Raw genomic sequence first — 288358 nt, forward strand, 5'->3', positions numbered from 1 at the left:
TTCAGCAATTTTGCACCTAGGTGTATATCAAAGAGAAATAAAAACATATGTCTACACAAACATTTATGTAAGAGTATTCATAGGAGCATTTTTTCTAGTATCCAAAAAGTAGAAACAACCAAAATTACCATCAGTTGATGAATGGATAAACAAAATGGGCATAATAAAATATTATTCAGCCACAAAATAAATGAAGTACTGACATGTGCTATGACATGGATGAACCTTGAAAACATGTCGAATGAAAGAAGTAGTCAAAAAGACCAGATGTTGTAGGATTATTTTATGGAAAGTGTCCAGATTAGGCAAATCTATGGTGCCAGAGAGCAAATTGCCTCGGGCTGAAGAGATGGGGGAACTGGTATCTGACGGATAAATGGTGCAGGATTTGTACTGAGGGTGGTGAAAATATTCCAAAATTGATCGTGGCGATGTTTGCACAGTTCTTGAATATCCTAAAAGCTGTTGAGTTGCATCGTATAATTTAAGTTGGTGAATTGTATAACATGTGAATTACATCTTTAAAAGCTGTTAAAAAAAAAAAAAAAAAAAGAGAAACCTACCTGCATGTTGTGACTGAATGTTTTAGTTGGATGACATCGATATGATGAGTTACATTTCCAACTCCTTGTTTCCCCGTTTACAAAATACGAAAAATCATATTTCCAATCCAGAGTTGTGAGAATTAAACATAATACTTGCAACAGTTTTTATAAATATTGGATTCCATTTTGTTGCCAAAGAAGAACCAGATGCAGTGAAAGCAGAAAGTAAAGGAGAGTTAGCACTGAGAAGGTAATAGACAGAGAGACTCGGAAAGGGCGAGTGGGCAAAGGAGAGAAAAATCACATGGACATTTAGAAAGTTCAGAGATGAGGCATGATGTGAAATCACCTGAACACAGAAAGCCAGTGGAAGAGCATCCTCTGAAGGAGGGCTGAGGAAATCTCCCTGTCACACGCTGCTTTGTACTTTCTCTAAGGACAACCACGTTTTACTGCTGACTAGAATGTAAGAATTAACTGATCGACCACCATTTCACTCTTCTTTATTCTTGAGGGTCTAACGCTCTGAGTTTTCATTCTTCCCTCCTTCCACTCCCATTTCCACCATGCCCAAGGTACACTTGTTACAATGTGATTCTCTGCTGGGGGCCATGAGTCAGACACTTGAGCCCTGAAGAGGGAATAACCATACAGTCTATACAAGATAAAAGTCAGTGGCCTACAAAACAGGCGTGAGAACAGATAAAACGAAACCAAGGACTACACTAGGGCCAGTTGGAAATTCATCACTTCTCAGCTTCATTCATAATCCCTCATTTTCTTTCCTCTCACACTGAAGTGGAGTATTAGTAGCCAACACTCAGCAGGCTTGGTTAAGTTGGTTTTGGGATGCAAAATAGAATAGTGATCAGAAAATAGACTCAGCAATTTGATTTGTGTGATCTTGGGAAAACTATTTAGCCTTCTCTGAACCTATTTCCTCAAGGGCTATTGTGGCTATTTTACAGGCTTCTTGTAATTTTAAAAGGTAAAGATGCATATTGGCAGCCTAGTCCCTGATCATAGTCATTTTTTAAATGCTTAGTTTGGTTTAACTTTTACTTTTTACTGGTTTATCACCCCTGCACATTTAGAATGTACATTTTACCAAACAGGATTCACATAACTCATGCACCCATAAAGGCAAACATGAAATAATTGATTCAAATCAAGACTAAACTTGAATAGGCTGAGGACGGTGGCTCACACCTGTAATCCCAGCACTTTGAGAAGCTGAGGCAGGCGGATCACCTGAGGTCAGGAGTTCAAGACCAGCCTGGCCAACATAGTGAAACTTTGTCTCTACTAAAAAATACAAAAATTAGCCAGGCATACTGATGCACACTTGTAGTCCCAGCTACTTGGGAGGCTAAGGTGGGAGAATCACTTGAACCTGGGAGGTGGAGGCTGCCGTGAGCTGAGATCACGCCACTACACTCCAGCTTGGGCAACAGAGCAAGACTCTATCTCCAAAAAAAAAAAAAGACTTAACTTGAAAGTAAAGTAAGTTTTTTTGGTTTTGAAAAAACAATTCTACATAAATAGTCACATGGTGATGTGCATTTGGCAGATATTTGTGTGTATGTAAATAATATGCTTTGTTTCCTCTTAAATGTCAATACAAAAATAGAAATGCAAAAATATCACAAGGTATTTCCAGTTTTACTGTAAGTATCAAGAATCTTAAAGGTTCCCATGTGAACACAGTGAGCTGTGATCCTTTATATCAGGTCTTTATCCAATCTGTATATTTTGTAAAACATGTTAGCATTTCATAGAATTCATCAAATCTGCTAGATAAATTAATTTACTTTGAGGTTTCTCAATCTGTGGCACACTTTGATTTGAATAAAGGCAAACAAATATACATTTACCAAATAGCGCCTGTGGACTTAACCCCCTGTCATGCCTTGCAAAAGCCACAGAATATGAAGACCAGCCTTCATCTTAATTTTTTTGATTGGAGAGACAAAATAACTAATGCATGAAGTAACTGGCGTACTGAAAGTAAAATGTATGTCAGTGTTAGCATTTTGGAAAGAACAATTTTAGAGATGCTAGGGCAAGAGGGAAGCTGGATGGAAAGATTAGAGGAGATGTTTGAGAAATGAAACCTGGTGGTGATAGCATACGCCAAGAGAAGGGGTTTTTGTGCAGTCATAATGAGCACGATGGTATTAGCTTTTCTTTTTAAAAATAAAATTCTTCTCTTAGCCCTTTTTTCCCTCCTCCCTTCTTTCTTTTTCTTCTACATGACATATCAATTTTAAAACACTTTAGGCCTTATCTAAGAACTTAGATTGAAGGTTGGGATGTTGTCTGTATGCATCAGACTATGTTCAGGTGTCTATCTTTATGTAGATTTCCTGCTGGTAGACATTTTAAAAGCCTGACTCACTTTAATAACTGACTTTAATTTACATTTTACTTGAGTTATATTAAACATACTAACTAATCTTTCAATAGCACTTAAAAGTTTACCTAGAATTCCCACAGATTGTCTCATTTGATCTCATAATTACCGTGTCAAGTAATTTCCTATTAGCTCATTTTACATATAATATACTGAGATTTAGAGAGACTAAGTATTTTTCTGAGATCGTTTAATGATGAAATGAACAATCCTAAGGCCTGAGTATCCTTTAATCATTAAAGAAAAAACATGCAAGACAAAAGATCATGAAGTTTAACATATTGGGAATGACACCTTTCTGTTATGTTGGAATTTCAGCAAAAGTTCTAAAGCTGTGAAGGGTTTAAAGGGTTAAAAAAAATTCCAACTTAATTCCATAGAATTTGTGGGAAGTGGAAACCCTCTTCGACCATGGTCACTCCAACAGCCCAGGTATGAGAAGATCAAATATTCAAAAGTAAATGTGGTGAGGGAAATTTTCTTTGAAGAAAACTGACAGTTCTTGACTGTCTCTCTTAGGAAGAGAAAGGACTGCTTCCTGCCTCCATGCCAAGCAAGTGGAGCCCAATCACGAAATATGATGCTGTCTGCAAGAGGGAGGCTAGCATCTCAATCTGGCTTGAAGAGTGCTGAGACTTTTAGGCCACCCAGAGCTACTCCTGGAGTGCAGGAGGCAATAATTCTTGGGAGAATTTGAAATGTGTCCTCCGGATCTGAGGAGAGGCATAAAACGTCTCACATGGAGAAGTTTGCAAACCCTCAGGGCTGGCTGGAAGAAGCTGTAAAGAAAAAAAAGGACAGAAAATCAGTAGATTTAGGAGAGCCAGGATAGGTGTTTTGCTGTAAGACACTATGAGAGGTAACCAGGCTTGGAAAGCCTTGAAAGGATCTTGACAAAGAGGGGCACCTCCAAAGGCAATTCATATGCTATACAGCAGGGCTATCTTTTCGATGTTTATACCATAGTAGACAGAAGACATTTGTATTTAAAAAAGGACTACTAAAAGCTCTGGCCAGAAGAAGTGGAGGAGTTAGAAGAGAAAGAAAAGTGAAAAAACCAGGAGCGATATTCAAACCATTTTACATTTGGTGGGACATGCAGGTTGACCACCAGAATAGATGCCTTCCAGGGCCACTGTGGTGTACTAGCTGAACATTAGCCTGCACAAAATGGATTTTGTTTCCCCTTCTGGGCTAGTACTTGCCAAACCTCAGAGCAGCCTTGAACTTGGGGAGCAGAGAAGCAACTCTACATTGGGTATGATGTGAAAGTTTAGGTACAGACTAGAGTAGAGCTTTCAACACAGAAAACGAGACTTTCCAAATGTATGGGACCTGCTGAAGATGTTGTCTGGAGGAGAGACTGTTGCCTCCTACAGAGTCCTTTGAAACATTAAAACATTTGAAACATTGGAAAACATTTTGAAACATTAAAACACTGGAAAACAATTAAACTAATGTTGTTTGTACCCTAAGGAGTTCAGCAAGTTGGCTAAATGATTTTCATGTCACAAAATTATTTTTATAAAACAATCGTGAACATAGAGGAAAAAAGTTTGAGGTGGACTTGGCTAGCATTTTATAAGTGAGTTTCAGAACCGAGTTTCATACAGGGGAAGTTGCTTGGCCCAGGTCATACACACAGTTTAATAGAACACTGAACCATGTGCAGGATGTCTGGAGCAAGGTCAGACTTACCTTTTACTAATGGAATGACATATTGCACTGGTTAAGGTTACACAACACACATATGTGATTTCTCCAATAAACAATGGGAAAGGATAGCTTGTTATAGGCCCAGGAGGATAGAGATATTTGGTAAGACTAAAGAAAGTGAAGACAAAAGGAGGACAAGCTTTATCTTATTACAAGTTGACTTAGATTTGGAGGAAATATTGAAGGCTAGAAAACAGCGGGCAAAATCCAATTATTAAAGAAAGGTATTAAAGCCATAACAGAGAATTAGTTAGTGACCAGTTTGAATAACAATGATTTCTAAGCAACAGCCAGAGAAAATATTTTGGAGGATTCAGTCTTGTAGAAAAAAAAAATATTTAAATCAAAATAGGCCAACATATGTGAAAGAATGTCTCGTGTATGGAAAACACAACAATTGAGAACACATTTTTTTTTCTTTTTAAAATAATTGATTCAAAATGTATCACTTTCTTCTAGTTTGTGTTCTTCCTATTGTGCTACACTTTGATACATGGCATAATCTCTTCTTATTAAAAAAAAAAAAAAAATTCGTGCCTTAGGGGTAGATCTCTCGTTTTGGAGAAATTTAGGAAGAAAATGTGATAATGTAAAAGATAACTAGGACCTTAGAGCTACTCTCATGAAGTTCATATTCTGATGCAAATATAGAGTCAATCAAAAAAACATAATTAGTGAACTATGTACTGTGGGAAAAAGTAGAGAACAAGTAAAGGGAAATTGAGAGTTCCAAGTGAGTTGCGGGTAAGGAGATGGGTAGCAATGGTTAAGAGTAGCTGTTATTGTTATGAAAGCACATTATGGCAGGTTAAGCTTCATTTGGACCTGCAACAACAGACACCTGTGGCATGCTCACTTGTTGTATGTCTTTTCTGCTACATTAAAACAATAGCAGATTTTCTGCTTTTAAAATACCAGTTTCTTTCCTCCTACTTCTCTTCCTACTCTTCTCTTAACATGTCACTTCTACCTGCTACACAGCTAGAGGCTGATAAAGTGGCATCCGCTCGGGTTAGCGTAGGCGTTTCTTATTTCTTGAGTCAAATATGTACACATGCCACCGCAAATGGATGACTGCTCGGTTTGTTTGCTTGTGGATTTTTACAACTTCATCGGTGTTTTATCAGTCAAATTGTCAGTGTTTTTAACAGTTGATGGATATGATAGAAATTGGTACAGTGTAAGTCTGTGGTTCTCAACTCTAGCTGCATATGAGAATCACCCTGGGAGTTTGGAAAAATGCAGATGCCAGGGCCCAGAGCCAGGGATGTTGATTTGATTGGTCTCTATGAGGCCTGGGCATTAGTGCTAGGTGCTGGCCAGTGATTCTGAGAAGTAGCCAGGCTGGGGTATCTCGAGGTGTGCCAGGCAGCCTGCAGGTACTTTCAGAGGAATATGCCATGTGATTTAATCCTCACAACACTATAACAAAGGCATTGCGGTCCTCATTTTGCAGAAAAATGTCTGTATTTTTGAGTGATGGCATGGTTTTCCCAGAGCCACATCACTAGGGTGTAGAAGGGTGTATTTCACTTCTGACATCGTATTTGGAAATTGTGGGTTGGAAAAGCTAATTCAGTTCCACTCAAATAAAATGGTTTACTTGTGAAACGTTTTTCCACCATCTGCGCCTCTGAAAATAGAGTGGCAATTTCCATTACGGAACTGTAGAAAGTTTGACCCCAAATATACAACTGATAAAAAGTGAAATTAAATAACACACCCTACTTTAGAGAAGGAATTCCCAAATAGGTATCTTAAAATTATTTCCATTTTTTTGCTTTTATGTTTATACATTTCAAAGAAGAGATTCAGCCAACCTTTATTTTTTAATGTTTGAAACAGCATTTTCCCTTGCTATTTCTGAGCAAGATAAACCCAGGAAGCACTAGAAATTTCAAGCAATAGGTTTTTTTTCTTGATGATCACACTTGAGTAGTGTAAAATATTGATAAAACAAAAAGTCACTCTTGTTATTATAAATGGTTTTGAATTATTACTTCAGTTATAAATAAATTCCAAATATAGAGAGTATTGTTACAATGACTTTGACAAGCATGATTGCTCCCATATTATGCTCATATTACACCTCTGTACATATGTGAATCTTTGTACAAAGTGTCTTTTTTTTCTCAATTGAAAGGCAATTTTTAGCATGTGATAAAAGATACAGAAGGTTAAAAAAAGAGATGATCGTGAAAAGGCAGCAAACCTGCTAGCCGAGAGTCACTATCCTACTGATCCCCAGAGTTAACCATTTTTACCAGATTTTTGTTTTATGTGGCTATCCTTCTGGCAATACTACATGATTCTACAAACATAAAATACATATATTTACCTTTTCACATAAATAGCAGCATACCATAAATTCACAGTTTCATATCTTGCTATTTTTACCGGCTAATACTTCTTTGAGGTCATTATATCAACACATATAGACCTACTTCATTATTTTTAGTGACTACATAATGTTATATTGAATGGCTGTGCCATAGTTTGTTTAAATGAGCACCCACAGGTAGGCATGAGTTGTAATATTTTTTGTTTTAAAACAATAGTATCAAATGCTCTGTGAAGTGTTTGAACCAACTTACACTTTGGCCAAAAATGTATGAATATCTGTTTCCCTATACTTTAGTCAACTCTATATTATCACATTTTAAAATGTTTATCTGAATCTAATCAGGAAAAATGCTTGTTTATTGTTTTAATTTATATTTTGCATTTATATCTTAGAAAGCAATTCATAATTTATTCTGTGAAGTGCCTGGAACTGCTCATATATTTTGAAGGATAAAAATATAAATAACAATGCAAATATTCATCTATGTACCACCTAGCTTCATGTGTAGAACATTAGTGATTTTCTTTAAAAAAGCTCTGTGGATGGTTCCCATTTCTTATTCAGCATTCAAAGATCATGATTACTCTGAATGGCATCTTCTATTCTCTTGCTTTTTTCAATAGTTTAATGATATTTGATGAATCCCTAAATGTTAGATCACTTAGCTCTGCATGCCTTTTAAGTTTCCACGTATGAAACCAAACTACATGTATATATTTGTGATATGATTGTTTTTTGCTCACTCAAAAATCTTTTTTATATGTTTTTAAATATTCACCAATATCTATACCTAAGAATGTGTTTCTAGTGTTCTGAAAAATTCTCCGGTACTGTCTCTTCAAAAGTTACATTCCTCATTCCAGAATTCCTCATCCTGATCTCCATGACTCTTAACTTCTTTATTATTTCTATTTTATTTGTAGTTTTTAAAATTTTATTTAGAGATAGGGTCTTGCTCTGTTGCCCAGGCTGGAGTGCAATGGCATGATCATAGCTTAGTGCAGCCTTGAACTCCTGGGCTCAAGCAATCCTCCCATCTCAGCCCTAGAATAGCTAGGATGACAGGGACATAGCTCCATGATTCCCAGCCAAGTTTTTTCTTTAATTTTAGAGACCGGGTCTCATTATGTTGCCCAGACTAGTCTTGAACTCCTGGCCTCAAGCCATCCTCCCATCTTGGCCTCCCAAAGGGCTGGACTTACAGGCGTGAGCCAACACATTGGTCTCTTAACTTCTTTTCAATATTTTTCATCAATTTTGTTTTATGTTACATTTTAGAGAAAAAGTATTTATATCTCTGAATAAACTAAATATATCAGTCTATATAATCTATGATTTATCTGTTAAAATTTTTATATCAATTTTTTAACTTCCAAAATAAGTATTAGTTACTTTTTATATCTCTTTTGTCTTTTTATAGTCTTTTTTTCTTGCTTATATTTTAAGTCATTTTTATTTTAATGTAGAAATACAGTTATTTCACAGTTTCATTTAATAATGTTGATATCTGAAGTCCTACTAAATATAATTCTGCTATTTGCCATTTATTTTGGCTATCACTCAAAGTGCCTTGATATCTTTGCTATTATAAATGGTATCTTTTATATAATCCATCTTCTAGTTTTGGGTTACTGGTATACAGAAATAAAACTGATCCTCACTTTACATACTAATTTTATCCAGTGTCCTTGATAAATTCATAAATTAATTCTAATTTGGGTTCTTCTACATATACAATTCTTTGTAAATAATGACAGCTTCCCAATCTTTATTTATTTATTTATTTATTTATTTATTTATTTATTTTTGAGACGGAGTCTCGCTCTGTCGCCCAGGCTGGAGTGCAGTGGCGCGATCTCGGCTCACTGCAAGCTCCGCCTCCCGGGTTCACGCCATTCTCCTGCCTCAGCCTCCCGAGTAGCTGGGACTACAGGCGCCCACAACCGCGCCCGGCTAATTTCTTGTATTTTTAGTAGAGACGGGGTTTCACCGTGGTCTCGATCTCCTGACCTTGTGATCCGCCCACCTCGGCCTCCCAAAGTGCTGGGATTACAGGCGTGAGCCACCGCGCCCGGCTATCTTCATTTATTTAAACATTTATTTATACCTTTTGTTTCTTTTCTTGCCTAACATCATCCACTAAAATCTCTAGGCCAATGTTAACTAGAAATGATTATACTAGACATTCTCATCTCCTTCCTAATCTCAGGTGACTAGCTTTCAGTATTTCATCATTGAGCTCTAAGTTTGCTATAAGGTTTTTAAAGATACTTCTTAATAGATTAAGGAAGCTTCTTCTATTACTAGTTTGCTAAGAGGGCTTTCTTCATTTATCATGAAAGGACATTGAATTTTATTCATTTTTTGCATCCTCCAAAACATGGAATGATTTTCAGTTATTACTCGACAAAAACCCATCTAGATTGTGATATATTATTATTTTTATCTAACGTTAGAGTCAATTTATTAATTTTTGTTTAGAAATTTTGTATTCATGTTTATGGAATTGGCCTGTCATTTTCCCGTCTTGTTATGCTCTTTTCAGGCCTACATATAACTATTTAAAAAGCATTTCCTATGTTTATATTCTCTGTAAGAGTTTTTGTAATATTGGTGGTGTTTCTTTCTCAAATGTTTGGTAGAATTCACAGGAAAGCCATCTGGACCTGCAGTTTTCTTTGTGGAAACATTTTTTTTTAAGCAGCTTTATTGAGACATAATTTACATACCATAAAATTCATCCATTTTAAATGTAAACCTTAGTGATTTTTAGTAAATTTACAGACTTGTGCAGCCATCACCAAAATCCAATTTTAGAACATTTTCATCACCTCAGAAATATTCCTCATACTAATTTGTAGTTATTTTTATTCCAACCCCCAGTTCCAGGCAACCACTAATCTATTTTCTATCCTATAGGTCTACTTTTACTGACTATTTGGTATAAATATAATCATACAATACGTAGCTTTTGTCCCTAGATTCTTTTACTTAACATAATAATTTTGAGATTCATCTATATCATAGCTAGGTGATCAGCAGTTCATTCCTTTTTATTGCTGAATAGCATTTGACAATATGAATATACTTTATATTGCTTATATATCCACCAGTTGATGAATATTGGGCATTTTATGTTTTAGCTATTACTAATAATGTTGCTATGAACATTTATGTGTAAGTCTTTGTACATACACATTTTCATTTCTTAGAGTGGAATTGTCATATCATATGGTGTATCTATGTTTAACACTTTAAGAAACTGCCAAACTATTTTCCAAAGTGGTTGCACCATTTTACATTTCTATATCCAATGTTGCAGTGTCTTCACATCTCAATAATACTTACTATCTTTTTTACTATAGCCATCTAGTAGGTATGAAGTGATATCTCATTGTGGTTTTGGTTTGTGTTTCCTAATGACAGATGGCATCGAGCATCTTTTCATGTGCTTACTTGCCATGTGTATATCATCTTTGAAACAATAATTATTCCAGTTATTTGCCTGTTTTTTAAATTGGACCACTAACTTTCTTATCATTGAATTGTTAGTGTTCTTTATATATTCTGGTTACATGTCTTTTATGAGACATAGGATGTGCAAATATTTCATCCAAGTGTGTGGCTTATATTCTCATATTCTTAATAATTTTGAAGCACAGAAGTTTATTAGTTTGATAAAGTCAATTAAAATTTTTTTTTGTTTATAAGCCATGCTTTTCTAGGTATTATAAAATACTATTATGTATTGCATCTAAGAAATCTTTTCTTAACCCTCAGGGTCAAAAAGATTTTCTCCTGTGTTTTCTTCTAAAAGTTTTAGAGTTTTATCAGTAACATTCAGGTCTATGATCCATTTTGAATTAATTTTGCATCTTATGCAAAGGGTCTAAATTAATTTTTATGCATGCAGGTAACTAATTTTAAATGAAAAAGAACAGCAACACTGGATGTTAGTGAGGATATGAAACAGATGAAACTTTCATAAATTGTTGAGAGAATATAGAATGGTAGGATCTATTTAAGAAAATAGATGGCTGTTTATTATAAATTATAACATTTATTGACCTTATGACCAACCGATTCCATTTTTACCCAAAACAAAAGAGAATATATGTCCATAAAATAAGTTATACATGAGTAGTCGTAGCAGTATTATTCATAAAGGCCCCAAATGAGAAATGGCTGCAGGGACAATAAACTGTGGTGTATTCATATAGTAGAATACAATACTCAACACTAAAAAAGGTAAAATAATGTTGTTACATACAACAACATGGTGAATTTCAAAAACATTATCCTGAAAGTAACAAATCATACAGACAAGAATGCCTATGTTTTGATTCCATTAATATGAATTTCTAGAAAAAGCTAACATATTATTTTCTTTACAAAGCACTGGAATAAAGGGAGAAAATGTCAGAACAATGGGCGTCTCAGGGTTAGAGGGGTATGAGTATTGCTACAGAGGGAGGGTGAGAAACTTTCTGGAATGATGAACTGTTGTATATTGATAGTGGTTTAAAATATCCAGATGTATATCAAAACTCAGTAGATACACCTGAAGAATTTTACATTTCACTATGTGTACATTTAATTTCAAAAGAAGAAAACTATTGAAAAATTAATTAAACTGTTGTCAGAAATATATATGTTGAACTTGCAGTTTCACTAAAATATAAGATGATTGATGGTTGAATGGATAGATATGTATCTATGGATGGATAGATCTGTAGTAAAGTAAATATAGCAAAAAGTTAATGGTAGAATTTAGGTGGTAGGTGTATGGGCGTTCACTGTAAAATTTTTTCCACTTTGCTGTACATTTGAAATTTTATATAAAAATACATTTGGAAATTTTAAAAATGTGCTTCATTGTTTCCTCAAACCCAAACTTATTTATTTTACAGTCACAGAAAGAAGGAAGAAAGCTTGGATTCACTTCAAGGCATATTCTAGAGAAGGCCTTGTCTTCTCTTTATATATTTATCTATATTTCAAGTTAAGAAGATGTGGAACTTTAGTCTACATCTTATCTAAATGTATTAATCTCTTTAGGGTAGCCAAACTTGCTCCTTTTTAAATCATGATAATATCCAGGGACTTTAAAGAGTATCTTCGTTAATTTATTCATTTCGTGTACAGAAGCCAGTCAAAAACGTTTTTTTAGGAGCTTAATCTGATGTCTTTATTTAAAAAAAATTTTTTTACTGGTTACTGAATTATGCAGAATGCACAAAAGTATCCCATGATCCATAGGAAATAAAGTTATTGTTTCTATTTACTTTGTTCCTGATGGTTCAAATGATCTTACTCTTACCAAAGCAGTATAACCCTCATTTCATATTTACAAAATGTTTATTGACAGCCTGCTATAAACCAAGTTCAAGAGTCACAAAATCAAACAGATCACACTTCATATGATTTTGCTCTGTGTCCCCAATCAAATCTCATCTTGAATTGTAATCCCCATGTGTTGGGGCAGGGGTCTGATGGGAGGTGATTGAATCATGCGGTAGATGTCCCCGTTGCTGTTCTCATGATAGTGAGTTCTCAAGATATCAATTTGTTTGAAAATCTGTGGCACTTCCCCTTTTGTCCTCTCTCTTTCTCATGCCGCCATGGTAAGACATGCCTTGCTTCTGCTTCCTTTTTCCCCATGATTGTAAGTTTCCTGAGGCTTCCTTAGCTTTGAGGAACTGTAAGTCAATTAAACCTCTTCTCCTTATAAATTACCCAGTCTCAGGTAGTTCTTTACAGCAGTGTGAAGCTGGATTAATACAATATCTATAATGAGTTTAAAGTTTACAGAAGAAACTTTCTATTTCTTACGCTTTTCCCTTTAATTTATTGTGAAAATATTGAGTTTTTAAACAATAGACTCTCCTCAAAACTGCCAAGCCAATGTTACTATTTTCATTTCTCCACAGTACACTTTATTTATGCCACTATTGATATTACATTTTTACATAATTTCTAATTTTTACATTTGACTTTATAGTAATCACATTTTCTCATGTATATTACTCTGGAATGACCTCTTGTCATAGAGTGTAAGAGAGACTAGGAAAGAGTATAATAAAGATAGGCACAAACAACTTTCTTCCCAGGAAAAATGAAGCAGTGAAGTTAGTCTAGACTTTGTTTTCCAGGAACTAGTAGCTTCCTCTCCCTTCTCTGTAGAAGAGCTAGGAGTACTTGTCTTTCTTACACTCATTTTTCTACATTTTCTTAAAAGACTGCAGATAGACCGGGTGCAGTGGCTCATACCTGTAATCTCAGTACTGTGGGAGGCCAAGGAGGGTGGATCACAAGGTCAGGAGTTTGAGACCAGCCTCGCCAATATGGTGAAACCCCGTCTCTATTGAAAATACACAAATTAGCTGGGTGTGGTGGCAGGCGCCTATAGTCCCAGCTACTTGGGAGGCTGAGGCAGGGCAATTGCTTGAATCTGGGAGGCAGTGGTTGCAATGAACCGAGATTGTGCCTTTGCACTCCAGCCTGGGTGACAGAGCAAGACCCTGTCTCAAAAAAAAAAAAAAAAAAAATAGAAAAGAAAAGGTTACAGATATAAAAAGATTTTGTCTTTATCAATAAAATTGCAAGCTCTGAGGCTGGACAGGGTTGCACTTTGGGAGGCCAAGGCAAGTAGGCAGATCACGAGGTTAGCAATTTGAGACCAGTCCGACCAACATGGTGAAACCTTGTCTCTACTAAAAATACAAAAATTAGGCCAGACGCGGTGGCTCACGCCTGTAATCCCAGCACTTTGGGAGGCCGAGGAGGGCGAATCACAAGGTCAGGAGCTCGAGACCATCCTGGCTAACACGGTGAAACCCTGTCTCTACTAAAAATACAAAAAATTAGCGAGGTGTGGTGGCAGGCACCTGTATTCTCAGCTACTCGGGAGGCTGAGGCAGGAGAATGGCGTGAACCCAGGAGGCAGAGCTTGCAGTGAGCTGAGATAGCACCATTGTACTCCAGCCTGGACGAGAGAGTGAGACTCTGTCTCAAAAAAAATAAATAAAAAAAAATTGTAAGCTCTATGAGTTTTCAGAAAAAGTAAGGCTTGTTTTAAACATCTTGATATATTTAAATAACAGTGCTTTTTGGCTAAAAAAAAAACTAAAGAATTAAAAACTATAGCTTTCCATGTTAACATAGAAAAACTATTTGTCCTGTTTAGTAAAATGTTGTTAGGACTTGTCTTTTGTTGATTCTCAAGAAAAGGACAGTAGAAGGTGAAGATCAGAATTTGTGAGTCAAGAAAGCATACATACACATGAAAGCTTGGGAATTGAGAATTTGTCTGGGAGAAATCTAAACACTTATAATAAATTCTTAATTACTTAGCTTCGTGTCTGTATTTGCTTTTTCTCTAAAACAAATGTTATTTACTCCAGAGATGGGCAGCTGGATTTGTGAAATATGTGTGAAGTGTTGCTTGAGTTGGAACTATTTTAGATGAAATAATATTATCACAGTATCTAGTGAACCAGCAGTCTTCTGAAATGGGGCAGGAACTATGAATGGTTTTACCTTCACAATTTTTGGAAAAAATCATAGTCATACCTGAAAGTGACTCTTCCTATTAATTTATAGATATGGTATTAACTGTTATTAGTTTATAAGACAAAACTTTACCTGAATGCATTTGGTTGAACATAATTGGTGCTAGGCTAGGTGAGTAGCAAAACTCAACAAAGAACTTGGCCTATTGGCAGGAAGGTTTCTAAGAAGAGAAAGAGTAGAGGTAATGGTGTGTTACAGAAATAGGCATAGCAGGAATCAGAAATAGGTATTAGGCTATGTGGGTTAATTTTGAGTATGTCTTGGAAGACCTCAGTTGATTTGGAGTCCTTTTAGGACAAGATGGGGGTGAACAGATAGTTAGAATAGCCTCCCCTCTGTTGCTCCTCAAGAGGCAACATGGTCCGTGATTAAGGATATTCAATCTCTGGAGCCAAATTGCCTGGGCATAAATCCTGCCTGATACTGATTAACTATGTAACTATGAGCAAGATAAACTTTCTGAGCCTGTTTCCTCCTGTGTAAAAAAGGGCTAATAATGGTATATTCCTCATAGTGTTATGAGAAAAATTAAAAATGGAAACAAGGCCAGGATAGTGCCTGGCACATAGTAAGCATCTTGCATAGTAATAGTAGTAGCAGTAGTAATATTTGTGTTGTTATTCTAAAAAAAAAAAAAAAAAAAAAAAAAAAAAAAAAAAAAAAAAAAAGAGGGTTGGGATATTTTGCCCGTTGGCCGAATTTAGTGACTGCCAGCTTTTGTACATAAAGTTTTACTGGAACACAGCCATGCTTATTTGCTTGCATATCTCTATGTCTGCTTTCATATAATGATGACAGAATTAAGTTGTTGGAACAGAGACTATACGGCCCACAAAGCTGAAAATATTTACTATATGGCTTTTTACAAAATACGTTTTCAGACCCTTACTCTAGAGGGATTAAGCACTGCTTGTCCCATGGACTTGAGCCATCATGGGTTCCTTCAATAGTTTTCTGAAGACACTGTAAAAACTCTCTTTCCATATTTTGAGTCCTTATTCCACTTTCTAAAAGTGCACTTACTCTATATGCTAAACTAGCTTCCAGAATCTCGACTCTCTCTTTTAGTCTATCTTAATAAGAGATTCTTAATGGGAACCTCTTACTCTACTAACCTCTCCAGTTCTGGGTCAACAAAATACTCACGACTCTGCTGTAGCTTTTTAGAACTGTGATACTGTAATCTTAGGCTTTGTCATTGTAGGATTGGTCCTAGATACCACCTTCTTCCCACCTAGCTGAAATTATATGCTACCTGGTGGGATTCACCAGAGGCTCACCAAGCTTGCCCTGAAACAAGTCCTCACACTGAAAGACTGAAGTAAAATACAATATCTAGAGTTATAGAGGACTTACTGAGTTCCAGGCATTATTATAAAAATATTAAACAGATTATCTCATTTAGTTCTCAATCTGATAATCCACATTTTATAAATTAGGATTCCGAGGATTAACAGAAACAGCACCTTCCCCAAAGTCTCCCAGCTTGTCCGATGTCTAAGCCCAGCCAGTGTGATTGTGGGGCCACTTCCTTAACCTCCTCCTCCTGTGAGAGCTGATGCCTGGCATTCTAGGTATAAGTCCGCGAACCACAATCTCCACTTCATCTAAAGAACAGATGGAACGGGAGGAGCAATAAGAGCTCAGTAACACAAGGAGTCTGGTCCCTGGAAGGTTAAATTCTCATGTCCACAAGTATAGATATCCAGAAAATCCATCTGGACTGCAGATTAAGGGAGGAACACCAAGAAGACCCTGAAAACTGAGGCAAAATTTTGTCTCAGAGAGATTTTTACATGCTTTTGGAAAAAATAAACCAAACAAAACAACACAACAGTATAGATAGCTTGGAGCCCAAAGGTTGAAGAATACAGGCATACCTTGGAGATATTTGATTCTAGACGACCACAGTAAAGCATATTACATAAATATTTGATTTCTCAGTACATAATAAAAATCATGTTTACACTATAGTTTATTAAATGTGTAGTAGCATTATGTCTAAAAATGCAATGTACATATATCATAATTAAAAAATACTTTATTGCTAAAAAATGCTAACAATCCTCTAAGCCTTCAGTTAGTTGTAGTCTTTTTGCTGGTGGAGTATTTTGCCTTGATGTTGATGGGTGCTGATTCATCAGGGTGGTGGTTATTGAAGGCTGGGATGGCTATGGAAATGTCTTAAGAGAATAATAATGTTTACCATGTATATTCTTTCTTTCTTTCATGAAAGGTTTCTCTGTAGCATGCAATGCTGTTTGATGGCATTTGCCCCTGGTAGAACTTCTTTCAAAATTGGAGTCAATTCTCTCAAATCCTGACACTTCTTTATTAACTAAGCTTATGTAATGTTCTAATTGTTTTGTCATCACTTAAACAATGTTCATAACATCTTTACCAGGGGAAGATTCTATCTCAAGAAATCACTTTCTTTGCTCATTCATAAGAAGCAATCCTTATCCACTCAAGTTTTATCATGAAATTGCAGTATTTAGTCACTTCTTCAGGCTCAACTTCCAATTCTATTTCTTTTGATACTTGTACCTCATCTGCAGTTACTTCCTCCATTGAAGTCTTAAAACTCTCAAAGTCATCTATAAGAGTTGGAATCTTCTTCCAAACCCTGTTCATGTTGATATTTTGACCTCTTACCACAATTCTCAAATGTTCTTAATGACATCTAGAATGGTGAGTCTTTTCTAGGAGATTTTCAACTTATTTTGCCTACATACATCAGAAGACTCATTATCTATGGCAGCTACAGCTTTATACAATGTATTTCTTAAATAATAAGACTTGAAAGTTGAAATTACTCCTTGTTCCATGGGCTGCAAAATGGACATTGTGTTAGTAAGCATGAAACAACATCAATCTCCCTGTGTATCTCCATTAGAACTCCTGATGGACTAGGTTCACTGTCAATACCACTAGCATTTTAAAATAAATCTTTTTTTGTGAGGAGTAGGTCTCACCAGTGGGCTTAAAATATTCACGAAACTATACTGTAAACAGATTTGCTGTCATCTTGGCCTTGTTCCATTTATAAGGGCACAGAGTAGATTTAGCATCATTCTTAAGGGTGCTAGGATTTTTGGAATGGTAAATGTGCTTTGGCTTCAGCCTAAAGTCATCAGTTGCATTAGCCCCTAACAAGAGAATCATTGTGTTCTTTAAAGTTTTGAAGCCAGGGACTAAATTCTCCTCTTTAGCTATGAAGGTCCTAGATGGCATCTTCTTCCAATAGAAGCCTGTTTTATCTACATCGAACATCTGTTTAGTGTAGTCACTTTCAATTATCTTAGCTAGATCTTCTGAGTAACTTGCAGCAGTTTCATTAGCACTTGCTGCTTCACCTTGTACTTCTACGTTATGAAAATACATTATTTCCTTAAACCTATGAACCAATCAGTGCTAGACTCAACCTCTTCTCCTGCAGCTTCTTCACTTCTCTCAGCCTTCACAGCATCGAAGACAGTTAGGGCCTTGTTTTAGATTAAGCTTTAGCTTAAGGGAATGTTGTAGCTGGTTTGAGCTATCCACACCACTAAAATTTGCTCTGTATCAGCAATAAGTCTATTTCACTTTCTTTTCATTGGTATGTTCACTAAAGTAGCACTTTTAATTTTTTTCAAGAACTTTTCCTTTGCATTTGCAACTTCACTAACTGCTTGGTGCAAGAGGCTTAGCTTTTGGCTTATCTCATTTTTTGACATGCCTTCCTCCCTAAGCTTAATCTTTTCTAGTTATTGATTTAAAGTGAGAGACTTGTATATTTTTTTCTCACTTGAACACTTCTTGGCCACCGTAGGTATATTAATTGGCCTAATTTCAATACTGTTATGTATCAGGAAATAGGGAAGCCCAAGAAAAGGGTGAAAGACAGAGAAATGGTTAGTCAGTGGAGCAGTCAGAATACTTACAACATTTATGGATTAAGTTCTCCATCTTATCTAGGCAAGGTTCATGGCACACCAAAAAATTTACAATAAGAACATCAAAGATCACTGATCACAGATCACCGCAACAGATATAATACCAATGAAAAATGTTAAAGTATGTGAGAATTACCAAAATGTGACATAGGGACACAAGTAAGCACGTTAGAAAAATGGTATCAATAGACTTGCTCAAGGCAAGGTTGCCAAAAATGTTCAATTTGTAAAAAAATGCAATATCTGTGAAATACAATACAGCAAAGCACAATAAAACACGTATCCCATATCTACTACATTTTATTTATCCATTCTTCCACGTATGGACATTTGGGTAGTTTCTAGCTTTTAGATATTGTGAATAATTCTGCTATGAACACTGAGATACACATATCCATTGAAGTCCCTGATATCATTACTTTTGGGTATATATTTGGAATTGCTAAATCATGGTGCATTTGATGGATTTTCATATATTGAACCAGCTTTACCTTTCATAAATAAATCTCATTTCATTGTGGTGTATAAACTTACTATGCTGCTGAAGTCAGTTTGTTCATATTTTATTGAAGCTTTTAAATTTTTTATATCAATTTTCAAAAGGGATATTAATCTGTAGTTTTCTTTGTCTTGTAGCATTTTTTTTTTTTGAGACAGGGTCTCACTTTGTCATCCAGGCTGGAGTGCAGTGGCACAATCTTGACTCACTGCAGCTTCGACCTTCTGGGCTCAAGCAGTCCTCCTGCCTCAGCCCCTCAAGTACCTGAGACTGTAGGTGTGCATCACCATGCCCGACTTTTTTTTTTTTTTTTTGTAGGAACAAAGTTTCACTATGTTGCCCAGGCTGTTCTCAAACTCCTGAGTTCAAGTCATCTGCCCACCTCGGCCTCCCATAGTGCTAGAATTACAGGCATGAGTCACCACAACTGGCCAGCATATTTTTCTGGCTTCAGCATCAAGGTAATGCTGGCCTCATAGTATTAGTTAAACAGCCATTTTCTCCTCTTTGTGTTTTTAGAAGAGATTGATTGAGAAGAGCTGACATTAAGTTACTATGTAGCATCCTTCCATTTCAATATGAAAGACTTCTTTTGTCATTTCTTGTAAAGCAGATCTGGTGGTAATAAACATGTCAGCTTTTGCTTATCTGAAAATGTATTTAATTTTCCCTCATTATGGTGGACAGTTTTGCTGACATAGAATTCTCAGTTCGCAGTTTTTTTCTTTCTTGTAACACTTTAAATATATCGGTTCACCAACTCTGGATTCCAAAGTTTCTACCTGATAAAGCAGTTAATAATTGTATTAGTCCATTCTCATGCTGCTCTAAAAAACTGCCTGAGACTGGGTAATTTTTAAAGAAAAGAGGTTAAATTGACTCACAATTCCACATGGCTAGGGAAGCCTCAGGAAACTTATAATCATGGTGGAAGGGGAAGGAAATACGTCCTTCTTCACATGATGTCAAGGAGAAGTGAACGAGCACAGGGGAAAAAGCCCCTTATAAAACCATCAGATCTCATGAGGGCTCACTCACCATCATGAAAATAGTGTCAGGGTAACTGTCCTCATGATTAAACTGTCTCCCAATGGGTCCCTTCCATGACAGGTGGGGATTATGGGAACTACAATTCAAGATGAGATTTGGGTGGGGATGCAGCCCAGTCTTATCAAGAATCTTACTGATTGATTTGCCCATGATGAGTCACTTTTTGTTGCTGCTTGAAAGGTCCTCTCTTTGTCTGCGTCTTTCAACAGTTTGGTAATAATGTGCTTCAGTGCACTATCTTTGGGTTTACCTTACAAAGCATTTAATGAACTTCTTGGATGTATAGATTCATATCTATCATCAAATTTGAATATTTTAAGACATTATTTCTTCAAATAATCTTTTTGTCCTTTGTTCTCTCTCTTTGCCTTCTTGAACTCTCATAATGCATATATTGGTCCTCTTGTGGTGTGCCACAGGTACCTTAATCTCTGATCTCTTTCTTCATTTTTTTTTCCAGGCTTTTTCAAGAAGGATTTCTGTGAATCTATTTTGTTCCCTTAAACAGATCATGTTTTCTTATTTCTTTGCATGTCTTATGATTTATTGTCATTGTTGAAAATTGGGCATCTGGAAACAGCCACATCTTCCAGTTTTTGAAGACAGACTCTGTCTAGGACTGTACTTCACTAATTAGCTGGATTGGCTCTGAGCCTAGAGATTAGCTGAAGGTGGAAGTTTAACGTGTTTTTGGAGTACGTGTCTTTCCTGGGTCTGAAAGTGGCCTTCTCAACTCTACCATATACATGACTTCTCTCAGCTGTCTAAATTTCCCAAAGAGTCTCTCTAGGTTCTCCTTGGGGCCTTAGATGGTCTATTCTATGTCTCCACCTGTAATCTTTTATCAGAGATATCATCAGGTCTAAAGTCTCTCTGCAGTTTGTACAAGCAGAGACTGACACTTTTACTACCTGAGATGTGAGTTATAAGTAACAGAAACCAGGCCTTTAAGCAATCCCCAGACAGTTTAGAACATTGCAAATAAGATCTCCTCTCTCCCCAGTTTGAGAGGGGGAATTGGTAACTAGGCTGCCACCTCTTCTAGGCCAAGACCACGATACACAAGAAGAGGGACTGGAATTTGAGAAAAGGCAGGTGAAAACACTACAGAATTTCCCACCATTTGAAGGTAGCTTTCTCCTGATTGAGCACACATTCATTTGCCGTAAATCTTTTTTTCAGAGCTTTTAGAAGATTAGTTCGGCCAGTTTCTAGTTATTTTTTGGTGTTTTGGTATTTTCAAAGCTTGTAGATTCCTAGTCTGCCATTTTGCTAATGTCGCTGTTGTCAATTAGTCTTTCCATTGAACATTTCAATGGGTCCTCCACATTCACTGATAACATGACGGAGACCATTCATTCTAACATGCCACCTATATACATTTTCAAAAGTCCTCGATGCTATTATTTTCCATCCACATTCTACAGGCAGTTTCTACCATTCCACCAAAAATTACTCTCAAAGGCCACTTGATGACACAGAAAGAGCTTGGAGTTCTGAGTTCATCAGGATTTGGTTGTAATTTTAGTCCACCATTACTTGTTTTTATATCTTGGACCATAATCATAAGCTCTGCAAGTCTCAGTATACTGAGTTACGTCGTTACTTCACCTGTAGTATAATCACTTTGCAAATTTGATTTAAAAACAAGATTAGGCCAAAAGCGAATTTCCCTGTAATGCATCCCTATAGATTAACTTAAAAGCCATCTTTCCCTTTTTCAAATGGTTTCTCTTATGGAAATCCAATGGGAACTTTTGCTCCTCCTTCGAATTGCTGTAGCACTTGTTGTCTGCATCATTTACATGTCAGCTGCCACTGTGTGCCTGGAAACAAAATTTTTCCCTTTGCTCATGTCTTGGCACTTTTTAAAGAATGTGTTCATCTGGAAAGAAGGTCATGCCTCTATCTGTTAATTTATCTGTTGCCTATTTATTGACTGTTTTTTGACATCATACTAGGTTCTGGTTAGAGATGTGAGTGAAATATAGTTCTACCTCAGAAGCTTAGAGTCTTTGTGGAAAAAAAAACCAAGCTTATACCTCAAATAGCTTTACATTTTCCAAAGAGAATTATTAGGTACAATACATTCATGCATTACAGGTAAATATATAAATACTTATTTGGTATCAAAACCCTGTTAATCACTTTTCTATTTTTAAAAAGAAAATTTCTCTTTTCTCCTCGGTTTGCTCCTTGCTATCTGGGATAAACTTCAGATATCAAGGAGCAAACCTAAAAAGGTTCAGAATGCTAGTTCAGAGAAGCAATGAGAAGATATTATCTGGCACTTATACAACATGCTTGACGTGAAAATAGAGCTGGAAATCTCACAAAGTTAGGTGATCTTTCAAAAATTTCAATACTTCCTGCTGTCAGTTGGAAGACCTAAAAGAATAGCCTCCTTTATAACACAGTTAAGGTGGGAGGTGGAACAAGATGGTGGACTAAAAAGCTCCACTAATTGTCTACCTCACAAGAACACAAAGTTAACAACTGTCTACATGGAAAAAACACCTTCATAAGAGCCAAAAATCAAGTGAGCAGTTTCATATTGCTGAAAGAGGCACTGAAGACATAAAAAAACAGTTCTGAATCACTGATGACACCCCTCCCCAGCCCCAGCCAGAAGTGGCTTCGTGTTGGGAGCCTCCGAATGCTGGAGGAGGGAGAACATAGCAATTGTGAGGCATTGAAAGCAGGGCTGCCTTGTTAGCATAGAAAGGAAATCCCAACGAAACTCTGCTGCCGTCTGCTCACAGAGGGAGCATTGAAAGCAGCCCTAGCCAGAGAGAAAAGCAGATCTCATGGATGGGAGCTTGAGTGCCTGCAAACCTCACTACTGAGGGCTAAAGCACTTTATGTCTGCAAGTAAACTTGAAAGGCAGTCAAAGTCATGAGGACTGCAACTTTTAGGTGAGTCCAAATGCTGAACTAGGCCCAGAGCCATTGCACTGGGTGGGGCATGTGACCTGCTGAGACACCAGCTGAGATGGCTAAGGAAGTGCGGGCATCATCCCTCCCCTAACCCCAGGCTGCACAGCTCCTGGCTCCAAAAGACACTCTATTCAAAATAGCTTTTCTGCTCTGGTTTCTCCCCATCTTTGCGATTTTATCTACCTTTTATCTTTAATATTGGTGACTTACAGATGGGGTTTTGGTGCAGATGTCCTTTTTATTGATGTTGATGCTATTCCTTTCTGTTTGTTAGTTTTCCTTCTAACAGTCAGGTCCCTCAGCTGCATGTCTGCTGGAGTTTGCTGGAGGTCCACTCCAGACCCTCTTTGCCTGGGTATCACCAGCAGAGGCTGCAGAACAGCAAATATTGCTGCCTGATCCTTCCTCTGGAAGCTTCATCCCAGAGGGGTACCCTCCTATATGAAGTGTCTGTCGACCTCTACTGGGAGGTGTCTCCCCGTTAGGCTACACAGGGGTCAGGGACCCACTTGAGCGAGCAGTCTGTCCATTCTCAGAGCTCAACTGCCATGCTGGGAGAACCACTGCTCTCTTCAGAACTGTCAGACAGGGATGTTTAAGTCTTCAGAAGCTGTCTGCTGCCTTTTATTCAGCTATGCCCTGCCCACAGAGGTGGAGTCTATAGAGGCAGTAGGTTGTGCTGAGCTGTGGTAGGCTCTGCCCAGTTTGAGCTTCCGGGCGGCTTTGTTTACCTACTCAAACCTCAGCAATGGTGGACACCCCTCCCCCAGCCTGGTGTATATGTGGCACATTACACCATGGAATACTATGCAGCCATAAAAAAGGATGAGTTCATGTCCTCTGCAGGGACATGGATGAAGCTGGAAACCACCATTCTGAGCAAACTATCACAAATAGAGAAAACCAAACACCACATGTTCTCACTTATAGGTGGGAATTGAGCAATGAGAACACTTGGACATAGGGTGGGGAACATCACACACCAGGGCCTGTCGGGGGGTGGGGGGCTGGGGGAGGGATAGCATTAGGAGAAATGCCTAATGTAAATGACGAGTTGATGGGTGGAGCACACCAACATGGCACATGTATACCTATGTATCAAACCTGCACATTGTGCACTTGTACCCTAGAACTTAAAGTATAATAAAAATAATAATACTAATAAAAATGAAGAGACAAAGAAGGTCACTATATAATGATAAAGGGTCAATTCAGCAAGAGAATAATAACCATTGTAAATATACATGCATCCAATACTGGAGCACTGAAATACTTACAGGAAATACTATTAAAGAGAGAGATAGGGCCCAATATAATCATAGCTGAAGACTTCAGCACCCCACTTTCAGCACTGGACAGATCTTCCAGATAGAAAATCAACAAAGAAACAGCAGACAGTATCTGCACTGTAGACCAAATGGATCTAATAGATATTTATAGAACATTTTATCCAAGAGTAGTAGAATACACATACTTTTGTTAGCACATGAATTATTCCCAAAGATAGACAATATGTAGGTCACAAGACAAGTCTTAAAACACTCAAAAAAATTAAAATGACATCAAGCATCTTCTCTGATCACAATGGAACACAACTAGAAAATAGTAACAAGAGGAATTTTGGAAACTGTGTAACTACATGGAAATTAAACAATTTGCTCCTGAATGACCACTGGGTCAATGAAGAAATTAAGAAGGAAATTGAAAAATTTCTTGAAACAAATGATAATGGCAACACAGCATGCCAAAATCTATGGAATACAGTGAAAGCAGTACTAAGAGGGAATTTTATAGCTTTAAGTTCCTACATAAAAAAAAAAAGGAAAAAATTCATATGAAAATCTAAAAATGCATCTTAAAGAACTAGAAAAATAAGCATACCAAACCCCAAATTAGTAGAAGAAAAGAAATAACAAAGATCATAGCAGACATAAATATAATTTAAATGAAAAACAGTACAAAAGTTTTTAAAAAAACAACTTTTTGTTTCATTAAAGTTAAAACTGACAAACTTTTAGCCAGGCTAACTAAGAAAAAAAGAGAGAAGATCCAAATAAATAAGATAAGAAATGAAAAAAAAAACATTGCAACTAATACTGTAGAGATTCAAAGGATCATTAGTGTCTAATATGAGTAACCATATGCCAATAAATTGAAAAACCCAGAAGAAATGGACAAATTCCTAGATACATACAAACTACTAAGAGTGAACCAGGAAGAAAACCAAAACCTGAACAGATCAGTAACAAGTAATAAGAGTAAAGTCATAATAAAATGTCTCCCACTAAAGAAAATCCCATGGCCTGCTGGCTTCACTGCTGAATTCTAGCAAACATTTAAAGAAGAACTAATACCAGTGCTACTCAAACTTCCAGAAAATAGAGATGAGGGAACAACTTCCAAACTCATTCTACAAGGCCAGTATACCAAAACCAGACAAAGAGACATTAATAAAAAAGACAAGAAAAGTAAAGTAAAGAAAGAAAACTACAGGACAATATCCCTGATGAATATTGATTCAAAAATCCTCAATAAAATACTAGCAAATCAAATTCAATAATACAGTAAAAACATCATTCATCATGATCAAGTGAGATTTATCCCTGGGATAGAATGAAGAATAAAAACCATATGAGTTTAGCACTGGTGATTAGCCTCAAAAAATATCACATGATTATTACAATTGAGGCTGAAAGAGCATTTGATAAAATTCAACATCCTTTCATGATAAAACCATCAAAAATTGGGGATAGAAGGAATATACTTCAACATAGCAAAAGCCCTAAATGACAGACCCACAACTAGTATCATACAGATGGGGAAAAACTGAAAACCTTTTCTCTAAGATCTGTAACATGACAAAGATGCCCCCTGTCACCACTGTTACTCAACATAGTACTGGAAGTCCTAGTTAGAGCAATCAGACAGGAATAATATATAAAGGGCATCCAAAATGGAAAGGAGAAAGTCAAATTATCCTTGTTTGCAGATGACATAATCTTATATTTGGAAAAAGGTAAAAACTCCACAAGAAAACTATTTGAACAGATAAACAAATTCAGTAAATTTGCAGGATACAAAATCAACATATAAAAATGTAGCATTTCTATATGCCAACAGTGAACAATGTGAAAAGGAAATTAAAACTTAATCCCATTTACAATAGCCACACATAAAATTAAATATCTAGGAATTCACTGGGGGAGTGAAATGTTTTTATAATAAAAACTATAAAAGACTAATGAAAGTAATTAAAGAGAACACCAAAAAATGGGAAAATATTCCATGTTAATGGATTGGAAGAAATCAATACTGTTAAGATGTTCATACTATCCAAAGCAATCTACAGGATCAATGCAATCCTTATCAAAATACCAATGACATTCTTCACTGATACGGAAAAAACTATACTGAAATTTATATGGAACCACAAAAGACCCAGAATAGCCAAAGCTATCCTAAGCAAAAAGAACAAAACTGGATGAATCACATTACCTGACTTCAAATTATACTATAGAGCTCTCATAACCAAAACAGCATGGTACTGACATAAAAACACACATACATAGACCAATAGAACAAATAGAGAACACAGAGACAAATTCACATACCTACAGTGAACTCATTTTCAACAAAAGTACCAAGAACATACACTGGAAAAAAGACAATGGTGTTTCAAGAAATGGTTCCGGAAAAACTTGTTGTCCATATGTGGAAGAATGAAACTAGACCCCTATCTCTAGCCCATATACAACAAAATAATCAAAATGGATTAAAGACCTGAATCTAAAACCTCAAACTGTGGAACAATCACAGGAAAAAACATTGAGGAAAAAATCCATTGGTCTGGGCAAAAATTTTTTGAGTAATACCCAAGAAAGACAGGCAACCAATGCAAAAATGGACAAATGGGATCACATAAGTCAAAAAGCCTCTTAACAGGAAAGGATACAATCAACAAAGTGAGAGGCAACCCACCAAATGGAAGAAAATATTTGCAAACTACCCACTTGATAAGAGATTAATAACCAGAATATATAAGGAGCTCAAACAACCCTATAGGAAAAAAATCTAATAATATGATCAAAAATGGGCAAAAGTCTGAATAGATATTTCTCAAAAGAAGACATACAAATGCCAAGCAGTCATATGAAAATGTGCTCAACATCCATCACTGATCATCAAAGAAAGGCAAATCAAAACTACAATGGGATATTATCTCACCCCACTTAAAATGGCTTATATTCAAAAGACAAGACAATAACAAACGCTGGCAAAAATGTGCAGAAAAGGGATCCCTTGTACACTGTTGGTGGTAACATAAATTAGTATGATTACTATGGAGAACAGTTTGGAGGTTCCTTAAAATCTAGAAATTGAGCTACCATGTGATTCAGCAATCTCACTGCTGGGTATATGTGCAAAGGAAAGGAAACTAGTATATTGAAGAGATATCTGCATTCCTATGTTTGTCGCAGCACTGTTTGTCTACAATAGTTAAGATTTGGAAGCAACCTAAGTATCCATCAACAGATGATTAGATAAAGAAAATGTGGTCCCTATGAAAAATGGAGTACTATTCAGTCATAAAAAGAATGAGATCCAGTCATTTGCAACAACATGAATAGAACTAGAGATCATTATGTTAAGTAAATTAAGCCAGGCATATAAAGACAAATGTCACATGTTCTTATTTATTTGTGGGATCTAAAAAAAACAATTGAACTAATTGAAATAGAGAGTAGAAAGATGGTTACCAGATGCTGGTAAAGGTATTGGGGGTTAGTGAAGATGAGTAATGGGTACAAAAAAATACACAGAATGAATAAGACCTACTATTTGATAGCACAATAGGGTGACTATAGTCAATAATGTAATTGTACATTTTAAAATAACTTAAAGAGTGTAATTGGATTGATTATAACTCAAAAAATGAATGCTTGAGGAAATGGGTACCCTATTCTCCATGATATAGTCATTTCGCATTGTATGCTTGTATCCAAACATCTCATGTACCCCATAAATATATAAACCTAATATGTACTCACAAAAATTATAAACAACAACAACAAAAAAACAGTTAAATATGAACAAGCTGATATGGTTTGATTGTGTCCCCACCCAAATCTCATCTTGTGTTGTAGCTACCATAATCCCCACATGTTATGGGAGGGACCTCATGGAAGGTAATTGAATCATGGTGGGGCAGGGGATTCCCTGTGCTGTTCTTGTAATAGTGAATACGTCTCATGAGATCTGATGGTTTTATAAAGGGCAGTTCTCCTGCACATACTCTCTTGCCTGCCACCATGTAAGACATGCATTTTCTCCTCATTTGCCTTCCACTATGACTGTGAGGCCTCCCCAGACATGTGGAATTGTGAGTCCATTAAATATCTATTTTTTTGATAAATTACCCAGTCTCAAGTATTTCTTTATAGCAGTATGAAAGTGAACTAATACAGTAACTTAGTGCTGGTAGAATGCAGTACTGCTACTAAGATACCCTAAAATATGGAAGCCACTTTTGAACTGGGTAACAGGCAGAGATTGGAACAGTTGGGAGGGTTCAGAAGAAGATGGGAAGATGTGAGAAAGTTTGGAGCTTCCTAGAGATGTGTTGAATGGTTTTGACCAAAAGTCCAGGCTGAGGTAGTCACAGATGAAGATGAAGAACTTATTGGAAACTGGAGCAGAGGGGACTCTTGTTATGCTTTGGCAAAGAGTCTGGTGGAATTTTACCCCTTCCCTAGAGATTTGTGGAACTTTGAACTTGAGGGAGATGACTTAGGGTATGTGGCAGAAGACATTTCTAAGCAGCAAAGCATTCAAGAAGAAGCAAAGCATAAAAGTTTGAAAAAATTTTAGCCTGATGATCAGATAGGAAATCAAACCTCATTTTCTGGGGAGAAATTCAAGCCAGCTGCAGAAATTTGCATGAATAATGAGGAGCCAAATGTTAACTACCAAGACAATGGGAAATATGTCTTCAGAGCATGTCAGAGACCTTTACGGCTGCCCCTTCCATCACAGACCTGGAGGTCTAGGAGAGAAAAATGGTTTCAGGGGCTGGGCCTGAGGCCCCCCTGCTCTATGCAGCCTCAGGACATGGTGCCCTTTATCCCAGCTGCTTCAGCTCCAGTGGTGGCTAAAAGGGGCCAAGGTACAGCTCAGGCCATTGCTTCAGAGGGCGAAAGCTCCAAGCCTTGGTGGCTTACATGTGGTATTGAGCCTGTGGGTGCACAGAAGTCAAGAATTGAGGTTTGGGGACCTTTGCCTAAATTTCACAGGATGTATGGAAACACCTAGATGTCCAGGCCAATGTATGCTACAGGGAAGGAGCCCTCATGGAGAACTTCTAGTAGGGCAGTGTGGAAGGAAAATGTGGGGTGGGAGCCCCCACACAAAGTCCACACCAGGGCACTGCCTAGTAGAGATGTGAGGTCATTGTCCTTCAGAGCTCAGAATGGTAGACCAACTGACAGTTTACACTGTGCACCTGAAAAAACTTCAGATACTCAATGCCAGCCTGTGAAAGCAGCCCTGAGGGAGGCTGTACCCTGCAAATCTATAGGGGCAGAGCTGCCCAAGACAATGGGAACTCCTCTTGCATCAGCATGACCTGAATGTGAGACACGGAGCCAAATGAGATAATTTTGGAACTTTAAAATTTGACTGCTTTACTGTAGCCCCTCCATTTTGGTCAATTTCTCCCATTTGGAATGGATGTATTTACCCAGTGCCTCTGCCCCCAGTGTATTTAGGAAGTGACTAACTTACTTTTGATTTTACAGGCTCATAATCTGAAGGGATTTGCTTTGTCTCAGATGAGACTTTGGATTTTTGAGTTAATGCTGAAATGAGTTAAGATTTGAGGGGACTATTGGGAAGGCATGATTGGTTTTCAAATGTGAGAACATGAGATTTGGGAGGAGCCGGGGCAGAATGATATGGTTTGTTTGTGCCCACATTCAAATTTCATCTTGAATTGTAGCTCCCATAATCCCCACCTGTCGTGGGAGGGTCCCAGTGGGAGGTAATTGAATTATGGGGGTGGTTATCCTCATGCTACTGTTCTTGTGATAGTGAGTGAGTTATCACCAGATCTGATGGTTTTATAGGACTTTCCTCCTTTTGCTCTGCACTTCTCCTTGCTGCTATCATGTGAAGAATGACGTATTTACTTCCCCTTCCACCATGATTGAAAGTTTCCTGAGGCCTCCCCAGCTCTGTGGAATTGTGAGTCAGTTAAACCTCTTTCCTTTATAAATTACCCAACTTTGGGTATGTCCTTATAGCAGCATGAGAATGGACTAATACAGCGACTAAGTCACCAAAAGCAATTGCAACAAAGCCAAAAATGGACAAATAGGACCTAATTAAACCAAAGAGCTTCTGCACATCAAAAGAAATTATCAGTAGAGTAAACAGACAACCTACACGATGGGAAAAAATATTTACAAACTATGCCTCTGATAAAGGTCTAATATCCAGAATCTGTAAGGAACTTAAATGACTGAAAAAGCTAAATATCCACTCAAAAAATGGGCAAAATACATGAACAGACACTTCTGAAAAGAAGACATACAAGTGGCCAGCAAACATATGAACAAATACTTATCATCGCTAGTCATCAGAGAAATGCAAATGAAAACCACAATGAGATACCATCTCATATCAGTCAGAACAGCTATTATAATAAGGTCAAAACAAAAGATATTGGTGAGGCTATGAAGAAAATGAAACACTTATACACTGTTGGTGGGAAGCCATTGTAGAAAGCAGTTTGTAGATTTCTCAAAGAACTCAGAATTACCATTCAACCTAGGAATCCCATTTCACGTTTTATATATATATATATATATATAAAGTTATGCCAAAAAGACACACATGAATTTGCATGTTCATCGAAGCACTATTCACAATAATGAAGTCATGAAGTCGACCTAGGTGCTGAGCAATGGTGGATTGGATAAAGAAAATGGTTTACAGACTGGGAGTAGTGGCTCATGCCTGTAATCCCAGCACTTTGGGAGGCTGAGATGGGCAGATCGTGAGGTCAGGAGATCAAGACTATCCTTGCCAACATAGTGAAACCCATCTTTATCAAAAATACAAAAATTAGCTGGGCGTGGTGGTGCGTGTCTATAATCCCAGCTACTTGGGAGGCTGAGACAGGAGAATCGCTTGAACCAGAGAATCACCAGCCACTACACTCCAGACTGGCAACAGAGAGAGACTCTATCTCAAAAAAAAAAAAAAAAAAAAAAAAGAAAAAGAAAAGAAAAGAGAAAAGAAGATGGGTTACATATACACCTGGGAATGCTACACACACACACACACACACACACACACACACGCATCATGTCCTTTGCAGCAACATGGGTGCACCTGGAGGTCATTACCTTAAGTGAACTTACACAGGAACAGAAAATCAAATACAGTATGTTCTCACTTGTAAGTGGGAGCTAAACACTGGGTACTCATGGACATAAAGACGGCAACAAATAGACACTGAGGACTGCAGGAAGTGGACCTCAGCATCACACAATACACCCAGGTAACAAACTCACTCATGTATGTCCTGAATCAAAAATAAAAATTGGAAACTACCAAAACAAAAACAAAGTCCTTCTTTTGTTTTCTGGTACACTCCTTCATTTTACACCAGAGGCTGCTGTTTCTAAACTGTTCACTGGAATAAAGTTTCTTTCCTTCAGATTCCTTTCTCAGATTACTTTTGTTCACAGGAGAGTAATGTGTAGTGGCTGAAAACAAGGAGACAATAGGTATTTTAGAGGAACAAAAAGTTCATTTAATGAGCTCCATGGATCGTTAGAGACCAGAGAACTCTGTATGTCCTCACATTACAATGCATTGTCGGTGATGAAGACAAGAAAAGAGGGAGTGAAGGTGTGAGGGTTACCAGCTATGATTTATCGTCACTATCACAATTTCACCCAAAGCTGGCCATTCCCAGGTTCATTTGACATGACTGGAGATTGATGCTTTGTCAAATGAAAAGTAATCTCACCTGGCAACTATAAATATTTCTATTAATTATTAAATTATTTTTTAAGAAAATATATCACTTTGACAAATTTTACCTCAATGTGTTTGCTTCTGCAAAGCTAAATGATCTCAGGATAACCACTTACTCTCTGATGGTATTTGACTTTACAAGGACAAGCAAAAGGATATTCTATATCTCAAAAATATATATATTGTCCCTCTATTCTCACTGGGCAAGAAGAATAAATAGGTGATTTTTTTGGTGGAATATCCTTGTCCAAACTTCCTTATATTGTCTGGAAGCCCCAATATGGATTATATTTTTAATGAATTTATCCTCTTTGGGGAAAAATAGAAATAACATAACTGTAACATATTATTTTCAAATCAGTCTGACACATAATCATCATTTTTTCAGAGTTCCAATAGGAAATCTTTGTCCAAAATTTGTATCAGCTCATAATTTTTGTATCAACAAACAAAATCAATAGATTGATTTGAACTCTTCAAAAATGATTTCAATAAATTGTGGTTAAATGCTATATCTGTAAATGATTTCTGACCCTGGAGATGTTAGAAAGTGCTTACAGTATTTCTCCTCTTTTCAAACATAATTGGGGCCTCAGAAAAACTTTTTGTGTTCTGCTGACCTCAGACTGGTTGGGGATGGAACTCCAAATTTGTTCTGGCATGCTATAAAAGGAATTTTATGAGCATAGGGCTAAAACCAATTTTGTAGTATGTTAATTATGTCCAATGTTATTTTAAATAGAAGTTTTCAAATGTAAAAATATATGAAAATATTTTTAGAGAGCTCTGTTCTTGGTTCTGAAACTTCTGCATGTCATATGTCTTGTACACAACATCAGCCCCAAGAGAGAAAAGCACACAAAGAAATAAGCCAGATAAACAAGGTTCAAACTAGACAAATTCCTGTATGATTTTCTAAACCTTTCTTGTCAAGCTGAAGCTTCCAAATCCTAGGACAGTAACACACATTTCTCTAGTCCTGACAATAAAGAGCATGTCTCCTTTCTTGGATGTAAGAAAGTCTAGAGTGATATTTAGGTGACAATAATGTGTGGTGAAGAGTGGGCCCAGCAGGCATGCTCACAATGACAAAATCGTATTGATCATATTTTAATCCGGTACATTGCTCCACTATTAACTGGCAAATAAATGATGTATTTGCTTTCTAGACATACTCCAGGAAGGCCAGAGAAACTGGATTATTATCCATATGGAATAGTCCACTGGTGAAATTCTTGCAGGGTATACCAAAATGGATCAAGAATATGATCTTCACATATTATATCCTTTACTTGGAACCAAAAAAAAAAAAAAACCCATCTGGGCTGCAAGGCTCCATTAGAAGAGAAATGTGGCATGTCACTGTGTGACAATTGCTGGTCCCTGTCCCACATCTTCTTAGACGGCTGGAGCCCAGTGTGGGACACAGACAAATTATGAGTTGAGGTAAAGGCCTCCTCTTAGGTGTGGATGTGCTTATTACACATATGCCACTGTGCTAAGTACCCTATGGGCAACAGGAAAGAATGAGAAAACACGATGTCTCCACAATAAGAAGGCACACGGGCTGGAATCCAAGCTGTGGAATCACACAGCCCGAGTTCAAAGCCACAGGCAGACAACAGTGAAAGTCTGGGGGCACAGCACAGGTGAGCATGACTAATTCCTAAGTCAGCCCTCCCACTTTGTGGATGGAGGCAATGCTCACATCCATGGCATAGACAAGGTCTGGGGGACTCAAAGGTTACCAACAGCAAGGAGAATAGGCAGCATGTGGGTGAGTGTGGATAATTCCCATTCCCTAAGCCTCCCTGTTAACATGGGTGAAAAGCCACATTGGCACCCATGGGTGGTACCCTGCTGAGGTTGCCAGGACATGGGAATATGAGGACAGAAGGAAAGAGGATGCTTCTTCTTTCTCTGCCTCACATACCCTAGGTATTCACTAGGAAGAGAAAGGAACTAGAGTCATCTTGTCCCCCTCTTTCTAGATGACTCACCGATCATCTTCAGTCTATACTTCTCTCAAATGCCTCCTGAATCACTGGGACTTCTTCAAAAAAAAAAAAAAAAGCTTTTATTTTCCTTTTTCCTCTTCTGTCCTCTCTTCACGGATGGGTAATTGTGTTCCTGTACCACAGGACGCTCTGCTTGGATGGATCCTCCAAACCAGGAAAAGTTAATTTCCTTAAACCTTGAACTGCTTGACTTAAAATTGAAGCCAGGGGAAGGGAATCCAGAAGCATAGTGTGCTGGCAAAAGGGTAAAAGGTTTTTTTTTTTTTTTTTTTTTTTTTTTTTTTTACCAGACTTCTGGTCTCCCTTTCCCTGTGCAAACTGGTTGAATGAATGTTAAAATCACTGTTTATATTCTCTATAAAGTTCTGATTAATGAAAAAAATGATTTGTGAGGCTAGTCTCATGCTGTAGCTAATCTGGTGTGCTTTGTGTGTCTTTCTGTATGATTCTATCATAAAGAGGGGTACCTAAGATAGAATGTGAGCCTAGGACCCCATAAGCCCACTGTTCAAGCCGGCTGAGCAAACTGGTCAGTAACAAACTTTGCTGCTGGTCTCCATCTTGTTTTATACCCTTGGAAGCTTGACCTTATAACTACACAGCAGTACTTTCTCTTGGTCTCTGCCTTTTTTACAACGGCAGCCTGGGTTCGATCCTGGATTAGGGAATGAGTGCTTTCTGATTAATATCTGTGAGATTTTTACCATTTGCTGATTCCCCCTCCATGAACAACTTCTAGCTTCCTTTCTTAAATCTTCCTTTCTCTGAGCTACCATTAAAGATTCTAGGTTTTGTAAAAACTGCTTAGCACCTCTTTGAAAATACCTTGTACACTTGTGGTTAACTCGTACCTTAGTTGAGGCTTGTTGGTTTCACCTGTGAGGTTACTTTTGGTAAAGTTTAAAAGCTAGAAATATTGGCAATTTGGTGTGGCTAAAGTCAGGTAACAAGGGATTTAAAAGGATTTTCTTAAAGAAATCTATGGTTAGAAGTCAGCTGAATTAAAAGCAGCTATCTAAGCCATAGGTAGAGTTAAAAGGCCTGTATGTTTTTCTTTTCATGGATCTTGTTTTTCTGGAAAAAGATTTTTTTCTCAGTTGACCTAATTATTTTTCTCCACTTTGTCTTGGCCACTCTTAGTGCACACATAAGAGGTGCTAAGATAACTTCTTATAGCCTGGGACTCTTTGGAAGGAGCCATGGACTACATTTTGAAAAACAAACAAACAAGCAAACAAACAAACACCTCCGTTTTCCTCATGGAACCCCAGAAACTAAAAGTGAATACATCCCCCTCAAAATCTGTTGTTGTCTTCCAGCTATGCCTGTTTATTAGGCTCTAGAAACTGCATGTTTTTCCTAGCACTTTTTCTTGAAGGGCGCCACCCAGAGGCCAGCAGTCCAACTAGGAGATTGGCAAATGAAAAATCTTACAACTGCTGGATCTTCTTCTGTCCATGTAATCATATATGTGTTATGCATGTGATGTTTATAAAAAACAGAACTCTGATTAATTGGCTTAAAAAATAAGTGTTTAGATCTAATATTTTTTGAAGGAAAAATAAAAGCCATAATGCCTTTTCATTCACATGACTTTAATCTTTGAGAAATAAAAACAGTTTTGAAGATAAATAGTAAAAAAAAAAAAAAAGAAGTCTTCAAAATGTAAATGTGTGGTCTAAATCATGCAAGTCAGATGCAAGGTTTGCTAAATGTTTTAAGGTTATAAACTGCTTCTTTGGCTTTTGAGAACTGTTTGACTTGCCTGCTTTGCAACCTAATAAGGCCTGGGTACCTGTGGAATTTAATCACAACATTAACTATGCTGAAAAGACTCAGACTTTACCTGCACCTAGTACCTAATTAAAACAACTTACCAGGCTTTACACTAAAATTAAAAATTGCTTAGATTTGCCATTATAACATGTAATTGAGACTACTGAAACTATTTACATGCAAGGTGTGTAAGGAAAGTAAAATGTGTTTTTGGTAAAAGATTATAGGAATGCATGGGAATGTAAATTTTTGTTTAGTTTAGAGGGTTAAAGGTTGTTTTAAATTAGATTAAGATAAAGCTAAAGGCTTAAACAAGTGGTGGAAGGTTTGTAAAAATTAATCTTGCAAAAGAAATTCTGTGTGTGAACATATTAACTAAATTCAAAAGGGTATTATACGGTTTTTCTGTAAATTGAGCATTGAAATAAATGCACAACAAGGTTTTCCTAAGTTACCAATCTGCTCTTTAGCAGAAATTTATAAAGGTTTATAAGAGATTTATAAGAATCTCACCTCATGATCAAACTGGTTAATATTGAATAGAATTATCTCTAAGGTTATCTATAAACTTTCATTAAAAGTTAGATTGGACATTAATAGTAGACTAATGAAAAGGTGAAATTTGGCTTTCTCTCTCCTGAACAGGATTTTCATGTAATATTAAAGACAGATTGCTTGGAAAGCTAACTCTTACCAATTACTAAGCAAAGATTTTTGCCTTCTTTTAAATTTTTGAGTCATCATTTTGGCTAAATAAATTTTGGCTAAAACTTATGGTAATCTGGAATGCTGTGTCATAATATCAAGTGTTTTAAACTTTAACCTGTTTGATATGCTTCCCAAAATCAAACTTCAGCTTCCAAAATTGACTTTTCTGACCCCTAACTTTTAGATGCTACAGAGGGTCCATGGAGCATCCAAAAGAGAGTTAGACAGGTTTATATTACATGTTTAGTCATGTGGGATTGAAAAAATAAGAATAATGTTTAACCTTCTCCAGGTTATATTTCAGTGAATAATGTTAATATATGTTCCAAAATTATATGGTATTTCTAAAATTCTAATGTATATGCTATCAATAATAATTAAGGTTATTATATTAAGTTATTGTACACCACAGAAATAACCAAATTTCTTTGTGAATTGTGTTTTTGACTATAACTACCCTGGATATTTTGTCATTCATAGACAATTGTTTTCTTGCTTTGATCCTTTTCAAAAGATGCTTTATAGTCAGCTACAGGACTTTGGTAGATGCTCTCAAATGCAGATTTCTGATATATTTGGAAACTGTGACATTCAAATTAAGGAAAAACATACAGAAATCATGAAGAGGTGAAATGTTAATGAATATCAAGCAGAACAAGAGTTAACTGAATGGACTGAACTAACAGAAAACTGAAGTAATCTTTTTTTTTAACTTTTTCTTAAAACATTGCTGATCCTTGTTTTACTTTTCAGAGCCAAGGAAACTTTTTTTGCGCTATCTACTGCTTTTAACAATTGAGTAAGGTATACTTCTGTGAACAAAATTTGGAGCATATTTGTTTCTTTCTGCCTGGTTTCTCTAGAATTTGGAAATATTTGTGAGTATTCTTTTTTTTTTTTTTTTTTTTTTTTTTTTTTTTTTTTTTTTTTTTTTTTTGAGACGGAGTCTCGCTCTGTAGCCCAGGCTGGAGTGCAGTGGCCAGATCTCAGCTCACTGCAAGCTCCGCCTCCCGGGTTTACTCCATTCTCCTGCCTCAGCCTCCCGAGTAGCTGGGACTACAGGTGCCCGCCACCTCGCCTGGCTAGTTTTTTATGTATTTTTAATAGAGACGGAGTTTCACTGTGTTCGCCAGGATGGTCTCGATCTCCTGACCTTGTGATCCGCCCATCTCGGCCTCCCAAAGTGCTGAGATTACAGGCTTGAGCCACCGCGTCCAGCCGAGTATTCTTAACTTATGGCAATATAGTTGTATCAGTGCAACAAGAATTCATTTTATTTTGCGACAGGACACACTTAGAGAAACTGATCGTTTTATCAAGGCTTTGACTGGAAGAGTGTGCTTCCTTTTAAGGAATCAAGCTTGACTTGCAGAGCCAATAAAAGCCCCTTGGGAAAAGTGGCCTCGTTCCTTATCTACACAGTCTTCATACAGGTTTCCTAATCTGTGGTGAGTAAAGAATGCCATTTTCTAACAGGTCCAGGAGCCTCATGTTCTTGGGACTTCAAGAAAGGAGGAATTTACCCAACTCATAGGTGTCTGAGGGTACAAACCCATGGCTTGGCTCAGCTTTAAAAGGTCTTATCTGAGACTCTTTGTGGAACAGAGTTCCATCAAAGCCAATTTAAAAAGCCCATGTGAAAAAAAATTATTATTACTGTACTTTATGCAAATAATCAGGCCCAGTATAAGACTACAGTTTATTTTGCAAACAACTCAGTCCTATAATAATTTGTTTTTGACAAAAATGAGGACTGGAGAGAGAAGAATGATATTTCCAAAGTTATCATACACTTGTCATTAAATTCTAATCTCATTAGTTGCTTTTAGGTTTTGCTTACATTTTAGACTAACCCTGCTTATTCCTGTGAACCAACCAGCAATCTCCAGCTGTAGCTCAGATGAAACAAAAGGGATAGGATATGTAAAAATGTGGATCAATATTCTAGTTCTGGGTAAATATCCTGCAAATCCTGCCAGGTCATAGGAGCAAATAGGGTGCCTATAACCCAGAGGTTTATTTATTTGAGAAAATAAGATCAAGGGAGCTAACCAAAGTCAAGCCCCATGCACCCAAATCTTAGCAGGCATAACTATAGTCACTAGTTATCTGGATATGTCAGCAGCCTTGGGTTTTTTTAGCTGTCGTTACCCCCTTGTTTCATTTTGATATATGTCATCTAATAACCTGAATTGTTTCTTCTTGCTTAGAGGCTATTAAACCTCAAATAGTGATGCAAATGGAACCATGCATGGATGCACCATTCTTCTGGGGACCTTTAAACCAACCTCAGGAGGAGCTCTAACTTTTGCTTTCCCAAAACAGTGCCCCCTGTCAGCAGGACACAAGTAAGAGCAGTCATCGTTCACTTTCTTTAATAGCAATTGGGATCTCCACTCCCAAAGGGAGAACGAGAGGAGTTAGCCAGCTTGCTTTAGGCAGATAGTAAGGGAAGAGGCCCCAGAGAACCTCTGACCCCACCACCCACAAGTGCTTACACCAGATGTTTTGTGCAGATAAGGGAACTTGCATAGAGGGCTTGCCTAAACTTGCCCACAGTGGAAAATTCATTCCTTAAAACATGCACAACAAGGGAAATAAATCAATATGGAGCATCTCAGACTAACGGTCTGCATGCACACTGGAAGGATGGGGTGAAGCTGCCATGAATTCATGCCTTAAGCCCTGATATTCAGCTGTGAAGGGGGCAACTGGCAACCTTTCAGGACACCTCTCTTTGCTGAAAGCTTTCCTTTCACTTAATAAATTTTACTCCACACACTCTCTGCTGTCCGTGCACCTAAACACATCTGCCCACCAGAACTTGCAGCCTCCTTCAGACTCTCAGGTCATTGGTAGAGACACCACTTCTCCTCCTAAGGCTATTGTGTTCAGAACCTCCCCAAGCTCCAGGAGAAGAGCTCTCCCGGTTTTTCAAATTAATGGCAGTGCACAGCAGAGGCTCCCCCGGTAATACTCAACCTACATCTACCCAGCTACATTTATATTCCACAGCCTGACCCCTCAGCACAAATTTGGGGCCCCTGTTTTGGCCAAGGGAAACTGCAGCACCTGTCCCTGCTATCTCCCCACCTGCAGAAACTTCAGACTCTCTGTGCCTGGCCACCTTCACTTCCTAGGTCCCAGCTCCTCCTCCCATCCCTGACTTGGGAATTGCCTCAGCCAAAATCTCCACCAGTTTGCCTGCACAACCAGTCATGGGACTAATGACAACTTGCAACCACACTGTAAATCTGGGAGCCACTGCTCTACTCACTTTGGGGGCCCCTGATGAGCAGTAGTGGAAAGTTTCTCTCCCCAGTTATGCTGAGCCATCATCCATTCCATCATCCATTCCATCATCCATTCCTACCATTGACAGCAGTGTTCTGGATACCACCCCTTATTCAAAAGCTGTCATCTTCTAGTCTGCTACTATCTCATGGAAGAAGTACAACCTATTTCATATGGGACTCTCTGGTTCTGGGAACACACAACCCAGTGGGAACATTGCCTCAGTTCACATCTCTACCAGTTTGTCTATGCAATCAGTCATAGGACCAACTGCAACTGTAGTATGGGAGCCACGGCTCAGCTCACATTGGGGACCCCTGATGAGCACAGTGGAAAGCCTCTCTCCCCAGTACCTCTGTTATTCTGAGCCTTTCCATTATGGCTCCTCCAGACACCTGTAGTTTAGGGAGCATCACCTCTGCAACATCATCATTCATTCCTACCATTGACAGTGGTGCTGTGGTTACCACTCCTTATTCAAAACGATGATGGACGATGCTCGTTGCAGACCTTTCAGTCTGTTATGTCTTAAGGAAGATGCCCATTTAATCTTACCTGGGGCTCCGTGGTCCTGGGAACCCAAAAGCAACATTGCCTCAGCCTACGACTCCACCAGTTTGCCTGCACAGTCAGTCATAGGAAAAACCGACTTCCTGCCATGCTATACAGGATTCATCTTCCAGCCCATATTTGGGGCTTCTCATGGGCAGGACAAGTCAGACCATTCTTTTATTCTGGAAAACCCTGCAACCCCAGCATCAGTTATAGGCCTAAGGTTTCCTTGCAGCCCAGCCACCCAGTGGCAGCATAGCGGCAGCAGATCTCACTGGTGTGGCATCACCATATTCTGCATTTGACCTGCCTGTCAAATGCATCCAGACATGATTAGAAACCCAAGTGCCTTCCCCATTGGCAAAGCCAAGTCTTCCACATTTAGATTTACCACTGGGATGCTTGGCACTGGGGACAATAACCTCAATGGTTTGCAATTCTACTCTAGGCCTACTGCAGACTATCAGACCAAAGCCCCTACAGATGGTGGAAACATTGGGGTTGGCATGTCTGCCTCAGGCCCCAGTTATACATCAGGAACACTGGAAGCTACTCCGGGATGGAGGGGAACACTCAGCACCAATTCTGTCTCCCCATTTTTTGGGGGGTATCCTGGGCCCACCTGCCCAAGACGTGGACTGTGGTATGGTAGCGGATAGCAGCAAACCCATGGTTGGAGGCTCTGGTACTCCTGTTTTTAATCAAGGCACCTGGAGCAGACACAGACAGAAGAAAAATTTAACACTTAGAGGGCCTACCACCATAAACAAGAGACATGTGTTAGGAGACATGTCTCTTTTTATCCTGGATAAGAGCACCTGGGGCTCACCTGGCCACACATCAGTTGTGGCCACAAACACTGGCACCATCCCTGCTTGTTCCACCTTCATGCCAAGTACCTGGCATGCACCACTCCAGGACCCAGGTGTTGCACCCAGAGGGACAACCACATCCCCATTGTTGGAGGCCCTTGGGCTCCCTTTATTCATCAGTCTATGGTAGGTCTGATGGTGCATCTGCAGTGAATGCCACCATAGCTATAATGAGAGGCCTTCATGTGCTGGCACAGCAGCCAAGCACCCAAGGCCGACCTGGACAAAGAACAGACGGTGCAATGGGGGACAGCACCACAAATGCTGTGAGTGGCCACATTTATGGTCCCCCATTCACAAAGAGCACCTGAGGCCCACCTGGTACACACAGGTGCTGTGATGAGGGACAAATAAGAAGGAAGTCTCCCTCATGTGATCCCCGTGAAGGAACTTTGTCCCTAGAGGAAGGGGTTCAGTCCCTTTAAGTTAAACTTAAGCTTCTGTCTCCCTTTAGAAGACAGAGGCCCAAAACCTCAATGGGGGTGTGTGTGTGTGTGTGTGTGTGTGTGTGTGTGTGTGTGTGTGTCTGTGTTTTGGAGGGCATGAGACCCCTGTGGAGAGTAGAAGAAAGAAGAAACCAGCATGTGTCAGCTGTGCTCTCCCTGGCTTGACTGTTAACCTGGCTGCCCCAAGTCCCCAGCCAGGGGACTTCTAATCTTTGAACTGCCAGGACGCCCACTGCTATTTACAGGTGCTACTTTCCCCCTGGCCCGTTTCCAAAATGGGCCCATATCTTTCCCCATTGTGTGTATTAAAACCTTGTTTTTGCTAATGTGCCTCTGCTCATTGTGTCTTTCCTCTTTGACTCCACTGTGGAAAAAGAATTCACTTGCATGACGGGTAATGTATTGAGACAGACTTTGTGCAAAACTTCCTGTGTCTCAGGAAATAAGATCTGGAAGCAACTACCCTTTCTGAATTCACATGCTCATGTCTCTGTGTGAAGTTCGAGCATCAGGGATGACAACGCAGCGGGACGTGACTTTCATACCGGAGATATCAGGTGGCTAGCCCTTGCCTCTACCCTCTGTTTGTCTCTCCAACCACTCTGACTTAATTGGAGTTCATATCCTCCCAAATGTGTGTTAGGATACTGCACTTTCTGATTTTCATTTTTAAAACTGTTTACATGTCGTGTGTGTGTGTCTTTTTGTTTAATTTAGACTGAGACATGTCATCCTTACAGATTCCCACTTCACCCAGAGAGGCTGGGCTTGGCATCCAGCTTCTTGCGTGTAGACGAAGCAAGAAAGGAAGCATTCATGCCTACTCTGTAATTATTGAAAATTGGTGTTTACTTAGAATTTTTTCATGCTGCTTAAAATGATCAGAAAAGATTGTCTTTAATAACTGCACTGCCTCTAGTCTAAATCACTAAGATATCAAATCTCAAGAGTTACAAATACACCCAGATCTGGCTGACCCTAGCATTCTTCTAGGTCTCCACTAGAGTGAATTGCTGAAAATACAATCTTTTCTAAGGTATTTCACAATCCCGGAGAACCATCTCAAGATGGTTCTAGCATCTCAAGCTTCTAGCATATTAAATATTTGCTAGTGATGACTTCATCGTAAACTCTGTGCTAGGCCCTGGAGATACAGAGTTGAGACGTCTCTTGTCCCAGAAAATTTACAATGTAGTGAAGAAGGCAGATGACTAGACCAAAATTTCAACTAGGTAGGTAGGTGCTGAGATAATGGGAGCAGGTAAGAAGAATATTAAATACTTCTGGGGGTAATGAAACATGAAATGCCCCTACAAGTAGGAAAAGGGAATAGTTAAGTGGAGAACCACTTCTAGGTTAAAGGATCACTTCTAGGTTGAATCCATGGCATTGAAAAGTTAGGGAAAGAATGGAGGTGACCAGCCAATGGGACACCAGACAGGTGGCCAGGTGTGGCTGAAGAGTGAAACCAAAGCTGGGAGATGCACCTGCAGTGTTCAACAAGGGCAAAATGAACACAAACTTAAACACCACAGTGGGGCACCTGTCCATTATTCTGAAAGCATGAGAAGTAATGAAGGAATTTTAAGCAAAAACATGACAAGATTATATGTAGATTTTTTTTTTTTTTTTTTTGAGATAGAGTCTTGCTCTGTCACCCAGGTTGGAGTGCAGTGGCAGGATCTTGGCTCACTGCAAGCTGCGCCTCCTGGGTTCACGCCATTCTCCTGCCTCAGCCTCCTGAGTAGGTAGGACTACAGGTGCCCGCCACCACGCCCAGCTAAATTTTTTGTATTTTTAGTAGAGACGGGATTTCACCGCATTAGCCAGGATGGTCTCGATCCCCTACCTCGTGATCTGCCCGCCTCGGCCTCCCAAAGTTCTGGGATTACAGGCATGAGCCACCACACCCAGCCGATTACATGTAGATGTTAGAAACCTCTCTGTGACTGTGTGAGAAAGAAGTAAATGGTGCCAGGGCAGAGGCAAGGAAACTTAGTGACACTACAGTGAGCCAAGCAAAGATGAAGCAATGAGCTCCTGGTGCAAAGGACCTGACAGCAGGGATGGTGAGAAGGTCAGAGAAGAGGGAAGTGAAATGGGTGACAGCAACAAGCCCAGGCCTATCTTCATCATCTGGCTTGAGTAAACGAACATGAGTGATTTTGGCAAAAAGATAAGTTCTACTTTTCATAGTGTGAGATGATGATGGAAAATCTAGATTCGATTTGGAAAGCAGTTCATTCACTCTATCAAGTTAACATATCTGTCGAGCATCTGGGATGTGCTGTGGACTGTTGTAGGTAGTAGTGTCAATTACAAGAAAGGAAAAATTCCTGATTTTATGGACCCCACATTCTAGTTGAAGTGGAGAAAAGAAGCAACAAACATGCAACTTATCTGGTAGATTAGTCAGTAACAAATGCTATGGAGAATAAAGAAGTACATGGAGGATTGAGATTGTGGATAGAGAGAAGCAAGGGTTTCCATTTGAACTATGGACAAGACAAGCCTCACTGGGAAAGTGAAATGTGAACATCAGAGCCAACTGAGCCAGATATCTGAGCAAAGAGCATCCCAGATAATAGGAATAGTCACTGCAGAGGCTCAGGGGAAGGACACCTGGGGTCTTCAGGGAGCAGCTAGTGAGATAATGTGGCTGGAATGGAGTCAGTACATGGGAGGGATGGAGGGAGGGAGGGAGGAGGGGACAGAGAAGATGTGGGGTGAATTCCTTGCACCACCACTTATTAATTGTTTAATGACAAACAGTGGACTCCAACCTTCAAGAGTCTCAATGAAATCAGTTCTACTATGGACTGTTTACCTGACAAAATTTCTAAAAGGATAAAATGAAATAAAATAAGGAAATGACTTGTAAGTCATTATTGTTATTGTTCTATACATTTGGATGGATAAATGGATATATGGATGGATAGATGCATGGATGGATAGATAGATAGATAGATAGATAGATAGATAGATAGATAGATAGATAGATAGAAACTGAAATTTTGTGTCCCCTCAAAAATTCGTATTTTGGAAACCTAACCCCCAATGTGCTGTTAATAGGAGGTGAGGCCTCTGGGAGGTGTCTAGGTTTAGATGAAGTCATGAAGATGAAACCCTGTGATGGGATTTGTGCCTTTATAAGAAGAGCAAGAAACATCAGTGCTTCTTCTCACTGCCACATGAGGACACAGCAAGAAGGTGGCAGTCTTTAAGCCACAAAAAGGGTCATCACAGGAACCAGAATCTGCTTTCATCTTGACTTCCCAGGCTCCAGAACAGAAGACAATAAATGCATTTTGTTGAAGCCATGAGTCTATGTTATTTTGTTATAGCAGCCTAAGCTAACTAATATAGATAGGTAGGCAGGCAGATAGATAGATCAATGATAGATAGATAGATAGATAGATAGATAGATAGATAGATAGACAGAGAGCATACATATATATATATATTTATATATATTCTGTGAATGAGTTCTCTAGGCAGTGGTCCTCTGATTGCCTTTACTAGGCAATGCAAATAGAATAACCCTATTTTAAAGGAAGCATAAAAATGCTTACTTTTATGAAATGAACACATATAAAATATGATAACTGAAGAAATGCACAGCATTGTGCCTAGTGCAATATTTATGAGATTAGCCCTGTATCAATAAAACCATCACAAAGAGACTAGTGGACTCCTCCTGGTGCCCTGCTGCCTGATTCCTTTACTCTCAGTTGTTTAGTACAGTTCCAGAGGGTCAAAGTTCCTGCTCACTGGCTGCAGAAAATCACCTGCCTTCTGTAGTCAAACTGCCTCTCGGAAGCAGGGTCAAAATCTGTTTGCTTCTAATAGTCCTGCACCCTGTCTCTACCATGCCTGGAATATTACCAATGACAAATTAAAAAATTCATATTTCTTGACATTTTTTAAAAAGGCCTTCAGTTATAATTCTGCTGAGGCACATTTTTAAAGAATATGTGAGAGATATGAAGATGATTTTGATATTTACGTTTTGATGCACTTACATAGCTAAAACTATTTCTAAACAAATAGAAATATGTTTCTGTTTATTAAAATAATATATGAAGATGATATCATTTGAATAATGCTAAAATTCAACCTTTCCTACTCTAGTTCCAAAGACAGTCGTTTGCTTTTACTCCCACAGTTCTAAACTTTACGCTTATTCTGCTCTGTCATGACGTACCCATTTTAGAAAATATTTCTACCACCCTAACATAAGGGAGGATGACATACTCCCACTCCCACTCGTATTCCTTATCTCTTCCTTTCCAGTAACCATGTTCATTTCATTGATTTTGCTGCTTTTGTTTTATAACTTCATGTAATTTTACTAGTTTTATTGATGAGGGAAAGTGGTTAAAAGCGTTGGTTCTTAAAGTAGACAGCTTGGTTTGGAATCCTTGCTCTTCAGCTTACCAGCTTTGCAACCCCAAGTAACTGATGGAGCCTTCCTATGTCTCTCTTTCCTCACCTGTGTATCAGGGAAAAGGCTAATACCCGCCACATGGGGTTGCTTGTAATGCTTAAGTGGAACAAAGCATTTGCAGACTTTACCATCCAACACATAGATGCTCTTAAGTATTTTCTACTATTATCAATTTCTTGTTATATCAATATTCACTCTAATCTTATGACTGTATGCACAAAACTGTTTTCCCATGGCTCCTCTGTCTTTCCTTTCTTCTTGCACAACTCAACTCTGTCTATAATGTTTACTTTTGTTTGTCTGCCCCCCTAAACACTTACATTTTGTCATGCACTGGCAACAAAGTATCCCATGTTTTATCTGTAAGTTGACTCTAAGGGTTTGACATAGTTTGGCTGTGTCTGCACCCAACTGTCTTCTTCAATTGTAGTTCCCATAATTCCTACCTGTTGTGAGTGAGACCCCATGGGAGGTAATTGAATCATGGGGGCAGGTCTTTCCTATGCTGCCTCATGGTAGTGAATAAGTCTCATGAGATCTGATGGCTTTATAAAGAGGAGTACCCCTGCACAAATTCTCTCTTGCCTGCCACCATGTAAGATGTGACTTGCTCCTGCTCGCCTTCCACCATGATTGTGAGACCTCCCCAGCCATGTGGAACTGTAAGTCAATTAAACCTCTTTTCTTTATGAATTACCCAATCTTGGGTATGTCATTATCAGCAGCGTGAAAATGGAGTAATACAGGGTTGAAAACTAATAAATTGTATTGACTATTTAAGTACTGCTCAGTCCTGGAGAAAATAGTGAGATAGGATTATATTTTCTTCTTGGCAGGTGGAAGGCCCCAATTTGTGTCTTTTCTATCAATTATTTAAAATTGTACTTTTCTCATACAGATGTTATTGCTTTTCATACCATTTGAATTCCCTTCCTCTTTTTTCTCCTTGCATTCTTTGCCCATAAAAAAATGTATTTTGTATTTTTAAACTCAATATTGCTTATGTGACTACTTCCTTTACTTTTCCTGAAATCTTGTGCCTCCCCAACTCCATTGGAAGCTCTAGGGCCAAAGTAAGGACATGGTCTCAGAAAAAAGAGGGCCAAAGCGGCTACTCAAATTGTTTTTAGGCAAGAACAGAGCTGCTCACTAATTACTCATTACAAAAAAATGTCTAATTCTGACCTCGTCATCCTAACTTCTTAGATCTGTGGTAGAACCAAGAATCTGCACTTCAACCAGCACTCCGGGTAAGTATGATGCAGACAGTCCACACTTCATATGCTGCTTGAGGCCTTAGGTGAAAGCTTGCCAAAGGCCCATTCATTTTGTCAGATAAATAATTATATGTAGGAAGTGCGGCTAATCCAGTAGTTATTAATAAGCAGAGTATCTCTTCTGCATCTGCTTCTCAGGTACTAGAAAGCAGCTTGTGGGAAATGTGAGAATTTCAGAGATGTGGATGCATGTCTTTCTGGCTCTAAATATTTTCATTTTAGAGATCTAGAAACTGCCCCTGGCTGTAAGGACCGTTCCCAGGCCCTCCCCGAAGCAGTCACTGCTGTAACCCCAGGGCGATGTGATGCAGTGATGGCCTCCTGAACAACAGCTCATTCTTTTCCTGAGATAGAGCTGGGAATGACTCTCCCAGAAGTCCCAGGACAGGAGTGTCATCTTCGGGAGTGCCTTCTGAATAGGGAAACTGAGGATCCTAGCATCAAATAGCTGCTCAGTGTTTGAGCCATGATCTAGATCCTGGGTTTATTCAAGGCAGGGTGGGGGACGTGGGAGGGACCAGAAAAACAAAACCAAAGAGAACTTCTGCTAAAAAAGGGTTTATCTTAGGTAAATAGCCCCTTTTCCTTAAATCCATACTATGTTTTAAATGACTGTTATCAGAGCCTTTCTTGGAAGTAGGTTTCATAAGATGGAAGGCAAATGAAAGTTTATGGGCAGAGAGATTAGGGATGGTGGGGAGAAGTACATTGAAGTTAAGGATTCACAGCACAAACTTGGACTGGCTACAGTGGATCTCGGCTGTAATCCCAGCACTTTGAGAAGCCAAGGAAGGAGGATTGCTGAGCTCAGGAGTTCGAGACTAGCCTGGGCCACATGGCAAAAATACATCTCTACAAAAGAAAAAATAATAAAATAAAATAAAAAGTTATCTTGGAGTAGTGTTGTACACCTGTAGTCTCAGCTACTGGGGATGCTGAGGCGGGGGAATCACCCAAGCAGAGGGAGGTGAAGGCTGAAGTGAGCTGTGATCACACAATGGCACTCCAGTATGAGTGACAGACTGAGACTCTTTCTCAAATGACTAAAACAAAACACAAACTAGGTCAAATTTCTAATTTGCCATTGGAGTAGCGTAGGCTGTTGTACAGAAATTTAGAAGCACTGACTGGTGAAAATACCTGAGTTAGCCACATTGACAATCGCTATAAAAGTGTTTTTCTGTTTTCCTTGAAGTTTTATTGATCTCATCGAATACGTATCTCACATACGCAGGGAAATGTGAGCCTTAAAAATGCAAAATATTTGTGAGCCTAACCTCGATGGACCTCAAAACTTATGACAGAATGATGACTAACTAATGAGCTTGGAATTTGCATTTATTATTAATAAAAACATTCATAGTGCTTACTCTACAACAAGCACTATTCTAAGTGATTAGCAAATACAAGCTCATCAAATCTTTGTAATAAAAATAAAATTGGTAGGTATCATTTGTAATCCCACTCTTTTTTCAGTAAACTGAGGCCCAGAGAGGTTAAATACCTCATTCAATGTCACACAATAGGTTGCCAAAAAAAAAAACAGAAATTACAACCAGATCATCTGAACTTTTGTCACTGGGCTGTATCACCTTATTATAAGCCGTGTATAGGGAAAGGATTAAATTAACAAGAGTCTGAGGTAAAGACAGAAGAGGAAGATGCGAACATGAGTGATGCTGGAACCTGGGGAGAATTTAAGTTCGGAAGTTCTCAGTGATGAGGCCTGGGAGGGAACATGAGACGTGGCTGGAATATTAACTTGGGATGGCATTGGCATCTAAGTCCCCTGAGACAGGACTCTCTTCTCCTTAAAGATCAGAAAGACAGGTTTGATGAAGCATAATGGAAAACAAGGTAGAAAGGAAAAGAATAATGTGACTTCAGTGAGGAGCAGTAACATTTTTCTTTTAAGTAACAGAAGAAGAGAGGGTCTCTGGGGAAGCAAAGACCTCTTGCTGCCAGGTGTCTAGGTATTTATTCCCTGGATGAATATGGGGAAAGGTGGCAGTCGTTGTATTGGCTTCAGAAATCCTTTAAAACCAAAGCTTCAGTTCCCCAGATCAACGTTAACAGTTGTGTCAGGTTCTCCACTGTGTCTGCAGTCACATGTTTTCACTGGAGTAACAGTTCTTCACAGGTATGCATAAGTCTCCTATGTTCACCACAACAAATTACCACAAACTTAATGGCGCGAAACAAAATACATTTATTCTCTTACAGTTCTTGAGGTCAGAAGTCTGAAAGCACTTCCACTGGGCTGAACTCCAGAGATGGCAGGGCTGTGCTCATTCTGGAGACTCGAGAACAGAATCAGTTTTAGATGAGATAGCACCTACAACCTAAGCTGAGAATGCAATGTAAGTTGGGTGGAAGTCAGTGATACCAGATATGAAGGCAGTACGAGTTCAGAGAAAGAAATCAGAGAATAAAGGTTTACTTGTTAATATTTGGGAAGGTTTTAATCTTCTACAACAAACATTTATGGAGAAAAGGTGACTGGAGAACAGGAATGTGCACGGGATTTGGTAATTGGTAGTGGGGTGTCTGCTGTTACAGTCACGAATCCACATGCTTTGTCCTCAACTGGCAAGCGGAAGTCTGTCCCCCACCACTGACGCTGTCAGCTAGAACTGGATTTTGGCATTTCATTGGCTCAAGTCACACTTTTGGTGTTAGAATCTTCCTATATTACAGTTTTGCAATCTTGTGTTCTACTTAGGTTATTTTTTAAATGTTAAATTCCAGCACGGGCTGGGGTTTTACCTACAGAGTCTCTGTCATAGGTGACGCCATGAGCATCCTAGGGCGTCCAATTCAATCAAGTTGTCAGAAGTGAGCAGGAAGCTGGAAGACAGCTGGTGAAGTTACAAAGGGAAAGTTAAACCTTAAAATGGGCTATGAGAGAGGCTGCCCTGTGACACAGTATATTCCAGGCCTTATTGAATCCGCTAGGTCCCCATAGCTGAGCAAATTGGAAACCGTAGGGCTTCTTAGATGAAAGACCTTCTTTGTTACTTAACCTCTACCATGTACCAGACCTCAGAGATTCTTGAGGCAACTGCTACTTTTCAATCCAGAAGGAAATCGATAGAAACAAACTTTTCAATGCAGAATTTTATACTCTCAAAAATAAGAACTAAGGTTTCCTTACCTATTATTTATGAAAATCACGATCTATTTTTAACAAAAATTTTTAAAATTTAATACTAAATTATGGGTGAAATTCAGCATCTGTTCATATGTTTCCAAGCTATTTGTATTTTTCTCCAAAATGTATTTCTTCTTAAAAGGCAACTAAAACTATGTTCTATAATTATATAAAATAATAAAGTCATTTTTTCCTTAAAAATATTACTGTCTTTTGATAAAAAGCAATGAAACACTGATCCAAGGATAAAATTGGCAAACCTTTATACCTACAATTTTTTTAGGGTCAAATATCTTAATGTGACATCTGAACAAATGCTTAGTAGCATCCATAATTTTATATTAAAATTAAAACAACTGTGGATTGCCATTTTAACTTTCATATTCACCAGAAAAATTATTGTTGAAGATGTGGAGAAATGAACATTTTCAAGCATTTTTAACAGGAATATACATTGGATTATCTGCTTGGAAGCATAATTTAGAAATATCTTTCCAAGTTTTCAACATATATACTATTTGACCTGACAATTCCATATTAAGGACTCTTTCCTATGGGTATATCTAATGTGTAAGCAAAGATGCATGTCCATTGTTATTAGTAGTAACAGTCTAGAAATATTTTAAAAGGTTCATTATAGGAAACTGATTAAAATAATTATAGTGTATTCATGTAATGGATCACCTTGCAACCTTTTTAAAAATGGGATACCTCTGTATGTACTGACATGTGGACACAGAACTTTCCCTAAGATATATTGTAAAGAAGAAAAAAAGAAAGGTGTTGAAGAAGATAACACAGGGCACAGTCATATTCATAGAAAATTCGAGAGAATATACATAAGAACTTTTAAGCAGTAGTTCTCTGTGGCTTGTTGTAGGATGACAGAAATAATTATTTTCACTGTCTACTTGTTTTGCTACCTTGTGTGTACATTTCCTACCTTAATTGTAAAATTTAGCTAAGGATAAATAAAGTATACCATGTCAGAATAGTCTGAGTTCTACAAGCTTTTTAATATCTCTTTAAGAAAAGGAGGAATTGGGAGGCTGAGGCGGGTGGATCACCTGAGGCCAGGAGTTTGAGACCAGCCTAGCCAACATGGTGAAACTCTGTCTCTACTAAAAATACAAAAATATTAGCTGGGTGAGGTCGCTCATGCCTGTAATCCTAGCTACTCGGGAGGCTGAGGTGGGAGAATCGTTTGAGCTTGGGAGATGAAAGTTTTAGTGAGCCGAGATCGCGCCACTGCACTCCAGCCTGGGTGACAGAAGAAGAACCCATCTCGAAAAAATAAAAATAAAAAAGGAGGAAAAGCATTCAGCTTAAATATGTCAAGATACCGGGAACCATAGGCACCGTAGCTCACGCCTGTAATCCCACTATTCTGGGAGGCAAGGCAGGCGGATCACATCAGCTCAGGAGTTTGAGACCAGCCTGGGCAACAACTAGAGGCAGCAGCACCACCACTGGCTAATTTTTGTGTATTTTAGCCAGGTGTGGTGATATGTGCCTGTAGTCCCAGCTACCAGGGAGGCTGAAGCAGGAGAATTGCTTGAGCCTGGGATGTCGAGGTTGCAGTAAGCTGTGATCATGCCACTGTACTCCAGGCTGGATGACAGAGCAAGATCCTGTCTCGCTACATATACATATATATATATATATTTATATTATATAATTTACATAGAAATTCCAGAAAAATACATAAGAATTTTTAAGCAGTAGTATATACGTAAATAAAATTCCATATATATTTTTATATACATAATTCATATGAAATTACATATATACAAAATATATATGTAATTTTATTTACATATATATCTCCAAAGAAAATTACATGAGGAATGAGTAGATATGTGAGCATCCAGGATGCATGTCACTTTCAAATCTAGGCAGACAATTTGTACACTAGTCTCACTGGCTACTTCACGTTTTATGTAATTCATGCAATTCCTCACATTAGGTTCAAAGAACACAATTGTACCTAAAAGATTAATAGAGATACTACTACAATTTTTGTTATTATAAAAGAAAGATGCCCACCCTGGGCAACATAGCCAGATCCTGTCTCTACAAAATATATATACATATATATACACACACACATATACATATATATACACACATATATAGATATACATATACATATACACACACACACATATATATACATATATTTACATAGCTTGGCATGGTAGCACACAACTGTAGTCCTAGTTACTAGGGAGGCTGAGGCAGGAGGATCACTTAAGCCCAGAAGTTTGAGGCTGCAGTATGTATGATCATGCTACTGCCCTCCAACCTGTCTCAAAAGAAAGAGGGTGGGGGAGATGCATAAAATTCTCTCCCATATTGCCAAATCATTTTTTAGTTCTGGTTTATATGGTTGGTAGTAATTTTCCCAGCTGCCATCAATTGCAATGTGTTTTCTTTTATCCACTGTAATAACACCTAGCTATTTGTTAACATTTTCATAACACAGGCTTAGCATATGGTTGGTACTTGATTTACTTGACATTTTGCTTAAGCTGTTTAAAGGTTGGTAGTTGTTTTTCTGAAGTAGCACTAATTTGTGGGAGTTGCAACATCCCTGTGGCTTCATGGTTTCTGCTTTCCTCCCCACTGAGGTTTCCACTGAATTCATAAGAACCAGTCATGAGCTTTTATTGAAAGCTCATGACTATATAGGCAAACTATACACTGCTAGTGGACTTCTAAAGAGATCTTGTTGAAATGAAATGCATTTTAAATGCATCAAGATTAATGTACGTAGGCTACATACTTCTCATGTGTTTTGCTCTGTCAATTTGCAAATTAACGTCAGTTGGTTTCCAGTCCATAGCCTATAAATACAGAGTCCAAATTCTTCTTTCTTTCCAATTTTCAATGAGGACAATAAAACCAGTTCATTTGGATTTTATGTTCTGAGGCTCTCTTATTGAACAAAATTTGAGTTGAATATTCCCAGCCTCTAGAACTTTCCCTCTCTCTTCCTCATTCTAATAGGAAGTTATATGCCCAAGATGAACTTCATGAACAATCATGTACATAATGAATATTTTGAAAACGTTTTCTTGCCACAACACTGCCTTTTGATATTACAGTTGTGTTTAGTCTGTCTCTCTCTCTGTCTCTCTCGTTTTGGAATTCAATATCACAGTTGATAAAGGATCATATCTACTTAATATTCTATGTCTAGAACCTAACATATATAACTTAGCATCCATTTTAAACCACTATCCTTGTAAAAGTCAGCTAAAGACTAATATATTGATTTTAAGTGTAGTTCTAGTTCCAACCAAAATGTGAAAGGTAAAGTAATACATTGTGATCAAAAAACACTTTATTTTAGAACACACCTCGGAAGATAAGAGATTATTTTTTATTTTTTATTTTCAAGGTAGTTATTATGAGTGGGTAAGATTAATGCGCATTGTGCGATTGCAGTGGAATGGATGAGAAACAAGGTGCTGGGGTATGCATTGGGCATAGGTCAAAGAAATAGCATTTCTTTTTACAGATCTTTTGCTGAAATTTTCAACAGCAAAGCCAAATATTAAATGTTCTTTGAATAAATATGCCCCTAATCACAAGAGGAGCCAAGTAAACCGCCATGAGGCATTGTCCTAATAGCATCAGACAGGCCATGTGGCCACTGTCCACTGTGGATTTGTTGTGTGATAGATTCTAGTACTCTCCTTCTGCTGATTTTTTATGAGTATGCAAATTGAAGGCTAAAGTAAAAATAAAAATAGCATAAAATAAAAACCCAAACAAAATCTTCCAGGGGGAAAGAGGATGAATGAATGAGCAACAACAATAAGAACGGCTTACTTAAGTAGAGGCAATTTTTGAAAATCACTTTCTGCAGTCTTAGAAAATATCTACATTTTACTTTCTTGGCTTTGTCCTTATTTAAAACTGATTTGGCTGGCTATGTTTTGAAATTCATTTCCTTTTCATATTTTCCAAGGTAATACAGTCTGTGCACGCACGTGTGTGCACACGCACACACACATACACACACACAAACATTTTATATTATGTAACAGCCTCCACTGGGGTCTAGGGCAATTCCCCTTTATAAAACACATTAAGATTTCTATAATAAAAATCATCAATATTTATACTAAGGAAGATAAATCAATTCCAAATAGTCTCATATCAGTTCATCAGATTTTCCCACTAATTAAATATGGTGCTAATTGTAAAAAATAAAACAAAACATTTTTAATTTTTAGATTTTCTGTTTTTTGCATTTGTGGTTAAGGGACAATGGATTTGTACTAAACTGGCACTATCCAGCATGCAAGAGTACGTAAAGGGCTTTTTCAATGACATCAAAATTAGTTGCCTAGTCTTTTCCTGTAACTTGGATAAAACACCATTGGTAATGAGTTAGAGTTCAAGAACACAATGAATCACAGGCATTGCCACCAAATATTTAAGCTTACTATTCAAGCAGAATTCTCTGGTCTGGAAGCTTGAAAAACACATGAGGTTAAAAAAGAAAAGAAAAAAAAAAAAAAGAACCCACTTTAAGGCCAGACGTGGTGGCTCATGCCTAGAATCCCAACACTTTGGGAGGCCGAGGCGGGCGGATCACCTGAGGTTGGTGGGGAGTTCGAGACCAGCCTGACCAATACGGAGAAACCTTATCTCTACTAAAAATACAAAATGAGCCAGGCGTGATGGTGCATGCCTATAATCGCAGCTACTCGGGAGACTGAGGTGGGACAATTGCTATAACCCGGTAGGAGGAGTTGTGGTGAGCCGAGAATGCGCCATCGCACTCCAACCTGGGTAACAAGAGCGAAATTTTGTCTCAGAAAAAAAAAAAAGTCACAGTAGATGATTTGAACCAGATATCATTTCTGTGAAAAAGTGAAGCCCCATGCTTCTCACTGAATTGGTAAGCTTTAACTGATGTAATTGAACTTTGATCTCAAAGATTAAGGCGTGATCAAGACACTGGGGATTTTGTTGCCATTAGGGATCTTATCCTAGTTGCTGCCCGTCTGACACTTCTGAAACTATTACTGCTTTAGAATGGTTACTATTTTAATGAAAAATGTTGAAGTCAATGTTTCTGCTAACCCAACTGATTAAAAGGCATCAACTACATGATAGAAACTTATTATTAATTGGCATAAAATTGTATTAAAAGACCATTGGTTTAATAAACTTAGAACATAATGGAAGTTATATACAGAAATAGGCTGACTGAGGATAAGAAAAAGGAGAAGACTTCACATGCCTAGAAAGTTTCATAAATTAAATGTATATTTTTTCTTGAGTTGAATGTGTTGAATGTTGCCTTCTGGTAGTGAACCAAAAATTTTAGACTGCCGTGGAAAGCCCTGTTCAGAACACAGGGTACTTTTAAGACCCAGGGGAAGTGGAGAACTTCTCAGGTAAGAATGCTTGGGAAGTCCCCACCTGCCCTCGTGACAGGGATCAATGAACCATGTCAATGAAACCCGCCCTTTCCCCCCTAACTTTCAGCTCTTACATAGATGTGCCTGACATGCAAAGCTATCGTCCTTAGCTCTTCTTTTAGACTTTCCTAACAAACAACCATAACTTCCTGATATTCAACCCTGTGCTTTGTTTCTGTATGAGTATCTAACTCCTGTCTTCCCCATCCTCCCCACCCACATTAGCTTGATCTGGTTATAGGGTATTTGATATCTCCAAATAACCTATACTTATTTCTGCTCAAACCAAAGTTTTAGTCCCTGTCAACAGTCTTTCTGTTGTTCCCAAATGTCTGCATTAATTCCCCTATCAAGGCCAAACGAACTAGACTCCAGGTGAATTTCATTAGCGTCAGCATCCTTCTGAAAAAGAGTCAGTTGGGAGAAGAGCAAAAAGAACTTTCAATAGAAGCAGAAACTCTTTCACTTACCAGTTGTCTAATTCTGAGCAAGCCACATTACTTCTCCAGAGATGAGATTCCTCTCTGCAGAAATGGGAGATAATTAAATGACTGCCAAACCTTGCTTTGACTTTCAACGCTTATTAAACTTTGATTCTTCTGTTTTGGGCAGACTCTGCTATCCCAGCCTCTGGCCAGTCTTACTAAGAAGTAACAGAGCTGACTTTACTAAATTTGTTCTTTTTCGTCCCTGTTAAGCTATTATCTACCTGCTCTTTCATGCTAGCTGTTGGTCCTTCCTTCATTGCCCTCTCCCTCAGATTGATTAAGTGACGATCGTTTGCACATGTGCTCAATATGGGTTTGTAGTAGACGAGATTGTGCATATGTTTTTCCCAAGCCAGAAGCTTGAGCAATAGTGCTTATTTGTTTCAGGAGTGCACTTGAGAGTTGGTCAAAAGAGTCATTTACCTGGCAAAACCATAACTCAATAGGCAACCACATACATTTAATATTTTCTAAAAACATTTCTTGGCTCTTGGGTCTTAATAGCATAATTTTGTTTCCCTGATTCTGACTAAAAGAGTAATTACTGGCACTTGGTGGGCATACTTTAAAAAAAGAAAGGGTACGGGAAAAAGAAACACATAAATATATATTTTGCTCTCTGGAATTATCACAAAACTGTGTAGTAAGTGACAATTTAGAATCTGAGGTTTGCAATTTGTTTTCTTTCTTTTTTTTCCACTTTTCCTGTGCCTACGTTGTACTTGGAAGGAAAGTAGATGGAAACTAAAACCAAAACGTTGGTATTTTAACAATATTTACTAATATTAATTACATGTGAAACATGAAATTTAAGCAAAATAGATAGATGTTATTTATGTAAATGGACCCCCAGTCACACCAGAATCTGTGATTTTGTTATACAATTTTACTTCTCATAGACTATGTCACCCAGGAGAGTTACCCCTGAAGTATTTATTGACAAAAAAGAATGCTCCCACTCAAGGAAATCTAGGAAAAGAGAGATCCCATCTGATGTATCTTCTCAAGAAAGAGCCAGTTCTGCAGCCAGAACATGAGCTGCAGAGAAGCCTTAAGGCAGAAGAAAGAAAAATAATTGCAGTCAACTGCATCTTAACAGAAGTAAAGCCAGATGCCATTTTAAATATCTGAATAATTAGTCGCAAATCAGCTGGTTCAGCCCTTCCCAACTAGAATCTGGGACAAAGCAGAATTAGGACTTGACAACTGCTCGAACATGTTAGGATCAGGAATTTGTACTTAGGGAAAAATAACACACAGGTTTAGAATTTTGACCTTTAAAAAGGTTTATTAATCTCTGCAGTTCTGTATTTTTTAGTCAATGAAATGAGATAGTTGCCAACTACACCCCACGAAGTTTGTAATATGACTGTGAGTAAATCTTTTAGAAACAGAGAAAAAAATGAGTCCAACAACCACAGTCATTTTCTTTTAATTTATTTTGTATTGATTTAAGAAAATTAAAAGTGGTTCATGCTTATTAAAGACAATTTTAAAAAAGAGAGGTGATAGATATATCCCAAGACTTACATTTATCAGAACATTTCAAGTCTAAATGGATGTCAGAACCTTTTACTCTTTTGATGAGAGGAAATCCAGGTGTCCCTAGGACTCTATTTCTAAATAATTCCCCCTAGGAATCTCTGCTGTGGATGGGGGGTGAGTAGAAACAGGGTTTTTGTTCTCCAGCTCCCTGTTCTCTCTGCTGTGGAATCTGGTGATCTATTGTTTTGTCTTCCCGCTCCTAAACCACCACTACTCAGCTGCTTGCAGGCTCCTGTCTCCCTCTTCTTTCCTTCATCCACCGGCGCCTTCAGGGTCGTTTCCTCTGGAGGTTCTTCTTCCTGGTATATGTGCCTAGAGAATACAGGGTGTTGCAGGATGGCAGCTTGGTGGGGATGGCTGTTCTGAGTCTCCCCAGCCTCCCCGTGGGACATGACTCACAATAATTTCATCTCAGGAACTCCATCATTTTTCATGCCATCCCAGCCTCCATTAAATTAAATGACTGGTGCAGCCTGGCCCATCCAACAGGAACTTGGGTCGTGTGATGACCACTGGGGGGAGGCTGTTGCCCTGGGGTGCAACTGAGATGTCTAAGTACCCTGGATTATAGTTTCCCAACATCCTTCTGAAACTGGAGCCAGTTTGACTGCCTCTCTTCCTTTTGTTCCATGAAAAACACATGACCTGGCCCTACTGAATCTAGGGTGAAAGATGGAGCTGAATAACTTTCCGTGAGACTCAGTTTCTCCCTTGCAGTGGTCCTAGGCTCAAGTAACTATTTGTGTGACAGTTAGGACATTTCCAGAACAGCCTTTAGGCGGATTATGTGACTGTTTCCCCTAGAGCATATGCAGCTTTGCCTCCAGTGCTGATCTAACATAGTCTCACCTCTAACAAAGCAAGGGCCCCTAACTCTTTTAAATTTCCACCTTCCATATCAGAGATCTAACGTGAAAGTTCCTCACAGCTTTTTCTTGAGTTTTATTCTTTCCTCTCTCCTCACTTCCTCTTTAACAGATCTCTATTCCCAAGGCAATCAAATGCATCAATTTGCTGGTGACTCCATAACTTGCTGGTAACTCAAGGCAGATCTCCCTTCTGATCTCCAAGGTGGGGTGTTTTGAAGAGTGGGGGTGATAGAAGTATAAAGCGTGTCTGGGTTCTTGATCTATTTTGAGTATACGGACAATGAAATGTCTTGGTTGCTGTAGAAAAAAGAAAAATTGGTCGGGTGCGGTGGCTCATGCCTGTAATCCCAGCACTTTGGGAGGCTGAGGCAGGCAGATCATTTGATCTCAGGAGTTGGTAACCAGCCTAGGGAACATGACAATACCCTGTCTCTGCAAAAAATACAAAAAAAAAAAAAAAAAAAAAATTAGCCAGGTGCAGTGGTGCACACCTGTAGCCCCAGCTACTCTGGAGCCTGAGATGGGAGGATCATGTGAGCCTGGGAGGTCGAGGTTGCAGTGAGCCATGATCACGCCACTGCCCTTAAGCCTGGGTGGCAGAGTGAGACCTTACCTTAAAGAAATAAAAACTAAAAAGAAAAGAGGAATCAACAAGAATCCTAAGCTCTTTGCCTGAAGTAAATGATTGGAAAGAGTTCCCGTTTGAGATGAGGAAGATTGTGAGATGAGCAGGTTTGGCAGAGAGGGTCAAGAGTTTACTTTGAGATGCCTAGTAAGTCATCCAAGAGGGCTTGAGAAGGCAGGTCTCTGTTGGAACAGAGAGAAAGGAGAGAGGTCTGATGGTGGTCAAACACAGAATTCATGGAACAAGACAAGGTCACCAGTGGAATAATATAAATGCATTAGGTATATTTGTATTATGTTTTCATGTTTCAAGAATTATATACCATTTATTTATAATATTCACATAGATATGTATATAAGTCTAATGTAAATGCATGTACTGTATGTTAGTAATATTTCCAAGTTTTTGATCATATTGCATCATTACTTTTAAAAATGGTTGTATGATTTACACTGCCATTGTTAGTCTATAAATGTATCCATTTCTCTCTAGAACAGTGGTTTTTACTTCGTTATCACAACCCATGTGGGTTTAAGATACCCAGAAACTGGTGAAGTGTTATATTTATCTGCAGGCCAAAAGATGGCACTTCTCCAAGATTATGAACAGTTCAGAGATGTTTAACCCCGTATATATGAGATGGGCTCAAGGGATTTTTGCCTTGAGTTTAAAAGATTAACTCCAAGGGAACTATCCTTGTTCAAATAGCCACTGTGAAAATCTGATGGAGATTGGGATGACACACTTCTCCAGGGTTAAAGAAGAGAATCAGTCTCCCTGTTACTGCCACATGCTAAATTGTGAGCAGCAATAAGAAAACCAGAAAATACACTCTTTTAAGAAGATGGATTTCCACTTATGAATAGGTAATGGAGTTTCTTAAGTACATGTTTTTGTTATCATTACAACAAGTCATTATAAGCCTGTATTTATGGCTGATACAGATTTGGTAAATAGATTAGTGTCCCTTTGGCTAGTATTTTCTCTGTCCTGTGCCCCAGTGATCCCATTCCTTTACATTTTACCATGCCTGGGAGTTAGGCTGGTTTCCTGCGAGCTTGGGAAATGAGTCAATGATTGTTAAGTGATCATTCTCTCCAGGACAGCATTTTCAAGCTTGGGGAAGTAGTTGAAATTTATAGTAATACTATACCTTTAGAGAGCATCTTTCTCTTAGGAGCTTGCTGTATTTTACAGGCATTCAGCTGGACTCTCCCCAGGACCCAGGAAAAACTGGTAACAGTAATGACATATACAAATACCTATAAACTTTAATGATAGGGGCAGATATTGTCCTAGGAAGGAAAATGTCTATCTTGAGTGTAGTATTTCTGTTTGATGCAAAACCGCTGAGAGACTCCACTGTAGCGGGCGGAGTGTCTCCCCCAAACCCTAGAGGCTGAACGGCATTGTGGCACTGAGTGGATTTCCCTTTGCAAAATATTAGAGGGAAAATGGTTCTCATCAGTGCTTTAATGTGGGGATATCACCATACAGATTGAAGGTTCAACAATTCAGTTCAACAACAATTTATTGAGTGACTCCTAAGCCGGGTCCTTTTGTGACAGACCTAGTCCCCGACCAAATGCCTAGATTCTAAGACATGATTCCCAACAATGTACCCACAAAATCTTGCTAGGCAGGCTATATGACAATTGACTGAGGAGGTAATGTAATAGATTCCAGAGTCCTACCTCTAGTGGGTCTAGGCGGGTTCCAGGGTTTTGCCTTCTTAACAATCCATTTAATAAAAAAGTGATTTTATTGAGCTATCGTATCCAGGAGTTCTTATTGATTTGTTACATATGATAGCATTATATTGTCAACAATTTGGAAAAAGTAAGCTATGGAAGTACCATATTGTTGAACTGGCAGGAGGTAATACTGTGCAGTGGTAAAAGCTAGATTTTGGAATTAGACTGTTTGAATTCCTCCTTTTCCTCTTAGTAATTATGTGACATTTGGCAAGCCACTCAAGAGCCTTAGCATCAGCTTTAGTGTATAGTTCTCTTTTGTAAAATAGAAATTATCATTTCTATTTGATAATTTCTATTTTACAAGTTGTTTTGCTGATTAAATAAGATATTGGATGAAAAGTGTGACAATGAATAGTCTATTAACAGTGGTTATCATTGTTGCTATCATTGTTGGTAATTCAAAAGAAAATCAAACCATCCATATGCATCTCCTAATTAAAATATGGGCTTCTCCATTATCACCCCGCAGTGGCAGATATCAATCAGACATACACACACTCACACTTCCATAAGTGGAAATTATGACGGATAGCTCATCTCAAATAGCATTCTTTTTTTAGTCTTAGTCTAATTTTGTGTTTTAAGGCATAAGTTAAAAGAAGACAGTCTTGTTCACATATGAGTTCTATGTTATATTTCCTCTGAGAAAATGTTGACATCACTAGCTTTGAGTTTTTCTGAGCAAGGGCATAGGGCCTCTCATATACAGACCCTATTCATGATTATATCCAATGTTAGCATGGAAATGCTGACCAGACGATATTTTCTATTCTAGGACCCTAGATTTTTCTCCTGAGGAAGACAGGAAAAGTGATGAGACACTTCCTGAAAAATCAATGGACACCACGTAAAAACTGCAGGAGAAAAATCCCTTAAGATTTTTATGATATGTGGCTTGCTGCCGATTAGTTTTAGCCAGTACCAGTTACAACAGCACATGCCCCCTAGGGAAGAAAAGGAATGTAAGTTCCAAGACAAAATGCAGAACAGAGCTTGCACCACGGAGCCAGGAAGGAGATGGTTAACAGAGCTAGGATTCCTTACCTGTTAACATCTGTGAGGATGTTTTATAGACCCAGCAAGTAAAACAGGCCAGGTTCCCTTTAACACAGCTGAGGCTACCAGCCTCTGGAGGGATTCTCCGAATCATCCCTCTTAATTCCTCTTTCTTCAGAAGGCAGAAGGAAGAGGGCAAAAGTTGGAGAAAGCAACCAGGGAGGAAAGAGGTGGGGAACAGATGTAAATAGTAAGAAAAATGCACCTAGCATTGATCAACATATTTTAAAGACTGGTTTCACAGATGTCTGATCTAAAAAGTGTGCAGCAGGCATTTTCTGCTGTTTCTGTTACCATGTCACCCTGTCTATCACCATGATTTTAGCAGTTTTAAATTTCTACCATACTGTACTTAAAAATGTTCACTATTTCATTTATTCATTTACTCATTCATTCATTCACCAAAAATTTATTGAGGTATTTTCTATAAGTCAAACAATAAGACGTTAGAGTACATACATGCCCCTTAGAGATCACACTACAATTGGGAGGTGGAGACATGACCAGATAATTATCCTGTGATTAGATATGTTTGAGAGCAGAAGTTGCCAGGTCTGGAAACAGAACTTAAATGATTTGGGAAAAGTGAAGCACATTTCTGTGTTGATGGGCCACTGGGCCATTGGGTGGGCAGGAAGGGAGGAGGCCACTCACTGGGATCATGCTGGGGAGAGAAGACTTTATCTCATGAAAATAGGGAAAATGCTGAATTTTCTATTTGTTAGGCAGAAAGATTGTATGTTCATTAACAAAATAAAGAACAGAGATGATGGGGACAATGGTGAAGAAGAAATCAATTAACAGGACATGAACATTAACTACAAACCTGCCAACCTGCAGGCAGAGAGCTAGGTGCTTCCATAAATAAAATTATTTATGAAATTCATGCCCCCCCCAACCCCAAACTGCTATGTAGCAATAATTCCTTCCACATCCAGATAAGAGAGTTGAGGCTGGTCAAGGTTATGCAACTGGCCCAAGCTGCCAAGTTAATAAATAGCTGCTGTAGAATCCAAACCTAAGGATCTCTTGATGTAAAAAGGCATACTCTCTCCCCTCTCAACCATGCTGCCCCAGGAGTAAATTGCACCAGGTCAGGATTTCACAGGGTTAGAGGGATGATGAGAATCTGTCAATAACTTAAAAGAAGGCTTGAAACAACAAAGTGAAATACAGTCTAACTGCAACAATTGAATAAGACCCCAATTCTTAATCTTCCTGTCACGGAAGACAAGGAAGGATGGTCGGGATTAACACAGTTGGCAATCTCAGCAGCTCGCCATCAGCTGCACACTCCAAGAACACACAGAACAGCACTTAGTCCTACCCAAGCCATTGTGACTGACAAGAGAAGCGCTCTGTCTTCTGAACATGCACAACACGGATGATTTTTTCCAAATGAATTATTCATTCAAAGCTTCCAACAAAAAATTCATTGCTTTTCATTCAGCAAGGGGGTTGTGAGGAGGGGGATTAGAAGTGTGGAGGTGATGGGAAGGATGTTGACGTTACTTAACAGACAGAGGTGCTATAATAATAAGCTTTAAGGCAACAGTTACTAAATAAAGGAAAGCCTACTCAAATATGCAATTTAAAAAGCATAGAAATTGATTGGTGAAAAAAAAGTCAGGGATCACAAATGCAAGTTGGTTTAGCACCTAAGGTATGAGAAGAATGTAAAGAAGAAACAACTTTCTGAAGACAGTCATGGTTTCTGAAAAAGTCAAATAATTATTAGAGATTCAGATGAACTCTTTGATGAACACTGAATTGCATGCCATAGCATCACTGGGAAATTTACTAACCATAAGAAATCTCAGGCAGATGGTGTTTTAAAATTGTTTTCCTCCCAAAGGAAAGAGGCAATTCAGGAATTGTCTTTCAAGGATATCTTTAGGACACATAAATAAAACAGACAGTAAAACATAAATCAGAAAAAATTAAGGGCTTGTAAGACACAGGGCTTAACATATCAAAATCTTACAAATCAGTTATAACACTTTAAACTTCTTAATTAAAATGGGGTAAGAATATTAACAAGCAACTCACAAAAAAAGGATATCAATTGGTCAATATAATTTTACATGAAATAATTCCCAAAAGCAATAATCACACAAATTCAAATGGAAAGAATAATTTCAGATACTACTTATTTAGGCAAGTCAATTGGCAGTTTTTATTGTATTATTTATTTATTTTAATTTTAGATTCAAAGGGTACATAGCAGGCTTGTTACATGGATATATTGCGTGATGCTGAGGTTTGGGCTTCTAATGATTATATCTCCCAAGTAGTGAACATAGTACCCAACAGGTAGTTTTTCAATCCTTGCTCTTTCCTTTCTCCCTTTTGAAACACCCAATGTTTTATTGTTTCCATGTTTGTGACCATGTGTCCCCAATGTTTAGCTCCCACTTTAAGTGAGAACTTGCAGTATTTTGTTTTCTGTTTGTGTTAATTTGCTCAGAATAATGGCCTCCAGCTGCATCCATGTTGCTGCAAAGGACATTATTTCATTCTTTTTTTATGGTTGTGCAGTATTCCATGGTGTGTATGTACCACATTTTCTTTAGCAAATCTACCATTGATGGACCTCTAGATTGATTCTATGTCTTTGCTTTTATGAACAGTGCTGTGATACACATACAAGTGCAGGTGTCCTTTTGGTGAAATGATTTATTTTCCTTTGGATATATATACAGTAATGGGATTGCTGGGTTGAATGGTAGTTCTGATTTTAGTTTGTTGAGATAGTTCTATTTTTAGTTATTTGAGAAATCTCTAAACTGCTGTCCACAGGAGCTGAACTAATTTGCATTCCCACTGATATGGTTTGGCTCTGCATTCCCACCGAAATCTCATGTTGAATTTTAATTTTCAATGTCGGGGGACGGACCTGGTGGGAGGTGATTGGATCATGGAGGCAGATTTCCCCCTTGCTGTTCTTGTGATAGTGAGTTCTCGCGAGATTTGGTTGTTTAAAAGTGTATAGCATCTCCCCTTTCACTCTCTCTCCTGCTGGCCGTGTGAAGATATGCTTGCTTCCCCTTTGCCTTCCACCATGATTGTAAGTTTCCTGAGGCCTCCTAGCCATGCTTTCTGTACAGCCTTTGGAACTGTGAGCCAATTAAAGCTCATTTCTTTATAAATTACCCAGTCTCAGGTAGTTCTTCATAGAAATGCGAATGGACTAATACACCCATCAACAGTCTGTAAGTGTTCCCTTTCTTCCACAACCTCATGAACACCTGTTATTTTTCTTTTGACTTTTTAATAATAGCTTATGTTAGCTGGTGTGAGATGGTATCACATTATAGTTTTGATCTACATCTCTCTGATGATCAGTGATGTTGAGCATTTTTTCATGTTTGTAGGCCAGTTGCATGTCTTTCTTTGAAAACTGTCTGTTTATGTTTTTGGCCCACTTTTTAATTAGGTTATTTGTTTTTTTCTTTTTGATTTAAGTTCCTTATAGATTCTGGACAGTAGTCCTTTGTCAGATGTATAGTTTGCAAGTATTTTCTTTCATTGTGTAGGTTGTCTGTTTACTTTGTTAATAGCTTTATTTTGCTATGCAAAAGCTGTTTAGTTTAATTAGGCCCAAATTATAGTTTTATTTTTGTTGCATTTGCTTGTGATGATGTAGTCATAAATTTTTGCTTAGGCCAATGTCTAGAATAGTATTTCCTAGGTTTTCTTCTAGCATTTCTATTGTTTGAGGTCTTACACTCAAGTCTGTAATCTATCTTGAGTTAATTTTTATATATCATGGGTGGGGGTCCTGTTTCATTTTTCTACATATGGTTAGCCAGTTTTCTCAATACCATTTATTGAACAGGGTATCCATTCCCCATTGTTTATTTTTGTCAATTTTGTTGAATAGTAGTTGATGTAGGTGTGTGGCTTTATTTCAGGTGTTTCTATTTTGTTCCACTCGTCTATGTATCTATTTTTTTTGTCAATATCATGCTGTTTCAGTTAGCATAGCCTTGTAGTACAGTTTGAAGTCAGGTAATGTGATGCCTCATGCTATCCTTTTTGCTTAAGATTGCCTTGGCTATTTGGTTTCTTTTTTGGTTGCATATGAATGTTAGAATAGTGTTTTCCTGATTCTGTGAAGAATTAGGTTAGTAATTTGATAGGAATAGCATTGAATCTGTAGATTGATTTGGGCAGTATGGACATTTTAATGATACTGATTCTTCCAGTCCATGAGTATGGAAGGCTTTTCCATTTGTTTGTGTCATCTATGATTTCTTTCAACAGTACTTTCTACAAGTAGCTTTACTTGTAGAGATTTTTCATCTCCTTGGTAAGATGTATTCCTAGGTATTTTACCTTTTTTGTGGCAATTGTATATGTGATTGTATTGTTGATTTACTTCTCAGCTTGAACCTTATTGGTATATAGAAATGCTGCCAATTTTTATACATTGGTATTGTATCCTGAGACTTGCCAAAATTGTTTATCAGACTGGGACATCTTTTCAAAGAATCTTTAGGGTATTCTAGGTATAGAATCATATTGTCAATGAGACAAGATAATTTGACTTCCTCTTTTCCTATTTGGATGCCTTATATTTCTTTGTCTTGTCTGATTGCTCTGGTTAGGACTTCCAGTACTGTGTTGAATAAGAATAGTGAGAATGGATAGTCTTTGTTTGTTCCAGTTCTTAGGGAGAAAGCTTCCACTTTTTGCCTATTTACTATGATGTTGTCTGTGGGTTTGTCGAGATTGTTTTGATTATATTAAGGTATGTTCCTTTGATGCTTAGTTTGTTGAGGGTTTTTATTGTAAAGGTATGTTGGATTTTATCAAAAGCTTTTTCCACGTCTATTGAGATGATTATATGGTTTTTTAAAAATTATGTTTGTGTGTTGACTCATATTTATACATTAATGTACATTGAACCTTCCTTGCATCCAAAGATTTGAGCACACTTGATTGTGGTGAATTAACTTTTAGACGAGCTGCTGGATTTGGTTTGCTGATACTTTATTGAGAATTTTTGTGTTTATGTTCATCAGGGATATTGGCCTGTAGTTTCCTTTATTGGTTGTGTCTTTGTTAGAATGTGGTGTCAGGATGATACCAGTTTTGTAGAATGAGTTAGGGAAGAGTCCTTCCTCCTCAATTTTTTGGAATAGTTTCAGTAGGATTGGTACCAGCTCTTTGTACATCTGTTATATAGAATTTGGCTGTGAATTCATTTGGTCTGGGGCTTTTTTTGGAGGGTAAGTTTTTTATTACTGATTCAATTTCTCATTATTAGTCTTTTCAGGATTTCTGGGTCTTCCTGGTTCAATCTTGGGAGCTCATATGTTTCCAGGAATTTATCTATTTCTTCTAGATGTTATAGTTTGTGCACATAGAGAAGTTCATAGTAGTCTCTGAGGATCTTTTGTATTTTCCATGGGATCAACTGTAATGTCCTCTTTGTCAGTTCCAATCGTGCTTATTTGGTTCTTGTCTCATTTTTGCTTTATTAATCTAGCTAGAAGTCTATCAATCTTGCTTATGTTTTCCAATAACCAAGTTTTTGTTTTGTTGATCCTTTGTATGGAGTTTTGGGTCTCAATATCATTAAGTTTTGCTCCGATTTTAGTTATTTCTTTTCTTCTGCTAGCTTTAGGATTAGTTTGTTTTTATTTTTCTGGTTCCTTTAGATGTGAGGTTAGGTGGATAATTTGCGATCTTTCTGTCCTCTTGATGTAGGCATTTAACACTATAAACTTTCCCCTTAACACTGCTTTTGTCAAATGGCAATTTTTAAATGATACAAAATATTATCAAGTTTTTTAAGGAAATGGACACTGTCATACATTGTAGGCAAAAGTGAAATGAGTATATATTTCTGGAGATCATTTTGATAATACCTGTATATAAAATTAAGAGAATTGTATACACTTGTATTCAGCAATTTACGTGTAGGAATTCACTCAAGGAACTAATGAAAATAGTATGCAAATATTTGTGATTTATTGAGCAGTATGCAATGAACATCTTTACTTGCAAGAACGATGTTAGTACTGAACTTACCACTACACTGTGAAGTAGATATTATTTTAATCTTCATTTGACAAGAGGAGGGAACAGAACATCTTAGACATTAATTAATTTGCTCAAAGTAACCTAACTTGTAAGATACGAGTGAGAATGAATTAGAACTGATGCCTGCCTGCAGAGCCTGTGTTCTATTGTTTGAGCAGAGCAGGAGCTTTCTTCAAAAATCTTCCACTTAACTGGTTTACCGGATTAATGGACAATCTTCATTCCCTCTGCAAAGCACATAGATGAATGCTCACTTCATGCTGTGTGTCTGTCAACTGGTTGGCTTTCCTCTGATGAGCCCAAACTCTCTTGCTTCTCCAGCTGAGTTCTATGCTTACCAATAGTCAGTTGTGCTTCTCCCCATGCATTTATCCCAGGTATAATTATCACTCTTATTATTTAATTTAATTAAGTATTGTAAAAATTCTTGGCCCCAGGTGAGTGCAAAAAAGACAAGAGTTTTTGTTCCTATGAAAACTAAGTTAAATACTTTAAACAGTTTCATACATTTAAGCAGCTAAGAAAGAAAAAAATAACTATTGCTTTGAATTAAGTGGAAACAAGGCAGCTGTCAAATATTAGGGAGATTTTATTAACTCAATATTAATCATTTTATAAGTAAAGACTTTATATTGTTTTTAAATTCCTACTTCTACTAATAAATAGCAAATACTTATGGAGAACTGGTAGGCAGAACAATGCCTACCCACAAGTGCTGACCTCCTAATTCCCAGGACCTGTGAATATGTTAAGTTGCACAGTAAAAGGAGAATTAAGGATGCTAATAGCTAACTATAAAAAAGGGAGATTATCCTGGCTTATCTGGGTGGGCCCAATGTAATTAGAAGGGTCCTTAAAAGTGGAAGAGGGAGACAGAAAAAGAGAGAGCTAAAAAATGTGATGACAGGTGCAAGTTCAGAAGTATACTACTTAAGGACTGAAGCTGCACTGATGGCTTTGAAGGGGCAGGAAGGGGCTACAAGCCAAGGAGTGCAGAAAACCCCAAGTGGCTGGGAAAAATCAAGGAGATGTGATAACAGATTTCCAAAACATACGAAGAACTCCTAAGACTCAACATTAAGAAAAATGAACAACTCAGTTAAAAAATGGACAAAAGTCCTGAACAAACATCTCTCCACAGAAGATATACAGATGACGACTAAATGGAAAGATGCTCACCATCATACGTAATTGGGGAATTGGAAATTAAAACAATAGTTAGATACTTCATCATATGGGCTAAAACACAAAGTATTGACAAAATCAAATGATGACGAGGATATGGAGCAATAAGAACAGGACTCGTTGCTGATGGGAATGCAAAATGTTGTAGCAGTTTTTGGTGACTATTTCCTACAAAACCAAACACTCTTACTATAGGATCCAGCAATTGCACTTGTTAGTGCTTATCCAAAGGAGCTGAAAACTTATGTCCACACAAAACTTATACATGTATGTTTATAGTAACCTTATTCATAATTGCCACAACTTGGAAGGAACCAAGATGTCCTTCAACTGTTAAATGGATAAACTGTGGTACATTCATAGAATGGAATATATTCAGTACTAAAAAGAAATGAGTTATCAAGCCATGAAACAACACGAAAGAAACTTAAATGCACATCACTAAGTGAAAGAAGCTAATCTGAATAAGATTCATACTCTATAATTTCAACAATATGACACCCTGGAAAAGGCAAAACTATGGTTAGAGTAAAAACATCATTGGTTGTTCAGGGTTAGGAAGAAGGGATGGATAAACAGAGCAGAGAGGATTTTTAGGGTAGTGAAACAACTTGGTGTGATGGATACATGTCATCATACAATTGCCAAACCCATAGAATATATATCACCAAGAGTGACCCTTAAAGTAAACTATGGACTTTGGGTGATACTGATGTGTCTATGTAGGTTCATCAATTGTGACAAATGTTCCAGTCTGGAGCTAGATGTGGATGGTCGGGGAGGCTGTTTGAGACAGAGTCAGGGGGTGGAGGCTGGGGCTATATGAGAACTCTGTACTTTCTACTCAATTTTTCTGTGAACCTAAAACTGCTTCAAAAATACTACACACACACACACACACACACCCCCACACACAATTATGAGACCTGTTCTCTTAATATCTTACACAGGGTTTCCTGGAGTACTTGCCCCTGTAATGCATAAGTAAAAATATCACAATTTATCACTTTTCTTCTGCCCTTCCTCCTCAGCATCCTCCATGCATTGAACAAATTTTGAACCTTCAGTCTTTATGATCAGTTTTGCCCATCAATGACTGTGAATTAAATAAACGACCTTTGGGTTTTCATATCCCATTGCTTAAGTGTTTCCTGTGTTGTTCTTAGAATACATTTTCAGGTTTTTAACATGGCCTGTAAAAGCCTCTGTGGTCTAGCACCCGTCTACCTCTCTCGCTTCTTGCCGTTCCTCACTTTCATTCTTTGTGCTCTAACTTAAAAAATAAATGATTCTGTTACTTGAGAGTGCTACTTTTATTTTATGTTTTCCCCACCAGGGCTTATGTCCTTGCTGTTCCCTCTTTCAGAACTGTTCCCTCCCTCACCAATTTATTTTGCTTTGTTTTCTCAACTTCAAATAGGCTGGTATCTGTCCAGTGTATTTCCCAGCCTATTGAGAGGATTAAAAGTCAAATACCTGATTACAGATTCTCTGGGGGGGGGAAAACAAGTGCTAATTTAAAAAACTAATTGTAGACTTTAGTCCTAGAAACCCAACCTACTCTGTAGGAACAGGAAAGTCACCCTGAAGCAGTTGCACTATCCAAATAAGAAACACCACTAGGAAGAATTAAGTGAAAAGAGGAAACGAAGGGTAGTCAGCATGGGAGCGGTGATAAACACCACAGACTCTGGGCAGATGCACTGAGGTCCAAATCATAATTCTCTGTGAACACTTGATGTTTGACAATTAACCTCTTTAAACCCTAGTTTCCTCACTTGTAAAATGGGGAATATGACAGTCTCCTACGTGTTAGAGTTTTGGTAAAGATTATGAGTATAAACATTAAATGCCCATTAAATATTATCTGCATTATTACTATTATTATTATGAATTCTATTTTGTATATATTGAATTTAAATGCCAGTGGTATACCCAGTGTGCAAGAAGCAGCTGAGTATTTGCCTCTGATTTTCAGGAGCGAGATAACGGGTGGGTAATTTGTACTTGTGAGTCATCAACGTATACATAGAACTTGATCCTGAGCATCAAAGAGATGACCTGAAGAGAGCGTGAAGACTGAAAAAGAGGTGTGGACCTTAATATCTAGGTGATGGAATTGAAAAGAAGGCTGAGAAAATGTGACCTTTGGAAAAAAATCAGGAGTCTGAGATGTCACAGAAGTCAATGCATTTTATGTTTGAAGAAGACAGATAGTTAATTTGGAGAAATCAGTAATTTAGTGACTCACCTCCACATTCTAGATTTGCCATGCATGTGAATAAAATTATGCCTGGGGAAAATGACAAATGATTACATATTACGGACCTCGAAGAGTTTCTGGCAAAGTCAAATCTGAATAATCCATCTGTGAAAATCAAGAGTTTCATGAACTTTTGGGACCCCTGATATGATCTGTGTGTCTCTTGAAACACAACACTTAGTCATTTTTGTAAGACAACACTGTTCATGACATCACTGATAATAAAACTATCCAGGCATTAAAAATAATTTTAAAATATGGAATTTTTCTTGACTATTGGTTCCCGCAGCAGTAAAATATACACTTTGAGTTACATAGGGTTGTGGATGGTTTAATTAAAAGCTACCACTCCATGAATATTAGAGAGATAAGAAACCTGCAGCCAGGGGTAAGGTGCCTTATCTGAAAACGCAAACATAACAACGTGGTAATGTTATCTTCTGGAATGGATTTTTAAACAGAGTAGCTGCAATGCCCCACAAAGCAACACTCCTAATTTGTAATGTTAAATCGTACCCCTCCTTTGCATCCCTTTGCTGGGTTCTAGTTCTGGCTGATAAAAGAGGACATGAAACTTGAAATAAGATCTTTGCATAACAAACACCTATGATTCATACCTGATGTGCAGAAAATGGCCATCTGCTAACAAGCACATGTGAGCAGCCCAGCTATTTGCTGAAATCTCATGGGTGGACCTAGATTTAATCATACATAGAAGAGCAAAGTGTTTCTGTTCTCAAAGGAATCACCGGTCTCCATGGGCTAATGCGGAAGATGCTGGCAATAATGTAGTTACTGATAATTGCCATTTTACAGAGCTTGGATGGGTGGGGTCATTCAATTAGAAATGCCATGCTGCTTCCATTTCACCTGTTTGGGATCAAAAGGTGCTTTAGCTTGAAGTGAAATGAGAAACAGAAAACCAGTCTCTCATCCCTCCTGGGCCACTAACCCTGCTTTCCTAAGCTTGCCGTGTTTTGAAAGCTGCTCTGTCTGGCCTTTGAAATTGCATTCAAATCCTTCTCTGAAAGTCCTCAGACAGTAACCAATCTCATATGGTGAGGGCAGCTTGAGACTGAAAAAGGAACATATAACTGTGATGGGTCTATTGAATATACTAGAAGGCATCTTAAAGTGAAATAATACAATTGGTTTCAAAAGCTACACTTCCCCCCAAAAGTCAGCAAGGGTAAATTGGACGGGAATGCGTAGAAATTGAGTTCCTTGGGCTTTTCTTCTGTGACTTGGTACCAGTAAATTTTCCTCAATCTCTTTTTATTTCCTGGCTTGCTAGTCTCCCATTCATGTGCTACAGTAGAATATAAACAGCTGGTTCATTTGCAATCCATTATGACATTTATAATACTGCCATCCTCATAAAGACAAGGTTTATTGTTAGGGCTATGCTATTTCTAGAGTCTAACGACTTGTTATCTGACAGAGTGTGTATCCGGATTTTAAATTTATAATTAATCAGTTTGGTCCACTTGAAACTGACCCAAAAAACACAAACATGAGAAGGTTTTTCATTGCTTGTAAGAATAACAATTGAAACATGACTAATTTCTTGAAACAAACCCGATCCTTTTGTCTCTTTGGGGTGAAAATATTATTTTTAGCCAGTTCCTAGATTTACACAAGCTGTACATTTTGACTCTGACACTTCCCTCCTGGTATTTATACTTTTTATTCATAAACTTGGAAATTGACAAGGTATTGTAAATAGTCTTTCAAGGATTCCTATTTTAGGACTGGTGCACTAAAGAGGGAAAGATCAGTTGCCCCCACTGCTTTCAACCTTAATAGGTTTAAACCTCAGTCAGAGGAGAGAGAAAAAAAGTATGTCTTTTTAACTAATACCCATGTCATCTTCTTAATCATGCTGATTCTGAATAATTCAGCCTCTATGGAAGTTGCGGAGCCAGAATCTATAGCTCTGTCTCTCTCAGGGGTGGTGGAGGGAGGAGCTTATTATTACGAAGCTTCACAGGAGAGAGCTCTGGCAGGTTAATTGCTACAGCAGGACTAGCTGGGGTTTGCTGGTGATATATAGCAACGAAAGCGAGTGAAGGAGATTGACTATGCCTGTTACAGCACAAATATCTTCATGCACCTCAGGTTTCTCAGAAAGATATGAGAAATAAATGTTCGCTGTTCATTTTCTGTCTGCACAATAAAAATAGCCTCCAGCTAAACATGGCGACTACAGCACAGAGACTTAAAAAAAAAAAAGAAGGAAATTTGTAAATTAACATTATTACAAACATTCCTGCCTGAAAGTGCTGAAATCAATTTCAATATATTTTGCATTTTAATGAATTGCCAAAGAGATAAATCAGACAGTGTTTGAGGAATGCTTGGCAATGATGTTTTCTTATCGCATCTTGTCTTAACTGATAGCATTTAAAATGAAACCAGTGTTAATTGAAGGCGTGGGAAATGTAACTGCTAGTTAATGAAGTAAACGCATGCTAGTTATGCAGAATTAGAAATCTGCTTTAATGTACTAACTCTAACATTGTCTCCCTGTTCTGTAGCCTCCTCATTCCAAGGCAGTAATACTCAGTATTATAAATGGTTGAAAGGCAGAGCTCAAGCTAGAGCTAAGGGCCATTGTGTTTTAATCCCCCAGTGGAAACAGGATGCAAATACTGTTGTTTTTACTTTACACAGTGAACAACAAATTTCAACTCCTGAGCCTTTGGGAAGCTTTAGGGGGAAGGCCGAGTCTCCCACTTCTTTTCTACTAAGAAAATAAACAACGTAACTTTTCAATCTAACAGCTGTTTGCACTGTTTAAAATTAGGCAGCTGAAAGAGGATGTCAGTTTGCTAATGTCACTGAGGTTGTAGCTTTCTCCATGTCTTATCTGTCCCCGCTCAGCACATAGTATGTGCTCATTCAAATTTTACTAAATGAATGGAAGGATGGATAATTGTCCTCTTTTAATCTCTGTGTCTCTAAACAACAGAGAAATCATTACGTTTCCCAATCTGTATGTCTGTGTGTTTAATACAACAAATAATAAACTAACACTTTGTAATAGCATGTAGAGAATACACATGCATTTTTTTCTTGGGCCTTCTGCAAGGATATGATTCTTCTCCAACTTCACATTGTTTTTTCTAATTGTATTTAACTATCCATGAGTTTCCTTCCTTTCTTTTTCTTTTAATTGTGTAAAAATAAATAAGGCTAATTATTTTGGGGGAAATAGTTTCTTGAAAAGTAACAAATGACTCATCATTTGTCAAACTAAAATTAGGCAGCAACAAGGGTGGGAATTTATGTTTTCTTCTGCACCACGTGGTGTTTTAAGTCTGGAGATGGCTGAGGGGTTCTTTATGTTCTATCAATGAGACACAAAGGCGTACCTTGTAAAACCATTTGGCCAATGCAAGATTTGTTCTCCATAATGCAATTCTTAGGAGGGCTTTTTTTCCTTAAATTTTAAATTTCATCACTAGTCTGTCAAATAACTAAATATCATTTTGTAATTGTGAGGAATTCATCATTAAATAACTGTGTACTAGTTAAGGGGAAAAAAAACTTCCCAATGCCTAGAAAATATGACCATTAGATATTAATCATGGAAAATTTGGGAGATGTAATTAATATTCGAACAAAATAATATATGGCATAGAAGCAAGTCTGCCCTACTGTTAAAATTAAAGCCCTATTTACTAATATGTTTAATGTGTTAACATCCTGTTACCCTGATGGTCTCATTCAGCCTTGGATACAGCGAAATATAAGCCCCTCACACAGCCAGATTTTATATACATTATATATAAAACATGGAATTGCTTAATAGACATGATGAGTTAAGATGACGAATTCTTACAGTAAACCCAAGGGTAAAGCGCCTTTAAAAATTAATCTAATTTCTCCTGAAACACTTTTCTACTGAGACTATGAAATGGCTTGTAACCAAGCTGGCTTTGAAAAACTATCACTAACAGCTATTTTTTCCTGATCATTTAAAACGTCAATTGCAGGTATCAGAGGGGTAATTGACCTGGCCTGTACTGGAAACCTTATTGCATAAAAGGCTTGGGACATTTTTCCTTTTATTGATTTCATTTAACTTAATATAAACAATATTTTAAAGTAGCTACCAAAAATGAATGATTAACTAAATTTCAAATTGACCCAGAATCTCACATCTGTCTGATGAAATGCAATACACGTAGTATTTTAGACATAAAATGAAAACATGAAGCAGTGCAATGTCTATTTTTAAAATGAAACAAAGTTGCAGCTTTAGTTTTGTTAAATATTTTCAAAGTAGCTGCTTCCCTTTCCACCCTCCACCAAATCTTCTTCAAAAAACATACCTGGGAACTTTCTATTGTAGAATGTTTTTTAAAACTTCTTTAGGTAAGGGCTGCATAATGCATATGATGCATTTGAAGAATACTAAGAAAAGAAAATAAATGGCCTTTTTCAAAGATGGTAGATATTAATATAATTAACATTTCCTTGGTAGATACTAATATAACTAATATTTCATTTTCAAAGATGGTAGATATTAATATAATTAATATACCCAAGGAAATATTACCCCCCCACTTTATAATTTATAATTATAGTCCCTACCCCCACTTTATAATTTATAATCCTGTCATGTTATTTATAATATAAATAATACTGTTAGTGGAATCTGTTTGTTGTTTTTTAACTTTAGCTTAAAAAATTAAACTTATCAGGATTTCCAAAGGAAAGACTTGAAATTTACATACAATTCAGCCAAGCTTTTTTCTTTTTTTTTTTTTTTTTTTTTTTTTGAGATACGGTCCCACGCTGTCACCTAGACTGGAGTGCAGCAGTACTATCTTGGCTCACTGGCAACCTCCGCCTCCCAGGCTCAAGTGATTCTCTTGACTCAGCCTCCTGAGTAGCTGAGATTACAGGTGCATGCCACTACTACCCAGCTAATTTTTGTATTTTTAGTAGAGACAGGGTTTCACTGTGCTGGCCGGGCTGGTCTTGAACTCCTGATCTCAAATGATCCACCCTCCTCAGCCTCCCAAAGTGCTGGCATTATAGGCGTGAGCCACTGTGTCTGGTCCTAGCCATGCTTTTAAGATTGGTTTCCAGAATGGATGATGACAAGTCTTACTAAAATCGCATGGCTATAATCTATAATACTAAATGGCAAAGGGACATCTGTTCTGGGTCCTCTGGGTGGTACTCATATTGCAGGAAAGACAACAGTGAATCAAGTACAATCAAAAACCCATCTCTCCTATAAAATGATGGAATCATTAGATTCCCTGAAAACAGAAATATTTACACACAGCAATTAATTAAACAAGCAGCAGAGAGTATTTTAAAAGCTCACGTGAACTAAGCAAATATATTTTAGCATGATAGAATTAATCTCTCTAAGCATGGCTCCAAAATTATTTCTTCTTGTTGGCATTTGGCCAGTGGTATTTTGAAAGAGTGTCTCCAATTTTTCCATCCTTTCTGCATCTACACCTTTACCATGGTTTCATTATGGATGGGTTGACTTTCCCTATCTTTGAATTTGGGCTTGGTCATTTGACCTGTCCTGGCTAATGGCACATAGGCAGATGTGATGGTATGCCAATTCTAAGTCTGAGTCTTAGGAGGTCCCATGTAACTACTTGCATTTTTTTGTTTTTTTCTTTTCTTTTTAAGTAGAGACAGGGTCTCACTATGTTGCCCAGGCTGATCTCAAGCTCATGGCCCCAAGCAATCCTCCTGCTTTAACCTCCCAAAGTACTTGGATTATAGGCATAAGTCCCCATGCCCAGCCTCTACTTGCTTTCTTGACCTCTGACATCACCCTGAGAAGAACTAACTCTGGCTTACTTGCTGGTCTAAGGACATAAAACACACCAGTTGCAGACTTGAACCTGAAGGCCTGCAGCACAAAGCACAACAGCACCACCTGTTCTGTTAATCCATGCAAGTCTGGTGTGTAAACCAACTCTTTTCTCAATGGCTTGTTACACAGCATTATTAGATTACTTTTAATGGCAAAAACTGCAATGACTTTTACACCAATCTAATAGCAATTTTTGACTGATACAAGGACTTTGACCATAGCTTGTTTTGAAATAGTTGTTTACAAAATGTTAGGAGTTAACTATGTTGTCATTGTTTTCAGTTTAATATTAAATATCTATTCTGGGCTGTGTAATATTTTCAGTTTCTAAGTTATATAGGTGGGATGGTTACAGGTTTCATCGTTTGTGCCAATTTTTTTTTCTTTCTTTCTTTCTTTTTCTTTTTCTTTTTTCTTTTGAGATGGAGTCTCACTTTGCTGCCCAGGTTGGAATGCAGTGGCACAATCTTGGCTCACTGTAAACTCCACCTCCCAGATTCAAGCGACTCTCCTGCCTCAGCCTCCGGAGTAGCTGGGACTACAGATGCGGCACCACGCTTGGCTAATTTTTGTATTTTTGGTAGAGACAGGTTATCTCCATGTTGGCCAGGCTGGTCTCGAACTCCTGACCTCAGGTGATCTGCCCGTCTCAGCCTCCCAAAGTGTTGGGAATACAGGCGTGAGTCACCACGCCTGGCCCCAATTTTCATTGTTAACGGAAGAAAGAAGTATAAAGGTCTAGGAGAAAGAAGACTTTGATTAGCAATGACTTCCACAGGAACACATTGTGCATATTTTCAGATGCCTGTCAGAGTATTAATACTGGGTCTGATTGATCTCTTGGACCCTCACATCCTGAGCTGTATTTCATCAGTGACGTGAGCTAGCCTCATAACCCAGAGGTCAGTGATCAAGATATCACTGACTAATTCTGCTTTGAAAAAGCATACATAAGTACAGGGCATTAGACTGGGAGGAGGGAGGTCTGGGACCTAACCTTTATACCACCAATTACCTGTTACCCATAGGACAAGCCTCTTAGTAACTACTTGAGTCATAGATCGCGTAAGACTGTAAAGTTTTGCAATTTTCCAATTCTAGATGTCTCACTTAGCTGTGTCAATTCACAGTAATATCAGAAAATGAAATTCTGACAATACCGTTATTAATAATGTAAGTATGGGAGAAACCAAAGAGGGGTCTACAGACACTTTTGTGGCTCCTCAAGTATCTCTCCAAATAAAATTAATTGAAGAAAGGACATGTACAAAAAGTGAAAAGACATCCATGTAACAAAAGGGAAATGGTACTAATACAGCAAAACTTCAAAATGAGATAAAACATGTAAAATGCTAAATTAAAAAATGAGTTATGATGAGAATGAGAAAAACATTGATGGCATTGGCTGACTGACTGGGTTACCTAAACCCGGAGAAATGGAGTCCCTTCCGTGAGCCCTGTGCTTTAGAGGGTCCCATTCCAGTCTGGCCTTGGTTACTCCCCTCCTGTTTGAATAAAGAGATCAGGGATCTAGATGACATGCCCGCATGGACCAGATCCTATGTATCTAAACCATGATCTAGGTAGCTTGGGATCCTGAAACTTCCTGCCAAAGGCTTTAAGTCTGCTTTGAGTACCTGCACAGGCCTCTTCCCTAACTCTGTCCTCCCAAGGATAGGTGGTCAACACATAGCTGTTTGCAGAGAATGAAATATAACCTGGATGTGTGAACTGAAATATGCTTACTAGTGTTCAGTATGGAGCCAGGGGTGGGAAGAGGAGTGGGGTAGACCTACTTCTGGCTTTACTGGTATGTAACTTGTGTAATCATACAAGCATCTACACAGAGAAAGATTCCAGACTTAGATTAGTACTCTGCTATTGCTATCTTGGTATTCTTAATAATTTCATCCTTGAACTTGTTCTTCAAACATCAAATCTAGTGAGAAAACTAAGCATGCACATGCATAGAGGAAGTACATGACATGTGGACATCCACCGCCATTCTTTACCACTGCATTTGCATACACCATCATGGTGCCTCACTGGCACAGAATCTAGTAGACCCACAGTGAATAGGACTTCAGTGAGACTCGAAGCAATACAAATATACGTGTTAGGTCTATGTCTAAGTGGGATTGCTAACAGCCCTGAGAGGCTAAGCTTTTCATCTGAACCAGAACTTGCTTTAAATGTGGAGAGAGTGCAATTGCATTCTAAGAAACACAAATTATCAAAGAACCCTAGCATATTCTTTATTGTGCATGTTAATTCTCTTTATTAGCCAATCATTTACACTGAAAATGATGACATAGAAGGAATGAGAAAGATAGGACAATTCATAGTTCCTTTTCCTTTTAGTACTTCCTGACTTATCAGTAAGCCAAAGGTAGAAATTTTTGTAGACATGCACACACAAAGAAGGGAACTAAAAAGGAGTTGAATTAATTTTGTGCAGTTTTTCCACTATTGTGCTAACAATGAAATATGTATTCATATATGAGCTATGCAATGCAAATCTTATCACTTAGGTCACTCTGCATACGAGTTAAATGTGCCTATATTTGCATATAAAGCTGCCAATGTACAATATAAAAAGGTTCACTATAAACATATTACAATATAAAAATATTTGCATTTAAATTGGCATTGTGTAACATGAGGATATAAGATTCATGCTAAACATTTAAAATTTTAATTGTTCTTTATTCAAATAGCAAATACAAAAACCCAGAACACGTTGATAAAGAAAAGGAAAAACTTCATATTTTAGTACATTTAATCATATTTTGCTTCTGCTTTCTTAATAGTGGCCTTACATTTTTATTTTGCACTGGGCCCTAAAAATTATGTAGCTCATTCTGGTTGGGAGGCTGTTGATTATGACCAGCTCTTATATTTGATATTATATAAAAAATTTGATATGTTTCAAATTTTTAACCAGCCCTTTAAAGTTCTTTTTAAGCATATTTTCAAGAGAAGAGGATAAAACCAACTTAACAGATTCCAGTAGAATTAAAACTTGTCAACATTTGCATATATGTGATATGTAGGGATTTGTATTTTCTCTTGTTTTAGGACCTGCAATTATTAGCTGTGGGCTTGCTCTTTGGAGTCAATGGTGGTATGAAAATAAAGGACAGAAAGGATATTTGGTTTTTTGGGAAGAGAGAGTACTGACACAGGTGTTGTTTGCCTCTACAAAATCCAACTGTATCAATGTCAGAGAAAGTAGAGGAATGTATCTCTGTCTGAAAAATGAATGTTAAATTCTACAGAAACTCCTGAGGAGAGGAAGGCGGTTGTGACCGGGCATGGAACGGCAAAAGAAGTCTAGGCAGGCTTATGCTAGGAGTTCCCATTAGGAGATCAGTTAAGAGAAAACTCTGGAGTGGTGCTGCTTTGAAAAAGAAAAAAAACACCTGCGCAGCAGAGTTTTATCTCCAGGTTACAGCAGGCCATCATTAAAGTGTGGCTCATGTGTAAATAGACTGCCTGAGCCTTTAGAGTTGCCTTCTACTTTCTCCTACGTTCTGGAAGTTATATGATTGAAGGGGTAAAGCCTTTGAAGAAGAGCAATGTCCAGGGACGACAGACAGGGGGAGTTGCAAATGTTTCGGGTTAGGCAACAAATAGGTAAATTCAAGCCAAGATCATTGGACTAAGGGTCATCCATTCCAAGGCAAATCCTCTCTCCTTAAATTCACCAAGAGAATCAGAGAATAGAGCCTCGGTTTTGACCATCCTTCCTTGAGTACAAATTAACAATTGAAGTCATATCCTAGGCTACATACTGGGAACCTACAAGTGGGATGGCCATATAATTTATTATTAAAACCAGGACACTTTGGAGAGTGAAAAGGGGAAAAATAATTACCTGGGCTCAGTTGGTATAAACTGAGGATGTTCCAGGCTAACCAGGACACATGGTCACCCTACTCAAAATTTCATTTGAAAAAGTACCTTTCCGGATGAACAGATTAGAAAAAGTATTTGCCACAAGATGGACAGGTTGTAAGAGTAAAATAAAAGGCACAACTTCTGGGCAGGAAAACTAGAAACAAGTACTAATTTTGGATCCCCAAATTAGGAAAAAATATTCTCATATGGCCTGGCTTGACGAGTGAATGACTCCTTTGAGTGAAGAAAAGTTCATTTTGATTTCTGGGAGAATGTAGCCCTGTGCCAGGGCACCAACTTGGTGATGGAGCACAGGTGCATTTCAGGTCTCCTGGTCCTTTCAACTGTGCATGCGTATGCAAGTTTCAATTGGCAGAGTCATGTATGGTGGTCCTGCTGATGACCCGAGAAGAATGTGAGCACCAGGGACTGTAGCAAGACATTTGAGGAACACGCAGATCATACAAAAGAGAATATATCAAAATCATAATTTCAGACTTAATTAAAAATAAACAGTGCTAGATTTTAAAATCAGCATACTAAGTAGTTGGAAAACAAAATGCAAGAATACTTATAATCTGAAGCAGGAACAAGTGAGTTTAAATAAAAGCCATTTGTGAACACCATGAAAGGTCACTGAATTAAAACCATAAAGTGTGGCAAACAGGATAGGAAAGAGGAAAACCCCACATTTAAAAAATGTATTAGAAACATTAAGAACATTACAAAGAGAACATTCAAAAAGTCACAGAAAGAAAGAATGAGTAGATGAACTCTGCATCAATAGGTGTCATGTGAACATCAGGTTTCTCAATAGAAATGCAGTTCTGAAGATAATGAAGTAATAACTTCAAAGTTCAGGAGGAGAATGGATGGAAACCCTGAATTTTAAAACCTGCTAAGTTAGTTAACATTTGCATGTAGTCTCAATGAAGATATTTTGGGGTACATAAAACATCGGAAGGTTTACCATACAAAAACCTCATTTGAAAACACTTGTTAAGATAGCATATCATAAATAAATAAATAAGTAAATATGCTATGAAATATACTGAAAGTATGATAATGGTATTTTAATGTCTTAAAAAAATAAGGGTCAGATTAATTGTATATTCATAATAATTCACAGTTAAAATTCTTAATAAGGAAGGTAAGGGAAGCCCAGAGAAAGGTAAAAATGATGCTATATTGCTTTTCTTGTTTGAGGGACATTCTAGAGGGATGTTTGAAATACTCATATGGAGAAATGAATGTAAGCAGCAGTCTTTGTGATGTTCTTAATGTTTCTTATAATTTAATTTGTATTTAACCATAAAAAGAAAAAAGTGAGAATGTATACCTTTCAAATAAAAAAAGAGGAAAAAGCAATCTTTGCAATGAAAGGCCATAGAGGCAGGGGAAGCAAAATGAAATGAAAGTGAGAGAAATGGAAAATATTAAGTTAAATGGCCAAAGGAAGTCCTACTATAATATTAACTAGAGTAAATATCAATAAGTTGAATTCAATTACCAGACTACTGGATTAAAAACACAAGATCTAACAACATGCTGTCTGCATGAATCATACTTTAAATAATAGGAAAAAGAAAAGCTAATTATAAAGAATAAAAAAATTATATTAAGTCAATATGAACTAAAAGAAAGCCATTAAGGCAGGCCTCAGAGATATTGTGGGTTAGATTCTAGTCCACCACAATAAAGTGAATATTACAATCAAATGAGTCACTCAAAGTTTTTTGTTTTCCCAGTGCATAAAATAGTAATGTTGACCTATGCTGTAGTCTATTATATGTCTACACATGCACATACCTTATTTAAAAAATACTTTATTGCCAAAAAATACTAATGATCATGTGGGCCTTCAGTGAATCATAAACTTTTTCCTGATGAAGGGTCATGCCTCAGTGTTGATAGCCGCTAACTGATTTGGGTTGTGGTTGCTGAAGGCTGGGGTGACTGTGGTAATAACTTAAAGTAAGACAGCAATGAAGTTGTTCATGTCAATGAACTCTTCCTTTTATGAACGATTTCTCTGTAGCATGCATTACTGTCTGAGAGCATTTTACCCACAGTAGGATGTTTTTCGAAATTGGAGTCAAACCTCTCAAACCCTGCTTCTGATTTATCAATGAAGTTTACATAATGTTCTAAATCCTTCGTGGTCATTTCAACTATGTTCACAGCATCTTCACCAGGAGTTGATTTCATCTCAAGAAATCACTCTCTTTGTTCATCCGTAAGAAGCAATTCCTCATCTTTTCAAGTGTCATCATGAGATTTTAGCAATTCAGTCACATAGAATTAGAAGCTCCACTTTGAATTTCTCTTTCTCTTGCTATTTTAACTAAGTCTTCAGTTCCTTCCTCCACTGAAGTCTTGCATCCCTCAAAGTCATCTATGAGGATTGAAACCAACTTCTTCCAAACACCCATTTATATTGATATTTTGACCTCCTCCCACGAATCACAAATGTTCCTAATGACATCTAGAACAGTGACTCCTTTCTAAAGGTTTTCAATTTACTTTGCCGAGATCCATCAGAGAAATAACTATCTATAGAAGCTATAGGCTTACAAAATGTATTTCTTAATAAAACTTGAAAGTCAAAATTACTCCTTGATCCATAGTCTGCAGAACGGATTTTGTGTTAGCAGGTATGAAAACAACTTAATCTTGTATGTCTCCATCAGAGCTTCTGGGTGACCAGGTGCATTGTCAATGAGCATTAGTATTTTGAAAGGAAACTTTTTTGGGGGACAGTAGGTCTCATTGATGTGCTTAAAATATTTGGTAAACCATACTTTAGAGTTGTACAACCATCCAGACTTTGTTGTACCATTTACAGAGCACAGGCAGAGTAGACTTAGCATGGTGTTTAAAAGCCCTAGAGTTTTTGGAATGGTAAATGAACATTGCTTCCAAGTTAAAGTCAACAGATGCAGTATCCTTGTCCTAGTCTATTTGTATTGCTATAAGGAATACCTGAGGCTGGGTAATTTATAAAGCAAGGAAGTTTATTTGGCTCCTGGTTCTGCAGGCTTTACGAGAAGCATGGCACAGCATTGTGTCTGGTGAGAGCTTAGGCCTGCTTCCACTCTTGCAGAAGGCAAAAGGGAAATTGCTGTGAAGAAATCACATAGTGAGAGAGGAAGCAAGTAGGCAAGTAGAAGGTGTTAGACAACCAGCTCTTATGGGAACAAATAGACCAAGAATCCATTTACTACCATGAAGATGGCGTCAAGTCATTCGGGAGGGATCTGCTCCTGTGACCCAAACTACTCCCATTTTGGAGGGGTCAGTAAATCCAAATTATAGTAGCCCTTAGCAAGAGAGTCGGCCTGTCCTTTGAACCTTTGAAGCCTGGCATTGACTTCCCCTTTTTAGCTATGGAAGTCCTAGATGGCATCTCCTTCCAATAGAAGGCTGTTTTATCTACATTGAAAATCTGTTAGTGTAGCCACCTTAATCAATGATATTAGCTAGATCTTCTAGACAACTTGCTGCAGTTTCTACAACAGCACTTGCTGTTTCACCTCGCACTTGTATGTTATGAAGATGAATTCTTTCCTTAAATTTATGAACCAATCAATGCTAGATTCAATCTCTTCTGCAGCTTCCTCACCTCACTCAGTCTTCATAGAATTGAGGAGAGTTAGGGCCTTTTTCTGGATTAGGCCTTGGCTTAGGAGAATGCTGTTGGTTTGATATTCTATCTAGATCACTAAAATATTTTACATTTCACGGATAAGGCTGTTTCGCTTTCTTATCATTTGTTTGTTCATTGAAGTAGAATTTTTAATTTTTTTTCAATAACTTTTCCTTTGCATTCAACAACTTGGCTAACTGGTATAAGAAGCCTAGCTTTCAGCCTATCTCAGTTTTGGACATTCCTTCCTCACTTCATATAATTAGCTCTAGCTTTTAACTTAAAGTAAGAGATGCATGACTTTGCCTTTCACTTGAGCACTTAGAGACCATTGTAGGGTTATTAATTAGCTTAATTTCAATATCGATGTGTTTCATGGAATAGGGAGACTTGAGGAGAAGGAGATGGGGAAAAGGCTGTTTGGTGGAGCAGTCAGAACACACACAATATTTATTGGATTTATTGGTTAAGTTCCCTGTCTTATATAGGTGCGTTTTGTGGTGCCCCAAACAGTTCCAATAGTAACATCCAAAAATCATTAATCACAGATCACTTAAGAGATATAAAAACATACTAAGTTTGAAATATTGCAAGAATTAGCAAAATGTGACACAGACACACAAAGTGAGCTCATGCTGTTAGGAAAAAGTGGAACTGATAGACTTGCTTCAATGCAGGGTTTCCACAAAACTTCATTTTATAAAGTGAAGTCAATCAAGTAAGTTACACCTGTATAGTGACTAAAAAGTAGATCAAATTTATGGATAGAAAAATGTATTGAGAGATGATATATACTAGAAAAACAATAGATCAAGAATGCAATATAATTATGAGCATATATATGTGTAAAATATAGTGCAATATATGTGACAAAACAACTGATAGAAGCATATAAAAAATTTAAAATATCAAAAAACTTTATTTGTTTGTTTGTTCATTTGTTTTTGGAGACAGGGTCTTCGCTCTGTCACCCAGGCTGGAGTGCAGTGGCACAACCATTGCTCACTGCAGCCTCAAACTTCTGAGCCCAAATGATCCTCCCACCTCAGCTTCCCAGTCAGCTAGGACCACAGGCATGTGGCACCATGGCCAGCTGCTTTATTTATTTTTATTTTTTCTATGTTGCCTAGGCTGGTCTTAAACTCCTGGCCTCAAGCAATCCTCCTGCCTCAGCTTCCCCAAGCACTGGGATTACAGGTGTGAGTTACAATGCCTGGTCAAAATTTGGTATTTTAATTCCAGTTTCTTAGAAACAGTTAGATCCATCAGACAAAAAGAAGCAAAAATAAAAGTTTGAATAATGCTATTAATAAAATCAAATTGATTCAGGAAGAACTTTCTATTCAACAAACAAAATCATTTCCAAGTTATATGAGAGTTTTACAAAAAGTTGTCAGAAAGAAAACTTTGATGCATTTGTAAGAAACGATAGCACATTACAGAATACATAGTCTTCTAAAATAGTGTCATATGTATAAAATTAATAAAAGAATAGATGAATTAATTTCATATATCTGCTTATTAAATACACATTTAAAATCTATACAATGATCTTTGAGTTAAAGAAAAGGTCAAGATGAATTCTTAAATTCTTAAAGCTAAATGGCAAAAAACACTTTACATTAAAATTTGAGTTAAAGTAGTGCTCAGAAATATCTAGGTTTAAATCCACGCTTGTTAAAACATAATATACTTGAAACAAACAACATAGTCTTCTATCCTACAAATTAGGGGAAGAGATGTAACTATTTTTTAAAAAAGAATTTGTAAGTTAACTTTATAGTAAGTTATACATGTCAAGTCAGATATCTCTGAGAGATCCCCCTTCTAAAAACAAGCAAACAAAACCCCTCCCTGTCCCAGAAAAGCCATGTATCTTTAAAAGATTCATAAGATAGAAAAACCTCTGACAAGAATATTGGAGAAATGCAATAGGGAGAAAATGCAAACCATCAAAATACCAAATGAAAACTATAGAAAATACTACAAACATACTCAGTAGACAGAGAAATAATTTTAAAACATGTAAATAAACTATATGCTACTAAATTTGTTTAGAAACAAATGTAATGAATGAATTTCTGAAATGAATTACTTTCTAAGAAAAGAAGGGTAAAGTGGCACATATTTGACATAAACAGAAATCATAGAAATAGACTATGTGAATAGATAACCACTTAAGAGATTGAAATAGAAATAAAAGAGTAGCCAGGGGTAGAATACACACACACACACACACACACACACACACACACACACACACACACAGACAAACTCAAAGTCCAAGTAATGTTGCTGATAGATTCTAAAATATTTCCAAGAAATGGATCATTCCTATTAGCTTTTACGATTTTTACAAGATTTACAAGAAGATCAGAAAATATACTGTAAAACACGTAAAGTGAAAAAAATTAGAAAACTAGAATTAAAAGAGGGGAAGATTGATTTATTTTTATTTTATTTATTTATTTATTTTTGAGACAGTCTTGCTCTGTCGCGAGGCTGGAGTGCAGTGGCGCGATCTCAGCTCGCTGCAACCTCGCCTCCCGGGTACAAGCAATTCTTCTATCTCAGCCTCCCAAGTAGCTGGAACTACGGGCACACGACACCACGCCCAGCTAATTTTTGTATTTTTAGTAGTGACGGGGTTTCATCAGGTTGGCCAGGATGGTCCTGATTTCCTGACCTCATGATTCGTTTGCCTCGGCCTCCCACAGTGCTGGGATTACAGGCGCGAGCCACCGTGCCTGGCCAGATTGATTTATTTTTTCAGCTTATTTTCAAAATCAGTCAACCAATTAGCCATATATTTAAAAATCATGCATTATTTATTGCAGGAATTCAGGGATGGTTTAACATCAGAAAGTTGAGCTTTACAATAAAGAAGAAAAAAGCTATTAATAAATTCTTAATAAATGTTCCCTAAAAAGCTTTGGAAAACATTTAAGATCAAAATTTTCAGAACATAAGATATAGAATAGAACTTTCCCTACTTAATAAACATATATTAAAAAGCAAATAAAAACTAAAGCTAAAAATGCTGTATTAAAATTTATGGAGAAAGTTTAGTTGAATTTTCATTAATACTGTGAGCACAATAGAATATCCATTATTACAATATGATTTATTATAGTATTGGCAGTCCATAGACATAATGAATGACAAAACATTATGCGTATAAACATTGGAAAGAAAAGAAAAATTATCTTTATTAGCAGAACATATACTCAGAAAATACAACAGAATGAAGAAATAAATTCTTTAATTATAATTCAGCTAGGTTACAGGCTACATGAACTAAAATATGTCAATACACCCTCATTGCTAACAAAAAACAAAAGCTGAGAAAAAATTTTCATCCACAATCTCAAAAACATTTTATGTAAAATCTAGGATATAACCTAAAAACAAATATAATACCTGAGTGAAGAAAATTTAAAAGTTATAAAAGAATAGAAAAATTTCTTAAAGGGTGAGATAGACCTTGTTCCTGAGTAGTATAATCTAATACCTAATTATATCATTTATACTGAACTATCCTGTTTGTTCAGTCCATGCAAAATAAAAATGCCAGCTCAGTTTTTCTGAGAAGTTGGAATACAAAAATAGCTTTCAAAAGGAAGGTTCATAAGTAAATTAAAAAAAAAAAATTAAAAAGTGAAATTGCTCATACATCATCATAAAACAAATTCTAGTAATAAAACTAGTATGGCATATGTTGTAGGAACTAATATTGCAAAATATATAGCACTGTTCAAAAGAAATATAATGCAAGCTACACATTATATGTGGTTGTACTTTTTGCTTAGGTACTTTATGGAAAAGAAGCAGATTATATAAATGTTGATAATATTTTGTATTTAACCCAGTGTAACCAAAATGTTATTATTTCAACATGTAAGCAATATAAAAATTTAGTGAGATACTTCACAATTTTCTCAATGAAAAAAATTTGAAATTCAGTATGTATTTTAGATGTAAAACACATCTCAAATACTCAATAGCTGTTAAGAGGCTAGCTACTATTCTGGATGTTGTGAACACAAAATTGACCCACTTATTCATGAACATTACAGAAAAAAATTAGAAAAGTATCAATTGTTTTATAGATGATGTTGGGAAATACAATGCATTTTAGGAAGAAGAATAAACTTGGGTGCTTAACTCACCTTTCATACAGCAGTAAATGCATATGGAATAGAGATGTTCATGGGAAAGGCAAAACTGTAAAGTTCAAAGAAGACGACACAGGAGAGGGCTTTGTGCCCTATGAGTGGAGAAATAATCCTTCATGATACCTTAAACAAAAGTTGTAAACAATGTACCAGCTTAATTATATAAAAATCAACATTTTATACTCAACAAAGAATTTCACAGGCCGGGCGCGGTGGCTCAAGCCTGTAATCCCAGCACTTTGGGAGGCCGAGGCGGGCGGATCACAAGGTCAGGAGATCGAGACCACAGTGAAACCCCGTCTCTACTAAAAATACAAAAAATTAGCCGGGCGCGGTGGCGGGCGCCTGTAGTCCCAGCTACTCAGGAGGCTGAGGCAGGAGAATGGCGGGAACCCGGGAGGCGGAGCTTGCAGTGAGCCGAGATCGCACCACTGCACTCCAGCCTGGGCAACAGCGTGAGACTCCGTCTCAAAAAAAAAAAAAAAAAAAAAAAAAAAAAAATTTCACAAATAAAATTAATAGAGAGCAGACAAATTCACTGAGAGGAGAAATGTCAAATGTGAAAAACAGATTAAAATTCCAGTGAATCTAAAAGAAGACAGAAAACCCAAAGGAAAGGGGATAGGAATAGGCAATTGGAAAATAGAAAACCAGATAAACACTGATTCTATTTCATATGTCTTTCCCGGACTTTGAAGACCAAATGGCCATATGTCTTTTCATCTTCTGTTCCAATTACTCTGTATATAGCTACAGTATTAATGATGCACTTAGAGCTATGGATGAAGATACAAAGAGGTGCACGAATGCAACTATGTTCCTTTCTCTCTTCTGCAGTCTCTGCATTTTTCTTCCTTAAGGTAGGGTTTTCATCAACACAAGAAAGAATTACTTTCTTTTCCCACTGAGTACTGTAAATGTATTTTTAAATTGTTCAAACCCTTCAAATTTGCCTCTTTCAATAGTTGACTTTGTAATCAATTCTCAGACAAGAAAAAAAAAATGGGAACAGCAAAAGAGCAATTACTACCAAAAGAACAAAGTCCATTTCATGCTTAAATATTATATTCTGTAAAGAGGAATGAGTGAGTGTTTATGTGCATGTGTATGTGTATTTGCCTGGGAATTCTGATTATTTGGCCATTAAAATGATATTCGCCTAATACATACTTGTCAATCATTTTTCAGTGGTAACATTAAACCAGTGTGACCCAGTTGAGATGTTAGGGAACTTGCTTTTTTCCTTCTCTGATACATGAGAGACCAGGCTTGGCATAGATCCTCACAATACTCTGGTGGATAGGTACCTTGCAGATATGCGTACTGAGAATAAAGACCAATTATATTCTTTGCTTTAATTTATTTTAGTACTCATTTTATAGTATTGCTTTGAGTTAGTATTTTTGAATCATTCCCTTCTAGCAGGCTTTTTAAGCCCCCAAAGTTATTGTGGGGATAACTCAAGGTGTTCGTGGGGTATGTGAACTGTTTCACTACTCTACTGAGGGAGAAAGGAGAAAAATTGTGTTTCAATGGTGGTAAATTAGAACCAGGTATTTCATGGAAGTATCTGCACACCTAGGGCAATGCAAGGGTGATCTGAAAAGAAGGAAGCTAAAGTTGGAGAGTGAAAAATGAGTTAGAAATAGTTTAGAATAAGTTATATTTGATAAATTCAAAGGAAGATAACATTTGTAAACTAATATATTTTCTTTGTGTATACAAAGAAGGTTAAAGGTTAGTTATAAAATGTTAACAGCTAGTTTCAGCATCTTTTACACTTTATTTCTTTTTGCTTATCCTAAAACTGGCCGTATATTAGAATCATCACTGGAAGAAAAAAAAAAACAAAGTCCAGATGCTCAAGCCCTATCACTAACAATCATCATTCAATAGGATCTGAATTTCTTCTATGGTTAAAAACCTCCACATGTGATTCAGATGTGATTCACAGCCCTAACTTAAAGCCTCTGCTTTATAGTAAATAATACATCATTATATAATTAGTTCATGGTTATATTAATAGACATGAACTTTCAGTGGTTTAGTCATGTCAAATGTACTCCCCACTTGGAGAAAAAAGAGAAACTAGTACTCTTTACTGCCACTTGGTGGCAGCATACATATATTGCAAGGGCAATTATTGTAGGAGGCCAATTTAATAAAACATTTCAGAATTAGAAAACTATATAGAGATCATCTAGTCAGATTTACACCTGAAAACTAAGGCCCATATACATGAAATGATTTATCTCAAGTCAAAGATAGTGAAAGAATATGAAAATTTAAAAAATTTCTGGATTTTAAATTTAGTGCTATTTCTATTAATGTCAAATTATAGCTCAAACTTTAGTCTAACAAATTTGAGATTGACTTCTTGCTCACATTTACTACTGTGTGGCTTTCAGCAAGTTAATAAAATACATTGAACCTTGCTTTTCACATTTGTAGAATGTAAAATAGTGAGACTTGAATGATGTATAGTATGAGAGATCCTAGAATCGTTCTTAATATGTACAAATATTTTAAAAAATTGGCTCTCATCCCCTTTAAACAATCCCTATTCATTTAATGGTTAAAAGAGCTATTCAGCTAGCAAGCCACCCCAGAGCTGACAAGATTTTGGCAAAAGATATGGGATTTTTTTTCACTGGAGTTCCTTAGACTTGATATTTGAACTGCACTTAAACAACTTCTGTTGTTTACATCATATTAATAAATTTGATAAAAGAAAGTTTAAAAGAAATATGCAGAAATTAAGCAGCTGTCTGACTTTTAAGAAATATAATTCAGTATTGGTGGCAAGAACCGTAAATAGTATTTTGATGGGAGATCTGAACAAAAACAGTGTTTTGATGATAGATCATGTTACTCTTTTTCCCCTATTAAGGGTAATTAGAATTCTTTTAAAATGTATTTTAATGAGCAGCAATTTCCTTCTCACCATTCAAGCTATCTAACAAGAAAAAGAGCTTCCCAGAATTGATTAAAATATTTTTAAAATAAAGTGAATAACTTTTTGCAACATTTTCCAAACCTTCATCAAATTGGGTGAGGACTTTCTAAGATCATCATTTTATAGCTCTGTCTCCGTTTTCAAGTTGCTCAAATGAATGGGCCTAATAAATGAGCAATTAAACCAGAACTTCACTCCTTTATTTATTTATTTATTTATTTATTTATTTATTTAAGGGAAAGGGTCTCACTCTGTTGCCAAGGCTGGGGTGCAGTGATGTGATCCCTTCATAGCTCACTGTGACCTCAAACCCTTGGACTCAAGTGACCCTCTCTTCTCAGCCTCTCAAGAAGCTAGGACTACAGATGTGCACCATCATACTCAGTGTGCTAGGCCATTTTTGCATTGCTACAATATATACCTGAGGCTGGGTGTTTATAAAGAAAAGAGGTTTAATTGGCTTGTGGTTCTGCCAGCTACACAGGAAGCATGGCACTGGCATCTGCTTGGCTCCTAGGAAGGCCTCAGGGAGCCTTCCTGAGGCTCATGGAGGAAGGTGAAGTGGACGCAGGCACATCACATGGAGAGAGTGGGAACAAGAAAGAGCAAGTGGGTGGCAAAGGTGCCACATACTTTTAAACAGCCAGATCTTGTGAGAACTCACTCACTTGAGAAGGTCACTTGAACCCAGGGGTTTGAGGTCACAGTAAGCTATGATCACATCACTGCACTCCAGCCTTGGCAACAGAGTGAGAACCCTGTCTCTTAAAAAAATGGGGGTGGGGAGTGAAGCTCTGGTTTAATTGCTTACTTATGATACACATTCATTTGAACAACATGAAAGAGGAAATCACAAGGACAGCACCAGGTCATGAGCCATCTGCCTCCATGACCCAAAACCACCCACTAGGCCTCAGCTCCAACATTGAGGATTGCATCTTAATATGAGATTTGGAGGGGACAGGATCCAAAATATTATTCTGCCTCTGGCCCCCCAAATCTCATTCCTTCTCACACTGCAAAATACAGTCATCTCTTCCTAATGGTCCTCTAAAGTCATAACTCATTCCTGCATTAACTCAAAAGTCCCAAGTCCAAAGTCTCATCTGGAGATGAGTTCCTTGCACCTATGAACTTGTGAAATCAAAACTAGTTATTTATTTCCAACATACAATGGGAGTACTGGTATTGGGTAAATATTTTTATCCCTAAAGGAAGAAATTGTCCAAACGAAAGGGGCTATAGGCTCTATGCAAATCTGAAACCCAACAGGGTAGTCATTCAATCTTAAAGTTCCAAAAATAATCTCCATTGACTCCATGTCTTGCCTTCAGGGCACAACAGTTCAGGGGTGGGCTCCCAATGCCTTGGGCAAGCTGCATCCCTGTAACTTTGCAGGGTGCAGACCCTGTGGCTGCTCTCATAAGTTGGAGTTGAGTGCCTGCAGTTTTTCCAGACACAGGATTCAAGCTGCTGGTGGACCTACCATTCTGGAGTCTAGAGGACAGTGGCTCCCTTCCCATAGCTCCACTAGGCAGTACCACAGTGGGGACTCTGTTGGACCTCCAAACCCACATTTTCTCTCTGCACTGCCCTAGTAGATGTTGCCTGTGAGGGCTCAGCCCCTGCAGCAGACTTCTGCCTGGGCACCTAGACTTCCCTATACATCCTCTGAAACCCAGGCTAAGACTGCCTAGCCTCCTTCACTCTTGCACTCTGCATGCATGCAGGCTTAACACCACATGGAAGCCTCCAAGGCTTACAAGCTTGTGCCCTTGAAAGCAGCAGCTAGAGCTATACCTGAGGCCCTTTGAGCCATGGCAAGAACTAGAGCAGTAGGGATGTGGGCAGCAGCCTCCCTAGGTGGACCAGGGCCTTAGTGCTCTGGGCAAGGCCCACAAAACCATTTTTCCTCTTAGGTCTCTGGGCCTGTTATGGGCAGAGACACCTCAGAGATTTCTGGAATGCCTTCAAGGCCTTTTGTTTATTGCTGTGGCTACCAGCATTTGGATCCCTTTTAGTTATGGTACTAATTCTAGCAAGTGCTTGTTCTGCAGTCTTCTTGAATTCTTCTCCTTATAATGCTTTTTCTTTCTCTGCCACATGGCCAGGCTGCAAATTTTCCTAACTTTCACATTCTGCTTTCCTTTTCAATATAAATTCCAACATTAAGTCATTTCTTTGCTCCCCCATCTGAGCATAGCTTTTGAGAAGCAGCCAGGCCACTTCTTGAAAGCTTTGTTTTTCTGAACTTTCTTCCACCAGATATCCCAAGAAATTATTCTTAAGTTCAAACTTCCCAGATCTCTAGTGTATGGACACAATACAGCCAAGTGCTTTGCTAAGGCATAACAAGGGTGACCTTTGCTCCAGTTCCCAACAAGTTTCTTATTTCCATCTGAGACCTCGTCAGCCTAGATGTCACCGCTGATATCACTATTAGCATTTAGGTCACAATCATTTAACCAGTCTCTAAGAAATACCAAGCTTCCCATCACCTTCTTTTCTTCTTATGAGCCTTCTAAACTCTTCAAACCTCTGCTTGTTACCCAGTTACAAAGCTGCTTCCATATTTTCAGGTATCTTTATAGTAATGCTCCACTCTTCAGTACCAATTTTCTGTGTTAGGCCACTTCTTTTTTTTTTTTTTTCTTATTAAGAAATACCTGAGGTTGGGTAATTTATAAAGAAAAGAGGTTTAATTGGCTCAAGATTCTGCAGGGTGTACAGGAAGGATGGTGCCATTATCTGCTTGCCTTCTGGGAGAACTCAGGGAGCTTTTACTCATGGTAGAAGGTAAAACAGGAGCAAGCACATCACATCGCAAGAGTGGGAGCAAGACAGAGTGTGAGGGACGGGTACCACATACTTTTAAACAAACCGATCTCTTGAGAACTCACTCACTATCATGAGGGCAGCACTAAACCAGGAAGGATCCACATCTGTGACTCAAACACCTTGCACAAAGCCCCACCTCCAATACTGGGGATTATATCTCAATATGATATTTGGAGGGGACATTCAAAATAAAATCTGGCTAATGTTTTTGTTTTTATTTTGTAGAGATAGGGTCTCACTATATTGGCCAGATTGGTCTCAAATATCTGGCCTCCAACAATCTTTCTACATCAGCCTTCCAAAGCACTGGAATTACAGATGTGAGCCATCACACCTAGCCTTTTATTCTTAATATATTTTTAAATTTTGTGTGCAAACAGTATGAAATAAACAGGCCAACAAAGGATCAGAGAATTCAGTTATGAAAAGGAATTCGGTATTGATATATGCCACCACACGGATAAAATTGGAAACACTACATTAAGTGAAGGAAGCCAGATACAAAAGGTGACACATTGTATTAATATATTTCCATTTATATGAGCTATCAGGAGGAGGCAAGTCCATGGAGACAGGAAGTCTCTATTACATAAAAACAGAAAGTTGTTGACAGGGGTGTTGGTGCAGGGGAAAAAGGGAGTGATGCTAAATGGTATGAGGTTTCCTTGTGGGGTGATATAAGTATTCTGGAACTAGATAATGGCAATCGTTGCTCAACATTACACATGTATTAAGTTCCACTTAATTGTACACTATAAATGATGAAAATGGTGAATTTTATGTTATGTGTATTTTACTACAATAAAAGAAGAAACGGATTACAGAAAATAAGGTGATCTGGTCAAGAATAAACACAGCTCTACTATTCAGTTTTCTCTCAGGTCTCCAACTGACCTCAGCAAAGAGTAGTTGGAACCTGTAGATGTTGTTGTTTTTTTAATTTAACACAGTCCTGACAAAATTAAAGGGAAATCAAATAATAAAATCCAATGATTTCTCCTTAGCACATCTATGACATCTGTTTTGTTAACTTCCTACTCAGTCATATGGACAGACATCCACATTTCAATTTTGCATTTCCTCTACTTCAGCACACAGTTCATTTACAAATGTACACACCAGAATTCCTTCATTCAGTGGACTCTCCAGTGCTACCTCTAATCAGTCTCATGGAAAGAAAACAAAAGGAGGGAAAAGCCTTCAATTGGCCTGTTAGACAAGGGACAAAAATCATTGCAGGAGAAGAAGAGCACTGCCTGAGTGTCAAAATAGAAAAGTTGATTTTCCTTTTCCTTTTCTTTTTACCTTTCTTATCAGTCTTCCTTCTGCCTACTTTTCCCTTCATTCTTTCGAATTTAAAAAACACTAATTGGCTGCATTATTTTTATTTATTTGTAAAACAGCTATAATCAGTTTTCTGCTGTTCTGCAAGTGTTATTGTTGTGAACCATGCCAGAGGGGCTTTGGTGGTTGATGCAGGAATCTCTTGGGAACTTAACTTTTCCAATTTTGGGGGTGAAAGATTTTGTTTGAATTGGCTTTTGCTAGTGCTTTAAGCTTGGTTCTTGCCTCTTTAACAAAGGACAGAAAAGCACCACATTTTCTTTGAGGTTATAACAAATAAAGGATTGTGTTTCCTCTTTGAGGCTTTTAGGTGTTTTTGCTAGGTCCTTTAATAGCTAGATAGGTATTCCAGGAAGATGACATAAATAATTCGATAGAAATAATCTGATATTTTAGAATTTGCTTTAGCCATCCTGGTCCCCCTCTACTTCTTGTAGCAAATGACTTTAGGAGGGCATTACTGTGTCTCTACAGAAAAATCTAAAACAAATTAGCTGGGCATGGTGGCTTGAGTCTGTAGTCCCAGCTACTGTAGGGGCTAGGGTGGAGGATTGCTTGAGCTCAGGAGTTTAAGGCTGCTGTGAGCTATGATTGTGCTACTGCATTCCAGTCTGGGCAGTGGAACAATATCTTGTCTCAAATAAAAAATGTTTTAAAAAGGAGAGTGTTATCTTTATATATATATATAATATATATATATAAACTTAAATATTTAAGTAGGCATTGTATATATAAGTATGAATATATATTTAAAATGTTATGTGCATAGGAATTTGCTAATTATAAAGAATTATGATATAAAATGAGCAATATTTTAAATGAAATGGCCAAAATTCTGAAACCACTTTGGCAAATATGATGACAATGAGAGAAATCAAACATGGCTGACTCCCTTTTGTCTCCAGCCTTAGACTGGCTGTCTTCACTCATTCCTGGGAGTAGGCCAAGCTAACCATGGGGGAAATTTAATTTATAGTTTAACTTTGAAGCAAGAATGGAAATAGTCCCTAAACTGATCCCCTCCTTGTTTGGGGACTGAAACTGCCTTTGTAAGATTAGCAAAAGTCCACAAGGTTAGGATCATGGGAGGGGCCTAAACTCTGCAAAGACATAAGCATAGTTTCTATAATCCTTTACTGCTCAGGAGTCAGTCACGTGGCCAGAGGTCACACGATCTGTGACTCCCCCAATTGCTCCAAAGATAACATCAGTATTATAGAACCTACGATTGGCCTTCTGATATGTTTTTCAGACATTTACAACCAAGTGACCCCACCTGGACTCATGACTTATGACTCAACTGGTCCTGTGGTCCCCCACCCAGAGGCAGAGTCAGTGCACAAGGACAGGTTTCCGCACACCTATAATTGCATTCCCAACCAATCAGAAGCCCTTATTCCCTATTCTCCTGCCCACCAAATGATCCTTGTAAAACCCAAACCTTCAAGTATTCAGGGAGAATGATTTGGGTAATAACTCCAGCCCTTGGGCTCAGTGGCCTTGCATTCATTTAATTCTTTCCCTCTTGCTATACCACTGCAATAGGGAAAGTCTCAGTGAATAGGTTTTTTCTGTGCAGTGGCAGGAAGAACTTGTCAGATGATTACAATCCCTCCAACCTAGAGATGACTACTTTTAAAATGCTTGGATTATGTCTAAATCATATCTATACATCTCTCTGCTTACATATCTGTGTGTAAACATGCACATATACACACACCCATATGCTATATATATATGCTTCATGTTTTAATGTATATGATATAAATACATATGTATATTTTTGTATATGCACATATAGAAATATTAATCATATTTTCATGTATAAAATTATATGATTTCGTGTTTGTATATAGATATCATAAAAACTATGTATACATGTATGTAAATATATGATTACATACATACACAGACATATGCTAATTTTTAAAAGGAACCAATATGAACACATTTCTATATCAATAAAAATAGTAGTGTTTCATTGTTTTAATAATGGTTTATAGTTTTCCACTGCATGTGATTCTATAATTTTTTATGATTCTATAATTTTTTATGAACAATTCTCCTTTATTGATGTCAACTTATTTTTAATATTTTTGCCATTATTAACAAGACTATGAACAATATGGTAGGCAAGATTATTGGAAAAACACTTCAAAAATAAAACCTTTACATATTCTAGGTTAAATGTAATCTACTTACTTTTATGGGTACGGTTGATTTAGAAGAATGTAATTAAAATTACCCAAACAGAAAGGGTTACACTGATGTGAAAGTTGTGGCTAGCGTAGATTGCAGGTCTTGACATCCAAGAATGGGAGTTGGCAAACTTTTTCTAATGGGGTCAATTAGTAAGTGCTTTAGGCTTTGTAGGAAAAGAGGCAAAATTGAAGATACGATGTAGTACTTACATAACCATTTAAAATGTCACTACTCAAAACACAGGAAAATGACTCATAGTTCATAGGCTATAAAAAAATAGCTGTATGGATTTGGCCTGTGGGCCATAGTTTGCTGACATCTGACCTAAAGACTTGCACTAATGGCAGAGACAATGTGGAAGGCAGGAGATAAGACTTTATCCATACTGAATGGGAACTTAGAACTGAGAATCTATACCTAGCCTTATGTTTAATTCAAAGGAGGACCAGGAAAATATCTACTGTCAAAGGAAGACTAAGACAAATTCTGTTGGCTTCTTCTCTGAGTAGAAAACAAGATAGGAACTCTTGAGAACTTAGAACCCCATATCTACTTTCAGAGTGTTTGGGCTGAGAATTTGTTTATAGTTCTAGAAACAAAAGTAAATAAATTAACCTAAAGTGTTCCCAGCTAGGTAGTCCTTTAAACACAAAAGCCAATCCCCTCTGGAGAGGTACAATCTCAACCCTGATCTTATGGCCACAAAGTTTAGCCAAATGTGAGCTCAAAATCTAAATTCACACAATAATGAAAACATCAGCTGCAATGAAAGTGAATCAGCAAAAACACACAATAACGTAATTTGATTCTTGGAACCACCAGAAGTTGGAATGATCAGGTACAGGATAGAAAATAAATAAATGTATATATTATAATTTGTATATATTATAAAAATGAATATATTATAATATACTACTATATAGTACATATACTTATATGTCATATATAAATGTAATATGTCATATATAAATATATGTACTATATATTATACATTTTTATATATTTTATTTATTTACATAAAAATATTTTTAAATTTTATATATAGTACAGATATATACATAATATAAAAATGATATATTTATATATTTTATAAATATATAAGATATATAACTATGATATATAATATATATTTTATATACAAATTTATATATAAATATATATTACATAGATATATATTATATGTAAAATTTGAATTTGTAATATGTTTGAATTTGTAATATAAATATAAAATTGTATATAATATAATTTATAATATAAATTGAATTATAATATATTCTTATATATAACACATTATATAATATACGATATAGAGTTATACATATAGTTATACATGCACACAATTTGAATATGAACAAGGAACTAGGTACAATTTAAAGATGCTCGGTAGAATTTAAACAAATATAAAAATACATGTAATCAAGAAAGCTAAAAACCCAATGGTATAAACCATGGAAGTAAAGAGAGAAATGATGCTGCTTTCAGAAAAATAGCATATCATATTTTCTGCTTGATTATATTAGTAGATAGATCTTGAAAAGAAGTTATTTTTAATCACTTTCTGTCCCTTCAGCATGTAAAAAATATTTTTGTAGGGCTTCCCTTCAAATGAAAGTAAGAAGTAGTAAAAGACAAAATAGTCAACAGGGCAAAGAAATGCCAACATGTTCATTGTACAGAGTGAATTAAGTCTTGGGCCAGCAATAATGTGGAGGAGCTGACCCTTACAGACTTAAAGGAATTTGGGACTTTCAAAGAGGCTTGTCACAAATAAAAAGATTTGTTAAAGTTAATGAGCAAGTGTTCAAATTAAGAGGTTAGAAAAGCAAAACAGGGAAGGTGTAGTGGCTCATGCCTGTAATCCCAGAATTTAGGGAGGCTGAGGTGGGCAGATTGTTTTAGCCCAGGAGTTCCAGACCAGCCTAGGCAATAATGGCAAGATCTTGTCTCTCAACAACAACAACAACAACAACAAACAAACAAACAAAAAAGCCAGGTGTGGTAATACAGCCCTCCAGCCTGGGAAACAAACCCAGACTCTGTCTCAAAGAAAAAAAAAAAGAAAGAAAGAAAAGGAAGGAAAAGAAAAGCAAAACAATAAACCCAGAGAACATAGAAAGAAGTAGATAATAAAGATAAGAGCAGAACTTAACAAAACAGAAAAATAGTATATAAAATTGAGGTGATTTCTAGACTCAAATGATAGTGCTTTAAAAAGATTTAAACACAAACAAGCATTTTATTTATTTGTGTTTTCGTTTTTCTTAAAATGTTTTGTTAAGTTCTGCTTTACTTAGTAAAGTACATTTGAGTGTCTAATCCAAGATACATGTAATAGCTACTTTTCTGTTATAGCAACATTTTGTTGAGAAAATGTGGGAGTCATTGTAGATTTTTGATTTAAAAAATTAAGACATTAAAAATTGTGTTGGCAGATGATTTTCCTGGTTCAACTGTGGGGATGAGTTGGAAAGTGGCTAGAAGGGAAATTAGCTTAGCCAAAGTTAAACTCATATGTGGGTGAGCATTCATTAAATATTTATGATCTATGTTTTTTTCTGATCATCATTTATCCCAATGTATGCCCCTTTTTGATGTCTGATTAATCATTATCAAAGATATAATTAACAATAATTATTACTATAAGTATTAAGTTTTGCCTGGGTCCTGAAGAGAAACTGCCCCAAATTAGCAGCCGTGATCTTCACTTGATTTCCTTACAAAGAACAGTGGGAATTTCTGGTTTCAAAGTGAATTAAAATGTGAAACTAACTAGATTATCATAGATGACCCTGCAGAGCCCATTGGTGAAAGTTTGGAAAACACAAGGGCTTCTTAAAGTGGATTCTTGTAGCGTTTTTGGAGAGACAAATGAACCAAAAGGATGACAAAATACTTCTCTTTCTGTTATTTGTCTTCTGCATGAAAACATCACTGAAGTTTCTGGTCTCCATTTTCCCATGTGGGAAATTTACTAACAATATCCAGTTCCATTCTATCTCCATGTAACTTCTGAAACTAAGCAAAAATGCTCATTTATTAATCTTAGTAAAAACTGAAATGAGTATGTAACAGAATAGTTGGGGGAGCCCCTTGGAAAGTGATTGTTGTTCCTTGGTGGCAAGTTGTGGAATGAGCTTGTAACTGGGAAAATATCTGTGTGGAGTTCTGTATTTGGCCAAGTATTAACCACATGACTCTGGGTAAATTGTTTAATCTCACTTATCCTCATTTAATGCCCACATCACAGGATGTTGTGATCATTAGCTTAGTTATTTGTGTAATATACAGTGTTATAGAAATTCTTGTTGCTATTGTTCTTCTTGCATAAATTCATATCCTCAAGCAACTCACTTAAATAAGTAGTAACTTATCTCCTTAAATTATACCCTATCTTCTGTTATGGGCTAAATTCTCCCCCTGACCCTCAAATTTACGTGTTGAAGTCCTAATCCCCAAGACATCAGAATGTGGCTGTATTTGGAGATAGAGCCTTTATTTTTTACTATCATTTTTTATGTTACCGAAGTTGAAATAGGGCTTACAGGACTACGGTAAAACGTGACTACGGTAAAATGAGGTCACATGGTAGAACTAACCCATGTGATTGGTGTCCTTATACAAAGAAAAGATTAGGATGCAGACACACACAAAAGAAAAACCATGTGAAACCAGAGGGAAAAGATGGTGATCTATAAGCCAACAAGAGAGGCCTCAGAAGAAATCAACCTTGTTGACACCTTACCTCAGACTTCTACAAATACAACATTTGTATTGTTGACTGGCTCTTGGGAAACCTGTCATATTCATAAGTAGGAAATTGTTGGGTATGAAAAGTAGATGAGGGGATGAGAGCAAAAGCTTTGGAAATAGATATATCTGGATTTAATTCCCACCTCTGCCACTTATTAACTGGATAACCCTGGGCAAGTTTCATACCTTCTTGAAATTCATTTACTGCAGTCTGTAAAATGGACATAATAATATATCACAGCATCCTTTCAGGAAATAAAAATTAGTTTTTGAAAGAAAAAATACTCCATGAAATGTATAGAAAATTATGAGTTCCTCATGGGTGCTTGACCTTTTATATTCTACCATCCCTTCTCCCCATCAGAAAGAGAGTAATAAATTATTTTCCTCTCTTTTTTCCTCACAGAAAATATCTCATGTTATGAAGTGGAAGCATTAAATAGAAGATAATGGAATGGCCTATTATCCCAAGATGAGAAGGGGAAAAAAAATGAATTCCAAATTAGAATATAAATTTTCATTAGGTACTTATTTGTGTATGCTACTCTGCTGTTTACAATAGCAATTAAATTTAAAAGACAGTTCCTCACTTCCAAGACTTTATTGTATTCATTTACCAATTATATACCTGACTCATACTAAATTTTCAGAATTGAGGATTTTGCCTTTTTGGTATATTCATTCAAATCCTTATCAGCAAAAGGAGCAATGACTTCAGAAAACATAAAACAACTGCACTTAAACAAACTATATATATATGTGTGTGTGTATGTATATAATATTATATATTTTACATGCATTTATATCCTCATTTCATACAACATTGTGATAGCTTACAGGAATATGCCTGATCCAATATATTACAGAAATACTTAATATAAACAGGGCCGGGGGGAATGCAGATAAACCAGGAAGAAGCAACTTGAGCACTGAAATTGGAAGAAAGAATAGTCACTCAGGTTGTACCACTATTTTGACTTTAAGATTCTCCCTGGATAAAACAGCATAGTAAACACGATTGGCTCCCAAAGCCACATTATTTGCAGGTGCCAGACTGCACATTAACAGTCTGACACCAAAGGACAGCACAGAAAAACTATCCAAAGATAAAGATCTTAAAATCTTTTCAGTTTGGAACTAGATCAGGTATAATAAGCCCTACACACTTCAACACAAAACATATTGCTCATCCTATATCGAATTATGTCTCAGACTATGTTATTGGAAATAGTTAGGGCTATCTGACCCTGCCATCTAAAACTGACCTGTAACATGCAAAGCACAGGAAGTACTATTGTCCACTTTTCAACATCCAAACAGGAAAACAAAGTTGTTTCACAATGATAATGGAGAATAAAGTAAATACAAAAGGCTGTAAAAGCCAGATAAAGTGCTGAAAGAAAGTGTGGAGAAAACCAAACCTAACAAAATTCTGGTGAAGAATGGGGGTCCATGACTGCATAAATCCAATGGAAAAACCTTAGCCAAAGTATAGGCACAAAAAGAAGGGCCCTGTCAAACCTATCACAGTGTAATTACTTTAAATGTCCCCATCTCTTATGAGTAGAGATGAATCCTTCACTGTGCAATGCTCCCAGTTTATCACCCACAGGATCATGAGCACAATTAGTAGTTGATGTTTTATACTACTAAGTTTTGGGGGTAGTTAATAATACTAAAATATGTTTGTCTTCTATCTTTATCTATATAGTTAAAGTGAATGAGTTGTGTTTATACCATGTGACCCTTACCCCTAGGCATATTTGTTTAAATCAGGGATGGCCACTGAGCCAGATTTGAAAATGGACTTCCTTTCCAAAGAATTTGGAACTGGAACATTGTCACACACATAAAAACTGCAGAGTTATCTGTAGATCATTTTACACCTTCTGGATTGCAAAACCATTGTAGTTTTGCAAAAATCATTCTTCAAAGAAGAATAAAGAGGTATGCAGGGAGAAGCAAAGATAAGAAAATGAGAGAAGAAAGAGATAAGTAGGGTGGGGAGGGTGGGTAGAAAGAGAGAGAGAGACAGAGAGAGAGAGAGAAAGAGAGCGAGCGAGAGAGAGAGAAAACAGTAGTGCAGGCAAGTGAAAGACCAGAAAGAGGCAGCGATTGCAACTCTAAGAGACATTGAGAAAGATTAAACCCTTCTTGGTTTCCTCCCGCCTCCCTGGGAACCATCTGTGCCTCAGGCTCCACTGTCTCAATACTCTCCTTGGTTAAAGGAGATTCCCATATCCTTTCAATAAATTCCTTTCTCTTTTAAGCTAGTAAAAGTATATTTTTCTTAGCTTTAACCAAAGAATTGTGATTTGTACAGGTATATATTCTGATTCTCCCAAAATGTATCTAAAAGTTAGAAAAAATAGATATAGACTCTTAGTCTGGGTAAAGTGATAGTATTTCCTAAAGCATTATTTTTGCATATATCTCAGAATAAGAAAGAAAAAGGTAATAAAAATTATGCAGAGTAATGTGTATTAGTAAGCTGAAATGAGAAAGGATGAAAAAATTAGGCTAATAGAAAAGCAAGACATTAAAAAAGATAAAATTGCACCATGTCAAGGGAAAATAATAAATATAGAGTAATATGGATGACAAAAAAAAAGAAGTGAAAGTATTTGGGTAGATTTAAAACAGGGAATATCTAGTTTCCAACTCTTACATCAGAGTATTTGCATGACTCTGAAAGTGTCAAACCTGTTTCTAAAGTCTGCAAATTTTTAGGGAATCAATGGTAATTTACATTATTTTTAGTTAAAGGACCTGGGACGACAGAGGCTGAATTTCCTTCTCTGAATGTGTAGGTGTCTGATATAGTTTGGCTGTGTCCCCACCCAAATCTCATCTTGAACTGTAGCTCCCATAATTCCCACGTGTTGTGGGAGGCACCTGGTGGGAGATAACTGAATCATGGGGGTAATTTCCCCCATACTGTTCTCGTGGTAGTGAATAAGTCTCACAAAGTCTGATGGTTTTATAAGGGGAAACCCCTTTTACTTGGCTCTCATTCTCTCTGTTGCCCGCTGCCATGTAAGACGTGCCTTTTGCCTCCCTTGAAATGTGGAACTGTAAGCCCATTAAACCTCTTTTTCTTTATAAATCATCCAGTCTCTAGTATGTCTTTATTAGCAGTGTGAAAACGGACTAATACAGTATCCTTCCTTGTTCTGCCTTCCAATTGAGTCAGCACTGGAGCAAAGAAACACCAATTTTCATTTAGTTCAGAATATAATCTTTGGCAATATAGAAACAATTTGGCTAAGTAATTTGACTCTGCCAAATCATAGTAAATGCACAGAGTGAAAAAAATGTCTTTCAACTTAACAAATTACTCTTTAAAAAATATTAATGTAGGCATGTCAGTGGAAAGTTGAAAACAAGCAAAAAAACATTCAGGTAAAGGGTTGAAATAAACAGTTCACTCCGTTACATTCAGTTCCTCCTATAAAACTCTCTTTTTAATTTGAGTGGACAGTAAACTGAGAATACCTGACTTTGGGCTAAGAAAGTCAAAGCCTTCTCTGTCACACTGTATTCTCTTGGGTCACTTAATAAAGATGCAAGTTGGGTTACTGGAAAAATAGTGGGAAAAATCAATCCCTCAGATATAAAGGACTGCTCTTGGAAGCATGTGAATTGCTGTAGCTACTTTGCTCTTCTGGCCTCTAGAGTCTCTGTCTTAACCTTGGCCTCACATGGAGACTGACTTTTTGAACCGCTTTCCCATGACCCATTATATGCCTGTCAAAAGAGAAAAACCCAGCTCTTTTCCTGTGCTTTCAACCAGCCAGCTTATTCAAAAATCTACTCAGGTTGTAATAACTTAACCTTGCCTGGCAAGGGACTTATGGGAAGTTTCTTATGATTTGAAAGACTGGTGCCATATATATGCCCGCAAAGAAAGAAAAAAGGAAAGAAGAAACAGGTGTGGTTATAAAACACCCCAGTAGTCAAGTGATCTGTCCCCAGGTATGTGAAAGCAGCTTCTGAAAAAGTTGACCTGTCAGAGCTTGCCATCTGGTTGTGTTTTATTCTGGAAGTAACAATAAATATTGACAAATGCTCCTGGTCTTCCCAGTTTCCCAAAGTTCCCTGGATTCATGCTTTAATATCTACTAGGAAAAATAGCACAGTATTTCAAGTCACTACTCTCTGCTTGTATTATTGATAGTCACTTCTCATGGCCTCTCCCCTTCAAAGGGGAGTAGATCCTGAGAAGCGTTCTTTGTTCGTCTTTGTGCAGTAACTGCTGGTGATGCAAACTGGAGAGGCTGAGAGATGTTTTAACTGTGGTGTAATAAAACGAAAATGAAGAGATCCAGAAAGATTTGGAAAGGTGGCTGGAGGAGTGTGTAGCAGGAGTTGGGAGCAGAGAGATGTGTAGGGAGACGGAGAGGATTTTTGTGGAGGGGAGAAAGAGAAACAAAGAATTTACTAAGTTATGTCTTGTGATGTAGGATGTGAGCCTCACCCTTCCCTTTTCCCTGGAAATCTCTTCACTGAAGACTGCATCATTCATTAGTGCTACTGAAATAGGATTTGCCATCTTATTTGGATACTGAGATGGACCCATGAATGCAAAGTTACATTTGGTTTATCTTTGAATAATGGCACTAATAAGGAACACACATATTGGCCATACTAGCTGAGCACATGCTATAACCATAGTCCCCTATTTAAAGATCAAATTAAGTCTTCTTTTTTAAGGTCAATCTCAAATTGCAACTCAAATGTACATTTGTCGATATACTCAGCCCATAATGAACTGTCCCTTCTTTGTCCTCAAGCTGTGTCTACAAAATCTCATTTTTGAACTTAGAGACTGTCCCATATAACAAATTGTGATTCCATAACCATATCTTATATCTTCAACACAATTACAAGCTTCTGTGTAGCTACAATCTTCCATTTTCATGATTTTTCTTGGTACTTACTATGACAATAAAGACATTTATTCATCTAAATATTATTTATTGAGTATAACTGAAGTATCTCAATTCTAATATTGAGATACTTGGATATCTCAAGTATAGGTCTGGATGGATTCATGCCTAAATGAGGGAGTATGTAATAGCATCATGTACTACCCAGATTTTTTTAAAATGCAAACACGAAGAGCAGGCCAAAAAGAGTAGCAGAGCTTTTTGTAAAATATCCTTCTCATAGTTGAATCATTCTATGAAATTCAGGATGCTCTGGAAAGGTTTTGATGGCTGAGTAAGAATATTAAACAAATGAAATTCTCTCAAGCCTATTCAACCTGTCACCAGACAACTTTTGTACCTCCTGGGGATTTTATTTAAAACAGACTTATAAAGTCTTTATAGATAACAGACTTACGATTCTTTAAATATTCAAATATTCATTCATACATGAATTTTCTCTATTATTGTGTTCTAAAATATTTAAAGAAAATACATGATACTTGGCAATTGATATTATCTTTCTGATGTCCAAATTTTTAATAGCAAAAACCTTCTCTCTACACAATGCCTTCCAATTCCCATAGGTTCAGTTCTCAAGTGAATTTTGCTCTGAGTCGTGGGACATATAAGATGTGAATGAATTGTTTGTATATTTTTTAAGAATTCTTCGCAACGGCATGGCTATGAAAATGCATAGAATATTTGAATAACTAAAATCACTTCCTGAGAATTATTATTTCTTTCTGGTTGAGATACTGTCTACTCTGATTTACAAACATTTCCCTTTAAAGCAGTTTCTTTTATTTTATTTTATTTTATTTTTTTTTTGAGACGGAGTCTCACGCTGTTGCCCAGGCTGGAGTGCAGTGGCGTGATCTCGGCTCACTGCAAGCTCCGCCTCCCGGGTTCCCGCCATTCTCCTGCCTCAGCCTCCTGAGTAGCTGGGACTACAGGCGCCCGCCACCGCGCCCGGCTAATTTTTTGTATTTTTAGTAGAGACGGGGTTTCACAGTGGTCTCGATCTGCTGACCTTGTGATCCGCCCGCCTCGGCCTCCCAAAGTGCTGGGATTACAGGCTTGAGCCACTGCGCCCGGCCTAAAGCAGTTTCAATTTTGTTTCGGATGGGGTCCTAGGATTTATTCCAATATTCGCGCTGCACAAGGTTTTTTTTTTTTTTAAATTAATCACCTTACAGTTTCTATATCATACAGAACGTACAATGGCAACCTGGTTATCACAACTCTGAACAACACAGGACTATTTTTTTAGAGCTGTTGAAGTTTTCTCTGAAGACCTCAGACAGATGCCAATCTTCTTTGCTACTTCTCTGGGCTCTTTTATGGACTGAACAGCCCCTTATGGACTTCACACAGGACCTCTGTATCAGCTCATGGATATTCTTCCATCTTGAGTCTAGACTTCTGGCCTCCAGATGCTGTTAGAGTTATAGCTCCAGCTTCTATCTGCATATGGCCTGGATTTAGGACCAGACCCTGTGAGCCTCCGCCTGCTCTCATATCTCTGGATTTTATTTTTCTCATAATTTCAGAAAAGTGGAGATATGTCTTTCTTTTCAGTTTCAGCTACATGTTTTTAAATTTTTCAAAATTCACTTCACATTTCCATATATTAAGAGTAGGAGCGTGACATTCAATTGAGCTTACTCTGCCATTCTACAGGCATATTGGAGACCCAATTTACTAGTTATTCATTGGATTCCATTACCTGGGTATTTCAGACACCTGAACTTCACCATATTCCAAATTTCCCTCCTTATTGTTAATACTTTTGCTCATAATCCGAATGACATGAAATGGAATTAAAGCCAGTGAGTGGTTTTATTAATCAGAGGTAGAGCTTACGACACCTGACAGCTATAGGTCAGTAAGTACTTCTTCCTCTCGGGGTCCTGGATATAAAGGTAAACTTTGCTTCCTTCTGAGAGGTATACATGTGGCAGTGAACTATGAGGATAGTTTAGGAAACACCACAGTAGTTGCTTCTGCCTGGAATACACTTTACCAAGGTATTTTTTGGCAGCTGCTTTTGCCTCATTCAGGTCTCAGTTCAAATGCCACATCCACATAGAATTCTGTATGGAATACCCAATGAAAATGGTTTCCTGCCTTATCCCATCTTTCCCTTTATTCATTTATTTTTAAATTGCATTTCTCATTTATAAGATACTAGTGCTTAGAACAGTGCCTGAAACATAGTGTGATTTCAACAAATATTTATGAATTGCATGGATCTAATATTTTTTTTCCCAAGAACAAATCTGACCTTTATGTAAACTACTAAGTATATGCAGCACTTTCTACTTTCTTGCAAAGTCACTGTGCAACCAGTAATGTAATTAAATTAATTACTTTGCAAAGTGCTTGGAGAAACCCAGGACATGAGAGTCGGGATGTAAAATAAAATACTTTCCATTCTGCATATACCAAAGCATTTTACAAATAAATTATTAAACTATTGTAGGTCAGTGACCACAGTGGCAGAGAGCAAAGCTACTGCCTGGTCTAATGTAGCTCACCCAAAGCAAAGGTTTTATGAAGAAGTGAAATATTACACAAGGCACTGAAGTCTCCTTGCTCCCCTATTCAAAAATTGCCACAAAATCTGATGTTTACACACCAGTCTCTGAACAATGTCTTGGTTTGGAATATTAATGAGATAATAGCTTCCCAGCTGAGAAGTCTCTCCAATAGTAATTCTCAATAATGTATTTCTGGCTGTCCAAATCTGGGTATAGAAAAATAATCAGTATACACATGAAGGATACAAAGCAAAAAATTCCTGATGTACCTGCACGTCACAAGTAGTGACAATTCTGATCTTTTGGAAATAAGTGCTGATGGGTTTGGAAGTCCTATCATATTCAGTAGTTAGGCAGTTTTGTTTGTTTGTTTTTTGAGATAGAGCCTCACTCTGTCACCCAGGCGGGAGTGCAGTGGCGCAATCTTGGCTCACTGCAACCACCCCCTCCCAGGTTCCAGTGATTCTTCTGCTCCAGCCTTGTGAGTAGCTGGGACTACAGGTGCACACCACCATACCTGGCAAATTGTTGTATTTTAAGTAGAGACGGGGTTTCACCATGTTGGCCAGGCTGGTCTCGAACTCCACACCTCAAGTGATCCACCTACCTTGGCCTCTCAAAGTGCTGGGATTACGGACAAGAGCCACCATGTCTGGCCTAGTAATTAGACAGTTTTGTGATTGTTTTATAACTATGTATGTCTCATTAGACTTACCTCAAGGTAAGTAACTGTCTTTTTCATCCTTCACCCTATAGATAAGCTAGTATGTGGTACACAGTAAGTACTTAGTAATGACAACTGCTGTTCCTACTTATTCACGCTGTCTTTCACTTCGCCCAGCTTGAGGCAGAGCTTGCATGGAACTTACAAACCCGGGACAACAAAGATTAGGAAAAAGTGAAGTGACAAGTGATGCCGGAAGGAAGGAAAGGCGACACAGGCTGGTGTACTGTTAAGTTTCTCAAGAGCTGTAGGGAGGCCCTCGTGGATGGAACTAAATCAAAATCGAGCAGCTCCTCAACAATTTTTGGTATAGTTGTACTTAGGTATGCCCTTTTCCTATTTGTTTTGTCTCACCTGTTTTTGTTACTCTCTTCCTCCTTCACTGACTTTTTTTTTGTATTCAATGAATAAGTGTTCCATATTTATTGTTTTTGGCATTATAACCATATCTGTTACAATGATATGGAAAATGTTCATTACCTAAAGGCTAGTGTTTTTTTTCTTTTATTTGGGGTATTTTCTATTTCTATATCTTTAGTTATTATTTCATTTTTGTTATTGTTTTTCGGTTTGTTTTGCAAGCCAGGACTTTTAAAAGTTTTAGATTGGACAGTGAAAATGCTATGCTGTTGGTTGTTGGCTTTGATTATATTCCTTTAAAAGATATACTATCCAACATCTTTTAATGGAATGTAATTAAAGTTCAATGATTCAAGACTTGCTTTTAAACTTTTTAGAGTGGATCATGGAATGCTCTTTAGTATATGGCCAAATCATTTCTTTTGTGGGTTCTATTTGATACTCTGTATATTCCAAGGTTTTTCGAGTCTGGTTGGGTATACACCAGCTATCCCTATGTCTGTATGATGTGTAGGGATTGTTCTGGTTACTCAAAATGATTCTGTTTCTACCTTCGGTAGTTTCATCTCACACATGTGCAGGTAAATCTTCAGTTAAACACTCAAGACATCTTTACTACACATCTTCAGAGCCCTTTGTCAGTTCAGGATCCTCCTTTCCAGTAGTTGAGCCCACAAATTCCAGATCCTTTGGCTTCCCTGAGATAAGACCTCTATCTATTCAAGTCCCCAGTTCTCTCAGGCTTTGTTTGTATTTCCTCTTCCTACACAGAAGTTTGGAAACGGATGCCAAGAAGTAAGTGAGTGTAGTCATAGAGCTCTCTTGGTTTATTTCTCTCGCTTCTGGGATGAGAGTATCATGCAGCCTGTTGGTCAGCATCTGAAAATCGTTTCATAGATTTTCATAGATTAAAAACCTGGCAGGTTTTCTAAGAGACCTTTTTTTGGCTTTCTTTGGGTTTGATTTAATGTTCTTTTTCTGCCTACTTTAGCTAGAAAATTAGAACACAGATTTTAAGTTTGTCGTCTTTTTCTACGTGCATTTAAGACTCTACGTCATTTTAACGTAGGTCATACTTCAATTTACAAGTTGTGATAGGTTTTGTCGTTACTATCATTTGGTTTAAAATTTTGTTACTTCTGTTGTTATTTTATTTTTGACTCAGGTGGTTTTTCTATTGTTTTTATAGATGTTTATCACTTAATTTCCAAGAATGTGAGGATTTCCTAGTACACTTGAATTGCTAATTTTTGTCCTAAATTTATTCTGGTCAAATTATATACTGTGAATGATTTCAATCAAAATATGTTTACACAGTTTCTGAAATGACACAATTTAAAGTTGGTAATGGTTTATGTGCACTTGCAAAAAATGTGTGTCCTATATGGATTGTCTGCACAGTTTTACATATGTAATTAGATCCATTTTAAATTAAAATTTTTTTTTCATATATTAACTGATATTTTGCCTGTTCTATCAGCTATTGAGAGAAATGTAATAAATTCTATTAAGATTGTTGATTTGCTTTTTTTTTCTTTCAGTTTTGTAAATGTTTGCTTTATATATGTTGACTCTAATTTACCAAGTGCCTAAAGATTTAGAATTTTAATATTCCTGGTATGCTATGGTTTAAAGGTTTGCCTTCTCCAAAACTTATGTTGAAATTTAATTGCTGTTGTGAAGGCACTGGGAGGTGGGACCTCTAAGAAGTGGTGTTTAGATCATTGGGGCTCCACCCTCATAAGTGGATTGATGTCATTATCGTGGATGTGGGTTCACCGCTTTTTACTCTCCCTCTCTTTCTTTCACCTATTCTTGGTGTTCTGCCTTCTGCCATGGGATAGGGCAACAAAAAGGCTGTCACCAAATGCTGGCCCCTTGATTTTGGACTTCTTACCCTCCAGAGTCATGAGTTAATACATTTCTGTTTAGTTTCAGGTATTCTGTTACAGCAGCACAAAATGGACTAAGGCGTGGTATATTTTCACCTATATCACTATGACATGTGTCTGTAATTATATTTTTGAAAGTTAACTTTGATATTAGCATTGAATTTTGTTTTTATATTTCCTTTTTTTCCCCGCAATTTTTTTTTGGCATAGTGTATTATTTTTAATCCTTTTACTTACAATCATTGTGGATCTTTAGAATAAAAGTGAGTCACTTCTAAGCAACAAATGCAACTTCTTGTTTATTTGTAATTCAAGTATTACTGTCTTAGTGTTGTATACAGTATATTTATTTCTTTTATTGCTTTGTTATTATTGAAATGCTTGGATCAATATCTAACATATTTATTTCCTATCCTCCAATGTTTTGAGTTTCTTTTACTTTCTTGTCTTGTTCACATTTGAATTAATAAATTGTTTTTAAATTTTATTTTCTTTCTTTCACATTTTTAATTTTAATCTTTAATTTTTTATACTTTCCTTTACATGACTTTTATAGGGATTATAACAGGAAAACTGGAGCTATTATAGCTTATTTTTCTTTTGCCATTTATATATAAATCTATAATTATCTAACACTTTAACTTTCTTTGTCCTTCTGCTGAGCTTTTATATTGTTTGATGCATTTTAGCCTACACATATTTCAAAATATATGAAGCATTTTTCTTTTGGTTTATATAGTTAAAATCCATTGACACTTATTCACATATTTGCCCATTATTCCTGTATTTCATGATTAAAAATATCTGGGATTTTTTTTTCTTTCACAGTAACTCCTTGCATATTTTTTTCAATAAAGAATTGCTCATAATAAATTCTCCTAATAGTTTGGTCTGAAATTATCTTAATTCCATTTTAAAAACTTTTCGTTTCTACAAAATTCCAGTTTGACACTTTAAAAATTATATTAATATAAAATGTGTTTTCATATGGCCTCCATGGTCTCTACAGAACTCAAATGTTTTTTTTTTTTTCTGTCAATTTGAAGGCACTGCATCTTCCTCTCTCATCATGACTCCCTCTTAGATGTTTTCAAATTTTTCCCTTTGGTTTTCGGGATTATTTCAATTGCCTAGATATAATTCTCTTTCTACTTATTCTGCTCAGAGTTTTCATAACTTACTGAATCTGTGTATTAGAGGCTTTAATCAATTTTGGAAAACTTTTGGTCATTTTATCCTCAAATATGTCTTCTGCTTCTTTCTCTTTCCCATTTTCAAACTTGAAAAATGCTTTTGTTCAACTATTTCCTCATATTCCACAAGCCTATTTATACTTCTACTTGCATTTTTCCTCTTTGTCCTCTGAGAGACCAGATGGTTCTCTAACCACATTTTCTGCTAATAAATCAATCTATTAACTCTTAAGTTTAGTTGTACTTTTAGTTTTAGACTGCCCATTTTATTATTTTTATACACTTCCATTCTTTGGTAAAATTCTTTATTTTTTCATGTATTTTCTATCTTTATTTCCTTGACCATATTAATCAAAATTATTTTAAAGTCTTTGATTGATAACACAAATATCATGTTCAAATCTCTTTCTATTGTCTATTCTTCTCTTTTAATTTTAGTCATATAATTCTCACTCTTGGTATGTTTAGAACTTTTTGATTGAGTGTTAGTCATTTTATTTGTTTTATGCTTTCTCAGCGGTCAAAATATTTCATCCTAACTGAAACTGAAGCTCTTCAAATTACAAATTGTAAAATGCTGTCAAATATCACAGATATCACAAAATCTGGAAACAAAATTAAAAATTTGGCTACAACTTGGCATATCTCTGAAAACTTTTTTCCACTTTTTAGTAGAAATTTTTATGTACAAATTGCTTTGTAATATTCCTATAGATATACTAAGGAATAAATGGTATATTTTATATACATAGGTTTCTTTTATCATGGCTGATTACAATTTGCTTTCAATTATTAATTTAGAAAAGTTTCTTTCAGCTTCATAATTTTTTTAAATTATCAATAATGTCTAATTATTTTTAGTTGGTTTATATTTGAGTCATCTATAGATTACTTTTTCATAAATACTGTACAGTTGCAAATGCATTAGTAATTTCAGCACCACTATATGTTTATGCAGTATAGGAATTCTGATACAAGTCTCATCATATACACACACACACACACACACACACACACACACACACTCCATTATTGATCAAGTATATTATTGACAGGAGAAAATGTCTGTTTTTACTAAGCATTGATGAGAATCAACCTTTTACATACACTTTATGTCTGATGATTGAAATAATTTTATCCAGAACAGCTTCTGGCTTCATACATTTCAATTCTTTTTTTCGTCTTCAACCTCACATGCTTTCAGAGGTATGAAGTGTAGGACATATGTTGCAAGATTGCCTTTGTCCTTGTGCCTCCACATCTTAGTGCCAGTTAAATCAGTAGTGTGGGCAATAGGAGTGTTTCTGGAAGCCATTCCAATAATAGAACAATAAATACTTCATTATACATGGTAGTGTTAAATCACATAATAGACTCAACTCAGACTTTCCTTTAGCCAGATACCCAAAAAGCCTATGGCCATTCTAGTATGACCCAATACCAAAGGAACACGATGGAGATGAATTTGGAAAAAATAAGACAGTGTCTTATCTAATTAAAGTTAAAATGGATCACTTTAATTTTTTTCCAAAGCATATGATTATATGAACTAATTTCTGGAGCTCCTTCTAGAATCTAATAAGGTACCTAAAAAGTGTGGATCTCTGAAGGTTAAGCCTCATTAGCTCCAAGGCAAACCTGTCTATTATGTAAGATGGTTGGGAGGAGGTAAGAGAGAAAAGTTATAAAAAGAATGATGAATCATTAGAAATAGACTTTTTTTTTTTTTTTAATAAGAAGGTAAGAGTAACTTGCTGAATAAAGAGACTTGGATGTCACTGAAGGAGACAAATATTACAAGGAACAAAATAATTACAAAGAAAACACCATTGGAAAAAAATATGATTGTGCCAGGTAATATTTTTGATCACTTATTAAGTGACTGGTCCTATATTAAGCAATTTAAATCCATACTTTCATTTAACCCTTATAGAATATATGTGAGGTTGATGATTATTTTGTGCCTAATTTTTTAAAGTAGAAAACTAAGGCCTAGGTAGGCTAAGTAACTTGCCCAAGATCCCATAGTTAGTAAGCGGTAGCCATAAAGTTGAACCTGGATCTGTTGGATTCATTGTTCATTCTTTTAGCTACCTCAGAGTAGAAACACATGAGAAACTAAAGGCCAGGAAAAAAATGAGGATATTAATTACAATGTAGAATGACCAGCAATACATGAAATATGTTTTATTTATTTTTGATTTTTAATTATCACTATGTTAACATATAAAAATCATCTACTCCCATTGTTGTTTTGCTAAATCCAAAATAATACTTTTTTTCATTAATAGTATAACTTTGATGCAGCAGTAACAGTTAACCAAGATGTATTTGCTGACAAATATTAAGGACCTTTAGTAATTCCCAATTATGATGCATGCAAAAAATGATGAGGATAAATTAACTAAAGTTTGCAGAGCTTTTTAAATATTAAAAGGGTCCCTAAGATTTTAGTATTATACACAATATTGGTTAATTATTAATGGCTTGGGAGGACCAATTTTAAATTTTCTGATCTTAGTGCACCTAAATTCATAATGATGTTTTACACATTGACTACGTGAATAATGAGGAAAAATCCAGTCAGAAAAAAAGTCTATTCAGACTATTAACTTTTGATTTGTTTTCTAAGAAAAATGTATAGGTAAATTTTATTCCCTGATTAGGGAGATAGTGGTGAAAGACAGCAGTATTAAGAATTAAGAGGCAAGACTGGTAGCCCCTACATCAGACAAATTATCCTTATACTGCCTGTCAATGTTGTTAACAGAGACTGTTATTTTCCTAATCCTCATGATCCAAATGATTTCTTTTTTTATGTTTCAGGGCACAGCAGGTGAGAGAGTGGATTTGTTAAGCTGGGTGGGTTTATCCTTCTTTTATGTGTTTGTTCAATTTTATGTTCATTTACTTATTGTACACATATGGCAATAGAAGCTGCTAAAGCAATCACTGTTATCCTGCAAAATAACAAAGCACAGAAGCAGATGTTATATTTCCAAGATTTTTTTTTTTTACTCAGGATTATTATGATTAAAGATTCTTTCCTTCCCTCCCCCTTTGAAGGAGAGCAGGGGTTGCGTTCTGGAGGCTTTCTAATGACTTAGGGAAAGGCTCCAATATCCTCACGTTACAGCAATCCACCCCAGGGGTAAACCACACATGAACATTATGAATTTATTTTATTTTTCAAAATTACATGGATGAAGAAAATCACCAAAGTGGCATCATAACAGGTTTGTTATAGTTGTATTAAGTATATTGAAAAGGCAAAACACAGCACCTGATTTCAAACTGAGAAAATAATTATGTTCGTCTAAGGCTGGTCTTAGAAAAAGAAGATTTAATTCACACTGGGGCAAGAGGTTAGCTTCTGTTTTCAGCCATGTGGCTGTTTCAAGAATTAAACATTATGAGTAATATAGGAAATAGCAGGGATAGTCTAAGATAGGCAAGCATACTTTGCATTAGGAAAGACAATTCAAGGTTTAAGATTTTTTTCTTTTCTTCTTTTTAAAGAAAGCTGCCTGATATCAATAGAAAAAGCTAGATTTGATTTCTTTTCTTTCTTTCTTTCTTTTTTTTTTTTTTTTTTTGCTTTTATTACTTTGGATATTTGACCTCTAAGCTGAGATGACTGAAACTTCCTTCTTTGAGATCAACCTTTTTGAAATACTGTTTTCCTCTCCCTAAGGGCTATTTATCTTTTGATGGTACTGTCTACATTCCTCACCAAAAGGCAAACATTTGTCCTTGCACTGAACTCTGAGGTCTCCTGATAAAAAGGAGACTGAATAGAAGAAGCATTAAAGGGCAATATGTTTGTTTTGCTCTCAAAGTGCCTTGATGTATATGTATGTGTTGAGAGAGGGGAGTGGGCTTGAGGGCGAGGGGTAAATAATTTGTGATGCTGTCTACCTATGGGCTTAGAAGTTTACAGGGGTATTAGGACAAGCATTACTATTGGCATGAAGAGGAGAGTTGAACTCAATTGCAACAGCATCTAGCTAAACACAGTGCAATAAGTAAATGATACACATTCGTATTGTGTTCAACCCTTCTCCTTCCCTGTTCATGCTAATTGGAAATTTCAATCCATTTCAGACAATCAGCACAACTGTCAGTCATTTTCCATAGCACAGCTCTTCCAGGAGGAAGAAATGGAATACACATAAAAACAGACCTCAAGTCACAGCCCATGTGTCTTACATGTTTATCCGATCACTAGTTGATTTGCAGCCCCCATAGGCAGTTTGCAAATTTGCTGCACATTAGGATCACTTGGGAAATTTTGAAAAAATCCCCATGCCCAGGCTCCTCTCCAGATCTACTAAATCAGATTCTGGAGGTAGGACCCAGAAACCAGTGTCTTTTAATGCTCCTTAGGTAATTCAAATGAGCAGCAAAATTTGAGTACCACTTCAATAGGGAAACAAATTTATTCCACATGCATAAAGTATGGACAATCCGTATAGCAATATGTATTTCCTTCTTTCTCTTCTCTTCATTCTGTTTATGTTTCAAATAAGGTTTGATATAGAATAATGAGGAGCAAGACGACTGACTAGTGTTGCCAGGTGCTGGTCCCCCACAACAAAAAGGGACCAGAACAATGAATAAGCAACTATACCTCAAGTGGAGTGATTGAGAAAGTATGCTGGAGAGCACCAGGGAGCAGTGAAATCCCTGTGGAGTACAGAAGCCTAGGATAGCACCATAGAGAAGGAAGCAACACAGTCTGCCTCTGCTGCACTGTTTCCCCTGCCGCAATCAGCTTTGAGTCAGGGAAAGTTATTCTACTAGGAAGAGGTAAGCTGGAGACTCCCAGCGGTCTCGATGGCTACCAGATATGCCAGAAATCCTTGCTACAGGACAGTCCCTCAGTCATTACACGCCCTAAATACAGTGTGTAAAGTTGCTGAAAGTTCATGCAGCAGCATTGCCCCAGAGTAAGAGCCTAGGTTGTGTAGCCACCACTCCTATGACCTAAGCTGCAACAACCAGGTGCCATCTTGAAACTGGACCCACTGATAGAGTGTGTCCTGCCCTGGGGCCAGCAGCCACTGCCTCTATTCTTGAAGCTCCACTGCTATTCTACCATGTTCATATGAGTGCTTATAGCACCACGAGCCTGGCTTCACTGAGCCTGTACCCCCATCCCCAAAGAACAGGTGGATCTGCACAGCAAGGCAGCTGCAGAAAAGCCAGTAAACCCACTGTGCCAATGCATAGCCATAACAAGTCTAACAGAGCAGCAACTGCCCTGTCTCTTAGAGCTACCACCACATAAGCAACCTGCTCACTGCACTGTGTGCACCTGCACCAAGACCGACAACCAGTCTGGCATCAGCTCTGTCTGCTGTAGAGACTACCACACAGCTGGTGGGCCCAATAGTGAGTCTGGTGGCAGACTCATCTCCCTGGAGATATTGCCACACAGTAGTCTGGTCATGTGTGCATGCCTGGCCCAAAAGCCAGCTCAGCAGTGGCCCTGCTGCCCCAGAGAACCCATCATACACCCTGCCATCCTATCACTCCTGAGTGTGCCCAGCCTGAAAACCAGCGAGGCACCGCCACCTTCAGAAAAATTATACCACTGAAGTACAAGCTTTCAGAGGCTAGTTCACTGAGGTAATCACAGACATCACCAACAAAAATTACAGCTGAAGAAACTGCATAGGGCCCATGCTATTGAGTCCACCTAGTTCCAAAGCCAAAGTACCGTATCCAACCAATACCCTTAGGACCCTGTAGATGTACAGAATAACTATACCTCTATGAAAGTTATTCCATAAAATTGGAAAAAGCCACTGTTCTATTAAATGTGTAGCTATCAATGTAGGAAGACAAGAAACATGAAAAAGGAAAGAAATGTAACATCCCCAAAGAAACATAGTAAGTCTCTAGTAACAGACCTTGAAGAAAAGTATGTTTACAGATTGCCTAAAAATCTTCATAATAATTATCTTAAGGAAACTCAATGAGATACAAAAGAATACAAACAATAAAATCATAAAATACAATTTATTATATGAATGAATAATTTAGCAAAGAGATAAATATCATTAAAAGGCACCAAACAGAAATCTTGGAGGTGAAAGATTCAATGAATGGAATAAAAAATACAACTGAGAGCTTCCACAACCAACTAAATCAAACTTAAGAAAAAATTTTCAAACTTTAAGATAGGTCTTCTGAAATAATCCAGTTAGAAGGGGGAAAAAAAAAAAGAAATAAGAATTTTAAAAAGTAAGAAAAAAATGCGAATTCATAGACACATACAACTATCAAGATTAAGTCATGCAGAAACAGAACATCTGCAAAGACCAATATTGAAAGAATTGAATCAGTAATATGATGTATTCCATCAAAGAAATCAAAGACCAGAACCTAATGACTTCATCTCTGAATTCTGCTAATCATTCAAAGAACTAATAGCAATCTTCCTCAAACTATTCCGGAAAGTTGAAGAGGAGGCCACACTTCCAAACTCATTTTACAAGGCTGCAATACCCTGATTCTGAAGCCAGACAAAGTCACACAAAAAAATGAAAACTGGAGGCTAATATCGCAGATGAAGATAGGTGCAAAAACTCTCAACAAGATACTAGTAAACTGTAGCACATTAAAAAAGTCATTCACGTGGGATTCATCCTAGGGAATGCAAAGATAGTTCAACACATGCAAATAAATAAAAGTGACAGAGGAAATCAACAGAAAAAAATCATTTCAATAGACACAGAAAAAGCATTTGATAAAATGCAACATCCTTTAATGATAAAATCACTCAACACAGATAAGTTACCTCAACACATCAAAGGCCATATACAACAAACCCACAATTAACATATACTGAATGGAGAAAAGCTGAAGCTCTTTCTCCAAGAGTAGGAGCAGGATGAAGGTCTCCACTTTCACCACTGTTGTTCACCATAATACCGGAAGTCCTATGGTGTCTACAGTAATTAGGCAAGAATGAAACTAAAAGGCACACAAATTGGAAAAGAGGAGGCAAAATTATCCCTATTTGTAGACAACATATTATATATAGAAACCCTAAAAACTTTGCCAAAAAGCTGTTAGAGCTAATAAATGAATTCAGTGAATTAACAGAATACCAAATCAACATCAGTAGCACTTCTATATGCTAACAGTAAACTATCTGAAAAAGAAATCAAGAAAACAATCATTGCATATCCACATGCAGAAGAATGAGACTAGATCTCTACATCTTGCCATATACAAAAATCCACTCAAAATGGATTAACAACTTAAATGTAAAAACTGAAACTATAAACTATTAGAAGAAAATATAGGATAAATCCTTTATAATACTGGGCTGGGCAGGGACTTTTTAAATAAGACCTCAAAAACACAGGTAACAAAACAAAAATAGACTAATTAAGTCAAACTAAAAAGCTTTGCACAGCAAAGGAACAGTTAACAGAGTAAAGAGACAATGTACAGAATAAAATATTTACAAACTATACATCTGACAAGGGGTTATAAATCAGAATATATAAGGAGCTTAACAGCAAAGCACAAACAACTTGATTTAAAAATGGGCAAAAGACCTTGATAGACATTTCTAAAAAAAAATACAAAAAATGGCCAACATGTATATTAAAAATGTTCATCAGTAATCATCAGAGAAGCACAAATCAAAATCACAATGAGATATCTCACACCTGTTTAAATGGCTATTTATTCATTTTATGTAAAAGTAATTGCGTTTTTGCCATTACTCTGCACCAACCTAATTTTAAAGCAACATAATCAACAACCATAACAAAAGATAAGAAGTGTTGGTGAGGATGCGGAGAAAAAGAAACACACACACGGTTGGTGAGATTATAAAGTAGGGCAGCTATTATGGAAAACAGTATGGAGGTTCCTGAAAAAATTGAAAATCAAGCTACTATGATCCAGCAATGTTGCTACTGGGTATATATCCAAAAAGAATGAAATCAGTATGTTGAAGAGATGTCTGCACTCCTATATTTATTGCAGCACTATTTATAATAGCCAAGACATGGAATCAACTGATTCAACAGGTGAGTGGGTAAAAATAGGGGCATACATACACAATGAAATACTTTCAGTCAGAAAAAACAATGAAATCCTGCTGCTTGTGACAATATGGATGAATACGAAGGACATTATATTGAGTGAAATAAGCCAGACACAGAAAGGTAAATATCCCATGATCTCACTCATAGGTGGAAGCAAAACAACAACAACAACAACAACAACAACAAAAGGTATTATAGAAGTAGAGTAGAACAGTGATTACCAGAGATTGGAGAGAAGAGGGGGGATGGGAAGATGGGGACAACTTGATCAATTTGTACAGGGTCATAGTAAGATAGGAAGAATTCTAGTATTCTATTATACAGTAGGGTAACTATGGTTAACAACAAGATATTGTACATTACAAAATAGCCAGAAGAGAGGCTTTTAAATGTTCTCATTGCAAATAAATAATAAATGGATGAGGTTACAGTTGATTACCCTTATTTGATCATTATGTACCATGTACATGAATGGAAATATCAAATTTTACTCCACAAATATGTAGTTACAATGTGTGAATTAAATATTTTTGAAAATTAGTTTCCAATATAAACAAACAGGTGCAAACAAGAACAAAACATGTTTTTCCCCTACAAAAAGTAGTTAGTGATAGTATAATCTGGATCTGGTAAGGGCTTCCCCCATTAGTATCTTAATATTTCAAGCCCCTGGAACGGTGGTTCTCAAAATGTGATCACCTGACCAGCTTTATCAGCATCACCTTATAACCTGTTCCATATTCAAATGATCGAGCCCTGCCACAGGCGTATGGAATCAGCAGCTCTGGTGGAACCCAGCAATCTGTGTTTTAAAAGGCACTCGAGGTGATTTTCATGCACTCTAAAGTTTCATGCCCTGGTGGAGGACCAAGTTGTTCTTAATATAGGTCATTACTTGGTAAGGAGGCTTATCACAGCCAGAGCAAAGATTTGGACTAACTAAAGCTATTATGACAGCACTTGCTGCAGTAGTAATAGAGAATGCCTTTTCTCCATTTCTTGGCAGAGACTGGTATCTGAAAGTAGGAGTGGGGATATAAAAATGCTTTCCATTTCAACACAGTCACCAGCTGACATGACATTTAGAGAAAACATGATCGAGGTTGAACAAATCACAGTGCTAATTAAAATTAAGCAAGTACGGACAAAATCTAGACTTCCTTTACCCATTTTGGGGGAGGTATTTATCTTATGATTGGGTAAAATATCTTATTAAAAGATCTTTACAGCACATCCCTTCTGCTTATTTATTCTCAGTGTTAGCTGGACATTGGAATCGTCTGGGGAACTTTAAAATTACTGATATTTCAACCCACTATCAGAGAACCAGAAATTCTGATTTAATTGGTCTGAGATGCAGCCTGAGCATCAGGATTTTTAAAAAGCTCTTCAGGTGATTCTAATGTAAAGCCAAATTTAGAAACCACTGCTTAAGCTTTGGTGCTTAAGAATTGCTGCTACTTCTTTTAATCTAGCCTTCCTGTGATGAGATCCAACTGTAGTTGAGGCTTATGTTTCTTTTACTCTCTTATTATAAGATCAAACTGAACTCAGAGCAAACCCTGTGTGCCACACGATATAGCTGGATATCCAGAAATATTTGATTATTTAAGATATATACTATTTAAATCAGGAGTCCCCAGCCCCTGGCCCACAGACTGGTACCCATTAGGAACCAGGCTACACAGCAGGAAGTGAGTAGTGGGCCAGCACGGGAGACAAGCTTCATCTGTATTTACAGACACTCCCCATTGCTTGCATTAACACCTGAGCTCTGCCTCCTGTCAGTTCAGCAGCAGCATTAGATTCTCATAGGAGCTCGAAACCTACTGGGAGCTGCGGATGTGAGGGATCTAGGTTGTGCTCGCCTTATGAGGGTCTAATGTCTGACGATCTGTCACTGTCTCCCATCACCCCCAGATGAGACCATCTAGTTGCAGGGAAACAAGCTCAGGGCTCTCACTGATTCTACATTGTGGTGAGTTGTATAATTATTTCATTATATATTACAGTGTAATAATAACAGAAATAAAGTGCACAATAAAGGAAATGCGCTTGAATCATCCGGAAACCATACTCGCCAACCCTGGTTCATAGAAAAATTGTGTTTTTTGAAACCAGTTCCCAGTGCCAAAAAGGTTGGGGACTGCTGATTGAAATAATATGACTGATCTGTTAAAAGCTAATATATACATTGAATTAGTATATTTTCTTTTGAAATCATTTTAGGAAGCCATATCTCTAATCTAGTGGTCTTGTCGTTACATAAATACCTGGGAACTTTGTTTTAGTGATTTCTTTTTTTAAACTCCAGGGATTAAAACCAAAATTGCTGGGTGTTATTTGAGCTGGGGTCATGAAAATCTCATGCTATCAGACCTTAGCTATTATTTAGCAGCTTATTTAGTCTTTCTGACATAAACCTCACTAATCTTTTCTATGCCTACACTGCTGCTATTTTAGGCTGGACCCACTTAAATATTTTTTTAAATGTTGTAATATAGATTCACAAGAGGTTACAGAGAATTATATGGGTAACTCGGTGTATGCATCATCCAGCCTTCCCCAAAGTTGACATTTTGCGTGAATGTAGTATATTATCAATACCAGGAAACTGACATTCATACAGTTCCTAGAGCTTATTCAGATTTTACTAGTTCTATGTGCTGTCTTAGTACATTTGAGCCACTAGTGTCTACCTATGCTGATCTATGAAGTAGATCAGGTCCTCATCTACCCCAGGTGTGAGGCAGAGAGCCTCACTGCTGCTGTCACTGCTTTGCATTAGGCCACTCTTGCCCCAGGTGTGGGGTAAGGCTCCACTGAAGCTACTACAGCTGTGGGTCACAAGCCTGGACCCTGCTTTAGAAATGCTTAGATCTGAATACATAGCCTGAGTCTTGCAGGACCTCTGTCTTTGTTAATATTTTCTATTGCTGTCATATAACTTACTGTACATTTAGTGACTTAAAAATATATTTATTATCTTACATTTTCTTGTGTCAGAAGCCTGACAGATCTCAATGGGCTAAAATAAAGGTGCTGGCAAGGCTGAGTTCATTTCTGAAGGCTCGAGGGGTGAACTCCTTTGCTGGACTTTACCAGCTTCTAGAAGTCAATTGCAGTTCTTAGTTCAGGGGCCACTTTCTTCACTGTCAAAGCCAGCAATGTTGCATCTCTGACCATTCTTCTACTGTGATCTGTCTCTCTCCCTCCTTCTCCCTCTCCCTCCTTCTCCCTCTCCCTTCCTCTCCCTCCTTCTCCTTCTCCCTCCCTCTCCCTCCCTCTCCCTCCCTCTCCCTCCCTCTTCCTCCCCCTTCCTCCCTCTTCCTCCCTCTTCCTCTCCAGATGGGGATAGTTCCCTGCTTTTAAAGACTCAGACCCATGTGATTTGATTTGTTCCCTGAGATAATCCAGGATAATCTATTTCGATGTAACTTTTACAATACCTGTAAAGCCCCTTTATTTTTCCATATAAGGTAAAATATTCACAGGTTTGGGGGACTAGGGTGAGGATGTCTTTGGGGGGCAATTATTCTGCCTATCATACCCTCAATGAGTGGCCATGAGAAAATTATTGAGCTTTTCTGGTTTTATTTTCCTCGTCTATACAAACTGTAGAAGAATATCTAGTTTGTATTAGGAAAATAAAATAGCATACAGGCAAAGAAAGCAACTAGCACAGAAAGTAAAATTTCATATTTTTCTTTTACATTATTCTCCGAGTACATTCACTTGAACAGTTACATTTTTTAAAACAGTTAACACATGTTAGGGTTCAGGTGCTATGGGTTGTTTGAATTATCTGAGTTGCAATTAGCTAAACACAGATGTAAAACATTTGATTTTTTTGTCTTGTGTTCTTTATCCTCTCCTCCTGTTAAATCTATAAGCCCTTGTGTAGCTACAGTCAGAGCTTGTTACTATTTAACCCTAGTTCAATTTCAGTTCTCTCTACATCTCTATTATGTGTCTAGAATTGGATATGGTTGTGGTTCTTAACCCTAGTTGTACATCATAATCATTTGAGGAGTTTTCAAAAAATACTGATGCCAAATTCTTATTATGGATATTTGGAGAGGGACCTGAGAATGAGAAGCTCTGGCTTGTGGTTTCTGGAGCCTTATTATTGTCGACACTGAGTCAAATCATTCGAGAGATCATTTCTGAAAAGAATTTCGTCCATCATGACCAATGTTCTTCCTTTGCCAATTTACTTGATTTGTTCTGATTTGAAAAGCAGCAGCAGTTTGGCCCCTGAATTATATTCTTATGCTGTAGAATTATATCTTCAAATGCTCATTTCTTTTTCCTGTTCTCAGCCTCATGGACTCATATCCTTGGGCAACTTTTAACGCAACACACTGTTCTACTTACAAACTCAGCAAGTCAAGATTCCCACTGATGAAAACAGACCTTCTATGGGCACCCCCTTGGGAGTATAGGTCAGTTCCAGACCTATCCTATGTTAGCTGAAGCAGATACAAGTGTTGTTGTATTTTTGGCATTCTGCCTAGTCAGTTGTAGAGAGAATAAGACAAAGTTTTATCTTTTTAGGTGTCATCTGAGTGAATAGGCTCTTCCTCTCCAATGCCTGCTGTGTGTAAAATTAAAGATAGAATGTTATCTCCCGGAGGGACCAACCAGTTCAAATAAATCAAACTGCCCACTAAAAGATGAGGAACCTGTGGCTGAAATGGTTAATTTTACATGTCAGCTTGGCTAGGTCATGATGCTCAGATATTTGCTCAGACATTATTTTGAGTCATTCTGTGAAGGAGCTTTTTTTGGGTGAGATTAACATCTACCTGGTGGGTTTTGAGTAAAGCAGATTGACTGCCATGTTTGTGGGACCCATCTAATCAGCTGAAAACCTTACTGGAAAAAAACCTGACCTCCCATGAGCAAGTAGTAATTCTGCTATGAGACTGCATTCTGCCAGAACTGCAACTGTTCCCTGGGTCTGCAGCCTGGTGGCCTACCCTGCAGATTTTGAATTTATTATAGTTCCAAAATTGTATGAGCTAACTCCTTTCTCTCTCTGTTTATAAACTTTCTGTCTATTTCCCTGCTGTTTAATACAGCAGGCCATATAGATAAAGGGATGAGTCCAACTTCACCCAGGTAGAAAGTAGCACAGCGAGAACAAGAATTTAGTCTCATGACTCGTTGACTCACAGTCTCTTATGAACACTAAGCCAGCACTGGAGTTGGGAAACTATGGCCAACTGATCAAATTCTGCTTGGCTCCTGGTTTTGTAAACAAAGTCTTATGGAACACAGCCAAACTCATTCATTAATGTATTGTATATGGCTGTTTTCGTGCTGAAACAGCAGAGTTGAGCAGTTGCAACAGAGAAGTATGACCCACAAAATCTAAAATGTTTACTCTTACCTTTTACAGAAAAAGTGTGCTGACCCTTGCCCTAGAATGGCATCTGATTCCTGACCACTCTAAGGGGAATAATTCATGCACATTGAGTCAGATGATCAATTTCATGTTCTGCTTAGGTCAATGATCTCTTAAATTGTATTCCTCCCAGGTGGCCAAATTGGAAAGGAATAGCTGAAGACATGGAGATATATTTTGCCATGTCTGTTCACCTCGCGCTGCTCCCTGTGGTTCTCAGAAGTGGTCTATTCTAACCACCTACCACTCATTTCTCCATGGCTCTGGCTTCACCTACTAGGCAACAAATCTGTTTCTTCTTCTATCCTGGATGACCCATTCTGTGGACTGACAATCGAAACAATATCTTACTCTATATAATTTGTCCTTGATATTGTCTATCTTGGGGTCTTTGTGTATGTCCTAGTTGGCCAGTCAAACCCTGTCTTTTGCTACTACTACTAATACCACGTTTTATAGAGTGAATTTGGCTGAATGCACTGACTTATCCATTTAGAAACCATCTGTGGCCTGTCACTAGGTTTTAGCACAGGTGTAGAAACTTGGGTTAGTATCTATATTTAAATCAACCTAGTTGACCAAAAACTTGTTGTTTACTGCTTTACTACATAAGCAACTTCTCCTATCTTTCCACTGATGTCAAAAGTATAATTTTTTATTGCTTAAATTATTTAGAGAATTAGAGTCGCCATTTCAGGGAGCATTGGAATATGGAGACTTAGTGTGACATAACTATTTTATGATATTATTTCTAAAATGTTGAATTAGGCTTTGAACTTTGGCCAAGAGAGGGCAAAAAAGAACTTGAAAAATTAAGAGTGGGAAAATCTTCTGATGTCATGAATACTTAATAAAGATTTCATTTTGATCAATAGTTTAGGCCATTGGAAAATAACTGACAAGTTTTTATTCCCTCCCCTTAGTGATATTCTATTTTTTATCTTTTTTTATAATATAAAAGGTAATCATTAAAATGTGCAGAGCCCTTTTTAATTTATTAAACAAATCTATATCTAGATGAAGGTAGAATTTACTTATTACTAGAGCCTTGGACTTGTGACTCCAGCTCTGTCTTCTTTCTATCATGCCTGCTAAATTTCTAGCTTCTTGGACATTAGGTAATCATTCTGCTTCTGTCCCCTTCCTCAATATATAGCTTGGTGACTAGGAGTAAGGGGATATAATACCTGATTGCCTGGGTCCAAATCCTGACTCTAAAACTTCTTTGATGAGTACCCCTGTGCAAATTGTCTCTTTCTATCTCAGTATTCTCATCTATGAAATAGAAATAATAATATTACATCCCTTAGGAATTTCTGTGATGGTTAAAAGAGAAGATCTATACAGCATAAGAACTTATTGTTTATTGAAACAGTAAAATAAATGCTAAAAAACAGTTAATTATTATAAAGTCCCTGATTTTACGGGTAACACAGACTAGCTTATATAGGTATAGAATTTACATATACATGTACATTTCCTATGTGTGTGTATACATTCTTATAGTAAATGGAGCAGCGACACTAATGTCTAAACAGGTCCTCTGTGAAGTGTAGATCTCCTCTATACAGAAATGGTGCTCCAGTTAACTATTGCTACATAACAAAGTGCTACAAACTTAGTATAGAAATAAAAATATGAATATGTGCATAGATTCTGTGGGTCAGCAGTTCAGACAGTGCACAGCAGGAATGGCTTGTCCCTACTCTGTGACTGGTATCTGGAGCTTCAGCTCATGGGACTTCAAATGGCTGGTACTGGAATCATTTACATGTTTTTAATTCACATATCTGGCACCTGAGATGGAGTGACTTGAGGACTGAGACCAACAGGGGCTGTTAATTGGAGTGCCTACATGTACCTTCCTCTGTGGCTTACACTTCTCATAGCATAATGGGTAGCTTTCAAAATAATGTTCCAAGGAGTGTCCAGAGATCAAGCATTCCAAGAGAACAAAGCAGAAGCTGAATGATTTTCTATGGCCTAGTCTTAGATATTTTATAGCACTCTTTCTATTATACTCTATTTTAGGAGTTGGAGAACTCTTTTCTATAAAAGGTCAGATAGTAAATATTTAGAATTTGAGAGCCATGCAGTGTCCATTGCAACTTCCCAATTCTGCCGTTGTACAAAAAACCATAGAAAATATATCTAAAAAAGAACAGGATTGTGCTTCAATATTCACAAAAGCAGGCAGGTGGCCTAGATTTGGTCAATAGGACATAGTTTACTGACACTGCTCTACTGGTTGAGGCCATAAAAAAGCCTGCCCAAATTCAAGGCAAAAACATACAGGGTCCACTTCTGGATGAAAAGGATGCCAAAGAATTTAAAGCCCTGTATTAAAACCGTCATATATAGAATATGGTTATATGGGGCCTGTCTGTGTATTCTACTTCTCACAGTCATGGGGGCTATTAAGTACTGGGACATGTTGCTAGGATCTTCATTAGCCTGTGTCAAGGTCAAAGTTGAAATATAAACTTAAGGACCTTGATTCTCAAAACAACTAGTGACTTTATTTAACTGTAATTTTATGTAATTCCATATCCTAATAAACATAAAAATAGCTTTTATTTTTAAAATTTGTTTTATTTTTACTTTACCTTTATTTTTATTTTTACTAATTTTTAAAATTCCACATTATATTTTAGATGCAGGGGATGCATTTGCAGGTTTGTTACATGGGTTTATTGCATGATGCTGAGGTTTGGTATACAAATGATCACATCACCCAGATAATGAGCATAGTGCCCAATAGGTGTATGTGTGTGTGTGTGTGTGTGTGTGTATATATATATATGTGTGTGTGTGTGTGTGTGTGTGTGTGTGTGTATATATATGTATATATATATATATATATATATTTTTTTTTTTTTTTTAGACAGAGTCTTGCTCTGTCACCAGGCTGGAGTGCAGTGATGTGATCTGCAACGTCCCCCTCCTGGCTTCAAGTGATTCTCCTGCCTCAGCCTCCCAAGTAGCTGGGACTACAGGTGTGCACCACCACTCCCAACTAATTTTTGTATTTTTTGTAGAGACAGGGTTTCACCATGTTGGCCAGGATGGTCTTGATCTCTTGATCTTGTGATCTGCCTGCCTCAGTCTCCCAAAATGCTAGGATTGCAGGGGTGAGCCACTGCACTGGCCCCCAATGGGTAGTTTTTCAACCCCTTCCACTCTAGTAGCTCCTAGCTCCCTCCCCTCTCTAATAGTCCACAATGTCTGTCCTAACAATCTTTATGTCCATGAGTAATCAATGTTTGTATTCCAATTATAAGCAGGAACATGAGGTATTAGGTTTTCTGTTCCCTTGTAAATTCACTTAGGATAATGGCTTCCACCTGCACTCATGTTGCTGCAAAGGACATGATATCATTCCTTTTTATTGCTGCATAGTATTCCATGGTATATATGTACTATATTTTCTTTATCCAATCCACCATTGATGTGCACCTAGGCTGATTTTGTTCCTTTGCTATTGCAAACAGTGCTGTGATGAACATCTGAGTGCATGTGTCTTTTTGGTAGAATGATTATCTTTTGGATATGTACCCAGTAATGAGATTGTTGGGTTGAATGGCAGTTCTGTTTTAAGTTCTTTGAGAAATATCCAAACTGTTTTCCTTAGGGGCTGAACTAATTTATATTCCCAACAGTGCATAAGCATTCCATTTTCTCCACAGCCTCACCAGCATCTGTTGTTTGTTGACTTTTTAATAATAGTAATTCTAGCTATTATAAGATGGTATCTCATTACAGTTTTGACCTTAATTTCTCTGATGATAAGTGATGTTGAGCATTTTGTCATATATTTTTTGGACTCATATATATCCCCTTTGAAAAGCGTCTGTTCATCTCTGGCTTACTTTTTGATGGGGTTAGTTTTTGCTTGTTGAATTAAGCTCCTTATAGATTTTGGCAATTAGACTCTTGTCAGGTATATAGTTTGTGAATATTTTCTCCCATACTATAGGTTCTTTACCTATCAATAGATTCTTCTGCTGTGCAGCAGTTTTTTAGTTTAATTGGATACCAATTGTTAATTTTTGGTTTTGTTTCCACTGATTTTGAGGACTTAGTCATAAATTATTTCCCAAGGTCATTGTCCAGAATGGCATTTCCTAGGGTTTTTTTCTTGGATTCTTATAATTTGAGGTCTTACATTTATATCTTTAATTTATCCTGAGTTAAGTTTTATATACAATGAAAGGTAGGGGTCCAGTTTCATTCTTCTTCATGTAGCTAGCCAGCTATCCCAGCACCATTTATTGAATAGGTAGTCCTTTCCCCATTGCTTATTTTTGTCAACTTTGTTGAAGATCAGATGGCTATAGGTATATGGTTGTATTTGAGGGGTCTCTATTTTGTTTCGTTGGTCTATGTGTCTGTATTTATGCCAGTTCCATGCTCTTTTTGTTACTGTAGCCTTATAGTTTAGTTTGAAGTTGGTGAATGGGATGCCTCTGGCCTGTGCTTTTTGCTTAGGATTGTTTTGGCTATTTGGACTCTTTTTTGGTTCCATATGAATTTTAGAATAGATTTTTTCAATTATGTGAGAAATGGTGTTGGTGGCTTGGTTGAAATAGCATTGAATCAGTAGATTGCTTTGGGCAGTATGGCCATTTCAATGATATTGATTCTTGTAATCCATTAGCATGAAATGTTTTTTCATTTGTTTGTATCATCTATGACTTCTTTCAGTATTTTTTTGTTCTTCTTGTGAAGATCTTTCACCTGCTTGATTAGATGTATTCTTAAGTTATTTTATTTTATTTTATTGTGGCTATAAGTGGGATTACGTTCTTGATTTGACGCTTAGCTTGAAAATTATTGGTGAATAGAAATATTACAGATTTTTATACATTGATTTTATATCTGAAAACTTTACTGAAGTCACTTGTTAGTTCCAGAAGACTTTTGGCTGGGTCTTTAGAGTTTTCTGGGTAAAGGATCATCAGCAAAGAGACATCATTTGACTTCCCCTTTTCCTGTTTGGATGCCTTTTATTTCTTTCTCTTGCCTGCTTGCTCTGGCAAGGAACTCCAGTACTATATTGAATAGGATTAGTGAGAGTGGGCATTCTTGTCTTATTCCAGTTCTCAAGGGAATGCTTCCAGTCTTTGTCCATTCGGTATGATGTTGCTGTGGGTTGTCACAGATGGCTTTTATTATTTTGAGGTACATTTCTTCAGTGCCTAGCCTGCTGAGAGTTTTTAATCATGAAGAGATGTGGGTTTTATTATAGACTTTTTCTGTGTCTATTGTGATGATCAAATGGTTTTGTTTTTGGTTCTTTCTATGTGCTGAATCACATTTATTGATTTTCATATATTGAAACAATCTTGCATCCCAGGAATGAAGCCTATTTGATCACAGTAAATTAACTTTTTGATGTGCTGCTGAATTTAGTTTTCTATTATTTTGTTGATGATTTTTGTGTCTATGTTCATCAAGGATCTTGGACTAAAGTTTTCTCTTTTCATTATGTCTTTGCCAGATTTTGGTATTAAGGGGATACTAAATTCACAGAAGGAGTTAGGGAGAAGTCCCTTCTCCTCAATTTTTTGGATTAGTGTCTATAGGATTGGTACCAGCTTTTCTTTGTACTTCTGGTTGAATTTGGCTGTGAATCCATCTGGTCCAGGGCTTTTTTTGTTGGTAGCTTTTTAATTAGTAATTCAACTTTAGAATTTGATATGGGTCTGTTCAGGATTTCAGTTTCTTCCTGATTCAAACTTGGGAGCTTGTGTGTTTCTAAAAATTTATTCATTTCCTCCAGATTTTCTAGTTTGTGTGTCTAGAGGTATTTATAAGTCTCTGAGATTCTTTTTTATTTCTATGGGATTGGTTGTAATGTCACCTTTGTCATTTTTTATTGTGCTTATTTGGAACTTCTTTTTATTTAGTCTAGCTTGTGGGCTATTGATCCTATTTATCTTTTCAAGGGACCAAATTTTGGTTTTGTTGTTTTTTCAAAATAAATGTTTGGCTCTTTATTTTATTCAGTTCTGCTCTAATTTCAGTTATTTGTTTTCTTCTAGCTTTGGGGTTAGTTTATTTTTGTTTATCTAGGTGCGATGTTAGATTTCTAATTTGAGATCTAACTTTTTGAAATAGGTGTTTCACACTATAAATGTTCCTCTTAGCACTGCTTACACTGCATCCCAGAGATTTTGGTATGTAGTATCTTCGTTTACATTTATTTCTAAGAATCCTTTAAATTTCAGCCTTAATTTTGTTGTTTACCTAGAAATCATTCAGGACCAAGTTGCTTAATTTCCATGTAATTATGTGGTTTCTGGAGAACTTTTTGGCATTGATTACTATTTTTATTCCACTACGGTGTGAGAGTATTGTTGATATAATTTCATTTTTTAAAAATTTATTGATACTTGGTTTATGGCTGACATGTGGTTGATCTTGGAGTATGTTTCATGTGCAGATAAGAAGAATGTATCTTCAGTGGTTGATGGGTGGAGTGCTCTGTAGATGTCCATTAGGTCCAATTGGTGTAGTGTTAAATTTATATCTATAATTTATTTGATAGTTTTCTACCTGTATAATCTGTCTAATGCTGTTGGTGGGGTGTTGAAGTCTCCCACTATTATTGTGTAGCTATCTAAGTCCTTTTATAGGTCTAGGAGTAGTTGTTTTATGAATCTGGGTGCTCCAATGTTGGGTGCCTCTATATTCAGGCTAGTTAACTCTTGTTGTTGATTAAACACTCTGTTACTATAGTAATGCTGTTCTTTATCATTTTTTTTTTTTTACTGTTGTTGGTTTAAAGTCTGTTTTATCTCATATAAAAATAGAAACTCCTGCTTTATTTTTCATTTGTGTGATAGATCTTTCTCCATCCTTTTACTTTGAGCCTATGACTGTTATGTGTGAGTTGGGTCTCTTGAAGATAGCAGATAGTTGGAAGTTGCTTTTTGTTTTTGGTTTTTTTTCTAAATCGTACTTGTAACTCTGTGCCTTTGAAGTAGGGGCATTTAGACCATTTACATTCAAGGTTAATATTGATGTGTGTTTTTGGTACTATTGTGAGATTGTTAGCTGGTTGTTTTATAGTTTCTACTGTGTGGTTGCTTTATAGGGCATTTGGGCTACGTACTCAAGTGTTTTTGTCATAGCAGGTATTGTTCTTTCATGTATATGTTTAGAATTCTTTTAAGGATCTCTTTTAAGGCTGGTCTAGTGACAACAACTTTATTTAGTGCTTGCTTGTCTAGAAAATATTTTTTTCCTCCTCACTTATGAAGATTAGTTTGGTTGAATATGAAATTATTGGTTGGAATTTCTTATCTTTAAGAATGCTGAAAATCGGCCCCTAATCTCTTTTGCCTTTTTAGGTTTCTACTGAAAAAGTCTGGTGTTTGGCTGACGGGGATCCCTTTGTATGTGATTTTATGTAGTCTGCACCCCCCCCCCTTTTTTTTTTTTGCTGCCTTCAAGATTTGTTCTTTAGCATTGACCTTGGACAGTCTGGTGACTATATACCTCAGTGCTATTCATTTTGTATAGTATCTTGCAGGTGTTCTCTGGATTTCTTGTATCTGGGTGTGTGCCTCTCTAGCAAGATTAAGGAAATTTTCTTGACTCATGCCCTCAAATATATTTTCCAGATTGTTTACTTTTTCTCTTCTTTCACAAGAATGCCAATAATTCAAAGGTTTTATCACTTTACATAATCCCATATCTCTCAAAGACTTTGTTCATTTTTCAAAAGGCTGGTCTTCAAGCTTTGAAATTCTTTCTTCCACTTGGTCCAGTCTTTTGATAAAGTTTTCAGGTTTTTTTCTTGAGACGGAGTCTCGCTCTGTCACCCAGTGCAATGGCATGATCTCAGTTCACTACAACCTCTGTCTCCGGGCTTCAAGCTATTCATCTGCTTCAGCCTCCTGAGTAACTGGGGTTACAGGCATGTGCCACCATGAGATGGGGTTTTGCCATGTTGACCAGGCTGGTCTTGAACTCCTGACTTCAGCTAATCCACCCATCTTGGCCTTCCAAAGTGCTGGGATTACAGGTGTGAGCCACTGTGCTTGCCCAACAAAGCTCTCAGTTGTATTTTAAAATTACTAAAGTGAGTTCTTTAATTCCAGGAGCTCTGAATGATCCCTTTTAAAGATGTTTTATCTCTTCTTTCGCTTCCTGGATTGTTTTAGAAATTTCTTTGTGTTGATTTTCAACCTTGTCTGAGATCTTCTTGAGCTTCCTTGCAATCCATGCTTTGAATTCTTTATCTGTCATTCTTGAGTTTCCCTTTTCATTAGGGACCATTGATAGAGAGCTAGTACAATCCTTAAGTGGTGTCACTATGTTAATATTTTTCATGGTGCCAGAATTCTTGCACTAATTTCTTCTCATTGGAGATGTTGGCACTTCAAATTTTTATAATTATTTTTGTGTGGGTAAAATTTTTTTGTTTTTTCCTTATAATATTATTGGACTTTTATTTCCCTTTTCCTTTTCCCCTCTCCCTCAGGGATGTGACTTAGAGACTGTTGTGTCTAAGTCACACCCCTGTTTTCAGCTCTGCTCCTGTGGTCCTATGCTTTTTCTTTGGTTTAATATTGGACTGTGTAGTTCTACCTACAAGCCACTAGACTGTGCATATGGGTAAGAGCTGGGAGCAAGCAATGTGGCTGGGTATACTTGATCCTTGTTTACCTGGAGCTCTCTGTTGCCACAGGCAGTGTTCTGAACCAAGGAGTGCATAGTGTTCTGAGCTCCCTGATCAGCTCCAGGGTGGTTGGGGTGGGTGGGACCAAGATGGGTAGGACCAGTCCAGGCAAGCCCATCTACAGGTTGCCTGATGGCAGAGATAAGTGGCTATGGAGAATCAAGTAGATGACCACCAAGTGCCTAAAGGTTTGCCTAGGTGTGGAGCTGGGAATCCTCCTTGGTCCTAAAACCTCTAAGGTCCCACCTTGGTCTCTAATCCAGGAGACTGGTTACTCTAGGTGCCTGGAGATCTGCCAGGATGTAGAGTGAAGAGGACCCTGCTGTACAACAATCTCTACACAGGAAGGGTGGGGTGGCTCAGGCTTGTGATCCAGACAATTGGGTACTCCAAATGCCTGGAGATACGCCTGGGCATGGGGCAGGGAAAGCCCAGCATTACCATTATCTCTGCACAGGAAGGGTGGGGCAGTTCAGGCTGCTGATTTGGGTGAGTGGGTGCTCTGCATGCCTGGAGATCTGCCTGGGGGAAGAGCAGAGAAGGCCCTGCTTCATCACGTGCTTTGCACAGGAAGGGTGGGAAAGCTTAGGCTTTTGATCTGGGTGAGTGGCTGCCCTGACTGCGTGGAGATCTGCCTGGGCATCAAGCAGAGAAGGCCTCAATCCACCACTGTCTCTGCACAGAAAGGGTTAGGAAACTCAGGCTGCTGGTCCAGGCAAGCAGTTGCTCCAAATGCATGGAGTTCTGCCTGGATGTGGAGTGAAGAGGCTCCCCCTGCATCAGAATCTCTACACAGGAAGGATGGGAGTAGCTCAGGCTGCTGAACCAGGTAAGCAGTTGCTCTGGATGCCTGGATATCTGCCTGGTCATGAAGCAGAGAGGGCCCCATTGCATTGTAATCTGTACACAAGAAGGGTAGGGTGGCTTATACTGCTGAACCAGGCAAACAGGTGCTCCAGATGCCTTGAGATCTGTCTGGGCATGGAGCAGAGAGGGTCCCACTGCACCACAATCTATGTCCAGGCAGAGCGGGGCAGCTCAGACTGCTGGTCCAGGCAAGCCTGTTCTCTGAATGCCTGCTGTTTCGCCTGGGAGTGGAGTGGAGAGGGCCTCACTTTACTACGATCTGAGGGAAGCAGGCTGTGGCACCCAGTGATGACACACACAGGCACCACTTCCAAGTCACCAAGCTAGTCCTGATGCAAGTCTAGAATAAACTATGACTGTAGCAGCTCTCCTCCCACCCCAGGCCTGTGACAAGGGAGAGCAAAATTCCAGTGCTTACTGAGGAGGCACTTTCCACCATGCTGGCTGTGAAGGCCCCTATGCTGCTCCACAGCAGGTATTTCAATCTCTGGCCTGAGGCAAAAATGCCTGCTGTTTGCCAAAGTATGGTTGACTTTGTATGAACCTGGATTAAAACTGGCATCCTGCTTTCAGTCCTAGGTCAGGGAAAATGCCTGCAGCTGTTCCTGGTGTCTTTGCCTTTCAGTGTCTCTGAGTCTCTCCACAAGATAGTTCTGAGGCTTGGGAGAAACAAGGTGCTCTCACTTGCCTTAAGTTACTTGGATCCCTAGTGGAAAAGTAAGTCACAGAGGGAGGCTCTCTGACCCTCACATATAACAGGACATCACTCACTTTTATCAGCCAGACACCATCATGGGGGCTGTTTGCCTGAATTCTCCTTCCCAGAATGTGGGGTGTCTGTCATGATTCCAGTGGATTTCCATTTTCCTTCTTGATTAAAGCTCAGAGAGTTTATGCATCATCTTGCTATTTCCAAGTGGCTAAGTCTTGCTAAAAGCCTCTAATCTGCCATCTTGGGGGAAAAAAGTCTAGTAATTATCAGAAATAGCTTTCAAAAAAGCAATTGCTTCATGTAATTTGGTACAAGGAAAACTTTTGTTAGGATTCTACTGGCTGTTTGAATTATTCAATTTTGGTTAGAAAGCATGATTTTTGTTTTGTTTCCTTCCTAAAGAGATCTGCAGCTTTTCAGATCTTATATTTTATTCTACTGAGAGGATGATATAGGTTTTTATAATTGGAAAAAGTAGGGCAGATTGAGTTCACTCAGATCACACTAATGAAATAACTGTAATTAGAACACAAGTTTCCAGATTTTCCTGTCCTGTGCTTTTTGTGTGTGTGTGTGTGGTTGTGCTGTATCTTGGGCCTGGCAATAATCATTTCTGACCTTTACCTCTCCAGGCTATTGTTAAGTGGTTTTGAGCTTTGTTAGCTTTCTTATGGGTTTGTGCTAAATTGTGTTCATAAAGTAGGCTGAATTCCCCAGGAAGTGTGATAGCTATAATATTGCATTATTACTTTAAAATGTGTTGGTTGCTTTTTATTTTTCTTTTCTTTTTGTCCAAGTATCTTGAACTTAAAGAATATATTATCCAATATGAAAGATTTGTATCTGGTGAAAAACACTAATTTAAGGGAAGAAAATTTCAGATGATTCTATCTGTCAATCCTTAAAACACACGGAGCTTCATTAGTAAATCGACTATCCCCAGATCTTTCTCTTGGAACAGGTCGCATAATCGGCCTTCGTGTTGATTTCTCATCCCCTTCTTTAGAGACAGAACAAATTAGAATAACTGGCTGGTACAGGAAAAGCACAAAGAACTTTCTTATATACTTGTGATTTATCTCTTAATTGGGGTTGGAAATGAGACTGGAGGAATGAACATGAAACTTGGAAGTGCAATGGGGAAAAATATTGTCTTTAAAATATTCTTTCAATGTTGATCCAGATGAAAGAAATGATAAATATAACGTTGAACAGAGTATAAATGAAATAACGTGGTTTTTGTGTTAACACGAGTGTGAAATTATTAAAAATCAGGAAAAAATATTCTTCACACAGACTCAGGAGCAAATGAAACTGTAAATAGTCTCTGCTTTTAGAAAACCTTTTATGTAGCAGTAATCATGGGAGGGTAGAGGCAATGCGCCAGGGCATAGGTGTTCAGAGCAAGGGGAAGGAAAGAGAACAAAAGGAGAGAGGATATTTTTAGAGCTGTCATTTTGAAATTTACCTGCTTCTGCTTCAGTGCTGCTTTGCCACCGTATTGGTCCAGTAGAAATCTCTCAAAGCGGGAGCAGCCGTATTTTAAAATAATAGGATTACAGCAAGTGACTTTAATCAAGCTCTCCTTAGTTCAAGTGCATGAAGGAGAGGGTGGTTAAAGAGTGACGCCACAAGAAATTGTTCACTAGGAAAGTTTTCTCCAAACCTCATCAGCTGGGAGAAACTGACCACTAAAGGAAAGCAAAAACATCGAAAGCAGGACGACAGAGTATTAGACCTGTTTAAAATGCAACCTGTATAGTTTTGGTCACCTGCTGATGATAGCTTACGAAAACAGTATTGAGTAGAATTTATCAGTCCTGGTCATTCACAACAGAGACAGTTTCCTGGGTAATAGGGTCTGGGAGGACTAGAACTGAACATTTCTGGTTCAGGATCATATGCTTAGAGCTCAGCACACTTGACACACAGTAGACTTAAAAGTGAATGCTTGTTGATCGGCCAAATGAATAGATGTGTGTTTCACATCTTATTTGCTGGTGCTGTGCCCTACACAGTGGATTTTCAATGTCAGACTGGGAAAGTATTTCTGAAGTCAATTAGCATCATTCCCCATCTTGTGGATGAAGATTCTACATGCTAGGACTTCACATTGCCAACTCAGAGGCATCACAAGAATTTCTCAGTCCTCTTCCCTCTCCCACAAATGATTCTGTATAATTTATAATGTATAGGCTGGCCAGAACGCTGCTAATCTGTGATTCCAACCATGTCCCAGTGATTACCAAGGCATAATCCACATGGATTATGGATTTGAGGGCCAAAATATTCCTCAGTATTTATTGCTTCGATTTAAAATGAACTACTGAAAATAAAATAGCTTCAGACACAATAAGGCATTTCATAATTCAGCATGCAATCTGAGATATGGGGGTTATTTGAAACCTACAGCGATAAAGTTCCCACTGCTATTGAAGTTATTGTCTTTAAACAAAAGATTCTGTATCAGTAACATTATTTTTTGCATGATATTCAAGTTAATTTCCTTTTATCTCTAAAGAAGCAAAGAGGTAGTTGGTATGACTCCCAAAGGTAAATAATCCTGTTTTGTTATGATTTCCAGCTACCTAAAGATGGGAGAGCCTCAGGACATTACAATCAGTGTGTTATGTGTGGCAGGTTACAGTGTGGTTTATTTATGAATTTTATGGATATATTTTCTGAATATGTAGCTCTTTTTTGAATCAGGGTAGATAAATTTTTTGTGACTTTGGAGTACTTGGAGTTGTATACTGTGGTTTTATAGTCCATTGTCTTAGGATAGAGATAAGCTAGAGTAGTTCTTGTCACTATAAAGTACTATCATGTTGATAGTCCGTGCTTACCTACTAGTATATGACCCAATACCTTCTGAGAACAAAGAGAGGAATACTTAAAAAAATTACAACAGATAATGGAAATTATAATATATTCCTAACATAATATATAATTATAAAGCTAACAAATAATCATAGTTGAAAATTTGAAAATTTCCTAAATGTCAATAAAACTTTGAGCAAATTTGACAATGTAAAGTTGTCCAGGAATATTAATGCTTTAAAATTTTCTAGAACTTCAGACAACTCTGCTTCCTAAAATTGTATTCATGATATTTTATCTTAATGAAGCATTCATCATGTGGGCATACACTCATATGCACATATATTATTCTGTTAAAAAAAATAGAAAGACACGCATATTTCTGATGTCTCAGATAGCTAAATGGAATATGAAATAGGGAAAAGTCAACAAGCAGAAAAAAACACTAAGTAGCATCTTCTTAATTGCTTACAACAGTTCTGCTGATACCTCATTGTGGATAAAGTAATTAATGGGGAATCTAATTCAAGAAAAATGCCCAAACTTCAAGCCTTTTTGAAGCCAAGTATGTTTTTCTGCAAAAGGAAAACATCCATTACCACACTTCCTTAATACCTGCCAGAGAGAGAGTACTGCATATAGCATTAGATATGCCAGAAGGAGGGTGCTTTCCACACTGATTGTCATAAATGACTTTGAATCTCTACTTCCATATTATGGTAATTTTAAACCAGTATAGGTTTTGAAGACACTGTATCTTAATTTTTAGGGCTACAGGCTCTCAAATGGCTTTGATATGACAATTGTTTTGACATTCCTCAGGGTAATAAAAATATAATGACCTGGAAGTATCATTACAGAGCAGGAAGGTGTTGATTCTTTGTTTCCAGAGTGGAGTGAGAATTGAAAAAACTCACAACTGAGTGAGTGAGAAGGGAATATGGTGTTAGTCAAAAGCCACGTTTAAGTTAAGGGAAAGAGGCATGAGGAAAGAATAAACTGGTATAGCATTTAAAAGATCAAAAATCATATCCGTCGGTGGCTCAGGCCTGTAATCCCAGCACTTTGGGAGGCCGAGGCAGGCGAATCATGAGGTCAGGAGTTTGAGACCAGCCTGGCCAACATGGTGAAACCCCGTCTCTACTAAAAATACAAAAATAGCTGGGCGTGGTGGCCTACGCCTGTAATTCCAGCTACTCGGGAGGCTGAAGCAGGAGAATCGTTTGAACCCAGGAGGCGGAGGTTGCAGTGAGCTTAGATTGCACCACTGCACTCCATCCTGGGCAACAACGTGAGATTCTGTCTCAAAAAAAAAAAAAAAAAAAAAAAAAACAAAAAACCGTGATGTAATGTGTACTGCAATATTCTGAAACTAATGGTTTTTATATTGGAAAGAACCATAAAGTTTGGGATAACAACCCATTTGAAGCTGGATTATTTCAAGGAAAGGATATGTCATGATAACCCTTTACTACAAATATCTTGATAACTCCCTCCCAAACTCTGTTGTAGAAACTGCTGATTTAATGACAGCTTGAGATGCACACTGACAGCCAGAATTTATCATTCATTTAGTCATTCAATAAACAAGTAGTGGTCATTTTCTACTGCCAGTCACTATTCTAGGTTTTGGGGGTTCATCAATAAAAAATAAAATGAATAAAACAAAAAAAGAGTCAAAGTTTCTGGTCTTCATGAAGATTATATTCTAAGTCTCATGATAGATTGCTAGTTAAGAGAGATGTACGTAAGTTTTAACCATATTGTGTCATCTCTGTAATATAAATGCAGCAAGGTAATTTTTTTTAAATGTATGTGCGGAACGGGGCCAAGATGGCCAACTAGAAGCGGTGTGATTGGAGGTTCCCACCAGAAAGAATCAAAACAGCATGTGAATCCTGCACCAGCAACTGAGATAACCAGGTTCTGTCATCAGAACTGACTAAGCGGCTGGTGGGACCTACGGAGAGGAGCGGGGTGGTGGGTCAGCCCACCTGAAAGCCACACAGGTCAGGGGAGCCCATACCTCCAGACAAGGGAGGCGGTAAGTGAGCATGCGACCCAGCCTGGAAAACCGTGCTTCTTCCAGGGAACTGTGTAACCCATGGATCAGAAGATCCCACTCACGAACCCGTGCCACTGGGGCCTTGGGTCGCAACTATGGAGCTGGGCAGATTCTCAACAGCCTCTCTGCTGGAATCTGCCTAAGCCTAACGAGTTCTCAGGGGGAGGGGCAGCCATCACCACTGCTGCTGCCTGCTGTCTAAACCATCTGAGCTCCTTGTGGGAGGAACAGCAGCCACCACCTCCATTGTCTAAGACAAAAGAGCTCCACGAGGGAGTGGCGGCCACAGCCACTGGTGCTGCCAGCTGTCTAAGCTGTCTGAGCTCCCTAGGGGAGGGGGAGCAGCCAAAACCGAGGCTGCAACCTACCTAAGACACTAAACTACATAAGACATAGCTGTAGGCCGCACTTTTCTCCTGCTGGAGCCAGGGAGGCTGGACTGCTTGGTCCCAAAAGGTATTCCCTATAGCGCAATACACTGGCTGTGGCCGACTGCAGTCATATTGCCTCTTCAGGCTGCACCCTGACCCATCCCTCCTCGCTGGGCTGGGCGCATTACAGGAATTCCAGCAACTCCAGCCAGGGACCAAGGGATAGAACTCTGATCTCTCTGAGCCTGAACGCCTAGGACGAGTGGTGGCCATAGTCTCCGTGGACCATCAGACTCAGTCTTTCTTCCTGCTAACTCTGAGGAATCTGGACAGCCCAGATGAGTGGGTTTCCCCCAGCATGGCACACCACCTCCATCAAGGGAAAAACAAAGTTCTTTATTAAATGGGTCCTGGTTCCCATGTCCCTCAACTGGGTAAGACCCCCCAAACAGGGGTCGCCAGACACCCCATACAGGAGCTTTCCTACTGGCATCAGGTTGCTGTCCCCTCGAACTCAGAGATCCCAGAGGAATGGGCAAGCACCCATCTTTACTGTTCTCCAGCCTCCTCTGGAGACATCTCCAGGGGCAGGAGTGAACCAGATGAATAGGGCAAATGAAAGAAATAAAGGGTATTCAAATAGGAAGAGGGGAAGTCAAATTGTCCCTGATTGCAGATGACATGATTGTATATTTAGGAAACCACATTGTCTTGGCCCCAAAACTCCTTAAGCTAATAAGCAACTTCAGCAAAGTCTCAGGATACAAAATCGAGGTGAAAAAATCACAAGCATTCCTATACACCAAAACAGACAGAGAGCCAAATCATGAGTGAACTACCATTCACAATTGCTACAAAGAAAATAAAATACCTAGGAATACAGCCTACAAGGGACGTGAAGGACCTCTTCAAAGAGAACTATAAACCACTGCTCAAGGAAATAAGAAAGGACACAAATAAATGGAAAAACATTCCATGCTCATGGATAGGAAGAATCAATATTGTGAAAATGGCCGTACTGCCCAAAGTAATTTATAGATTCAATGCTATTCCCATCAAACTACCATTGACTTTCTTCACAGAATTAGAAAAAACTACTTTAAATTTCATATGGAACCAAAAGAGAGCCCATACAGCCAAGACAATCCTAAGAAAAAAGAACAAAGCTCGCTACCTGACTTCAAACTATACTACAAGGCTACAGTAACCAAAACAGCATGGTACTGGTACCAAAACAGAGATATAGACCAATGGAACAGAACAGAGGCCTCAGAAACACCACACATCTACAACCATCTGTTCTTTGACAAACCTGACAAAAACAAATGATGGGGAAAGGATTTCCTATTTAATAAATGGTGTTGGGAAAACTGGCCAGCCATATATAGAAAAACTGAAACTGGACCCCTTCATTACATCTTATACAAAAATTCACTCAGATGGAATCAAGACCTAAAATCTAAAATCATAAAAACCCTAGAAGAAAGCCTAGGCAATACCATTCAGGCAGGACATAGGCTTTGGCAAAGACTTCATGAGTAAAACACCAAAAACAAAGGCAACAAAAGCCAAAATTGACAAATGGGATCTAATTAAACTAAAGAACATCTGCACAGAAAAAGAAACTATCATCAGAGTGAACAGATAACCTATAGAATGGGAGAAAATTTTTGGAGTCTATCCATCTGACAAAGCTCTAATATCCAGAATCTAGAAGGAACTTAAATTCACAAGAAAAAAATATGAAAAGAAGCTCATTATCCCTGGTCATTAGAGAAATGCGAATCAAAACCACAATGAGATATCATCTCATGTCAGTTAGAATGGCAATAATTAAGAAGTCAGGAAACAACAGATGCTGGAGAGGATGTGAATAAAGAGGAATGCTTTTACATTGTTGGTGGGAGTATAAATTAGTTCAACCATTGTGGAAGACAGTGTGACAATTCTCAAGGATTTAGAACCAAAAATACCGTTTGACCCAGCAATCCCATTACTGGGTATATACCCAAAGGATTATAAATCATTCTACTATAAAGACACATGCACACGTATATTTATTGCAGCACTATTCACAATAGCAAAGACCTGGAAGCAACCCAAATGCCCATCAATGATAGACTGGATAAAGAAAATGTGGCACATATACACCATGGAATACTATGTAGCCATAAAAAAGAATGAGTTCATGTTCTTTGCAGGGACATGAATGAAGCTGGAAACCATCATTATCAGCAAACTAACACAGGAACAGAAAACCAAACACTGCATATTCTTACTCATAATTGGGAGCTGAACAATGAGAACACCTGGACGCAGTGAGGGGAACAACACACACTGGGGCCTGTTGGTGGGGGCGAGGAGAGGGGGAGCATCAGGGAAGATGGCTGGTGCATGCAGGGTTTAGTGCCTAGGTGATGGGTTTGATAGGTGCAGGAAACCACCAAGGTACCCGTTTACCTATGTAACAGTCCTGCATGTTCTGCGCATGTATCCTGGAACTTCAAGTAAAAATTTTAAAAATTTACGTGTTTGACATTCCTACTCACTTTCACACCTGTCATTGCTCCCTCTGTGGAAGGGAGAATCACAGAGAACAAAAATGTCAAATCTCAACTATTCAAGTTAATTTTTCCAACTTCCAGTGGAGACAATAGTTTATTTGTTAAGATTCGTGAGTGTCAAAGAGGTAGCTTTTGCAAAGTGCAGCCCAAATGTATCTATATAGCTTTGGAAATAATATATAATGATAGAAGAGCTGATTTTCCTTCCCTAAACTTCACTAGGTTGGAAGAAGGTACAGGAAAGAAATCAAGATACTGAAACATAAGTGAGTTGCTCTGAAAGGGAAGCCTGACACTTTAAAATGATGTAGATAATTCTAGATATATTTTAAAGTAGGGAAGACCAATGCATTCTTTCCAATCTTGTGCCCTGGGAGAAAGCAGCACATTTTCTTTGAGGATTAAGAGGCTTTTATTTGTTGTGCTTTGTCTTTAATAAACTTTATTGAGGAACCATTACATGCAATAAAATACGTGTATGATTAGTGAACAGTTAAGTGAATTTTAGCCAATGTGTACATTTGTGTAGTCAGTACCACCATAAAGACAGAGAAAGATTCCAAACCTCTAGAAAGTTCCCCTCCCTGCTCTTGGCAAAAATTCCCTTATTTCCTACACCAGGCAACCAATGATCTGTTTTCTAACATCATATATTAATTTTGTCTATTCTAGAATTTGTATAAATTAAATAATTTACTAGGTATGCTTTTGTATCTAGCTTCACTTGTTTAGCATGTGGTTTTAAAGATTCATTTTTATTGAAATTTTTAAACCAGGAATTTAGCCTGGATGACTGACTTTGTCTTCAACCTAAGCCTCTGGCATTACCAGTGTCTATTTTTGGCTTACTATGACCATTTCTAACTTTTCGAAGCAGCAGAAGGTTTACAAAAGAAAGGCTGTTGTCAGTATAAGAGAGGGGAAGTGTTTTTTGTTGTATAAGTTTCTTAGCACAGATTGACCTGGTTGGCATCATTGTGTTGATAATCCAGGAGGATATTCTTCCTATAAAAATGTTGATATTATAAAACTTTTATAGGCAGTTGTCCTAATACTATTTTAGGGTTTTGTTTTTTGAAAACACTTCTGAAAAATCTAAAGGGTCATAACCAGAAAGAAGCAGTAACTCACCTGAGGGCTAATTCTTTGGCTGAAGTTGAGTCATCTGACCTTTAAATGCCCTCTGATAGAGCCAGATACTCTTGCAAAACAATGCTCTCTTAGTTTTCTTATACTGCTACAGCATAATACTCGGGACTGCATAATTTATAAATAACTGAAATGTATTTCTCATAGTTCTGGAGGCTAAAAGTTCAAGATCAAGGTGAGGGTAGGTTCAGTTGTCTGGTGAGGCTGCATCCTCTGCAAGAGTGGAATGCAGTGCGCTCCCTTGGCTGGAGGAGAATAAGCTAGAAAACTAGCAAAACTAGCTGAAGGGCAGGTGAAGTCTCTTTAATAAAGGCCTATTCCCATTAATGAGAGAGGATCCCTCATGACTTAAATCTCTCAAAGGCCCTGCCTCTTAATACTATCACATTAGCAAAACCTGAGTTTTGGAGGGGACACGTTCAAAATAGCGCTCTTTGATTGGATAAAAATATATAGATGAATTTAACATGGATAGGTATATGCCGTAAAGTTTAAAAAATAATCATAGTTTGGCTTACTGTTTTCATTTAAGTTTCTGTGGCATGTGCTAATAGTTTAGGATAACCTCAGGTTAGTTTTGGTTCCACTTTTTATACAAATGTTGAAATACTCCATATCTACTTTTTCTTTTTCTTCCCTTCCTCCCTTCTTCCCTCCCTCCTTCCTTCTCTCCATTTCTATTTCTCTTTCTTTCAACTTCTTTTAGCCCATTACACTTTATCCTGCATTGTCAAGGTGGCAATGAAGAGGAAGAGTGGAATCAGTGTGAAAAAGGTCCATGGATATTCTGCTGTTCAGAATGCATGTTGCTGAGCTATTACATTGAGGAGGGGTCTGAATTTGCCCACAGTAACCCTTCCCCAGTGTCTTTGGATAAAAGCCATAGAAGCTGAACTGGAATATCCTGACAGGCATGTAGAATTCACAGCAATTGTTCTCAAAGAGCTTACCTGCCTAAGACGCATATGAATGCATTTCACTTTTCCTTTATTGGCAGCTACTCCAACATCCAGAGTCTATTTTGTTTTTTATCATCATCATTGTCTGATGTTTACCACTGTATACCTTGCTAATGGTGTGGTTTCCATGGCTTGTTAATTTCATGGCCAAATAATACTGTAATTTATTGCACACTTTAATGTGGAAGCCTGAGACTCCATAAATTCTTATGCACTTTTCCCTCTTTGGAATACTAAACAGATCAGGCAAAGCAATAAATTTATTTCAAATGCACTTGATAGCAAAACATCGATTAGGACTGATTGGCAATATTTCTTCTTTCAGCAACTGTCACTATTTTTAAAGATTATTTTAAACATTGAATATGAAGTTACTTAAGACAGGACTCAGTTCACTAGGATCACTTAGAACCATAAAGGGAAATTTGCGATGGCTATCTGTAGCTTATTCAAATACTGACTAATCAGCTCCAGCTTGGCTAATTTAATTTGTAAGAATTTATTTAGTATTTTATTAACTTTTGCCCTTCCCCCATCACTCTCATGAGAATGGATTATCAGAATCTTAAAACATGCTAAGTCACCTTCTAGTTCAGCAACTCTAACTAAAAAGCACTTCTTGCTTATCTATTGTAACCTGCTTTTAGAATAACTGAGGCTTTAATTAGCCCTAAAATTAAAGCAAGTGAACAAAAAGCAATACATCAAGGAGCCACTGAATTTTAGAGCTTGAGGATGAAGACTTTAGAATTAAGGAAAAATCTATCATTTTAGAGCTAAAACAACTGAGGCCTAAAGTTAGAAGGTAGTTGCCCAGACCACGGAAAGGGACAGAAGACCAGGTTCCAAGCTGAGAGAGAGATGGGCAACACTCAACTGGAGCATTTCAGAAACTGAAATGTAAGCCCCGAGGGTTTGGGGAAAGCTGGCATCTGGCTACAATCTTGAGATTTCAGACAGACAGTGGGCCCAGTGGGCCCTGAGCTTCTGTAGTGGGCAAGGAAGATCACCATGTCTTCCAAAAATGTTACAAAATGCAGGGGCATGAGCAGTGAGTTCCATTGCTAAATTAATTCTGAGTTTAGATTTACCTCAGATACTTGAGAAAGATCTTAAACAAGGGCAAAGTCCAAGTCTGTTTGTTTAAATTCATGCTCTGCATTTAGTGGTAGAGGCACTTAAACTCTTCAACTGATTCCAACACTTTTATTTTGCTCTATGTTTAATTCTAATAGTCCTACAATGGAATTTTTAAATAAATGAATAGCTAGCATCACAAAGAATGTGAAGGTCTGTATAGAGAGAGTAAGGATGGGGGTGTAGAACAGTGTAGAATAGGATATCAGTATGAAGTGATCTTGGTTAATAAGAACAGCTATTACAAATGAAAATACATTCAGTAGGAAATGAGTGCCTGACACCCTGCCCTACACTTTGCATGTTTAGAAGTTGGTTTCTAAATCCATGTTTTTTCCTCCCTATTTCTACCTTTCTCAGCCCCTAGCCACCATAATTCACCTTCCTGTCTCTATGATTTTGACTACATAGGTACCCCATCCCCATATAAGTAGAATCAGTATTTGTATTTTTTGACTGGCTTATTTTACTTATAATATCCTCAAATTTCACTCCAGTTGTAATATAGGTTGGAATTTCCTTTCTTCTTAAGGCTTAGTACTATTCCATTGTATGTGTATATTACATTTTGACTATTCATTCATCTGTTGAGGGCAACTCGTGTTGCTTTCATGTTTTAGGTATTGCAACTAATGTTGCTACAAATATGGGTGTATATATGGCCGGGAGTGGTGGTTCACGCTTGTAATCCCAGCACTTTGGGAAGCTGAGGCGGGTGGCTCAGTGGAGGTCAGGAGTTTGACACCAGCCTGACCAACATGGTGAAATCCCATCTCCACTAAAAATACAAAAACTAACCAGGAGTGGTGGTGCATGCCTATAATCCCAGCTACTTGGGAGACTGAGCAGGAGAATTGCTTGAATCTGGAAGGCAGAGGTTGCAGTGAGCCGAGATCGCACTATTGCACTCCAGCCTGGGCAACCAAAGCAATACTCCGTCTCACAAAACAAAACAAACCGTGGGTGTATACATATCTCTTTAAGACCCTAAGACCCTGCTTTCAAATCTTTTGGGTATATACTCAGAAGTGGAATTGCTGAATCATGTGGTAATTCTATTTTTAATTTTTTAGGCTCCACCATACTGTTTTCTATAACAGCTATAACATTTTAATTTTCTCACCAACAGTGTACAAGGATACCGTTTACTCCACATCCTCATCAAACTTGTTATTTTCTGTTTTTTGTTCCTTGAGAGCAACCATTCTAATGGTTATGAGGTGGTATCACATACTGGTTTGGATTTGTGTTTCCCTAATAATTGGCGATGTTAAGAACATTTGCATGCTTCTTGGCCGTCTATATACCTTCTTAGGTTAAAAGTCTATTCGTGTCATTTGCCCATTATTGAATTGGGCTGTTTAATATTGTCATCGTTATTGTTGACTTTTAGGAATTCTCTATATATTCTGAATATCAATACTTCGTTAGATATATAGTTTGCAAATTTCTCCCATTGTGTAGCTTGCCTTTCCACTCTGTAGATAGTGTCCTTTGATTCACAATCAAAGGACACTAATTTTCAAAAAGTCTAATTTGTTTTTTAATTGCCTGTGCTTTGGCATCATATCCAAGGGATCATAGTAGAATCTAATGTTGTGAAGATTCTGCCCTATGTTCTTTTCTAAGAGTTTCATAATTTTAACTCTTACATTTATGCCTCTTATCTAGTTTTAGTTAATTTTGTATATGGTATTAGCTAAGGCTGCAACTTGATTCTTTTTCATGTGGAAATTCTAGTACCATTTATTGAAAAGATAGTTATTTCCCCTTTGACTGGTTTTGGCAATCTTATAGAAATTTATTTCACCATGTTTTCAAGTGTTTATCTGGACTATTTTATTCCATTGGTCTATATACATAACTCTTTTTATGCCAGTACCATGCTATTTTGCTTACTGTCAGCTTTGTAACAAGTTTTGAAATAGAGGAAGGATGGGCCCTTCAATTTTGTTTTTTTATTCCAAGATTGCTTTGGCTAGTCAGGGTTCCCTTGAGATTCCAAATTAATTTTAGGATAGGTTTTCCTATTTTTCCAAAAAATGTTGGGATTTCAACAGGAATTGCATTAAATCTGTAGGGCATTTTGGGTAGCATTAATATTTCATTTAAAGTCTGTTTTGTGTGGTGTTAATATAGTTATTCCTGCTCTCTTGTGGTTACTGTTTGCATGAAATATATTTCTATCATTTTACTGTCAACCTGTTTGTGTCTTTGAACATAAAGTGAATCACTTTTAAACAGCACATAGTTGGATCATGTTTTTAAAGATATATCTTGTCAATCTTTTTTTGGTTGGAGAGTTTAATCCATTTTTATTTCAAGAAATTCCTGACAAGAAGAAACTTCTGTTATTTTGCTATATTTTTCTACATACATTATAGATTTTTATCCTTTTGTGGTTCCTACATTACTGTCTTCTTTTTTGTTTAGTTGATCTTTTATAATGAAATGTTTTAATTCCCTTCTCTTTTTATTTTGCATATATTCTATCAGTATTTTGTTTGTGGTTACCATAAAGATTACACTTAATATTCTAAAATTATAGCACTCTAAACCGAATTTATATTCAATTTAAATATTTATATTTAAGTATTAAGTATGTGTTCTTTGAGCACCTTTAACACAACTGTTTAAAGTCTTTGTATAGTAGGTCTGCCATCTGGTCTTTTTCAGGGATAGTTTTGTTGTTTCTTTCTTTTCCTCTACTGTTTATTTTGTGCTTGTGATTTTTTGAATTGTTGAAAAGTGGACATTTGAATCTAATAATGTGTTAACTCTGGTAATCAGATTCTCCTCCTTCCTCAGAATTTACTAATTTTGTTGTTTGGTTTGATTTGGTTCTGATGATTTTTAGACTATCTCTGTACCAAGGATTAGACTGAGAGGTAAACTTAAAATTTTCTCCCATATTTTCTGAGTCTGTATTTTTCCCTGGGCATGCTTGATGACTTTCTAATTTCTCCTGTATATGCAGTTATGCTGAGTGTCCTAGTATTGAATGTCTAGCTCCCAAAAGGGAAAAAAGAAGATAAAAATAAGTTGGGGGGTGGGAGACATGGAGGCACCAATTCTTTTAATCCCTTGGAAGCTGCCTCTGTTCCAATGGAAGAGCAGCTTGTGACAATGGCAATGAGGTGCAACAATGGGTGTTCACCTCTATTTCTGTATTTCCCTGATCAGAAGCAGCAATCAGCAATCAAAAAAAAAAAAAAAAAAAAAAAGAAAAGATCACTGGCATTGGGAGAACAGGATCCTTATGGTCTACCCTGGTTCCTACAAGCTGTGTGCAAGCTGCCTCACTTGAACAACCTCCAGGCACAGGAATAAAGGGTGTGGGATAGGAGGTAGCCACTGCTGAATAAATCTCAATTTACCATCTTTACCCTGGGAGGTTCAAGCCTTTACCAAATTCAGAGTTATAAAACACAGTATTCCTTTTATAATCTGAAAAGGATATGTCCTAAGAGCCCCAGCGGATGCTTGAAACTGCAGATACTACTGGAGTCTATATAAACTGTTTTTTTGGATATGATAAACAAGATGGCTACTAAATAACTAATGGGTGGATAGTGTATACAGTCTGGGTATTCTGGACAGTGGAATAACTCATGTCCTGGAAAGGACACAGTGGATGGCATGAGATTTCATCACACTACTCAGAATAGCATGCAATTTAAAACTTACGAATTGTTCGCTTATTACATTTCCTTTTAATATTTTTGAAACCATGCAAAGTGAAACAACAGATAACTTGGGGCTACTGTAGTTACATCAGACAGAGTCAGCCAGTGCAACTGTCTAGGTGGGAAGACAGATTTCTAGTGCTTTCTATTCCACTGCCCTCCCAGGATCCTTTCTTCAATTCTATTTTTATACTTGATCTCAGTATGATGCATCATATTTTACCTCAACACTATGTACCTCATAGACATATTGTGAAGCTTGTGTGAGAGTAAGCAAGCAATAGAGTTTGCCTTGCAAGCAGCTTTAAACTGTTTCTGGAACAATCTAAGGTAGGAGAAAAAAGACAGGAAGAAGAAAATATGGGAAAAGGCAGTCAATTTCACAGGAATCTCTTGCCTGTATTTGTGGTATCCCTTTTCGAAGCTAAATATATAGCGATTCAGAACATTACACCTATGATCATTTTTAAACATGATTTGATTTTTTCTGTTCCATTAGTTATCCATGGCAGCATTATGTCATCTTCAATTTTAATAAGCATGCCTGTTTTGTTTCTACCTGCGTTATTAATACAAATGATGATTGAACTGATGACCCCAATTTATCAAGGAAATGTTAAATATGCTAATTAAAAAATGTATTAATTTTAGAAAAATTTACTAAAAGTGATGGTTAAATATTCTTTTTGAAATTTGTAATTAAATATTGGTTAAATTTTTTTTATAAATTTGTAGTTTTTAAAAAAATGTTTCCCTAATATACAGTACCTCATCCCCTAACAATGTCAGCAAATGAAGAACTTCTGTATATTGGTGAATGCATGCTAGTCTATATATTTTTCTGTGGGTATGATTGCACTGAGGGTAACAATACAGTTTACTGGCCATGTCCTATCTCCAGTGAAGCTGTAGTTTCTATTGTGACTCAGTTGGTCCATTAGATCAGATTAGAGATGAATTTTTAAAACTCCATGTTTCTTTACAATTACTTAGCATAAGTAATCCAGGCTGGCTAGACCAAATGACTAGTTTTGCTCTTGATATAATCTTTCAGACATAACTTTGAAGTCTTTGATATGGAGATATTTTAAAATAAGTTTAACACATGCATGTTCTAAATACAACAGTGTTATTAGAGATAAGGTTTTGCACCAGATAATTCTTTTTTAAATATTCTGGCTTACAAAAAGACTTGCTTTTGATTTCTGTTTTATTTGCTAGATATTTATGACCATAATAATACATTTAAAATTTTATCTCATATCTTTTAATCTGAATTAACACTGGAGATGGTGATATGTATGGAGGCTGTGATATAAATAGAGCTGCTAACTTCAAAGAATATACAACCTTTTGGAGAGCACAGACACATATGTAGTAATCATGGAAACTGCATTTGTTTACTAAATAAATTGTTAGTGGAATGGATAAAGTACTATAAAATCCTTGAGTAGCCAAAGACGATTTAAAGACATGTGCAGTTGTTAAAGATAATTTTTAAGAGCTAACTCTCAACATTTTTCCAACTGTCCATAGAAAACCACACACTATAAAAAAAGGCATGGTTTTTACCTTCAGATATTTAGCATTTTGATGTTCTGAGCATTCTCATAATGAAATTAAATCCAAAAAAGGGTCTCTCTTCATGATCTCTTGAAATTGTCCTCATTTGTCCCTAATACTTTTCATAATCACTATGGTGGCACTGAGAGCAGGAAACACCAGTGATATTAAAGTTTCATAAAGCGAAGAATATTTCAGGAATACAGTGTTTCCAAACAGACAAAGTTCTTTCAAAATAATTTCAAATGAAGCATAAATTATTTTTTGCTTGTTAAAAGGCAGAAATATTTAGATTGAGTTAATGAATGGTAGACTTTTAGAGTGGAGAGTGTCCTTAAAATATCTAGACCTGTATCTCTTGTAGACACTAGCCAGATGAGCTATTTATATTTAAATAAACTTAAACATAAAATTAAAAATTCAGTCCTTCAGTCACAGTAACCCCATTTCAAGTGTTTGTTAGTTGCATGTGAATAATAGATACTGTATTAAACAGTACAGGAGTTTTTCATTTATCACAAATTTCTACTGAGCAGTACTGGAGATAAACTTATGTATTTATAGAAAAGAAAACTGAGGCCCAAGGACATAATATAACTTTCCCAAGGTAACACAGCTATGTTTTTCTAAACACAGAATGACACAAAGGAAACAGTAACAAAGGGATAAAAGAAACCCAGTAGCTTCTGGAACTGTCAAAGTAGAGTTTAACAATGCACACTTAGCTATTAACAGAGTTGAATCTCCTGATCATTAGCAAGACCTACCTCCCTGAATTTGGACGTTTAACATGTTACACAGTCAGTTTTAGAAGCAGAACACATTTCAACAAACTGTTGCCAGCTCCATACTTGCAGCCATTGCTGTACTTAAAAAATTATGTTTATTAGTTTAATGTACAGGGCACCACTTTGAAATGTAGTGGCACACCCTGCCCCAGAGAGATCAAGAAATCTTATGGGGGATTGTGCATATTTTAAAAGGTTGATTTTTAAATGCATCATGCAGACATCCAGGTTTTAAGAGATTCCTGCCATCGCTTAATCAAACTGTGAAATCTTTTCTCACCTTGCAAGACAGTCCCTGCATTTTCATTATTTTGTTGAAATCCAAATATTATTTTTCCATTCTCTAACTTGTTTTTATCACAGTGTGATCAGCTATTGCCAGGGAAGGAAAGGTTAGATTTATCAATCAAAGTTCGCTGCAGGCCCTCGAAATAATTGAACCCTCAGGAGAAACAATCCTCATGTCTTCTTTTTCTGTTGTTTCAATATCTTCATAAAAAGTCATTTCAATATATTTGGTCCTGTAGCAGAGGTTCTATGAAGTGCTTATCTTTCTTATAGGTTCAGAAAGCCTGTGAGTCCATGGATAGAGATGAATATGGAGAGAGAGTGAGGAGAATGGAGAGAGACTTACTGCTGAGGAAAGGACAATCTTATAACACCTCCTTGAGGCTGGGAGGCCACAGACACCCATAATTGAGCTAAGAAACCTTTTGCACAAGCGAGCAGATGAATACCATGAAGTCATGTCATAAATTTTTCCTCTAGAAACAGAAACGTCCTTATTTAATTCACCTCCTCCTCCCACCCCAGAAAAGGGCCAGGAGCATCTACCGGGATGGATTATCAGCAGAAACGGAAGGAAAGGTGGTTGACGAATCTAATCTGCAGCGGGGAGACTGAGAAACTGAAGCTGGTGGGTGTCAGGCAGGCGTGTCACCTATGTCGGCAAATAGTAAGACATTCTGGGAACACTAAGTACTGGTCAAAGAGGGCTCATATAACCCCTTCAGGCCCCAAAAGGAGTGAGGAAGGTAAGGCAGAGAGGGGAAGGGGCCATTGATGGTATAATAATCATGATGGGATTTAACTCCGGAAGGGCCACTCAATAGCTTCTATCGGTTCAATTTTTTTTTCTGTCCTATCTATTCCTAGTGAGCCTCAGCTCACAGCTTCAAGGCCCCCTCTGCCATATGGGGGACTGTTGGTAAACATGCTGGCTTCACTCTGCTCTGTAGTAACCCAGATGGGAATCTTGACTCTATGTTGAGGTTTTAAAAATAAATTCCCCCAGCACTTTGGGAGGCAGAGGCGGGAGGATCACAAGGTCAGGAGATCAAGACCATCCTGGGTAACACAGTGAAACCCCCGTCTCTACTAAAAATATAAAAAATTAGCCGGGCCAGGTGGCAGGCGCCTGTAGTCCCAGCTACTCGGGAGGCTGAGGCAGGAGAATGGCGTGAGCCTGGGAGGTGGAGCTTACAGTGAGCCGAGATCGCACCACTGCACTCCAGCCTGGGTGACAGAGCAAGACTCCGTCTCAAAAAAAAAAAAAAAAAAAAAAAAAAAAAAATTCCATGCACCCATGCACCTAGAGATGGGAGGCTATCTTAGCCTGTTTTGTGTTGCTATAAAGGAATACCTGAGTCTGGGCAATTAATAAAGAGAAGAAGTTTACTTGGCCCACAGTTATGTAGGTGGTACAAGAAGCATGGTGCGAGCATCTGCTTCTGGTGAGAGCTTCAGAAAGCTTCCACTCATGGTGGAAGAAGAGAAGGAGCGAGCATCACATGCTCAGAGAAGGAGCAATAGAGATAGAGGAGGAGGTGCCATGTTCTTTTTGATAATCAGATCTCATGGTAATGAATAGAGTCAAAACTCCTCCATTACTGGGTGGACAGCACCAAGATGTTCATGAGTGATCCACTTCCATGACCCAAACGCCTCCCACGAGGCTCCACCTCTAACTTTGGGGATCAAATTTCTACATGAGATTTGGAGGGGACAAATATTCAAATTATATCAGTGACATACTTGTGCTTTGCATCAGCACAAAGCTGCACAAATATTTCCCTTAATTTTCTCTGTCTCTTATCTCCCATCTCTGTGTCTTAGCCTCTCCTTGGTGGCTTATCCATGACAACTTCAAGTTCATTTTCATTTTGTAATCCTGGAAACAACATCTGTCTTTGACTTAAGAAGATGCTGTCCTTCTACATCAAGGGCTTGTTATGTTTCCACAGCAATATACCTCATCCTACAAGAGCTTATGGGACCAGTTCTTAAATATATCATGGTTTCCCAATCCCTATATACATTGAAAGCTCTTCCTTGGTAACTGCTCCTGGCCTTGGTGTTCCCTGTGCTCTGCTGGTCTCATTTAGAAGCCATTTTTCTGTCCTTGCCTGGTGCTGTCCTCCTGTAGTGCTTAGGTCTGCCCTACCTTGGCTCTACCAGGAGCAGCAGTCACTGCTGGGTGGTGCTCTAATTAGATGCTGCCTCACCTGACAACTTAGTCTCTCATCAGAATAACTATGCCTCATAACCGTCTTGATAGGCTAGGCGTAAGAATTTATATCTGCTGTACTAGGGCCCATTTAGCACAACCACCAGAACCCTCGGCTCCCAATGACCAAGTGGATGATAATTAGTGGTTACATGGCAGTGTTCCATCCTTCATTATATAACCTTTAAAGTGACCCAAAACACCTTTGCTAGGACCTCAGTATTTCACTAAGCATAGTGACACAGTTCTTTGAAATTTTAAAATGTATTTCCTTCTAATCCATAGAACATAGAGCATAAGCACATCACCAGGGCTCTGGAGGAGGGATGATCTGAAAATAGCTTTATTTAGAATCATTACTCTCAGAGTATACAACTTCTTACTGAGTAAGTCTCAGAATACCTAGATTTTTTTTTCCCTTCAGTTACATCCTGGGAGGTCCCTAAAAAGAGATCTTAATTGCTCATTGTGGTTGGGTGACAAATAACCTCCCCCCTCACCCCCACCCCACAAAAAGAGATATCCACATCCCAATCTCTGGAAGCTGAGATTGTCACTTTTATTGGAATAAGAATCTTTGCAGTTGTGAATCTTGCAGTGGGATGATGGGTTATTCTGGGTTACGTGGGGGATCCCTAAATTCAATCACTAATGTTCCTGTAAGAACGAGGCAAAGGGGGGTTGAAATGCATAGAACAGGAGAAGGTAATGTGACCACAGAAGGGGAACCTGGAGTGATGTTTCCTGAAGCTAAGGAATGCTAGCAGCCTCTAGAAGCTGGAAAAGGCAAGGAATGAGTTCCTCCTTAGGGCGTCCAGATGGAGCATGGCCCTACCAACACTTTGATTTGAGTCTCATAACATTGACTTCTGACTTCTGGTCTCCAGAATTGTGAGAAAATAAATAGTGTTGTAAGCATCTGGGTTTGTGGTACTTTGTTGTATAAATCACAGGAAACATAAACACGGTTTTAGTTATCTTTTGTTGCATCATAAACTGCCCTAAAATTTAGTGGTATAAAATAATAATTTATTATTATGTCTCACACTTCTGTTAGTTGACTGGGCTCAGATTGGCAGTTTCTGACTGTGGCCTTTCATGAAGTTGCAATCAGATGTCCATTACGGCTGGAGTCATCTAAAGACTCAATGTTTTGGAGTATTCATCATCATAGTATTTTTGTCTCATCTATTATCTTGATGACTTTGTACACATACATGTACATTAGTAACACTAGCTGTTGTAACATTAAAAGATCTCCTTTCAAAACGCCACCATAAACACATATTTTTCTCTTTAGTTTTCGGTACCTTATGTGTTTGCTTTCCCAGAAACAAGTTCACAATGTTATTTTAAATAACTATTCCATTGTGTGAATATGTCCATGTTTATTTAATAAATGTTGAATTTTTATACCAAGTAAAATCTCTTTCAGGCCCCCATGCATAAGTTCTATCCTTATTTTGTCATTTTTCAGTACCCAAGTTGTTCAGTTGAACCCTAATGACTATTTTGTCCCAGAATTCTATGGTCGAACTCTACTGTGAATAGGAAATCACAAAATTCTCAAGTCTGTTTCCCTGCCAGAGTCTCTCATCTACCATTATTTCTCTGCAATAAAATGTTAATGAATTGTAGTATACTTATAGAAAAGTGCACAAGTCACAAGTGTACAATTCAATATAGTTTTCCAGGGTGAACAAACCAGATAAGCACATCCAGATCACAAAACAAAGCATTCCCAGAGTTTTACAGATCCTCTGGCATCCTTTCAGTCACTTTCTACACCAGGGTAATCACTATTCCAACTTCCATTATCTAATAGTCTTGCCTATTTTTGAACTTCATATACGGTAAAAGAAATCAGTTATGTTTGTAAGATACACCTGTGTCGATGTCTGTAGTTTATTCATTCTCATTGCGCTGTAAAATTTTCCATTACATTGATAAACCATGATTTGTATATTCTACTGTGTAAGGATACTTGGTTTATGTTTATCTTTTTCTATTATGAATAGTGCTTTTATGAAAAACTGCATACATAAGTTTTGATGATTATATCTAAGCCTCTTTATAAAATGTATACTGATGCGTGGATTTGCTGAGTCACTAGGAGTGCATAGCAACTTCAACTTAATTATATATTGACAAACAGCTTTGAAAAATGTTGTTCCCAATTGCCCTCCCAGGAGTAGTATATGAGAGTTCCAGGTGTTTCACATCTTCATTAACACTTGGTATGTTATCAATTTAATCGTAGACATTCTGGAGGTTAAGTATTGAGATCTCATTGTTATTTTATTCTCATTTCTTTCATAACTGCTGAGGCTGAGCCCTTTTTATAACCTATTGGCCATTTGGACATCGCCTTTTGTTAAGTGCATCTTCAGAGCTTTGTCCACTTTTTAATTGATTTTTTTTCTGATTAATTTATATATATAATAGATATATAATAATTAAACATATATAGAGAGAGAGAGCAAGAGAGAGACAGAGAGAGTGCAAATAATTTATTCCTCATTGCACCTTGGCCCTTTGCTTCTTTAATCATTCTTAAATTTAAAGTAGCACAATTGTCTGGTTTTTTTCTATTTATTTATTTTTTATTATTATACTTTAGGTTCTAGGGTACATGTGGATAACGTGCATGTTTGTTACATATGTATACCTGTGCCATGTTGGCGTGCTGCACCCATCAACTCGTCAGCACCCATCAACTCATCATTTACATCAGGTATAACTCCCAACGCAATCCCTCCCCCCTCCCCCCTCCCCGTGATAGGCCCTGGTGTGTGATGTTCCCCTTCCCGAGTCCAAGTGATCTCATTGTTCAGTTCCCACCTATGAGTGAGAACATGCAGTGTTTGGTTCTCTGTTCTTGTGATAGTTTGCTAAGAATGATGGTTTCCAGCTGCATCCATGTCCCTACAAAGGACACGAACTCATCCTTTTTTATGGCTGCATAGTATTCCATGGTGTATATGTGCCACATATTCTTAATCCAGTCTGTCGCTGATGGACATTTGGGTTGATTCCAAGTCTTCGCTATTGTGAATAGTGCCGCAATAAACATACGTGTGCATGTGTCTTTATAGCAGCATGATTTATAATCCTTTGGGTATATACCCAGTAATGGGATGGCTGGGTCATATGGTACTTCTAGTTCTAGATCCTTGAGGAATCGCCATACTGTTTTCCATAATGGTTGAACTAGTTTACAATCCCACCAACAGTGTAAAAGTGTTCCTATTTCTCCACATCCTCTCCAGCACCTGTTGTTTCCTGACTTTTTAATGATTGCAATTCTAACTGGTGTGAGATGGTATCTCATTGTGGTTTTGATTTGCATTTCTCTGATGGCCAGTGATGATGAGGATTTTTTCATGTGTCTGTTGGCTGTATGAATGTCTTCTTTTGAGAAGTGTCTGTTCATATCCTTTGCCCACTTTTTGATGGGGTTGTTTGTTTTTTTGTCTGCCTGTTTTTATCCTGAATGATTTTTTTGTGTACTTTGAAAAATTGTTGCCTACCTCAAGATTATGAGGATATTCACCTATATTATCTTCTAGAATATTTATTATATTGCCTTTCACATTTAAATCTACAATTAATCTAAACTGATTTTTGTGTATTGAGTTAGAGGGTCAAGTTTCATTGTTTTCCCATGTGGAGATGCAATTACCCCACCACCTTTTATTACAAGGATAACCTTTTCTCCATTGCGCTGAGTACCGCTTGTTATAAATCAAATAGCCATAGGTATTTGAGTATGTTAATACACCCTCTGTTCTGTTCCATTGATCTATTTGTCTATTGTTGTACCAAACTTCACTATCTTAATTACAGTAGCTCTGTAGTAAGTCTTGTTATACAGTAATGTTAAGTCCTACAGTATTAGAAATCTTCAGGATTTCCTTGTTTATTTGTGGGGCTTTATGTTTCTATGTACCTTTTAGAAAGTCTATCACTATTAACCAACACTAGCACCACCACCACCACTAGCAACAATAAAAACCTGGTTGGAATTATAATTTTGATTCCATTGAATCTATAAATTTGTGGAGAATTGACATCTTTTAAATATTTAGTCTTTCAATTCATGAACAAGATGTATACTTACGTTTATTTAGAACCTCTTTAGTTTCTCTCAGTAACAGTTTATACTTCTTGGCATTGAGATAGTGTCAGTTTTTTATAGGTTGATTTATAGGTATTAGATGATTTGAGATTTCATTATAATTGATATTTCTTAAAAATTTTAATTTCTAGTATTTTTGTTTTTGGTATAGAATTCTACAATTGAATATTTTTTTCTATATCGGCTTTTTGTCCTGTAAACTTGCAAAATTATCCTGTATATGGTTTATCTGTAGATTTTTTTGATTTTCTATATAAAAATTTTGTCGTTAGTAAATAATAACAAATTTCCCCTCATCATGTCTTCTACTTCTCGTTCTTTCCCTTATTGCCTCTTCTGGGGCGCCAACCTAATAGAAGGTATGATAGTGGTTATCATTTTATTGCTTCCTATTTGAATCAAAGCTTGTCTTATTTTAATCATGAAATTTTTATAGGAGATTTTTATGTCAAAATTCTTAATAGATTAAGAAAGCTCTTTTTCTAGTTTTGTATAAATTTTTAAAATAATATTTTAATGCTGAATTATGTCAAATGCCTTTTATGCATCTATGGAGATGATAATTGCTCCAGTGACTAAATGAAGTCTGCAGATTCTTCCTGGAAGTAGTTTGTGTGTGCATCGTGTATCCCAACCTCTACAGGTCCCACCTCACAGATGAGCTCTTTAGTTATCTAGCTCTGAGACTTGACTGGGCTCTGTGTTCATGAGTTTCCCCAGACCACAGAGACTAAAGAGATGGTCTTAAGATAGACACACTTTTAGTGGCTATTCCAAGAGGCTCATAATGTGTAGTCTGGGTAAGAGTGAAGGCATTTACCCCAGACCCACTACCTGGATTAGTGCAAAATGAGTGAGAGACAAACTCCAATTCTCTGCTTCTTCCTGAGGGTAGAAGGAATTGGAACACACATAGAACACCCTAACTTTTCCACCTGCATCTCAAAGGACTGACTTCTTTCTTGCCTGTCTTGGGGCACTGACAAGGCATGGTATACCCTGGTTTTCTGGGGCCACTGAGAACAATGACAGCAGTTTGAACAAGCACAAAATTTTGAGTGGCATATATAACTCTGGCCAGGTTGATTGGGGAGATCTATCTCCTATCCATGGCCCATCTTACAAGACTGGGTGAGGGGTGGTCTTATCCTGTGCACAGAAATTAACATAGAGAATGAAGTAAAACAAGGAAATATACTCCAAATAAAAGAAGATAAATCCAGAAATCAAACATAATGAAATAGAGATTTGTAATTTACCCAACAGAGAACTTAAAAGAATAATCATAAAGATACTCACTGAGGTCAGGAGAGAAATTATGAACAAATTTAAAATTTCAGCAGAGATAGAAAATATTAAAAACCTACCAGACAGAAATTATTGAGCTTAAGAATACTATAACTGAAAAATCTAATAGACAGGTTCATCAGCAGACTAGATCAAGCAGAAGAAAGTATCAGTGAACCTGAAGCCAGGTTACTGGAAATAATTCCATCTGAGGAGCAAAAGGGAAAAAGAATTAAAAAAGAGTGGAGGTAGTGGAAGTGACTTATGGAACACCATCAAGTAGAACAATATGTTGATTATCAGAAATCCAGAAAGAGAAGAGATAAAGAAAAGGAGGGAAAACATATTCAAAGAAACAATGGCTAAAAATATCCCAAACCTAGGAAAAAGAAATCCAGATCCTAAAAGACCAAAGAATACAAAATAAGATGATTCCAAAGAAACCCACATCAAGACACATTATAATTAAATAGTCATAAGTTAAAGACAAAGAAGATTATGAAAACCGAGAAAGTTACTTGTTACATACATGAGAACCTTCATAAGGTTATTGGTAGATTTTTCAAAAGAAAATTTGCAGGCCAGGAGAGAGTGGATTGATATATTTAAAATGCTAAAGAAACATGTATCCCAGAACTTAAAATATTTTTTAAATGCTGAAACAAATTAATAACCATGAATATTATACCAAATAAACCTATTTTTCAAATAAAGACTTTATCAAAGAAACAAAAGCTGAGAAAGTTTATCACCACAAGATCTGCCGTACAAGAAATATTAAAGGGAACTCTTTAAGTTGAAACAAAAGAGCACTAAAAAGCAACATGAGGGATAAAAAATTACAAAACACATTGTGACAAAGGTAAATATATAGACACAAAGGGAATATCTTATTACTATAATAGGATTAAGTAAAGCAATTTTAATCCTATTGTAAAAGTTAAAAGACAAAAGTATTAAAACTACTATAACTAGATTATGTTAAGTGGTGCATAATATAAACAGTTGTAAAATGTGACATAAATAGCATACAGTATGGGGGGAGGTAGAAGTGAATAATTCTTAAATTCTTGCAAGAGAAATTAAGTTATTTGCTTAAAATACACTGTTACAACTATATTTTATATAAGCCCCTTAGTAGCTAGAAATAAAATACCTACAGAAATTATGCAAAATAAAAACAAAAAGGAATCAAAACCTAGCAATACCAAGAAAACTCGCAAAAACAAACAAAAAAACCCCAGAAAAGAATAAAACACAAATGACGACAGAAAGAGAGAAAATTGGGGGCAAAAGAATTAGAAGACAAGCAGAAAATAACAAAATGACAATATTAAATTCTTTCCCATAAATAACTACTTTAAGTATAAGTAGACTAAATGCCCCAATAAAAGGGTACAGAGTGAACAAAGGAATAAAAACCAAGATCCAACTATAAACTGTCCACAAGAAACTCATTTTATATTTAAAGACATACATAGGCTGAAAATGAAGGGATGAAAGAAAGATATTCCAGGCAAATGGCCACCTAAGAAATTAATAGTGGCTATAATTATACCAAAGTAGGCTTTTTAAGAAAAGCCACTCTGAAGTTCACTATGTAATGATAAAAAGGTGAATTCAGAAGAAATACATAACAATTGTAAACATTTAGGCATGAGACATCAGTGCTCTTAAGTACATAAAACAAATATTGGCACATGTGAAAGGAGAAATTGAGAGCAATACACTAATATTATGATCACCAGTACCCTACTTTTAATAATAGATAGAATATCCAGACAGAAATCAATAAACAATGGACTTGAACAACACTACACATTAAATGGAATTGACAGACATATATAGAACTTTTTAACCAACAGCAGAAGGATACACACTCTTACTGAGTGCACATGGAACATTCTCCATGACAGGTTACCTGTTAGGTTACAAAACAAATTTTAACAAATTTAAGGAGGTTGATATGTCAGATATCTTTTTTGACTGCAATGGAATGAAACTAGAAATCAGAAATTGCAAGAAAATTTGAGAATTCACAAATAAGTGGACATTTAAATATTCTTGAAAAATCATTGAGTCAAAGAGGAAATCAAAAGTCCATTTAAAATTAAGATGCTTACAGTAATTAAATTAAAAATTAAATCTTATAGTAATAAACACCTACATTTAAAAAGAAGAAAGATCGTAATTAAACAATACAACTTTACATTCTGAGGAAGTAGAAAAGAAGAAAAACCTAAGCCCAAAATTAGCAGAAGAAAAAAAAAAACAAAACAGAAATCAATCAAATAGGGAATGGACAAACTATAGAAAAAAAATAAACTCAGGTTTTTGTTTTTTTTTTTTTTAAATAATAGCAAATCATTAGCTAGGATAAATTAAAAACAAAGTTATAGGACTCAAATAAAATCAGAAATGAAAGAGCAAACATTATAACAGACACCCAGAAATGAAGAGGATAGTAAGAATTTACTATCAGCAATTAAAAGTCGACAGGTTGGATAACTGAGGAGAAATGGATAAATTTCTAGAAACACACAACCTATCAATAGTGAAGCAAAACAAAATAGAAAGCCTAAACATATCAATAACAAAGAGATTGAAGTAATAATCAACTCCCGTCCTGCCCCTCAACAAAAAAGCTCAGGACCAGATGGCTTTACATTTAAATTCTACCAAACATTAGAAGGAGAATTAATACCAATCCTTATTACTCTCTTCTTAAAAACAGAAGAAGAGGAAATATTTTCGAACTCAATTTGTGAGCCTGGCATCACTCTGATACCAAAGCTAGTCACAGGCACTTCAATTAAAAAAAAAAAACGAGGTGGACCAAGATGGCTGAATAGGAACAGCTCCAGCCTCCGGCTCCCAGCATGAGTGACACAGAAGATGGGTATTTCTGCATTTCCAACTGAGGTACCAGGTTCATCTCACTGGGGCATGTCAGACAGTCGGTGCAGGACAGTGGGTGTAGCCCAACGAGCGAGAGCCAAAGCAGGGCAAGGCATCCCCTCATCCAGGAAGTACAAGGGGGAAGGGAATTCCTTTTCCTAGCACCTGGAAAATCGGGTCACTCCCACCCTAATACTGCACTTTACCAAGGATCTTAGCAAACAACACACCAGGAGATTATATCCTATGCCTGGCTCAGAGGGTCCCATGCCCATGGAGCCTCCTGTCAGGCCTCTGAGCCCAAGCTAAGCCATCATATCCCCAGGGACCTGCACATATACATCCAGATGGCTTGAAGCAACTGAAGATCTACAGAAGTGAAAATAGCTTAACTGATGACATTCTACCATTGTGATTTGTTTCTGCTCCACCCTAACAGATCGTTGTACTTTGTAATTTCCCCCACCCTTAACAAGGTTCTTTATAATCTCCTCCACCCTTAAGAAGTTTCTTTGTAATTTTCCCAACCCTTGAGAAGGCACTTTGTGAGATCCACCCGCTGCCCACAAAACATTGCTCTTAACTCCACTGCCTATCCCAAAACCCGTAAGAACTCACGATAATCCCACCACTTTTGCTGACTCGTTTTTCAGAATCTGCCTGCCTGCACCCAGGTGAAATAAACAACCATGTTGCTCACACAAAGCCTGTTTGGTGATCTCTTCACAGGGACACATGAAACACCTCCCTCATTGCTAGCACAGCAGCCTGAGATCTAACTGCAAGGTGGCAGCGAGGCTGGGGGAGGGGTGCCTGCCATTGCTGAGGCTTAAGTAGGTAAACAGGTGGCTGGGAAGTTCGAACTGGGTGTAGCCCACCTCAGCTCAAGGAGGCCTGCCTGCCTCTGTAGATTCCACCTCTGGGGACAGGTCATAGCTAAACAAAAAGCAGCAGAAGCCTCTACAGATATAAATGTCCCTGTATGACAGCTTTGAAGAGAGTAGTGATTCTCCTAGCATGGAGGTTGAGATCTGAGAATGGACAGACTGCCTGCTCAAGTGGGTCCCTGACCCCCGAGTAGCCTAACTGGGAGAGCCTAACTGGGAGTAGCCTAACTTGAGTGGACCTCAAGTAAACTCCAACAGACCTGCAGGTGAAGGTCCTGACTGTTAGAGGGAAAACTAACAAACAGAAAGGACATCCACACCAAAACCCCATCTGTACATCACCATCATCAAAGACCAAAGGTAGATAAAACCACAAAGATGGGGAAAAAGCAGTGCAGAAAAGCTCAAAATTAAAAAATCAGAGTGCCTCTCCCCAACCAAAGGAACGCAGTTCCTCGCCAACAACGGAACAAAGCTGGACGGAGAACAACTTTGATGGAGAATGAGTTGAGAGAAGAAGGCTTCAGTCGATCAAACTTCTCAGAGCTAAAGGAGGAACTATGAACCCAGCGCAAAGAAATTAAAACTTCGAAAAAAGATTTGACGAATGGATAACTAGAATTACCAATGCAGAGAAGTTCATAAACGACCTGATAGAGATGAAAACCATGACACCAGAACTACGTGACAAATGCACAAGCTTCAGTAACCAATTCAATCAACTGGAAGAAAGAGTATCAGTCATTGAAGATCAAATGAATGAAATGAAGTGAGAAGAGAAGTTTAGAGAAAAAAGAGTAAAAAGAAATGAACAAAGCCTCCAAGAAATATGGGATTATGTGAAAAGACCAAATCTACATCTGATTGGTGTACCTGAAAGTGACAGAGAGAATGGAACCAAGTTGGAAAACACCTCTGCAGGATATTATCCAGGAGAACTTCCCCAACCTAGCAAGGCACGCCAACATTCAAATTCAGGAAATACAGAGAACGCCACAAAGACACTCCTCGAGAAGAGCAACTCCAAGACACATAATTGTCAGATTCACCAAAGTTGAAAAGAAGGAAAAAAAAATGATAACGGCAGCCAGAGAGAAAGGTCGGGTTACCCACAAAGGGAAGCCCATCAGACTAACAGCAGATCTCTCGACAGAAACTCTACAAGCCAGAAGAGAATAGGGGCCAATATTCAACATTCTTAAAAGAATTTTCAACCCAGAATTTCATATTCAGCCAAACTAAGTTTAATAAGTGACAGAGAAATAAAATCCTTTATAGACAAGCAAATGCTGAGAGATTTTGTCACCACCAGGCCTGTCCTACTAGAACTCATGTAGGAAGCACTAAACACGGAAAGGGACAACTGGTACCAGCCATTGCAAAAACATGCCAAAATGTAAAGACCATCAAAGCTAGGAAGAAACTGCATCAACTAATGAGCAAAATAACCAGCTAACATCATAATGACAGGATCAAGTTCACCCATAACAATATTAACCTTAAATGTGTGAACCTTTAATGAATGGGCTAAACGGTCCAATTAAAAGACACAGACTGACAAATTGGATAAAGAGTCAAGACCCATCAGTTGGCTGTATTCAGGAGACCCATCTCACGTGCAGAGACACACATAGGCTCAAAATAAAGGGATGGAGGAAGATCTACCAAGCAAATGAGAAACAAAAAAAGGCAGGGGTTGCAATCCTAGTCTCTGATAAAACAGACTTTAAACCAACAAAGATAAAAAAAGACAGAGAAGGGCATTACATAATGGTAAAGGGATCAATTCAACAAGAAGAGCTAACTATCCTAAATATATATGCACCCAATACAGGAGCACCCAGATTCATAAAGCAAGTCCTTAGAGACCTACAAAGAGACTTAGACTCTCACACAATAATAATGGGAGACTTTAACAACCCACTGTCAACATTAGACAGATCAACCAGACAGAAAGTGAACAAGGATATCCAGGAATTGAACTCAACTCCGCACCAAGTGGACCTAATAGATATCTACAGAACTCTCCACCCCAAATCAACAGAATATACATTCTTCTCAGCACCACATCACACTTATTCCAAAATTGACCACATAGTTGGCAGTAAAGCACTCCTCAGCAAATGTAAAAGAACAGAAATTATAACAAACTATCTCACAGACCACAGTGCAATCAAACTAGAACTCAGGACTAAGAAACTCAATCAAAACCACTCAACTACATGGAAACTGAACAACTTGCTCCTGAATGACTACTGGGTACATAACGAAATGAAGGCAGAAATAAAGATGTTCTTTGAAACCAATGAGAACAAAGACACAACATACCAGAATCTCTGGGACACATTTAAAGCAGTGTGTAGAGGGAAATTTATAGCACTAAATGCCCACAAGAGAAAGTAGGAAAGATCTAAAATTGACACCCTAACATCACAATTAAAAGAACTAGAGAAGCAAGAGCAAACACATTCAAAAGCTAGCAGAAGGCAAGAAATAACTAAGATCAGAGCAGAACTGAAGGAGATAGAGACACAAAAAACCCTTCAAAAAATCAATGAATCCAGGAACTGGTTTTTTGAAAAGATCAACAAAATTGATAGACCACTAGCAAGACTAATAAGAAAAGAGAGAAGAATCAAATAGACACAATAAAGAATGATAAAGGGGATATCACTACCAACCCCACTGAAATACAAACTACCATCAGAGAATACTATAAACACCTCTACACAAATAATCTAGAAAACCTAGAAGAAATGGATAAATTCCTGGACACATACACTCTACCGAGACTAAACCAAGAAGAAGTTGAATCCCTGAATAGACGAATAAAGACTCTGAAATTGAGGCAATAATTAATAGCCTACCAACCAAAAAAAGTCCAGGACCAGAAGGACTCACAGCCGAATTCTACCAGAGGAATGAGGAGGAGCTGGTACTATTCCTTCTGAAACTATTCCAATCAATAGAAAAAGAGGGAATCCTCCCTAACTCATTTTATGAGGCCAACATCATCCTGATACCAAAGCCTGACAAGACACAACAAAAAAAGAGAATTTTAGACCAATATCCCTGATGAACACTGATGCAAAAATTCTCAATAAAATACTGGCAAACTGAATCCAGCAGCATGTCAAAAAGCTTATCCACCATGATCAAGTGGGCTTCATCCCTGAGATGCAAGACTGGTTCAACACATGCAAATCAATAAACGTAATCCAGCATATAAACAGAACCAAAGACAAAAACCACATGATTATCTCAATAGATGCAGAAAAGGCCTTTGACAAAATTCAACAGCCCTTCATGCTAAAAACTGTCAATAAATTCGGTATTGATGGAACATATCTCAAAAGAACAAGAGTTATTTATGACAAACCCACAGCCAATATCACACTGAATGGGCAAAAACTGGAAGCATTCCCCTTAAAAATTGGCACAAGACTGGGATGCCCTCTCTCACCACTCCTATTCAACATAGTGTTGGAATTTCTGGCTAGGGCAATCAGGCAAGAGAAAGAAATAAAGGGTATTCAATTAGGAAAAGAAGAAGTCAAATTGTCCCTGTTTGCAGATGACATGATTGTATATTTAGAAAACCCCATCGTCTCAGCCCAAAATCTCCTCAAGCGGATAAGCAACTTCAGCAAAGTCTCAAGATACAAAATCAATGTACAAAAATCGCAAGCATTCTTATACACCAATAGCAGACAAACAGAGAGCCAAATCATGAATGAACTCCCATTCACAATTGCTTCAAAGAGAATAAAATACCTAGAAACCCACCTTGCAAGGGATGTGAAGGACCTCTTCAAGCAGAACTGCAAACCATTGCTCAATGAAACAAAAGAGGACACAAACAAATGGAAGAATATTCCATGCTCATGGATAGGGAGAATCAATGTTGTGAAAATGACCATACTGCCCAAGGTAATTTACAGATTCAATGCCATTCCCATTAAGCTACCAATGACTTTATTCACAGAATTGGAAAAAAACTACTTTCAAGTTCATGTGGAACCAAAAAAGAACCCACATTGCCAAGACAATCCTAAGCCAAAAGAACAAAGCTGGAGGCATCACACTACCTGACTTCAAACTATACTACAAGGCTACAGTAACCAAAACAGCATGGTACTGGTACCAAAACAGAGAGATAGACCAATGGAACAGAACGGAGCCCTCAGAAATAATACCACACATCTACAAACATCTAATCTTTGACAAACCTGACAAAAACAAGCAATGGGGAAAGGATTCCCTGTTTAATAAATGGTACTGGGAAAACTGACTAGCCGTAAGTAGAAAGCTGAAACTGGTCCCTTACTTACTCCTTATACAAAAATTAATTCAAGATGGATTACAGACTTAAATGTTAGATCTAAAACCATAAAAACCCTAGAAGAAAACCTAGGCAATACCATTCAGGACATTGGCATGGGCAAGGACTTCATGTCTAAAACACCAAAAGCAATGGCAACAAAAGCCAAAATTGACAAATGGGATCTAATTAAACTAAAGAACTTCTGCGCGGAAAAATAAACTACTATCAGAGTGAACAGGTAACCTACAGAATGGGAGAAAATTTTTGCAATCTACTCATCTGTCAAAGGGCTAATATTCAGAACCTACAGAGAACGCAAACAAATTTACAAGAAAAAACAACCCCATCAAAAAGTGGGCAAAGGATATGAACAGACACTTCTCAAAAGAAGACATTTATGCAGCCAACAGACACATGATAAAATGCTCATCATCACTAGCCATTAGAGAAATGCAAATCAAAAGCACAATGAGATACCATCTCACACTAGTTAGAATGGCAATCATTAAAAAGTGAGGAAACAACAGGTGCTGGAGAGGATGTGGAGAAATAGGAACACTTTTACACTGTTGGTGGGACTGTAAACTAGTTCAACCATTGTGGAAGACAGTATGGCGATTCCTCAAGGATCTAGAACTGGAAATACCATTTGACCCAACCATCCTATTACTGGGTATATACTCAAAGGATTATAAATAATGCTGCTATAAAGACACATGCATATGTATGTTTATTGCAGCACTATTTACAATAGCAAAGACTTGGAACCAACCCAAATGTCCATCAGTGACTGACCAGATTAAGAAAATGTGGCACATATACACCATGGAATACTATGCAGCCATAAAAAAAAGATGAGTTCGTGTCCTTTGTAGGGACATGGACACAGCTGGAAACCATTATTCTCAGCAAACTATCGCAAGAACAGAAAACCAAACACTGCATGTTCTCACTCATAGGTGGGAATTGAACAATGAGATCACCTGGACACAGGAAGGGGAACATCACACACCAGGGCCTGTTGTGGGGAGGGGGTAGGGGGTAGGGATAGCATTAGGAGATATACGTAATATAAATGATGAGTTAACGGGTGCAGCACACCAACATGGCACATGTATACATATGTAACAAACCTGCACATTGTGTACATGTACCCTAGAACATAAAGTATATATATATATATATAAATAAAAACTATAGGCCAGTATCTCTAATGAGCATAGATACAAAAATCTTCAATAAAATACTAGCAAGCTGAATTTGACAACACATCATGTGATTATGTATCAAGTCCTAGTGGGATTTATCCCTGGGATGCAAGTAGGATTTGAAATATGCAAATCCATCAATGTGATATACCACATTAATAATATGAAAGATAAAAATCACATGATAATCTCAACAGATGTAGAAAAATCATTTGATAAAGTTCAACAACCTTTCATTGTAAAAACTCTGAAAAAATTAGGTGTAGTAGGAAATCTCAACATAATACAGGATATTTATGAAAAGCCCACAGCTAATGTTATAATCAATGAGAGAAAACCATAAGCTTTTCCTCTAAGATTTGGTGAAGGCAAGGATGCCCACTCATAATTTTTATCAAGCATAGTATCATCACTTCTGTCAAACATAGTACTGGAAGTACAAGCAGGAGAAATCAAACAAGAAAAAGATATAAAAGGCACCCAAATGTGAAAGGAAGAATACAAATTATCCCTGTTTGCATATGACATGATGGTATATGTAGAACACTCTAAATAGACTCCACAAAAACCTGTTAGAACTAATAAATGAATTCCATAAGGTAGCAGAATACAAAATTAGCATACAAAAATAGTTGCTTTTGTAACACCAAAAATGAGCTATTCAAAAGAGAAATCAAGGAATTATTCCAATTTATGACAGCATCAAAAAGAATAAAATACTTAGAAATAAATTTAACCAAGTAAGTAAAAGACCTGTATAGTAAAAGCTATAAAATACTGATGAAAACATTAAAGAAGAAAAAAATGGAAAGACATTTCATGTTCATGGATTGAAAGAATTAATATTGTTAAAATGTCCAGACTATCCAAAGCAATATACAAATGTGATATCATCCCTACTAAAATTCCAATGGCATTTTTCACAGAAATAAAAATAAACTCTAAAATTTATACAGAACCACAAAGACCTGAAATAGCCAAAGCAATCTTGAGAAAGAAAAACAGACTTGAAGGCATCACACTCCTTGATTTCAATCATATTACAAAGCTGTAATAATCAAAATAATATAGTCCTGGCATAAAAACAGACATATAGACCAATGGAACAGAACAGAGAGCCCAGAAATCAACTCAAGAATATACGCTTAACTAATTTTCAACAAGGCCAACAAGAAGACAGAATGGGAAAGGATAGTCTCTTAGATAAATGGGGTGGAAAAAACTGGATATCCACATGCAGAAGAATAAAATTGGACTCTTACCCTACACCATACACAGAAATCAACTCCAAATAAGATTTAAAATGGGAAAACTCCAAGAAGAAACCACAGGGAATAAGTGCCTTGATTTTGGCCCTGCCAATGTTTTGGATATCACAGCCAAAGTTCAGACGACAAAAGCAAAAATAAATGAGTGAGATTACATCAAATTAGAAATCTTCTGCACAGTAAAGGAAACAATCAACAAAAACAAAAAGGAAACGTGTGGATTGAAAGGAAATACTTGGAAAGCATATATCCAGTAAGGGGTTAATATGCAAAGTATATTAAGAACTGATATAGATTGATAGTGGAAAACAAAAACGGAATATCAACCTAATTAAAAAATGGGTAAATACCTAAATAGAGATTTTCCCAAAGATAACATAAAATAACCAATAGGAATAGGTGCTCAACATTGCAAATCAACAGGCAGATGCAAATCAGAACTACAGTGAGATATCATCTCATACCCAATAGGATGGCTATTGTCAAGAAGACAGAGATAACAAGTGTTGGCTAGGAAGTAGAGAAAAAGGAACACTTGTACACTGTTGGAGGGAATGTATATTAGTACAACCATTATTGAAAATAGTATAGAGGTTCTTCAAAAAATTACAAATAGAACTATCTTATTAAAAATAGCAATCTCTCTACTTGGTATGGAAACAAATGAGTTGAAATCAGCACTTCATAGAGATATTTGTACTCCTGTGTTCATTGCAGTATTATTCACTATAGGTAAGGTATGGAAACCGCCTAAGTGCCCTTGATGGATGAATGGATACAGAAATTGTGCATATATACTGTAAATGTAATGAAATTCAGCTTTAAAATATGAGATACTCCTATTTGCAACAACATGGATGAACTTGGAGAACATTATGCTAAGTGACCTAAGTCAGACACAAAAGAAAAATATTGTATGATCTTATTTATATGTGGAATCTAAAAAAAATTGAACACACAGAAATAGAGTGAGATGGTAGTTACCAGGGTTGGGGAAGAAAAGGAAATGGGGTTATGTAGGTCAAAGGGTACCAACTTGCAGTTATGTAGAATAAATAAGTCTAGAGATCTAATATGAGCATGAAGACTATAGTTCATAAGATTGTGTTGCATACTAAGCATTTACCAAAAAGGTAGATTCTAGGTGCTTCTAGCACAAAAAGAAGAAAGGTAACTATGTAAGGTGATGAGTATGCTATTGATTATAGTAATAATTTCACTATGTATGTGTACATAAACATCATGTTGTACATCTTAAACATATACAGTTAAAAAAAAAAAAGGAGAGTATGTGCACAACATTGGTATCACTTCAGTGAGTTTACTTCTCTTCAGATTTTACTTTTTGCAAGTTTAACACCCATTATTAAATGTGGCATACAATTTACCTGGCTTTTCTGATATGTTTTTCCACGGTGAGCTGGTATCAAATCGTTATTCATCATTTTTTAAAATTGTGTTTTGTTTGTCTCTGAATTTTATGGTTACTTTTTTCCCCATCTTTCCTAGATATTCCTGCCAAATAATACTAATTCTAACAGAATTATTAAAAATAATAAAGCTAATGTGCTAATTTTGAAAAGAATTAATTTTGCCTTGATCAAAAACACAGATTGGTTAGCGGAATGTGGAAACTTCTAAAATAAACTTTTCAATTCCGAAGAGTACTATCCAAACATCTTTGCCATTTTGAACTAGTCAACCATGGAGGAAATGCTCTATAAAATGAGCATTATTGAATAACAGATATACAAAATTGCCTCTCCTTCTTACCTATGGCACCAATTTTCAGATGTTCAATAAGAACACAGAGTTATGGAATGGGGCATGGAAAAGTGGCCTACCATAGTAACTGCAAATATTGAAATAATCTTTTTTTTTTTTTTTTTGAGACAGAGTTTCGCTCTTGTTGCCCAGGGTGGAGGTGCAATGGCGCGATCTTGGCTCACCACAACCTCCACCTCCCGGGTTCAAGCGATTCTCCTGCCTCAGCCTCCTGAGTAGCTGGGATTACAGGCATGCAACACCACACCTGGCTAATTTTGTATTTTTAGTAGAGACACGGTTTCTCCATGCTGGTCAGGCTGGTCTCAAACTTCTGACCTCAGGTGATCTGCTTGCTTTGGCCTCCCAAAGTGCTGGGATTACAGGCGTCAGCCACCACGCCCAGTCTGAAGTAATAAATCTCTAAAGAAAGTTTTCTATAAATAGATTTTAAATATTTGTGCTTCAAGAACTTCTGGAATAATACTGAAAAGTTTAATACAAAACCTCCAGGTAAGTAAGAAACTCAGTGAAATTAGGCTTATATGCTTTTTTCCTGACTCTATTATGTGATTCTCAGATTCACACAAAATTATTTTTATGTGTGTTCTTGAAAGATATTTTTATTATGGAATCAGTGTTTCTACTTTTCTGGAACTAAAGCCAAGGCATATGACAAAATAGATGAAACTGGAACAATTTCCCCAAACTCAGGGCATATGACAAATGTCTATAGAAGGCAATATTATATTTATCTGTAGCTTGGGGGTACACTTTTCATATCTACCAATCTAATTTGACTAATGTATTGTTTTTACAATGCATTAGTGGAAATTAGATGGTAAATCCAGTCAAACAGTCATTCTATACATCAAAAAGAAAAATCAGTCAACACAACTGTCTGACTGAAATGAATGAAGAAAAACAATTCAAGGCAAACAGTTGTTCCAGTAGACTTGTATAAATACAGTAGTGGTGTCATGTGCAGAGTTAATCTTTCCCCACTCTTAACTGGAGAACATTCTGCCAGGCAATTCAGTCACTCAAATAATCCTGAATTTTAATATTCCAGTTTCATTTACTGTAAGTTAATGGTGACTGCCCTTCCTTCTCCTTCATCTGTCAATCAATGAAGAATGTCAGAGCAGGAGAATAGTAATATTGGCATATTGTAATGTACTGCCCTGAATTCTACAGCTTCAAAACTCTGAGACTAACTCAATGATGGTCTTAAAGAGTGTGGTGCAGAAAGAATATGGGAATTGAATCACGGACCATAGCCAGTTCCTTCTAGCACTAACATTCGATATCTCTGGTTCTAATATATTATAAAATACTTCAAAAAGAAAATTTTTAAGTAGTCAGCAGAAATATGGCTCAAAAGCAGGCGCATTGAGAAGAAACATTGTCATATATGATCGACTTTAAAGTCTCCTTGTCTTTTACTCATTAAACTGGAATTCAGTGTGTAGATTCTCCTCTGTTAAACATTAGACTGTTGGGGAAGCGTGTTTGATTTGATTTTTTTAATACTCTAACTTTTCAAACAAGATTGTCTTTAAAACAGTTTAAACGTTATTTGAATACTATAAGGCCCTTTTGTGTTTTTGAGTTGCCAACTTTCTAGAACAAATTTGTGTGCTTAACTGTAATAGATGCGTAGTGTCTGGAAAGCAAGCAAAATAGACGGGTTTTCTGTTTTGAAAGAGCTCTGCCTGTGTATGTAAGCAACCTAACACATTTCTCATGAAATAATACGTTCAAGAAAGAAAGAAAGGTGATTCCCTTGGTGTAATTCATGGTAACAAAGAAGACCCTAAGAATACCTTTATAAAGAGGATGTAAACAAAAGAAAAGTAACTTTAGAAATGATAAAACCAAGTCTTGGTTAATATTGTATATTTTCTGATAGACTATTTTTGCGATACAGAGAGAGAATATGGTAGAGGAGTGGCAATAATATCAATATGGTACATCCAGCTATTTTGTAGAATGCAAGGATTACATGTAGGATAATAAAAGCACTTTGCAAGGACAGCCAGCTCTCAGTTATTCAGTACAGTTCATTCAGTCTGTTCTTTTGCTTCCTTCAATTGAATAATGTGAATTAGAAGTGTGTAAACTTCTAATTCATTTATCAATTGTCCACTCAGATAATATATATGGGCTAAAAATAAATTCTTTCTTTTTTCTGCCCTTACATCCTAACCTTAATGGGCACTGCAGAAATCAATCTCTTTCTCTCTCTCTAGATACAGATACAGTTATAGATATTTTGGAGTTTATGGATAGGTTGGTCTTGCATCTGTTTTTTCCTCAGATCTATTGCTTCTCTTATTTTTCTTTCTTTTTTTTTGGGGGGGGGCTGGGGAGACGGGGTCTCACTCCTGTTGCTCAAGCTGAAGTACAGTGGTGCAATCACAGCTCACTGCAGCCTCGACTTCCTGGACTCAGGTGATTCTCCTACCTCAGCCTCCCGAGGAGCAGGAACTACAAACGCGCACCACCATGCCTGGCTATTTTTAAAAATTTTTTGTAGATACAGGGTTTTGCCATGTTACCCAGGCCCATCTCAAACTCCTGGCTTTCAAGCCATCCACCCACCTAGGCCCCTGAAAGTGCTGGGATTACAGGTGTGAGCCACTGCGCCTGGACTCCTTTTTGTTTTCTTGCTTTACTGACCTCTGGAAGCTGCATATCTAAGGGCCCACTGTTCACTGGCTCATGGTAGGTTTAGCCTGTGGGAATCTCTGGTGTCAGATTGTGGGGCAAGAGGACAGGTGAAGCCAACATATTTTCTGTTTTTCTCTCTGTCTTGGTGGCATTTGTGTCACTAATATCATCAATTCTAGGTCTCCAGCTCCTATGTGAAAAGCCTAGCAGCCAGGTGATCCTGGCCTCTGGGCTTTTGTGTCATCACCCATGCCTTTGGTCTCCCCAGACTAGGAGAGTAGTGGCTTTCTGTTGTTAATAATCGCTGAGTTGTCTCGCCATCCTTTGTTTGGTCTCATAGCTCTTCCTGTGTAAGCAATCTTGTACACTACATTTCTTTTATTTTAGTGTGTAAAATGGTTTTATTTTTCTGATTAGACCCTGAAGGATACAATGGATAACAGTTTTTTTCATGACTCAGTCACTAATCAGTGGGTGCCAACAAATTCCCAATAATTTCAATATCCTCATTTTTCCAGCTTATTAGCTGCATTGACTAACTGGGATATCGCATCCATCCTTAGAGTTTTTCTGAGGTAGGAGGGTATTAGGACTCTTGGGACGGCGTTGATAACCCTATCCATCCTCTTCATAAATTCTCCTCCTAATGTCACATGGAAAAATAATCTTTTTTTTTTTTTCTGGGTATGGTTGTAGAAATAATACAAAGTTAATAAGTATTTTTTTAAAAATTTATTTATTATTATACTTTAAGTTCTAGGGTACACGTGCATAACGTGCAGGTTTGTTACATATGTATACTTGTGCCATGTTGGTGTGCTGCACCCATCAACTCGTCAGCACCCATCAACTCGTCATTTACATCAGGTACAACTCCCAATGCAATCCCTCCCCCCGCCCCTTGATAGGCCTCGGTGTGTGATGTTCCCCTTCCTGAGTCCAAGTGATCTCATTGTTCAGTTCCCACCTATGAGTGAGAACATGCAGTGTTTGGTTTTCTGTTCTTGTGATAGTTTGCTAAGAATGATGGTTTCCAGCTACATCCATGTCCCTACAAAGGACACAAACTCATCCTTTTCTATGGCTGCATAGTATTCCATGGTGTATATGTGCCACATTTTCTTAATCCAATCTGTCACTGATGGACATTTGGGTTGATTCCAAGTCTTTGCTATTGTGAATAGTGCCGCAACAAACATACGTGTGCATGTGTCTTTATAGCAGCATAATTTATAAGCCTTTGGGTATATACCCAGTAATGGGATGGCTGGGTCATATGGTACTTCTAGTTCTAGATCCTTGAGGAATCGCCATACTGTTTTCCATAATGGTTGAACTAGTTTACAATCCCACCAACAGTGTAAAAGTGTTCCTATTTCTCCACATCCTCTCCAGCACCTGTTGTTTCCTGACTTTTTAATGATCGCCATTCTAACTGGTGTGAGATGGTATCTCAAGGCTACAGTAACCAAAACAGCATGGTACTGGTACCAAAACAGAGATATAGACCAATGGAACAGAACAGAGTCCTCAGAAATAATACCACACATCTACAGCTATCTGATCTTTGACAAACCTGAGAGAAACAAGAAATGGGGAAAGGATTCCCTATTTAATAAATGGTGCTGGGAAAATTGGCTAGCCATAAGTAGAAAGCTGAAACTGGATCCTTTCCTTACTCCTTATACGAAAATTAATTCAAGATGGATTAGAGACTTAAATGTTAGACCTAATACCATAAAAATCCTAGAGGAAAACCTAGGTAGTACCATTCAGGACATAGGCATGGGCAAAGACTTCATGTCTAAAACACCAAAAGCAACGGCAGCAAAAGCCAAAATTGACAAATGGGATCTCATTAAACTAAAGAGCTTCTGCACAGCAAAAGAAACTACCATCAGAGTGAACAGGCAACCTACAGAATGGGAGAAAATTTTTGCAATCTACTCATCTGACAAAGGGCTAATATCCAGAACCTACAAAGAACTCAAACAAATTTACAAGAAAAAAACAAACAACCCCATCAAAAAGTGGGCAAAGGATATGAACAGACATTTCTGAAAAGAAGACATTCATACAGCCAACAGACACATGAAAAAATGCTCGTCATCACTGGCCATCAGAGAAATGCAAATCAAAACCACAAGGAAAAATAATCTTTAAACCTCACAATAACTAAGAGATATTGGCAGCATGGGGGAAGGGGATTGTTACTGTGAAACAAATGGGTTCTGGAATCAGCTACATACATTTCTTTGTTTTTAAATATAATTTCAGCTTTTATTTTTGATTCAATGGGTACATGTGCAGGTTGGTTACATGAGTAGCTTGCGTGATGCTGAGTACATTTGGATACGAATGATCTCATCACCCAGATAGTGGGCATAGTACTCAAGAGTTAGTCTTTCAACCTTTGCTCTTTTCTCTCCCTCCCCCATCTAGTACTCTCCAATGTCTATTGTTGCCATCTTTATGTCCATGAGTACCCAATGTTTAGCTCTCACTTATAAGTGAGAACAGGCAGTGTTTGGTTTTCGTTTCTGTGTTAATGCACTTAGAATAATGGAATCCAGTTGCATCCATGTTGCTGTAAAGGACACGATTTTGTTCTTTTTTCATGGATATATATCCAAAAAGAAAGTAAATTGTTGTGCAAAAGGGCACTGGCATTTGTGTCTTCATTACAGCACTGTTCACCACAGCAAAGACATAGAATCAACCAAGGTGCCCATCAATGGTGGAGTGGACAAGGCATGTAAAATGGTTTCATTTTTCTAATTAGACCCTGGAGGATACAATGGATGCATTTAAAACATTAGTCACACTTCTATTTGTTCTATGACAGTAAATATATTTCAATTATTTGGTCTACAGAAAACCTAGAAACAAATATAATTTATGATAAATATATTTTCACCACATCTTTTTTTTTCCTGCAAGGTATTTTTTTGCCATAATATAACAAATATGATTCATTTCACAACACATTACAGGATCCAGGTAATGTCACAGATTTCAAGGTTTTTTTTTTTTGTATAAATTTTAATTTAGGTACAGATACAAACCACCAAGTTTGGCAAACATATAGTATAAGCCAATTGTGGGAAACCATTTCTTTTACTTTGCAGAAGAAATCAGAAACTTCTACTCCCATAGAAAAAGTGAGGAAAAGCTTGGTTCTCAATTGCAAAGGTCACCCCTGAAAATACTGTTTGATCAGACTGGAATGGTCCCTTCAAAAGTGCAAGGGTTTCTAAAATAATCACGATTTAGAATTCACTTTCCATGAACACGACCTATTTTGGAATCCTGCTATCTCATGGGTGCTCAGTTCAAGTTGTAACCTTCTTTCTTTTCTTACTCCTCAGTGACTTCACACTAACTTAGGATCAGATCATTCTCACTAGACTTTAACATGCACATCTTCAACCCATTGGTGTTCTGGTAAATGTTTAGCAGCCATCTCACTGAAAAATAAAGCCAGAATTGTGTTTACCCATTTTTGTGATGTGAACACTCTCAACGTAGCCAACATTGTCGTTCTGTCACCAATGTGATATCAGTAAAGACACAGTTGGGAAGGGATGCTCAGTAGCATTTCTTATGTAGTATTTCTGCCACACCAATGCAACACAGGTAAATAATCTCAAGAGCATAGACAACAGTAAACCATAATAAAATAATTAGGAACTGATGAGTTTGTATTTAACATAATTTATTTCAGAGTGTGTTTATGTAATTTAAATTTTAATAATATCTGTGTTTAACAACATGGAATTCCTGAAAAATGAACAACTGACTCTTGCAAGCCAGTCCAAGCTGGCTGCAATGCATTATCATTTGTCCTCCTCTGATATTTTCTGAATAACCTTGACCACCAAACACAAACAGCCATTTAGAAATAGTCTTCAGTATGTTCCACAATCCATTGTCTTTCAGAGAAATGCAAAAAAAAAAAAAAATGCCATTTGCTATACCCCTTGCTTTATGGAGAGCTAAAAATGAGAAAGCATGGGGCTGACTCTAGCCCTGGAGGGGAAAGAGTAAGAGATAGAGCACTATAGGGAGACATTTCATACATTTTTATGAGTCTAGAGGAAAAAAAACAATATGAAAATTCATTTATTAGTAGACTATTTTGCTCCAAAAAATTTTAATAGATCACCTGTTACAAAGAAATGCTCCTGTCCCCTCCAACTGATTCGGGATGTCACAGGGACTCTCTAGTAGTGTTCCTAGTTATGTAGAGGGGCAGCTCCCATTGACACAGCTGCCCTTTGCTTCCTTTTTCTAAGGCACAACCATCTTGCTTCCCATTATTTATGCTACTCTCCAATTCTACTGTCCAATGATTTCTCAATTTTACAGGGCTTGGGAATCATCTTTAGAGCTAGTTCTTTTCTCCCTATTCTGCTCTGTTAAAGATGTCATAGAGCCGAGTTGCTTAGGTCTAGTAAAGCACAGACTTGAATGGGACAACTTTTTTGTTTTTATACATAGTTCTCCTATTCTGTGGACATACGAGATGCATCGACCCAGGTGGCTGGGTCAAGGCCATTTTGTAAAATATTCACTAAACTATGTCTGGTAAGGCACTTCTCTCCAATGGTAAGGATTTTGTTTCCTGCCTTAGCTTCCATTTATGGTATGTCTTTTTTAGCAGCACTATTGATCCCTTTAAAATAATTTTTGTCATTTATCCCAGAACATTCGGTTTCCATATATGTCTCTGTATATGTTTTAATGCCAGTTGTAGAATTGTTTCATCTTCTTTAAGTTCTTGCACTTTTATATTTTCTTTAAAAATGGATGCAACAAGGTATTTGGGAAGATCCAGGCATTGTACATAATGAAACCTGCCTACCTATGATTAATTTTATGTGTCGGCTTGCCTGGACCATGGGATGCCTTGATATTTGGTCAAATGTCATTCTGGTTGTTTCTGTGAGGTTGTTTTTTGACAATATTAACATTTAAATTGGTAGACTGAGTAAAATAGATTGCCCTCAATAATGTAGGTGGACCTCATCTAATTTCTTGCAGAATTGAATAAAATAAAAAGACTCGCCCTCCCTGAATAAGAGGCAATTCTTCTGCCTAATGGCATTCAAAATGAAAAATCATATTTTTCCCGTCTTTGTACTCAAACCGAAACATTGATTCTTACTGGGTCTTCAGCCGTTCAGACTTTAGACAGAAGCAATATCATTGGCCTTCCTGATTTTCAGGTGTTCCAAATTCAACTGTAGTGAAATCATTGGCTTTCCTGGGTCTTCAGCTAGTGAATAATCCTGAAGATCTTGTGATGTATCTGCCTTCATAATCATGTGAGCCAATTCCTTATAATAAATATCTTTTTATATCTATTCATCCTATTGATTCTGTTTCTCTGGAGACCCCTAATTGCCTGATTACTGAATCTTAGCTCTCTTGACCTCAGAATTCTCCTATTCCACATGGTATATGTACTTTTTAAAATATAGGTATAATTTCTTTATTGAGTAAATCTTTGAAAAAAAAATTTTATATTAGCAGCAATATGTGATTTTTTCACCATAGTCATGAATTCCAATGATTACTTAAAGGAGCTGGTTAAGTAAAATGTTTCCAAATTTGGAAGTGATGAAGAATATTTTTAAACTAGCTTCTAATTGTATAACCATAAGTCTTCATATTTAATCATAGTGTATTAGTCCATTTTCATACTGCTCTGATGAAATACCCCAGACTGGGTAATTTATAAAGAAAAGTGGTTTAATAGACTCAGTTCCACATGGCTGGGGAAGCCCCACAATCATGGCAGAAAGTGAAGGAGGAGCAAAGGCACATCTTACATGGCAGCAGGCAAGAGACCGTGTGCAGGGGAACTGCCCTTTATAAAACCATCAGATCTCGTGAGACTTATTTAGTATTATGAAACAGCATGGGAAAATCCTGACCCATGGTTCAATTACCTTCCACTGGGTCCCTACTATGACACATGGGGATTTTGGGAGCTACAATTCAAGATGAGATTTGGGTAGGGACACAGCCAAACCAACACAGCCAAACCACATCATATAATTAAATCCCTCTAAGGAAGCCTAAGTAGTTGTTTGTGTTTACAATACAAAATTACAGAGACAGGAAATTTTTTGAGATTTATAAAGATATTTTAAATTTTCAAAATGTTGTGTAGGATTTAGTTTACTTCAAAGTAGAATTAGCTTTTATAAATAAGGGATCAAATTTCTGAGGAGTACCAAACCAAAAATCAAATTTTCCAAAAGCTAATGTTAGCTTTACCAATGACTAGCTGTTTAACTAGTTCTCATCTGTAGATATGATTTTCATCATGTACAAGTCCTGGTGTTAAACAGCTTATATCTATGTTTTTAATATTATGTCATTCATAAGCAACAGTATGAGATAAGCAAATGTTTTCTTGGTGTTTCTCCCTCATTAAACTCATCCTACTGATACATTTTTCTCAAGCTACTTCAGATGTCCAGAGATGATAGAATGACTCCTTCTTTCCAACCAAAAGTCCACTGGGGGAAAAACATGATATTAATTTATCATATGTGTAAATGACTTAAAATAACTTACATGTCATTGGATCTCTAGGTTTATATATTTTTACTTTGCATTTAAAGAAGAGTGACATTTTTAGCTAAATGAAGGAGACTTAGAAGTGGAATTTCAGAGAAAAAAGTATAGTTTGGGACATTAGGAGTATTGGGAGCCATTTAAAGAACTTTCAGGGCAATTGCCTATTTGACTTAACTATAAAGTTGATTGAAGGGTCTACAGGGTTACAGGTCAGGACTGGACAAGAGATAGAATTACTACTTCCCATACTTCTTTAATTTCTAATAATCTATTATATGCTAAGCATTGTGCTAGTTGATTAGCATATATTTATTAATGCAGATGACACAGGCAAGGTGCTCATGGAGCTTACTATGTAATTACTGTACTTAGGACCATGGAGTCTACAAACTTATTAGAGAAATACTGAAGATCCTAAGCCCATAATGTCCTGTATTACATAATACACATCTATTCTCATTTGAAATGACTTTTTGAAACACCGTTTAAATCTAGATGAAAGACAAAAACAATTCTTTACATCTTATTTTTATTCAAAAATATATTCTCTTCTTATATACCCACTTTGTTTTCTGCATTAAGGAAGACATGGAATTTTTAAAAAGTATTAAACTGTTAAGAACAGTTATGACACTGGGTATTAGCCAAAAGACCAAGATATATGGAACCACAGAGGACCTTAGAGAAAAGACCTGAGCAAAAACAACAAAACTGGAGGCATCACACTACCTGGCTTCAAAATATGCTACAGAGCTACAGTAACTAAATCAGCATGGTACTGGCATAAAAACTGAGACATAGAACAATGGAAAAGAACAGGAAATCCAGATATAAATCCACATATTTATAGCCAATTAATTTGCAACAAAGGTGCCAAGAACGTACAATGGGGAAAAGAGCACTCTCTTAAATAAGTGGTACTGGGAAAGCTAGATAACCATATGCAGAAGAATGAAACTAGACCCCTATCTTTCACCATATACAAAAATAAAATCAAAATGGATTAAAGGCTTAACTCTAAGACCTGAAACTTTGCAACTACTAGAAGAAAACATTGAGAAAACCTTTCCAGGCATGATCTGAGCAACAATTTTTTATGTAGGACCTCAAAAATACAGGCAACAAAAGCAAAAATATTAAAATGGGATTATACCAAGCTAAAAACTTTTGCACAGCAGAGGAAACAGTCAGCAAAGTGAATAGACAGCCCAGGGAATGGGAGGAGACATTTTCAAGGGATTAATAATCAGAATCCATAAGGAGCTGAAACAACTCAATAGCAAAAACAAACAAAAAACAAATACTTCAATTTAAAAATGGGAAAATGATCTGAATTACATTTCTCAAAAGAAGAAATACAAATGGCCAACAGGTGTATGAAACAATGTTCAACATCACTAGTCATCAGAGAAATGCAAACCAAAATTGTATCTCACCGTAACATCGTACCAAAATCATAATATAATATTATCTCATCCCAATTAAACTGGCTTTTATAAAAAAGACTGAGAAGAATGGGTGCTTAATAGGATGCAGAGAAAGGAAAACCTTTCTGTGTTGTTGGTAGGAATGTAAATTAGTATAGCAACTATGGAAAACAGTATAGAGGTTCCCCAAAAAGCTAAAAAATAGAACTATCATGTGACCTACCACAGCTGGGTATATATCCAAAAGAAAGAATCAGTGTAATGAAGACATATTTGCACTCCCATTTTGTTTCAGTACTATTCACAATAGCCAAAATATGGAATCAACCTGTCCATCAATGGATAAATGGATAAAGAAAATGTGGTGTATATACAAAATAGAATATTATGCAGCCATAAAAAAGAGTGAGATCTCGTCATTTGCAGCAACATGGGTGGAACTGGAGGTTATTATGTTAAGTGAAAAAATCCAATCACAGAAAGAAAAATGTAGCATATTTTCATTTATACAGGGGAGCTAAAAAGGGGATCTCAGGAAGATAAGAGAGTAGATCAGTGGTTACAAGAGGCTGGAAAGTTTGAGGGGAGAGAGGGATAAAGAGAGTTTGACTAGTGGGTACAAATATACAGTCGGACAGACGTCTTGCAGACTTAAGTTTGCAAAACACAAGGCATAAGATATCACTTCGGACAATTTTCATCATCTAGCCTTTTGTTCCCAGTAAGTGGTTTTTAATAGTCCTGTTTCCATATATATGCATTATATATATATAGACCTGGTGTTTAGTAGATCAGTAGATTGAGCACATTGAGTACAGTTAGCATTAACCAACCATACATTTAAAAATAACTAGAAAAGAATAATTCAAATGTTCTTAGCATAAAGAAAAGATAAGTTTAAGGTGATGGATATCCTAGTTACCCTGATTTGATTATTAGAATGTTTAAAATTATCACATGTACCCCTAAATTTTGTACATCTATTATATATCAGTAGAAAAATAAAATGTGAAAGTGCTATTGAGACACTGAGATAAATGAAAAAGTAATATCAATGTATTTTAATAATTGATATCTGAAATTATATAAGCTATGAAACAAAATTGAAAACAGTGTAACAAAAATTGATCATTTAAATATTAGCCACTAATATTTATTTGATCCAAATACCCAGAGCCAAGTATTGGACATTATTAATAATGTTCAAATGTAAAGTCAAATGTAAATACATAACCTGGAGAAAATTCTTATATAGAACTTCTGTAGCTTCCTAAATTAATTCACCAAAACTCAAATACTGTCCTTTATAACACTGGAAATGAAAGCTTTACTTTTTAATAGAAAAATCTGCATTTCACTGTAAAAATAGAACACTTCATTCCCGACCCTATACACACTTTCAGAAGCAATAGTTTTTGGAATGCTGAGTACTTAGCATAAAGACATTGAGTCTTGAAAATTCATTTCAGGCTTGAGAGACCTACATATATACATTTATATATATACATGGAAACAGGACTATTCAAATAACCACTTCCTGGGAGCAAAAGGCTATGTGACAGAAACTCTCCAAAGTTATACGTTTTGCCTTATGTCTTGCAAACTTAAGTCTGCAAGTACTTGAAAATGAGGAATATATGCAATTTATGCTGAATACTGAGGTAATTAAAGTTTCTGGCACTACTTGGGTTAACCATCAAGAGGCAGAGTAACCAATTTAAGCAGTAAAATAGCACACTGGATTTATTAACTCTTGTCTTAAATTTGACCGTTAAGGTACCCTATACACAAATATCATTTAGGTTTTGTTTTATGATTTTGTTCCTCTTTAATGAGAAGTAAAGTATATATCAGAGTGGTAATACTGAGCCCCAAGTTTTGGTTCCAATTTCGTGATTTGGGATAAGTCACATATCCCATGTAAACCTTCTATGGTAAAAGTAAAGCTTTCATTTATAAAGTTGTTAAGCATAGTGTTTAATATTAAGTGTTAGCAAATTAAATTTATGAAGGTTTAAAAAGTCTTACGTAAGGATTTTCTCTAAAGTATTGACATTTCATTTGTTTATACATTGAGAAGATAGATCATGACATCAGTTGTCAGTGCTGGCTACTTTCTACTCTACCAAGATGTGCCTCACCTTAAGCAAGCAGTGGAGACTGGTCAATTCAGATTGATATGAACCTGGGCATTGGGATTTTGGCCTAACTCATGTTTCTTCATGAATGTAAGGTATCTCATAGAACTAGTGAACAGATCCCTGGTATTCAGATTGAGTTTAAAGTAAACTGTGCAGAAGATATATTCCAGAAAATTCCATATGTTTATAGATGAAACGATCTGTGTTTCTGTGAATTTTAGTGTGAAATGCTCAACTGACAGAGCCTCAAAAATTGATATGTGGTTTGTGGAAGAGAACAAAAGGGCAATGTGGCAGACATGCCTAACGGACTGATAAAGATTCATGCTTTCCTTAGGTTAATTGCCACTAGGTGAGGTGGTGTGGCTACTTCTCCGTCTAATGAATGCAAGTGGGAATGATATGAACTTCTTCAGGACTAAGTGGTTATGAAATAGGAACATTTTATCTGTGTCTTCTTTTCTCAAGTACAATGCAAAGGGAAAGGAGCCCAAAAACCTAGATAAGGACAGAATCACTGAAGGCAGTTAAACCAGGAAACTCCAGTTGGACTTTACATAGAGTGAGAAATAATATCTATTATGTGAAGGAACTGAACATTGGAGGGTTGGTGATTATATGGAAATATTGATTAAAAATTTGGCTTTTTTTTTCTGAGATGGCACTTGCTCAAGATGTGTAAGGACAGTGAAAAATAATGCTATAAATTTGCCGTGGTCTCTCAGTTTAGTGTTCTCACTTGTGCTTTACGAACCCCTGTGAATTAGTTCAGGCAACAAGTCCATAAGAATTTTACCGGGGAAACCGAGGCTTAAGAAACTTCCCCTAAAACACACTGCTATTAAATTTCACAGTGGAATGGAGAGTTCCAACTCAGGCATCTGAATCTAATGCCCACGCTTTTCCAATGCTATTCTGCCTCAGAAAGCCTGGAGTTAGTAGCTCCAAGGTATCCATGATAAATACAAATGCAATCTTAATCTTAGGATCCTGTTACATTTTCCCCTCAAACATTTTATTGAAGTATATTATATGTACAGGAAGGGTCACATATCATAATTTGGCTTCAAAATGTTTCACAAATTAGCACACCTGTGCACCCAAGTAAAGACATACCATTTCCAGTACCCCTGCTATTTCCTCTGTACTCCAAGTTGCTAATCCCCTTAAGGGTAACTGCGTATAACCTCTTAACTTTTAACCTCAGACGGTTTTACTGCATTGTATCTTATATAAGTTTCATAAAACAGTATGCACTTTTTTGTGTCTGCCTTTTTGTTTTTTTGCTAAATATTACCTTTCATAAATTCACCTATACTGCTGTGTATGGTTGAAGATTTTTAAAATTGCTATATTTTATCTTGTTCATCTGAAAAACAATCTATTCATTCTATTGCTCATAGACATTGCGTAGTTTGCTGTTGGGGTCTATTAGGAATAATCAGTGGCTGTCTGAGTCACACATTTTGCCAAGGGACTACACAAATGACAAGTCCAAAGGGCACAGAAATAAGATGTAAGAGAAAGTGTCTGACGTTCTTTATCTCCATCTATATCCCAATTCTTTACATGTAAGTGAACCTGTTATTATAGGATAAAAGGCCGTTAGAGGCCATTTGGCCTCAATCTTCTGTCTACTTTTATGTAGAGACTATTCTACTTTAGTATTTTATTCAGGTACTCTCTAGAGGTCTGTTTTTTTAAATATGTGAAACATAGGAAGCCTAATTTTAAATTTCCTTTCTTATAGAAAGTATAGACAATTTTCTACAAGAATTATAGAAAATGTACAGAAACAAACAGATGTTTCAATGATTGAAAGTATCAACTTAGTATAGGCAAAAGAGCACTGGGCTTTGAATTTTGAAAAAGTAGATTTTAATTGCCATCTCAGGAACTTTGTTTAAATAACTTCTTCAAAGCTCAGCTTTGGGATCTGTATGATGGAGTTATATTCCTGTCTCAAAAATTTTTTATCATGCCAATATTATGTGTGTATTATATATTTATGTATGTGTGTGTGTGTGTGTGCGTATAATATTAGTATAAACCCTTTGGAATGTTAAGAGCATTATACAAATGTTGGTCATTATTAGAGATGAATTCACAAAGAAATTAATATTAAGGCTGAATATTCATGACAGATAAAACAAACCTAAGGTCAAATCTGTTAGAATTGTCCCTGCTTAATTTTCTCCCTTCCTCCTTCCCTCCCTCCTTCCCTCCTTCCCTTCTACCTTCCTTTCTTTCTTCCTTCCCTCTTTCCCTTTTTCTTTCCTTTCTTCCTTCCTCTGCTTAGTTGAACAACAAGAGAGTGAAAGAGCAAGCTATCTAGGAAACACTAAGCTTGAAATTCTTACCAGGAACTAGACAGGCTTCCCACAGATGGAGACATTATGGTTATCGACATTCATTTCTCCCTTCTCTTGGGACTCATGAGCTGGCTAGATGTCCTCTAATTTCTACCCTGGACGTTAAAGGGCCTGGGTGTACTTCTAGCATGTGATTATGCCTTCCCCCAGGGATCCGCAGTTTCAGACACCCACTCCTATTCTCCCTGCTACAGCAGGAGTGCACTGCAATCACAGGCAAATTTATAGGTCAATGAGTTGAAAATTGGTTGTCTTTAAGTTTCTGATTTTTAAATACATTTTGTACAAATTGGTTCAAATGGAAAATAGGTTGGGACGGAAAAAAAATGAGAGCCGCCACCTTGCATTAATATACACAATATTGCCTACTTATTTTTAGTTTCTGGATTAATGTAGCACTGACATGGCTCCAGTCTCTGTCAATAAGAAAAGGATAATAAAATGAATAAATGCAAACCAAAGAATTTGCAAGCTGCATGATAAGTGTGATTTTTCCAGTTAAAAAAAAATGATCTTCATCTAGGAACAAACTAACTTAAAGATTTTAAAAGCCAATTTCAGCTCAGTTGCTGGGGTTTGTTTGAAACCTACCACTGACTGAGGTGTGAAACTTACATTTGATACAGTAAATCTTGTCGACTGTTATTTTAAAGGACTGAAATGTGCTTTTATAGCAAAATTGTCTCAAATAAAAAATACATTTTTACAATCTCACTCTGTCATAAACTTTCATGTCAGGTTTTAGCTTCACAATATATGCAGAGGATACATTATACAGGAATAGGAAGGAGGCATGCATAATAAGTTGTAGTTTCCATTGAGAGAGAGGAATGTCCTATAGCCTTCCTATGATCAAAATATTAAATACTATACAGTTGATCAGAAATGACCAATATGCTTATCCTGAGTTGTCAGACTATTATTGCTGCAGAATAGTTATTTTATATTCTCTAATTACTATGTAAGGAGTGCTATGAAATGGGTTATAATTCCTTTTACCATATTTCTTGACAGAAATTTTAAAAACTCCAGGACAAAATTTCATAAGAAAAGGATACCTAATTTATATCATCCTCACACTAACATTTAAAAAATGAGGTTTCCTGGAAAATATTTTAAAGAAAGAGTGTTGTAATTAATTGTAGCTCTCTCACTGTTGCAGGTACTACTATCTCAGGTCTGAAGGCAGTTAAACAGATTGTATGTGCGTGAATATAATGTTTTCTTGAGTGGGTGTGTGAGACTGTAAAGATGCAGTTTTGAAATGACATCAGATCACTAACATTTATTAATCATTGGCATATCACATACTAGTAGATTATTGGCAAAAGGCATGTCAATAGATATCAATGACAGAGAACAAATTGACAGGCAATTTTTGTCTTGGTGGGCATTTTTTTTTTTAGAGCACAGAAGTTTGATTTTTTAGTGACTTTAGACATTGTGGCACTCAAGAAAGGCGTTTAAAAAATAACCTGTGAAAAACAATTAGAAGACATTGCTTATTGTTGCAAAAAACCCACCAAAATAATAATAAAATTAAAGATATATCCTTAGTCCTCAGCTTTTTAGAGTTTCAGAATAAAGATATGATGCTCATAATATCTCTTATCTTACATTGTCACTATAAGGTGCTTTTAGGGACATTCAAACAGGATAAGGAATGTGAAAGTACTTTGGAAGTTAAAAATACAAACCACTGACTCTTATGCCTATTGTTGTGTTTGGTTTTCCTTACAAGTATGGATTCACTGACTCTTGGAACAACTTTGTGTGGTTATTTGAGTTTGGCATGAGGGCCTAAATGTGGGTTGGGATGATTGTCACTTGATGTGTGTGTCTACCCTGCTGAAGCATGAGAGAGCTTGGCTTTTAATCTAGGCTGTTATGATAAACTCAGGGCACTTTTCCATTACATAAAAATTCTAAGAAGATTCTAGCATTTATAAGATATTGTGTAATGGGCTGGGTATGGTGGCTCATGCCTATAATTCCAGCACTTTGGGAGGCCAGGGCAGGTACATCGCCTGAGGTTGGGAGTTTGAGACCAGCCTGGCCAACATGGTGAGACAACGCCTGTAGTAAAAATACAAAAATTAGCTGGGCATGGTGGCGCACACCTGTAATCTCAGCAACTTGGGAGGCTGAGGCAGAAGAATTGCTTCAACTCGGGAGGCAGAGGTTGCAGTGAGCCAAGATTGCGCCACAACACTCCAGCCTGGCTGACAGAGTGACACTCTGTCTCCAAAAAAAGGAAATTTTGTAATGAATTCTTTGATTGAGAAGTATTAGTTTAATACAGAATGCTGTGGATTATCAATAAGGTGGTTCTTTCCAATAAGGAATTTGTAAAAATGAGAGAAATAAGATAAAAAAAAAAAGAATAAATAGCTCTTGTGATTTAGGGAGGAAAAGCTCTTCATGAAGAGACACAAAAGCTCTTGTGAATAGAAAGTAATTCTTGTGATTTACCTACATTATTATTTAGGAAAGTAGTAACGTTAGTTATTTCTAATATAAGCAAATTCACAAGAGTTCGGTTTAAATGCTGCTAAATGCTGCTTGACAAAAATATTGAGACATTTCTTGTGTGTATGAACAGAAAGAACCTGAAAGCATGATTTCAGCAGTTACACTCTGAAACCATCAGCCCATATGTAAAGAAGACTCTTAATCAATTTAGCTGAGATGGTAACTAGAAATAAAAGGCCAGCAAGATTTCATTTAAATTCAATCTGACTCAACAAATATTTATTGAGCTCTTTTTCAGAGTAAGGCTTTGTTTCAGGGACTATAAATATATAGTTAATAGAAGATGATTCTAGCTCACACTGACCTTGCAATCATCAGGTTATATCCTAATTTCTTAGGAACTTGGCACTGGCTCATATATACCTATTGCTTTAATTTCTACAAACTTGCTTCCCCAAGTGTGGTCCATGGACTAGGAGTATTGGCTTTACCTGGGAGCTTATTAAAAATGTAGCATCAAACATGGAAAATTATCAAAAAAATTATAAGGAAATTTCCAGAGATGAAGAGCACATGTCTTCAGATTGAAAGCACCTATTGTATGCCAAACAAATAAATAAAATCAAAACAACAGCCGAAACCTTATATCTATCAAGAAATCTAAGAAGAGAGAGATTCTCAGAGGCTCTTGCTATAAGAAAAACAATTACCATTAATAATAACACATTGACCAAACATAATGAAATGGAATCTAACTACCATCTGGTTTTCTAATAAAAATATTGGATGTTATAAAATACGAGAAGCAATTGTTTTATAGTCTTAGGGAAAGTATTTTCAACCCAGAATTCTATACACAGGTAAATTATCAATGGAGTGTGAGGTGAAAATAAATTCATTTCTAGGTATACAAGTTCACGAGAATTTGCCTCTCTTCACCTTCCTTTTTGGAAGCTACCGTAGGATACATCTCAGCAAAACAAGGGAGGAAACAAAAAAGAAGAACGTGAGATCCAACAAAATGAGGATCCCAAGACTAAGCAATGGAGCTGCAGTCTGACCACCGTACAGGGTGCCAGATGCCTAGGAAGCAGTCAGTGAGCAGGAGGATGGAGAGCCACAGTGTGAAGGTCTTCCTACAGCAATCATGTACACAAGGAATTCTGTCTGGTCAAGTGGATCATTTACTAATAGGCAAATTGATAAATTTACCCAATTTATTGAAAGATCTGTTGGAACATTCTTACAAAAGTAATGACTCCAAAGAAAACTGGGAAAATAATGGGAAAGGGGCAATTATTGTTTTTCTTATATGTGGAGAAAATGTAAACGAGAAGGAATTCAATCATTCCAAGTCATATTAAATAGTATAAGCCCTGACTTTCATTTAAAAAATAACATTATAACTACATTGACAGGATGCGGGGAAGGAAACTGTGTGTGTGTGTGTGTGTGTGTGTGTGTGTGTGTGTGTACATGTATACGTGCATGTGTGTGTCTGAGGCAGGGTGGATTTAATTACTGTAATAAAAATAAATATCTAAAATTGATGATAGAAGAAATAGTAATTATTAGCCAATAGTAATTAATAGCCAATTATTTTTACATATTGAGATATAAAAATAAACAGCAAAAAGAATTAAAACATTTTTGGGGAGGAGTTTGATGAACAGAAAAAAAGTAGAGAGGATACTATTTGTGTTACAAACTTCTAGAAAATAAGTGAAAATTATGTGCATGATTGTTGCAATATAAAAAATAAATTTTAAAATAAACATAAACTCCTAGGAGTAATATTTTATCTACTAATATAAATGTAGATCATTTTTATGCTACTCCTGATTTTGAGAAAAAATATTTCATATGCTTAAGAAAATGATGCTGCTTCATATTTTTATTTTTTGTAAATGAAATTTTAAAAGCAGAAGAATTTTGTTATATCACAATAAAGTGGGTAAAGACTTTTGTGCGGGGTTTGAATGTATGCCACCCATCCAGATTATCCATCCATAATCTGGTTATACATTGTCCAGATTTTAAAGAATTTGCTGAACATATTAGTTGAATTGGTAAATGATCTTATTTAAACATCATGTATTTTTTAATTTATAACAAACCAGCCCTGAGAGAAAGTGTGTGTGTGTGTGTGTGTGTGTGTGTGTGTGTGTAAGTGTGCACATATGCACACACCATATATAATGGGGGACTGAGGGGAGGCTGACTGTGACGAGCCACATAACTCTCTTGTATTCCAAGGACTGCTACTGATGCTTTTGATCACTAGGGCTTATGGATGGACTGTGTTCCACTCCATAGCATTGTTTACTTTGGGGCAATGCATTATCAGAGGAAACTGTTTCTTTGTGTCATTACATTGGTGCAGTGGCTCTTCTCTTTCAAGGTTTTACCAATTACACTGACAGCATTTCTGCATCATTTCTATTTTCTTTCTCTTTGTTCTCACTCCAAGTGGTTCACGGCTGGCTTCGGTCAATCCAGCCTATTTCTGACCTGTCGTTCAGAGTAGCAGCCACAGGGGAGAGGACCTGCACATCAGTACACAAAGAGCCTAATTTAAATCCTCTCTCTCCTGATTCAGGGGTCCACTTTGAATTCACCTCTTAATCATGACACACAGCACTTCATCTGCCTCACAAGACTTCTTCTGAATTCTTTTGTTAAGTGCCTTTATTTAGTTACTTTGTGTTCCTAGTCTTGTTTGTTTGAATATGATTTCACCTTGCAATTATTATTTTTTTCTTTTAGTGCATCACATGCTACAGCACCAAGAAAATGGCTGCTGAGTGTCTAGTGCTCTGGAAACATTTGGAGGTCAATGCCTCTCTAAAATACAGCACCCATAGCATTGACTTGCAAGACAGACGTGCTGTTAAAACAAAGTATATTCACAAATGGTCTCTGTAGGGATAGCTTATTTTATGCTATGGGAAAGGAGGGTACTGGAATGTTGAAGATGACTATATAATAGGTACCCAGTTTCCTTTGGGGTTGAATAGAAATGTGGAATCAGTTAACAGTTCATTAATATGCTTAGAAAATGCCAATATCAGCTTTAATTAAAAACTAGATAGCCAGCTTATTTAAAAAAACAAACAAAAAAAAACAAAAAAAAAAAAACAAAAAAAAAAAACACCTAGTCACTGAAACAGCAGATTTCTTTGTTTTGCCTACTATAAGCTCCAAGTCCTTGCTGACTGATCGGATAGTGACACTTACCAGTATTAACTGAATTCAATCCAATTTACTAAATAATGGTGTGTCGATTACATTCCGCCAACTACTATACTTGCTATAAAAATTTGGCTACAGTTCAGATACTATCTTGGAGAAATCGTAGCCTGGCAAAAGTAATAAAAATATTACTGACATATATGACATGCAAGACAAGAAACTCTGAGTCCCCACAGGAACAACTTTCTCTACTTGGAGTTAATGTGCTTTCAGATGTGTATGCAAAAGTTTTTATTTTGAAATCTTTTAAAATACCTTTTCCATTGCATCTCTTTTCTCCATTTTTTTTTTTTTTAGTGATTTGGGATTGCAGAATTCTTTAGCTTACTGAGTCAGCGGAAATGGGCATATTAATTCATTTTTGTAAATGAATGTTCTGCATTCAAGCCCACTGGGTCAAGGTGCTAGGTCTGCCCTCAGGAGTTTCCTACAATCCATACACACTGAGCTTCACTCTCTAATTATGAATGTTCTCCTATCCTGTTCTTCCAGAGTTGGCATTGCTCAGAAAAGCACCATTACTTTATAATTTCTTCTTGAACATCAGAATTGGCAAGAGTAGCGTCTAATGCAATTATGTTAGTCCCTGAGTGCCAATGGGTAAACCTCTCCAAAGCCATTTAAATTGATCAAGAAGATAAAATGCTAAGAAGTCAATATTCTGAACAAGCAAGGGAAGTTTGTATACTGAGCACCCTCCCATCTGCAAAACTGGATCTAACAAATAGAACAGTAGTAGGAAATGCGGCTTGGTTTGAAGGTAATGTTGGATGACATGCTTGGTATGACCAAGTCACAATTAAATATAATCAAAAGAAAGTTGTTGAAAATTGTTTCTCTACTTCACTTTGGTGGAACACCATTGTACAGAGCACATTCAAAATTAAGAGCCTTGTGTGTATTTAGCTTAATTAAATATTTAATCAAATGTCATCTACCTATTATTTCCACTCTACAATTTTCCATAACACCTGGAAGAGTTAGCTAATTTTTAACATTGCTGTTGACTTTGTCAAAATTGAACATTATTGTTTTATGCTTCTATCTCTGGTTGTCACAGAATGTCACCCTCTCTCATCACCTTCAGCTTTGTAGGAGAATCCAGCTGGAATTAGTAATCACTCACAGCATTTAAAAGCTTGGCTGACCTGAATGAGATGCTCAGGAAATATCCATGTTAAAAAATAAAATTGCTATGCATTGTTGTGATTTTCACATATTTTCACTTCACTCCTGGAAATGATTTCTCAATCTTAATCAGAAGAAAAATGTGAGCAGATATGTTATGTAAGACAGTGGAACAGGGACCAGGCACTAGGTAGAGGCCATTTAATTAAAAAGTGTAAAATAAATAGACTGTAAAATTCAGCTAGTCTTATATAAAAACAGTCTGCTTGGCCGAACTCAGTGATGATTTAGATTAACATGTAAATTTCTGGAAAAGAGAAATAAGCTATGAGTCTTATTAGCTTAGTTTTTGCTTTTGTTATTTTTATGTTCAAGATTACAGGTTAAGTAAAATTTTTTAAAAGGAGAGGAAGGAAGAGAGAAGAGTAAGAAATAAGTCAGTCATATGAGTGAATGATGGCAGATTGCAATCAAAGAATCTTATTCTGGTGGGCTTGTCTAATATTAAATGGATAACAGCACATTTTTCCATAATATGTCAAATTGCTTCAATAGTGATTAGGACCACGAAATGTCTGGACTGTGGCTTCAAAACAGTTTGAACCAGATTTATGATAACAAAGAAGCAATGTCCTGGAGAGGAATTTTGTTGTTTGCTAGGGGGCACTGTGAGGCTATCTTTGCCTTGTTTATTCTTTTGAGTTGTTAGTGGTTGGTCCATTTTAATTATCTGTGTTTCTATGAAAGATGAAGTATTACATTGTTAATTACTGAGTTTTCAGCTTCATAATGGATTTTGTCTAACTACTTTTGACTCTGCATGTTGCCTGTGCCCTTCAAATTCTACGTTTTCTAGAGGGATTTCGGTAAATTGGAAACAATAGATTATCATGGAAGTGTAATGTAGAAAATAACTAAATCCTGCCTCCACAATGAAGAATATACTTTGTTTTCCCCTAAAATAACTAGGCCTAAGAACAGCACAAAATTTGGTGTTGAGTCTTTGAATCTTGGCATTTCCATACTGTGAAGTATCCCTTCTGTTTTGAAGTAAATGAGGGAATTTCTAAAGCAAGGTGCTGTCCTCCCCTATTACCAGGAGGGCCTGGCTCACCTATGATCACAGTATGATTAATAACAATTTTAGAAAGCTCTGGGGACAGGATGGTCCCATCAGTCTTGGTTCAGAGGTTTTAATTTTCTAGGGGGAAAAGAAGGTAGTTTTCAAGCCACTGCTGCTTGCACATCAGAACAGCAAAATCAAGTCAATTTCAGCTTCCTCTGATGCCATTTGTACATAGTAGAGTTCTCTTGACTAAATTGCATTTGATATTTTCATGGTCCAGGTAAAGCCACTCAGCAGTTAAATTATTTCATCCAAATTCTCAGAAATTAAGAGAACAACCTTCACTGTAAATGTTCCAACAACAAACAGAGAACATTCACAGGGTCAACAGAAAGATGGAGAGCTCCCAGCTTGAATATCTGTAGTGATTTCAGACGTATATAACCTTATTTCAAGCTATGGAGGGATAAAATAGTAGTCTGCTTGCAAGTTAAAGCAGCAGTTAGTAGATTTTGCAAGGGAAGGGTCATCCAGATGGCATATATTGCTAAGAATTAGAGCAATCCTTCTCAAACCTTTAACCTTAAACCCACTTCATTTCCAGGTAGTCTAATTCTTATGGTAGCCACTCAGTGATGACCAATGGACACGGCTACAAGGCATGATAGAGGCCGATTCAGATTAAGATTTGAATGGGCAACTGTTACCAAGTCAGTATACCCATTTCTTACTTCTTACTAACATAATCCTAATTTAATTGAATGTGTCAGTTGCCCAGCTAAAAGTCTATTTCTTTTTTTTTTGGAATGGAGTTCTACTCTTGTTGCCCAGGCTGGAGTGCAATGGCATGATCTCGGCTCACTGCAACCTCCGCCTCCTGGATCCAAGTGATTCTCCTGCCTCCAAGCGATTCTCCTGCCTCAGCCTCCTGAGTAGCTGGGATTATAGGAACACACCACCCCACCCAGCTAACTTTTGTATTTTTAGTAGAAACTGGGTTTTACCATGTTGGACAGGTTGATCTCGAACTCCTGACCTCAGGTGATCCACCTGCCTTGGCCTCCCAAAGTGCTGGGACTACAGGCATAAGCCACTGCACCCGGCCCTAAAAGTCTCTTTCTACAACTTTCCTTGGATCTAAGTTTTCCCGTGTGAAACAATTCTGACCAATAGATTAAAGAGAAAGTTTTTTGTTGTTGCTTCCAAGAAGTCATCTAAAATGGGCCAAATTTGGATAGATTGTTCCTTAGCTTTTTGTCTTTTCCAGTCTCCCCTATTTCTGGAACATAGAATGACTGATGAAGAATTTTGTGACTGTGAGGTTACAAGCATGTGGGTGGGATGGCTGAGCACAATGATAGAAGGAGTCACGTTTTTGGTGATATCATAGAGTCTCATGCCAGCACTATGATACCTAACCCACTCTAGACTTCTCATCACCTGATAATAAAACCCTTGCTCCTGCTTTACATAAACCACTGATAATTTATTTTTCCTTTAATACAGTTGAATTAAATTTTTATCTGATACACACATTATAGTAAAGATATAAGCTATTGACATAACAAACAGTAAACAAATTTGTTAAAAGTGTTTAAAATTTCGTTATTTTCTTTTGAAAATTTAAATATTTCATATTTTATACAATTTTTTAATAAAACATATTTTAGGGAAAATTCATGATGATCCAGGAAGTGATTTTTCCACTGGCTTCTCATAGCACATCATGCCACTGTTATCTTCTGTATGGGAAATACAACATTGGAACAAAGTCCAGGAAACATGCTACAACACACATCCTCTGACAATGCTAGGAGTGGTTGAAACTTTAGTTTCCTCATCTGTAAAGTGTGAACAAAATACTAAGAACTTCTTGTGAGAAATTATTGTGAGAAATAAATAAGATAAAGCTAACTTACCTCACACTATGCCTTACCTATAGTAGATACCCAACTGTTTATATAAAACATATACCATGCATTTCACATATAAATTTGTATACCATTATATTACATATGAAACATTACAAATATAGACTTTATTATAGAAGATAGCATCATATTCTACATTTATATATATGATGTATATTAAAATATTCTTATTGATATTTATGAACAATAGACTACTTTTTGTCAGGCACTGTCCTATATGTAAGTAAATGCAGCGATGAACAAGATGAATCTGGCCTCTATCTTAAGAAAGTTACAGTCCTTCATGCTACAGAGAAGATGTCCTTGAATGTGTAATATTGTAAGAGTGCTCATCAAAGGATTTGAGTTGAAATGGGAATTGATTCTCATAAATGTAGAAAAATTGGAAAAGGCAATTTGTATAATTATTTTACAAAGGATCAGTTGCCAATAATTCCAAGATCTATCCCCATTCTTCACCATGTCTATTATAACACAGATAACAGCAGAGATGATAATCTGCCTGTGAATGGTGTCTAAGGTAGGTCTTCAGCATGCCTTGGGGACATCACCACAAGACAGCTGTCCTAAGAAGTGGGCCTCCTGGACATGAAATTATTTATAGTCCAAAATCTCTATGTTGAAGGCACACGTGTCATCTAAACAGTGTGACCACAGCTTTCACAAATTTCCCAAGTTTTTCTTAAACATAAAAATAGGGTCTTACAAAGAGGAGATACAGAATTAATCATTAATATAGTCATCAAATATTTTCCAGCTCTCTGCCTTCCGAGCATGTGTAGGGTTGCATTTTCTCGCACTCTTGTGTCTGAAGGTTCTATGTAGTTAGTTTGGGAGAATGAGTTATGCCTGGAAGTGATGTCGGTGACCTCTAGGCTATGATATGTAGTAGCTGATGTGAGACACTGAAAAGCTCTTTTTTCTCTAGCACCATGGCCTTTGATGTTCAGGAGGAAGACTTTCTCCATCAGCCCAAATTTCTGACTGACAGTGATGAGCAGAGTGCCCCTGCCTATCCATGAATGAACAAGTAACATAACCAAGAAGTAAACTTTGTGTAGATTGAGGCTATGTGGTTTCCACAGTTATTTGTGAATGCAGCATTACTTACATTTATCTTATCTGATACTGGTCATTCAATCCAGTACAACCTTGAATTTCCATTGTTCCCACCCTCCTATTCAAATCTTCCTCAAATTATGATAATACATTTTTAATCTGCCCTCTGCTTAGTTTAGGTGGTCAGTATCACTTCCCTGGCTTTATACTAATCTTCACTTGAAGTGTCATTTTTTCCCTCTTTTGACTCTCCAAGTTATTTGCCATTTAGCAGCAGAAGTGATTAAAAAAAAAAAAAAAAAACTAATCAGTCGCTCCCACTGTAGTTGGCATAAAATCAAAATTATTTACAAAAGTCTAGAAGGTCATTAAGCACACTCACTCCATACAACTGTCCCCCTAATTTTACTGTGTTTTTTTGATCATTCATTTAAAAACATATTTTTATTTTTTTCTTGACTCAGTGCCATTGCTTAAAATCTTTTACCTTCTTGAATTTTCTTCTCTGCTGTGTAATTGTTAGCCTCTTCTCCTTAAGGTCTGAGCTCTATAAAACCTTCTCAATATGCTCCCCTGATCTCCTGTCTACAATACCCCTCCTTCTTCAACATTCACACACACTGATACAAGCATTGCTCTATTCTATTTCATTGTCCTTTGTGAAGTTTTTAAGGAATAAAACTGATGTATTTGTTACATGTATTTTTTGTGCCCTGCCCCCTCTAGGACATAAGCCCTATCATGGCAGGGACTATACACCTTTCATGCAACAACTCAAGTGACTGATATTTAAGGAATTTCTGTTGAGTGAAAGAGTGAAGACTAAAATAAAGGAAAAACAAATTGATTCTCCTGAATAATTAAAAAAATAACTTTTATACTAATGAGAAAATTTAAGGCAGAAATTAGGTATTTTAATTCAAAGTGCCACAAACCGAGTATATGTATTTAATGAAGTAAGTCACACCAACTGAACGTGTATTAAGAGCTGGGAGCAATCTAAATTCAAAAAACTAAGAAGGGCCGGGTGTGGTGGCTCACACCTGTAATCACAGCACTTTGGGAGGCCGAGGCGGATGGATTGCCTGAGGTCAGGAGTTTGAGACCAGCCTGACCAACATGGTGAAAGAAACCCCATCTCTACCAAAAAATACAAAAATCAGTCGGGTGTGGTAGCCCGTGCCTGTAATTCCAGCTACTTGGCAGGCTGAGGCAGGAGAATTGCTTGAGCCCAGGAGGCAGAGGTTGCAGTGAGCTGAGATTACACCACTGCACTCCAGCCTGGGTGATAGAGTGAGACTCCATCTAAAAAAAAAATAAATAAATAAAGTAAAGTAAAATAAAATAATAAATTAAGAGGAAGAGCAAAAGCATGCTTAGATATATTCTCTAAGCTCATGAACTTTAAAATTGATTACATAAATCTATAATTTTCAATAGAAATTAAATTTCCTTTTTGACAAAGCTTGAAATCCTTAGCTATCAAACAGATGGCAAGTTTCATTTGTAGGACTTTATAAGTCACCTGATGCCAAAACACAGAGATTGGCTGTGTTTCAGGCCTAGAAAAAGCAAAGCATATAACTGATTTACAAAGACAAATAATTTAGGATGTTCCATAAATGAAGAAAGTCCTTTGTTTTGACTTTGATCTAAATTTAATATGGTAGACAACAAAAACAAACAAATAAAAAGGGCCAATGTAACAAAATATAAATAAATATTTAGAAGACGTTAAGTCATTTGACAATTAATTTATATAGTATCTGGGAGTTTACAAAATTGTCATATGGAAAATATATTAATTTTGTGTTTACTGAAGCTGCTGAAATAGAAATAGACTTTTGATTGAATACTCCTTTCTGATTAACAGGGAGGTGGTTTAGAGGCCATGAAGTTTAATCAAAAATGGCACTAGATTGAAAGTCAAGAGACCTAGCTGTAATCACAGTTCAATCTTAAGCATATGACCTTAAGAAATGCATTTTCTCAGGTCTTGGTTTACTTGAAAGAAAACAAAGATAATAACATTTACACCACAGGTATTCAATGAAGACTTAATCAGAAAATATTTATAAAAGTTGCTAGCAGAGGACTTAGCTTATAGAAAATATTTCAAAAATATTTATTTCCTTGGTTTGTGTAGTACTATGCAGAATAGGGCACAATCTAATTCTTTTTTTTTAGGTAACATATATTGAACAAGCAGAATTAGAGGGCATGCTAGGACCTCCCAACAGCACTGAACAAAGAGAAAACAGAGGTAGGGCAAGGTTGAAAGTCTGGCAACTGAAGAGCAATAACTTACTGCAACTGCTGGTTATATAAAGGTCATGACGAATTCATACTTCATTCAGGCAAGTGGTCATATTTAAGGAAGTCTCATCAAGTGAACTGGGCAGGCTGGTCAGGGATCCCAGGCAATAATCAAGGTCAAAGTCTATTAGGAGTATGGTTCTAGGTGATCATCACATTCAGAAGAGGTCCAGTCCAGTGACTAAGCAGCTTGTGAAAACACAGAGAAGGCTGGGGACAGAGGATTACAAATGGGCCTCTTTCCCAGAAGAAAAGGGGCACTTCGATCTCGAATTAAACATTGTTGAACGAAGTGTTTATATATTTGTAATTCTAATAGATGTTGCCAACTTTATCTACTCAGAGATTTTAAGAATTTACGCTTCTATCAACAATGTATAAAACTGCCTTTTGGCTCTAAATTGGCAAAGCAACATGGTATGTTCTCAAACTTTCTGAGTTTTGCTAATGTGATAGTGACAACTCCTGTGTTTTGATAAGCCATTCACTTGCTGAATGGTATGATAGCTTGGGTTTTAGTTTTTCTCACTTTTAATATTTCATTTGGACATACTTAGTAATTGTTGAGAAATACGAACTTCAAGGTCACTCTAGGAGCACAAGTGGCAGAGAAAAGAAATTGTAGACTCTGCATTAAAAAATACTGACTTCAAAACCTATTTACACAATTGTTTGTTTAGCTACCTTCTTCTGTAAAAGGAAACGCAGAATTTGACAATTGTATAAAGTGCAGATGATTTATTATAAGATCTATTTTAAAAATTGTAAACTGGTTTAAAGTGATTGGGCAGATATGTGTGTGTGTGTGTATGTTTCATGTTAAAATGCTTTTTTCCCATTTGCTTGTTCTTTTGGAGTTAAGATGTGTAAATTCATTAATAGGGAACAAGTTATATCCTGGACGTTCTAGGTAAGCAATGCAAAATGCATTTACTGTTTGAGTGTAGATAAATTAGATTGCTATACCAATAACTTTGGTTCCTTGTAGGCTTTCATAATGGGCTCTAATTTCAATTTCTTTCAGGATATCTTTGTCTAAAGCTTTTGGAAATGTTGAATGCAAATAGAATTTCTAGAGGTGACAGTTTTACTTGATCTTAATCCTTTCTTTCCAACCTATTCTGTCGTTGAAATCAAGATTAAGGAAACACATTTCTTTCCCATTATCTATTATTTCCCATTATCTAAAATAACTAAAAATTCATTTTTGCTTTCATTTTCCTCCTTTATTCTTGGAAAAATTGTGCATTCCCAACTTGCCTGAAAATTTACGTTTGTCTTTCAAGTCAAGATAGGAAAAATAAAACAGCAAAAACCTATATCCCAACTTAATTTTATGCCTGACCTTCTATAAAGCTGATTGGTCTCCTGGTGCCTGAGTCTGTTTTGAATTTCTTTGACTATACTCTCTTTTACTTCAAGGTACTTACCACAAATTGTAATTTTATACTTTTGTATACATTCCTTTTTCTTAAAGATTGTCTTCTTACCACTAGACTACAAATCCCATGTAGTTAGAGAACATATTTGTTTTATTCACCACCGTATACCAATTCCAAAAATTGTACTTAGCCTGCAGTAGTTACTAAAAATATTTATTGAATGGATACTTCCTTGTACTGTTGAATATGTTTAAGCTCCTCCTAAGAACAGATTACTTGCTGTATCATGAATGGTTTAGTACAAAGTCCTTCTACATAGTCCCTCTGTTTTTTAAAATATGTTTAAAATATATCTTTAATACACAATAATTTTTGTCTTCTCTGGATTGAAATGGTCTCCCGAGTTTTACTTTTTCATATTAGATAATTTTCACATTAATTAGAAAGCAGTAAAACCAAATATTAATTTTTGAATCTCTTAATCATAAGAAAATACTTTTATTCTTCCAATAGAGCTATTGATAAAAATATAAAGCAATGCTTTAGTTCAATAAGTTTCTGACTGCCCAATAAATGCAATCATTATTTCGGGGTACTTTCTGATATACAATGAAAACACAGTATAAGCATCTATAATAGAAACTCATTGTCTAATAGGATACAACAATCTAAGGGTTGTGACAACTATCAACTCCCCCAATGGCCAGAAAATCCAGTTAATTTAGCAGAGTTAAGTTTATTAGATCTACTGTAGCAAGGGGAAATACAATCTTGATATCTTGATAGATTAGCACCTCAGAAGAGGAAATTTAACATCAGGGATATATTTATATGATTTTAGGGTTTGAAAAGAGTAATTTTGAGGTGGGATTTTCAAGGAGGGGAGTAGGTTGGGACTTGTCAGAATTTATGACATAATGACTTTGGACTGGAGTGAGGGTCCTGCAGTGAGGCATGACAAGCAATCGATCAGTCTTGGTATATAAGCTATCCTAGTTTGTTCACATCCTTATTTCCTAGAGCGAGTACTCAAGTTTACTTTGTTTATTCTCAGTATTGTTGAGTAGAGTCACAGGTGTATACTCAGTCCCAGCATTGTTTAACACAGAACAGAAAATTATTTTGGTATCTTGTTTCAGTCCCTTATTTCCTTACTCATATCCCTTATCTGTATCGCTGTTCGATATCTCACAGTCGTGTATAAAATTTCTGATGATAATCATTTCAACTTCTTTAAGTTTCATATTTTCTCCCATTTTTGTTGGAAGACAATTTATTGTACTTTTTGTTTGATGGAACTGCAGATATCAAACAACATTTGCGACTCTGGAGATTACACATTTAAGGCCTGCATCATAAATAAATAGTAATATGAATCATTATTATCAGGACTGTAGTTCACTACTTATCAAGCAATAAAGATTCCTCAAATTAAACCTTGAGAATAGATGAAATTTCCCATCCAAATGGCCTGTAAAATTATATATGGTGTCATTAATCAGACTACCTAAACTCAAAAATCTTTTATCTCTCAAATCGTTTTAGTAGTATTGAAAATGCTGACCCCACATAAATACAACCATCAGAGAAAACTATAAACACCTCTATGCAAAGAAAATAGAAAATCTAGAAGAAATGGATAAATCCCTGGACACATACACCTCCCAAGACTAAACCAGGAAGAATATAAATGCCTGAATAGACCAATAACAAGTTCTGAAATCAAGGCAATAGTACATAACCTACCAAAAACAACAACAACAAAAAACCTAGGACCAGATGGATTCATAGTAGAATTCTTCCAGAGGTACAAAGAGGAGCTGGTACCGTTCCTTCTGAAACTATTCCAAACAATTGAAAAGGAGAAACTTCTCCCTAACTCATTTTATGAGGCCAGGATCATCCCGATACCAAAACCTGGCAAAGATACAACAACAACCAAAAAAACCGTTAGGCCAATATCTGTGATGAACATTGATACGAAAATCCTCAATAAGATATGGGCAAGCTGAATTCAGCAGCACATCAAAAAACTTATCCACCATGACCAAGTTGGCTTCATCCCTGGGATGCAAGGCTGGTTCAACATACATGAATCAAGAAACATAACTCATCACAAAAAACTAAGGACAAAAACCACATGATTATCTCAATAGACACAAAAAAAGGCCTTCAATAAAATTCAACATCCCTTCATGTTAAAAACTCTCAATAGGCTAGGTATTGATGGAACATATCTCAAAATAGTAAGAGACACGTATGACAAATCCACAGCCAATATCATACTGAATGGGCAAAAGCTGGAAGCATTCCCCTTGAAAACTGGCACAAGACAAGGATGCCCAGTCTCACCACTCCTATTCAGCATAGTATTGGAAGTTCTGGCCAGGGCAATCAGGAAAGAGAAAGAAAGAAAGGATATTCAAATAGGAAGAGAGCAAATCAAACTGTCTGTTCGCAGATGACATGATCCTATATTTAGAAAACTCCATCATCTCAGCTCACAAGCTCCTTAAGCTGATAAGCAACTTCAGCAAAGTCTCAGGATACAAAATCAATGTGCAAAAATCACAAGCATTCCTATACACCAACAATGAACAAGCAGAGAGCCAAATTGTGAATAAACTCCCATTCACAATTGCTAAAATAGAACAAAATACCTAGGAATATAGTTAACAAGGAAGTGAAGGATCTCTCCAAGGAGAACTACAAAACACTTCTCAAGGAAATAAGAGAGAACACAAACAAATGGAAAAACATTCCATCCTCATGGATAGGAAGAATCAATAGCAAAAATGACCATACAGCTCAAAGTAATTTATAGATTCAATGCTATTCCCATTAAACTACCATTGACATTCTTCACAGAAAAAAACTTTAAAATTCATGTGGAACCAAAAAAGAGCCTCTATAGCCAAGACAATCATAAGCAAAAACAACAAAGCTGTAGGCATTATGCTACCTGACTTCAAACTATACTACAAGGCTACAGTAATCAAAACAGCATGGTACTGGTATAAAAGCAGACACACAGACCAATGAAACAGAATAGAGATCTCAGAAATAAGACCACACATCTACAACCATCTTATCTTCAACAAACTTGACAAAAACAAGCAATAGAAAAAGGATTCTCTATTTAATAAATTGTGCTGGGAAAACTGGTTAGCCAGATGCAGAAAATTGAAACTGGACCCTTTCCTTATATCTTATACAAAAGTCAACTCAAGATGGATTAAATACTTAAATGTGAAACCCAAAACTATAAAAACCCTAGAAGAAAATCTGGGTAATACCATTCATGACATAGGCATGGGCAAAGATTTTATGACAAAAACATCAAAAGCAAGTGCAACAAAGGGCAAAATTGATAAATGGGATCAAATTAAACTAAAGAGCTTCTGCACAGCAAAAGAAATTATTAGAGTGAACTGACAACTTATAGTATGGGAAAAAATTTTTGCAATCTATCCATTTGACAAAGATCTAATATCAAGAATCTACAAAGAACTTAAACAAATTTACAAGAAAAAGACAACTTCATCAAAAAGTGGGCAAAGGACACGAATAGACGCTGCTCAAAGGAAGACATTTATGCGGCCAACAAACATATGATAAAAAGCTCAACACCACTGATCATTAGAGAAATGCACATCAAAATTACAATAAGATACCATCTCACACAGAATGGCAATTGTTAAAAAGTCATGAAACAACAGGTGCTGGTGAGGCTGTGGAGAAGCAGGAATGCTTTTATACAGTTGATGGGAGTGTAAATTAGTCCACCCATTGTGGAAGACAGTGTGGCAATGCCTCAGAGATCTAGAACCAGAAATACCCTTTGACCCAGCAATCCCATTACTGGGTATATACCCAAAGGAATATGAATTGTTCTATTATAAAGATACATGCATGTGTATTTTCATTGCAGCACTGTACAATAGCAAAGACATGGAATCAGTCCAAATGCCCATCAATGATAGACTGGATACAGAAAATGTTATACACATACACAATGGAATAGTATGAAGACATAAAAAGGAACGAGATCATGTTCTTTGAGGGGACATGTTTAGAGCTGGAAGCCATTATCCTCAGCAGACTAACACAGGAACAGAAAATAAAACATCACATGTTCTCACTTATAATTGGGAGCGGAACAATGAGATCGCATGGACAAAGGGAGGGGAACAACACACGCTGGGGCCTGTTGGGGGTTTGGGGGGAGGAAGAGCATTAAGAAAAATAGTTAAAATAGTTAATGCATACCGGGCTTAATACCTAGGTGATGGGTTGATAGGTGCAGCAAACCACCATGGCACACATTTACCTATGTAACCTGCACATCCTGCACATGTATCCCAGAACTTAAATTTTTTTTAAAGCAAGGCATATCTCTGTGATTTAAGCACAGCATTCTTCCCCTATATATTCTTCTGAAACCAGTATAACATGTAAAGTGTCCTTATTTTAAACCACCACGTGTTCAATTTGAAGAACCTCTCAAGAAGTTTGCCTAGTTTTCCTGATATTTTCTGGACCATAGCATGTAGTGTTGTCCCTACTCTTGTGCCTTATATAAAATGTAAAATAAAAAGCCTTAGGAATAGAAGTAAAATGGTTGGAGTTTTAAAATTCAAATCAGGACTCATATTTTCTCTTCTCTTTTTCTTTTCTCTTTTTCTCTTAATTTCTTAAATTCACCTGAAGGTCTCTTTTCCCAAAAAGGGAAAACAATGAGTCAAAATGGGATGGGTGATATCAGGCATGATCCTGAAGGCATGTTCTTGTCCACTTTGTGGTTAACAATCAATAGTATATTGCAAAACAAAATAGGATCTTTGCAAGATCCTATTGATACATATATGATACTCAATAGGATACCTCAATAGGTGTCAGTAGAAACTTACAAAACAAATCAGACAAAGCTGTTTGCAGCCATGCACTGATCTGTTTTCGGACAACATAATCCAATGAGTTTATTAAATGCTGTAGTATAGTTTTGGCACCACTAATGAAGAACGTTCTGAAACCACATCATGAAATTTGTAGCACTAATATAATAATATAATCAAATGGATTGACAGCTAAAGGACTTGTGGTTGAGTCTAAGTAATGTGTCCATTAGCGACATAGCCTCTTCATATACACCACTCTTTCCTTGCTGTTTTCCAAAATACATTTCTATGATTTTTTTTTGTTTAAAATGTTATTTCCTATGTGAAGTTTTTGAGTGCTGTGTCTGTGGATACAAGATTCTAATTTTCTAGCTGTGATATAATAGTGAATGTCAATTTCTGACCAGCTGTGTTTGTCATCTAAATAGTTTCTGAGCAGTTGAGACCAATTAACCATTTAACTGACTTATTTTAAAGTATTGGTATCACAGAAAGCTAAACCATCAACTAAACAAAAGTAAATAAAATTGAGTAGTCAGTTTGAGTTCATATTTTAGCCACATCTCGGCAAGTTTTAGCCAACTATTGCACGTATATTAAGGAGTAACTAAAGATGCAATACTAATGTCAAGAGTAGAGAATACATATGGGTATCATAGTTAAGAAATAAAAAATAAAAATAGTCATCTAGAACCCTAAACTAAAAACAAGAAAAGTAAATAATAACTAGGGTAATATAATATGTTAGAATAATGGCCTCTCAAAGATGTATATACCTTAATCTTCAGAGCCTGTTAATATGTTACTTACATGATTCAGGGTGTTGCTAAAATAGCAATCAAATTGTTCAGTTTTGCCCACTCTGGGGTGATGACAAATCCCATTTGGTCACTGTGTATATTTTTAAATATCTTGCTTGATTTGATTTACTACTGCTTCATTGAGTACTTTTATGGCTCTATTGGAAAGAGATCTTGGTCCATAATTTTATTTCCTTGTGTTGTCCTTGCCCGATTTTGGTATCTGGGCAACACTGGCCTAATACAATGTGTTAGAAAGTTTTCTCTCCTCTTTCACTTATTTAGAAAGAGTTTATAAAGGACTGGTATTGGTTTTTCATTAAATGTTTGGCAGAATTTATCAATAAAGCCAATTTTGCCTGGGATTTTCTTTGTGGGAAGTTTTTGACTATGAATTGACTCTCTTTAGTGGTTCTATCTATTCAGATGTTCTGTATTTTCTTGCGTCGGTTTTAGAAGTTGCATCATTTTTTAGAAATTTGTTTATTCTAACTAATCTAACGTGTTGGCATACTATTGTTTATATTATTACATTCTAATTGTTTTATTTCCATAAGATTGAGAGTGATGTCCCCTCTTCTATTCCTAATTCTTAGTAATTTGAGTCTTCACTCTTTTTTCTTGGACAATCTAGATAAAACGTTGTCAATTTTGTTGATCTTTTCAAATAACCAGTTGTTTGTTTTATTGAGTTTTTTTCTCTTATCAACTATATCTTCATTTTAATCTTTATTATTTTTCTCTTTCTACTTGCTTTAGTATTAATTTGCTCTTCCTTTCACAGTGCCTTAAGGTAAAAGGTTAGTTTATTGATTTTACATCTTTCTTTCCTTTTAGGATAAAAGAAATGAAACTAAACTGATTATTCTAGTTAGCAGTTTCTGTAATCTTTTATCAAGGTCCTTAGCTTCCTTACATTGGGCTAGAACATGCTTCTTTAGCTCAGAGGAGTTTGTTATTACCCACCTTCTGAAGCCTACTTCTGTCAATTTGTCAAACTCATTCTCCAACCAGTTTTGTGCCCTTGCTGGAGAGGAGTTGTGATCATTTGGAGGAGAAGAGGCATTCTGGTTTTTGGAATTTTCAGCCTTTTTGTGCTGGTTTTTCCTCATTTTTGTGGATTCATCAACCTTTGATCTTTGATGCTGATGACTTTTGGATGGGGTTTTTGTGTAGGTGTTCTTTTTGTTGATGTTGATGTTATTGCTTTCTGTTTGTTACTTTTCCTTCTGACAGGCCCCTCTTCTGCAGGTCTGTTGCAGTTTGCTGGAGGTCCACATCAGACCCTGTTTGCCTGTGTATCACCAGTGGAGGGTGCAGAACAGCAAAGATTGCTGCCTGCTCCTTCCTCTGGAAGCTTCATCCCAGAGGGGCACCTGCCTGATGCCAGCCAGAGTTCTCTTGTATGAGGTGTCTGTTGACCCCTGCTGGGAGGTTTTTCCCAGTCAGGAGGCATGGGGGTCAGGCACCCACTTAAGGAGGCAGTCTGTTCCTTAGCTGAGCTCGAGCACTATGTTGGGAGATCTGCTGCTCTCTTCAGAGCTGGCAGACAGAAACATTTAAGTCTGCGAAGCTGTGCCCACAGCCGCCCCTTCCCCCAGATGCTCTGTCCCAGGGAGATGGGAGTTTTATCCATAAGCCCCTGACTGGAGCTGCTGCCTTTCTTTCAGAGATGCCGTGCCCAGGGATGAGGAATCTAGAGAGGCAGTCTGGCTACAGCTGCTTTGGCTGGCTGCAGTGAGTTCTGCCCAGTCCCCACTTCCTGGCATCTTCCTTAACACTGTGAGGGGAAAACTGCCTACTCAAGCCTCAGTAATGGCAGATGCCCCTCCCTGCACTAAGCTGGATCATCCCCAGGTCAACTTCAGACTACTGTGCTGGCAGCGAGATTTTCAAGCCAGTGGTTCTTAGCTTGCTTGGTTCTGTGGGAGTGGGACCTGAGTGAGACCAATTGGCTTCCTGGCTTCAGTCTCCTTTCCATGGGAGTGAACGGTTCTATCTCGCTGGGGTTCCAGGCACCACTGGGGTATGAAAAAAAAACTTTTGCAGCTAGCTTGGTGTCTGCCCAAAAAGCTGCCCAGTTTTGTGCTTGAAACCCAGGGCCCTGGTGGTATAGGCACCTGAGGGAATCTCCTGATCTACAGGTTGCAAAAACCATGGTAAAAGTGTAATATCTGGGCCAGGTAGCACGGTCCCTCATGACTTCCCTTGGCTAGGGGAAGGAGATTCCCAGTCCCTTGCACTTCCTGGGTGAGGCAATGCCCTACCTTGCTTCTGCTCGCCCTCCTTGGGCTGCGCCTACTGTCTAACTAGTCCCAAGGAGATGAGCTGGGTACCTCAGTTGGAAATGCAGAAATCACCCACCTTCTGCATTGGTCTCACTGGGAGCTGCAGACTGGAGCTGCTCCTACTCAGTTATCTTGCTAAATCCCTCTTTTCATCTTCTATTCCACCGTTACACTTCTTTTGTTGCAGTAACTGAATAATTCTTAGCATAACATTTTAATTATTAAATTTTATTTATTGTTTTATTTTCTTAGTGTTTTGTCTAGGCTTACAATATGCATTTTAATTTATTCAGACCTACTTCAAATTTATACTAGCTTAATTCCATCAGGAAGTATGATATAGAAATTATACTCCTCCATAGCTTATTCTTTTCTTCTTCATAATTTTATTGGTATGCATACTATATCAATACGTCACAGTAATACATTGCTATGATTACCATCTTATATAATTGTATGTCTTGAAGCTGAAAGAATAAAAGAAAACAAGTATATATTTATGGAATTGCTAATATTAACCTTCTTATTTAACATTTTTGCCTATCTTTGTTTCTTCTTGTGAATTTAAGCTACACCATATATGGTGTCATTTTTGTATTCCAATACAAGTGTCCTACCATCCATCTCCTTTGTAAAAATATATTACATTTCTATATGTTGTAGATACAATACAAATACACACATGTAATTTTACACAATAATTTTTAAAATCCAGTTAGCAGAAGAAATATGCATGTATACAATAGCTGCCTTGAAGTCTTTGTCTGCTAAGTCCAACAGACAGAGAGAGCTATCTCTCTCAAAGAGACAGCTATTTTGAAACTCTGTTTTGTCTGCTTTTTTAAAACCTAAATACGGTTACATCTTTTTATTTGCTTGTCTCATAATTCATAATTTTTTAGTCAAAAACTAGATATTATGATGACATTTTCACAACTCTGATACTGTTACTCCACCCTGGGGGATGGTCATTATTGTTCGCTAATTTGTTTGTTTCTTTTTTTAGTGACTTCACTGAACTAGGTTAGAAAAGACTATTTCCCCCAAGTGTGCACTCTTTGATGCTGTTTTATCAGAGAATACAGCCTTGGGCATACACACATTCATTATGACTCCCCCTTCCCCACTGGGATGACAATTTTTTTTCCAGGCTGTCTTTGACTGAACTCCCTGTCAATCTACTGGCTGGTCCGCCTGTATTGATATCAGACTGACAATTTAGCATCCACTAATTTCTAGCTGATTGCTGTATTACTTTTTACAACACTCTGGTAAATAAATTAGTCTGCAGTTTGATGCAATTCAAGTTGAACAAGTTGAACTTGTTTGTAGGGATAGTCTTTGAGGCCAGAGTGAGTCTTCTTCCAACCCCAGGATGTCTCTTCTTAGTTGTGTTTTCCTTGTTTATTTCTGCTAAACTTCTAGCTGTTTTGTCTTTGCTCTTATTGATTACAAAGAGCTGCAAGCCTCAATTGCTTACCAGCAAATAGTCACTGTTTTTGACAATGCTGTTAGATTTGAACTTCCCCAAACTCTGTCCTATGTATAGTAGTTCTCTTAGGGAAAACTATGGAACTCTTTATTCTTATGACCTTTCTCCTCTCCCTGGGCATACCATGGATGCCACTGCTCCGATGTGTGGGTGTAAAAACAGCAGACTGTTTCTCTTATAATGGTATGCCTATTGCCTGTTCGATGAGTAGAGCACTAGGCAAGGGTAGTAGCCTCTGGTATCTCGTTTTTTGTTCTGTAGTAGAACCTTTGTCATACACAAGATATGGGGAAAGTGTGATTAGAAACCACTATTCTTGACCGGGTGCGGTGGCTCATGCCTGTAATCCCAGCACTTTGGGAGGCCAAGGTGGGTGGATCACGAGGTCAGGAGTTCAGGACTAGCCTGGCCAAAATAGTGAAACCACATCTCTACTAAAAGTATGAAAAAATTAGCTGGGCATGGTAACAGGTGCCTGTGATACCAGCTACTCAGGAGGCTGAGGCAGGAGAATCACTTGAACCTGGGAGGCAGAGGTTGCAGTGAATCGAGATCACACCACTGCACTCCAGCCTGGGTGACAAGAGCAAGACTCTATCTCAAAAAAAAAAAAAAAAAAAAAAAAAAAAAAAAAAAAAAAAGAAGAAACCACTATTCTTGGCCTATCATGTATGGTATAGAGCTTCTTCCCTACAACTGGGAGCTGGCTTTAAAAAAAAAAAAGGGAACCCTCAATGTCTCTACTGGTTTTGCCTTGCATAGAGCTTTTGCAAAACTGAGCTAAGTGAGGATGAGAAATATTAGTGGCCTGCTTTTCCTAGAGGAGTATCATAACCTGGACTGAGACCTGGAGTGAAAGAGAACCCTATCTTCTTGGCTACACATGCCTGGAGTAGGGCTTCTATCACTGTGAACTGGGAAAGGAGAGAATAAATTATGGCTCAAATATTATTGACTTTTGCTGTGCTTACCATGACTTAGAAGATTTCCTTGAATGAACACTTCTCCATTTGCTGTATGACCTTAGAAGAACTTCTAGATATTTTAAATTAGAAGTTCTTCTGGCCTAGTATTCTTTTGTGTAAATGTACTACAATTTATAGCATCCTTAAATATTTTTTCCATTTTTAACTTTTCAATTTTTTTAAAGTTGTCTTAGATAATACATCACCATTTGTAATCTATTGTGATCACCTCATGTTAGGAGGCTGTCTCTTCCAAAAGTTCCAGATGGGAATTTAGACATAGCATTTTCTACTTTCTTTGTCCCATCTTTAATTGAGGTTTCAACCATGGTGTTGGCAGGTGGCAGACATGGAGGTAAACAGAGAACAGAGATCCAAGCCAATCTCTTAATTTCTGGTCCTATTTCACAATCTTCTCCAAACTCATTGCTACAGTCCAGCAAATGTTTCTCCTGCCTGGCTCTATGGTGGGAAAACAACTCTCATATGATTACCCTGTATCCCCCACAGTCTGCTTGGTCATTGCTGTTTTTAATACTATATGTTAGGACTATAAGCTCTGGATCTTAGAATCCATAATGAATTTATCAAAATCGCAACATTTACAAATAGCAAATTTTTTGCCTTTAGTAAATTACCTTTTTAGCAAGTTTTCAACAATTGAAAAATGTGGTTATTTATTCCCAGCTAGGATAAGACCTAGAAATCTATTACTACTCCCCAACTGCTGGGATTACGGAGACAGTGAACATAAGGAAACTTGGACAAAGGAATGTCAGTTAACAACTCAAAATATTATCCTGTCATTACCTTAAAATTATTCAGTAAATCACACGGTATTTTTATCTGGAAGAGAGAGATCATAGGATGGTAAGGTGGGCCGAGGGTAGCTGCTAGCATAAGTCCAGCTGGCTCCTTTTACTCTGTAAAATCACAATATAATTTATTTAAAAGAAAGAAGAATAGGGCATGGTGGCGGGTGCCTGTGGTCTCAGCTACTCAGGAGGCTGAGGTAGGAGAATGGTGTGAAGCCAGGAGGTGGAGCTTGCAGTGAGCTGACAGCGCACCACTGCACTCCAGTCTGGGTGATGGAGCGAGACTCCATCTCAAAAGAAGAAGAAAGAAATGAGTTACTTTACTTTCATCGGTTTTCTTTTAAAATAGTGACTTGTGGGACCTGTATTTCCTTAGCTCTTTTCAGGGTTTCCATTCCTGTGTGAAAGAGTCCAAAGGTCCCTAAATGTCTTTAACATGCCGTGTTTATCTTTGTGCATTTACAGAATGTTGTGGTTTGACAGTCTGCACAGGCTTCGGGTGAGCATTGCTGTTCTTTGCTTTCTATGTGAGCTCCAGCTGATTGCTTCATGCCACATTTTGGATTATGTCTGAAAACTGGCACCACCACAGCAAAAAAGGCAAGTTTTCACTGTAAAAGAAGCTAAGAACTCATTATAAATTGTTTCTGTTAGAAAGCAAAAGAGAGTATTTTCTAAAAACATGTAATAAATTAAACAAGAAAGCTTCTAAAACTTTTAATCGTACCTTCCCCAGATCAGGGCATTTATTAACTTCAAGCCAGGAGGAAAGTGAAGTTCATCAGATCTAGTGTGGTAGGATAATATTTTTATGTGTTTATTGATTAGTTTCTCCTGAAATTTCCAACTTTGTTTTAGATGCAGTCAAATCTTTCTGGTCAGTCAATATCAAGGAAGGGATTTAAAAACAGACACTGGTGCTGGGGGTTGTCTCTTGCTGACTTTTGATTTTTCAAAAACCTGAATTCTCATTGAAATAGGAAGGACTTAAGGCATAAACAAAATGTTTTGGTGAATACTTTAGCAGAGGAGTTCCCAACCCCCAGGCTGCGGACCAGTACTGGTCTGCGGCCTGTCGGGAACTGGGCCACAAAGCGGGAGGTGAGTGGTGAGGGAGCATTACTGCCTGAGCTCCACCTCCTATCAGATGCGTGGCAGCATTCAATTCCCATCGGAGTGCTAACCCTATTGTGAACTACACATATGAGGGGTTTAGATTGCGTGCTCCTTAAGGGAATATAACTAATGCCTGATGATCTGAGATGGAACAGTTTCATCCCGAAACCATCCCTGCCACCCCCTGTTTGTGAAAAGATTGTCTTCCATGAAATCAGTCCCTGGTGCCAAAAAGGTTGGAGATCACTTCTTTAGCAAGAACAAAACTTTTTTGTTTCCCACTTTAAGTAAAAGTAGAAATAGAGAAAACATCAGCAGTAGTTTGTCATACTCATGGACTGATTCTTGCAGCACATTTTCAAATAGGTTTGTAGATCACATAAGATCTTATAGAAAAATTTGTGCTCTAATGGCTGGATAGATGCAAGAGACATAGCAAGTCCGAAGAATAAAAATGCTCTGGGTTTCATGTACGCCTTCCACTGCTCCATAGAATTTCTTATATCCCAACAGTATATTGTAGGAGGAACAGAGTAATCTCCATGTGCCCAAAGAAGCAAGTCAAAGGTGTGTGCAAAGGAAGATTGCTGCTAGACCTGAATGGGCCATGTATATGAGATTGGTAACTTGTGTGGACCAATGACTGAGACCCGAACAGGACTATGAATGTCTCAACTGATTATTGGTGTGGTGAAGAGACACAAAGGTCCGATGCCTATGGCTTTGCACATATGTCTCATTGTCCAATAAGCTCAAAGGTGAGCAATCACACTGCATTCTTACCAGTAGGAAAAAGGCATACCTTTTCTGTTCACTTCCACACAGAGCATATTCGTAAGTCTCATTGGCCAAGACAGCCACAGAGTCACAGCTGGCTGAGAAAGAGGCTACAGAATACAGTGGTTAGCTGGGTGACAATATATCAGCTCATTATAAATTAGAGTTCTTGTTAAGTTATCTTTCTATATAGCTCTCTCCTCTCCAGTATTTTTTCCTTGAAACTCTGCTGGAGCAAATGAAGGGCTCACTTTGATCCTTTCCCATCCTGAAGAATCAGGTTCCTTCCTTCATTGTTTCATATCCAGTGTTTGAAAAACCTTTAATCTCTCTTTCCTTCTCCTCCCTCCCTTCCCTCCCTGCCTCTCTTCCTTCCCTCCCCTCCTTCCCACCCTTCTTTTCCATTCCTCCCCTCTGCCCCTGCCCTCCCTTCTCTCCCTGCTCTCTCCCTCCTCCCTCCTCCCCCTTCCCCTCCCTCCCTCCCTGCCCTCCTTCCCCTCTCTCCGCTCCCCTTCCCTCCCCTTTCTTGTTTCCTTCCTTCCTTTCTGTTTCAGGTAGGAAGGGTTAATCAGCTCTCTGTTGTTTTGCCTGAGAGTAGATCACATTTTTCCCTTTATTTATTATTATACTAATATCTCTCATTGGCCCATGCTTTACAAACTATTTTGGTACTTTTCACAATTTGCCAGATTGTAACAAAGTATTTTAGTGTTATTCACAATTTGCCAGAATGTAAGTGCAGTTGACACATATGTGTTACTTCCTGCAAAATATAAAAGTGCTTGTGTATAGTCCCATCTCTGAGTGTGCCTCCTTGCCCGAGGAATTTCAGCCTAGGGAAGATGGGGATTTGATGAAGAAGAGAATGTGCATGGTATGCAAGTGTGTGAACCCAGGGAAACCTTAAGCAGTATCCCAAGCAAGACTGTGTTGGAGAAATAACCAAAGGCCAAGGTGCACAATGAGTAGATTATACTGAAAAGCACTTCTGTGGAGTTTTGTCTGATCTAAATTCTCAAAAAGTTGGTATAATGTTTCACAATTTAATCTATTATAATAAAAATGGTACTAGATTTAGGGCATTGGCAGTCAGATTGCCTAGGTGTGGTCTGAGTTGTGGCAGAAAATATTTTCAAGGTAAGTAATCAAGCTTCTGTAAGCCTCAGTTTGCTCTTCTGTGTGAGGGAATAAACTACTTGGTCTTCCTAGGCCCATTTTTTTTATGTTTTGTGAAAGGTTTTCTGAAGGTAGGTGAACCAAATTAAAGTTTCTACAGATGTTAGAGGGCCACTTTGTGTCTGAGCTTTCCTTCTCCCAATCTTTGCAATCCTGTTTTCATTGAATTTTCCATATATAACTTCTTTTGTAACCTCCAGAGTATGTGCACTCATGAAAATTACAAGAACTACATTTTAATGAGTATTTAGTTTTTTACACTTCCTGCCCTCCTACAACTCACATTTCTTCTTAATACCAAAAACAAAACAAAAACAAACCAAAAGAAGTGCCACATAATAGAATTAGTGCCTGAAATTGAAATATTAAAGATTTTAGGATACAAATCAAGTTGACTTATAATGACTGGATAGTTTTGTTGACACATTATTCTTTATACGATTTTTTTTTGGAGGGAGATGTTTTTGAATTTTCAATCTAAAGGGTGCACAACAGTTCTGTAGATATGAATTCTATTACTGCCATATTGTTTCTAATACATTTTACAGAAGTGAAATGTCTTTGTACCACTAAACAACATCTACTTGCAAGTGAAGAGGGAACATAAACCTCATAAAACTGCAATAAAATATTTATTTGTTTTCAGCAATAGGATTAATTTTATCATTGTAGATTTATGATCCCGGAAATTTGTTGCTAGATATTTAATATATCAAAATAGCAGAACAAGGAGCTTATAGGAAGAAATGAGTTGTGAAACTTATGATTTACCAAAGAGAACAGATTTCTTTTCTTTTTCCATAGGACTTAATAAAACAGCAGCAAAATTGAATTAGCTTGGCATAAAGTTTAATTGCCTGAAAAAAAATTGAAACTGCTCTGGCGTTGCTGTTTATGTACAACATATATTGGACTTGTGGATCATCACTCCCCTAGAACCCCAGACTGTCTAGGGAAGCTAATGATGGCAACAGAGTTGTAGTGTTAGTGTCTGGGAATCTTCCTTTTGATTGCTGCTTCCTACCATAAAGGAGGAAAGTTCACTGTAATGACCTTTCCAAAAGGGAAAACAGGCTTTATAGCTTGCTGCTTCCCCTAATGCAATTCCTTTGTTGAAAGGCTGTCTCTCCAGGAATTCCACAGCTCTTCAGTACTATAGCACCTGAGATAGTGTGCCTTAGTGACATTCAGTTTATGCATCTGGGAGGATTTTTTTTTTTTTTTTTTTTTTTTTATGATGGAAATAGCCAGATAGAAGAAAGTCATAAGGGAACATAGTAAATCTACAACCTTCAAATATTCTGTTTTGAATTGTGGCTATTGCTATGAATTACTCTCTTTCTGCTCACTTTTTCTTATCTTTTGAGCTCCAATAAGAAGAAGGTACACACTTAGGGGAAAAAATACAGTCTCTTGAAATTGTAATGTGGGAGCTAGACATCTTCATGTTCAGAAAGGTTAGGGGAATATGGACTGGCAGAGACAGAATAACTTCAGTCCCCATAATTCAGCTAGAACAAAATTTGAAAATACAGTCACTAAATCGATGATGTGTCCACAGAGTTTACAGCCAGCGACCACCTTTGTTCTTATCATAAATCTTGTAACAGCTAACATTCTTGGGGATTGCTGTGTGCATTTTCAATCAGAAGAACAGTCCCCGGAGAGTGGCTGAGTCTGGATCATTGTCATAGACAGTAATTGAGTAAGTGAAAAGATGTACCATGAAGGGGAAGAGGCCAACAGTTTTTTGGTTTGATTTGAATGAGAAAAAAACTAAATTTATTTTTTCTCGTCCTTGCTAGTGCCTCCTGGGGTCTTGATAATTTATGTTTTAGAAGTATGTCATCAAGAAAATCACTTGCTTTTCTTCACCATCTGATTTTCTCTTGTCCTATTGTATGCTCTTAGTAGTAGGACATATGTAAATTAATGGATACTACGGAGGCCAGCATTTTCAAGCTTCTAGAGCAAGTCATATTCACTGCTCTTGTTTATTAATTATCTATCCAGAGAAGATGCTAAGGATAATGCAAAGGATAAGACTGACAACTGGCATTAGGCTTCTGCCTGTAAATCTTGCTGAGACTGATTAATCAAAATCCAATGATAAGAACTTTATGTAAAATTTCCACTCAGGAGTTTAAAATAAGCACATAAACCATTATGAATTTATTACAGAATAATATACTATTGATTAACTTCAAGGCAATATGGTTACATGAATGCTAGTTTTAACTCACTCTTAGATCCTTATTAAAATGGACAAATTAAATAATCACTTAAAGAAAACATTATAAAACTACACCATGTAAAAACAAAATCACATTATACACCATTGAAATATTCACAAAGGTTAAGACCAAAGGATAGGCAAAGATATCCAACATTCATTTAAATAAAAAGAAAGTATGGGTGGCAACTTTAATGATAGGCAAAATAGATGCAATGTTAAGCAAATTAAATTCATCAACAATACTATATTTATTATTGATGAAGGGCCTGATATTCAAAGAAAATATAAAAACCCATATTCCTTACATGAAATACCAACATCAAAATACATAAAACAATTATGTAGTTGATAGAATCCAAAAGTTGAAAAAACCACACCAATGGAAGATGAATACATTTTTTATAGTCTAGAGAGATTAGGAACATACAAATACATTCATAAATAAACCAGTATCCTGCAGAGATTTGGCATTTGTTTCCCAACACTCATAGAACTCTCGGAACAACAGGAGCTCCAATACCTTGAAAAACGCCACCATTGTAGAGAATATATTCTCTCACCATAATGCAATATAAGAGGAAAATAATAACAAAATGTGTAACTCTGTATAACTTAACCATACCCAAGGTTTTGCAGATTCATGCTCTGACTTTCCTTTCTTTTCTTTTCTTTTTTTTCTTTTTTCTTTTCTTTTTTTTTGAGACGGAGTCTCGCTCTGTCCCCCAGGCTGGAGTGCAGTGGCGCTGTCTCGGCTCACTGCAAGCCTCGCCTCCCAGGTTCATGCCATTCTCCTGCCTCAGCCTCTCAAGTAGCTGGGACTACAAGCGCCCGCCACCACGCCTGGCTAAATTTTTGTATTTTTAGTAGAGACGGGGTTTCACCGTGTTAGCCAGGATGGTCTCAATCTCCTGACCTCGTGATCCACCCGCCTCAGCCTCCCAAAGTGCTGGGATTACAGGCATGAGACACCGTGCCTGGTCTTTCCTTTCTATTTTTATACAAATATTTTCTTTCATAGTCTTTCAACTTCTTATTCTAAAACAGGCATGAGACACCGTGCCTGGTCTTTCCTTTCTATTTTTATACAAATATTTTCTTTCATAGCCTTTCAACTTCTTATTCTAAAGCCGTTCTCTGTGGTTATCACACTGCATACTAAATCATTCTTTACTTTTCTAATTGTAGTTATTAATCCTTATACTGTGATTCTGTCTGGCCATGATGCATCCAAATAGTAATAGCTGTGGCAGCACAGGACAATGGATCATACTCCTGAGCCTGTCACTCCTGCACTGAATGACATATGTCATTGCCAGTAGCAAAATGCCACTTAATTGTGTTCCTTTAATTATTTTTATTTATGTCTCTAATTTCAAAGTCTTTATTTCCTAACATTTAAAAGTGCACCTAACAACTTCCCTAAATAATTTTTAGACCAAGAAGAACATAAATGTAAATGACTTAATATGTAGAAAAATGTCAGTAGTAAGAACACCGAATGTCAAAATTTATGAGACTTCCAAAGTTGGACTCAGAGGAAAGCAAATGTCTCTATATACTATAAATGTTTTATAAAAAAATAGGTAAAAATTAAAATTTCAAATTGCATTCAAGAATTTGTTTTAAAAGTACCTAGAATAAAGCAAGAGCTGGCAAACTATACTCTAGGGGCCAAATTCAGCCCACTATCTATTTTGGTAAATAGGATGTTATTGAAACATAGCCAAACCTATTCTTTTATAAATCGTCTATGGCTCAGGGCAGTGCTACGATTAAATTTGTTCTCTCCAAAATTCAGGTGTTAACAGTGATAACAGTGATAATATTAAGAGGTGGGGCCTGCCAGGAGTGGGGTTCACACCTGTAATCTCAGCACTTTGGGAGGCTGAGGCGGGCAGATCACAAGGACAGCAGTTCAAGACCAGCCTGGCCAATGTGGTGAAACCCTGTCTCTACTAAAAATACGAAAATTAGTGGGGCATGGTGGCACACACCTGAAATCCCAGGTACTTGGGAGGCTAAGGTAGGAGAATAGCTTGAACCCAGGAGGTGGAGGTTGCAGTGAGCCAAGATCCCACCACTGCACTCTAGCCTGGGATAGAGGGAGATTCCGTCTCAAAAAAGAAAAAAAAGAAGAAGAAAAGAAAAAACGGAGGTGAGGCCTTTAAGAGGCGATGAGGCCATGGGTACTCCTCTCTTATGAATCGGATTAAAGCCTTTATGAAGAAGGCTTTATGCAGCATTCACTAATTTTGCCAGCTTACCCCTCTGCCTTCTGCCATGTGCAAACACAGCAAGAAGGCCCTCACCAGACCAAATGCTGGTGCCTTGATCTTGGACTTCTCAGCCTTCAAAACTATGATAAACATATTTCTGGTTTTTATAAATTACGCAGTCTCAGTTGTTTTGTTATAGCAGCACAGAGTAAGAAGGACAGAGTAGTTGTGACAAAGGCCACTTGGCTCACAAAGCCATACGGCCTTTCACTGTATACAGCCCTTTACAGAAAAGGTTTGATGACCCTTAATCTAAGGTATGCAGAGGAAAGGTTGGTTAAAAACAAACCTATAAACGAATCATTTGGAAAACAGAAAAGAAAATTGATGACAGGTATATCAATTTTTCTTGTAGCACACAGAAAACTGTGCAATGTTGTAACTTTTATTTTGACGGCGTTATACTAAAATACTGAGTAAAGCACACAATGAAAGCATACAGATAAATTTCTCACATACAAATGAAAAATTGTAAATACATATTAGCAAACCTAATTCAGCAGTATATTTAACTATTAATAACCTGCAGCCAAGATAAGATTTAGTCCAGGGATATATGCATTATTTACTATAAGCAAATATGTTAATATACCTAGTCACATCTAGTAGGTCAAAGAAAAATAAAACACTATATATTAATCTCAATAAATACAGAAAATCAGTTGGACCTTTTTATGAGAGGAAAATGTATTATCCTTGGAATGGGAAGGTATGTTTTTGGGATAACATCAACACCATAGTTAGTGTCAAAGTTGAAAACATCAGAGATATTCCCATGAAAGACATAAAACAATATAAGAATATAGGGTATTTTTATGAAAATTTAAGTGGAAAAAAACTTCTAAAAGTTCTAGCCAGTGGAATAGGACATGAGATTTCTTTCCAAAAAAACATATAAAATTGTTATTGTCAGAATATTTCTGAAAGCAAACAAAATCAGAAAATTCATGATGAATTACTATCACTTCATTTCTTTCTTTTTTTTTTTTAAGGCGGAGTCTTGCTCTATCACCCAGGCTGGAGTGCAATGGCATGATCGGCTCACTGTGACCTCTGTCTCCTGGGCTCAAGCAATTCACCTGCCTCAGCCTCCCAAGCAGCTGGGATTACAGGTGTCCGCCACCACACCCAGCTAAATTTTTTTGTTTCTTTTTAGTAGAGATGGGGTTTCACCACGTTGGGCAGGCTGGTCTCGAACTCCTGACCTTGTGATCCACCCACCTTGACCTCCCAAAGTGTTGGGAATACAGGTGTGAGCCACTGGGCCCAGCCCACTTCATCTCTTTTAACTTTTTAGTTCAGGGGTACATGTGCAGGTTTGTTATAGAGGTAAACTTGTATCATGTGGTTTATTGGACAGATTATTTTGGCACCCAGGTATTAAGCCTAGTGCCTATTAGTTATTTTTCCTGATCCTCTCTCTCCTTCTAGTCTTCACATTCAAGTAGACTCCAGTGTGTTGTTCCTGTCTATGTGTCCATGTGTTCTCATCTTTTAGCCCCCAATTATAAGTGAGAATATGCAATATTTGGTTTTCTATTCCTGCATTAGTTTGCTACAGATAATAATGTCCAGCTCCATCCATATTCCTACATCAAAAGACATGATCTAGTTCTTTTTTATGACTCCATAGTATTCCATGGTGTATGTGTACCACATTTTGTTTATCCAATCTGTCCAATCTGTCACTGATGGGCATTTAGGTTCATTCCATGTCTTTTCTATTGTGAATAGTGCTGCAATGAACATTTGCGTGCATATGTCGTTATGGTAGAATGATTTATATTCCTTTGGGTATGTACCCAGTGCAGTAATAGGGTTGCTGGGCCAAACGGAATTTCTGCCTCTAGGTTTTTGAGGTATCACCAAATTGTTTTCCACAATGGTTGAACTAATTTATACTCCCACCAATGGTATATAAGTGTTCCTTTCTCTTCACAACCTTGCCAGCATCTGTTATTTTATTGAGATTTAATACTAGCCATGCTGACTGGTGTGAGATGGTATCTCATTGTGGTTTTGATTTGCATTTCTCTAATTATCAATTATGTTGAGCTGTTTTGCATATGATTGTTGGCCACATGCATGTCTTCTTCTGAAAAAACTATCACTTAATCTTTAGACCCCACTCAAGTTTCTCCAATTGGCAAAAGAATACCATTAAAAGTTGCACATTGCATTTACATATCATGTATCTCCATTTTCCTTCCGTCTAGAATAGTACCTCATTGTTTTCTTGTATTTCATACCTTGACACTTGAAAATTGTAGACTAGTTATTTTGTGGAGTATCTGCTAATTTGGATGTCTCTGATGTTTTCTCATATAAGATTCAGATTATGCATCTTTGGCCAGAATATTACAGAAACAATGTTGTGTTCTTATTCTATGAAATGTGTCTTTTTTCTTTGTCCCATTACTAATAATATTTACCTTTGATCAGCTGATTAAAGTGGTTTTGGCCAGGCTATTTGGCTTTAAAGTAACTACTTTTCTCTTTGTAATTAAGTATTATATGGAGAGTCATTTTCGGAATCATAAAAATCCTATCACTTATTAAACATTCTATCTATTTATTTATATAAGTACAGAGTCATGTTCTCCAATTTATTCAGTGGTTATAATGTGTTTCTATATTTTAAGGCTCACATTGTCCCACATTTGGGCTGTAGAAGCCCCTTCAATCTGGCTTCTGTGTCCTTTGATGTGTTCTTATCATTCTTTTTGTACCTCTTTACTTTCTAACACAATATGGGTTTATCTTGCACTTTACTTGCCTAGGCCATGGAATCAACCTTTTCACTAAGGTATTCTGGCTCCTTTTAGTAGAATCAAGGCCTGGCTGCTAGGTCTGCTCATTACTGTTGCATTACTGTTGTTCTTGGTCTCTTTCTCTCAGTGGAAAGAGCTATAGAGATTTTTATGTGAACAATCACACACATCATCTACATCTCTGTCTGCCTATCTATCTATCTGAAAACTATGAGTTCATACTGATGCCTCAAGCTAATCCATTACTGCAGAATTCGTACTAGCTCCTCCCTTTTTATATTTATAACTTTCTTTTCCAATAACGCCATAACTGACCCCCATTATCCTTAATTTACTGATGTGATTAATCCCCCTTTATGTAACCAATCTCCCACTAATGCTATCATCTCTTTCTCTGCATATCCTTCTTCAGCCACTAGGGTTCTAACACTCTGGCCCTGGCTTCCACCCTCTCACCTCACTTGTGCGCTGACACCGGCATGAGGATATTCCACCATGAGAAAGTCTTTACCTGACCTGGGCTCCAACACTCCATGACAGGCAGCTTATCTACACAGTTGCTTGCCTTATCCCACTGGCTTTCTGCCAGCCCACACCGGGCTGTCTTTTGGCAGAGATGGGCTCCTTGTCCTGCTCAGGCTTTGCCACTCTACAATGGAAAGCCCATCTACACTTGTATCCTCCTTGAGCCACTGGGGCTTCTGTCCCATTCCCTGACTCCATATACAATAGCTGCCTACCTTTCTTGACCCTATTAAGGTCTTTAGAACTGAATTGTTCAGGAAGGCAAGAGGTAGAGAAAGAGGAAAATGATACCATGTTTATTGAAAAAAGAGAGAAATAAATGAAAATGGAACAATCAAATTTTCACATATGTATAGAAACACATTACAATGATTTTAAGGGCTCAAGGTTAAAGAAAAGTCACAATGCAATTTTTTTTTTTTTTCACTGTGTCGCCCAGGCTGGAGTGCAGTGGCGTGATCTCAGCTCACTGCAACCTCTGCCCTCCAAGTTCAAGCAATTCTCCTGCCTCAGCCTCCTGACTAGCTGGGATTACAGGCACTTGCCACTGTGCCCAGCTAATTTTTGTGTTTTTAGTGGAAACACGGTTACACCATGTTGGCCGGGCTGGTCTCGATCTCCTGACCTCAAGTGATCCACCCACCTTGGCCTCCCAAAATGTTGAGATTACAGGCATAAGCCCCCATGCCTGGCCACAAACATTTTTTTTTAAATGAACATTTTTCTTACATTTGGGTGTCAAAGGTATAAAACCAGAGTGCATACATTCAAATCCATGACAAGCAAAATAAAAAGGAAAGAGTATACAGTAAATAAAGTGTTCCAACATATATTACATAAAATTTTTTTATTATTACATGAAGCACTCTTACAAATAAATAAAAAATACCCCAATGGTAAAATACCTATGGCAATGAATAAACCTTTACATAAATTAAGAAATACAAACTAGCAATTGTGATGAAAGAAATGTTCAACCTTTCTAGCAATAAAATTTAAAAATAGTAGTAATAAAATAGTAATAAAATATTTTTTCTTCAAAATTATGTACTAGTTTGAACAGTTAAAATGACTTGCAAATATAGTCTAATGCATTATTTGACAACATGTAAATTGGAAAAACATTTCTGAAGAAAAATTTTATATCAAATTAAAAACATACATAGCCTTTGAACTAGTAACTTTACTTCTAGGAATTAACCTTAGCAAATAATCAGATCTGAACTGTGATTTATGTTGGTATTTATTTTAATATGTTTAATATCAGAGTGCAAAATGATAACTACATATTCAACCTAGAAATTTTTTTAAAAAATAGCCTTTGGTCTACAATAAGGAATTGGTTAAATAAATCATACAATGTAAATAAGGTGAATACCATGTAGTAAAATTAATAATTTTTGAAAATCATACAATTATTTTATTACATGAAGAAAGGATAACACAAGAGAGCTTACAATCTTATGTTTGTATGTGCATATATGCATTTTATTTTCATGTGTGTATAGACGGATCTATATGTTGATATGAATATCTAGAAGAAAATATACCAACATATTTACTATTATTTGATTATGGTTTATTTCCATTTTCTTCTTTGCATCTTTACCACATTTTCTATCAAGCACATACATCAATATTGCATTAGTTTCCTTTGCTGTTGGGATAAATTACTACAAACTTAGTGACTTAGAACACACATTTTTTTCTCTTACAGTTCTGGAGATCTAAAACCAACATGTTGGCGGGGCTGGTTTCTTCTGAAGGCTCTGAGGAAAGAATCTGTGTTCTTCCCTTTGTTTAACTTTTAGTATCTGCCTGTATTCCTCGGCTAGTGGCTCCTTCTTCCATCTTCAAAGACTATCACTCCAATCTCTGCTTCTGTCATCAGCTCACCTTCTCCCCTGGATCTGACCCACCTATGCCCCTCATATAAGGACTGTTATAATTATATCACCCTGGATTGTTCAACCCAGGAGATAATCTAGGCTAATCTCCCTATCTCAAGATTCTTAATCACCTGCTAAGTCCCTTTTGCCATATAAGTTAATATTCACAGGTCCAGGAATTTGGATGTGGAATATCTGGGAGCCACTATTGAGCCTACCTCAACTCTTACTAGAATTAAAGTGTTTATTATTTTAGAAACATAAGCTTCACAATGGCAATCCTTAAGGTAGAATTGATTTTCTTAAAATGTTCTGGAACATAATATTTATTACTAGAGGATACAGGTATGGAAGAGGGAAAGCTATAATCTGAAGAGCTCAATGTATGTTCTGGAGTTCATAGGGGGGGATTTATAGGAATAAGGATATGTATAGGAATTCATGGTATGGATTGAGGAGAAGGATTTAGAAAATTTCAACCAGTAACCTCTGAAATATCTGCTATCTCTAGGAAGAAAGCTATGGGGACCGTCACTAGCACCTCATTTACTCATTGATATCTAGAATATTGATACCTACCAAACATGTGATACTTTTAATTTAGAAACATACATTTGTTTCCAAGAGAACGATCCTTAAGGACAACTACTGATAATCTGTCATATGGAAGTATGTGCACTACATATATAAAGACAAGCTCTATTTTAAAATATCAAAATATATTGTTTTCTGGCAAAGATTTCTATATAGCGATATCCAGAGCAATGCGATATGTAGCCACGAATAACTAGAAATAATCTCATTGCACATCATTGGAATAATTAGCAAAATTTATGACATCGTCATATACAGTAGACTGGTGTATAACCCTACAATCATAAAGTTTGTTATTTATTATGTGAGAAAATTCTTATTGTGATATTAAAAAAAGCAAACTAGCTAGATACAAGAAAACCCTCAAGTTTAGAAAAAGCTAAAGGGAGTAAAAATTATATGAAAATAGGTATAGTGGATGCTACAGTTAGTGGTGTTGGGAGTGACTATTGTTTTTTTTCAAATTTTTCATTGGAATACTATGTTTTCATATTTAGAAGAAGGAAAACCAACAACAATGATAGAATCAGCTTCCCATTGGTACTGATTTTAGTTATTGGGCTAAGAGGGTTTTTCTACCCAGGAAGCTTTAATGTCCCCATTTCAGGTGACTCTACAGGAGACAGAATTGTGCCAGCCTTATATTTTATGGGCACTAGGCAGAAGGGTGTGCCATTAAATCTACTGAGTGGACAGAATGATCATTATCTGCTAGGTGACCTGGAAAGCAGGAAGAAAGAGCAACTCTGGATATATTCTGTTATCCAAACTTTAAAACAAATCCACCCTCATATCCCCATTGAAAAATATGACCCTGAAAAGAGGGTTATAACTAAACAGAGAGAAATAAATATGCAGTATATGTAAACAAATAACAACAAAGAAGTAAAAGGCCTGTATGTCAAAGGTTCATTACTCTAAAGAGATACAATACAATATGTTCCCCTCATCTGTGCTATGAAATTGATGGGGTCATTATTGCTTGCCACAAAGAAACCATACAAGCAAAACAGTCTTACTATTTCTCTTCCAGATTTAATGTAATACGGTTTTTCATAAAGTTTTCATTAAAGTTGATAGAATAATTCATTATGCGTTTATCTGATTTTATTCCTCTTTGTATTTGATCAAAACAATCTGTAGCGCTTGAAAATTCACAGTAAATTGTGAAACCTCAAGATACGTTGCTCATTTACAATTAAATAAATTAGCTTTTTAATACTTTAATCTACTCTAGAAGCTAAATAATTGAGCTAGAACAAGGATTGTTCTATCTGATTCATAACATTTGAGGGTCAGAGTCTCAGAAGAGAGATTTTTCACAACATGTTTATTTGCTCTAATTCACATAATTGGTACATTAAAATGAACAAATTAGAAACAAGCAACCAGAGGGTGCTGGATTAGCAAGAGTCTTAAAAGCTTTGCAGCTTCTTCATATAATTATTGAGGCATGTTTAATTAGGATAACACATATTAGTAACAATTAAACATATTCAAGGTCAGGAAATGAATCTTTTTACAAGTTAAAGTTAGCATTTTAGTTTTATAATATTATCAGTTCAACAGGAATGTTTTATTTCAGTGTTATATTCTGATACCATTATCACATTAAAAATCACTCTTTTTGATATCACTATCATACACTAATTTACAGGCAGAAAATCGAGATTATAGATTGTCTAAGATACCTATATAAGGCTCTCATAAATGGGAAAGTTCAGTACTCAAAAGAATGAAGATGCACATACAATTTCAAGTGACTGTGCTTTGCTAGCTGGACTCTTTCTGAACGGAGTGAAAAATAGAATGAAGAGACTTAAATAGTTGCTCCATTTCCTAATCCCACATCTTGTACCTCAATTGAAAGGGGTTAAGAGCCCATTAAATTCTCTTCTTGGTCCATAAGCTTCTTTTCAGTACCTTTCCCAGGTTGCAGAGAAAATTTTCTGAAGGTTAGCCATTAAAGATTACTGTACTCCTGAAAATCCTTGACTTATGTCTTGAAACATGAGGTCATTTTAATTATCTATGGATGAAAGACAGTGGTTTGACTTCAGCTGACTTTAGGTGTCTCTTATGATGTATAACATCTTAAGGTTCTAAAATACTGACTCTCTCATTACGATGGGAGAAATTGCTACATTTTCTCAGCTTTTAGTTTTTATTTCTATCTTGTGAAGTTGATTACTATTAATGCATCAACCCCAATTTCTTTGGAAGATGGAATGAAAATTAAAAATACCCCAAAACTACAAATCTGTAAAACAGGAGGTATAGATATTATCTTTACAGTTTCCATAATGAAAGTACCCTTTCTTTGGTGAAATCTGTCAAAATTACGATCAATAATTTTCACAAGGACCAGGTGATAAAGGAGGTGATGGTAATATTAAAGTGCTTTGTAATCACTTATGTGTATGAAATTTTTCAGATTGAATAGTGATATCATTTATTGTTTCAAAATATTCTTAAGGTAGTTTTCAGAAGGAAGCGAGATAGCAGCCCTGTTGATTATACTTTTCTATTAATTATATATGTATCATTTAATTTACATGAAATATGTTTATTACAGATTTGCCCTATGTGAACTGTGACATATCATATTATATATATGAGCTATGTTGATTGTAGAGTTACCCCATGTTCACTGTGATTCACATTAGGTCTTTCCTACAGAAGTTCAAAATCAGGAATCAAAGCAGGATGAATCATGCAGGGACACATGGACAAAAGGAGACTGATGGCTCTTCTCATATCTGAGGCTGCTGTCCGTCACTGTATGAATTTATCAAAGCCCAGAGTCTTTCCCTCAGTTCTGGGACTTGGAAACATAAAATTTTTAGGCTGCTGAATACAATTTCTCTTCTCAGGAGGAAACTTACAATAAACTAGCAAGCACAAATAATGTCTAAAAAGCAGAACGTTGTTATGGATGTAATGGCAAATAAACAAGGCAGAAATTACTACACTCTGTATCTTTTAAAAACTCTTTCTGTAGGCTGGGCTAACTTGGGTATCAAAAGTATTTGTGAACTTTTCTATATACATGTTGAATCTTAATAAAATTTATAAAAACAAAGGGAAAAGGTGAGTATGGAATCAGAAAAGAGTAAGCCCGATGTCTAATGAGAACAGACGAATTACACTGTAGCCCCATTCATTCATTCATTCATTCATTCAACAAACACTTTTGGGTGTGTGGCTATGACCTGGGTGCCAGGTTCTATGCTAGTCTCTGGAGTAACCTATAGTGAGCCAGAGGGACACCTTCTCTCAGGAAAACAAAACAAAAGTAAAATCAACCACAAAAGTACAAAAGAAAATGCACATTTTGGAAACAAAAAATCCGAAATACGAAAGTTAAAAAAACAACTGGATGATAAGAGGAAAAATAACGCGGACTTGGGCACCTGTTTATGAGTTCAGGGAAATGTTCAATAAGGAGATAGCATCCAGCTGAGGCAGGAAGGATCCAAAGCAGCCAGCCACGTAAAATCCTCAGAAGGTGTTAACGAATCATCTCAGACCTGTGATTCAGAAGAAGTGCTCTAAGGCTGGGTGCAGTGAAGTTTCACGCCATTCTCCTGCACTGAATGAGCAGGAGCCCGCCATCTCGCCCGGCTATGGGCGGGGTTTCACCGTGTTATGGTCAGACCTCGTGAATTTCACAAAGTTTTTACAGGCTTGAAACCGCGCCTGGCCCCCTAAACATTTATTTTTAACAAATCTTATGAACTTGTTTCCTACTCTCAATCACAGAAAGGAGCCCATCTCAAAGGGTCCACTTATTTCCAACATCATCTCAAGGTCCCTCGTAATGTGGGCTCAGGAAAATCCTGTTGACTGTTGTTCAAGCAGTCTCCTTGCACTGCCACCCCCACCCTTGGTGCTGTGAGATCACCCCAATGGGGTAGGCTATGTCTCACCAGTCACAGCCACTATAACCTCAGATCCTGGCCTCTAGGGAAGGGATGCTCTTATCCCCTGCCTTGCTTCACTCTAAGCAAGGGGAGAGGCTTTTTTGTTGTTTTTGTTCCTCTCAATGAAGCTGACACCAAACTAGAAAATTTTAATGTGACTTTACTGACGACCAGGGACAATGGAAGAGATTTCAAACGATCACATGATATCATATCACCCTGGGGTCACTTACCGGGTCAGTTAATGGCCTGGCTCTCTGCTTATCACCATTTGTCCTGTGACAGGTACCCCTCACTACCAGATCTGCTGTAGAACCTCCAAAGTCTAGAAGTTCATGCCAAATTTCCTCCTAGTTCTACCCAGAGCAAACAAGTGGTGTCCCCATCTTAGCCTAAGACCTAATTCCTCAAGGCTTAATTCCCTATCCTAGGGTTAATCTCTCATCAGGATGGTTAATAGTAGAAATATCCATTTCACAGACATGTGGTCTACTCTGATAGCATTTATTAAAACACATAATCACAGAATAGTCTTACACTTAAAAAAATTAATATTGATACATAATAGCTATATGTATTTTCATGGTACATGTGATAATGTGATACATTTATATAATCAAATCAGGGTAATTGAGATATCCATCATCTAATTATTTATCTCTTCTTTACTCTAGGAATATTCAAATTTTTCTCTTCTAGCGATTTTTGAACTTACACTTTTGATTCAGTTCTCAAAATCTATGTTTTTCAGTATTGTCGATAGCCACATTTTATACTATGATATAAAATGTAATATGATATGATATGATGACTGAAATAGTTTAGCCAAAGGCAGAAAACAATTTGAATCCACAGTCTAACTTAACTCTCACCTGGCCAGTGCTTAAATGTGTACTACCAAATTCTGCCTCTGGTACTCTACTTTAGCTACATTTTTATTGATGGCTAACTCTATTTTTGAGTCACACTGTATTTCTTTATATAGGATAATAAAATAATTTAAATAATCAGATTATAGTCAAAATGTATAACCCTGAGAGTTCTTCTGTCTCATTCAGGTGACTTTGTCTTTCTATGCTGAATTTAAAAAAAAATGTGTTGATCTCATCATTTAACTCTTAAAAGTGAGCTTAATTTCTTTCCTTTTCAAGTTCTTACAAGATAGCCATTTGTCTCTGCCATGTGCTAACACCATTTTTCCTTTACAGACCAAGGTCAATATCCTACAGAAAGTTTGCTGATTGAACAGTGATGTAAATCCACTGGCATATAAGAGAAAGAGACTCAGGAATCAAGAGAATTGGGCAACTAACTAGCTCCAATTCCTTTTCATCTCAGTTTTGCTTTTTAATTTTTAAAATAAGGACATTGGTCCAAATGGTTTTAATTAACCATACACCCTGCTCTACAAGTCTAAAAAAAAACTGTAGGACAATATGTTGGGTCTCCAAGTATCCAGTGATAATAATTTGGGAAAAATTTAAATGGCAGAACAAGTATGGTGTTCATCAAGTTTCAATTTAGTAGCCTTAGGTTTTGTGGTTCAGTGTTACCAAAAAAATCCAATTATGCTTATTTTCTTCATTACACATGATGTCATCTATAGAAAATCTATGAAATTGCTAAAACCCAAGGACCGGGAATTCACATAGTACACAATTAAAACAATGTCTTTTTCTTGGAATTTTGGGTGATAATTCATAAGGGCAAAGGACAGTCACCACAGCAGTTGCTCTTTTCAGTCATGATTTGTAACTTTAATTCCAGAATTGTAGCTGTGTGTGTCTGGAAGGGACTTCGGGAATTTGGATGGATGGTTGGCCAGAGATGATCTTTTGTTTCTCTGTAGTTAGGATGAATCTCTAGTGATTTATGTTTTTTTCTGGTAGTTGCCTGAGATAACTTATTTCAGTTGGAACAACATTTGCTATTTTTTCTTCTAAACCAGAGGTCAAGATCTAATTCCTATAAAACTTCTCAACTTATTTCAATTTATTCTAAAACCTGGCCTTATCAACCTCTATTACTTGGAAACCTTCAAGATAATTACAGTTTAAACTTGGAGTTGTAGCGCTCTGAAAATGATTCATGTGTTATTTTACTGGACTTTAAGCTCCTAGAAACCCCAAAGTGTTGGTAATTGGATATCATGTGGTTCTAGATATTAAGAGCTGCTGTTTCATGTGTCAGCTGTGAGATCTTGAACAAACTGTGAGACTCTAAGCTTTAGCTTCATCATCTGTTAAGTCAGGAAGTTAGCACTGATATGAATTGTATTATTATAAAAATTAGATGAGATATGTGTATGTGCAGTGACTGTGGTAAACATTTACTAACACAAACAACAGCTTGAGCTCTGTCCTTTAGTATAGTCTTAATAAGTGCATAATTGATTGCACTGACACCTCTGTGGGACGAAGAAGTCCTCAGATAACAGATAATCAAGTCTCAGCTGCTCAACTGTTATTTCTTTTATAATTCCGGTATGGGATGAGGGGAAAGAAATTCAGAATGAAGTAGGACAAAGCTACAATAAAATTGTCTTCCAGAATCTTTCCACATTTGATCAGGTTTGTCCCATGTCCAGGGAAATGTGGATGAAGAGTCTCACAACTTTGGTCTAACTATAATGTTAGTATGTTATTTCCAACTAGCAGTCATCAGAGGAACTATTTTAATTTATGTTCCTGCTGTCATTTTTACATTTCTCTTCTATTTAATATGTCCTTTTGATGAATAGTCAACCTCTTTCTTTTCTATCTTGTTTTTTTTTTCCTCTGGAGCGTAGTGAATAAAGTATGATTTAAGCATCAGAATAGCTTGATTCAAATATCAGTTCTGCCACTGGCCAGCAGTTATTTCACCTTTCTGCAGATCAATTTATTAATTTGAAAAATGGGATATCAATACTATCCGACTCACTAGGTTTTCCTCTTATGTTTTATTTTTATTTTTGAGACAGGGTCTGGCTCTGTCGCCCAGACTGAAGTGCAGTGGCATGATCTCGGCTCACTGTGACCTCTGCCTCCCAGCCTCAAGCCATCATCCCACCTCAGCCTTCAAAGTTGCTGGGATTACCAGAGCTAGCCACCACACCTGGCTAATTTTTGTATTTTTGGTAGAGACAGGTTTCACCTTGTTGCCCAGGCTGGTCTCGAACTCCTGGCCTTAGGTGATACATCTGCCTTTGCCTCCCAAAGTGCTGGGAATACATGCATGCGCCACCACGCTCAGCCCTCACTGGGCTTTTCTAAGAATTAAAAACAAGATAATAGATGTGAAGTACTGGTATATTAAAAATAGTTACTGTCTTCATAAATTTTGCAATGCTCAAAATATGAACACTCGGTAATCATTCAGTGAATCGAGGCCAACCTCGTAATATTTTCTTTGTGCATCCCATTTTTCTTCTTCAAACTCCTTTTTCCTTTTTTTACCTCTTAAATTCTCTCTCTCCCTATGTTTTATTGAAACATTTATCTTTTTTCTTTGTTCCTTAAGAGTCATCTGCTTTGTAAAAAGTCTTCTCTATGAAGAATTTCCTAATCCCAAGGTTTCTTCCTCCTTTTCCTCTCCAACGTTGTCACATTTTTCTACTTCTCCAATTTTCCCTTTTAATGACTCCTTACCACACTGTCTCTTATCCACTGCAACAGAAGAGGATGAATAAGAAATGCATTGTGTCAGTATCAATGGGGATAATGTTCTGGTATTCTACAAAAGCTCAGAATATTTCATCTAAAAAATAGATCTGCCAATATCTTATTTATTTACCTTTTGTCAGTATAAACTATTCAATCTATAGAGGTCTCAATTTTCCTATATGGGATATGAGATGAGTTAATTATCTAATATCTAGAGGTCATTCCAATATTAGTATTTCCTAAGTATAACGGCTAAGCCAAACACAATGGCTTTTTGAATAATTAACCTGGTTCATGAAAGTGTTACCAGCAAGATCTACATGCTGGAGATCAGACATGTGCATCCATATATATTGCAGTGCACTGACTTTTATGGTATTCACAGTAACAAAATATATTCATACTTACAGAATTAAGGTCACTGTGGTATTGTTTTAAAAGTTTCTTTTTAGGCAAGGAATGTAGAGGAATGGTAATAAAATGTAATAGTATAATGCTTTCAGTAATGCAATCCTTTCCTTATCCTCTCCTTGTTGAAAGCTGGGCCAGGTTTTGGCAGATGATGGCTAAGAGAAGCATTACAGGTGTCATGGACAATGTGAGAAAAGGCAGAAGGAAGAATCAAATCTGAGAATGGTGAGTGATTTTACAGTGTGAAAGCGGCATTTCACAATCTCTGTCCAGCAGAACACTGGTTTTAGGAGATAGGAATGTAGTTATGAGGCAAAAGCATTTGGGAACATCCATATGCCATATCTCCTTATTAGAGATTCAACTGACATATTGCTGTACTATAGACTGAAAGGTTTTGGAGAAAAAAAATTTATTTGACTTTGTTTAATTCAGTTTTACTCAAATTTACTTGACATCCAAGCCCTTTTCTCAGAACAAATCTTAAATCAGTTGATGGAACTACATTTTGTGGAAGGCCAGTTTTAGAGCTGCTGAGATAGATCTCAGGATATTTCTGTGCTGGGCTATGCATGCAATTATTTTTATTATAACTCTATTATTTCACGCCCTAACATTTGACATTTTGAAGGACTCAGTTCTTAGTCTTCTGTTTTTCTTTGCTTCATTGACAGCCTTAAGGAGCTTAACAGCTATGGTGGCTTTACCTCTCATGTGGTTTCTAGAGCTCCAAAACATGCTTTGTGGCTCCTGGCACTTACTGTGTACTCCCTCTTTATTCCCTTCCTCTTGCTTCAAATATCTTAGACATATGAGCTAATTCCTTTCCCAACCTTTAGCGTCGAAACCAGCTACCTCCCTCATCCTCACTGTCTCAGTTACAAGATGCAATACTAAATACTTTTATATATGCACAAAAAGCTCAGTGATTGACACAAAACATATGCTCAATAAAACTTTCTCTCATTGTTCAATGGTATCCGAATGCTCCCAAAGTTCTTAAATTGAATGTACAGTCATCTAATTTGACCAGCTTAGCCAACCATCAAAATTGGTCTTTTTTATTGCCCACATTGCCACTTATTTCCAATAGGTACATCCCAGTCCACAATGAGCACATTAGAACTGATCTTTTTACCTTGGCTATTTCCTTTCTTTTTTTTTTTTTTTTGAGACGGAGTCTTGCTCTGTAGCCCGGGCTGGAGTGCATTGCCATCTTCATTTCCAGCCTCCCGAGTAGCTAGGGACTACATCCCCCGTCCACTAATGAGTAGACATTGTTAGAATCTCCTGACTGATTACGGCCTGCATTACAGGCTAACCGCGCCCGGCCTACCTTGGCTATTTCTTGACTAAAACTTTGTTCATGCAACTGTCAGCATAATTATCCTAATGGATTTTTTAAAGGTATAGATACAAAAAATAACTATTGCACTGGCCATAAATAAATTTTTACATGTGGATATATATCCACGTATTCAGTACCAGGTCAAGATATCATGAAACATTTCCAGGACCCTCAAGTGTTTTCTGGTACTTCTTTCCATGCTATACTCCTTAGTGGTAACTCCTATGATGACCTCTATCATTATATATCTTATACATAGTAACACATGGTATGTATTCTCTTGTGTCTGGCATATTGACATGTATCTAGTTTATTCGAGTTTGTTCTTTTATTGTGTCTCCTTTTTTTCTTAGACATTTATATAGTGTCCAAGTACCACTGAGCTCCTAATGTTATTCTGATCTATATCTTTAGGGGCTTTCCACAGTTTTCAGCCTGTCTTTCCACCCACACTATCTAATCAATCTAATTCTAATTCTATTTTATTTAACCAACCTCAGCCAGCCTTACTCCCACTGTTCCTCAACACACACCACTCCTCTTTGCAGACAGGTTCACTTTCTATTCCATAAGCCCTCTGTGCTCATTCCTGATGCCGTGCCTTCTCCCTGACTCACAGGTCCTTTTTTCTCCTTCCTACATATCTGTTCAAGGCCCAACCCAAATCCCACCTCTTCTAAGAAGTTTTCTTAGAAGAAGCCAGTGATTTTTGGAATCCCTTCTTAATGAACTCCTATAGCAAGTATAATCTGTGCTCCCTGACCTGGTAATTAGTTTAGCGTTTAGTATTTGTTTTCTTTATGTTTTATTATTGTTTATCCATGCACAGGATAATGACTTGAAGCAGGAACTATGCCATTTTCTTTCTCATTGCAGTGCAGGGATCTGTGATACTAAAGTAGATTGAACTGTTTCTCTCGTTCCCCATTCATCCTCAGCATTTTTAAAACACAAAGCACAGTGAAATTTGTTGGTTAAGAGCTTTTCTAGTACTTGGCTTTTGTTCTTAGGTCTAAGCTGCATTTCTACAGTGCTAATTTGACTGCTTTCTTATCGTCACATAACTCAGGAATTAGCTAAGTCAATATAAGTTTAGAAACATAGAAGGTATCCTAAGAAAATCAAATGAATATCACACATTTAGGCATAGGAGCAAGGTGTTGTGTGAGTGAGTCATAGATTAACGGGGTTCACAATTATTTGAACTTTCAATTCCCCACTGTAAGAGATTTCAAAATATTAATATTTAAAATGTTGCTTAAAAAAGAAAGGAAGAGGGAGAAGATGGGAATTAGAATCAGATGAGAAAGGAGGAAAAACAAGGGTCATCAGCCCACAAATGAGATCAGGATAGAGAAGAACTCATCTGGGATACCAAAAAGAGAGGTATAATAGATAGAAGCCCAGAAAACTACACTAATAGGAGCAGTGTTAGTAGGAGACAAAAAGGCTTTGCAAAATGCTGTAAAATTCTCACACACACAAAAAAACTTGGCATGGTATTCATCATCTAGCTATTTCTGACATGCAGACTTTACTTAAAGTCCAGTCTTTGCCATCATGGGTTTTTTTTTTTTTTTTTTTTTTTTTTTTTTTTTTTTGGAAAATTAGATTAGATCCATGAGGTGGCCAGTGCCCTGGCTAGCTTATGCTGCTAGAGTAAGAGGAGGAAAAATAAAAAGAGCAAGAGACATTACTCATCAGTGATTCCTCCCATCACCAACATACTTAGGATCCCTCATAACATTGTACCCGCTTCCCATTGGTAACACAGAACTTCATGTGTTACAATCAGGTAAAATGGTCCCTACAGAACTCAGGTTCATATAGTAAAATTTTAAAACTTTAAAATTCTAAATTTTTTTCCTATGGAAAATTGTGATGATAGTTCAATAATAAGATTAAGTGAGGGCTGAGAAATATTAGAAATGCTGGATAAAGTAAGAAACATCTGCTTAAAGGCATCAGAATGTTTAAAAAAAAAAAAAAAAGCAATGCCATGTGGGCCAAACTTCTGGAGAGAAGGGAAACAGAAAGCTTGACATTTGGCACTGCTTTTCTCCTTGTGGCATTTGCTGATTCAAAACACACAGCCTAAGAGCTGAAAAGCCAAGGAGTTGAAAAGCCAGAGAGCAGAGAAGCCAATTGGCAAGTGCTCAAGCCAAAAGCATCAACTAAGAGGCCGACAAGCCCTTAGGTAATCTCATACGGCTAGGAGAACAAGTAAGCTTAGAGTCCAATGAGGGATCTGAGGGCACAGGTGAACCCAGCCTTCACATGGCAATTTCAAATGGCAACATCCTAAGAGGGAGGGCAAACCAAAAATACACCAGCCTTTACAAAGGCTGAAGACCAATTTTAAATTAGCTCAAACTGAGAATGGGCTAAGGTTACCAGTCCCTGTAATAACTATCTGCCATAAGAAAAAGCAAATCTGCTTCAGAGAAAGATAAGGACAACCATGAGGTACAATTCTCTCTCTCTCTTTTAAATATGCCCAGTATTCAAAACATCACTTGATATACCAAGAAATAAGACTAAATGATCAAAAACTAAGAAAAAAGACAATAGAAACAGACAAGATGAGATATTATAATTAGCGGTCACTGGTTTTTTAAAAAACTATAATTCAACAACAATGAAAATCAACTGATAGGAAATAAGAGGATATGAGAGATGCTCAAACTCAAATAATCAGGGAAGTGCAAATTAAAATGACAGTGAGATACCACTTATCTATTAGAATGGCTAAAATCCAAAAACTGAAATACCAAAACTGATGAGAATACAGAGCAATGGGAATTTTCATTCAATGCTCATAGTAATCCAAAATGGTACAACCACTTTGGAAGATACTTTGGGAGTTTCTTTTCTTTTTTTCCCCACAAAACTAAACATACTCTTATCATATGATCGAGAAATTTTACTTCTTGGTATGTACCCAAATGAGTTGAAAACTTACATTTACGTGCAAATCTGCATACGAATATTTATAGTGGCTTTCTTAATAATAGCCAAAACTTGAAAGCAACCTAGATGTTTTTCCAGAGATGAATGAAAAAATCACAAACTATGGCATACCCATACAATGGAGTATTGTTCAGTGATAAAAGGCAATGAATTATCCATCTATGAAAAAATGTGAAGGAAACTTAAAGGCATATTTCTAATTGAAACCATTGTGAAAAGGCTGTATGATTCCACCTATATGATATTCAGGAAAAGTTCCAATTAGGGGGGACAGTTAAATGATCAGTGGTTGCCAGATGTTTAGGGAGGGGGAAGGAGGGATAAATAGGTGGAGCACAGAGGATTTTTAAAGTAACAAAACTATTCAGTATAATATTGTAATGGTGGACGTGTCACGATACATTTGCAAAACCCAAAACAACATTTGCAAAAAACAAAATGAAAAGTGAACCCTAATGTATATATGAACTTGACTTAATAATAATGTATCATTAATTCATTAACTGTGAAAAAGGTACCACACTAATGTAAGACATTAATAATGGGGAAACTGGGTAGAGAGGTGAATGGGTATATAGGAACTCTCTATACTTTCTGCTTAATTATTTTGTAATCCTAAAACTGCAGGAAAAAATGTCTATTAATTTAAAATAAATAGGATTACACTTACATAAACTTGAACACAAATAGAAGCATAGCAGCAATATTTATAATAGCAAAAAGTGAAAACAACTAAAATGCTTACCAACTGATGAATGGATATACAAAACATGGTGTATCTATACCATAAACATTATTCCGCCATAAAAAGAAATGAAGTACTGATACATGCTACAACATGGATGAAAGTTGAAAACATGCTAAGTAAAGAAGGCAGTCACAAAATCTCAATATTGTATGATTCCATTTGTACGAAATGTTCAGCATAGGCTAATCTGTGGAGGAAAAGCAGATGAAGACAAAGTAGATTAGGACACTAATCTTAAAAAAGTAGATTAAAGCCAGGCGCCATGGCTCATGCCTGTAATCCCAGCACTTTGGGAGGCTGAGGCGGGCAGATCCCGAGGTCAGGAGATCGAGACCGTCCTGGCTAATACGGTAAAACCCCATTTCTACTGAAAATACAAAAAAGTAGCAGGGTGTGTGGCGGGCGCCTGTAGTCCCAGCTACTCAGGAAGCCGAGGCAGGAGAATGGCATGAACCCGGGAGGCGGAGCTTGCAGTGAGCCGAGATCACGCCACTGCACTCTAGCCTGAGGTACAGAGAGAGACTCCGTCTCAAAACAAAAAAAAAAAAAAAAAAAAAAAAAAGTAGATTAAGACAAAGTTGCCTAGAATTGGAGAAAATGGAAAATGAGTGATTGCTAATAGGTTTCTTTTTCTTTTGGGTGGGGACATGAGAATGCTTTAAAATGGATTGTGGTGATAGATGCAACATTTTGTAAAAATGCTAAAAACCATTGTACATTAAATATATGAAATAAAGTAAATTATATTTCAATGATGTTATTATTTTAAAACCATGATTAATGTATTCAAGAAAATAAAGGACAGCCCGTACTATTTAAGCAAAAGTTAGTATTCATAAAAAGCAATAAAAGGAAAATTTTAAAATTGAAAACAGCAGTTTAAGTGTTCAACAGCTTGGTTTAACATTACATTAGACAAAAACATAAGAAAGGATTATTAAAGTCAGTAAAAAACCAGACTAAAATTTGGAGGAAAAGTAATATAAAATAAAAAAATAAGCACGTAAGACATATGGAGAATATATAAAACATGGTGATTAACCAGGCCCACGTCATGGTTAGAGAGAGAACACCCACTCTAGCTGTACCACAAGGACTTCCGTAAAAGAAAAATGAGGTGCTGGCGCCAGAAGTAAAAGGAATTAATAGCAAAGAGGCAAAAGCAATGATAAACTATAATTTAGATACACCAGTTATTACCTAGGCTCGTTCGGTTTGTAATCTAATAGAAGTGATAAGAACTGATGTAACTCATATTAAAGGCTACTAGATACTGCTGAGGAAAAGTGTCCTCAGGAGTAGTTTATGATACAAATGGACCATGTGTAGAAAATACTGTAGGAATGGAAAACTCCAGACACCTGGGACAAAGGGGGAACCATGGAATATTTGAAAGCATCATTGTTCAAGGTTATACATTGTTTAAAATCCAGACACTTCAGTTAGCCTAAATGATGACTTGCTCATTTTTCTGGATTTGAATGCAGAAGATTTTTAAGTTTTTGACTAACACCAAAGAAAAAAGTGGAAAAGTTGTTTCTTTTATTATGAAACTGGAGAAAAGGCAGGTCTTATAAGTAGCATGAAGGCTTACTAGTGTTTTCCCTGATGACAGAGCTAATTCAGAAGACTCTATGGCCATAGAACAATTTTGGAAGCAGAATAAGACTGGGGAGTCTTCACTCAGTGTTTGTGATTAAATTTTAATGACATATGATGAAGTTGGTATGACAGAGCTGGCAGAATTGGTTGAGTTGTTGAAAATGGTCCTCAAAGGTATAGAAATTGAACAGTGGACACAGACAAAGAACAATGCAGTCTGGGTGCAGTGGCTTATGCCTGTAATACCAGCACTTTGGGAGGCTGAGGCGGGTGCATCACTTGAGGTTAAGAGTTCAAGACCAGCCTGGCCAACATGGTGAAACCCTGTCTCTACCAAAAATACAAAAATTACCCAGGTGTGGAGGTGCCCACCTATAGTCCCAGCTACTTGGGAGGCTGAGGCAGGAGAATTGCTTGAACCCTGGAGGTGGAGGTTGTAGTGAGCCGAGATTGCACAGCTGTACTCCATCGTGGGTGACAGAGTGAGGCTTTGTCTTAAATAAATAAATAAATAAATAAATAGAACAATGTAAATCCAAAAGGGTAGAAGGCCAATATTAACAAGAAAAGCCACAATAGAGAGGAAAAGTAATAAACTTAACAGCTAAAAGCAAATGCTTGTTCTTTAAGAAGATGACTAAGCAAAATTTGGCAAACATGATAGAGATGTGATTAGCAATAAGAGGCAAATTTTTTTTTAATTGCAAAAGAATACTATACCAACATTACAGCAATGCATTAAAAATTTAGAGACACATTTGTTTTGAGATCTTAGATTCTAATTCATGTCAGTAAGTGGATTTTGGCAACATATTTTAAAACATTATTATGCTAAAGTATAGTTTATTACCATAAAGCAGATTTATAAAAATAAAATCATTGGGATATGGAAAGAAATGTCCGTAACCAATATCAAAGCGTACTCCAAAGTTATAGTATTTTTTAAAAATCTGATAAGCTGTGGTAGTAGTACACCGATATGTCATTGACCTGGAAGAGGAATTCATGAATATATAGGAAATATAGGATAAAGTACAGGTTTATCCTCACTTGTGGAACTGCAAAAATGGCCAAGTAAGCTGAAACTGTACAAAGTGACTATAATAATTAATGACAAAATTATGATTCTTTCATGTCCTTAAAATTTTTCTGACAGCTATTAGGAACCCTCTTTCATTTGGTTATAAAAGTATACATCAATGAAAAAAAAGTAAAACTATATTTAGTTAATGCACTAGAAAACATTAGAAATTACCATGTTTTATTCTACAGTAAAACCTTGTTGAGACTTAGAATTACTGGTCCAGTATCTAAGAAGTTTGGAAGTTGCCACTTTATCATAACATCAAGTAAAACACTAAACAAACTGAAAATTCAGTAAAACTTCTTAGATTCGTCATAAAAGTGAGTTATAGGTCAAACCACTGCCCCCTAAAATTGGACAGACAGACAAACAGTTCCAGAGAATCACAACTTATCAGAGCACAAACCCAGGGGTAGAAACCTCTTGTGAAAATCAGTGCTGAAATATAAAAATTTGAACTGTAATTGATGAATTGCCGGAGGGTTGTTGTGAAAATGTCTGTGAGTTAAAAACACCAAGGAGGTCCCCAGACTCTTATGAGTTTTACCTCCTGGAGATCTATCATGCTGTCACAGTGAAGGCTGTAGAAAAATTCCCTGCCCTTCTGGCGGAGGAAGGGGAAAAGTGGCCATTTGTAAATTCACCAGAGCATTCTATTCCTAACAAGGCCTGTCCTCAAGATAAACTATTTTAACAAGAGTTTAACTTCCAGGGGTTGTGTCACAGCCTAACCAAGCTGGTGGTAGAGAATTCCAGTCTTCTCCAGTCCTCCTGTCCCACCTAAGGTGGGGGAAGTCCTGAAGTGCACTTGTAAAACTCACAGCTGAAGGGCACAGGCTGATTAAAAGACTAAAAGCTAATCACAGGAATATAGAACTCTTCCTTTTCCCCACACTTTACCACCTACCACATTATTAAAGGGCTATTTACTGCTGGTACATTATGTCTATCGGGGAAAACCCACCCCCAATAGTCAACGTGGGTCCTTTCCTATTTTCCCTAAGTGTCATCTGGTCTGAGAAATAAAGGGAAAGGGTACAAAAGAGAGAAATTTTAAAGCTGGGTGTCCGGGGGAGACATCACATGTCGCAGGTTCCGTGGTGCCCCCTGAGCTGTAAAACCAGCAAGTTTTTATTAGCAATTTTCAAAGGGGTGGAAGTGCATGAATAGGGTGTGGGTCACAGAGATCACATGCTTTAAAGGTGACAAAAGATCATAAGGCAGGAGGTCAGGGCGAGATCACAAGGTCAGGGCAAAACTAGGATCACTAGTGAACTTCCATGTTCAGCTGTGCACACATTGTCATTGATAAACAAGGTTCAAGAGCAGAGAACCGGTCTGACTATAATTTGCCAGGCTGGAATTTCCTAATCCTAGCAAGCCTGGGGACGCTGCAGGAGACTAGGGCATGTTTCATCCCTATCTACATCTGCATAAAGTTGACACTCCCAGGGTGGCCATTTTAGAGGCCCCGCCCTGGGAATGCATTCTTTTCCCAGGGCTGTTAATTATTAATATTCCTTACTGGGGAAAGAATTCAGCGATATTTATCTTACCCATTTTTGGTAATAAGAGAAATATGGCTCTCTCTTGCCCGCCCACAGGCAGACAGACTTTAAAGTTATCTCCCTTGTTCCCTGAAAATCGCTGTTATCCTGTTCTTAAGGTGCCAGATTTCGTATTGTTCAAATACACATGCTCTACAAACAATTTTTGCAGTTAATGCAATCATCACAGGGTCCTGAGGTGACATTCATCCTCAGCTTATGAAGATGATGGGATTAAGAGATTAAAGTAAAGACAGGCATAGGAAATCACAAGAGTATTGATTGGGGAAGGGATAAATGTCCATGAAATCTTCACAATTTATGTTCTTCTGCCATGGCTTCAGCTGGTCCCTCCATTTGGGGTCCCTGACTTCCTGCAAAAATGTCCATATTTTAAAAAAATGAAAAGTCATACTAAAAGGCAAAAAAAAAAAAAAAAAAAAAAAAAAAAGAGTTTGAAGAGAGAGCAAGCATCAGAACCAGATTCAGAAATGTTGCAATTATCAGTTAGAATTTTAAAACAATGATTAATATTCCAAGGCCTCTAAAAGAAAAGATAAAGAACAGTCAAAAACAGATGGATAATATAAGTAGAGAGGGAGAATTTCTAAGCAGTAATCAACAAGAAATCTTAGAGATCAAAAACACTGCAACAGGAATAAAGATTGCCTTTAATTGGCTTGTTAGTAGATTGGTTATGGCTGAGGAAAAAGAAAGATCTCTGAGCTTGAGGATATGTCAATAGCAATGTTGAGGATATGTCAATAACAATGTCGCAAACTGAAAAGTAAGGAGAAAAACTACAGAAGAAACTCAACAAAATATCCAAGAACTGTGAGACAACTACAAAATGTATAACGTATATAGAGTGAGAATAATACAAGGAGAAAAAAAGAGGAGGAAATAGAAGTAATATTTGAAGCAATAATGACTGAGAATTTTTCCAAATGAATATCAGATGCTGAACCACAGATCCAGGGAACTCAGAGAATATCAGGCAAGATAGATGCCAAAACAAACAAAAATTAAAATGACAAAAAGCTACACCTAGGCATATCATATTCAAACTGCAGATGAAAAAGAACACACACACATTTTGAAATAAGCCAGAAGAAATAAACATCTTGCCTACAAAGGAAAAATGATAAGAATTACATCTTTCTTCCTAGAAACAATGTAAGCAAAAAGTGAGTGAAGTGAAATATTTAAGTGTTAAGACCAAAATAATCAACCCAAAATTGTGTATTCTATAAAATTATGCTGTGAAAGTCAAAGATAAAGAGTTTCTGAAACACTGAGATAATTTTTGCTAGTAGGCCTGCCTTGCAAGAAATGTTTAATAAAGATCTTCAGAGAGAAAGAAATTCATATATGTCTGAAATTTGGATCTACATAAAGAAAGGTAGAGGATTAGAGAAGGAATAAGAAAAGGTAAATGAAAACATTTATTTTTAAATTCTTAAAGAATCAAATATATAATAGTTTGTTGAAAATAATAGCAGCTATATATGTGTGTGTACACACTCATGTATACTTATCTATAAATTATATGAATGTCAGAAATGAAACAAAAGACAAAATGAGAAATTAGAAATATTGTAATATTGTAAGGTACTTGCACTATCTATGAAACAGTAGAGTGTTATTTAACTATGGACTTAGATTAGTTGTAAATATATATTACAATGATAACTAAGTAACAAGTTATTTTAATTATTTATAAAAATTAAAAAATATTTAATTACTTAATTAAATTAAATAAATTAAAATAATATTTAATTTAAGCTACTTTGAAAAACCCAAAACAAAAAGAGAACTTATATGTTAAGAAATAAAAGAATATGTAATCATATAAAATGCTCATTTGAAACCACAAAAGCCAGAAAAAAAAAGACAAAAATGTGAACAAAGGTCAAAAACAATAAATAGAAAGCAGTAACAAATATCGTAGATATTAATCTAACTATACCAACAATAACTCTAAATTCTGTGGCATAAATACACAAAACAGAATATTGGAGCAGACAAAAAAAAAAAAAAAGAAAGTTTATTTCTGAACTGTAAGAAACCAAACTTAAATACAAAGGAACATGTAAATTAAATGTAGAGATGCAGAAAGATATACACAATCTGCCAAAACTCACACAATAAAAATAGACAATCTAAATAGGCCCATATCTACTAAGAAAATTGAATAATTACCTTCCCAAGCAGAAGACATCAGGCCCAGATGTGTTCACTAGTAAGTTCTACCAAATATTTAAGAAAGAAATTATAAAATATTTTTCAAAATACAGATGTAGTAGGAATATTTCGTAACTTATTCTATGAGGCCAGCACTACTTTAGTAATAAAACCAGACAAAGAGGCCCGGTGCAGTGGCTCATGCCTATAATTCCAGTACTTTGGGAGGCTGAGGTTGGTGGATCACCTGAGGTCTGGAGTTCAAGGCCAGTCTGGTCAACATTATGAAACCCCATCTCTAATAAAAATACAAACAATTAGCCGGGCATGGTGGTAGGTGCCTGTAATCCCAGCTACTCAGGAGGCTGAGGCAGAAGAATTGCTCGAACCTAGGAGATGGAGGTTGCAGTGACCCGAGATTGTGCCACTGCACTGCAGCCTGGGCAACACACCGGGGCCTATCATGGGGAGGCGGGAGGGGGGAGGGATTGCATTGGGAGTTATACCTGATGTAAATGACGAGTTGATGGGTGCTGACGAGTTGATGGGTGCAGCACAGCAACATGACACAAGTATACATATGTAACAAACCTGCATGTTATGCACATGTACCCTAGAACTTAAAGTATAATAATAATAAAAAATAAAAAATAAAAGCAAACAAACAAAAAAACTCCAGACAAATACACTACAAGAATAGAAAACTACAGACAAGCATCTTTTAAGAACCACAAACTATTAGCAAATAGAAAACCAACAATGTATAAAAAGAATTATTTATCATGGCCAAGTGCGATTTATCCCAGGTATGCAAGGCTGGTTCAACATTGGAAAATCAATTAATATAATTTATTACATCCACAGACTAAAGAAAAAAATTATTTAATTATATTAATAAAGGCACAACAAGCATTTGACAAAATCCAACATTTATGCATTATGAAAGACTCCCAGCAAAGTAGGATAGAGGAGAACATTCTCAACTGGATATAAAACATTCAACTAAAAGCTAAAGCTAGCACCATAATTAATGATGAGAAACTAGAAGCTTTCACCCTAAGATCAGGGATAAAGCAAAAATGTCACCTCTCAAAACACCATTTTAACAAGTATTGGAAATTCTAGAAAATACATAACATGAGAAAGAAAATAAAATGTGCACAGATTGTAAAGGATAAAATAAAATTGTCTTTGTTTACAGATGACTTGATTGTCTATGCACAAAACCTGAAAGAATGAACAAATATATTTTTGAAGCTATAAACAATTGTATTAAGTTTGCAGAATACAAAATAAATATACAAAAGTCAATTGCTTTCCTATATACCAGCAAAGAATAAGTGGAATTTGAAATTAAAAATACAATACCACTTAAATTAACATCCCCCCAAAAATGAAAGACATAGGTGTAATTCTAGCAACATATGTGCGAGGTCTATATGATGAAAACCAGGTAACTTAGATGAAAGAAATTCTAAAAGAATTAAATAAATGGAGAACTAGTCCATGTTCATGGATAGGAAGACGATATTTTTGAGATGTCAGTGCTTTTCAATTTGATCTACAGATTTGATGTGACCTCAATCAAAATCCCAGCAAGTCATTTTGTGGATATTGACAAACTAATTATAAAGCTTATACAAAGAGGCAAAAGACCAAGAACAGAAAACACAATATTAGAAGAAAAATGTAGGAGGACTGACACTACTCAACTTGAAGAATTACTATAAAGCTACAGTAATCAAGATAGTGTAATATTGGCAAAGAATAGACAAATAGATAAATGGAGCAGAATACACAACCCAAAAATAGACACACAATAATATAGTCAACTATCTTTCTCAAAGAAGAGAGGCAATACAACATGAAAAAGATAATCTTTCAACAAATATTGCTAGAACAACTGAATATCTATATGCAAAAGGATAAATCTAGACACAGAACTTACACCCCTTACAAATATTAACTCAAACTGGATAATAGACCTAAATGTAGTACACAAACATGTAAAACTCAAAATAGATAATACAGTAGAATATCTAAATGACCTCAGAAATGGTGACCATTAAAGACACAACCCATGAAGTGAAAACTGATAATCTGAAATTTATTAAAGTTTAAAAATCCCTACTTCTGTTCTATGAAAGACACTGTCAAAAAATAAGAATACAAACTACAAATGGGGAGAAAATATTTTCAAAAGACCTATCTGATAAATTACTATTATCTAAAACATATAAGGAACTAAAAAACTCAACAATGACAAAAAGCAGCCCAATTAAAAAGTGAGCAAAAGACCTGAACAGAAACCTCACTCAAGAAGATATACAGATGACAAATAAGCATATCAGAAGATGTTTCACACCATATGTTATTCAAGAAATGCAAATTAAAGCAACAGTGAGGTATCAATAATGACTGTTAGAATTGCCAGTGTTCACAACACTGACAACACTAACTGTTGACAAAGAAGTGAAGCAACAAGTGGTGAGAATACCAAATGGTATAACCACGTTGGAAGATAGTTTGGCAGTTTACAAGAAAACTAATCATACTCTTACCATACATTCCCGTGATCACACTCCTTGGTATTTACTCAAATGTGTTGAAAAGTTATTTTACACAAAAGCCTCCACAAGGTTGTTTATAGCAGCTTTATTCATAGTTGCCCAAACTTGGAAGCAACCAAGATATCCTTCAGTAGGTAAACAGATAAATAAACAGTAGCACATTTAGACAATAGATTATTAAACAGTGATAAAAATAAACAACCTATCAAGCCATGAAAAGACATGGGGAAACCTTAAATGCATATTTCTAAGTAAAAGAAACCAGTCTGAAAAGGCTGTGTAATGTGATTCCAACTATATGACTTCCAGGAAAAGACCAAACTATGGGGATAGTAAAAAGATCAGTAGTTGGCAGGGGGTAAGGACAAGGGAGAAATGAATAGGCAAATTACAGAAAATTTTTAGGGTAGTGAAACTATTCTGTGTGATATTGTAATGGTGGATGCATGTCATTGTACATTTGTCAGAATCTATAGAATATACAACACAAGTGAACCCTAATGTAAACTATTGACTTTAGGTGACAATAATGTGTTAATGTATGTTTATCAATTGTAAAAAGTGTACAACTCTAGTGGAGGATATTGGTAAGGGGGGAAGCAGTGCATATGTGGGGACAGGTGGTATATACCAAATCTCTATGTCTTCCACTTAATTTTTCTAAGTGAATTTAAAACTTCTCCAAAAATTAGAGTATTTTAAAAGGAGAAATTAAAAACAAAACCTTATCAATAGTAGTTTACAGTGTTTGTCCTACTCTTCTCATATACCTCACAAGGAGTCGAAATCTTTTCTGTGCCTTGGCAAATTTCTTGCTCCATTCTAACATTTACCCTTGAATTTCCAACATTTCTTCCTTTGTGTTTTCCATGTCATAAAATATATCTGAGAATTCTTTTATGTGAACTTTTTTGTTGATGTCACCTACTGTGGGACATCTTCATCCTTTTGTCACAACTACTTTCCTCATTTATGTTGATTTTGCCTTTCCTGGGTTCCCTAGGCTGCAAACTTACTCTCAATGTCTATAGAGTTAGCATTCACATGGTCAGCTATTTTTTCTACAACCCATTTATATTCCATTAGAATTATACTTCCAGTGTAATCACTATTTGTTTCTTTGCTGCATTTTTGCCTTAGTTGCCTTGCTTTCTCTCTTTCAATTATCCAGTTTTATAAAATGCCATGTAGATTTATGACTGGGAAACAAGAAGGCAGCATGATGATACACTTTGATGTTTGTTAGTTGAATAATATGCACTGTGACCAATCACCAACAGACCTAAAGAAGTGACTTAACTGGTCAGATTGAGATGCATGTCTATTATTTATATAGTGATTTGTGGAATGTACAGCTAGCTGTGAAATTTGTATATTATGCTATTTCTCACAGTTAATATGTGGTAGTAACTAAAATTTGAATGTCGATGGAGGATGATTATTTAACTAAAACATAGTAAGTAAAATTCATGTACATGTGAACTTTTATATAGCAAGGACTGCCTACATAGCATACATTTGTTAATGTTCTAATGTAAGAAAAAAATACTTAGAATAATGTAGAATAGGATAAGAAATCATACTCTTTGTATGAAAAAGTCTTTTCCTAAGCAGAACATGAAACTGAGACACCATTAAAAAAACAGATAGTGGGTATGATGTCCTAATAATTAACGAATTCTACATGACAAAAGGCAATTTAAACATAGAGACAAATAAAAAACTAGGAAACGTATTAACATATGACCAAGGGTTTGACCAACACTTTCCTTTCTCCACAACAATATCAGGATGGGAAAAAAACCCAGAAAGTCAAACGTTATAAATCAACAAATGAGACATTAAATCAAATTTCTCATCTACTATGGACACCATTTTATGAAATGCAAAGTGCCTTCAACAGGTGGAGAATTGCCTGTCTAACCCAGATACTCTGCAATGCATTTAGAGAAACTTTGAGTAACTGTTTGACAGATTAACCTCCTTTCAGTTCTGTAAGAAGGGAAAAACAACAGAATGTCAGTGTCTTCAGGGCGGAATTCCAATATTATGTCTGCACCACTGATCTTTGCAAAACATCAAAACACACAGTATCCAGCAAATCACTCTTAGACAATCAAGTGGGAAAGAAATAAAAAAGCTGACAGACTTGCTAGTTCATTTGTAGCCCTAATTCCTGATTACACTGATGATGGGAAAAATCTGCTGCTGTATGTGAATTTTAAAGGGCATAGAGATTCAAGTAAAGCAGAGTGGGAACATGTGCACCTGATAACCCACCTATGTGGAATTTAGACTAAACTGATAAATGTTGACTAAGAAATGAGAGGAGGAGACAGGCAGAGCAAGATGGCTGAATAGAAACCTCCAGAAATTGTCCCCTTTTCAGGAACACCAAATTGAAAAACTATCTACACAAAAAAGCACCTTCCTAAGAATAAAAAATCAGGTAAGTAATCACAGTACCTAGTTTTAACATCATATTAAAGAAAGGGACACTGAAGAGGTCAGGAAAGACAGACTTGAATTGTACACCCCATCCTTCCCCAGTTCCCTGGCAGCAGCCACATGGCATGGAGAGAGAATCTGTGTGCTTGGGGGAGGGAGAGCACAATGATGTGGGACTTTGCATAGGAACTCAGGGATGCCCTGTCACAGTGGAAAGCTTCACAGGGCAGAACTCAATCAGTACCCACAGAGGGAGCATTTAGACAAACCTTGGCTGAAGGCGAATCATCCATTGTAGTGGTTGGAATCTGAGTTCCAGCAAGCCTTGCTACTGAGTGATAAAGTGCTCTGGGGGTCTAATTAAACTTGAAAGGCAGTCTAGGCCACAAGGATTGCAATTCCTGGGCAAGTCCTGGTGCTGTGCTGGGCTTGAAGTCAGTGGACTGAGGGTACACGTGACTTAGTAAGACACCAGCTGGGGCAGCCAAGGGAGGGCTTACATTGCCCCTCCCCCAACACTAGGCAGCACAGCTCACAGCTCTCGAAGAGACTTCTTCCCTGTGTTTGAGAAGAGAAGAAAGGGAAAAGGACTATGTCTTGTAACTTGGACACCAGCTCAGCCACAGTAAAAGAATACCTGGCAGAGTCCTAAGGCACCAATTTCAGGCACTAGCTTCCAGACATTTCTTGACATAACCTGGGCCAGAAGGGAACCTGGTGCCTGAAGGGAAGGAGCCAGTCCTGGCAGAATTTACCACCTGCTGAGTCAAGAGCATTAGGCCCTGAAGAATCAGAAGTGGTTGTCAGGCAGTACTTACTATAAGCCTTAGGTGAGACTTAAATCCATGCTTGCTTCGAATGTCACCAAACACATTCTCAGTAGTGGTGACTATGGAGGGGAGGGGGTGGGGGAGACTCACTCTTCTTGAAGGAAGGGGAGGGAAATATAAGGGGGTCTTTGTCTTGCAGTTTGGGTATCAGCTTGACCACAGTGGAGTAGAGCACCAAGTGGGCTCCTGGGTTTCCTGATTCTAGGCATTGCTTCCTGGATGACATTTCTGGACCTTTCCTAGACCAGAGGGAAGCTCGCTGCCCTGAAGGGTGACATTCAGGCCTGGAGCCGTTCATTACAAGCTGACTGAAGAGATCTTGGACCTTGAGTTAACACTGGTAGTAGCCAGGCAGTACTCACTGTGGGCCAGGGCTAGTGGGTGGCCATGGGTAGAGACTTCTCTGCTTGAGGAAAGGGGAAAAAAGAGTAGCAAGAACTTTGTCTTGCAGCTTGGGTGCCAGTTCAGTTGCAGTAGAAACTAAGTTTCCTGAATCTAGACCCTGGCTCCCAGATGGTATCTCTGGACTCACCCAGGCCCACAGGAACCTCGCCATCCTGAAGGGAAGTACACAAGCCTGGCTGAATTTGCCACCTGCTGATTGTAGAGCTCTTGGGCCTTGAGTGAATATAAGTGGTAGGTAGGCAGTGGATACCTTGGATGAGACCCAGTGCTGTGCTTGCTTTGGGTCTGACCCAGTGTAATCCCAGTTATAGTAACTATAGAGCTACTTGTGTCACCCCTCCCCCAGTTCCAGGCAGCTCAGCACAGAAAAAGGCTCATTGGTTGAGGGAAAGTAAGAAAAGTGAACAAGAGCCTCCACCTGGTAATCCAGAAAGCTTACCTAAAATGACAAAAGTGGTACCTTTATGAGTCTGCAAGAGTCATAGCATTACTGAGCTTGGGGAGCTTCCTAATGAAGATATGGCTACAGCAACCAAAGACTCAGATCACAGCACCCAAGTGCCTTCGAATACTTGGAAAGCCTTCCCAAGAAGGATGAGTACAAACATGCCCAGACTGTAAAGGCTACAATAAATAGTCAACTCTTCAATGCCCAGACATTAATGCACACTGACAAGCATTAAGACCATCCAGGAAAACGTGACATCACCAAATGAACTAAATTAGGCACCAGTGACCAATCCCAGAGTGACAGAAATATGTGACTTTTTGGACAGATAATTCAAAGTATCTACTTTGAAGAGGCTCAAGAAAATTCAAGATAACACGGAGAAAAATTTCAGAGTCCTGTCAGATAAACTTAACAGAGGCTGAAATTCTAAAAAATAATCAGGCAGAAATTCTGAACTTGAAAAATGCAATTAACATATTGAAGAATACATCAGTCTCTTAACAGCAGAACTGATCAAACAGAAGAAAGAATTAGTTAACTTGAGGACAGGTTATTTGAAAATGCACAGTCAGAGGAAACAAGGGAGAAAAGCATAAAAAAGTATTAAGCACACCTACAAGATCTAGAAAATACCCTCAAAAGGGCAAATCTGAAAGTTATGGGCCTTAAAGTGAAGATACATAGAGAGATTGGGGGGGAAAGTTTATTCAAAGGGATAATAACAGAGAACTTCCAAAATCTAGAGGAAGATATCAATATTCAAGTAAAAGAAGGTTATAGAATGTCAAGCAGATAACCCAAATAAGACTACCTCAAAATGTTTAATAATTAAACTCCCAAAAGTCACATATAAAGAAAGGACCCTAAAAGCAGTAAGAGGCTGGGAGTAATGGCTATGCCAGTAATCCCAACACTTTGGGAGGCCAAGGCGGGTGGGTCACCCAGACGCAAGAGTTCAAGACCAGCCTGGACAACATGGTGAAACCCTATCTCTACCAAAAATACCAATACTATAAATAAAATATAATACCCAGGAATTTACCATAGAAGTGAAAGATCGCTGCAAGGAAAACTATAAAACATTGATGTAAGAAAATTGATATAAGAAATTGAAGAGGATGCAAAAATTGGAAAGATATTACATGTTCATGGATTGGAAGAATCAATATTGTTAAAATGTCCACATTACCTAAAGCAATCTACAGATTCAATGCAATCCCTGTCAATGTATAAATGATATTCTTCATAGAAATTATTTAAAAACTATCCTAAAATTTGTATTAGGATAGAAAAGACCCAGAATAGCCAAAGCTATATTGAGCAAAATGAACAAAACTGGAGGGATCACATTACCTAACTTCAAATAATACTACAGAGCTATAGTAATCAAAACGGTATAGTACTGGCATAAAAACAGACACATAAACCAGTGGAACAGAATAGAGAACCCAGAAATAGATCCACACATCTTCAGCAAACTCATTTTTGACAAAGAGGCCGAAAACATATATTGAGGAAATCACAGTCTCTGCAATAAATAGTGCTGGGAAAACTGACTATCAATAGGCAGAAGAATGAAGCTAGACCCCTGTCTCTCACCATATAAACATATCAAATCAAAATGGATTAAAAAATTGAAGACCTCAATCTCTAAAACTACTCAAATAAAACATTGGGGAAACACTCCAGGATATCGGAGTGGGCAAAGATTTATCGGATAATACCCCATAAGCACAGGCAAACGAAGCAAAAATGACAAATGAGATTATATCAATTTTAAAAGCTTCTGCACATCAAAGGAAACAATCAACAAAGTAAACAGACAGCTCATAGAAATTGAGAAAATATTTGCAAACTACGCATCCGACAAGGGTTTAATAACCAGAATATATAAGGAGTTCAAACAATTCTATAGGAAGAAATTGAATAATCAAATTAAAAAATGAGCAAAAGATTTGAATATACATTTCTCAAAAGAAAAAATATTTGCCATTTATGGCAAACAGGCATATTAAAATATATTCAACATCATTGATTATCAGAGCAATGCAAAGCAAAACTACAATGAGCTATCATCCCACCTCAGTAAAAATGGGTTTTATCCAAAAGGCAATAATAAACGCTGGTGAGAATGTGAAGAAAAAGAAAGCCTCGTGCACTGTTACTGCAAATGTAAATTAATACAACCACTATGAAGAATAATTTAGAGTTCCTCACAAAAATAAAAATTGAACTACAATATGATCCAGCAATTCCACTGATAGGTATGTACCCGAAAGAAAAAAATCAGTATATCAAAGAGACTTCTGCACTCCCATGTTTGTTGCAGCGCTATTCACAATAGCCAAGATTTGGAAGAAATCTAAGTATCTATCAACAGACTCATGGATAAAATATGGTGCATATACACAATGGAGCACTATTTAGCCATAAAAAAGACGATATGTTGAGTGAAATAACCCAGGCACAGAAAGACAAACTTTGCATGTTCTCACTTATTTTGGGGAGCTAAAAATTAAAACAATTGAATTTTTGGAGAAAAAGAGTAGAACGATGGTTACCAGAGGTTAGGAAGGGTAGTGGTGGTGGGTGGGGGGCAGCAGGAGGGGGGAATAGGTACCAAAATATAGTTAGATAGAATGAATAAGATCTAGTATTTGACAGCACAACACTGTTACTATGGTCAACAATAATTTATTGTACATTTAAAAATAAGAGTACAATTGGACTGTTTGTAACACACACAAAAAATGATAAATGCTTAAGGTGCTGGATATCCCGTTTACTCTGATGTAATTATTATGCATTGTATGCCTGCATCAAAATATCTCATGTACCCCATAAATATATACACCTACTATGTACCAACAATTTTTTTTTAAAAAGAAAATGAGAGGATGCAGGGAGGAACAGCTTCTGAAATAGTACCTAAATACTTCATATATTTCTAAGGAATCCCAAAGACTACCGTGTCAGAAAGGAACTGACAAATGTTGTAAAATAAGTGCAGAGATCGTGCCCTTGTCAGCCAGCATATGGAGAGTGTTACTGATCCTCAACAAATCATTACTGATCCTCAGCAAAATGTACTGTGACTGGGCCTAAAACCTGACCAGAATTTTCCATAGATGTGTGATATTGGAGATAAGTTTGCAGCTCCACTTGGCAAATCACCTTTGAAAAGTGCAGTAGGTCACAGGTAGTGGGGCATAGGCTGCTCTGCTCTTTTTGAAGCAGAAAATAATTTTAAAAGTGCCAACTTGTCACTCACAAAGGATGGGAATAGCAGATTATGGATTAGTGATTAATACAAATATATGTGACCCCTCAGCTAGTTTCCATCTTTAATGCAAGGTGTAAGGTCTGAGGTGTTGGCTGATCAGCCACAGTCTCTCTAAATGGGTGCTTAATCAGCACTGGATAGGATGAATCCAGGCCTGGGCATCTGGCATCTGGGACCAGCTTTTTCTCTGCCCTCCAGGATGGCTTTAGACAACTACTTGACACCTTTACATCTGTAGTTTTTGATTTTGTTTTTAAATATATGAAGTGGTGGTAACACTGCTTGCCAGCATATTCTATTAGAAAACTCTCTATTACCAAGAGCAAACCAAACAGTAAATGCTTTCTCTTAGCAACCCTGCATAACAGTTTTCTGAACTCTTGTACTCTGACAACGTTGATAAACACACCAGACAAAGTGAAAGAGGCATTAGTACACAGAATTTTATCCAATGAAGTCTTGGTACCTTTTTTTTTTTTTTTTTTTTTTTTTTTTTTTTTTTTTGAAACAGAGTCTCATTCTGTCACCCAGGCTGGAGTGCACTGGCATGTTCTCGGCTCACTGCAACCTCCATCTCCTGGGTTCAAGCGATTCTCCTGCCTCAGCCTCCAGAATAGCTGGCATTACAGGCATGAACCACCATGCCTGGCTAATTTTTGTATTTTTAGTAGAGACGGGGTTTCAGCACGTTGGCTAGGCTTGTCTCAAACTCCTGACATCAAGTGATCCACCCACCTCAGCCTCCCAAAGTGCTGGGATTACAGGCATGAGCGCCCTGCCAAAGTCTTCATACTTCAGTGAAACTGTTAACTAAGAATGTGCAATGGTTAAGAATACAGGTTAACAGTGGTTCAGAGTGTGTCCTAAAATCAGACCGCCAGAATTTAAATCTCTACTCTGAAGCATTGAAACAAATTACTTCCACAAGCTTTATTTTCTGCACCTGAGAAAAATAATAACTAATAATAGCCTACCCATGGTAGGTTGAATAATGCCACTCCTCCAAGATGTCCACATCCTAATTCCCAGAACCTGTGAATATTATCTTACATGTCAAAAGGCATCTTGCAGACGGGATTAATTTACGGATCTTGAGATGGAGAGATTATCCTGGATTATCTGGGTGGGTCCTAAATGTACTCACAAGTGTGCCCTTATAAGAGGGAGGCAGAGGGAGATTTTACGATAGACCAAAAGAATGTAATAAAGTAGGAATTGGGTTGATGAAGCCAAAAGCCAAGGAATGCTGGAAAGTCAAGGAGGTGGATTCTGTTCCCGAGTCTCCAGAGGTAGCACACAGTCATGCCAACTCTGGAGTTCAGCCCAGTGAAAGTGGCTTCAGACTTCTGACCTCCAAAACTGTAAGAGAATACATGTATTTTGTTTCATGCCACTAAGTTTGGGGTAATTTGTTATAGTGGCCATAGGAAACTAATGCATACCTATTAGAAACTGTTACTCCAATGAAAACTTGTGACTGCAGACACAGTGGTGAGCCTGACACACAGCTGTTAACTCCATTCCAGGGAAATGAAACTTTGATTTTAAGGGATTTCTGAAACCAATACAATGACTGTCACTTTTCCTCATGTTCATCCAGGGAATAAATGCCTAGACACCTGGCAGCAAGAGATCTTTCCTTCCCCAGAGACCCTCTCTTCTATTATTAAAAGGAAAAATGTTACTGCTCATCACTGAAGTCACATTCTTCTTTTCCTTTTTACCTTGTTTTTCATTACATTTCATCCAACCCGTCTTTCTGAACTTTAAGGAGAATAGAGTCCTATCTCAGGGGATTTAGGTGCTACCTCAGGTTAATATTCCAGCTGCGTCTCATGCTCCATCCCAGGTTTCATCCCTGAAAACTTCTGAACTTAAATTCTCCCCAGGTTCCAGCATCACTCACTTTCTCATTTCCCTCTTCTGCTTTTAGTTTAGAATCTTGTCAATTTAGGCCTTTCCCTACACATGGTTTATAATGAGGTGGTACAGCGAAGTGAGAAAAGTTCAAATGGTCTGGTTTTAAATCTGGGTTTTACCACCTATTAATTGCGTGAAATTGAACAAGGTATTTAACTGCTTTGGGTCTCAGTTTCCTAAAAGAAAGTAGAATTATGAATGATACCTACCAATAGTGTGGTTATTTGAAAGATTAAATGATCTTGTATTTGTTAATTATTTAGAATAGTGCTTGTCATAGGGTAAACAAACAAATGTGTCTGCTAATAAATGCAAATTCCAAGCTTATAACTTACTCAACTTTCTGTCATAATTGTGGATGTCCATCAAGGTTAGGCTCACAAATATTTTAGCATTTTCAAGGGTTACATTTTCAGTGCATATATGAGATATGTATTTGGTGAAATCAATAAAACCTTAAGGGAAACAGAAAAATACTTTGTAGTGATTGTTAATATGACTAACTTTGATATTTCACCAATCAGTACTTCTCAATTTCTGTACAACAACTTCAGCTTGTTCAATGGCAAATTATAAACTGACCTAGGTTGTGTTTTGAACCCTTAACTTCAATGCACTCTCCCCAGAAAACCAAATGTATTTGCCCACAGACTTTCATTTGCATTCCATTCTATGAAACCTACTTTCAAGAAAGTCTGTGATACCAGTCATTAACAAAATAGTATGGATTTAAAGAAAAGGTGCTAATTACCTCAGACAGACCATTTCTTATCAGAGGTTTTGTTTGGTTTTGTCTTTCTGGTCCCTTTCACATCCTGCTCTCTGCCTTAGATAAATCCAGGATCTAGACTGTGGCTCTAACACTTAGCAGCTGTTTGATTCTAGGAGCCTCAATTTTCCTATCCAGAAGGCACACCTGAAGATGACACTCCTGTCCTGGGACTTCTGGGAGGGTCATTCCTCGCTGTATCTCCGGAAAAGAATGAGCTGTTGTTCAGGAGGCCATCACTGCATCACATCGCCCTGGGGTCACAGCAGTGACTGCTTCAGGGAAGGCCTGGGAATGCTCCTTACAGCCAGGAGCAGTTTCTAGATCTCTCAAATGAAAATAGTTAGAGCCAGAAAGACATGTATCCACATCTCTGAAATTCTAAAATTTCCCACAAGCCACTTTCTAGTTCCTGAGAAATAGATTTAGAGTGAATACTCTGCTTAATAATAACTAGGGTTTTAGCTCCACTTCCTATATACAATTATTTATCTGATGAGATGAATAGGCCTTTGGTAAGCCTTCATCTGAGGCCCAAAGCAGCATTTGGAGGAATATGAAATGTGGACTGTCTGCATTATACTTACCTGGAGTGGTGGTTGAATTCCAGATTCCTGTCTCTACCACAGATCTGGGAACTTAGGATGATGAATTCAGAATTAGACTTTTTAAAAAATAATCGTTTGTGGATAGTGAGCATGTTGGGCCTCACCTAAAAGCAATTTTAGTAGTCCCTTTGGCCCTCTTTCTTCTAAGATTATGTTCTTACTTTGGTTGTAAAGTTTCCAATGGAGTTGGGGAGGCACGAGATTTCAAAAAAAGAAAGGGTTCCAGTCACATAAACAATATTGAGTTTCAAAATTCAAAATACATTTTTATGGGCAAAGAATGCAAAGAGAAAAAAGAAGAGGGCAATTCAAGTGTTAAGAAAAGCAATGAAATCTGTATGACAAAATAGTGGTTGAAGTAAAAAGCAAACTAAAATATAGCACAATTTTAAACAATTGATGGAAAAGAAACAAGATGGGGATCTTCTACCTGCAGAGAAGAAAATATATTCCTATCCCACTCTTTTCCCCAGGACTGAGCAATACTTAGTCAATACAATTTATTAGTTTTCAACCCTTGGGGGCAACCTTTGGATAAAACATGGGATACTTTGCTGCCAGTGCATGACAAAATGGAAATGTTCACAGCACAAACGAAAGCAAAGGTCACTGACAGAAGTGAGTTGTGCAAGGGGAAAGGAAAGACAGAGCAGCTGTAGGAAAACAGTTTTGTGCATACTGAAAGTCATGAGATTAGAGTGAACATTGATAAAACAAGAAATTGATAATAGTAGAAAATACTTCCTGAGAGCATCTGTGTGTTGGACACTAAAGACTGAAAATACATTGTTCCACTTAAGTAACAGGAGCAACCCCATATGGTAGGTATTAGCCTTTTCCCTGATTTATAGATAAAGAAATACAGGCAAAGGAAGGCTCTATAAATTACTCAGAGTTGCAGAGCTGAAGAGCAAAGATTCCAAAGCCAGTGTTCTATTTCTAGAACCAATGCTTTTCACCACTTTCCCTCATCAATAATCGAGTAAAATTATATGAAGTTATATAAAAAAGCAGCAAAAATAATGAAATGAACATGACATATTGGAAAGGAAGAGATGAGGAATATGAGTGGGAGTGGGAGTTTAGCGTCCTGCCTTATGTTAGGGGGGTAGAAATATTTTCTAAAATGGATATGTCACGATATAGCAGAATAAGCATAAAGTTTATGGGAGTAACAGCAAAGTAGCCAAAAACTGTCTTTGGAGAGGGGAACTGGAGTAAGAAGGGTTAAATTTCAGTATTATTCAAATCAATATGCTCATATATTATTTTAACAAACTATTGTTCAGAAATAGTTTCAGCTGTGTAAGTGCATTAAAACATGAAAATCAAATTCATCTTTATATCTCACATTTTTTAAAAAGTTTATCTTATCAGAATCATAATTGAAGGCCTTTTAAAAAAAATGTCATAAGGCCAGGTGTGGTGGCTCACGCCTAATCCTAGCACTTTGGGTGGCAGAGGCAGGCAGATCACAAGGTCAGGAGATCAAGACCACCCTGGCCAACATGGTGAAACCTTGTCTCTACTAAATATACAAAAAAATTAGCTGGGCGTGGCGGCACTCGCCTGTAGTCCCAGCTACTTGGGAGACTGAGGCAGGAGAATTGCTTGAACCCCAGAGGTGGAGGCTGCAGTGATCCAAGGTCGCACCACTGCACTCCAGCTTGGTGACAGAGCAAGACTCTGTCTCAAAAAAAAAAAAAAAAAAAAACAACATAAATATGAATTTTTAAAATTGTTTATGGTAATATCGCCAGTCATGGTAGAGACAGTGCAGGACTATTAAAAGCAAACGGATTTTGATCCTGCTTCTGAGAGGCAGTTCTGACTACAAAGGGCAGGTGATTCTCTGCAGCCAGTGAGCAGGCACTTTGACCCTCTGGAACTGTACTAAGCAACTGAGAGTAAACGAATCGGCAGCAAGGTGCCAGGAGGAGTCCACTAGTCTCTTTGTGATGGTTTTGTTTTTACAGGACTCATCTAATAAATATTGCACTAGGCACAATGCTGTGCATTTTTCATCCCAGTTATATTTTTATAGGTGTTTACTTCATAAAAGTAAGCATTTTTATGCTCCCTTTAAAATAGAATTCTTCTATTTGAATTGCCTAGTAAAGGCAATCAGAGGACCACTGTCTTAGGAACTCACTCACAGAGCATACATATATAAGTATATGCTCTATCTCTATCCATCATTATCTATCTAGCTATCTACCTACCTACCTACCTACCTACCTACCTACCTACCTACCTATCTACCTATCTATTGATCATCTATTATCTATCTACCTACCTACCTACCTATTGATCATCTATTGTCTATCTACCTACCTACCTATCTATTGATCATCTATTTATCTATCTATCTATCTATCTATCTATCTATCTATCTATCTATCATCTATCTTTAAGATGACTTAAGGATGGCCACCTTCTTGCTATGTCCTTGTGTGGCTGTGAGAAGAAGCTCAGGTGTTTCTTGCTCTTATATAGGCACAAATCCCATCATGGGGGTTCCAGCCTCATGACTTCTTCAAAACCTAGACCCCTCCCAGAGGCCCAACCTCCTAATAACATCACATTGAGGGTTAAGGTTTCAAAATATGAATTTTTGAGGGGACATAAAATTTCAGTCTATAATTCTATTTATATATCTATTATATGTCTCTCTAATCTATCATCTGTCTATCCATCTATTCATTTATCAATTTGTATGTATAGAACAATAACAATAATAGCTTATAAGTCACTTGTTTATTTTATTTCATTTTATCCTTTTAGAAATTTTGTCAGGTAAACAGTCCATAGTAGAACTGACTTCATTGAGCTTCTTGAAGGTTGAGTCCACTGTTATTATATAACCAATAAATGGTGGTGCAGGGAATTCACCTCACATCTTCTCTGTCCTCCTCCCTTTCCTCTCTCCCTCCCTCCCTCCCACATGCTGACTCCATTCCAGCCACATTACCTCACTAGCTGCTCCCTGAGAACCCCAGCCATCCTTCCTCTGAGGCTCTGCAATAACTATTCCTATTATCTGGGATGCTCTTTGCTCAGATATCTGGCCATTTGCCTCTGATGTTCACATTTCACTTTCCCAGTGAAGCTTGTCTTGTCCACAGTTTAAATAAAAACGCCTGCTTCTCTATCCACAATCTCAATCCTCCACGTACTTCTTTATTCTCCATAGCATTTGTTATTGGCTAACCTACCAGATAATTTGCACGCTCATTGATATTCTTTCTCCCCTTCAACAAGAATGTAGGGTCCACAAAGTGAGGAATTTTTCTTTCCTTGCAATTGACACTACTACCTACAATAGTCCACAGCACATCCCAGATGCTCCACAGATACGTTAAATTGATCAAGAGAATGAACCACTTTCCAAACAGAATCTGGATTTTCCATCAGCATCTCACACGTTGAAAAGTAGAACTTATATTTTTGCCAAAATCACTCATGTTCATTTACTCAAGCCAGATGATGAGGATAGGCCTGGGCTTGTTGCTGTCACCCGTTTCACTTCCTGCTTTTCTGACCTCTGCACCCTCCCTGCTGTCAGGTCCTTTAGACCAGGAGCTCATTGCTTCATCTTTGCTTGGCTCACTGCAGTGTCACTAAACCTCCTTGCCTCTGTCCTGGCATTATTTACTTCTTCTTTCTCACACAGTCACAGGGAGGTTTCTACAATCTATGCATAATCTTGTCATTTTTTTGCTTATAATCCTTTCATGATTTTCAGAATAAATGACAGGTGCCCCATTGTGGTGTTTAAGTTTGTGTTCATGTCACCCTTGTTGAACTCTGCAGGTGTACCTTCCAGCTTTGGTTTCACTCTTTAGCCACAGCTGACCACCTCACTGGTGTTCTACTGAACAGTCCTCTCCATCCCTTCTCTAACTTCAATTCTATTGCTTTGACCCGGAAGTAGTCTTTCTCCACTTGACTGTCCCCTTCTCCTTGAAGGTACAGTTCATGTTTCATTTCCCCCAGAAGTAGCTAATGTTCTTCTTACCTGGTCCCCATTATCTCAGCACCTACCTATCCAGTTAAATGTTTGGTCTGTTCATCTGTCTCCCTGACTACGTTGTAAATTTTCTAGGGCAAGAGACGTCTTCAACAGTATATCTCCATGGCCTAGCGCAGAGTTTAGTGTACAGCTGAGGAGGAATGCTTGTACTTTTCTCTTTTCCCCATATTGAGATGGTTCTTCTGGTTTGTGAAATACCTTAGAAAAGATTATAGTTTCAGCAATTCAGTCTAGTGGAGACGTAGCAGAATGCTAGGGTCAGCCAGATCTTGGCGATTTAGACTAGAACCAAAGCAGTTATTAAAGAGAATCTTTTCTGATTGTTTTAAGCAGCATGATAAATTCTAAGTAAACATAAATTTTCCATAATTACAGAGTGGGCATGAGCTCTTCCTTTCTTTGTTCCTCTATATCCAAGAAACTGGATGCCAAGCCCAACCTCACTGAATAAATGTTTAATATGCTAGAAGCTGAGGGAAATGCTTGTACTTTTCTCTTTTCCCCATCTTGATATGGTTCTTCTGGGTTGTGAAATATCTTAGGAAAGATTGTGTTTTCAGCAATTCAGTCTAGTGGAGACCTAGCAGAATGCTAGGGTCAGCCAGATCTGGGTGCAATTGTAACTCTTATGATTTGATATCTTAGTAATTTAGAGTCAGAGCACTTATTAAAGAGAATCCTTTCTGATCATTTTAAGCAGCATGATAAATTCTAAGTAAACATAAATTTTCAATAATTACAGAGTGGGCATGAGCTCTTCCTTTTGTTCCTCTACATGCAAGAAACTGGATGCCAAGCCCAGCCTCTCTGGATGTGGTGGGAATCTGTAAGGATGAAGTGCCTAAGTCTAAATCAAACAAAAAGACACACACAAAATACATTTATACATTTTTAAAAACCAAAATCAAACAGCACAGTTTCCTAACACACATCAGGAAATATATTGTCTCCAATGTGGTAGGAGTGGTTGGAGAGAACAGACGAAAGAGGCAAGGACGGGCCACCTGGTCTCTCCCTGGTCTGAACCTCATGTCTCACTAGGTTGTCATCCTTGATGCTCAGACTTCACACAGAGGCTTCAGGACTCAGCCTGTGAAGTCAGAAAAAGTGACTCTTTCCACATCCTATTCCCTGGAACACAGAAAGTTTTGCATAAAGTCTGCCTCAACACATCACCCCTCATGTCAATTCTTCCTCCACAGTTGTATCAAAGAGCAAAAACACATGAGCAGAGGCAGATTAGTAAAAACAAGGTTTTAATGCACAGAATTGGGAAAGATAAGGACTCACTGAGGAAAATAGGCAGGGGAAAAGTAACACCTATCAATAGTAGTGGGCATCCTGTCAGTTCAAACATTAGAGAACTGGCTGGGGGCTTGGGGCAGTCAGGTTAACAGTCAAGCCAGGGAGAGCACAGCTGACACATGCTGGTTTCCTCTACCTTCCATAGGGGAGTGTCTCAAATACACTGTGGTTCTGACTGGGCTTATCAGCTTCCTCATATCCTCCAACACACATGCACACACACAGGTTTGGGGCCTCTAGCTTCTAAAGGGAGAGAGAAGCTTAAGTTTAACTTAAAGGGACTGAACCCCTTCCTCACAGAGCAAAGTTTGTTCACGGAAATCACATGTGGAAGAAGACCTGCTCTTATTTGTCCCGCATTGCACCATCTGTGTATACCAGGTGGGCCTCAGGTGCTCTTTGTGAATGGGAGACCATAAGTGTGGCCACTCACAGCATTTGTGGTGCTGTCCCCCATCGCACCATTTGTTCATTGTCCAGGTGGCCTTGGGTGCTTGACTGCTGTGCCGGCACATGAAGGCCTCTCATTATAGCTATGGTGGCATTCACTGTAGATGCACCACCTGTGTCCACCTGTGTCCATCACCTGTGATAGGCCAACCACGGACTGATGGAAAAAGGAAGCACAAGGGCCTCCGACAATGGAAATGAGGTTGCCTCCTCTTGCTGCAACACCTGGGTTCTGGAGCGGGGCATGCCAGATACTTGACATGAAGGTGGAACAAGCAGAGATGTTGCTGGTGTTTGTAGCCACAACCAATGTGGTGTGAGCAGGTGAGCCCCAGGCTACCTGACCAAATGGGGGAACAGACTGGTGCTGGCTGTTCCCCTCCATCCTGGTACAGCTTTCAATGTTCCTGAGTGGAACTGGGGCCTGAGGCAGACATGCTAACACCTATGTTCTCACCATCTGTAGGGGTTCCAGGTCTCATAATTCCCAGTGGGACTAGAGTAGAATTGACCACCAATGCAGTACTGTCCCCACTGCCAGGCATGCTAGTGGCAACTTTAAATATAGATGACTTGGTTGTAGCAATGACTTGGGTTAACCATATGTGGTTAACGCAATAACTTGGGTTGTTAACCATATGTGGCTGCACATTGACAGGCAGGCCAAATGTGGAATATGGTGATGTCACAGCAGTGAGATCTGCTGCTGTGATGCTGCCACTCACTGGATGACTGGACTGCAGGAGACCTTAGGCCTACAACTGATGCTGGGGTTGCTGGGTTTCCCAGAATAAAAGAATAGTCTGACTTATCCTGACCATGAGAAGCCCCAAATATGAGCTGGGAGGTGGCTCGTGGACTTACAGCATGTGGAGAAGTTGCTGTTGATCCCATGACTGACTGCAGGCAAACTGGTGGAGACATGGGCTGAAGCAATATTGCCATTGCGTTGGTTGATACCAGAACCAAGGAGCCCCAGGTAAGGCAAGGTACACTTCTTCCATGAGATAGTGGCAGACTGGAAGATGACAGCTTTTGAATAAGGGTGGTATCCACAGCACTGCTGCCAAATGATAGGAAGGGATGATGATGTTGCAGAGGTGCTACTCCCTAAAGTGGAGGTGTCTGGAGGAGTCATAATGGGATGGCTCAGAGTAACAGGGGTATTAGGGACACAGGCTTTTCCTGCTGCCCACTGGGGACCCCAAATGTGAGTGGAGCAGTAGCTCCCGGATGTACAGTGTGGTTAGAAGTTGCCATTGGTCTCATGACCGGCTGTGCAGGCAAACTGGTGGAGATGTGGGCTGAGGCAATGCCCAAGTCAGGGGTGGGAGGAGGAGCTGGGACCTGGGAAGTGCAGTTGGCCGGACACAGGGAATATGAAGTCTCTGCAGGTGGGGAGGCAGCAGGGGGAGGCTGGGGGGTGCTGCAGTTCGGTTTGACCAAATCAGGGGCTCCAAATTTGGGCTGAAGGGTGGGGCTGGGAATATAAATGTAGCTGGGTGGATGTAGATTGAATCTTACCAGGGGGCCCCTGCTGTGCACGGCTATCAACTTAGGAAATTGGGAGAGCTCTCATCCTGGAGCTTGAGGAAGTTCTGAAAGTAACAGCCTTAGTAGGGGAAGTGGCATCCCTGTTGATGGCCTGATGGTCTGAAGGAGGCTTCAAGGTTGTGGGCAGATGTGTTTGTTGTGATGGTGGAAATGACTGCTGTGGAATTCATCTGCTTGCTGGTGATAACAGAGATCTGTGGAAGGGCCTGGAAGAAGGGTGGAAGAGGAAAGAGGAGGAGGGAAAAGCACACAGGGCTGGCTCTTTTCTGAAAGGAGGCTGGAAGGAGACAGGTGTGGGGCTAGAAGATGTTGGGGGGTCGGAAGTGAGAAATGCTGAAACTACTCCAGAATGAGACGAACCTCCTTTCTCATTAGGTGGAACCCCCAATATAGGGACAAAGTCAGTGGAAAAAAAGACAGTGGGGAGTTAGGGATTTGGGATATTTTTGGTGAGGGGGTCAGGTAGACGGACAGGCAGGGGAGTCTGGCAGCCAACTCAGCCAAGTCAAGGATGGACGAAGGAGCTGGGGACCTGCAAAGTGTAGGTGGCCAGGGACAGGGAGTCTGAAGTCTCTGCAGGTGGAGAGACAGCAAGGGCAGGCTGAGTGGTGCTGCAGTTTACCTCAGCCTCCGTTTTATCCTCCAAAGCCTCCATTTTCTCCTTGAAGAAGTCTTCTCTTCTGTTTACCCCCCATGCTGTTCTCCAAGTTGCCCAGGTATCCCTCAATAGGCAGGCAGAGAAGCTTAGCAGGTGGAGACAGCTCATCTCTATCCCACATCAATGGCAGCGTGGGGCCAGCAGCAGCAGCGGTGGAATCCACGTTTTCTTTTCGCAGGACTTGTTGCTGGCAGCTCTGGGTGGAGAAAAGCTCCATGATGGAAGAGCTGAAGGCTTCTTGTTTCCTGACATCTGCATCTCCTTCCCTGACATCAGCAAGCTTGGAGAGCTGGGTGGGTGGTCTTCATCCAGGGCCTTCCGGGCCGCCTCCTCTGGGGCCGGGGCCGGGCCCACTGCTACAGCCGGGTCAGGCTTCCCAAGGGGAAGGCCACCTCCAGCAGGGCCGTGTGAGCTGGGGGCGGGGGGAGGCCTCATGGCCCTCCTAGAAGGAGCTACTCACTGGAGACACCCGGGCCTTCTCTCTGTCAAGAGTTTTTCCGACAAGTAGGGGTGGGCATTTCCCTGCAGAGATCCGGGCTTGCACCCAAAGGAGGTGAGGTCTCCCTGGGTTTCCAAGGCCCTGGATGTGGATGATGCTTCCCTCTGGCTACGGGGGCCCTTTTCTTGTCATCTTGCCCCTGGCTCTCTACGTGATGCTCCTGCGTCACTGTTCTGGGCTCTTCTTTGGCCCTCCCCTCAATCTCCTTCGGGAGCCTGGCTGGGAACTGCTCAAGTGGTGAAGGCAGCGGGAGGGCGACCTTGCAGCCGGGAGGAGGGTCCTCAGGGACCCTGGGTGCAGCAGCCTCTGGGAGTTCCCAACAGGCGGCTCGGAGGCCACACCCTGCCGGAACCCCAGAGGGTCGCCCTTGTCGTGCGGGAGAGGACAAGGGGTGCCACACAAGGTGCCTGGATAGGAGTGCCTAGGAGGCCGCCGCGGGTGGAACAGGAATCAGAAAGGGCCTGGGTGTCCCTGGCAGGTGCGGAGGCCTTGAGGGTGAGAGGCGTGCGCTGGCCCGGAAGCCTGCAGCGAGACCAGGGGACACACAGGTGAAGTAAATTGCCGGTCTCCAGCGAGTTGTGAGCCTGTGATACTGAGAAGAGGGTCAGAAGCGGAAGTGACGTTCTTCCGTCATCCGCTCCTCCGGACCAGGCGCCCCCTGGCAGCTGAAACTCGCGGCATCTCCATGCGGATCCTGACAGAGGAGGGCGCCAGGGAGCGCAGACCCAGTGAGAGCTCCTAAAACAGGGTCATCGAGAGATGTCGAGGCCCCCTGCCAGGCCCAGCGGGACTCTCTAGCCCCAGGGACATGGGGATGTCCTGCTGCTGCAGAGGGTGGGTAGGACCCGCCGTGGGGACTCTGGGGGATGCGGGGCCTAATCTGCCAGAGCCCTTCTCGCCTGGCACCTGGCCTGGATGCTGGCTTGATACCCAGTGGCCCTGTCTTGGCCAGCCCTGTCCTCTGGGTCACAGGGGCAGAGCCTGCTGGAAGCCAAGTACAGGGCCACCCAGATCCTGCCAGGTTCCCTGGGGCCCCTCCAGTCCCTCTGTGCTGCCTGGAGCCAGGCCCGCCTTCTCCATGGTCGCCCTGGCCTCTACAGCCGCCAACCCCAATGTGCAGGTTTCCAAGGAGAGGCCGTGGTGCCCTGATCTGACTGGATGCTGCCCCTACCACCTCCCTTCCTGGTAGGGTGTCATTTCTTTTTACAAATTCCCTAAAACAACATTTAAGCCTGTGACCGTTCTTCAGGTGATTCAGGTGGCAGTGCTCCAGCCAGGCTTTAAACCCAGGTTGTGATTCCACAGCTCATGCTCTGGCCTGTGTGCCTCCTTATCGTGGAGACATCGTGTTTTCTCATTCTTTACTGTAGCCCGTGGGGTACTTAGCACACTGGTATATGTGTAATAAACACATGCATACCTAGGAGGAGGTCTTTACCTTAACTCACAAGTTGTCTGTGGCCCACACAGGGCTCCAGTCCTTTAAGAAGATGTAGGGCAGGGACCATCAATTGTCACAGTGTCATGCCACATTTCTCTTCTAAGGGAGCCTTGCAGCCCAGATGTTCTTTCTGATCTTGTGTGAGGGATCTAATATGTAAAGATTATATTCTAGATCCATTTTGGTCTACCCTGAAAGAAATTCACCAGTAGATTATTCCATATGGATAAGAATCCAGTTTCTCTGGCCTTCCTGGAGTATGTCTAGAAAGCAAATACATCATTTATTTGCCAGTTAATAGTGGAGCAATGTACTGCATTAAAATATGATCAGTACATTTTGATCATTGTGAACATGCCTGCTGGGACCACTCTTCATCACACATTATTGTCACCTAAATATCATTGTAGACCTTCTTATGACCAAGAGAAAATACTTGCTCTTTAGTGACAGGACATGCAAAATGTGTGTTACTGTCCTAGGATCTGGAAGGTTCAGCATGACAAGAAATACTTGGAAAATCCTACACAACTTTCTCTAGTTTGAACCTTGTTTCTCAGGCTTATTTCATTGACATGTTTTTCCTTCTTGGGGCTGATGTATATCAGACATATGACATGTAGAAGTTTCAGAACCAAGAACAAAGATCTGTAAAAATATTTTTATATATTTTCTTCATTTTAAAACATCCACTTAAAATAACATTGGACATAATTAACATACTACAAAATTGATTTTAGCCCCCTGCTCGTAGGATTCCTTTTATAGCATGTTAGAGCAAATTTGGAATTACATCCTCAAAAAAGGCTAAGTTCAGTAGAGCACAAAAAGCTTTGCTAATATCCAAATTCTGTTTGAAAAAAAAAAAGGAGAAATATTATAAGCCCTTTCTAACATTTCCAGGGCAGAAATCATTTACAGATATGACATTAACCATAATTTCTTGTAATCATTTGGGGAGAGTTCAGATCAATCTGTTGATTTCCTCTGTTGGAACAAACATTACAAGCTGGTACAAATTTTGGACAAAGATTTCACAGGAACTCTGAAAAAATGATGATTATATGTCAGACTCATTTGAAAACCATAAATGACAGTCATGTTATTTCCATTTTTTCCCAAAGAGGAAAAATTCATTAAACATGTAATACATACTGGGGCTTTAGGACAATACAAAGAAATCTGGGCAAAGATATTCCACAAAAAAATTACCTCTTTTTTTTTTTTTTTTTGTCTAATGAGAGTAGAGGCACAATATATATTTTTTGAGATATAGAATATTCTCTTACTTGTCCTTGTAAGGTTAAATAGCATTAGATAGATGGCAAGTGGTTATTTTGAGATCATTGAGTTTGCAGAAGTAAACATGTTGAGATAAAATTTGTCAAAGTGATATATTTTCTAAGAAAATTTAATAATTAATAGAAATATGTTAATAATAACAGCAATTTATAGTTGCCAGGTGAGATTACCTTTAAGTTGACAATTTTTAAAGCACCCATCTCTAGTCACATCAAATGAACCTGTGGCCAGCTTTGGATGCGATTGTGATAGTGACAATAAACCATAGCTGGCAACCTGAGTTTGAACACTCTCACTCTCTTTTTTCTTGTCTTGTTCATGGAAAATGTATTGTAAGTTATAGAAAGTTAATGTGGGGACATACAGAGTCCTCTGGACTCTACTGATCCATGGAGTGCATTACATGAATGTTTTTTCCTTAAAATACCTTTTGTCTCCTGGCCTTCAGTCACTATGTATTACTCTCCTGAGAACAAAAGTAATCTGAAAAAGGAATTTGAAGGAAAGAGACTTTATTCCAGTGAACAGTTTGAGAACTACAGCCTCTGGTGTAAAATGAATGAGTATAAAACAAAGGAAGAACTTCAGTTTTTTTCTTCCAATTTTTATTTTAGATTCAGGAGGTACAAATGCAGGTTTGTTACCTGGGTATATTATGAGATGTTGAGGCTTAGGGTACAAATAACCCCATCACCAAAGTACTAATCATGGTACCCAACAGTTCGATTTTCAACCCTTCTCCCTCCCTCTCAATTCTAGTAGTCTCCAGTGTCTATGTGTTGCCATCTTCATATCCATGAGTACCCGATGTTTAGCTCCCACTTAAAAGTGAGAATATGCAGTATCTGGTTTAGTGTTCCTGTGTTAATTTGCTTAAGATAATGACATCCAGCTGCACCCATGTTGCTGCAAAGGAGATGATTTTGTTCTTTTTTTAATGACTGTGTAGTATTCCATGGTGTATATGTAATGTATTTTCATTATCCAATTCACCATTCATCAGCACCTAGGTTGATTTCATTACTTTGCTATTGTGAATAGTGCTGTGATGAACATGCAAATGTGGGTGACTTTTTAGCAGAACTATTATTTTCTTTTGGTTGTCTACCCAGTAATGTGATTTCTGGGTCGAATGGTAGTTCTAAGCTATTTGAGAAATCTCCAAACTGTTTTCCACAGTGGCTAAACTAAGTTACATTCCCATCAACAGTGTATAAGTATTTCATTTTCTCTGCAGCCTCGCCAACATTTATTGTTTTTGAACTTTATAATTACAGCCATTCTGACCAGTGTGACTCATTGTGGTTTTGACTTGCATGTTATGTGAGCCAATTCTCCCTAATAATCTCCCCTCACTTATCTGTACACACACACACACCCCTATTGGTTCTGTCCTTCTGGAGAACAAAAGGCATCAAAGAAATAGGAAAACATGACTTATTTAGAGGAACAAAATAAATTAATAGAAACCAGCCCTGGGATTCTAGAAAAGGGAATAAAGAAAGTGAATAGAACTTAAGGTACCTGTGAGACCATCAAGAAAATCAATGTATGTATCATGAGAGTTCAAGAAGGCAAAGAGAAAGAATAAAGAACAAAGGGATTATTTGAAGAAATAATATCTAAAAATCTCCAAATTTGATGAAATATATGTATCTATAAATTCAGGAACCTCACTGAACTCTAAGTAAGATAAACCCAAAGATATCTACTTGGAACATATTATTTCCTAACTTTCCAAAGACAAAACAAAGAGAGAATCTTGAAAGCACAAATAAAAAAGTGACTTGCATTGTACAAGTCCTCATCAGTAATATTATCAATTCATTTACTAGGCAGAAACTTTGGAATCCAGAGTTGGTGGAATGATATATTTGAAATGCTAAAAGAAAGAAACAAACAAACAAACAAAAAAAAAAACAGTCAACTGAGAATCCTAGGTCCAACAAAACTGCCTACCACAATGAAGGACACTAAAGACATTTTCAGATAAGCAAAAGCTGAGGGGTTATTGCCACTGGATCTGCTTTACAGGAAATGATAAGGGGATCTTTCAGATTGAAATGGAAGGATGTTACACAGTAACTCAAAGCCAGTCTTTCTCAATCTCTTCTAAAAATTTGAACTGGAAAAATTAACTTTCTAGCTTATCCTAGAAGAACAGCATTACCCTGATGCTAAAGCCAGACAAAGATGATACAAGAGAAAGAAAATTACAGGTTAAAATCTCTTATGAAAATTGATGCAAACAATTTAAAAAGCTCCAACAAAAATGAACAAACTGAATTCAGCATAATATTAGAAGGATTATAAAAAGTTCCAACAAAAATGAACAAACTGAATTCAGCATTATATCAGAAGGATTATAAAAAGCTCCAACAAAAATGAACAAATCGAATTCAGTGGCATATTAGAAGGATTATACACCATGCTCTAGTGAGATTTATTTCTGGAATGCAAGGATGGTTCAATATATGAAAATCCATGAAATGCAGCATATAATTTAGCAATTACACTTCTAAATATATATCCAAGAGAATTGATATCAGGGACTTGAACTGATATTTATGCATCAATGTTCATAGCAGCATTATTCACAATAGCTAAAACCTGGAAACAACCCAAATGTTCACAGGTGGAGGAATGAATAAATAAAGTGTGGTTTAAACAAGCATGCCTTCTTTTGTTGTACTTTGCTTTATTGTGCTTCATATATATTGCACTTTTTGCAAATTGAAGGTTTATGGCAACCCTGTGTCAAGCAAGTCTATCAGTACCATTTTTCCAATAGCATGTGCTCACTTTGTGTTTCTATGTCACATTTTGGTAATTCTCACAATGTATTTCCAGCTTATTCATTATTATTATATCTCTTACGTAATCTGTGATCTGTGATCAGTGATCTTTGATGTTACTATTGTAATTATTTTGGGGTGTCATGAACCTTACCCATATAAGATGAGTAAGTTAACTGACAGATGTTGTATGTGCTCTGACTCTCTATTTCCCTGTCTTTCCCCCTCTCCTTTGACCCTCCCATTCTCTGAGACACAACAATATTGAAATTAGTTCAATTAATAACCATACAATGGCCTCTAAGTCTTCAAGTGGATGAAAGAGTCCCACATCTCTCATTTTACATCAAAAGTTAGAAATGATTTACCTTAGTGATGCTGGCATGTCAAAAGCTGAGAGGCTGAAAGCTAGGCTTCTTGCATCAGCCCGTTAGCCAAGTTGTAGATGCAAAGGGAAACTCCTGAGGAAAATTAAAAGTGATACTTCAATGAATACAGAAATAATAAGAAAGCAAAACAGTCTTATTGCTAATATGAAGGAAGTTTTAGTGGTCTGGATAGAAGATCAAATCAGTAACAACATTTCCTTAAGCCAAAGCTTAACACAGAGAAACGCCCTAATTCAGTTCAACTCTATGAAGGTTGAGAGAGGCAAGGCAGCTGCAGAAGAAAAGTTCGAAGCTAGTAGAGGTTGGTTCCTGAGGTCAAGGAAAGAACCCATCTTCATAACATAGAACTACAAGGTGAAGCAGCAAGTTATCCAAAAGATCTGGCTAAGATAATGGATGACGCACAAGGCTCCTGATTAGCTATTAGTGTACTGTGAGTAACTTGACATTAGCTGTGAGTAAATTGGCATGAAGTAGTTTCTGATTTGTTTCAATTTCAAATGTGAGGTTTTTTGAGAGGAGGATGGAGAGTGTGAATGCTCCTTCCCTGCTCCTGATGTTTCAGTCTTCTCAACAGAACCTCTTAGGCTCCATTCCTTTACTTACTCTGTCCCTTGTCGGGTAAGTAACTTTTCTGTAAAGTTTGGGGAAAAAGTTAACTGGTGTCATTAGCTTCACTAATTCTCTTCTCTCCTTTGAGGGTGTAAATAGGTTTCTTCTGTTTCTACAATTCTGTGTATTACTAGTTGGTAAATCTGCCAATTTCTGGAGTTCAAATTTGGGGCCATATGGCTCATTCAGACTGGAGTTCTTAACCCAGGATTATCAATAATAAAAAGAATATTTTGAACTACATATTTATTCCTTTATTTTCTTTCATAATATCACAAACCTTGATGGAATCAGGGTGTTATATTTACTGGAGGGTCATTGAAAGACCCTGATATTTGGTGCATTATCTGGGAATATTGAAAAAATTAAACATTTATAATTTTTTCTTTTTTTAACTTTTAAGTTCTGAGATACATGTGCAGATTTGTTACACAGGCAAACTTGTGTCACGGGGGTTTGTAGTACCCCCAAGTATTAAGCCTAGTACCTATTAGTTATTTTCCCTGATCCTCTCTCTCCTCCCAGCCTCCACCATCTGATAGTCCCAAATGGTGTTGTTCTCCTTGATGTGTCCATGTGTTCTCATCATTTAGCTTCTACTTATCAGTGACAGCATGTAATATTTGGTTTTCCGCTCCTGCATCTGTTTGCTAAGGATAATGACCTTCAGCTCCATCCATGTTCCTGCAAAGGACATGTTATCATTCTTTTTTATGGCTGCATGGTTTTCCATGGTGTATATGTACCATATTTTCATTATCTAATCTATCCTTCATGGACATTTAGATTGATTCCATGTCTTTGCTATTGTGAATAGTGCTGCAATGAACATACAAGTACATGTGTCTTTATAATAGAACAATTTATATTCCTTTGGTTGCATATCTAGTGATGGGATTGCCAGGTCAAATGATATTTCTGTCTTTAGGTCTTTGAGGAATCACCACACTGTCTTCAACAATGGTTGAACTAATTTACACTCCCACTAACAGTGTGTAAGCATTCCTTTCTGTCCACAACCTCATCACCATCTGTTTGGTTTTCATCATTGTTGTTGTTTTTTGACTGTTGAATACTATGCATTCTGACTGGTGTGAGATGGTATCTCATTGTGGTTTTGATTTGCACTTCTCTAATGATCAGTGATGTTGAGCTTTCTGTCATATGCTTGTTGGCTGCACATATGTCTTCTTTTGAAAAGTATCTGTTCATATCCTTTGCCCACTTTTTAATTTTTTTTCTTATAACTTTCACTTCATTATAGATGCTGGATATTAGACCTTTGTTGGATGCATAGTTTGCAAAAGCTTTCTCCCATTCTGTAGGTTGTCTGCTTACTCTGCTGATAGTTTCTTATGCTGGGCAGAAACTCTTTAGTTTAATTAGATCCCATTTGTCAATTTTTGCTTTTGTTGCCATTGTTTTTGGAAACTTTGTCATGAAATCTTTGCTCATCTCTATGTCCTGAATGGTATTGTCTAGGTTGTTTTACAGGGTTTTTATAGTTCTGGGTTTTACATTTATGTCTTTAATCCACCCTGAGTTAATTTTTGTATATGGTGTAAGGAAGGGGTCAAGTTTCAATCTTCTTCATATGGCTAGCCAGTTATCCTAGCATCATTTATTGTATGGGCAGTCCTTTTTCCATTGTTTATTTTTGTTCAAAAAAGTTGTAGCAGAGGGACTCCTTCCTGTCTTATTCTATGAGGTCAGCATCATGCTGATACCAAAAACTGGCAGGGATATAACACAAAAAAGAAAACTTCAGGCCAATATCCTTGATGAACATTGATGCAAAAATCCTTAATAAAATATTGGCAAACTGAATCCAGCAGCACATCAAAAAGCTTATCCACCATGATCAAGCAGGCTTTATCTCTGGGATGCAAGGTTGGTTCTGCATACACAAATCAATAAACATGATTCGTCACATACACCCAGAACTAAAGACAAAAACCACATGATTATCTTAATAGAGGCAGAAAAAGCTTTCAATAAAATTCAACATTCACATTAAAAACTCTCAACAAACTAGATATTGAAGGTACATACCTTAAAATAATAAGAGCTGTCTATGACAAACCCACAGCCAATATCATACTGAATGGGCAAAAGCTGGAAGTCTTTCCCTTGAAAACTGGCACAAGACAAGGATACGCTCTCTCACCACTTCTCTTCAAAATAGTATTAGAAGTCCTAGTCAGAGCAATCAGGCAAGAGAAAGAAATAAAGGCATCCAAATAGGAAGAGAGGAAGTCAGACTGTCACTGTTTGCAGATAACTTAATCCTATATTTACAAAACTCCATAGTCTCAACGCAAAAGCTCCTTTAGCTAATAAACGACTTCCCAAAGTCTCAGGATACAAAATCATGTGCAAAAATGACTAGTATTCTTATACACCAATAACAGTCAAGCTGAGAGCCCAATCGGGAATGAATTTCCATTCACAGTTGCCACAGAAAGAATAAAATACCTAGGAATACAGCTAACTAGGGAGGTGAAAGATCTGTGCAAGGGAAACTACAAACCACTGTTCAAAGAAATCAGAGACGACACAATCAAATGGAAAAACTTTCCATGCTCATAGATAGGAAGAATCAATATCCTTACAATGGTCATACTGCCCAAAGCAATTCATAGATTCAATGCTATTCCTATTAAACTATCATTGAGATTCTTCACAGAACTAGGAAAATCTATTCTAAAATTCATATAGAACAAAAAAGAGCTCGAATAACCAAGGCAATCCTAAGCAAAAAGAACAAAGCTGGAGGGATCATGCAACCGTGACTTGAAACTATCCTACAAGGCTACAGTAACCAAAGTAGTGTGGTACTCTTACATAATTTTCAAGAGTCAACTGTCCATGTGAAAAGTGTTTAGATACTGCCATGGAAATTTGTTTTGTGCCTTCGTCTTTAATGTGTGATGGAGTGTATTGACCTTGATGGTTTGAAAATAGATTAGGCCAGGCAGGTTTGTGCAATAAACTGATGAAGCCTAGGGAAAGGTTTAATACTTGCTGTGTTAGTTTCCTGTGCATGCTGTAACAAATCACCACAAACTTGGTGACCTAAAACAACTGAAATTTGTTATCTGACTATTCTGGGGGCCCAAAGATGGAAATCAAAGTGTCAGCAGGACAATGTTGTCTACAGATGCTATAGGAGAGAATCCATTCCTTGCCTCTTTTAGCTTCTGGTAATTGTGGTGTCCTTGGCTTGTTGCCACATTACTTCCACCTCTGTCTTCATATCACCTTCCCCTTTGCATGTTCATAACTTCTTCTCTCAGTCTATCTAAAATTTTCTTCTCTGCTTCTCTTATAAGGACATTTGTCATTTAGGGCCCTTCCAGATAATACAGGATGGAAAACTCATCTCAAGATCCTCAACTTAATTATATCTATGAAAAGGTTTTTTTTTTTTTTTTTTCCCCCAAAATGAAGTCACATTCACAGGTTCTAGGAATTAGGACATGGGCATATTCTTGGTGGACCACCATTCAACTCATTTCACTGGCCATAAGATAACTTTGGTTTTGGCTGATGACTGCAGTCTACAGCATAGGAAAGTGGCTGTTTCTGAAGAAGTGTGGGTAGCTGAATGTGTGAAGCAGAATGAAGAAGAGACCAGGAGGATCCTTATTGTACAGAGACTTGGCACTGGACTTTAGGGTGTTTAAGAGTCTATTGGGCAAGAAAATCTTGGGCAGCTGCCTGTCTTGGCTTACTTTTCAGGCAAAGTTTTTCCTAAGTAGGCTTGACTGAGAGACTCAGTTATAGGGAAATCAGGACTTGTTGGCATTGACACATGTGGCTTGCTATAGGCTTGAATGACTCCCTTTACCAAGTAGACTCAAGCTAATCTTGAACCTGTTCATTACAAGAGAGAAAAATGTTCCCTAAAAGGCAGCTTTATTTGTTCCATATGATTCAATAGCAGGAGGCAGTGAAAACATCTATTTTGGCATAGGACTGTAAACTTGATACACCAGAGGCTGCAGATGCGTTATTAGGTAGAACCCATAATCAGTTCAGTACTAAAGTGTAAGCAAGAGAGTGATCAAAAAGGAAGTATAATTGAAGACTGAAAGACAAATTCATAGTGTTAAATTAACCTCATGCTAAAAGAATCTTCTAGCTTCTAAGTTCACAGGTCAAAAATTTCAAATAAGTGACATAAACTAATGGGCCTCCTAGTGAGGTCAGAACAAAATAGACTTTATCTTTCTCTCAAATGCCATGGAGTTCCTTCTATGTTCTTTGACCACATTCTATACTGGATTCTTGGAAGAAAGTCTTGCCTAGTTTAATTGCTCCAAGGGCTGGGAGTCGGCTCACTTTCTTGGTACTGGGACTAATGCTGTTAAATATTATTAGCTGTTGGGACTCTTTAAAAACATGGTTTATGAGAGACTTGCTTTAAACTGATAAGACATCTGAGGCCCTGGAAGACCTACACTCATATCAATGAGAGACAGCCAAGTAGCAAGTACTAAAGGAGACCTCAGTCCCACTGAGGTACAGGAACCCTGCCACTGAGAATGAACCAAATAAGACACATGGGAGGCTTATTTATAGACCTTTCAAATTTTTGACTTTTAACCCATAATGACAAGGAAATTTGATTTCAAACTTGGACTTTAACACTTTAGGACCTTAATTTGCAAGATGGTTTAATATATACCCTTTAATTTCTCCCTGAAGAGTTTGATAATGGGAAGGGTTTACTTTTAAATATGGACATCAATATCAGCCTTAAGTTATATTATTTAAATAACTTTATATATTTTTTTTTGAAAAAAAAAAAAAAAAATATATATAAAGTTATTTGTCATTTAACCTCTTTGTCATATTTCGGTAGCTAGATGTATGTTAGGATGGCTAATAGAATAGAAAGTTGATTTTAATCATTGAATATTAATGGCCTTGGAGTTGATTTAATTAATGCATTTTCTCAGCCATTTCAGAGACTTCTGGGACAAAAATCTAGGTTGCCTACCAAAAGTCCCAAGGAGTCACTCACATGAGTAGCCTCATGAAAATGGGAGCAGGGATATTCTGATAAACTTCTGATCCTTTCTCCTGAAGGGGTTAGCCATACTCTATTGACTATGAGCTTAAAGGCATAGTTCAATGGATTAAAAGAATTAAGAGCAGTGGAGTATTAGTGACAACTTTTTATTTTTATTCCAAATGTTGTTTCCATGAGAAGGGAATTTGATTAGTATACTTCTGACCTCTGATGGTAGATGAAATGCCCTGTTTAACTGGATAGTTGGAAAAAATAACTGGCTATGCTTTATTTAGCCGTTTCTTTTCTTAATCTTGGGAGGGAGCCTGCCCATAGACACAAATGCCATAGGCATTTATCCTTCATGCCACATAGGCGTAAGTCTTATATAGGCATGCTTCTCTCACATGGGCTTGTCTAGAACCAACTAGCTGCAAGAAGGAGCAAGTCTGTACAATTCTGGAGTTCAGTTAGCCGACTCATTTGGCTGGCTCATTAAACCATGTTTCCACCATGAGCGTTATCAATAAAACGGGACGGCAGGGCTAGTTATAATATTTGGGGCCTAGTGGAAAATGAAAATGCAGGGTGCCTTGTCCAAAAGGCAAGGAAAAAGTAATGTAAAAGGTATTTTCCCTGGGTGGAATAGTGTCCCCCCAAATCATATTCACCTGGAACTTGTGAGTGTAACTTTATTTGGAAATAGAGAGGATAATTTTTTCAGATGTAATCAACTTAGGATGAGGTCACACTGGATTAGGGTACTTCAAAGCCAATGACCAGTATTCTTAGAAGGAAAAAGATTTAGAAACACACATACAAACAGAGAGAGAAGATGGTCATGTGGTGATGAAGTCAGAGACTGAAGTAACACAGATAGGCTGCCAAGGAATGGCAGGGATTGTTGACAACCACCAGAAACTAAAAGAGGCAAGGGATGATTATTCCTTAGAGCATTTGAAGAGAACACGATCCTGCCAACACTTTGGTTTTTAGACTTCTCACCTCCAGAGCTTTAAAATAATAATTTTCTGTTGTTTTAAGTCACCCAGTATGTGGTACGTTCACCCCTCTGTATCCACAGGTTCTGCATCTGAGGATTCAACCAACATCAAATCTAAAATAACAACACAACAATAAAAAATAATACAAAGCAGAAAACCATACCGTATAACAGCTATTTACATCACATTCACATTGTATTAGGTATTACAATTAATTGAGATGACTTAAAGTATAAGGGAAAATGTGTGTTGGTTACATAGATACTATGCCACTTATGTAAGAGACCTGAGTATCCCTGCATTTTGGTATTTGTGGGGGTGCTGGAACCAATTTCCCACAGATATAGAAGGGCAACTGAGTTTTGCTACGGCAGACCTAGAAAAGTAATACAGCGTTAAAAGATAAAGGGCCAGGCATGGTGGCTTGCACCTGTAATCTCAGCTAGTTGGAAAGCTAAGGCAGGAGGATGACTTGAACCCAGGAGTTCTAGACCAGCCTGGGTGACATAGTGAGACTCCATATCTAACACACCTTTAAAAAAATTAGCCAGATGTCATGGCATGTGCCTGCAGTCCTAGCTACCCAGGAGTCTGGCGAGAGGGAATTGCTTGAGCCCAGGAATTTGAGACTGCAGTGAGCCATGATCATGCCACTGCACTCCAGCCCTGTTGACAGAGCGAGAATCTGTCTCTAAAATAAATAAAATATAATAAATAAAACATAAAAGCTTTTTTCCTTTCCTCTGTGGTCTTTTAACTTCCATGGGCTGTTTTATTTGGTATTTAATGTGTTTCTAAGTAAAAACAAATTAAAATTATTAGCATGGATTTTACCATTCCTCTTTATATCAAGCAATGCTAGTTTTACATGTAAATATAAGAATAGTTATCTGATGTGCAAAATTACCAAGAAATCACAGGATCCCTATTTTGTTGCTTGTGTATGTATACAAGTTTCTTTTATTTTAAAACCATAACAGTGAAAATGCTCTACAAACTATCTCAACTGTTTTCATCTTGTTTCTTGATATGTACACATTCTACCAAAACTGTCTGCCTCAGCTTACTGATGAGTAAAGAAGGACTAAAAGGAAAAGCAACTATGGGTTGTTCTCTCTTCCCCTTTCTGTCATCAATTTCAGAATAAGTGGTTGGCTAATACTGGAAAATAACACGAGTAAGAAAGAATATGATGGAGAATGTGGCTTCTTGGAGCTGTCAACACCTTCACTTAGTCATAGATGACTGGTGGACCTTAGCTCCTCTGGGAAATTTTTTACAGCAGATTTCGAGCCTTAGATTCACTACAGTAAAGGGTTTTAGATGCTGTAATTAAGGATTTTCATAGAAGAGTAATCTGGTCTGTTCTAAAATAAAGTTTAGACTAATGCAGGTGGCTGCATCAGTCTCATCCTCCTTGAGCCATTGAATGCCCTGCCCCAACTAAATTATAAACTTCTTGTGGTCAGGACTAGGTTTTGTAGCTCTTATTTTCTCTTAATACCTAACTATGCCCAGAACAGAAGATGTCTTCTATGAACATTTGTTGATTTAATTTTTTTTTTTTTGACATAGAGTCTCGCTCTGTCGCCCAGGTTGGAGTGCAGTGGCGCGATCTCGGCTCACTGTGACCTCTGCCTCCCTGGTTCAAGTGATTCTTCTGTCTCAGCCTCCCAAGTAGGTGGGACTACAGGTGCATGCCACCACACCCAGCTAATTTAGAGATGGGGTTTCACCATATTGGACAGGCTGGTCTCAAACTCCTGATCTCATGATCCACCTGCCTTGGCCTCCCAAAATGCTTGGATTACAGGCATGAACCACTGCGCCTGGCCTGTCAATTTAATTTTAAATAACATAAGTACATGCATGTTCTCATTTCTCTCTGGGAAATGAGAAATTCCACAACATTCAAATAGAAAGCCCTTACATTCCCTGAACCTAAAGATCTACAAATGGTTAGCATACCTTTCCTCTCACTGCACTGTTTTCTAAGATGGTTCTATCAATGGTCGTGAATTCTTTTAAAGTGCAAAGAAATAACGAGCAAAAGAAATAAATTGCTGATCAAAAGAACTTTCACCAAATAAAGACTAAAAGTCAAAAAGTCAAATTAATGCAGGATTTATTACTATTATATATTATAAAGAATATTGATGAGAAACATCACAGTGCTGATTGCTATTGTCATCTTTTCACTTTCCGTCACGGTTTATATTATTTTTATCGGATTTGATTCAAGTTATTAAAGTTTTTATTATATTCAAATTTTAAAAATCTCTTGAAATGCTAACACAAAGAAAAATGAGTCAGAACACGAAAAATGTTTTAGACAAGTTGACAACATATATTCTTTGTTCAGTTCTCTTTTTTAGAAAAATTTCATCCTATTCACACCTACATGTACAAGACAGTGAATAAAATATAACAAATCACCCTATAGAGATGAAAAATAAAAGACACGTTGGTTCTAGAAACTCTTCTGTATTACACCTAATATCTCAGTGTATTTGGCAAATAAAAGCATCTTGAAATATTCCTTAAATTTTTCTATTTTATGATTTGGTTGATAATCTCATAATACAAAGTCACTTTGAAACACTTGGAGAAATATATTATTTTATTTTAACATTTGGTATTTGAGTATTCCTATCTGTTTTCTTTATTTTTTTTCATTGCCCTATAGTGATCTTTTAGGATAACCTCCCACTCTTCCCACCTACATACTTGCTACACTCTACATGCCCACACATATGCCAAACAGTTTTTTGGTGACAGATTAACATGAATTTGGTTGAGCTTGAAAGGCTATAGAATATATAACTTTTACACTTCAATATTTTTAACGTGCTTTTTGGAAGTAATCCTAGTTTGAGTCCAAGTGCTACTACCTATAAAATGCATTTCAAATATGCCTTTTGGTATGTGTGAAAAAATGGGGAGGTCATATTACTGGGAGTCAATTTACATGGACAACTGGAAAGCAATCAGGGAAATAATTTATTATAACACAGTTAGACACAATCGATCAATGTAATAGAATAGAGATCCTATAAATAGACCCACACATATAGGAACAACTGATTTTCAACAAAGGTACAAAGATAATTCAGTGGAGTAAAGGTAGTCTTTTGACAAATCCTACTGGACACATGTAGTGTATGGGTAAGGTGCATAAATAGCCATTCCAAAAAAAAGAATGAATTTTGATCATTACCTCTTACTTTATAAAGATTAACTCCAAATAGATCAAAGACCAAAATGTGAAACCAAAATCTGTAAAATCATTTATTTATTTATTTATTTATTTATTTATTTATTCATTTATTTTGAGACAGAGTCTCGCTCTATCATCCAGGCTGGAGTCCAGTGACATGATCTTAGCTCACTGCAACCTTTGCCTCCTGGGTTCAAGCAATTCTCCTGTTTCAGCTTCCCAAGTAGCTGGGACTACATGTGTGTGCCACTGCATCTGGCTAATTTTTTTGTGTATGTATTTTTACTAGAGATGCGGTTTCACCATGTTGGCCAGGCTGGCGTTGAACTCCTGGCCTCAAGTGATCTGCCTGCCTCAGCCTCCCAAAGTGCTGGGATTACAGGCATGAGCCACCATGCCTGGCCAAATCTATAAAATTTCTAGATGAACACATATATAAACTCTTTGTGATCTTGAGTTAGCCAAATATTTCCAAAAGGCAACACCAAAAACAAGATCTATAAAGGAAAAAATGTTAGATTTCATCAAAAATTTTTAAATGACTGCTCTTTGAAATATATTAGTGAAAGAATGAAAAAAGGCACAGATTGGGAGAAAATATTTGCAAATCATATATCTGAAAAAACTTGTATCTATACCATATAAAGACCTCTCAAAACTCAATAATGTAAAAATTTAAAAAAATTAAAAATGTAGGAAAAAAAATTGAAGAGACTTTCGCAGGGAAGACATGTAAATGGCAGATAAGCACATGAAAATTTGCTCATCATAATCATTAATTAAATGAAGATTAAAACTATAAGAAGATACCACCACATACCCATTGAAGAGCTACACTTAAAAAGTCTGGTTGTACCAAGTGTTCGTGAGCAAATACAGTAACTGGAACTCTTTTACACTGCTAGTGGTACAATCACTTCAGAAAACAGTTTGGCAGTTTATTTAAAAGTTAAACATATATCTGTCATATGATCTCACCCTTCTATTATTCATTTTATGTTTATACAAAGCCTTGTACATGACTGTGCATAGCAGCTTTGTTTTTAATAGCCTAAAACTATAACCCAAACATTCATCAACAGGAAAATCAATAAGCAAATTGTGGTGGACCCGTTCAATGGAATACTACTGAACAACAAAAAGGAATACACTATTGATGCACACAAAAATAGACGTTATTCTCAAAATAATTATGCTTTGTGAAAACAGCCAGACAGAGTCTGTACTGTTTGAATGCATTTATATACACTTCTGGGAAAAGACAACACATCCATAGTGATGGAAACATTAGAGCTGACCTTGGTATGTGGAGGGACAGGATGGGGAAAGGTACAAGAGAGGACATATGAAGGGCATAAGAAAACTTTTGTGGGTGAAAGACAGATTGTACATTTTCTTGATTGAGCTAATGGTTTCATGGGTATATACAGATGTCAAAAGTTATCAAATTGTAACTTTAAGCCTGTGCAATTTATTGTGTGTCAATTATATTTTAATAAAGTATATATTTTTAAGTTGGGCATAGAAGTGTGCTTCAATAAAAACATACCAGTTGAGAGTAGAAAAGTCAAGTCCAGTATGGTGTCTGTTAGTTG

Source organism: Macaca thibetana, chromosome 15, assembly GCF_024542745.1.
Source record: "Macaca thibetana thibetana isolate TM-01 chromosome 15, ASM2454274v1, whole genome shotgun sequence".
In the NCBI taxonomy this organism is placed as follows: domain Eukaryota; kingdom Metazoa; phylum Chordata; class Mammalia; order Primates; family Cercopithecidae; genus Macaca; species Macaca thibetana.